The 235,639-nt window shown below is 46.0% G+C and overlaps 1 protein-coding gene and 3 long non-coding RNA genes across 9 annotated transcripts; 3 read left to right on the forward strand and 1 right to left on the reverse strand.

The window, feature by feature from the left end:
• Positions 1 to 36,729: 36,729 nt before the first annotated feature.
• LOC111851309 (uncharacterized) lies at positions 36,730 to 44,669 on the forward strand. 2 transcript variants are annotated; one of them, XR_002839987.2, is made up of 5 exons: positions 36,730 to 37,250; positions 37,338 to 37,453; positions 38,137 to 38,227; positions 44,051 to 44,132; positions 44,224 to 44,669. It is a non-coding gene; the product is annotated as an uncharacterized lncRNA (long non-coding RNA). The 2 variants fall into 2 exon arrangements; XR_002839986.2 differs by lacking the exons at positions 44,051 to 44,132; positions 44,224 to 44,669 and having other exon boundaries at positions 38,137 to 38,291.
• A 14,864-nt stretch (positions 44,670 to 59,533) lies between these two features.
• On the forward strand, positions 59,534 to 192,766 carry LOC111851308 (cell adhesion molecule 1-like). 5 transcript variants are annotated; one of them, XM_072700979.1, is made up of 12 exons: positions 59,541 to 59,684; positions 150,556 to 150,576; positions 154,526 to 154,672; positions 157,540 to 157,692; positions 158,987 to 159,124; positions 160,994 to 161,152; positions 163,876 to 163,972; positions 164,287 to 164,459; positions 171,617 to 171,676; positions 177,640 to 177,672; positions 192,393 to 192,521; positions 192,603 to 192,766. In XM_072700979.1, exons 1-12 carry the CDS (start codon positions 59,609 to 59,611, stop codon positions 192,719 to 192,721), a joined length of 1,305 nt encoding a protein of 434 aa, XP_072557080.1. In that variant the 5' UTR covers positions 59,541 to 59,608; the 3' UTR covers positions 192,722 to 192,766. The 5 variants fall into 5 exon arrangements, with proteins under 5 accessions (XP_023681870.2, XP_072557082.1, XP_072557080.1 ...); XM_023826102.2 differs by lacking the exon at positions 150,556 to 150,576 and having other exon boundaries at positions 59,534 to 59,684; XM_072700981.1 differs by lacking the exon at positions 171,617 to 171,676 and having other exon boundaries at positions 59,540 to 59,684.
• A 13-nt stretch (positions 192,767 to 192,779) lies between these two features.
• Positions 192,780 to 197,254, forward strand: LOC111851366 (uncharacterized). Its single transcript, XR_002840000.2, has 2 exons — positions 192,780 to 194,401; positions 194,503 to 197,254. It is a non-coding gene; the product is annotated as an uncharacterized lncRNA (long non-coding RNA).
• A 5,182-nt stretch (positions 197,255 to 202,436) lies between these two features.
• On the reverse strand, positions 202,437 to 206,173 carry LOC111851365 (uncharacterized). The gene is made up of 3 exons (XR_002839999.2): positions 206,109 to 206,173; positions 203,806 to 203,849; positions 202,437 to 203,533 (listed from the first exon to the last, which is right to left on the reverse strand). It is a non-coding gene; the product is annotated as an uncharacterized lncRNA (long non-coding RNA).
• Positions 206,174 to 235,639: the final 29,466 nt, after the last annotated feature.

The raw sequence follows: 235,639 nt of genomic DNA on the forward strand, positions 1-235,639 counted from the left end.
TCCCTCAAGCATTTCTCAGATGTACTGAAGATCCTGGAATGTAAACAAGATGCTGGACTTTCAGGGCAGAAGCACAATGATATGCCCTGTGTGCCCCGAATGAAAAAACACGGCTCTGGTTCACAGCAGCCTGGATAAATAAAAGAGATTTTAAAAAGGAAAATAAGCATTTACACCACATTTACAGGAATTAGATAAGACGTATCTGGCAAATACCACACAAGAGAACAGTAAACCACAGGTAAACCACTTCAGACTCAACAATGGATCGTTTAGAGCAATAGGGAGCGATAATTCAGGAAGTCAGGAGGCACTTTTATGCTAAAAAAAAACCTCTGTTCTCGCAGGGTCTATAGCTGTCAGAATGCTTCTGGCTCTGTCACATAAATGTCAAAAAAACAGACAGGTCTTTTAAGCTAAGTTATGGTGGGAGTTCTCTCTCACAGACTAATTGGTACTTTAGTTTTGCAAGTGGTCGTGACAAAGGTTTCCACATGTTAAGGGGCAGACGAGTAAAAGTTTTGATTTGCACACGTTAAGGAGGTTCGAGACGGCGACATCTGGTTTGACAGCTGGGTGACTGACAGCCGTGCCCGTGTGAATCACCAGCAGAACAGAGCTTATGATGGAGGGAAACACAAGAAGGTCAAAAACATTGCTAAGGTGCATTGTTCTTCATGGGGATTTGGAGAGTCAAATTTGCCATGTCCAGGTGGAGTCCTTCCTTTTGAATGCTACCACATGTGGTTGGCTTTGATTTAACTGAAAACAGGAATTATTTACTGTCACATAATCTTGTACTGGAAGGATTCACAGCTTCCACTTCATATTCTGAAGCGGGTTCTTGTTCAAGCCCCAAAAAAGGTTAGATTTTATCACAGCCCTAAACCTAACCCTCTCACCCTGCCTACTAGCTAAACCAAACCCTGCCTAACCTACCAGCCCCACCTGCAAAGTGAGAGAGGGAGTAATTACAGGGAGACACCTGCTAACAGCGCCTACGACCACAGAAGCCAGTTTAACCGTGCCGACAGTCATTACAGGTGATGGCCTGGCATTGATATCAAGCTAAAAAATCGGCGGGGACACGTTGGGCTTGAGGGATTCACTAATGTGGTATTGCTCGTGGCAGTTCTATGTGTTTATTTTATAGGTAAGATATAAGTGCATATTACATTTAAAGGTTATATAACAAACAGAGAAGTAGCATGGATGGTATAACATGGGATATTAGATTTTGCAAATGACAAATTTAATTTTACTTTTGCATTGGTGATGCTTTGCTCTTTGTACTTAGAAGAAGAAAAAAATGATTCAGCCATTCAATCACTGAATCCTCTCTTGGCGAAGAGTGTTTCTGCGTCATTATTGGGCACGTGTTTCTCTTTGTCCACATGTCAGTGGCGCTAAAGCGTGACGTGGACGCCGTGGTCCTCTTATTGTCACTCTTACTATGCTGATGCACTATTGACCATGGAGTGAGTTTAAGAGAAAATACACAGAAATGACAGAAAGCACACAAGAAGTTGTTAAATATAAATGCTTTGAGAAAAGCAGGGCAAGCTGATACAGTAGCTATGAATATTTATATAATGTTCATGCACATATGAATATTAATTATATGTTTTACATCCATATTTATATTAAACACTTGCGTGTCAGACGTGTCGTATCGTTGTGATGTACATGAAATCGAATTAATATTAGACGTCAAACCAGCGGTTCACAAGCATATCAGTGCTGCTTGGCTCAGTGGTGAAAAAGAAATGAACTTATTTAATAAACAGCCTCAAGTACAGAAATGTAAAGTATCAGTTCTGACAGATATGTACACCTATTCTAATAAACCTGAACTAGACAAATAGGAACTGCAAGACGATTTGTTTCAATTTACGGTTTCAGCAATGATTTGATTCAAAATGATAAACAAGCCAACATTGCCTCCTGTATGAAGGGAATGTGGGGCAGGCCAAGTAAAATTTCTCATCAAGGTAAAGGTAAAAATAAAATACATACTGACATACAATTCAAACCTTACACTGAATCTTAACTTTGAAAGTTTCATGCATATAAATTTTGAAGAATTATGCCAAAACCCCAAACTGCTCACTAATACATATGAAATGAGTTATTAAAGATTTCAATGCCTGTCTGTCAGATTTCTCACTTTATCTGAGAGATATATTTAACACCAGTGCAACACATGATTTGCTCACACTGAAAGGGTTGTAACTCACACCAACTAAACTGTGAATATATGTTTTTTAGGCTTTTGAATTATCATAGGCAACACATATGTGTTTACACAACACGTATCACAGCCATTGGGTTACACGGCAGCTCATTGGGTAAATGTTGTCTCACACCTCCATGGATGGGGGTTCAAATCCTGCCTCCTATGTCTGCGTGTGAGGAATTTGCATGTCCTCCATGTGTCACTTAGGAAGAGTGCTGCCTCTGAATTGCCTGTAGTGTGTGTATGTGAATGGAGATGGGCTGGGATCCTGTTCAGGTTATACCCCAGCATTATGCCCTATGCTGCCTCAGGTAGGCTCCGGGATAAGTGGTGGGAAGCTGGATCGGTGTTATAACCATGCAGTCTATTAAAAACAAAAACCAGAATAACTACGGAAAGATTCTTGGAATATAGTGGCTGTGTGGCCAGAGAGATCCAGCACCGCCAGTAAGGTTCAGACCCTCGGCTGTCTTTGTGGGTTGACTTTTCCTGCTCGCCCAGGTGTCCCTGGCAATCCGTAAAAAAAAAAAATCTGTAAGCAAAAATTTGGAATAGTCAATGTGACCTAAATGCTCCAGTGAAAACACCAAGCTTTATAACTGCTGTAAAAGTTTCCTTAGATAAAACCTCTACTACACAACTGCGTAGATGAGTAAATATCTGTATGTATCTAATGCTGTGTAGTATGTTTAAATATCAAAAACCTTTAAATCATTATTGGACATATAAGTTAATTACAGCACACTGAGCAAAGTAGTGCAGTTCCGTGTCCTTGAGCCATTGATCGCACCTCTCCGATTACTGAAGTGTCTCGTTGGGACAGTCCCAGAGAGAGCAGAGTCAAGGCTGCTGTAATTTAATGACTGAGCTGAGTACTATGGCCGTGGTATCAGCTCCTGGTGGGTGGATGGCATCTCCGTTACCATGATTAAGATGTGGTGATACATCTAAATTCTCAAACGCTGAAAGGACCTTCAGCTGGGAGGCAGTGTCCTAAAGCCTAACCTTGAGCCCCAATGCCTTGACGCTTCTTCCCTGCGATGCCATCTTAGGAAACGGGGGCCCAGGCAGAAGCGCCAGTGCTAGCCAGTAGCTTTCAGCCAAGCAGGCTGAGTCGTGTCTAGCCCTCACTGCACTTCCTCAATGCGATGCCTGCTGACAGTCTGACCGTTCTGAACTTGCCAGTGCCTCAGAGGCGAGATTCTGGCCTTGACATAACAGTGATGAAATGGTAGGAAGGCGGCTGGGGGGTGAACCCTAAGTGAAGGTAAAGCAGAGGTGGCAGAGCTGAGGAGATCCCATCAACCTGCAGAGCACATTCTTAGTTGTCACGAAGCCCTTTTGCTCTGAGCGATGATCGGGTTGGCTCGGGCTATGGGCTTCTTGTTTGGTCTAACATCTGTGCTCGCTGGCGGTGCTTACCCGCCCTGCTTCCTGTCAGCTCTGACGATGACCGAACAGCAGTGTGGCAAACATGGTTGTTAAAAATAGAAAGCACTCGGATTTCCTTTCAGGTCAACGTTTGCCTTTGCCAGTGATGTCTTAATGAGAAAGACTAAAGACAAGCATTGCCCATTTTACTGTGGTTTGATTTGACTGTTGCGATTACCTCAGTGAGCTGCACCCAGACACAGAAACTTTAAGTTGGTACTCTGAATTTTTTTAACCGCCCTTTGATCTTTCTGGAAAGAATCCATCTCAGCCAGTGAATCAAACTGTATTGAGCTAAATTTATTCTATCCTGGGTACAAGTTAAGATATCTGGTTCTGATTCAAGTTGTTGGTTCACCTCGTTTCTCTGTACCTTGAGACAGAAATTTGTTTTTGCCCCATTTTTTCATTCTGTTAAAACAAATACCTTATTAGCAGGACATTATATTCTCTATTCTATATGCCTGTATCTTGTTTTCTAATGTTTCTTCCTTTCCATCTATGAGGATATGCCTTATTGCAACAGACATCTTTTTGGTCTTTCCTTAAAGATTTTCCAAGTCAGATATGAAGTATTCTTGAAGGTCCGATTACTGAAACCTAATCCTTAAAGCTTAAAAGCTCAAAGGCAACTGTCTGCTAACGAGACCCCAGAAAAAGATCATTCACTTCTACTATCATCAAGCCTGATGTAAAAATGTCCCTCTTTGTTAGTAAATCCATCACCTACCATTTATTTGATACATTTTGAATAAAAATCCCCTACTGCCTAAAGGAATAACTATTATTAACTATTATCCAAGGCCTTATGCCTCAGGGCTTTTTATAAAATGGGTCCCAAAATATATATATTTTTGCCTTTTACATGTGTCTGTATGAGGCTCCAGTGGAGCCTGAATGCCCTTTCTGATGTATGAGGAGATCATCAGAAAGAGGTACCTGTAGAATGGAGGAAAGTACACCTGTGTTCTGTACTGCCGACATGACTCACACTCAGGATTCCTAAAACCTGGGGATTAGACATAACATGGCGGATGATACACAGGGAAGGAGTTTGAGACTATACAGTATGGTGATGGATGCATGGATGGATGGAGAGATGGATTTTTATAACAATATATAATCATACAGTGTATTAAAGCATCTCTATCATAACCCAGTGCCCCCAAAATGGACTTAAGTGCAGAAATCAAAGAAAAAAAGTTTTGAAAAAAGAGCTCTAGAGTTTCCACCAATGGTCTACTGACCAGACTAAGCCCATGTTCTCTGGTTTGACTTTTTCTATGCAAAACAGGAGATCTGATCATCTCTGGAAGACCTCCAAATTCAAATGTTAAGCTCTTAAACAAAGCTTTCCAGTTTTTATTCAAGTGTTAATTCTGCAGACCTGATGGTTTATTCATCGAATGCAAATTGCGATGCCATTTTCATTTCAAAATAAAAGCGAAACAGGAGAGGCATGGCTGGTAGCTGTTTTGCCGAGACTGAAGCCTGTAATCGGCAAGAAATTCTGCTGTGTTTCCCAATCTAGGACTGCGGAGAGTTGCAGTAACATGCAGTGTAAGCGTACACAGAGATGCTGCTCTCACTGCATCACTTCACCAGGTTCCAGGCAGCAGATGGTTAAGAATCAGCTTCAGGCAGTAGAGGGACCCCAGTGGGGGGAGCGTGTGTCTGATGGCGCACACGAGTAAAACAGCCCATGTGTGAAAAACTGCAGACAAGCGAAACTAAGAAACGAATTAAAATTTATAAATGACGTAGTGTCGTTTTCTGGCACAGGCAGGGAGATGGGAAGTTCAGCCTAAGCAAACGGGGAATGTGGCGTTGGTGTGACAGGGACGACAGATGGTCCCCTCGTCTCTGACGGAGCCGGCCTCGCGTGTTTTTCAGAAGCTCACACTTTGGAGTTTTGGCCTGCAAAATCTGTCTGTAAAATTGTTCTTTATCAGTCTGACTAACAGGAGTATTTGGAAAAGGCACATTTATTTATCCCTACAGGCGTCTCCCATCCAGTAGGTGAAAGCAAGCCGTTTATCGGGGAGGAGTAGAGATCTGAAAATCAATGCAGGCTATTAAAAGAGTTGATCATGTTTGTCAAGCTTTGTAACCACAAATTAAAAGGACGCATTATTTCCAGGGCCCCATAGAAACATCCATTTTCACATCCATTCTTCCAATATATGAAACGTACGTTTAAGATAAAATGAAGAGCTGTTTGAGAGACAACAAAATACGGGTGCTTGGGTTATTCCAGCCAATACGCCCACCTGGCACATGTCATATTTACCCCCGCAGACACGCCCATCTGGCACATATTTACCCCCGCAGACACGCCCATCTGGCACATATTTACCCCCGCAGACACGCCCATCTGGCACATGTCATATTTACCCCCGCAGACACGCCCATCTGGCACATATTTACCCCCGCAGACACGCCCATCTGGCACATGTCATATTTACCCCCGCAGACACGCCCATCTGGCACATATTTACCCCCGCAGACACGCCCATCTGGCACATGTCATATTTACCCCCGCAGACACGCCCATCTGGCACATATTTACTCCCACAGACACGCCCATCTGGCACATGTCATATTTACCCCCGCAGACACGCCCATCTGGCACATGTCATATTTACCCCCGCAGACACGCCCATCTGGCACATATTTACCCCCGCAGACACGCCCATCTGGCACATATTTACCCCCGCAGACACGCCCATCTGGCACATGTCACATTTACCACCACAGACACGCCCATCTGGCACATGTCATATTTACTCCCACAGACACGCCCATCTGGCACATGTCATAAATACTCCCACAGACACGCCCATCTGGCACATGTCATATTTACTCCCGCAGACACGCCCATCTGGCACATGTCATATTTACTCCCGCAGACACGCCCATCTGGCACATGTCATAAATACTCCCACAGACACGCCCATCTGGCACATGTCATATTTACTCCCGCAGACACGCCCATCTGGCACATGTCATATTTACTCCCGCAGACACGCCTATCTGGCACATGTCATAAATACTCCCACAGACACGCCCATCTGGCACATGTCATAAATACTCCCACAGACACGCCCATCTGGCACATGTCATATTTACTCCCGCAGACACGCCCATCTGGCACATGTCATATTTACTCCCGCAGACACGCCCATCTGGCACATGTCATATTTACTCCCTCAGACACGCCCATCTGGCACATGTCATATTTACTCCCACAGACACGCCCATCTGGCACATGTCATATTTACCCCCGTAGACACGCCCATCTGGCACATGTCATATTTACTGCCGCAGACACGCCCATCTGGCACATGTCACATTTACTCCTGCAGACACGCCCATCTGGCACATGTCATATTTACTCCCGCAGACACGCCCATCTGGCACATGTCATATTTACCCCCACAGACACGCCCATCTGGCACATGTCATATTTACCCCCGCAGACACGCCCATCTGGCACATGTCACATTTACCACCACAGACACGCCCATCTGGCACATGTCATATTTACTCCCACAGACACGCCCATCTGGCACATGTCATAAATACTCCCACAGACACGCCCATCTGGCACATGTCATAAATACTCCCACAGACACGCCCATCTGGCACATGTCATATTTACTCCCGCAGACACGCCCATCTGGCACATGTCATATTTACTCCCGCAGACACGCCCATCTGGCACATGTCATAAATACTCCCACAGACACGCCCATCTGGCACATGTCATATTTACTCCCGCAGACACGCCCATCTGGCACATGTCATATTTACTCCCGCAGACACGCCTATCTGGCACATGTCATAAATACTCCCACAGACACGCCCATCTGGCACATGTCATAAATACTCCCACAGACACGCCCATCTGGCACATGTCATATTTACTCCCTCAGACACGCCCATCAGGCACATGTCATATTTACCCCCGCAGACACGCCCATCTGGCACATGTCATATTTACCCCCGCAGACACGCCCATCAGGCACATGTCATATTTACCCCCGCAGACACGCCCATCTGGCACATGTCATATTTACCCCCGCAGACACGCCCATCTGGCACATGTCATATTTACCCCCGCAGACACGCCCATCTGGCACATGTCATATTTACTCACACAGACACGCCCATCTGGCACATGTCATATTTACTCCCTCAGACACGCCCATCTGGCACATGTCATATTTACTCCCTCAGACACGCCCATCTGGCACATGTCATATTTACTCCCGCAGACACGCCCATCTGGCACATGTCATATTTACCCCCGCAGACACGCCCATCTGGCACATGTCATATTTACTCACACAGACACGCCCATCTGGCACATGTCATATTTACTCCCACAGACACGCCCATCTGGCACATGTCATATTTACCCCCGTAGACACGCCCATCTGGCACATGTCATATTTACTCCCTCAGACACGCCCATCTGGCACATGTCATATTTACCCCCGCAGACACGCCCATCTAGCACATGTCATATTTACTCCCTCAGACACGCCCATCTGGCACATGTCATATTTACTCCCACAGACACGCCCATCTGGCATATGTCATATTTCCTCCCGCAGACACGCCCATCTGGCACATGTCATATTTACTCACACAGACACGCCCATCTGGCACATGTCATATTTAACTCACCCTGGTAGCATGGATAGCATTGAACACGATATACAGGAAGCAGTTATGAAGAATGCAGTTCTCCAAATGCTTTAGCATTTTTCTTTTTTTGTTTCTTTTTTCTTTTATTATTGCCCACCACCACCCCCCTCTTCGGAGGACAACTTTATTTTACATTAAATTCAAGAGTAAAGAGTGTGGCCGCTCCGAACTCACCCGTCCGAGTACCGTGATTATAAAAGATAAAAATAAAAAAAGAGGGGGGGGGATACAGAAACAACAATCGTAACAATAACAGACATTAATCACCATGGGGAGATGGGGAGGAAAAAAAAAGGAAAAAAGAAAACAAAGGTATACAGAAATAATAATAATAATAACGTAGGTGGGATGGATAAAATTAAGTGTAGAGGAATACAGAATATAAGGACGTCAAACAACAAACATTATAACAACAACAATATCAATAATAATAATAATAATAATAATGTTATAAATAGGTATTATATATATGTAGCACACACACACGCGATCGTACCCATATACATGTATATTTCAATTCCTATATCTATAACATACTGTACACTAATAAGTAATAATAATAATGATATTGATCGCTCAACCTCGTACGCACCCATTCTTGTGATTTTTAAAAATTGATATTCTTCTATGTGCAAGTGTAGGTGTGAACTGATTTGTCATCTGGCATTTGACGTGACAGCGCCCCCCGGGCCCAAGGTGAAGGCAGGGGAAACCAGGTAACCGAGGCCACCCCGCCACCCCCACGGCACAAGACCCCACGCCCGGGTCCAGGTTCAACACCCCACCACCCCACCCCCCCCCCGGCGGTCGGCCCCCCACACACCGGAGGAGCCCCAGCCCGCCCAGCCCGTCCCCCAGCAGGATGGATCGGCTCCCACCACAGCGACCCGGCACGTAACCCCCCCCACCCCGACACTGCAGGATGATCTAAGGGGGGCCCGTACAGACAAAGAGCCCCCCACCCAGGAGCGGACCCGCGGCGACCGGGGAGCGGCAGACCCCCCCACCCAGCCCAAACCTAACCCCCCAATCCGCCTAGCAGGGCCCAGAGCGTCACAAGATTCCCCAGACCGCCTGCCAGGGCCCCACCACGGTACAGCAGACCACCCGGCCCGCGGCTCAAGAGAGGAGGCCGCCCACACCGGCCAGGGCCGCCCAAACCCCGCCATGATGGATCTTCCACCCACCGAGCCACCCCACCTGCGCAGGGCCAGAGACAGAGAGTTAGCATTTTTCCACAGTGCGTTCAAGCAAATTTGTGGTTTCCTGACTGCAGGAGCAAACTTTCAGATAAAAGCACAGGAATTCAAGCATTACACATACATGTCAAGTGAAGCTGGATGATGAACTGTCTTTAAATATCAGAATATCCATACAGCATTTAGGCTAGGCATGTAGTTCATAAACAGAGATCCAATTCCACTATAGGGGCCTCGTTCGACGGTCTGAGCTGAAACACAATGTTGACGCTTTATTTGGGCCATGTAATCTCGTCTAGACTGCCACACTTTTCATCCCCTATTCCCAACTTTAATAGACTCCTTTTGTCGGTCTCCTCCACCTGTGGAAAAGCAAAATCTCATCCCGGCGAAGCCATTAAGAGCGCCACGGGACACAAAAGGGCCAGGAGCAGCAATCCGTGGTGCTAAAAGTAGCCTTTAACTTCCCTGTGACCTGGTAATTCAAGCTTCCGTTCCAGTCCAGCGGCGTCGCTCTGTGGAAGCGAGGACGCCACAGCTGGCTCACTCTAAACATTTTCAGCTCCCGCTGAACTCCTGCCTCATTCATTGCTCTTGCAGATTCTCGCTCGCTCCGTTTAGTACACCTTCAGTTACATACTGGCTTTTCATCCTGTTAGGCTCCTAATTGATTTGAGCTGTACATTGATGTAATGGACGCCACAGTAAAAAGCATATCAGACTGATATTCTTGGGAATAGCTGGCATAAAATATTAAAAAACGTAAATCAGAATGCCCAGAATTTTCCAATTATAGCTCAGGAAAGGAATTAACTGGCATTAAATTGTCTACAAGTATAAGTACATTTTTTAGCAAATAACTCTAACCTAAACCGTAACTCGAGTCAATTCTAGTTTTTTCCACACATAGCACAATGTATGAAAATGCACCCAGATTTAGGTTGGCCTGCTTTTTCTCCACTGTCATGTTAGATTGAGGCCATTGTGTGAGAACCTTGCGGTAAGAGGGCCACACTGCTTGACTTCAACTACAGTCAAAGTCAGTCTCCCTCATGCTTGAATGGCCATATAGAGAGCCTTGGAAAAGAAATCTTCCATGGAAAATTGGAAGGCGGTAAGGCATGTCCATGGGTATGAGCATACAGATCACACATGGAAGCCCGGGGAGGAAGCAACAATTGAATAACCACATGGGTGTGACCTTGGTTTTTGGCTGCCTAAAAATAGCTGATTTTTCATTTCCTACTGCCTTTTTTATTTATTTGTTTCATGGCCACAATTGGTGGTCCATTATGTATAACATGTTGCTAATATTTCAATTTATAAAAGGGGTTGCAAAGAATTACGCAGTAATGGATCTGGAAAGGCTAGCACCAATCACGGACACTGGGGCATTTCCACTGCTACACCAGAACAATTATGCTTAGCTGTGAGGATGAGGGATGACATTTAAAAGTCACCTGGTCAGCCCAGTGAAACATTCACCCTCTAATTTCACTTTTGATCAAATTAAGGCCCTTTTTGTACATCCAGGGGTACAGCTCCTGTCACACACAGCTGCATCAACAATCACTGGCTTGAAAATAATTTGTGTCATGCTTACCTCCTGCTCATCAAAAAAGTAACAAAATGTGGTGATGAAAGTCCAACTGTACTGCAGGAATACAGGAGAAAGGGCAAAAATGACAAACAAGGGTTGATTAAGAGAACAGGCATGCCCTAACTGTACCATAAACATTTATTCATGCAATAATAATAACAAACACATTTTTATAAATATTACATCTAACTGTTCATGAGACCAGAGCTCTCTGCATTCTCCTGTGGCTCATTTATGACCAGGGGAGAATGTTAATGAAACATAATTATATGCACACAGTGCTGCTGGGAAATATGCAGCCCCTTCATCATGTACATTTCACGACAATCTCATTAAGGCTTTATCTAAACCCGAGTATTCAACCTGAAAACATATAAACAAAAAAATCACTGAAAGAATTCTTAGAACTACTGTAAGTGGATGTTTTACTCAGAAAAAAATGCTATTCCAGAGCTACAAGGAGGTGCCGTTCAGGTATCATCTCAACCATTACAGTATATTGAGCTGAGGTCTGGACACTGACTCTGTTCTTAAAAATAAATGACAAATCAAAACATTTTTCTTCTTAACACATTCTTTTTTACACTCACCTAAAGGATTATTAGGAACACCATACTAATACGGTGTTTGACCCCCTTTCACCTTCAGAACTGCCTTACTGTAATTCTACGTGGCATTGATTCAACAAGGTGCTGAAAGCATTCTTTAGAAATGTTGGCCCATATTGATAGGATAGCATCTTGCAGTTGATGGAGATTTGTGGGATGCACATCCAGGGCACGAAGCTCCCGTTCCACCACATCCCAAAGATGCTGTTTTGGGTTGAGATCTGGTGACTGTGGGGGCCATTTTAGTACAGTGAACTCATTGTCATGTTCAAGAAACCAATTTGAAATGATTCGAGCTTTGTGACATGGTGCATTATCCTGCTGGAAGTAGCCATCAGAGGATGGGTACATGGTGGTCATAAAGGGATGGACATGGTCAGAAACAATGCTCAGGTAGGCCGTGGCATTTAAACGATGCCCAATTGGCACTAAGGGGCCTAAAGTGTGCCAAGAAAACATCCCCCACACCATTACACCACCACCACCAGCCTGCACAGTGGTAACAAGGCATGATGGATCCATGATCTCATTCTGTTTACGCCAAATTCTGACTCTACCATTTGAATGTCTCAACAGAAATCGAGACTCATCAGACCAGGCAACATTTTTCCAGTCTTCAACTGTCCAATTTTGGTGAGCTCGTGCAAATTGTAGCCTCTTTTTCCTATTTGTAGTGGAGATGAGTGGTACCCGGTGGGGTCTTCTGCTGTTGTAGCCCATCCACTTCAAGTTTGTGCGTGTTGTGGCTTCACAAATGCTTTGCTGCATACCTCGGTTGTAACGAGTGGCTATTTCAGTCAAAGTTGCTCTTCTATCAGCTTGAATCAGTCGGCCCATTCTCCTCTGACCTCTAGCATCAACAAGGCAATTTCGCCCACAGGACTGCCGCATACTGGATGTTTTTCCCTTTGCACACCATTCTTTGTAAACCCTAGAAATGGTTGTGCGTGAAAATCCCAGTAACTGAGTAGATTGTGAAATACTCAGACCGGCCCGTCTGGCACCAACAACCATGCCACGCTCAAAATTGCTTAAATCACCTTTCTTTCCCATTCTGACATTCAGTTTGGAGTTCAGGAGATTGTCTTGACCAGGACCACACCCCTAAATGCATTGAAGCAACTGCCATGTGATTGGTTGATTAGATAATTGCATTAATGAGAAATTGAACAGGTGTTCCTAATAATCCTTTAGGTGAGTGTATGTATTTGCTAGAATATTCAAGCATTGTTATGTTGCAGTACTCATCTTTGGCCATAAAATTTTGGTGTGGTTGTAAACTCACAGTTCAAGTGAGCTCAAGAACATCAAACCATAACACAACAGGTAAAACTCCCTATACAGACAGGAATCAAGGTACCCAGAACTCCTGGTACAGCCATTCTCCATTTTCAGCTACTGTCCTACCTTCCCAATCCCTTTAAATAAATGTAAGAATTCTGGGTGTCATTAATGACTTTACCCAGAGTTGGCAATAAATTGTCATGGCAACATATTATCACAACTTCAGTGGGGAAACAGCACAGACGCCTTGAGATCGGGTGAACGAGGGTTTATTAGAAGGGAGACAAAACAGGAACATCGAAGGACGTCACAACGTTAATGACCGGACTAGGGAAACATACTTTAACTCAGACTTAAATACATTGGACTAATCAACAACAAGAAGAAACAACTGGTAAACACGGGGATTCCACACGAGGTAGCGAGGGGGCGTGGCACACGGGAGGATCGGACGAGCAGGGCATAACACATACAAGCACTTAAACCACACCCTGGGCCATAACCATCTCAGGGTTCATGTTATATTTTTTTATTTTATGCACGTATCAATTTTTTAAAATCACACATAATATCATTAAATAGGAATTATTATTATTATTATTATTATTATTATTATTAAAGCATATCATTCAAAGATGTATGTTAGGTCTCACAATTTTTTAAGGAATGCTATATGCACACAAATACAAAAGCCTTGTGTAGACCACATATAGGCTGCACACATAAGCCGCACACAGTCCACACACATACCATGCTGAAAACAATCTCCATCCATCCATCCACTTTCAGTAACTGCTGGTCCTAGTCAGGGATGTGAGGGGTCCAGAGCCTATCCCAGAAGCTATGGGCACAAGGCAAGAACAACCTAGGATGGGGCACCAACCCTTTGCACTTCATACAACTACACGTATTTAACATGAAATGAATGGATATTATGGGCAGGGTGATGGCACATTGGGCAACACCATAGCCTCCCAACTCTTGATGGGTGGAGTTTGCATGTTTTCTTTTCATACAGTTAGATAAACAGCGTCCACTATATTGGCCTCAGAACGTGCCTTCTGATAGACTGGCTAACTGTCCAGGGTGTCCCCCATCTCAAGCCTTCCAGGGATTGGACTCTAGGCTCACCTGCACTGGTTAAGCATTCATGAAAAATGTCTGGGAAATCATGGATATGGTGACTGTCTCTGTTAGAAATACTCTTTGGGGGGCTTGTCTACCGTAGGCAGTGCTCAACAGGTTGAAAGACATTAACATAGTCTGGGAATAGCACTGGATAAAAATATCTAATAATCGATGCACCCCAGAGCAACTTCTTTATGCTATTTTTGATTTGTGGACATGAGTGATTTTTCGAGGACCAGCTTGACCTTGTTAAGCAGTCATATGTGGCTGTCATTGTAAGATTTGCCCATGTAACTCACAAAATGGGCGCAGCCTCCTGCTGTGCATGGTGAAGGGCTGCAGAGCCCACTTCTGCTCCATTTAAGCACCTCCACCGACAGCTGCGGCCGGCCATGCCGTCACCGTCATGCGTTTTTGCTCTGCTCCCTATTAAACTGCTGCCCCTTCCCACCCGAATCATATCAGTTGAATTACTCACATCCCATCCAGCACCATAATATGTGTGTCTGCCTAACCTGCTGTCAGAGGCATGCAGCTTGATGTCACGGCTTTCGCCGCTGTTTCCGGTGGCTTACCGCAGGGGCTGCCCATCCAGACTACCTGGTAAACCTGCTGGTAGCTAAACACGCACAATAACATTAGTGTCCTTAGTAAGCACTTAGTGTCAGAGTGTGCATAACAAGAAAAGTAGGGGAAATGGCCAGAGTGAGCTTAGTTTGCATATGTTAGCCATTTTGCCTCATTCCTGGGGTCATTAGAGCTGTGAATGCTTACTGACATGCTTCTTCTGTGTTGTTTTTGAATTCGAAGGTATGTGTGTGTGTGTGTGTGTGTGTGTGTGTGTGTGTGTGCATGCTTATAGGGTATCTCATTTTGAAAACACTGATTTCAGCTGAGCAGGGGAGACAGCGGATGTTGTGAGCCCCTGGGTGCCGTAGCTGGAGGCGATGTCAGACTGACGGTGATGATGTCAATGCTCATGGTACCAGGGGAGTAGGCCGCACTGAGAGAATTAAGACCTTGAGAGCTGGAGTAGGTCTCCGAGTCCTTGTGGGGCTAATTGTTTGCATTGTGAGAGAAGATTAGGGAACCCAGAAGTGACTCCTCTAGTTCAACTGCACTAATGAAAGTACATTGAAATTGTTAAACATCAAGCTAATGTAATTAATAACATGGTATTTATATCTTTCTCATCACATTTTTTACCTCCTAAATTTCTAACTAAACATTTTCCATATCATATTAAAACGTACACGAAGCATTAATTTAATGTATATAACTTTCGAAATCAAAATTATATTTAAATTAAATTAGTTAAGCAAATCCCATACAAATCAAAGAGAATTCAAAATAAAAGTCTTGCTTTCAGATGAAAAAAATGAAATCAATTAAAATTACAAGTTAGTGGTTTGTTAAAAAAAGAAATTAAAATGAGTGTAAATCAGTTTGTATGATCTTTATAATTACGTTTGTAATTACACCACATTGAATTAAACAGATTTGAAAGGCATATAAATAACTTTGCTAATAACACGTGTACATGATTCAGTTCAATGTAAATTTGAGATCTTAGTGCCTTTAGTAAAATTCAGCTCCACCCCCTACTGTGCCTGCAATGAACACACCGGCAGTCTGTCATGGAAAGATGCTGCTCCCTAACAGAAAGTCATATCCCCCTCTAAAAAACCAGTCAACTCTGCAGCCCTGCCTGGCTTTCCAGAGTATCTTATCATCATAACCTCATGTCACATGACTGCATGTGACCTCTGCATGGCATGCTGGGACTTGTCTTCACATACTGAGTCTCTTACAGAAAGAGGAAAATCATGCACCAAAAATGGTCCTCATAACGTCAAGATAAGAAGTGTTTTCACATTGTCGGGGACCCCATGATGAAATATATATAACCCCCCCCCCCCCCACACACACACACACTATAATTAATTGAGAGAAACCAATCCACCTAAACTGCATTGGATTGTGGGAAAGCCTATTTTAACACAGGGAGATCATGCAAACTGCCCACATATATGACTGAGGCTGAAATCAAGCCCAGAACGTTACCAGGGATGAGGCCCCAATGTTACCTAAGGGCGACACTCAACCGTTATCGGGATGAACCCAAGAGAGCACCTGTCAAATGTATCAAAAATGTGAGCTGGTAGTTAGATTGCTCCCTCAAGAACAATATCAGCAAGGTTCTTCCAGTAAGTGGAGTCAGAGTAGGTAGAGTTCTAAAGTTGGCTGCTTTTACAGTTAGCATGCTAACCCAGGTCTAGCAATAACTAGTTCCACACTCCCCAGAGGCAGAATTGTTTTTGGTTCTGATTTTTCCAAATCAAAACCTGAGGTGGTGTGAGGATGAAGGACAGTCTCCTTGCTGGGGGGGTGCTGGTTGTGGGATGAGCTTCAGGGGTGCGGTTTAATAGCACCCGTCTCTCCCAACCAGCTGTGATTGGCAGGCGGAGTAAAAGAAACCCCCGATCTAAAAGCTCTCTGGGGTGCGGGAAAGAACTTGTTACACGTAAAGTGCCAGAAGACTGCAAGTCAGCCTCACGAGCTGTGCAGCTGATGTCTTCACGTGGTGCCGGCACACTTTCCATGACTTAATGAGCCCCGCGCTCCCAGACCGCTCCCGTGGAGGGCGCATCACCGCTACTGATTTGCTGGTAAAGACAATATCTTCCCGAAAATCATTCTTGCTTACTGTGATCGTCTGTGGAAGCGTGACTGAGCTCAACATTCCACTTTGACAGCTGCACTCGCAAATTATTTCCATTTTTGAAGAAATGTGCTTTAAAACTAACTGAGAACATCAGGCCAAACAGCTGAATTTGTGTATCTGAGTTATTATTATTTATTTGAAAGAAGCATGATCATTCAAGAAATGCCTTAAAATAACATGTTTTCAATATCAAGTTATACCGCTGGTGTGGATTGGCATTTTTAAATTGCTTGTACTACTGTATGTGAACCTGTTTACACGTGTTCTCAGTACCCTAACTGGGATCTAAACCACTGTGACCTTACCTGGACCTGAAAGTGGTTTGGTGGGCTGTTTGTTTATTTGCTAAATGCCCTTACAACACAACAGAGCAGGCAGTCACAGATGTTGGATTGAGAAATTTTATAATTCCATACAAACAAGCGTAGATCAGGGAAAACCAGCTGTAGCATGTGCCACATTGTTAAAATAAATGGGGGTAGATGCTATGGTCAGGTGACAGGTGAACAAACAGCAAATGTCCCATTCAGAGGTTATGCCAGGTTAGCTGTTACTTAAGTACAGCTTGGTTAAAGAAAATGCAAGCAAACTGATTTTGAGGTTCTGTATTACTGGACTTTTCAGCCCATTTGTGTGTATATGCACACATTCAGGGGTGAGTCAGGTGACCAGCCTGGGTCTAGATTGGGTTCTGTCTTCTTTCAGACCACAGAGCACACAACCAGACCTTGATGTCTTGCCCATAGTCGCAAGGTTTAACTATTCCCAACATCCATTTTCTTCTTGTTTTGTTTTGTTTCCTTCCCATCACCTTGTTTCCTTCCCAACAACATTCCCATTCCTTCTTTGCACTCCCATGTGGTCCTGCTTGCCATCACGCCCAAAGCGATCCTCACGCCATATTTGTGAGATGTGTATCAAATAATTTAGTTCTACAGCAACGTACTTAACCACTGGAAAAAGCAAAAAAAACAAAAAAAAAACAATAAACAGACTCAATGTGAAACTCCCGTCACGTTCCCAACCTGTTGGAAGATAAGTTTATTAGTCCCCAGCCCTTCTTAATTTAAAATCTTCTTGGGATGTTATGGTCTTCGCGTGTAACAGAAATTTCAATAAAAGAAAATAATTGAATTTCCAGGAAGACAATTAAATCAATGCAATAGTTTCCAATTATGTGAAGAGCAAGGTTAGGAGCTTAAGCGAATGACTCCAGGAGGGTGCATGAGAGGCCCTAGGGGACTGTCCACAACTACAGCGCGCCTGAGCATCCTTCAAGCACTAAGATATTTGTCAAGCAGTTCTCTAATTTACTGTCTGAGGCAACACAACTTATAAAATAATTGCCTGGGTCATTATTAAAATGCGGAATATAGTTTAAGGGCATAAACTTTTGGAAAGAAATAAGTCAGCTGCAGGGAATTTAATGACTTGTCTATCCGATTACGTGACATTTATTAGGAAAGTTTGTGGTGTTCTTACTTCTCCATTTTGTTCATTTTAATTAATCTGAGGGCTGCGTTTTGCTAAAATGGAAAAAATGAGAAAGAGAAACAGATTTCTGCATTTATAATTTATAACAAATGTCCACGTTGCTCACTTTTTGTTGCACCCAGATGAACTCTGAATCTTCTTATTTGAATGCTTTTTAGTCTAATATGACTTAACATCACAGACACCCATAATTCTAAAGACCTCCTTAGAAATTCTGAAAGCGAGACATCATGTGACCCAAGCTTCTGCTCTGTGCTTGTTGTGACACTCCAACCACTGATCCCTGGAACACAGGGCAGGTGGAGATTGTCGACATCCTGGAGTTTGGTTAATATTCCATCCATCCATCTTCTAACCAATTATCCTGGTCAAGGTACACCTGGGGGGACCTGGAGCGTATCCCAGGCATCATAGAGAACAAGGCTGAGATGCCTTTTATTTTACTGTAAAAACCACGTGCATCCCTGATTAGAAAAAGGGGTTGGACGATGGGTGGATAGATTGATTGATTATAGAGGGACAGTTTAGTCTTTAGTCTTAAGATCTCACTAAAAGCTATGCTACCAAATATTAAGATTTGAGTGCCAATCATTTTGTCTATATCTTTTTGGTTCTGCCAGTTCTTATGTGTTGATCCATTGCAAATAATGTAAATAAGTACAGTGTTGGGCATTTCAGGTTCAGAAGCTGCAAATGCAAATCCAGACCAAGATTTTGTTTCTTCCAACCAGTACTTCATGACTGTGACTCTTTATGCTTAGCTGGTTGGTAGAAATAAAATTCTGGTCTGGATTTGTAGCTACTGGAGCTGAAATGGCCAAACCTAAATACGTGTTTGTGCTGTACAATGAAAACTGTGTATGTCCACTTTTTGATGATTGTGACTTTGTATGGAACACGCCCATTCTTCAGTCAACTGACAGTGTTTGACACTTTAATACATTAAACTGTTCATGGAGGACTGTGTAAAGATAGGTTTCTATTTGTGGTGCTAGACATGTCTCATTATGTTATTTTACATTTATTTTGTAAAGCAGTTTCTTAGAAAATGCATCTTTCATGCTCCTGAAAACAGCAAAATATTTGTATACCAACATTTTTGTGGGAGAACTGGCGCTTTTTCTGGAAATAATATTATTGAGCAGGGACTACAGGCATGACTGGCCCATTGCACGATGGGTAATACACAATGCTAAACCCGTTGAGCTTGAAGATCGGGGGTGAAAAACCATACATATATATATATATATATATAGATATATATATATATATATATATATATATATATATGTACTCTCACAATAACCCCTTCACATTCATGGATTTAGTTATTTGAGAATTGGCTGTGAACAGTTATACAAGAATATTTTTGGAGATTGCAGAAACTAGCAGATGACACTAACCCAAAAACCATACTGAAAATGTTTTGGATCACATAAAATCATATATAAATATTAATAATAAATAATAGTATAAGTATATGTTTTATCTTTAATATTAAAAGTCTTGACTTAGTTATGCCTAACCATTGTGTATGTGTGTGCCTGTGGGGGTTAATGTACATATTAGAATGTCCTCAGCGTGTGATAAAAACCTGTTTTGACATTGTGTGGAGCACCTTTTTTTAAAAACTCAGTTTTACAAAAATCTGTGACTGCAATCAAAAATGCAAATGGTTCTGTATTTTGTTTGGTTACCGATGGATAAGGTTAGGGTCTGAAAGGGGTTAAGGTCGTCATGTTGGGATTACTATTTTTGCCATAGAAATTAATGGAGAGTCCCCAATATATGATTGTGTGTGTGTGTGTGTGTGTAAAATAACCAATTATCAAAAAACTGAACAATTATAAGAAATTCAATGCAATATTTGAGTTTGCATAATCTCCTTGAGATAAAATCAGGAATGTGCAGAATGGAAGTATGAACACCACACAGTAGGAGTTTATTTTTCATGCGGCTTTTTTTCTCCTCTTCTAAAAATGAACATTTGAATAGACTCCACAAATGGGTCAAGATTAAAAATCCGTACTTATTAATCTCAGATAGTAACACTAAGAAAAGCAATTTTTGTCTTCATTATCAATACTTGGCAAGTTTTTTTTTTTTTACCGCGGAGGAATAACGGACACCGGGGCACACAAAGAAAAACATAACATATCTCCTGGCAATCAGAAAGTGCTACATGCGACTCTATCTGCTTCCAGTGAACGTGGTGACTTCTGCAGGTGTGCAGCCAATTACATTTATGGAAATTGTGTCTATTTACTGCTGTGCTTGATCATAACACGATTAGTGTGGCTTTTAATTCCATGACATCTGTTGAAGGTAAAAAACAATTTGCTTTGGAATTATCACATCAGGTTTAACAGATATGGTCAAGCTGAAGGTGTCATGCCCTCTCCAGGAAGGAATGGTTAGATGATAACATTATTATACCATAATACCATAATGTGTGACCTGCTTCATAAATAACATAGGGATAGTTAAAAAAAAAAAAGTTCATGGGGTAAATTAACTGTGTAGCGGATGCCCCCCAGATCTATGTGAAAATATATTTGACTGCCTTGAATACTACACTTCTTAGGACCCAGTGTTCTGCTAGTTTAAGTGGGCAGAACTGAAAGAAGCAGCCCATTATTTTATGTGACTGCTCAATGAAGCCTGTGAGAAAATATTTTAATGCAAAATTTGAAGGTAACTCTTTGTGCCATTGGCTCGGGTGTTCACAAACTGGAACGGAGATGTGGGGTTCATTCTGGGTGGGCAGCCGGAGTTATAAAGCATTTCGGCATTTCTGAATTTTCTGTCTGGGGCCAGGTGTTGCAGACTAGGCAGGGATCGATGCCTTTAGATGTTAGTTTGCTCGCTTAATTGACGGAGAAGGCGGTCAGTTATTTATCGTGCTTCAGGGCAGTGCAAGGCCCTTCCACTCTGGAAGAGAGGGAGACTGAATTTTCTGGAACATTTTTTTTCCAATGCTGTCTGAGTACCCGAATGGCAGAAACAATGAGGGTTTTTTATATGGACACTTACAGACTACAATGGCTGGGTTTTGCGTCACGTCTGATTAAGGTAATTGAGAGAGAAGGGGGTTTAAATTGAACAACTTTACAGGGCGGACAGAGGCAGTCAGGTCTGGAATTTTCTTTCGGAGAAACTGTAGAATGCTAGAATGAATAAGACTGAATAAGACTCAAGATAACTGTGCAGCCATAAATAAACTGGAGCTTCCCAGGCGTGCTTAATTAGGGGCACGCAAGGACAGCAAATTAGCTCTTTTCATTGAGAGCTGGTTAGCAAATGGCCACATGTCTTGACTGACCAGTCTGGTTGACACAGCTGTGAGCCTGTGGAACTTTCCAGTTAAGTGGTGCAAAGTTTGCATCATCTACAGCAGGGGGCAGAGAGATTATGGTGCGGGGGACGGGAAAGGGAGGGCATGCTCTTTTCTGTCCTTGGGAAACGACAAGCCTGATGCAGGAAAAACCAAGTATAAATGGACAAAGTTACAAGACATGATTTGTTAAAATTGTCTATAAACAATTTATATACAGTCACCCTTCTACATTCATGAATTTGACATTTAGTGGTTTTGGTTATTCACAAATTGGTTGTGAACAATTACATGGGAATATTTTTGGAGCTTGCCAATAAATCTCAGAAACTCAGAGATAATAACTAAGTCAAGAACAGTACTGAAAATGATTTGGATCCTGTAAAGAAAGGGTCCAAAAAAAATAAAATAAATAAAATTTATATATATATATATATATATATATATATATATATATATATATTAGTATTACATAATATTTTTAGTGCGTACTGCATCTTACTTATGAAACGACTTGAGTACGCTGCACATCTTCATGTGTTAGTTGTCTCTGCAAGTTGCAACTTTCAAACTTTTCTGACCTTTAATTTTGCATTTTTAATAATGGGTCCTAAAAGCCCAGTGCATACAGTGTTAATGTTGAACATACAGGGGCATCATTGATATGGTTTGTATATTGTATAAAAAGATCTAGATAGGAAATGACAAAGCTATTTGACATACAAAGTGTTCAGTACAGTACCGTTTGTTTAGAAATTGGTAATAAAAGGACTTTTTATATTATTGTTCGGGCTGGTAGACTGTTATGGGTTGAGGTTGGGGAGGCCCAAGAACTATTCATGAATTTTTGTCCGCCCCTAACCCTCACAAATGTGAGGGAGTGACTGTATATTTCTTAATATTTTCTTAACTTGCTAGGATATGTTTATGGGCAAGTCCGATATGATTGGTCCCGAAGCATGATGTGCCTTTTTATAATATTAGGAATAGACCTATTCATAAAGTAAAAAAGCACACATTTAATATACTGGGATTTTGTCTACTTGATGCAAAACAGTTAAAAATAGGAAAACAGTGAAGGATATCATGGATCGAGACTTAATAACTCTATCCATCCAGCATCTTCATGTAGTACAGGGTGATAGTGAATCTGGAGCCTATCCCAGGCATCATAGGGCACAAGGCAGGGGGCGCCCTAAACACGATGCCAGGGCAAACACACACATTACAGGCAGTTTAAAGATGCCAGTTTGTCGAACTGCATGTTTTTGGACTGTGGGAGGAAACCCGCATAACATTGGGAGAACATGAAAACTCCACACAGAAGATACTTAAACCCCCAACCCCAGCGACAAGGTGTGAGTCAACCATGCTGCCCGCTGAGCTTCGTGCTGCCCACACGAAATAATTGCCAAACCAATTTTCTTTTTGACACAAGAAAGAAGGCACAGCAGATAGCAAGATTAAAGACTGTATAATCCTTTTCTGAAAAGTTACAATTGGTCTGGCAATTATCCTCAAATTCACAGCGAAATACACACACACACACCAGTGCACCACAGATTTATAAATTAAATTTGCTTATTTTATAACTAAAAAATGTGTCACGATTTAGATTTAAATGATTAACAATACAGAAAATATTATTGTTATTCATTCTTGATTGATTTATGGAAATTTAGAGACTGTTGATTGATTTATGGAGATAACCGAAATCAGGCATAATTATATGTAATTAATGTGTAAATTGCATTGACTGATGGTTGTAATCTATAAATTGCTTTAATTGGGTAATTGTTTTGCAGTCATATTTAGATTTTTCAGGTGCTGGCTATTTTCAGGCTTAACATTTAAAGTATATACTGCGACACATCTAAAAAATTGTCTTTTTATCATTTTCTGTTTATCCCAAAATGTTCTTACCTGTTGTGAAATAATCATACAAGGCTTACCATGAGCACATGGCCATGTTCATAAATGGACTATAAATAATTGCCTGCCCAATTTTGCCTTTGACATGGTAAAAGAAACAGTAGCAGATTAGAGTGGAGCAAAAGATTAAAAGATGTTTCTAATCCTTTGCTGAAAAGTTATGACTCTCCTGGCAATTACTCTTAGTCAACACAGACATAATAATGCATTTTCAAACAAATTACTCGTTGGACATTTAAGAAGCTTCCAAAATGCAAAATCTTCAAGATGTAACACAAAGAGACAACCATAAAGGAAAACTTCCATTCATATTTCCCATCATGTCCTAGCCTGGAATTTCAGTCAAGCTGGCCGTCAGATCCTTCATTACTTCAGTTGAAGCTAGCTGAGTACAGTAGTACCTCAGTTCTCGAACTCGAATTTCTTAATAGTCGAACTAACCAGTTTGAAAAAAAATTACCTAGAACTCGATCTGAATCTCAGAAGTCAAACCATGAACGCCGACCTAAGATAACTTGTATGCGCGGGGAAATGAGTCACGCCGCACGTCTCTCAGTGGAAACAAAGGGTAACGCTTCAGTCTAAGCTTCGCATTCGCTGTGATAGCATTGTGCATGTTTACACTAGCTGAATACATATGTTTAGACAGTAAAAATACATTTAGATAATGATAGTAACAGTAATTATTATTATATAATAAAATACATTTAAAAATAAAGATTTCTTATTAATTATTTTAAAATTAATAATAAACCATTAATACATTTAATTATAATAATATTGTCATGCCGAGCGAGGACAGAACGGAGACAAAGGCGCAGACGTCAGGGTATCGGGGAATACGGGGTTTAATTACAGGTAAGGCAAGCAAAACGCAGATGGACAATACAATGACCCGACTGGGGAAACAAACTGAAACGCGGACTAAATACAGAGGACTAATGACAACAACCAGAAACAGCTGACCACACGGGGATTCCACACGGGGTTAACGTGGGGGCGTGGCACATGGAAGGTGCGGACTATCGGGGCAGGACACATTGTTTTTTTTTACTTTACATATTGTTTGGATGCATTTATTTTCTTACTTTACACATTACTGTTTTGATAAATGTGCTTAGATGTGTTTAGTACAGTATATGCTCTTCTTGTTTTGTGTTTAAATGCTAAAATATATATATATATATATTTAGGTGTAATTTTTTGGAGCTGGGAACCAATTATTTGGTTTTCCATTATTTCTTATGGGGAAAATTCGATCACAACTCAAACTTTTTAGGATTCGATCCGGAGTTCTGAATGGATTAAATTCGAGTTCTGAGGTACCACTGTATCTTTAAAAAAATGTATCTTTAGGTGACAACAGATCGCTGTCCTGAACCCAGTTTAAGGTAAAAAGGGGAATTTGGATAGAACATAATTAAGTCATTTGGCATGGTTGTTCTGAACTGCTTCTAAAGGATGAATTTACTGAGACTCCCCATTCAATTGCTTGCCAACATGTTGCATGTGTCAGGGCTACTGCTGGACCTGTCAACAATAATTCCAGTAAAGATGAGTTGGGCTGTGTTTTTTTTATTCCGCAGAAATATCACAATACTTTAAATAGATTGTTGGTATTGTAGAATGGTCTGTCACTTGTAAACCTCGGGAGGGATTACTAGGGCTAAATCAGAAGGAAGACTTAAGGAATTAGCTGGAGTATAAACCTTCAAAGCTTACTTTAATGAATATCCCTCCACCCTTAATCAAACAGCGGAGATGAAAGGCAGAGCACACCTATTAACTAGACTATGAAGAATCTCCTTAACCTGACCATCCTCAAATGTATCATCTCCTTCACTGTAAAAATACTCCTCCAGACCAATGATGTTTTTTTTTTTTTTAGTTGAAGTCAGTTTTCTCATTCTTAGAGGGATGATGTTTTATTAAAACTGGTATTGCATGAGTAGATCTTTGACAGGTACTGGTTTTTCTTTCATGTTAAAACCTGAGGAATTCTGACTGTGTTGCCGGTCTCCCAAGTTCATCACTTATGTTGAGAGTGTGTGTATATAAAGTATACATAGAGTTTCAGCCAAAAGTATGGACGTGCCAAGCCGCCTACAAAGGAGAGCAATAGTGTCACATCACATGACCAGGCCACCTGACCTAGACACAGCATAAATGGTTCTGGAGGAGTTCGACATGAGAGGGAAGGAAAAGCGGCAGTGAGTCTGCAGACAGCTGCAAAAGTGTCCCAGGAGACCATGAAAATGTCGTAGAGGAGAATGTAAGGTCAGCCAGTACTTGGAACAATTGGGGTTAAAGGCCTTACTCAAGGGCCCAGTGGTGGGATCACTCTGTCCACCCAAAGTTTTGACCCGGCAACCTTCTGAGTCCCAACCCCCAGAGCTACCCCACCCCCCATGTAGTACAAATTAGGGTAGGTGTACCCAACTTTTAACTGTTACTGAATGTAAAGCTTTCCTAATGCCACAGAAATGACAATTCACTATGAATAAGGGTTAAAATCATTTCCGAAGGAAAGGAAATACAGCAGAAACTTGGAACTCAAACACCTCTTAAGTCGGGCATCAAACGGGTCTGTTGAATTCCTTTCTTTTGTACCTTGGCCTAAAACTTGGAACTTGAACGTTCCTGCTAAAACTTCTATGGGTCAAGATGCATTCAACTCTACCAATTCAGATCTCGAACGGTTCGGTTGAAAAAAATCTAGACGCAACTCCACCAAAAACTCAGAACACGACAAAACAAAACAGACCTGCTAAAACTTGCATGGACTGAGACGCATCACTGATGGGCTGAAACAAAGGCAAACGGCTCTACTGGGATGCTTATGCCTATGAATAACTCAGCCTCGCAGTACCTCTCGACTGAGTTTGACATGCAAAAGCTGTGTTCCTATGTTCGGTGTGAATTTTCTTGCACTTTGTCTACAGTATATTTAGTAATACAGTAATCATGGCCCTTAAGAAAGTGAGCATTGATAGCAGCAAACCGAAGTTGAAAGTAGTGAAAGTAACTGTAGAGCTTAAAAAGGAAATTATAGCCAGACTTGAAGGTAGTGTGTGTGTGTCTGCTCTCACTTCGGAGTACGGGATTGTCATTTATTTACTGATTACTGTTTTTCTATATGTGCTTTTTCATGTGTGTATTAGTTTTATATTGATTGTTAATGCTTTTTATCATTAGCTAGATAAGTACATAAGTTTAAGTAGGCAATCATTTGGAGGTTTGGAACGGACTAAATTCATCTACATAATTTCTTATGGGGAAATTCGACTAGACCTTGACCAAATCACAACTCGACCAGTCTTCTGGAACGAATTAAGTTCATGTCCTAAGGTACCACTGTATTTCACAAAATATGTATTTGTATGTACAATATGAATTCTTAGATCAAACATTTATTAACAGGGACCTTAAAATTCAAACTTACACACAGAAAAGAAACACTCTACAAAGATTGTTTTCATGGCAAAAGCTCAAGGAGTGCTATTTACCTGTGAATAAGTCATCACCATGGTGACAGGAAATGTTGGTGAGGTAATGGGATGTAAATATTACAGACACTATTACTGTCTCCCACAAAATCTTAAGGGACCTAAAACTTGTAATGGCTCAGAAATGTCAATCGCCCAACAGATACTGAATAAGATGTGTAAACGAAGTCTCTAAAGTCTTGATTTATGTAAATCATTGCTTAAGTATTTCTGAGTTTTTGGCAAAACATTATTAACTTCTGCAAGCGCTGACAAAATAGCACAACCATTTCAATTAGAGAAAATGTGCCCACATTGCTGAGGGAGACAGAATTTGTCCCCATATTGCCATATTACCAGAGGAGCTCTCCCACAATTCCCGGTGTAAATCATTCCACTCCCCTACAATTCCTATTGCAAATCAGGTAGCTTATCCATCCATCTTCCACAGACACTTATTGCTACCCGGTTGCAATGTGTTTGGAGCCCATCCCAGAAAGCACAGATGCCAAGCCAGTGTGGGGCACGCACTCACACACAGATACACACCAAGTGTGACTGACAGAAGACCCATTCCTCTAATCCTGAATCTTTTGGCCTATGAGGGAAAACCCGCCCAAACACAGGGTGATCATGCACTTCACAAGTCATACACATGGAGCCATGAATGAAACCCACAATCCCCAGTTGAGCTGTGGGGGTCCACGGCATTACCCACAGAGCCACCATGCCGCCCTCCCAGTGCCTTATGTTCACTGGAATTAACCCCGATGCAGCACGAGCCTCACCATAGGGAGTGTGCATTTCTCAGCCCTATATCTAGCTTTTAATCAGCCCCAAGCCTCTAGCCCTGCACCATTCGGACGCCACGGCCACCTTCTGTGGGGGCTCTTCCTCCCACATGTCCCTGGCGCTGTCTGCAGTTTATTTTTCACATGAATGTTTATGTTATACACATGTCATAAGGGATACAATTTTATTTTTAATTCTCAACTGACAAACCTAAGTAGAATATGGTGACGGGGAATAAATGTATGGTAGAAAGTATGTACCCCACAATAATGCACCTAGTATCAATAACACAGCAACAAAAATAGCAATAATAAAATAATAATAGTCCACCCATCCATCTTCCCCAACCACTTATCCAGTACACAGTTGCTAATAATAATAATAATAATAATAATAATAATAATAATAATAATAAAGCATTTCTCCATACAAATGGTTGATTTCAATAATTAACATATGCAAATTAAGTGGTAAATATAGTGCAAAACAGTATTGTGAGGTAATTAGGGGTAGCCCTCTGATGTTTGAAGATACATAGAACCAATTTTCTTATGCAAATTAAACCAATTATTAAATGCCTATAAGAAATGGTTTGACCTTCCACAATTCTGCATATTAATCTTGTTTTCAAAAGTTTTAAGCTTCATTTCAGCCCTTCCTGTGAGAAATGAAACATCGTGAAGCAGTGACATGGACTGAATGAAGCACTGGAATTATAGTTAATCAAAATGGGCATTTATTAATTTATTTAAGCTGTATACCTGCTTGCTAATCAACAGACGTTATCTCCTTATTAAAAACCTTCTTGCTGAGGAATCATTATGCATGTGTGGGGAAATCTTATTGGCTGAATCAACTGTCTATGATCATCTTATTGGTCATATTTCTCTTTTTGGAAATTTCATTGGCCATAAAAACTGCTTATGAATATCATATTGCAAATATCTTTGCTTTAGACTGAGATTCATTTTATCTGTCTAAAATCTCAGTTCTTTAGGGCTGCAACTTCATTATATATCTTCTCTAGACGTACTTCTGGAGCTGTTAGTAAAGGATATGGGTCAAAGTACTGCTTTATCTACTGATCGTAAAGGTCTGGTTTTAAGCAAATTAGCGCTGGTGAAAAAGGTTACAGAACACATCCGTTACAGAGATCCAAGTGCATAGAAGATTCCAGACCTAAAATGTTCACCATATCTGCCTTGGCAGCCGAGACAAAATGCACTTTGGTCTTGACAGGTAAGAAGGGAGACTTAACAAGCTCACCAACTTAATATCACTGTCACCTTCCTTTGCAGCATGGAGCTCAGAGCATTTTGAGATTTCAATCAGATCTATTGTTCCTTTGTGAACTCCAGATAATGAACGGAAATTATGGAGGAGTGCAAGAGATCAGCCAATTGCTGTGATGATTTACATTTCAAGGTGTTTGTTGTGATTATCTTAGGATTGCTAAATGTATACATTATATATAACTTATGTTTAATCCTGAAAACCCTTTTGCAAAATGGAGTCATATTAAAATATGCATCCCAACAGAAAAAGAAATACAAATGTTGAATGTGCTAAGAGAATAACTAGGAAATTTTAAAAATAAACAATATCAGACATTTAATTGAGTAAATATTCAGTATGGTATCAGCCAAATTCATTTATACTCTACATATATATTTTTTTCAAATATTCTAAAATAAATTGGTATTAAATACCAGTTTAAATTTTATTGTTTTTCATTTCTATTAAAACAGCCCAGTAAGAAAATAATGAATTTAATTTTTTAAATCAACACAATTATTGACTTTGGGGAAGTAATACCTGTAACGCCTATTAATGCTTCATTCATCATTTCTCACACCTACTTGTCCTATGCAGGGTCATGGGGCTCCGGAGTCTATCCAGGAAGCCATGGGCACAAGGCAGGGAACAACCCAGGAAGGGGTGCTAATCCATCACAGGGCATACACACTATTCGCACAAAGCCTGCCGTGTTGCACCATTTTACCTGATAATTTGCCAAACACTTCAAATGCAAGGTACTTTTAAAATGTTTCAATGGTTCACATGAACAGCCGCTACTGTTCTGGTTGCGATTCATCTCTTATTAGAACAGTACAGAAGAGTCTGGAATGCTGACATCATTACCTCGTTGAAAGACCCACAACCTTTGATGAAGATTCATTCATCTTGGACATTTCAAGCCATTATACCTTGAGAACCGAATGGTTTCATTATACGACGAACAAATTCAAGGCTCCCCAGCAGAAAAACAACCCGCCACATTACTGAACCTCCTCTGTGCTTAACTGTGGGTAGAGAGAGCTCTGGTTGTGTTTCCATTGTTTGTATAATATTTACCTATGAAGATTTCTCGTGTTTCTTCTGAGGCCTATCTTCTCCATCCTTCTGGGTGTACTGTCCAGTGGATGGTATAGGATTAACCATTTCCTCAAGTCTTAAGGACCTTGTGTATAATACTTGTTCAACAACTCATGAGAGCCTTCAATGAGATCCTTTCCGCTTATGCCAACATTCTAGGTGGTTGACAGAAGTACCACAAACAAATTCGTAAGAGTAATGCGTCCTGTGAAAAAGGGAATGCCAAGGTCTCTGTACCCTCATAAACAGTGTGATTTCTTGCCTCGTAAATTCACACATTTGGTAATGATCACGGATAGTTCTTTTCTCTTGGCCACCACAGATATGTCAGAGCAGAAATTAAGCTTTTGTCTCACTTTAAAACTTAAAGAATCAGGACTGTCATTTAGTCAGAAACCATCTGCAATGCAGCTGAGGTGAGGAATGCAAGAAAGAATCAGCTGCCCCAACTGAATTTTATTAATGAACTTTGATGTTTTTCCCATGCTACTGTTTTAGCAATTTAAACCATTAATTCAAACCAATAGAAGGGTGAAGGCCATAAAGTTTTTTTTATTTATTTTCAATTCATTTCAGTGGGTGTAGCAATAATTAGATAGTAAATCAGACTAAATTGTCAAAAAATGTATATATTGCAGAGGGATATATTTACATTTGCCATTCTAAAAAAATCCTAACACAGATGTAAATAAACAATTAGAAATGGAATTTAAGTCTTTGCACTCAGCCAAGGGTTTAATGCCACATGCATAATTTCATCCTGCTTCCTCGTCTTTGAAGTATTTGCTGAAAATCCTCGCACAGAGGTCATCGAAAACAATTTGCATCTGATAACCACCGAGCCCCGAAAATGCCCAGACGAACAAACTTTGAAGTGCGGCCAGCGTCAGCGGGAGCAGATATCCGTCAGGCCGGGAGGAGGTGAGAGGGGCGGTCGGCAGGGGTGCGTGGTAATCCGCAGACCGCCTTCGATTTGCCGCCGCCCCCCCATGAGCTGGGCACGGCCTCTGCCCTGCACCCCCAGACCCTCAGGCAGACCTCCCCATCGCTCCAGCCAGATGGCCTCTGTGCGGCCAAAGCCGGCAGTGCCTCTGCGAGTTGTGGCCCCCGGGAGCCCGTTCCCGCACGCGCACGTGTCTGTCAGCAAGGTTAATGGCGTGCATTTAACACAAACGCCCCAGAACAGGTGCTTGGGTCCCCGCTGATAATGACCGGCATTAGTGCTGTGGACGATGCGCTCATTCTAATGGCCTGACAGGTTGGATAATCTCCTGGGTGCCTCCTTACTCACATTGTGCTTTTGTGATATCAGCAACCTCCCCCCCCCTTTGCCCCATGCAAATCATACACTCATATGTAAATAGTTTCTTAAATCATAGTCATTTAGTGTATGGTCTTTTTAATTGGATAAAACTGCACGGTACTTCATACCAGACTCCCCCTGCCACCCCAACCCCATGGTCTATGGTCTTTCCTTCAGAAGCCCAGGTCCTTAACCACTGATCCCCAGTGTGTGAGGCCTGAGTTAATGTGCCCCACTGACACTGCAAGTTCATTGTTATAAACTGCGTACGTCACTTAGTAACCTTAGTAACGGTAACAGGGCACTTAGGAATAGCAATAAGGTTGACGGATGTCCTAATTGGACTTCGGGGTGATTATTTATTTATGTATGAACACTGAGAGTTAAATCACACTTTGCGCTACCCCATAATAAAGCTAGGCACTGCACTGGTAGATGGTTTCTGAGAAGTTATTAAACATTTTGTTATATTAAGTCACACAGCCGAAGCTCACTGACCAGATCCAGTTTTGTTTCTTGTTATTCTCTGATGCAAGCAACTCTGTGGCCAGATCCTTTTTTAGTCTCTTTATGTTCTGAATACAATCTATCTAATGTACCCTCGGGATCATAAAGGTGGATCGAGGTTGTTATAAGGGAGTGTAATCACAGTGTAGTCATGTCTTTCTCATGTCCTCCAGTTGTTTTTTTTTTATGGAATTAGGTCTGCAGTATTTGTATAGCAAGGAGCCTTTTTAAAGCACATTTACAATATGCGAGTAAAATATTCTGAGGAAGAGCAATGTTTATAGCATTTGGGAAAAAAGGAAAAGTGGAGTAGAGATGAAAATATTAACAGGTGTTTTTTTCTGCAATTATTTGGGAGATGAAGGTCTTTCAATGGACATCTCAATTTTTTTTATACCATAACAATATATTTCACTGCATTTGTGCACAAAGTAACTCACCTGATGAAGCAGCTAGCCTGTGCACCAGAACATCCTTGATGTTATGGACTTGAGCAGCGTAACCTCTGTGTGAAATGTCTCTGGGATTCTGTTCCCATGGCTTTGCTGTTCCACATTCAACGTGCTATAAGACTTCAAGACAGGGATAGAAGCCAGGCCAAATCATGAGAAAAAAAGATCATTTCTGTCTGTTAGTGGAGCAATTAGACTTAAAACCTGGTTATATGGATATTGTTACGGATATTCACCACTTAGTGTCCATCCGCAGTGTTCCATAAAAGTCCACAGTTGTGCACATAAAAAAAAAAAAACACGCCATATTAACTAAATACTAAAATTTTGGACTCATCAAACTATTATATTGAAACACTTAAATGAAATGCATGTCAATATTCATAGTGACAAACAATATAAAACACACCCAATAATTTTCTTTTTGATTTTCTTAATATAGGTCTCAGTAACAGTTGTTTTGGTTTTGAGATTGGGGTATTGATCATCTTGTGTTCTCAAATTAACTTGCCGCTCTCTCAAAATTAATAGTTTTGAACACACCAGCAGTTCTTTGATTTGTGCTGATATGGGGAAATCATCCTGGAACACCTTGAGCGGACGTAAGTGAGTGTAGCACTGGGCCAAAGGAATGCAACTTGAAAAAAAAACAAGAGGTGTTCTTCGTTATCTTGTCATTCTTAGGGCTTTAGGAAAATGCCAAAATAAAATATATGTGGAAATGTCGGTGTGAGAGTAGTGCAAAGCATTAGAAACACTCAAGAGAATGATGCATGATCTACTCACTGTGGAATCTCACATATTAATTTGGGCCACAAACATACATCCATTCTGTTTAACCTAGGGTCACTATGGGCCTGGAGCCTATCCCAGGAAACAGAAAACACCCTGAAGTGAATGCCCGTCCTTGGCAGGGCAAACACCTACACCCTATGAAAATTAAGAGATCCACTTGATCTAACTGCATGTCTTTCTTTGGGTTGTGGGAGGAAACTGGAGTACCTGGAGGAAAACCGCACAACACAGGAAGAACACACTAACTCCACACAAATGGAGCGGGGATAGGGCTAGGACTCAAACCTGCAGCTTGAGGCCACAGGTTACCCCACTGTTGTAGTGCTTAAACAATAATATGTTGAAAAAGCATGATGTTCAGGATATGACAATATGAATTACATTAAAAAGAAATCAAACTCATTGTATTGCTTAACTGAACATCACGGAGGATTCACGTCCCTAGGTAACAATACTTTAACAATACACTGTAAAAATGACATTGAACCACTGAACTGAGGATGTTCACACTAATTTCATAAAAAAATTACATTTCTTTTGAGACAGTCTGTTCAAAAGCAATATCTACATTTGCATCGCTACACCCAGACTGGGATCTTATTTTCTAAACAGAAAAAGTAATCAGCTGAATCTGGTTGTTACCCCATTCCTCTTCAATTTCAGATAGTACTGTAGCTTGCGCTTTTAACTCTCAAAAAAGTGGTGAACTATAATACTCTTTATACCAACATACGAAAAATAAAATTTATTAAAGCAGAAAGTCAAATCATATCTTCTATATTAGTAAATGGAGTGACTACCTTGCATGTTATAATCACGACAGCACCAGGGCATATCAAAAACACAAGGGGATGAGGGCAGGCAAGAACAGAACAAAGAACAGAAAATGAAATTGAGAAGCAGTCATATTAACACATACCCAACATTCACAAACTGCCATTGAATGAATTAAACAACAGGAAAGTCACAACGCGTCGGAATAATCAAGAAAATCATGCCATAAAGGCAATTGCATTAAAATTTTACCATCATACTGAGAACTGACACAGCGTGGTGTCACAAATAAAAATACTTTGCGAAAAAGATGTCATGATTACAAAAAAAGAAAACTGTCTAAGCTCAATTTAAATTCTAGTTAATTACAAAATGACTTGATTCAAGGAGCCCAATAAATTAGCACTACTCCAACTGGAGGTAATTAGGCTATTTATAAAGACCAATTAAAATTTCCTGAAGGCACATGTCTGCAGAATGAAACATTCCTCATACATGAAAATATCATATTAACACCTGATATTTTATTAGAGGAATTACACGATAAAATGTTTTCAATGAGTACTCTTTAAGTAACAGAGAATAACTATGTAGTATAGCAATGACGACTGTTTTATAACACCATGAGTGGTTTTGCTTGTGAAACAAGCTGCTTTCTGTTTTTACAAACAAACATTTCCATTACCATGGGGAAAATCAAATGCCTGGAACAGAAAAAGCTAACAAGACCTTTGACAGGAAGGTGGAGCAGCGTTTGTAGAGATTGTCTGGGGCTTGGGGCCATCTTGTTTGGCCATCCAGAGAAACACCTTGACACAAGTGTATTTTTACACATATTGACAAAATATTGTTACACAAAACATGAAAACATATGAATAAAACATGTGTACCTGGACACAGTATTTATTCATTGGCAAGGCATGCGTTGACCAGAAACTGGTCAATTTTATCTGAAGCCTATAGCAGATGGCATCAAACCAGCCATGGTATTAAGCTTAGGTTCTGAGTCTCCATGTTGAACATGTGAAAAATAAAAGCTCAACTTCAGTGTAATGCCTCTGAGAAAAGTACCAGATGGATGATAAACCCGGGGCTACCTTTAAACACATCCATTAAATAAGGTATTCTGATCATACTTCATACTCATGAGTGTCTGTTTGACAAGAAAGGCATAGGAGCTTTTCAGGAGGTAAAAGGAGTTTTAATTAGCAGGAGGACTGTGAGAAGACTAGAAATGTGTTTGCTCACCGTGTCCTAGAGCACAGTACACTCTGGCAGGAAGACTTGTGTCCACTTTGAATTGTTCTATTGCGCAGAGCTTGTCCTCCATTCACCCTCTGCCGTGAACTTGTGTCAGTTTGCGAAGGCTCTGTGGGCCCATGTGATAATAATGTGAGGAGAGGTACCTCAGAGTCGGTTGGTGAAGTGACTGCTCCTTTTGGGATACCTACCACTTAAGCTCATTAGAGCGCCCTCATGCAGGTAGGAATGCAGCTCATGTATTCTGGGGAGAGCAAGGGAGCCAGATCAGGGTAGCGGCGTAGGTGTCAACGCTGTGAATATCTGCTGCGTAGCTACTGTTTGTGCAGTGTCAGATGAGACATTCAAAACATCTATCCCTCCATCCATGTTCCATAACTGCTCATTTAGTACAGAATCACAGTGAGTCTAAGGCCTATCCAAGGAAGAACAGGACACAGGACACCCTGAATGAGTTCTTAACATTCACAGAAAAGCAAACAAAATGATCACTTGTAAATTTGAAATCATAATTGTGAGGAGGCGAATATTATATTAAAAAATCATGTAAAGCACATTCTCTGATTCTGCGACTTACAGCCCTCAGAATTCGGCGCAATTTCATTTTCTATTCAGATACAGTAGAGCTGCTAAATATTTTACAAGCTCGACAGCTAATGCTAATCACTCGAAACAATTAAAATGCAACACAAATACCAAGAAAGGTGAGGGTATCCGAGAAAAGGGCTGCATCCTAAACCAGATGAATTGTAATGGAGATCCTGGCTCGATGACAAGCATTCAGTTTCGCGAACCTCAGCAGCGCAATTGTATATTGAAAAAAATTATATATACATAATATAATTATTTGAAAGCATTGCTCACCATTTTTAATACAAAAACTACCCCTCGCTACCACCACTAACAGCCAGTTTCTGAGATAGAGAAATGTTTACTGAGATACAAATCAGATATATAATGGTTTGCATGCCCTCTGGATGCTGAGCAGTGAGGCGTCCTCCCGGGGACCGTTTTCTTAGTTTATTGTAGCGTGCGTGCAGCGCAATGTCTTAACAAACTTTCCACTAAGGGAATTAGCGCTCCAGGACTTCGGCGGCTCCTCTGAGATTACTCTGCCCATTAGATAAGGTGGACATTAGACAACTGACACCTTCACACCGAAAAATAACTGCGGTGTGTGATTATTCCGCGTATAAAATCACCGCTGTAGGACAACTAAAGACGGCGGCTACCGAATCCACGGAGATTAGACGCGGTGGCCGCCCGGGGAAGCGGGGCGCGTGACGGCGCGCGCCCAATCGCGCGCTTTTTTATTTAACTGTGAATCACCGAGTGTTACCGCGGATAATCTGAATTGCATAATTCATAACACCAAAGGGTTCATTTCTACGTGACGCCACGCTGCGTTTTAAACAGGGGGAAACACAATGAAGCGTGTCACGGTCTCATTTATACGCTCTTCGCTTTAGGGAAATATCAGAAACAATCGTGGTTAAATGTAATCTTTAAATCTCGTTCGGTTAAACGAGAACACTGGCGCAAGATTTATGAAGTGGCGCGGATATTGCCATTGCCAACTCTTTTAAACTCCAAGCTTCCTAATGGGATTAGCGTCACATTCACTTGTTGCGTGAGATAAAATATTTTAATTTCGTGAGGATTTTCCGCAAGAAAAAAAACGTGGTCTGGGACGCTAGTCATTAAAGTCATTACCTGGCCCTTTGTTGAATAGGAACTTGGCTAAGGACTACTGAGGAGGGAAAGTTGGCATCAACTCATCATCAGGGATCCCTTAAACCACATACGGAATCAGCTGTTCCAGGTAGCTATAAACATCAGTTCATCTTAAAGACCCATCATGGGATGACTTAAGTGTGACCCTCACTATGGCCTGTCATGTGATCTTCAGTGTGTCCAGTGACTGTTGGCTGCAAAGACCATGAGTCAGAGGAATAGCATTCCCCGGCTGACATGTGGTGCTGCCTGGCTGCTTGGTTGAACTCACAGGTCTGACACTGGAGACAGGTGAGCATCAGACAGGATTGGTGATAACTACACTGGTGGAAAGGTGGCGTAATTTAAAAAAAAAAACACTCAACCACTTGTTAATGACTAAAGTAATTAAGTGTAGGTAATCCAGGGATTCTACGCACTCTAGAGGGCAATTCAATAAAATTTACTAGAGCAGCTGGTTAGCATTACGACATAAGTCATCTTAATCCTCTTTGAAAAAATGACTGCTGCCAGCGATCGGAAGGAGGTGCTCCTCCTCCTCTCAGAGGGACAGGGATCTGGGGGGGCAGACTGCACCCCTCAGAACCTCCGGATTAAAGTGATAAATTGGGTCCAGCTGTGCGTCGGGGGGTGTGGCCCCGGGGCCTTGTCCTTCCACCATCTTCCTGCTATGCCATTTCCGCATGTGAGGCCTGAGCCCACAGGAGCTCAGCAGAATCACTGTTTATGGTTCTGACACCCCCTCCTCACCCCCCATTGCTGAAGCCAACAAATCAAAATCTCTGTGACATTCAAACAACACAATGTGTGAAATGTGTGTTTTGCCCATGATTGCGAGGCTGCTCCAGTTTCCACGTACGATCTAAGAACATACGGTCAGGCGAATTGGTGTCTCTAAGCAGCTCTTAATGTGTTTCTGTGTGTGTGAATGGCATCTAGCCCAGGGTGTCCCCTGTCCTGTTCCCTTGTTTCAGGCAGAGTCTCCAAGGCTCATCATGACCCTCTACGGGATAAGCAGTTATGGAACACGGATGGATGGATGGTAAAGGTTTAAATCTGGGTATGGTATGTACAAGATAAAAGGCTGTGAATTAGAGAGTGTGAAAGCTACTCTGAATAAAAGGCCCCACTGATCAGCTGTTTAATGAGCCCTTAATGGAGTGTGAATATACCTAGAGTAAGCATAACGTGGACATTATTTCAGATGGGATTTTAAGTGGTGACATAGCAGGATAATAATGAACTATCACAAGTTAGGCTTTCAGCAAGTCTCCAGCCCTTCGCTACCTTAAAGGCTGACAGCATCTTTTCAGGGTGGGGGTGGTGATGTGTATCAGTCTTTCTGCAGTAGACTTTGACACAGAGCCAACATGTGACCCCCTAAGTTGGGGGTCATGTGAAGGGAGGTGGGACATTGCAACCTGCGTTCGAAGTAGATACTGCGCCCGCATACCGGATTATGTAACTGTTATCAGTAGGCGATATGGTCCGACAGCGTTAGCACAGCCGCATTCTCCCCTTTGTACTGGGAATGAGCTGGGCATTGCGATTAGGCTTCCCTGAAGGACATGGTCCTATCTGTAACTTCTGCAATGCAGATGTACCTTAAAGGTGCTGTCTCACACACTGTGATGGAGTCCCACACCGTGATGTCACACACGGACCTTTCGGCTCAAACAAAACAACCCTGTGCTGGATAAGAGGTTAAGGCAAATGGATCAAAGAAGAAACTTACAGAGATATACTTTCCAAAAAACATTCCTGCAAAAAACAAACGTCGCAAAATTCGGGGTCACATAATAACTGCTAAAGACATGTCAAAAATTATGTAATGAATTATACTATAATATCATAATCTAAATATATTTATAGAACATATTACCTCTCAGAATGTTGTCCCAAACTGAATTACATCGCAGACCACAGACCAGGAGACTTCTTCATGGATGCTGCTAGAACACTTTCATCTTGTTGGGAGAAATGAAGCCATTTAAAACAAACTCAGCACCAGTACTCTCTCGTATTTCAGTAGAAATGAGACATGAAACACGCACGTCTGTGCTGCACCCACACTCGCCACGCTGGCGTTCACATTCATAAACACACGTGTGCCTGACAGGAAATGCTCGTGTGTGTCTCTCTCAAATGAGGCCTGATGGCACCATTAGCCTGTCATACGGGCTCATGCTTTTAAAATAACTTTTATACATTTCGATTGCTCAAAATTATAAGCCTCCAGTTTTTATCCATGTCTTCTTCAGTTGCTATGGTTTTTTTCATTCTAAAGTTCCTCCTCTCACCATTACGACACCTCTTTGCATGTGGTCTTCTATCTCACAGATGATTTCAGTGAATAATATATGACTCAATTACAGCTATATATATGTATATATATTTTTTATTCATTTATTTATGTAAAATTTGTATACTTCACCTACAGAATAGCATAAACATATGACTTTGTAAATCCAGCAGCATCTAAAGTATTTATCCACCATGACAACCAATTTTGTGCTGAATACTAGATGTTACAGGCTACAGGAGGGTGGTTCATCCTGACTGGACACACTGTTAGAAGACAAAACAGAGGGTGACCGTCCAGTTGGTGAGGAGACCTATAACGTGCCCAGCGGGTTTTAACCAATGAGGAGGGGAGGCACATAACACCTCCTAGATCTGGATTCGCTGTAGTCTTTATGGCACAATGGCCTGCCTCCAACTGTGAGGCGGCATTCACCTCGCTACTCAGTCCGTTTAAAAGGTAAAAAAAAAAAACGTGGCTGTAATCTTCCTTTCCATTATCTTTGAGCCGGGCTTTTCTGCCCTCTGAGAAATAAATCAATGAGAATGGACTGTGGATTATTTCTCAATGGTGGAAAAACTAACAACCCTATTGGTTAAGGCAGTAATCCTTAATATCTCGCAATCTCTCCGAGACCTAATTAGAGATGACAACCTCATTCTCTCGGATATCACGTTAGCTTGGCGACAGTCCTAAACCGCGTGCTGGAGATTATACGCCAAGATAAGGGGGCCGGCCTGGACTCCAATATCACATGAAGGGGAAAATGTTTAGGAAAAATGAATTTAATCAGAGGCGATTTAATCGTGCCGCCCAGCGTGCAGGTGAATTCCCGTTGAAGGCGAATGAAGTGCTATTTGCCGCATAATCGGAGTCTCGCAGCTCTCTGGCTGCAGAGAAGGGTATCGCAAGAAAAGTGTGTGGGGTCTTTGCTGGGAGGAAATGCAACCCAGAATTGAGGCTGGGGCTGCTTGGGGATGATGGTCAGATCAGGCGACATGTTGATAAATGTCTTTCCAGTGTGTAGATGTCCTGCTGACAATAACTCAAGGTCTTTTTCTTGCTACTGTAGTGAGATAGGTCTTGATGAAGAATTTTAAAAATCCCCCAAACCAAACAGGTTGTTTTTTTTCATGGGCGTGGTCTTTGATTCCAGGCTGGGAGCTGGGTTTTCTTTTTAGGAGATAGGGATGACAGGAACTGGGTTTCTATTGTACAACTCCTGCATGGTGTATTCTGAAATCCCCCGCAGTCATGTGGCTGGGGTCCCAAGGTGAAGCGGCAAGAGGGACTGAACCCTGACCTCCCCTTGCCCCACTCCTTATGTTAATTAGGATAATCTGGCCTAGATTACATAATCACTCCCGCTGAAGCAGAACCCAACGCCCCCCCTGTTTTCTTTCAAGCCACAATCTGCCAGTCTCTGTTCACCACTGCAAGAGTTCCCGCTGCATGCCAGGATGCAGGAGCTATGAAAGGATGCTGTTCCAAATAAGAGTGACCTTGCCCGACACAGTAAAACAGCACTCATCCCTGCCCAACAATACTGTAATTGTTATGGTACCAATTTAAGATTCTGCTCGATTTTTAGTCAGGCATATAATGACCGCATTGATGAGGAAGGTCACATTTTGCCAGTGTGCCGGCAGTGTCTGATTCTTCAAAAATAAAGCCTGCTTGTGGAAAAATGCCTCCCTTTCATTTGGGGTCCTGTTTGTCCATGAACTTCCTGGAACTAGCAGTAAGAAGTGACACTGTCAGTCAGTGTTCTGAGTTCAAGGAGATTCTCAAAACAAAAACAAAAGAAAACTTGCTAATTTACTTGAAAATTGACAAATAAGGGCGTGGACAGCACTATGGCTCTGTGAGTAGGACTGCTGTCTTCATTTCCTCTGATGTCTCTAAGTTATCCCAACTGTATGTATGTCAGTGTGAGTCCCAGATGCACTGTCATTCTGCCTGTGGTGTCCACAGCCCTATGTTTCCCAGGATAGACTCCAGGCTCACTGCGACCCTATACTAGATAAGCAGTCCTGACTTTTTATGAAAAATATATTTCCCCAAAACCAACCCACAAATGCAAAAATGTCAAAACATGTTATTATGCACCAGCGAGCACTTTAAGTAGATACTGATGGTGAGGCGAGTACATCACATGTAACTGTAGTTATAATTTTTTCAATGTACTCATAGCAGCTGCAACTGTGTGACATACAGTGCTTGCGTGTCTCCCCTGAATGAATGCGTCTGCCAAATTAAGTCAAAATAACCACCCTTTTCTGCCCTATCACTCTGCTGTGCTCATCCCTGACTTCTCTGCCCCTTCTGTCGTCATGGCAAACCGTAGAGCAGTCGCACATTATAAAAATGACATATCTCGCTGAGGAGTAATTAGTTGCTAAACTAGGAGACCTCCCTAACTCCACAGCGACTGTGAACAGGCTTCTTAGTGTGTTTGGGTGCTTTCATAAGTGTCTTAGCGTGGTAGTGATAGGCTGCGTCCTGATTTAACGTCTATGTCGATGTACATAAACATGACCCTGTTACTGCCACAGGAACAGAACAACGTTGGGGGCTGAAGTGGATCCAATCGGACTGTATTTAAGCAGAAGTCATATAAACCTTATCATTACTCTTGGCAAATGACCCTGGTTTGTGATTGTCTGTTCTTGTGGCCAATAGATGGCCTGTTGGGTGGAAATTGTTGGTGGGTTTGGGACCCATCTCCCTTCCATCCTTGAGTACTTTCATGGGGATCTTAACAAACAGTGATACAGGTAGAGGGAGCAGTCAGTTCCAAGCTCTCGTACCCCTCCATGGCCAGAAATCCATCTCAGACAGGTCACTGCTCCTCTGTGGCTTGATTGGCCCCTCCCTCTCTGCATGTCCCTCACATGCACACACACATATCCATTTGCTGCTACGGTGGGATGCTTCATTCTGTGCGGAGTGCTTTTGTCTCTATACACCGGCCCAGCGTGTGATTTGTAGACGTATGAATAAATAAACAGATGGAAATGACCGCAGTCGGCTTTGGACTCCGCTATTTCTGAAGTGTGAAAGCATGACCGGGCTGCACAGAGGCTTACAAATACGTCTCTCGCTTCTTCCTACTTCTGTGGACGGGCTCGGCTTAGCAACCCGGGGTAAACTGTCTGCCGGTCTAGAGAAAGGGTCACTAAGGCGGGCCCAGACCTGGCCTGCAATTAACCTCGGTTTAAACAGGCATGTCCCTGACCCTAAGCTGAGATCGGTCAAATGCAAGGAGTGGAGGCCCAACTGGTGAGATTAGGAATGAAGGGTCCTCCTCCTTTTCAAGACAATCTGTTCATTCATTCAGTGAGATTTTTGCATTGCACTTTCTCTGTAATGCGACACCCTGAGGCAGATGCCAGAGGCAAACAAATGCGGTGAATCATCGAACAAACGACGACGCATTCCCGCCATTTCCCAATCGGGGAAAATAGGGAGCCTTGCACGATATTTTTGTTAAAAATTACAAAATTTCACGTATGACAAAAAAACTGTGACGTTGAGTTTGAGAAGATTTCAGACAAACTCATGATTAATACGTGTCACTAAAATGGACAAAGAACCCTAGATGCATCAGAATCACAGATGCTTTGATGTCCAAATATATAATTTTAACAGCTAGCTTCCACAGCCAGACAATTCCATAGTCTTTCTGTTTACAACTTATATATCATTTAAACTACTTTACCTTCTACATCCACGTGATTCCACGGTTGAGTTCAATTCAGATGAGCCTCCTGCATGTGCATCACTCACTGCACAATGTGCATCTTCATATTAAATTCAAAAAGTTTTATTATGAGCCATGAATGAGTTATTTTCACAGGAGCCTCTGCATTGCCTGAAGCTCCAAGCCTCATAATCTGCTGCCTTCACTGTGTTTATCCAACACAGCCACCTTCAGTAGTAAGTTATAGTCTTAAATATTCCATAGTCGCAAGTTCATCAATAATTTTGTGCAGATGCTTCTCAAAGAAGCTCTGGTGAGATCTTTTATCAGGTTGAGAGAGGTGGAGCGGGATGAAACGCACTGCAGCACCAGCCCTGAATATAAACTTCATTTCCCAGAGGGCCCAACCGGCAACTCAGCACATACAGTAAGAAGCTAGCCGATAGCTGCTAAGCTAATTAGCTGCAAGCTGCAGCACGGCCAGGCAGGTGATGCACATGAGGGCAACAGGGATGGCTGAGTAACATCTACAAAGTGACCTGCAGCCTGGGGGGATGTGCAGAGGTTCAGATGTTTGGTCCAGTTTGATGGAGCAGTTCCTCTCGCAGAGCCACATGGAGCCCACACTCCCACTCCCAGAGCAGATTAAAAGTTCTGACCTGGACGCTAGCCTAGAGTGAAACCCCTGAGGCGAGCTGGAAATTATTTCCTTTTATTCAATATTTCAGGTGCGATTCATATTTAACATCTTAAAGGCCTGGGTAATTTTCAGCAGGCTCTGTTTCTTCACCCGCTGGTTAGGAAAAGCGCTGGGAATTTGCGGGGCGGGTGAAACTGCCCGTTCCACAGACCTGACCCAGAAATTTCTCTGTGTGTTTGCCAGTGTGAGAATCCTCCTTGGAAAAAGAAGCCAGCTCCTTTTGGATGAGCGGTGATGAAGATTCTTGGTGGAATTCCCTTTTAAGGTACCCCCCATCCCCGTGTGGTGTCTTTAGCTACTAGCTCATTCTGTAAATCAATGACAGTCACTAGGCAGTTTAACCCGCTCTCCGACAGAGCCTTGTCAGTCTGAGGCCTGCTTGGCGATCCCATGTCCCAGTGGTGCCCCTCAGCTCATGCCAACAACGATTGAAAAGGCGCCTCTTTCTCTCAAGGTCGGCATGCAATACATTATGGGAACCATAAATACGGCCCAGCCCTCCCTTGATTTATATCCAAATAATGGAATGGAAATAAAAGATAATATAAAATAACCTTCAATAAAATTAATCTCATTCTATTGCCCAAGTAGCCCCAGTGTTTGCACATTCGCTTTAAAAATATATATTAATAAGGTAAAGATTACATAACAGTGATGTCATGCATGTAATTGAGGGAAAGGTAACATACAGAGAGCCAGAGATGGAAATCGGACACAAAACCCTGGGGGTCTGAAGCCAGACTACTTCTCACTGAGCTACCGAGCCTCATTATGTGACAATAATGTAATAATTATAATAATAGTAGTAGCGGTCTGTGTGAGTGATTGTAATGTAATATGATGATGTAACCATAATCATAATCACATGCGGTATGCGCCATGCTGGATGTGATTATGGAAGATGGATGGATGGATAGTGATAAATGGAGATGGGCCGTGATGTAATATAGCCATGTCATGATTGTGTGACACTGCTAATGTGGCTCTTATAGAGTTTGTCCTTTGTCCTTTTATGATGGTCTAAGCTTTAGATGGCCTGTGGTCTCTGTCCACACCACTTTCGGTTTCACCCTCTGTCTTTTCTGGCCTTGCGTCTGGCTTTAGATGAATCCTCCTCCACGTTTTTTTCCATTCCTCTACACCAGATAAGACCGTGTGCTACTCTGTTAAAGCAGAGAGTAAGTGCTCTAAAATACTGTGGAATTTTCTCTGTAACTGCCATGTTTCCTTGAGTTATTCCCTCCTAAAGGTTTCATTAGTGTGATGATCTGCTCTCTTGCTGTTAAAACGCTTTCCCGCTGCCTCTCCGACTCGTACGGAAGCAGGGATTCTCACTAGAGCCACTGTCCGTGATCTCCTCTGATGTTTCCTTCGCGGGATACTCCTGCTTCTTGTGATAATCCACTAGCGTTTCCTTAGGATTATGAGACGGTCTCCGTGTTTAAGATCAAACTTGCATTTTGAGCACAGAGCAGTTTGTTAGCTAAGCATTCGGCGCTGTTACTCTAACATGTGAACGCCCCCTGTTAGCATTATTGGTATCGACCCTCCCAGGCATCCTGAATGGTCTTCAGTCTTCTTTGCCCCAGTTTTATTTTCCTTTTTAATCATGTTGCTGTGGCTGTGATTAGCTGGGTTACTCCACATTGCACTTAGGTACAATCTTCATCCATCCTACTACTATTGCCTGTTCTGTTCATGGTTCCAGAGAATCTGGAGCCTCTCTCAAGAAGCACAGGGCTTGAGACAGGGTGCGCTGCAAGGCACTCGCACAAACTAGGAGCAATTTATAGACAGCAGTTTGACTGCAAGGAGAAACTTCAGTTCAGAGAGTGAATCTGGTCAAACTTAGCACAGACAGCGGGGTTTCAAACCCTCAACCCTGGAGTTGTGCTACCCACCATGCTGCCTCTCATTTAAGTTATTAAGGAAGAAAATAATTACCCATTCTCTGTGCCCACTCCCTGCCCCTTCTTAGGGTCATCTGATCCTGGGAGCATCAACATATCTGGCTTGCAACAACATCCACATATCTGGCTTGCAACAATTTCCAGTAATCTGATCCCCAAAATGGGCATCATCTCCCTTTTCAGCAATCAGATCTCCCAACCCCGATCACTGTCCTTTTTTACGAGGCGAATGACATGCTCATAACTCACTGTGTTATTTGTGAGCGCTGATGTGTGATCGGTGAGCATTTATGCTCCCGGTTTTCCAGAAGCTTCTCTCTGTTCTGTCACTCCAAAGGGGAATGGGGAAGAAGAATGCTTCCTCTAATTTGGAAAATAAACGTATTTCCTGCTTCTAAATTTCAGTTAGGAAAATTGCTCATGGAAACACACTGTATGAATGAAATTAGACTGAGTGATATTACATAATCTTTCCACTTTACCATCCCACGCGTCACTATTAAGTAATGCATTTTATGACTGTGCTGATCTAAACAATATCCTGTTTCCACTTTGTTTTCAGTTCCGAGAAGGCTCTAAGGGAGTATTTTCTGGTATAATAAGTTACATTTCACTGTCAGGGAAAGGATACCACATAGGTGAGCTTGGCTTGACATCTGCCTCTCCGATGTACTCTGAGATACTCTGCCCTCCATTTTCTCTCACCATCCCTGAGTCGTCTGTCACATGCCTGAAACACAGCCCATGTTGGCTCCTTGAAGCCTATCAGTCATACCTGCCCGTGGCGGCTCTGATAGGAGCGCGTCTTTAATCGATAATCCGCACTCAGTGAACTGGACTCAAGGTATAACTCCCCTTTCCACCGCTTAATTGGTGTCTTGGTTAAAGTCCTCTTTCGGGAATGCCACTATCCATCATCAGGTTCTGAAGAGGATTATCTCCTTAATGCTGTCTTTTAAAATGTTTAAATGTGTTTCTCTTGATCCACTAGCGGTTTATACAATGCTCTGAGCATCTGTTTATTGCACTTGGAATAACTTTGGGCCAGGTTTAATTTAAACCAGTGAGGATTATGTATTTCATTACATTAGTAAAGCCAGTGGAGATGGTTCTTCTAGGAAAACAATCAATAGTCATTCCAAAAAGAGCTATTTAAACATTCCCTTCTAATGAACATCATGTCCGCTGCATGCAGCCTCGGTTAATTATCCCAGTGTCACTGCTGTATGCTGATATAATACTGCTTCTCTTCACTGTACAGTGAGCAACTGATGTACTTTATTTTCATTGCCCTGTGTGCTGCAATGCACTATACAGTGCCTGCTGAGACTGTGCTATGAATGTGGTACTTTTGTATTGCACTTTATATTTCACTGTATGGCACTGACTTCTGGGTCGTATTTTACGGCACTGTGCAGTGTGACTCTATAGTACTTCATTTCCCAGGATACTCTTTGCTAAAATACAAGAATAATGATGGTTGCCTCTGCCACACTGCCCACTTTGGCCAAAGGCTCTGCAGTGACCCGCCAGCATGTCCCAGAGACCCGATCGCTACGTCCAGCAGCTCCAGGCCACAGAGCCTGTGAGCAGGCATGACATTCCCAACGTCCCTCTGCGTCAGGTTGGCATAAATGAGGCCAGTCCGTTAAATGAGCAAATCTGTTCTGACTCCAGTGCTGGAGGTCCTGTCCGCACCACTCTCCTTTCCAAGGCAACCGCTGGTCAGGCCCGACCAGGCCACTGTGTACAGGGTCACGCTGATTAATGGCTGCAAGCTATATATGATTGCAGGAGAGAGATAAAGGCTAATTTATTCAGCAAATATGCTATTGCATCTGGATTTTGTCACGATGCCACCACAAAAAACCTATACATTTCAGCCCCACCATTGCAGGATCTCTCTGATCTCTCAATTGTATCATTTTAATCAATATTTCTGTTTTAAATATAGCTACAGAAGCTATGCACATTTTATTACACTTTGTATTTGAGTTTGTATATTAGTACAACCACTTGTTTTGCAACCAAGTTCTGTTTCAAAGACCAGGGTGTACAGTGAAGTGAAAATCATGGTAGCCTAGGTGTGACTATGACTGTACTTACAAATTTGCTTCAACCTTCCATACTCAATGAATTTTATCCTTCACGAAGTGGACATTTTTAACAACATTTTGTGCATTTTACTTCAATGATCTCTCTCATTGATATTGGGCGTATGAAATTTGGTTGTAAATGAGTGCATTGGTCAGAAAATGATTTTTTTATTACCATTGTATGTATGAATGGTTGCTAACCAAGGTCGTCACTAAATGAAGAGTGATTGTAATTATCAATAAACTGAGCATCCATATATCCATCAATCTCTCTTCCAATCGCTTATCCTTATAAAATGGACAGATAAATAAAAACGGTCAAATCTCATCATCCATCAGTAGCTCACATTTCACGGAGAATTCAAGCCTGTCATGATGTATGAGTGCACAGGTAAGGATTAATTGGTCATTGAACGGAAGTAAAGAACCAAAGCTTCTGGGTATGGAAACAGTCTGTCGTTCAGGGCATTTGAGAAATCACCAAGGAGAAAAAAAAAAACTTTATTTTCAAATTGTCTGCCCATATGGGTAAATAATTCCAGGGTTTTTTCCACTTAAATCTTTTTCGAAAGGTTTCTGCTGCCGGAATGTGGGAGCTGAGACCGGGGGAGGGATTATGCTGAACTGACAGGTGCCCTCGGGCGTGTTTGGGGAGTGCAAAAGCACAGGCAATTAAAATAACACGGGATGGGTGGGGGGGCACAGGCTGAGGGAGGGGGTTACACAGTTGCCGTGATCCGGAGGCTCTGACGGCGCGTAAACAGAGCCCGCGCCGCGCCCTGGGATGAAAGCCATGTAAGGGATTCCGAAAAGGAAGCCCAAGCCATCCTGAAGATAGCTCATTAGCATGCGTGTGTGTGTGGGTTATGTTTATATTAAATGGAGGGGGACCAAATGTCCCCCACAATGTAATAAAAACCTGTTTTTTTGATGTTGTGGGGACCATTTCTCAGGTCCCCACTAAGATTTCTGATGTTGAGACTATGGTTTTCCCTATGGAAATGAAAGGAGAGTCCCCTCAAAGATATAATTACAAACCTGTGTGTGTGTATGTGTGTGTGTGTGTTTTCCCCCATTTCTTGCAGATGAGGTGGCCTCAGTGATGTACATTTCTATTGTTTATTCTCTCATGTTTTCACTCGCATTTCATGAAAAGTAAATCTGCAGCTGGCACAGCCAATCAGAAACCGGATCTCTGTAGCAGCCCCGGGTAGGGGAGCTGTCTTAGCTGGCACAGCCAATCAGAAACTGGATCTCTGTAGCAGCCCCAGGTAGGGGACCTGTCTGCACACCACATGACTGTGAAGGAGAAAAAAATACTGTCACAACGCTCATTTTCATCCAGAGATCTACAAGGAAGATTTTATTTATCCAGTGTGAGACTGCTGTTTATTTGGTTATAATTTTTTCCATTTTTACAATAAGATGAAGGTTGACAGAGTGGTACATTGGGTGGTAGTATCACCTCATACACCCAGAGTTGGGGGTTTGAATCCCACTCCCAGCTCAGTGTGGGATGCTTTCGCATGTCTCCTCATCTGCAGTTTTTCTCAAGGTCCGAAAACATCATGAACTAAGGGCTGTTTAGAGATTGTGTAAGTGCTGGACTGGTATCCTGTCCAGGATGTTTCTCCTGCATCCTGCCCTGGACTTCCTGGGATATGTTTAAGGCTCACCAGAACATTCTTCTGGAGAAGCGGTTATGGATGGATGGACAATTACATTCCTACCCCCTGCCCCCCTTCTCGATTAGGAATTATGTTTCCTTAGGGTGCCGTTACGTCCCGTCACACCAGCCCCCTCTATTTGGGAATATTTTCACAAGTTACCCGTCTCCCCAAACAGCCGCCTGGCCATGTTTGGCGTATGAGAAACGCGCGTGGGGGGTGGCGGGCGTAGCTCCATCTGGAGACAGCTGGCTCATTCTCTGAACGAGCCCGTAAGGCATGCTGGACGATGGAGAGTAAACGTCTGCGGCCTGTTTGCGTCAGGAATTTCACACTGGATTACCATTAATTAAAAGCAAACATTAATAAATAACGCTCGGAGTAGAGCAGTCGTGGCCGAGGGCCTCGCCTGTCCACTACAAGCGCCTCTTTCCCCAGGAAGAGGCAAAGAACGAAGGGGAAAAAAACCAACACATTTAATCCGCGTGTAAACATGTTTTTAACTGCGAGGTGTGTCGCACACCCTGATTATAAATGACCTTATTACCAGTGTAAACATATCTCCATCAAGGGAATATATCACAGATCCTCTTAGGTGTATTACTGCACTTAATCACAAATTTGGACAAGGTTTATTCGAAACTAAACCTAATTAGGCTTTGTTGAAATCTACTGAGGTGTGACTGTTATCTTATAGGAACACGCAGCTGGTAAGAATATCGCCATGCCAACTACTGTAGCATGAGCTGCATCACTCTGTGAGGTAAAACTCACAGCACCCCTTCTCCCAAACGCGGGGACGGTCATCAGAGGGGTGGAGACACACCCCTCCCTCAGGAAAACAGCACGGGTTCACTATTGGGTCAGTGATGTATGTAATTTATATGTGTAGTTCAATCGGTTAGATCTGTATCCCTGTCCAAATGTTGTGGGTTCAAATCTCATGACTGGCAGAGTCATCATATCGCCTTCAACCCCATTTGCTCCAGGGATGCAGGCTGATCCTGCTCTCTGATCCTTGATTCTATGTTGCTTTCGACAATTTGGTCAGGTAAATAAAATATATATATACATAAATCACTAGATACCCTCCTAAGGTAAAGCATGCTTGGAACTGTTCACTGCCTAAATTATGACTTCAAAACCCACTGTGAGAGATTCTGAAGTGGGCAACTTAATTCCATTAAGGGGCATTCATGTGCTCGTCCCATATATCCAGCGTGACACATTCAGATGCTAATCTCATCTGAAGAGGGTGGTGGTGCCGGGGCAGGAAAGCTCATCTGGCGCCGCCTTCCGCACCCAAGTCTGAAAATAGTTTAATCTTTTCTTTCGTGCCTGAATCGGAAACGTTCAGCCTTCGGCAAGAGGCGTAATGGAAGTGCGCAGCGACCGGCATGCTTGCTACATCGCGCTCGCTGCATTTTTAAATGCAAACTAGAAACCGCAGGAAAAAATAAATAAGAATAAATGGTGTATACCAATTCATGATTCAGAGAGCGGAAATTGGCTAATGACTAATGTGGGCGCTTAAAAAATGCATATCCCGGCAAGATACTCTAAATAAAATGTGGTCTTTGTTTGCATGTAGCTATTTTTAAGTAGGGATTCCTTCTGCTCACGGCTATAATCCAAGGAGCATAAAAGATTTTAATTTTTAAAAGCATGCACTGTGCTGTGAGTTCTTGGGGATTTATGAATATCAAGTATAGTCAAATATTAATATGAAAGCTAAACAATAACTGGCACATTGTACTAAATACACACTGTTTAATGTAATTCAAATATTATCTAACTCAAGACACTGAAGCAAATCGATATAGAACTGAAATATTCTATTAAGGGAAACAGGTTGTTCTTTTCACCCCCTGTGAGAAAAGCCTAGATAAAACGAGACTAAATTGACTGGTTCTGGCTTCAGGATTTAGGCTAAATGTCATGTCGTGTGTTGGCGGGGGGGTTTGGGGATGGGAAGGCAGAAGCCCTGGAGATGCAAGTTGCGGAGATGAACCCTGAGCCCACTGTGACGAGGGGTTAAACCTCTGATTACGAGGGCATCAAGGTCCCTTGTGATCAAATCCAGTCAATCAAAACCAAAGTGCACAGTCCCTGATGACAGTGTGATGATTTTACATCTCGATTTTACAAATCAGGAGGAGTAGGACTAACAATCTGACAGGTAAAGGGGGTGGAAAAATAATTCTCCTTCCAAAGAGTCTGAAAAATAAAATGCTGATTTGCATTCACTGAGCCCCCAGTGCTAATGAAACCACAGATTTAAGAGTTTGACCCGCCAGAGGTACATATGATTAAAAACCTGGCAAAAAAATTACAAATAAATATTACTGCATATACAGTACCCTCAAAATGCATAAATATTTACCAGTGCAAAAGCAGTCACATATGGTAACTATTAGCTCAACATCAATGCTTGATGTTTGTGTGGTAAATAATTGGTAAATAATTCCTTTTGAACAAAGTGCATTCCCGATGAGTTATTAATTTGCATGAAAATAGAAAAAATTGAGCCTATGACCTGTACTCTGCCCTTTTCTTCTAAAGAAGAGTGTAGGATAAAGGGCTTTGCCCTCTTCTCACAAACACCTTTGATGATAAGTGGCTTTGTAGGACCTGGCCATTCCCATTGTGCTCTTCAACCCCTGAAATAACGTAGCCAGACACTGACCACACTGCAGAGCTCAGCAACCATAAACATATCAGTCCACGAATGCTGACAGGAGAGTTGTCCAGTCAGTGATTCAGATTGGTGGTTCTCCTTGTGTTTTAAGGGCCAACTTTATTGGTTTTCCGAATAACTTCATCATTGATGTTAGGACTGCAACTTGAATTAAGGGATGAGAGTTAGGCTGCATCTCTCAGGTGACCTTTTCTGGGGGCAGACAGTAGCCCAACCCCTGTTCGTCATGGGAAAACCAGATCATTCACCCTTCGAACCTTCACAGCACATTTGCATAATTAAGTCTGAAAGCGAGGAGATACCTGGATTAGCGCAGAAATTTACATCTTAGCTCCAACAGCTACTGAAACTGGGGAATATATCAAGTTTGCTTATATTATAAAGTAAATGTAATTACATCCTGGAGCTGCTCCCGTTTATACATTTGTGTTGCCACAGTGGTTGAATTGGATTGAAGTTCATCTTCTTCATACAGTATTTGTTAATTGTTCATCCCCTCCCTACCTTAGCTAATCACTGTTTTTACTTTGATCACTGTCCCTTTCTGGCACTTTTATTTGAAACCTCAGAACGATTAATTAATTTTTAGCTGTGGTCATTTAGATAAGGTGGGCGGGGGAGGGGGGGGGGGACCAATGAAAACCTTTTGGTAGGTGACCGAAATCTCTCCCATTCATGTTCCCTGGGGGCCACATCTATGGCAGGAAGAGAAATCAACACTTTTGGAACGGAGGTAGACGTTCAGGCAACAGGACGAAAATGAAAAAGAAGTGAAAACGAAATCTGGCCCAGCTTTGAACGAGACACCATGTGGTGTCTGCAGTGCTGTCGCCCGGCCGCTTGGCAGAACGGGCTTGTCGATATCCTCAGCCCGAGCGCTGCCGTCCGCTGCCCGAACACTCACTGCTTCCTGCTCAGGCTCACCTCTCGGCCTGCACTGACAGCTGGGCAGGGTTCTGAGAAATCACTAAAATGGTGTCAGTATACATCCCTCCCCCAAAATAAACCTTTTTTATATGCATGTAAATGATCTCCGGGCACCGTCCTCTGTGTGAGAACCAAATGCCGACGGAAAGGATATGTTTCGCTGTGCTAGTTTGCGAAAGGCACCAGTAGCCAGCAGAACCTGGACCAAAGGCAGGCCGGAAGTCGGCAAGGCATGGATGCCGCTCGTGCGGGGCCACACAGGCAGGCCAGCGCCTCCGTGGCCACATGAAAGGCAACCTTAACAGACAATTCATTATACAGACAGCGGACCACACCGGCCACGGCACACGGGGCACCGTTTTATCAAAGAACCGGAGGAACCCGCACATCAGATGGATGGCCAATTTACAAACGGAATTTCTAAAGAGGTGCGTGATCAAAGGGCCGGCCGGACAGCCACGATTACCTGAGCCGAATCCCAGTGGAGCGGCCTTATGGGAAGCATGCCGCCCACGGACAGCCGGCACGCTCCCCCCCTCATAAGGCGACGAGCTCGCAAACACTCACCTGCGAGTAGATCAGCTCGCTTCCTCTAAGCTGGAGTGCAGAAATTGCTGGTTTTTTTTTTTTTTTTAAATCTGATATTTTGGACAGAAGTAGCATCTGTTCCCCTCTGTCGGGGAATCTGTACTTCCAGCAAGCGGGCGTTGACCCAAACGGGGGTGACGTACCATTGCATCTCGAGCCTAACAAGAAAGAGGTTGTTAATGAGAGGGTCGTACGTGTTAGCTGCTGTTTGCTGGCGGCGGGGGCCGGTCGTCACGTCCAGCGCCATGGCAGCGGTTGCCTGCATTTCGCTGACAGTCTGTGGGCCAAACAGCCCCCGTAACGGCCGTTGGCGCTGCACCAAACGCGCCTGTGTTGACTCAGCCGAGGTCGACGTTCCGGGTCCGAGTCCATCTCCTCCTCCGCACCTTCGCTCCTGTCAGGGCCACCAACGCGGGAAGAATTCTGTGCAGCCGCTCGTTTTTCCACTCTATTTGTTTCCTTGTTTCGTTAAAAGGCCGTGGGAGCAGAGTCCCTGTGGGGTGAAACCATTACGGGAGGGATTCATGATATTAGAGCCCGAAAAGGAACAACATGCTTTTTCTTCCTTAAATGTTTCGGCACACTTACGTATCGTGTCTGTGTGAGTGTGTGCGTGTTAAATGAGGTGGAGAATTACTTTTTTCAGCCTTTTCATGTACAGTTTTATATTAAAAGTCTACTGAAGGCTGGCTAAGATTCAGGCCAGAATTATGGCAGATGTGTCACATTTGACAAAAAACTAGCAGTAAATCTGCCCTGAATGGCCTCAGATAAAGGCCTGCATACAACAGCGTGTATGATGTGGTGGAGTAGCTGCCTTCAGTTCTGAAAAATCGCCAAGTGCTCTTTTTACATATGAATTAAGTATCTGAATTTGAATGATTCTGATATTTCCTCCATCCGACTGCCTGTACAGGATCGTGAAGAGCCTGGAGTCTGTCCCGGGAGGCAGAAGGCAGTAGCCAGGGACACCCTGGACGGGATGCTGGTCCTTCATAGCACACACATTCGCACACTGTGGGCAGTTTACAGGCATCTCTTGACCTAACTGCATGTTTCTGGACTGTGAATCTGTGGATCTAAATATCGTAAAATCCTACAAATCCAGCCATATATCAGTTCACATATAAACCTGGGGGGGGAGGGGTGCAGGTGCCATCTCCATTAGGTACATAAATCAGCAGGGAGGAGGTAAAACAAACAAGGCTAACACGTGCTGTCCCATCATTACACACGTTTGCTTAAGTCGTCTGTAAACACGGCAGGCATGTTCGGCTGGAGCGCAGACGTTTCATCGGGGATATTTATTCAGCTTTCCGGTTGCTGATGCCTCCTCCAGGTCATTAGTTTTCTAACTGCTGACACACGGATGCTGCCGCGATGACACATGCTCTGTTAATTCGCGTTTCCATGAAGCGCTCCCGTTTACCTTTTAACACCACGGCGCCGCGGTCGTGGGTGACCGTAGGCGGTCAAAGTGGAGCCGTTCTCGTTTATCTGACTGTGTAGGGTGGCTGAGTACTAAATGTTGGGTCATTATTTAGATCTTGGAGTGTGTACGTGTTTAAGTATTATTATATCTTGGTGTTAAAGTGAATAGTATGAAATATGACTATGAGAATGATCAAGTATTCTACAGAGAGGTTAACTGCCAAGTTATCGATTTTCAGATATAGGTGTCAAATTAAACTGGACATCACTGCCACCTGTGAGGTGAGGGGTCACATGGTGACTTTCGTTCACAGTGGAAACCCAACATTTTTAAATGGCTTCTTCTGGGGAAAAAAAATCATTCCTTGGCGAGTCAGAGTCAAGTCTTGAGTCAAAACATTGCAGTCTGAGTCAAGTCTCGAGTCATTTGCCCTCAAGTCCAAGATGATTCCAAGTCTTTCCATCATTTTTGCTGTCAAGTCACAAGTCATCAAATTTGTGACTCGAGTCCAAGTCGAGTTGCGAGCCATGTAACTCGAGTCCCTACCTATGTTTGGTTTTTTTTTTACTTTTAGTGATTAAAACTTATTGCTGCAAAAACCAGCCTTAGTACATCATAGTATAGACTCTTTACAAGTAGAGAGAGGTTGAAAAGAGAGTTGCCACTCACAGTTGTACTCACACAGTTTTCATGTCCGTGTATATGGATAAAGTGATGCATCTCTACAACAAACTATCTCAAGAGACCTTGCATTCAGCCAATTGAAAATGAGAATTAATATACTCTGAAATTGTAAAATTAACGTTATGGAATCCAGAGGGGGACTATAATTTCACGACTTCACAGGGTCCAAGTTGGGTCGGAGTCTTGAGTATTTTCCCTCAAGTCCAAGACGAGTCCAAGTCTTTCCATCAGTTTTGCTGAGTCCAGTCACAAGTCATCAACTTTGTGACTTAATTCTGAGTTAAGTCATGAGTCAGTGACGAGTCCTCGCCTGTGCTCCAGTCCCAGTAAAGTGCCAATTCTTTTGCAAATCATCTTTAATTTGTTGAAAGCATCATCACCTCATTGCAGCAAGTATATATGGGGATAAGGAAACAGTTAGAATATAGAAACATTTTGAAAAGCAAGAAACTGTCTTTAAGCCTAATTCAAATTTTTTCCACTTTAATATAGAGGGTTAAAAACACACTAATAAGATTAAGACCCCCAAGATATACCAGCCCCTAATCCCATGTGAATGATTGATTGATACTCATACCAATTATGGAAAAAAAAACTGAAATATAATTCTTCATTTCCATGTCCAAAATATCATCAAAGCAAAATAAATAATTAAAACCATGATTATAATGCACTAATAAATGCAAAACCTGTACAGCGCTCCATTGGTTTATGCTACATGAAACAGTTTAGAAATCATTTATTAATGTATAGTTCTCAGTTTCTCACAAACATCATCAAGTGTCATATTCTGGGTATATAAAACATACACTCACCTAAAGGATTATTAGGAACACCATACTAATACGGTGTTTGACCCCCTTTCGCCTTCAGAACTGCTTTAATTCTACGTGACATTGATTCAACAAGGTGCTGAAAGCATTCTTTAGAAATGTTGGCCCATATTGATAGGATAGCATCTTGTAGTTGATGGAGATTTGTGGGATGCACATCCAGGGCACGAAGCTCCCGTTCCACCACATCTCAATGGTGCTCTATTGGGTTGAGATCTGGTGACTGTGGGGGCCATTGTAGTACAGTGAACTCATTGTCATGTTCAAGAAACCAATTAGAAATGATTCGAGCTTTGTGACATGGTGCATTATCCTGCTGGAAGTAGCCATCAGAGGATGGGTACATGGTGGTCATAAAGGGATGGACATGGTCAGAAACAATGCTCAGGTAGGCCGTGGCATTTAAACGATGCCCAATTGGCACTAAGGGGCCTAAAGTGTGCCAAGAAAACATCCCCCACACCATTACACCACCACCACCAGCCTGCACAGTGGTAACAAGGCATGATGGATCCATGTTCTCATTCTGTTTACGCCAAATTCTGACTCTAGCATTTGAATGTCTCAACAGAAATCGAGACTCATCAGACCAGGCAACATTTTTCCAGTCTTCAACTGTCCAATTTTGGTGAGCTCGTGCAAATTGTAGCCTCTTTTTCCTATTTGTAGTGGAGATGAGTGGTACCCGGTGGGGTCTTCTGCTGTTGTAGCCCATCCGCCTCAAGGTTGTGCGTGTTGTGGCTTTACAAATGCTTTGCTGCATACCTCGGTTGTAACGAGTGGTTATTTCAGTCAAAGTTGCTCTTCTATCAGCTTGAATCAGTCGGCCCATTCTCCTCTGACCTCTAGCATCAACAAGGCATTTTCGCCCACAGGACTGCCGCATACTGGATGTTTTTCCCTTTGCACACCATTCTTTGTAAACCCTAGAAATGGTTGTGCGTGAAAATCCCAGTAACTGAGCAGATTGTGAAATACTCAGACCGGCCTGTCTGGCACCAACAACCATGCCACGCTAAAAAATTGCTTAAATCACCTTTCTTTCCCATTCTGACATTCAGTTTGGAGTTCAGGAGATTGTCTTGACCAGGACCACACCCCTAAATGCATTGAAGCAACTGCCATGTGATTGGTTGATTAGATAATTGCATTAATGAGAAATTGAACAGGTGTTCCTAATAATCCTTTAGGTGAGTGTATATTTCTTATATTGACGTATAGTTCGTCACTATCAAATTTGTGGTTCAGATTTGAAATCAGTTCATGTACTCTGTCTTTCCTCAAACATTTTCACATGTAAATATATTTAGGGTATAGACAAAAAAAAACAATATTGACTCTCCATCATCAATTTTTCTGTCACTGTGATAAATAAATTACAGTGTAAAAACAGAACCAAAGCTCCAGCAACTGGGAGAAGAAAGCCCGTATTTTTCTTTAAATATAGATGTCTCTGAAGGCTGGTGTTCAGGGAGGCAATATCAAGTTATATTATGGACTAAAAATTGATCATTTTATTGTTTAGAAGCATCAGACTCAAACACTGGGCATACAAACAACACTAAAAAGGGAAAATTAAAAGCCTCTTCTGTCAGAGACATAGTGCAAATTCGATTAAAATATTATTGAAAACAGAACGTGTAATACTGTTATATATATTTATAAATGTTGTATTCTTATATACCCTCCAGTCTTATATATATAAGTTGAAAGATGGATGGATACTTTAACCTTAAATATTAAATATTCAGTTTGAATTCTAGGAATGCAGTAAAACGTATATGCATGGCTTATCTGGAAGTTTCCTGTAAGGAGTCAATCCTACTTGTTGAAGTGCTGTGATGAATCGGTCCAGGATGTACATACTTAATGTGCTGGCTGCAATCATCGTGAAACTGAGGTGGTTGCGAAAATCACTTTACGATAAAGACAACGAGAACTGTATGACGCAATCTATAGACCTACCTAAATATAATAAAAAATATAATTTGTGGTGCATTCTGGACGCTTTTTAATTGTAACACTGTAATGGGTAATCCCAACCTTTCAGTTTTATTGTAAAACCTCCCAGTCTTCGCCAACACAGACCCGAAAAATAGCGGTGGCGCTATTTACCTTTCCGTGTAAAGGCTTGATTTTTTCCCCCCAACTAAAGTGAACTATTTTCGCATAAACGTACAGTATATTCAGCAACTGTATATTATGCGAAAGGAAGTAGTTTAACGTACTGATTCTGTATATTCAGTGACTTGCACACAATTTACTTGCAACAAGTAAAACAAAATAAGTTTTGCTAAACCGATGTAAAAACATCGTGAAAGACTGGTTTATATGTAATGAATATACATCCGGTAAAAACAGCGCTAATCAAACACTTTATTACAAAACATAGGCAAGTACAAACAAAAAAATCTAAATCCTGTTCGTGAAACTCATAGTACCTGCCTGATTATCTTTGCATTATCCAACCCCTTTTTTGCATATAATTACCCCCACCGCCTTCCTTCCTATTTTTCATTTAATTATCCCCTCATGTACCCCTCCCCTTTTGCATCTAATTAGCCCGTCGTTTCATGCCTTTGCACTGCATGTTCCGCTGCCCCCCACTGCGTCCCTCCCCCTTTTTATCATATTATCCCATAACTTCCGTGCTTTCTGCTCTCGTATTCGACTGGGACGCCCCCTTGCAGCTTATCACGCCAACGTCCTCCCTCAAATCTTTGCATCTTATTATCCCCTGGCTTTCCCTCCTACTCCTCATCTTATTATTCTGTCGTTTGCCTGCCTCCCGCATCCCTTGCTCCCGAATACGCGGTAGCCCCCTCCCTCCCCCCCCCGCATCTCATTAGCCCATGCTCAGCGCTAGGTGAACCAGCAGCGCCGCCACATTAAGGCAGGTGTTCAACATGGCGAACGTGGGGAGTCGGTGTCTCGCCACAACTCTTTCTTTCTTCCTGGTTTCGGCAGCTATTCTTCTCAAAGGTAGGTCGTAAAGTGACAGGAAAGACCCCTAAGAAAGTGCAAATGGAGAATAGCGACACGTCGGCGGTGTGCCGTCCGCAGAAATGCGAGGAGGGATCGGTGCGTGACCGGAGGGATGCGCGCTAGCGGGATGGGGAACCAGGCTCATCCTGGCGGAGGGCTGCGCTTCTAGGTAAACGGAGTTAACAAGTGACCGCTTGTCGTAAGAGCGACGGCAGAAGGGAGCAGACCGAGTTATTTGGCAAGTGAAACAAACCCGAACGCTTGCCTGTTGAAACCACTGCGGCGATCGCGCCGGCCCCTGCACGTTTTCCCGTGTTTGACTCAGAGAAACAGATGTCCAGGATGGTTAACTAGTGTTGCAGATAGTCCGCAAGCAGCAGAAGATTAACATAGACGTAAACATGAAACATATGTTCCAGTCTCACAGCTGGATTTATGTCATCATCAGTATTGCAATTTTTTTTTTAACTTAAGGTTAACACAGCCCCCCCAATGCAAATTTCAAGAGAAGTGTATCAAAGCGCTTGCGGTACTTAACCGATTGGGTAAACGGGATTCCCCGGGATGCAGCAGCCTGAGTCCCGTCACCGTGTCCTTGTGTCTTTGAGCTCTGGCGCCTTACTGTCCGTGCAGCACCCCGCTACTGGGGCACCCTTTGCGGACACTCACAAATCCAGTTTACGGTTGCTGGACATGCAGAGTCGGGAGCTTTTTGGCCATTTAAATGCCCCGAGGAGGTGCTTTTTATTCATGCGGGAGACCTCACTTGTAGCTCAGGATGCCGGCAGCCAGTGTTATAGGAATGAAACGCAGCTGCGTGCATGAAGATGGCAAAGCACCGGCTCCACAATTCTAACATTTATTTGCTTTCAATTTTTTTACGCACTGACAGGGGTGACACTGCAGTTTCCAAAGTAGTTTTACGGTTAATAAGGAAAAGCGCTTCGTTATTGCGAACGGGAGTACGAAGTGCACTGCATAGACGTAGCGGGTTATTGCAGCGTATGTGTTCAGAGGTTTTAATGCATTTATCATCACGGTATGCAAGCAACAGTTGGAGGAGAAATAACTATGGCAGATATCTTGCTGGTTTGCGGAAGTGTTATTTACACGTGCAGCGAGCTGCCTGGGTGAAATTGTAAGGTAGGGAATATACCGAAGCAAATGGTTATGCATAATGTGTCGTATTTTAGTGCCATTTCCACACACACACACACGCATGCGTGTGTATATGTGTTTGCATTTACGTGCGTTTTGGATTGAACACAGGGCTATAGCCTCCTAGAGCACAATACTCTCATCTGTGATTTTGTCGGAAACGAAGAGGGCAGTGATTGATTTGACTTGGTGGCTGGAGGGCTGAACAAAATGAATGAATAAAATCGCAATATTGAAGATTGCAGTGCGACACGCGTTTTATGCCGATCTTGTGGTGTGTAGACCGCGCCTTTGCCAGTTAAACTAAAGTTAAGCTGCACATTAAAGGGGTTCAGGACGGTACCGTGACACATCGGACTAAAAAGAGATTCTTTACTCTTTTTTACTAATGTGCATCACATTACAGTATTTTCATTTCGCCACTGGGCTTAAGCATTTTCACTTCGTCTGGTTCAGGATTTCCTCCGTGGGTTTACGTGTCATGGTTGCGAAAACCTGTTGAAGAGGAGGGGGTGAGTCTTATCTTGGACTCCTGGGTCGGCGAGCACAGCGAAGGCAGCCTGTTTACATGCTTAGCACCTACAGCAGAGATATGCGCTGCGGGACGATCCTTTTTTATCGAGCGCCGGCCCGAATCGAAATAGCGTCCTATCGATTTAAAGTAAAAAAAAAAAAAGAGGGAGAGAGAAACGATAGTCGTGGATGTAAAGCGCTAGCCCTCCCCCCTGCAGTACAGACCCTGTGATATACTGGACAAGGGCATAGATTTGGGTATGGACCGTAAGGGCATGTCCCTACCAATAACGTGGAAACTATGTGCGTTTAAGGGGGCGGCGTTCGCGGCTGATTTGGTTCCCTATCAATATTGAAACTAAACCTATGCCCTTGATCCGGGGACTTCCAGGGGATCTCCACTGACGGCCACCATGCTGCATGCTCACGTGGTTTCCCGCTGCGTCCTGTACATGGTCATTTGATATAAATAATGTATAAATGGTCATGTGATTAGATGTAGAATGTTATGCATAATTATTATTAAGCTATAAATATTGAAAAGACCTAAGTTAAAAGAGAGTCTGAGAGAAGCTTGCCAGTCCAAAACAGGGCTTCCTTTTTAGGGTGTTTCCTACGTGGTGCAGCTTATTATGGAGTATGTATGGTGGGTATGATACATTCCCATGGAGTGTTTCAGACACGCCTGCTTTCATGCTACAGCCCATCAGGACCTGTGGGTGAAGAATCCTGCCTCTTATGACACCTGTAGGCAGGTGAAGCTTGGTACTGCTGGCTTAAGCCTGTGCGTGCATTTGTCCTTTCTGAAGAGCAGAGCTTGTTGTCTCTCAACAGTCGAGAGAAGCTGGATTCGAACCCACGACAACCAGCCATATCCTCAGCACAGCGTACCTGCAGACCACTTGTCTTCCTGCCTATGCCGGCAGGCTCAGAGTGATGGATCTGCATAAATGTTCCTGGTGGACTTTAAAAATCAGTCCTGGATTCCAGTTAATCCATCGTTTACCCCAGTATCCATAGTTTGTTTCCCTGCCATCGGTGGAATGAATGGGCAGACATGTTTATTGATAGAGCCTCTGACGGGTAATATTTCTTGCTTCTTTTTTGTAATCTCCCAGTACCTGGGTAACCTAGAAGAAAGCTATAGCCCTAACACGTGTCAGGCAATCGCAGAACTCACGCAGCTCCTTGTAAGAATCCCCGATTAGTATTCCGTCTTTATCCAGAGTATCTGATGGGAGAAACCTTTGGCCAAAACCTAAAAGTGTCCGTGAATAATTAAAATTCCTGCAAAGCGTGTGTGTGCGTGTGTGTCTGTCCGTGTGTGCATGTTATTTCATTTATAGATTTGTATCGGAGAAAGAACCGTGTTTTGGAAAGGATTGGCGTTTGTTGGTGTTTTCAGTTTTGTACATGATTATTCCAGTCAATATAATTGACAGTATCCTCCCCAGTTAAATGTCTTTTTTTTTTAATGAGCTTTTTAACAATATTCAGTTGCATTATTCTCTTCCCGCGTTTATCTGAAAGCCCTCATCGCCCAGTGATTTTAAATAGTTGTTTTCTTTGCCAGTTTGTTCTCTTTGGAGAGGGGTGTTGGTTTATAGAAAGAGAGAGAATGAAAGTGAAGGTCTGTTTTCCGCGGGGCCCGTCGTCGGCGAGCGGCCGCTTTGTCTGGCTTCCACGTCTGGGACGCCTGCTTTGAAATGGCTTGTTTCTTTAGGCACGCCCATGGGCCTCACGCTCTCACCCGTTTTATCCCGTTTATCCTTTTCTAATCCCTGTCTAGTCAGTTTTCCTTCAGAACGTAAGCTGTAGTCTGTTCTCTTCCCCATTTTTCCTATCGGCCGGCGTGCTCGGACCACGGGGCACGTTAACGAGCTGTGCTCGTCAGAGGAGGCCCCTGTCATTGGTGCTAACGAGGTTTCTCCAGGATGCAGTGTTAGCACATAGTTAGCTGTGGGTGAAAAGAGACTGCAGGGAGGGGGTGTTTGTGTGCTTTAAGACTGGTTCTGTGTGAAGGGTGCCACTGCAGTGATCCATCATCGATTATAAACTCAGCGGTAAATTGTTAAAGGGACGGTTATCCCAGCCAGTGAGGGATATCAGCCACGTGGGGCAGTGTAGGGAATTTAAAAACTATTTTGGGGGCAAATGGGGGCATTTATGAAATTTTGGGCAGTTTTTAAATGCCAAAAGTTTGTTTTTAATGTGAGATGAGCCCAGATTACAATACATACAGTAATGACCACCTTGTGCCAACATGAGTAAATAATAGACATAATGTTGCTGTTCCAAAGAGAAGTGTGCAGTCATCTGTATGTGTACAGAATACCATCTGTATGAGAGAGAAAGCAGGAGACAGTTCTAACTATTAGGCTTTTATTTAGCTCTTAATAACCTTTGGCTGTATGTATAATGCATTAGTTTATAGATAAAATGAAAACCTCATCACAGTCTTTCAAATGAAAATAGTTTACCATCTTTTTTTAAACATCTTCTTTTATTTTAAAAATAAAAGGCAGTGTTTCATAACTGTAAATGCAAAGCAGTGCCTTCAACAAAATAAAAGAAATATTGCAAATTGTGGTATTTTTAACCTGTGAGCCATTCGGCAATGTTTTAAGATTAAATGAGAGAAGTACCAATTTTTTTTGCCTCCATCAACTACCTGTGAAACACGGGTTGATTTTAGCTGTGAATTCCGGGAGTCTGCCCAACGTCACGACCAAAGCTCTCGTGTTGTTTACAACCAGGAAGGAATACTGTTGGTTTTAACACACAATAAAAGGTATATCGATATAAACGGTATTGTGTCATCCTATATTTTGTTTTGAATATATATCAATACCATGAAAATTTGAGACACTGCCCAGCCCTAGGTAACTGTGAACGGTGTTGACGGGCAGGTGGTGAAGCCACGGGTAAGCAGACAATCTGAAGCCACGCCTCTAGCAGAGATCGGTTTGTTTATTTTTGGATGAACGCCTTTATTAAAAAATGATATTGGCCTTTGCCAGGCATCGTAATGGTGTTACATAGTAGTATGTAGTTAAAGTTACATATTACGTTATGTACATACATTTGTATGCATGTGTTTTAGAGATGGAAATGAAATTAAATGAATACAAATAAAATGATGGCTTAATGGATGATTATGATAATAGCCTAAACTGGTAAATACAGTATGTATATGTATATATATATATTTTTTTTAATCTTGGGGGCAATGTTTGCACCTCGATCACGGTTTTTAGGGGCATTCTGTGACTTCTTGGGGCATCTTTGCCCCTGTTAATATCTGGCACTGCAGTGGGGGTTTATGACATTCTGTACTTTGTAGGCCTTGGAATGATAAAAAATGTCCTGCTTTCGAAGATTTATGGCCCTCAGATCGAACAGCTGTTTTAACATCTGAAGTATGGAGTGGATAAGTGTCACCAAATGAATTGCTGGCATGTGCATGGTGTGGGCTATGGCAGTGACGCCGGGTCTGCCACAGGAAGGCACTCCTGCACTTGGCCGGCTCTCTGCCTCTGCTCCGGGCAGTTTGGATCTCCCTGCTGGACGTGTAGGGTTCCCAGAGCCAGTTCCCCTGGCCCTCGAGGACTGTGTTCACTTCTAAGGACTCGTCCTCATCTGCATTCATGTTGTGCGGCCCAGGAAGAAAAAACAGGACTTAAATTTAGAATGTCATTTTGTCACAGCACTTAAGCCTCTGGGAAACCGGTGAGTTTTTCAGCTGCTCTGGACTTTGATTGTGTAAACAGCGGCTCAGCTCCAGTCAGCCGGCGAGGCGGCAGGAGTTCGATCCAGCCTCGCTTCCTGGGTGTCTGCCGAGACCCTCAGGCCCCACCCCTAGGCCGTCCTGCAGGATGCCTGTCCATAGAGGCCTGGTGTTGCTGTTTTTCTGTCCGAGGGGCAGACAGTAAATGAATGTAATCTTATATACAGCCATGGAAAAAATTAAGAGACCACAGAACAATTTTTTGTTTAACTCATTTCTCAATTTATTGGTGTGTGTCTGTGAATAATATATATATATATATATTTCTGCAAACTGCACCCTTGTTCTTCTCCGTTGATAAAGCACTTTTTCCTTGCTTTATGGTACTTCAGTCCTTCTTCTTGGAGCCTGGTATGAACTGTCCTAGCAGTGCACCTCCCACCTGCACTTAATGTTCCCATTCCTACTGACGGTCACTTGATGGCATCCTCTAAATCATGAGAAACTGTCACATAAGTTAAGTCTCCTCCATTAGAAAGCAGTTTCCGCTCTTTTCCTGGCTGGTTTCTGGTCATTCCAAGTGTCTCCTGCTTCACCTTATTCTTGTTTACTGCTGTCTTAGAAATTTTGAACGAGGAAGCAATCTGCTGCTCAATATAGTCTTCTGTCAGCAGAACCATGATTAAACCAGGATTTAAAAATGCAGATTTGCTTAAAAATATATAGTGGTCTGTATGTATATGTGTGTGTCTGTACTTTTGATATTGTGGGGACCAGTTTTTCAGTCCCCACAAACATATGAATATAAACCAATATAATATAATATAATATAATATAATATAAATGGTAGTCTTTCCTTATACTGCAAATGGCCTTGGATAAAAGTGTTGGATAAATGAGTTAAAATGTACATGTGGCAAGCTTCTTTACCGCAAGTGAAAATAGGTAGTGTGTGTGCATGTATATATACATGTGTGTGTATATATACTGTGTATAACAATTGCAATATGAATGACGCAAGAGATAAAAATGGATTTAAAAGTAATCTTTTTGAAACAAGTAATGTTTCTGAGTGTCAGAGCTTTGGGGATTATTGACAACTGACAACAAATCTTTTTTTTTAAATTTTTTTTTTTATTTTTTCCCCAGTATTAAGGGATTATGGGCTTTCAAGGTAGGCTTGTTGCCATGGTATTTAAACCAAGCCCTTGGATGCTTCTTTTAGTGGACTTGAATTTTAGGAAAAGCAGCCCTTTTTTTTTAGCAGAAGAGGGTATGTCATTGTGTGGAGCTGACTTGCCGATCAGATCTGTTGGAGATGTACTGCGATTGATTTAAGATGTATATGCAAGCCGTCTGTACCATAATCAGGGGAAATAAGTGAGTCGTACCCGGAAATAAGCATTCTTTTAGTGTGGTAAGTTTAATCCTTATGAACAATGTACCAGTTTTCCCCTGTGACTGTGCTGGATAAATGGTTGGAAGATGGATCGATGATAAAGTGAAACCATTTCTTGTGGCAGGGGGATTCCAGGAGCCACGGGTGCAGAAAATGTATTATAAGCCTTCTCTTGGATATATTGCTTATTAAATACTTTTATGAGTGTATCAGTTGTGTGGAATCGCGGGCAGGGAGAGCACCTTTCATCCTGCATGGAATCCCCAAAACGGAAGTGGCTCCACTCTTCAGGCTTCTTGAAACAGTGACGGAGACATTAAACTGGAAGTTGGAAGCTGACTGATCCCCCTTCCCCCCCCTCCCGTATGGCAATGCTTTATTTGATTGTTCGTATTGTCTGCTCTAATAAGAGCTGCTTTTGGTGGGGGTGGGGGGGGGGTAAGGCTCTTATGGAGGCATGGAGATGAAGGCGGGCGAATCCTGAGAAAGTCTTTTTTGGCTGAGAAGCATGAGCGGGCTTTTTTAGAGCAGCGCTTGTGTAATCCGCGCCGTTCCAGTTCTCGAACGCTGCACGTGTTACGCCGCTGACCTGGAAGCGTGTTATGTCTGGGTGTGCTTTGTGTGCTGTCGGGACACGCCATGTGCTCCAGTTGATTTTTTTTGTTTTTTGTTTTTTTCCCCCTGATGAAACCCAAACAAAGGCCCATCCAGATCTCTCTAAGATCGCCGGGGGGGGGGGGGGGTATCACTGTCCCGTTAGGGGTGTTCAGTGATGATTTTGGTGGTGGGCTCATAAGTGTGAAACTCCCAGAGCGATGTTTACAGTTCTCCTGTAGGGTTCAGTAGTCGTTGGGGAAAACAATGGTGTGTGTCTTTCTGGCGATCCAGCCCACGCTTCGACCTGCAAGCGAGATGAGAGATCGCTCAGTGATGGTCTCAGACCAGCAGTTGCTTTACACTATTGTTTACAGTGCTTGCCGTTTGTAAAGCTATTAGTGGGCTGTTGTACGCTTCCATAACCATGGATGTGATGTCGGATATGTGAAAACTGGCTAGACTGAATTAGGCTTGGGCAGTATTATGGTGATATGGTATACCATGGTATTTTGGACATGTTTTGAAATCTTACTCGGCATCTGACCTCCACAATGACCCTCGATCCGCCTCTCAGTAAATTTTATCATTGGGGAGTGCAAGTTTGGGCAAACTTAATGCCAAATACTGCAATAGTGTTACAATTGAAAATACTGTCAAATTCTGTATACTGTGGTATAATGTCTGGGCAGTATGAAAAATGTAATACTGCCCATGCCAAGTGTGAATATGAGAGAAGACGGGCAGAGGAGGATGATCACTCTGTATTTACTCTGCTCCATTGCCCAAATCCAGCCAGATGGGGGCAAAATAGTTAAAGAACTCAACCTAGGGGCATGTCTGCCTGGATCGAAATGAGCCCTGGCATGAAAATACGGCCCGCTGGCCCCTGGTGGTGGTTCTGGCTGCTTCATGCTCTCGGGTCCAATTCCAGATCCACCTGGCTTCTCTCAGATCAAATCAGGAAGTCAGTGTAAACAGTGCTGTGTAGTTCAGCTGTCTGTCAGGAACCCTCGTGGGTTAATAATCCTGGGCTGTGCCGTTCATTCTCTGCCTGAGAGATGCTTTAACACGATGTTGCCGTTTAATGCTCTCATTGTCATCGGGAGCCCATCCGAGCTGCGGCTCAGGCTTGGGTTTTAAGTTCTGCTTGTGGGCCGCTGACTTTGTTGTGATCCTAATTAATTTCCCGTTAAGATCTCTTAAGCGGCTCAGTGGGGTCAGGCGGCTCACAGGAGACGTCGGCTTTGGCTTTGGAAATGCGAGATGGGAACCCTGTTCTCATCTTTGCCAAAAAATCCCACTTTTTTATTGTGTGCTAACATATACAAAATCAGCCGATGTCCACGATACGTTTTTCTTTTTCCTCCTTCCTGGGGAGTCTCTGCTCAGAGATTTTTCCTCCCAGCTGCATCATTTGTTCCTGAGGCTGAATCTCTGCCCCTGTCAGTCATTCCAATGAGGCCTAGCTTACCTTTTCCCTGCTGTCCTCCCAGCCGGACAGCAGTGCTCTCTGTTTGGGTCGTTGGGATTGCATTCTGAGTGTGTCCCTCTTTACATCGGGAAGATGTTTTGTCGGATCCTGCCAGTCGCTTGGTCAGACCTCGCACAGAGCTTCCGTCCTCTGCTCCCAAAACCTCGTTTGCTGTAAAAGTAGGCCTACTTATCCTCAATTAGCAACATCGCCCAGATTATTTCTGATATTCATCATCTCTGATTCAGCCGTTTAGTAATGTAATTAGTGCCATTAAATTGAGGGAGAGGGTAAGTTGGCCCTTAGACGGAGAGGCCTGCACGGACAAGATCTGTGGGAACGTACTTCCCGGTGCACACAGCTTCTGTTTTGTGAATCGGCGATGTCGTGAAGAATGTGGCGAAGATGCGAGGGAAGATGTACCCGCAGGAAAGGACTCGAGCTGCCTTTGACGAGCAGATGGAGGGGCGGGAGAGGGTGGGCATCGCCCCGGCAACCCGTCTGTGTGGATGCCCTCGCCTTCTCCTGCGTGGTAGTTGTGGCGATGGTGGTGGCAGGGGGGGTGCGGGGGTGGTACGGGAGGAGCAGTAATCATGGTTCACGGAGTCCCACTTACACTCATCCACGCTGCGAAATGAGCATCGGCTCCGTCAAATGGTCCCAAAAAGCGAGCTGGAATGCTTTCGCAGCCGTCTGTTCGCTGCTTGACAACACTTGTCTCTTTAAAGCGAGCATCCTTTGAAGGTCATTAACCCCCCCTACACGCGCTTAATCAGGCTTCATCTTGTGACTAAGGAACACATGTCATTTTTGTTCGTGATCTTGTTTGATGCTCCCGTCGGTGGTACGCGCATCGATTCGTAATGACTGAGGGCGATCGAGCGGCCCTTGTGAATCGAGCAGCCTCGCTGGGTGGGCCGGCGACTGTATGAGACTCGTACTCTTTATTGGTTCCTACTGAAAATGCTGCCCTGTCTGTTTTGTACCCTCCACTTCCGTCGGGCCATTAATGTGAATTAGTCCCGCAGTGCTACGTTTTCCCTGTTCCATACTTTCTGTTCTCTCCTTGACATTTCTGCATTTCGGGTGGTCTGTTTGGCCAGCTCTGCATATTTCCTCAGGACTGCACTCGTATGGCTGCCTCTGCTGGGTTTGTCCAAGTAGACCGCGGTGCACTTGAACCCTTTGTTCTTTTCGGTCCTGAACCTGGCATATGTGACGAATAAGCTGTTTAGTAGTCATTATTGATTTACAGTGTGCGTTTGTGGGCCTGTTTCTGAGCCCTTGGTAGGTATGTCAGTATTTATGGCTGGACCCCCTAGTTGCTGGCTTTTTTTTTAAACATTTTGGAGGTGTGGCCTGCCTGTCCTCATGTGGGGCTGTCAGACAGTGTGGCGTGTCATTATCTGATGCAAGCTGTAGGTGGCACTTTGGAGGCCTTTGTACCTACGTGCTGGGGGAGTTAAGCAAATAGCTGGGTAATGGCTGGGTATAGGGGAACTAGTGCCACAGAGGGTCCCCCTCCGCGTGCCCCTCCACGTCCCCCTCCGCGTGCCCCTCCGCGTGCCCCTCTGCGTGCCCCTCTGCGTGCCCCTCCACGTCCCCCTCTGCGTGCCCCTCTGCGTGCCCCTCCACGTCCCCCTCCGCGTGCCCCTCTGCGTGCCCCTCTGCGTGCCCCTCCACGTCCCCCTGTGCATCCCCCTCTGCGTCCCTTCCGCGTTTAGCTGGCCCATGGATGGACTTCCCTGTGAGTGTGCTGGCTCTCACCTTCATTACCCAGCCCCCTGAGCCCAAACGTGCTTCCCTGACCCTCTATCTGCCTCCCTCTCTCTCTACGGAGCCAGAGAGGTGCCTGTAAATCACTTCTTATCCCATCAAACGGGCTGCTCTTTGGCTGCCTGGCAGTGTGGCTTCGGTCCTGCTGCTGGATGAGTATACAGTACAGTACAGTATCTCATCTATCCATCCATCCATCCATCCATCCATCCATCTGCCCGTCTGTCCACCTGTTGTGTTCTATAACCTTTCGACGGCAGACTTGCTGGGGGCCTGCAGCCATTGACACAACAAGACACCCTCCCCCAGACTCACAATCTAGTGAATCTCATTATAAACAGGGTATATGTCATGGAGAACCTACTTATAAATGCTGCACTATGAGTACTATAGGTACTCAGGGCTTGATGAATAAATAATCACTACAGAATACCATGCCAGGGCTTTGTGAAGGACCCATATGTCCTTAAATGGCTGTGGCTATTCAGGGTAATAATCCTGGTTATACTCAGTGATAAAGGAGAGAAAGAAACAGCTCCTCCTTCAGGGGGCAGGACCTTAGTGGGGGCCGCTGGCCGTGCTTCAGGGTCATGTCCATGGGGAGTTGGGGAGCCACCGTCTGAAGCCGTGTTTTTCATTTTTGGTCTGCGAAATGCAATAGAATTAGCTCCCCCCCACACACACACATCTTTAAGCTCAAGCTTGATATGGCAGCTGAAGGGAGGTGTCGCACAAGGTTTGGCTGCGGCTTTGTAAAGTCAGGGCCTCTTCTCCGTTCTCACAAAGACTGGTGTGTGTGTGTGTGTGTGTGTGTGTGTGTGTGGGTCTGTGCTGTTTGTGGCAGCTTGTTAGGAAAAATGTGTTTCGCTAAATAAACTTTGATGCATTACTGTGTTTCTTTGGATAACAGCAGGTTATTAAAATGTGTTTAATTGACTTTGATGGACAGCGCAGTGGGTGTCTGTTAGCGTCTGCGTGACGAAGCCAGCGTTTCCTCCCTCTCCCGACTCGTGCTGCGGTTTTTGATAGAGTCAGATTAGCATGCTTAATTTATAACCAAAAGTATATTCATAATTTATCATTAATTACTGCCCAGTTAAGTTCAGGAGCCAGGTGTCGAGCTCATTTCTGGATTGATTGCTTATGATACTTTAGTTCGAAAGTTTTCTGTTTGGAAGTTTCCAGTATCCTGGTTGGATTTTGGGTTACAGCTCTCGACTCTCATCGCTTGTCATTGTTTCTGGACCAGCTCCTCAGTTTCTGGTTATACCCCAGTTTTCCTTTACAAATGTCGTTCCTACTTCTCTGTTAAGGTTGAATGTTGTCTCTGATTTTTGAGGCATTTTGTTTTGAGGAGTTTCGTTTGCAAATGCAAGCAGACTACATGGATTTATGAAGGAAAATATTTTAAAAAACTGCCTATATTTCCAAATCACTTTTCACTCTTGGATACGCTGCTGTTTGCCTTTATGAGATAAATGGGGGAAAAAAATCTGTTCAAAGGGTCTTTACTTCACACGGATCCTCGCAGATTCGCCCCAAAGTGGGTTGCCAGACGCCGGAGGTCAGATATTTAAATTTAGAACGAAGATGGATTCTTTTCCACGTTTTGCTTAATTTTTTTTTTTGATTTATTTTTATCTCTGAGGACATCATTTGAAAACTTTACTACGTTACTGTAAAAGCATGTCACCAGAGAGCATACTGCTGGTATGATTCTTAAATCTAATTTATGAGAAAATCAAAGTTTACATTATGGGTGTTTTCTGCCGGCTCTGTTCTTTAACCTATTAGCTGTTCATTGCACAGCAGCACTCTTAGGGTTGTTGAAGATGAAAAGGCTTAAGGTCTGTCCATGTGATCGAATGCACAGTGGCTGCCTAATCGTGTTAAAGGGGACCTGGTTGTTTACGTAATTTCATCAACAAACTTCAGGTAAAGGAAAATGATCAAACGATTAAGCTTCCTGTTGGAATGTGAGTGAAACTGTCGCTGGCAGTTTAGAGCCTGGGGTCTGTGCAGAGTGGCGCTATGCTGTAGCGCTATCAGGCGTGAGGTGGCTGTCATGTGACTGTCACCGTCACAGCCCATTGAACACAGCCCTCAAGGAGCCCGAGCCCAACGACAAGATTGTTGGGAGGGAAAACAGGAGTGCCCGCTGGCTGAAGAAAGATGGCATTGACGCTATGAGCATGGGGGTGGGGGTGGGGAACAGGAGGCAGCCATATTCACGCCAGTGAGGGGCTAATGAGCAGGGCCACAGTCCCCCCCGCACATACAGTGCCCTCCACAATTATTGGCACCCCTTGCAAAAATTTGTAAAAAGGGTTAGAAAAAAAATCCACCTTTTGGTGAAGCAGCTTCATCTCACACTGAAAAAATGAGAAAAATCCAACCTTTCATTGAAATAAATTTATTCAAAGAAAAACAAATCCTTCATCAAGAAATAATTATTTCCAACAAAAACACATGTGCCACAATTATTGGCACCCCTGCTTTTAATACTTTGTACAGCCTCCCTTTGCCAGTATAACAGCACTGAGTCTTCACCTGTAATATTTTATAAGGTTGGAGAACACAGAGCAGGGCATCTGAGACCATTCCTCTGTACAGAATCTCTCCAGATCACCCAGGGTCCCAAGCCCTCTCTTGTGCACTCTCCTCTTCAGCTCAGCCCACAGGTTTACAGTGGGGTTCAGGTCAGGGGACTGAGATGGCCATGGCAGAAGCTTGATCCTGCGGTCAGCTAACCATTTTTACGTTGATTTGGACATGTGCTTAGGATCACTGTCCTGCTGGAAGATCCAATGAAGGCCCAGTTTTAGTTTCCTGGCAGAGGCAGCCCATGTACCCTAACGAGGTTTCCAGGGCCTTTGGAGGAAAAACAGCCCCACAACATCACAGAACCTCCACCATATTTTACAGTTGGGATGAGGTTCAATCCATCATATCCATCCTTCTGTTTACGCCAAACCTACCTTTAAATGTTTATTGCCAAAAAGCTCAATTTTGTTTCATCAGACCATTGAATTTGATTCCAGTCAAAGTTGTAGTAATGTTTATCAAACTCCTGGCACTTACATTTTAAGTAACTGACAGAAAAGGCTTCTTTCTGTCATACCTTTCAAAAAATCTGTTAGCATTAAGGGGGGCGTCTGATGGTTTTTTTTGGAGACGTGGTAACCCCAAGATTTTACTTTGTCTTGTAATTGACCAATAGTCATCCTTGGGGATATTTTTGCCTCTCTTATGATCCTCCTCACTGTATGTGGGGGCAAAATAAACTTGGGTCCTCTTTCAGGCAGATTTCTAACAGTTCGTTGATGTCCACTTTTCAATTATTGCCCTAATAGTAGAAATGGGCATTTTAAGGCGAGTAGCTATTTTTTAATACCCATTCCCTGCCTTATGAAGGTCAGCACACTTCTCCCTCATTTGGTCTGTGTGTTCTCTTATCTTTCCCATGTTGATGGATGACTAAGGGAATTTGGCCTCTGTGTCTCCTCATGTTTGTACCCCAGTTAATCAGGAAGTCATGGATTACAGCTTGAAGGTTCCTATTCACTTCAATCAACTCAAAGATGTACAATTTACAGGGGAAACGTGCTTCAGTTACATTGTGTTCACTATACTTTGCAGTGGTGCCAATAATTGTGGCACGTGTTTTTGTTAAAAATAATTATTCTTAATGAAGGATTTGTTCTTTCTTCGAATAAATTTATTTCAATGAAAGGTTGGATTTTTCTCATCTTTTTTCAGTGTGAGATGAAGCTGGTTCGCTAAAAGGTGGATTTTTTTCTAACCCATTTTACAAATCTTTACAAGGGGTGCCAGTAATTGTGGAGGGCACTGTAACTGCCACACAGCACTGGATCGGAAAGGCCTCCTGTTTTTCCCCGGCCTGCTCTGCCGACTGGGGTTTTCCGACATCGAGACGGTAATGGAAAACGGAGAAATAAAATTCCCGCTAAAAATAAGGTGTGATTGCGTGTATATGGCTGGGATGAGCCAGGGGCCCGTCGCCGGAGTGGAGGAGGCACGCCCCGCGTGCCGAGATTAAACAGGCTGCCATTTTCCTTTGTGTGGTTTCTGCGCCGTCTGAGTCTCGCTGTCTCTCACATGGGCGGAGGAGCTAGTAAGAGGGTGCAGGGCCTTCGATCCAAAGACGTAGACCACAAATTACCCCCTTGGAAGACAGAATACATTAAATAATGAAAAGTGATACCGGTCGGAAATGAAGGGGGGAAAAAAAATCCTAATTCCTCTGGCTATAGTAATTTGCCAAAGTTAGTGTGAGGGTTCAAAGGGAGAAACATCTCCTCTTCTAGGTGTGACCTGCCCTAACCCGTCTTATTTTGCTGCTCTTTATTTTTCGCAGTTTTTTTTTTCTCTCCAAATTCATTCCCGAAATTGCTCCAGGTGACACACGGATCATTCCGCCAGGATTTAAAATGTCCTGCCGAGCAGACGGAGACCCGAAACGGAGCAGGGACCGTCAGTCTCCGTGACCCAGAAGGGGGGCCTTATGAGGGACTTCATTAGCGGTGGTGTCTCTCAGTCCGCTCGGGTCGCTCAATTAATCATTTTACGATGGACGTTCTGACAGATGTCTGCTTACGCTTCTGTCATTTGGTTTATTGGAAAACAAGCAGTATGCTTGACCGAATATGAACTTTCATTTTTAAGTTTTCCACAAAGAGCCAAAATGGACATCCGCAGAAATCCATTGCAGAGTAAATGTGGATGTTCACCTGTGGAGTAGCGGGGGTGGGATTCAGAGGTCCTGAGTTTTACTGGGTTCACTGGGTTCTGATCCTGACCTCACTGGGTTTACTGAGTTGCTGGAGTCCAGTGTTTACTTGGAATACTGACCCAGGTGATTGATCCTCAGGTGACCTCGCTCGGCCAATCCCGTCTCTCGCTGTGGTGATTCAGGCGCTATATGTACATGATGTAAGAGGTTCGTTTGTGGCCCCCACCTGTCCCGCTTGTTATGGAGGCACCGTCTCCTGGGCGCAGCAAGACTCCAGTGATGTTAAACGCCCGCCGGCATGGAGGAGGCACAGTGACCTAGATGAAAGGGAACTGCTGTGAAAAGTCTGCCCCGACCGGGCCGGGGGGCGGGGGCGGGGACGGGGGCAGCGGGGGGGGGGGGGGGCATGAGAAAGTGATGACATTGTTTGAAAGCCTACTAAGCTGTGACCCACTTTGCAGCTTGTTAGACTGTCTGACAGGCTTGGCGCTGGGGGGGGGGGGGGTTTGTGGCACGTGGACATGGTCTGACTTCCAGGTGACAATCCATCAGCCCCACCCTGAGAACCTGCCTGCTTGGGGAGGGGGGGCAAACTCAATTACTCTCTGGCTGTTTGTTTTCTGTGTATGTTAATATACCATGATGCATACAGAAAAGAGGATACCTTTCCATATTTTTGCAAACTTTGGCAGCTCTGCTTTATGTCTGCCGATAAAATGAAATACAATTAACAGAAGCTGGGGGGCCAGAGATCCTTTGCAAAGTGGGGCCTTTTACCAAAAGTCAATAAAATCAATATGTAGATACCTAAATAATTAAAGTGCCCTTTTTAATTAAGTAAACACGTCATTCTGGTAATTAAACCACATGTATCACACCATTCTCATGGGGTACAGGCCTGACTCCCTAATCCTCCTCAAGTTGTCCAGTTTATCTTGTATGTACCTTGACAAGGTCATCGGTCCGGTCAGAGTCGGCTGGGTCTGACTAGGCTGAGCTGGTGATCAGTTGCCTCTGCACCAAAAGAGACATTCCTGTGCCGTTATTCTGTCTTTGGCTGGGTTAATAACGAAATTATGGCTAATCTTGCAGCATAGACACTGACCTTGTTGAGACCTTTTCTGCTGTCTGTCAGAGCCCCGGTGTGATGACACAGTTAGCATGTAGGGCAGATTTGTTTGTTACAGCTGAACGTCGATGCCGAGGAATGGAGAAAGTAATGAGGACCTGGGCTTTGCAGGTGTGGCAGAAGAGAATGTGTCTTCAACACAGCCGTCAACCTCCTTCGGCACTGCAGGAGACTGGTGAATCCCTAGCGCTTTGGCAGGAGTGACTAACCCAACACATTTGCTTTGCTGATGGAGTTGGCCGCTGAGTGTTCACAGCACCTCTGATGACAGCGGTGACCTCAGATGTGTGGGGCCACCTATCTGCTCCATCTTACGTAGTGTCCACCTATATTTTGCTTTATCCATCCATCCATCCATCCATCCAACCATCTCTCTTCCAACCACACATCATGGTGAGCCTACAGCGTATTCCAGGAAACTCTAGGAATAAGGTAGAAGATCCATTCATTTCATGTTACTCTTCTATTGTTCGCTTTTTATTTGTTTATTTATTTAAATTTCTCAAGTTTAACCGTTTTAGGCAATTGTTGCAAACTCCCAAGGTATCAGTTGACAAATGACTTTTGCCTATTTTGTGACTCTTGTCCACATACATCAGACCCACCCAACAAGCTTTTGACATATCTGGCCATATCCTTTAGGGCTCTCTCCTCCGCATGCACGATGAGGGCCAGTCACATGACTGATGCTACCTTGATTTTGGTTACTTGCTGCCTCTCTGATGTGTCCCTTTCTCATTAATCACTTTTGCTGTAATTCCATTTACTTCCCCATTACTGTGGTTATGAGTAAGTGGACTTCTCGAGGAGCACTGAATAATTTAAGAGCGTTACTCATGGAAGATGTATTTGATGTGGTTAGTTTCTACAGGCCAATTATGGCGAGTCTATGATTTTGTCCATTCTGGTATCTCTTCTTTCTTCTTGGGCTTTAATTTAATTCCAGATCAAGTGTAATGTGGTCTTGGTCGCCTCCCTCTTTCTGTGTGATGCATCCCACATTGCATGGGGACGTAGGGCATTGTGTGATAGTAATCAAGCATGTGGTGGATGACCTTGACTTTATTCTGATGCAGCTGAGATTCTGGCTTTCTCAGGTACCCAAGGACCCTAATGTGTTTGACCCCATGTTCAGGTTCCAGGGAGGAACTGTCTAGTGAAGTCGTCTTTCGTTTGCGGCAGGTCAGCTGGAGTAGGTTGTCCGTTGCTCTTGTCTCTTTCGTCTTTCGTTTGCGGCAGGTCAGCTGGATTGGGTCGTCTTTTTCTGTCTACTGTTTCTGAACAATGTCACTGATGATCAGGGCTGGCTTGACATTTTCAGGGGCCTTAGCAAAGTTTCACTTGGAAGGCCCCCTTATACCCAGAAAATTGATTATCATTTAACAACTTCTGTTAAGTTAATTCAGGTTTCCTGTTTTGTCTGTTGATAGAGCCAGTCCTGCTGAAGATTAGCATTTTTCAGCATGGGGGTCCTATTGGTCTATGCCTGAAAAATCTACAGGTCACATGTACAGCACTATGATTGCCCCTCAGTGCTGGCCCACACAACTGCAATCCACTTCCTCCATATGCCCAAGATTAAAACTGTGTCACGTTGGGAGTAGGAGCGAGCTCACGCTCAAAGCACAACGTCTCCGGCTATTATGCCGGGTGTCTGCTCTTCATATCGCGTGCCACGGCTGTGTGGGGAAGGCAAGGAGAACAGAGAACCAGCGGGGTGTGTGTATTTAACACAGTTTTAAAACACAAAGCCGCTTTGGGGACTGGGGGGGAGGCTGTAGGCAAATTAAATGGTTATTTATTGTCTCCTGAGCCCTGAGGCCCATGGCTTCTTGCAAAAAAAAGGCACTGAGGCATTTAATATTGTTCTCATGATTATTTTACCGTTCCTGGGTGACTTTGACTGTAATAGAACAGAAGGATGGACAGATTTAAAGAGGCAGCAGCTAGGGGACCGGCTCCGGAGCGTCCTCCCTGTTTGATGTGCGGCGGGCGAGGCGTCGCACCGAGATGGTATTTTCACATCCTGCCGGCCGTTAATGATGTCGGCGTCTCCATCCTCTGACATACGGAAATCGTAAGATACCACTTACGTTCACTCTGTCTCTACAGTTGGCCCTCTGTTGCGGAACCTGTGGATGCAGCCAGTCGCGGTTTAAAAATAATTCGAAAAAATTCCAGAGAGAGAGAGAAAATGAATTTTTGTTTTCTCTATGTATAATTATATTTTGTATATATGCTTGTATTTTAAATATTCTGTGTTGTATTCTATGTGTTGAGGTCATTAAAAAAAAAAAGCAATCTTTTAAGTGTTGAAACAAAATGTTACATTGTTGCTGAAGTACACTATATAGTTATGCTTACAATGGATGCTTCTTTACTGAGCATCTACAGACATTTTTCTTGTTATTCCCTAAGCGGTAAAATATAACAACTATTTACATATCATTTACATTGTGTTATGTATTATAACTAATCTAGAGATGAAGTACATGGGAGGATGTGTGTTGGTTATATGCAAGTACAGTGGTACCTCAGTTCTCGAACTCATTAGAACTCGAATTTCTTAAAAGTCGAACCAATCAGTTCGAAAAAAAATTACCTAGAACTCAATCTGAATCTCAGAAGTCAAACCTTGAACGCCGACCTAAGAGAACTTGTATGCGCGGGGAAATGGGTAAACAAAGGGTCAAGCTTCAGTTTCAGCCTCGCATTCGCTGTGACAGCATCATGCATGTTTACACTAGTTGAATACATATATTTAGACAGTAAAAAAACATTTAGACAATGATAGACAGTAACAGTAATTATTATTATTATTATGTAATAAAATACATTTTAAAATAAATATTACTTATTGATTATTTTAATATTAATAATAAACCATGAATACATTTAATCATAATAATATTGTCGTGCCGAACAGGGACGGAACGGAGACAAAGGCGCAGACGTCAGGGCATCGGGGAATATGGGGTTTAATTACAGGTAAGGCAGGCAAAACGCAGACGGACAATACAATGACTGGACTGGGGAAACAAACTGAAACATGGACGAAATACAGAGTACTAATGACAACAACCATAAACAGCTGATCACTGGGTTAACGAGGGGGCGTGGCACACGGAAGGAGTGGACGATCGGGGCAGGACACATTGTTTTGATACATTTATTTTCTTACTTTACAAATTACTGTTTTGATAAATGTGCTTAGATGTGTTTAGTACAGTATATGCTCTTCTTGTTTTATCCGATTCATTTTGTGTTTAAATGCTAAAAAAAAACATTTAGGTGGTATTTTTTTGGGGCCCGGAACCAATTAATTGGTTTTCCATTAAGTTCGAATTCTGTGGTACCACAGTACTGCAGCATCGTGTATAAGGGACTTGAGCATCCGGGGATCGTCACCGTCATCCCTCTGTATCCGTGGGGGATTGGTTCTGGGACCCCCCACGGATACAGAGGGACGACTGTACCTCTCATCTTTACATATCACACGCTTATTATCGTTTTTATATTTTTTTTGTACTTGGGCACCCTTTTTGACTGTGCTGTTTATTTTGAAGTAATCGCTTTAGATTTGTTTTTCTTTTTTGGGATCTGGACAACTTAATGAACATTGTTAATTACCCCCACAAGTCCGTCCTAATGACTGCCACCGAGTCGTCACAGTGCAAATCTCTGCACGACATGAAAGTTCCCTCACCGATCCAGGCTATTGATCGCCCACTCGCTTGGGGCGGGGGGAGGGAGGGGGAGGGGGGTAATCCCCAGCCTGACCTGACGCGGATGGGGAGCTTTGGCGAATGATAAACCGATGAGTCACCAGGGACTCCTGGTCGATGTTAGTGAAGAACTGTGGTGTTTTCCTGGCTGCAGTCATTGCTGGGCAGGTGAGCGGGGAGCCGGGAGCGGGGAGGTGGCTGAGGGTGATTTTATGAAGCTGCCGAGATCATTGAGCACAAGAGAACATTTATGCCAGTGGTTCTCGACACCCCCAGCTCTTTATGGCCTGGATCAGCCATGCAGGTGGTGGACTAACCCAAAAATACGGCCTGGGGGGGGTGCCGAGGACCACTGCTGGGGTTTTCTGCTGAAGGTGTTTTGCTGGCAGCCCGCTGGTTGCGAGCCACGCATGCATCTCGGTTCGGGTTCAGTGAGTCGGATTCCAAAAGCTGAGACAGCAACCATGCTGCTTTGGCTGTGTCATCTTCATTCAGAGCTGGGGGATGGGGATGGTGGGGGTCCATGCCATAGGGGTGCCTCAGATGCCAGCAGCCGGCCCTTTATTTCTGTTCTGCGTGTGCCTGTAGCGTGCAGCTCCACCGAAGACTCATGCGGCTAAGGTGGGGGTCTCATTGTGCTTGTTTGTCAGTATGGGGTAAGGGAAGAAGGTCATGGCATCAGCGGGGGCTTTGTTGTTAGCCTGGGGGTAGGGCATGCTCCAGGAGAAGCCCGATGAGTGCAGTTTATGTTGAGGCCCACGGAGGACTGGGGCCGGCCAGGTGGAGGGTAGCTGAAGGAGCATTTTGGAGGGGCGGGGGAAGCTTGTCGTTTAAATTTAATGTCACCTATTTATTTGCCTTTTTATTAAACAGAATTCAGGCTTTTTTATGTAAAAATGTTGAAGTGAGTATGCTGGCAGCTGGGAAACGTATCAGAATGTATGAAACCTATCAGAGTTAAAATGAATCCTTCCCTAAAGTCTTTGAGTAGGACGTTTTGCTAATTGTTTTGACTGCGTTGTTCCTGTAATGCATGGCTTCCTTTAAAGAAATTGCACACAGTTTCTAGCAAAACAAAAGACCACTAAAGATGCCTGAGTTGATTCGGTCCTAATAGGATTTAAAGGATGTGTACTGTAATTACATGCATTTCAGCAATGGCTGTAAACTTTGCTGACTTGACTGTGGATTCAGGCAATCCGAGCAGCTCCTGTCTAGTTCCTAGCATGAACATGGTGTAAAAACTTGTTTTTTTTTGGGGGGGGAGCCTTTTTGGTCTCTGACAGAACTGGGTTGTTGATTTTGTTATGGTAGAAGACAAGTTTTCTGTGCAGGTGGTGAGTTTTGTCACATTGCACTTTGGGGGGGGGTGTGCAGTTTCATCAGAACAGCATCCAGCGTAGGGGCGACTGTCCCAGGTGCCAGACACTGGGCAGGGGTGCCTGTTCTTCACAAGCAGGCACTTGTCCTTTGCAGGGATCATGCTACATACAATATAGATTGGGAGGAAATTGGACAGCGTTTTATCCAGAATTCCTGATTTTCCGGCTTATGTCTCTCAGAATTCCTTACATTGTTAAATCGGCATTTTCCAGATCAGTCAGGCTAGGGAGCTGCTTTTCCTCCCTGTGGTTTCACAGACTCTGCTTAATCCGGGCTGCTACAGATTCCTCGAGATCAGTGAGCACAGACGGGCTGGATGGGGAGTTAATACTGCATGTGACCCCAGCCTGATGCACTCACTCTGCTTACAGAAGCCATCTTAAAGGGGTGTGCTGAGTTCCTAGCCCCCTTTATTGTGTTCCTGTATACTGTGAGTGAACACGTCCTTAATGTGAATAACAGTTGTTTAGGTTAATTGGTATCGCAGGCGACACTTTACCCAAACAAGACAAGCCAGGAGCAAAGTTGACACGTTTATAGCTGTTGTTACACGCATCATATACATGCATGTGTGTCATGTTCACAGGCAGTAATGTGCAGACTTACTCTTAGTGCCGAGTTTCCATTGACTCCTCCTTCAAAGGGAGCCATCTGGCTGTAACAGATGTGGGACTCGCACCCTGACCCAGGGTGTGGGGGGGGGGGGCTCCCTGCTGTCAGTCACGAGTGGGACAGATCGAAGATCCACACCCCTGAGGCATGAGGATGAGGTGGTTGAATGTATACGGGGGTGCAGAGGGCTGTGGAGGATGAAGGTGAAGCATCTCTTACATCGTTTCATGTTTCTCTGTCACTCTGAAGATTTCCCCTCTCATGTTTAAATAACATGCTGCATGAAATTAGCGCTCATTGCTGCTGACCAGGTGGGCTCTGGAGAGAGAGCGAGGCCTGGAGTCCCAGTGTGACAAACCAGGACTGCTGGGGCGCCGCTGACCCTGTCAGTCTGCAGATGTCTGGCGTTGCGAAAAGTTTTTGCCCACCAAAAAAAATAAAAAATAAGAAATGATTGCAGAGCAGAGTGAGTTACTGCTTGGAGATTCTGAGATGACATTCATCACTTTAGACTTTTATAGCAGAATGTAAATAAGTCACAGTGAGAAATGTAAATAATTTGTTTAGCATAAACGGGGGTTTGGTGTCAGCGGGCCAAGCTCTCTGAGTGTCTGTGTGTGTGTGGCTTTGTATGGACCACATTGTGGTATAACTTGTTACTTTTTACTGGGGGGGGGGGGCGATCCACATTTTTTTCTGTTCCGATCCAGTTCCGATACACAACTGCCAATACTGATTCCAATACGAGCTCTTTTTACCTAATATTCTATATATTAAATGTATATAACATATAGTTATGCTTTATATATTATTATTTTTAACTAGTAAATACAAATGAAAAAAATGTATGCCAAAAATCATTAATTAGGCTACTAGAAACTTACATACATTAATGTCGTGTTCCATCTCGCTTGTACGTCTTTTTTTAAGCATTTTTAAATCATTTGTAGTTCAATCTGAATATCGTTAAAACAAGTGGCGAATGCTTAAAATGCTCCACCATTTTTCTCCCATTGGCAACAGCGTCAATTACACTTAGTTGTGACAGCAGCCCCTCGTGTATCACAAGCGGTAGCGAGTGCGCAAAACGGCGCAAGCTAACAACTCCCAAATCATACACTGCTGTTTTCATATTTCTTGCGGTGTCTGAAATGTTTCACTAAACACTACTTCCAGCTCTCAAAACTTTGTTTTTAACAAAGACTACAAATAGCTGCGCTACTTGATAAAATCGTAAAATTCTTATTACCATCTTATCTGATGTTCTTACACTTATCTGATGCTGTAAAAAAAAATGTAAAATAGGATAAGGGCTGTCGTGCGACTGATTGTACAAATTGATTTGACAAGAAATAGGAGCTGTCTTTTTACAGGCTGCTGAAAATTAAATAAGTAAGTTTTGGGCGTGGATTGGTCACGTATGGCTGATACCTGATCCGTCGAATAAGCCTGGATCGGTGCCGATACTGATCCGAATATCGGATCGTTGGACCTCTACTTTTTAGCTTGTGGTTATATTTCTCTGGTGCATAGAATATAACCCTCAATTTTATAAAAATTTGTGACTGCAATGAAAAAAGTAAAAATATCAAAAGTCTTGTATTATCTTTGGTTACTTACGGTTAAGCTTGGGTAAGGGTTAAGGTTATCAAAATTAGGATTGGGGTCATGCCCATAGAAGTGAATGGAGAGTCCCCTCCATGATAGGAATATATGAGCTGTGTGTGTGTGGGCATGGTGCTTGCCTCCCCCCCCCCCCCCAAGACAGGAAGGAGGTTATCTTGGTCGCTGTAATTGGTTTGCGGCCGTGGAAGCTGGATCGTTTGCGGGGGCGTGCCGCTCCTCGCCAGGCTTTCATCATTGCGGGGGCAGGGCAGGGCAGCAGCGAGGCCCATTTACATAAGAGAGTGTGTGTGTGTGTGTCTGTGGGGGGGGGGGGGTGATCTCATGCCGCTCAGTGTGAGATCACACAGAGGCCAAATACACTTGGGAGTGAGGGGGTATTTCACCCCTGTTCTTATGTCAGTCATCCATTACATCTCCTTCACAGCTTTCTCCCCTCGTGCCTTCTCCGCGCCGTCTCCGCTCACACCTCCTATGCGACAACTCCTCCTGTTGCTCCTTTATGGAGTCTCTCCTCATGTCTCCCCACGTGCCACCTTCCACGGTGCTTCCACTTGCATCTCCTCCATGTTGTCTGCTTTTGCACCTCCTCCACGGTGTCTGTTCTTGCACCTCCTCCACGGTGCCTGTTCTTGCACCTCCTCCACGGTATCTCCTCTTACACCTCCTCCACGATATCTCCTCTTGCACCTCCTCCACAGTATCTGCTCTTGCACCTCCTCCATGGTATCTTCTCTCACAGCTCCCCCACGGTATCTCCTCTTGCACCTCCCCCACAGTATCTCCTCTTACACCTCCTCCACGGTATCTCCTCTCACAGCTCCCCCACGGTATCTCCTCTTACACCTCCTCCATGGTATCTCCTCTCACAGCTCTCCCATGGTGTCTCCTCCAGCGCCTTTTCTGCAGCATCTCTCCATGTGTTCCCAACTGTAATATTGCTTTCCTCTATGTATTAATGATGGAGGTACTTGCTCAAAGATGGCGGGAAAAATCAATATGCAAAAGGAAGTGATCAGACTTCCTGCCTCCATGCTAATTACTAATTGCTGATTTGCTGCCCTGTGTATTTGCTGATGAGGTGGATTTTGCTGGAATGGATGGTGATTTCCTGTCCCTGTCCTGTATGGCCTGACACTTTGGGACCTGACACCTCCCTTACCTGATGGACAGCGGAGGGATTCCTCTGGCCCTCATTGATTCTGCTACACGGCAGTTCTGGGCATCGGTCACCTCCACTTGCTGCGGGGGGTGCCGAGAGGGGTGTGTCCTGTTCACTGTGTGGCATCAGTGCTGCATCTCGACTTCTTTACTGTGTCTCTTTATAAGTTCATCCAGACTTCGTCACTCTGGAGTCATGTTGTTCTGCTTTCGTTTGCTCTCTTTATCCCACGGATTAATCTGAGTGAGCATGGCACGCTTTCTCACAATGAAATGGGAGCAGAATTTAATGGAAATTTGGAGATGGAGGCAACCTCTGTGTGGGCTTAACTCAGCCTCTCGTTTTCCTAAACACACTTAATCTTTCCTGCTGTCAGAGATGCTGTGGTTTTAGTTAGTTTGCTGCTTGGTTTGTTTTTAAATCACTTTAACTCATTAGAACTTTAAAAGGGCAAAGTCTTCAAGTATGATTTCCCCCCCCCCCCAACGACTGTTGTGAAGGCATGATGCCGAATGGTGTTTTCATCAGAAGATGGTTTATGCTTCTCACATGGGGATGTTTTTGGCTGAATTGTTGGATTCCAAGCCCCCGCCTCCCCCCTCAGTTAATCTACCCAGTGAGACCCCAAGCATTACGTAATTGTTGTGAAGCTGTTGGCTTTTTTAAATGTATGACATTTAAATTAAACGCCACTGATTAGGGACGCTCAACAGAATCCCAGGCAGCAGTTGGGGTCATGTGAACTGGAGGATCTCTAGAGCTCATCCTGTCAGCTTTTCACTGCCTGGGGTCTTAGAGTTAAACCTCCCTGGCTCTGAGAAGATGTGACACCGCGCCTGTCTGCGCATCGGCGTCCCAAGACGGCGTGACGGTGAGCAGAGACCCGCTCTGCCTTAATTCCCTCAGTGCCTTGGAGCTGCGCCTTCTGTTTGGCAGTGGGCGGCTTCTGGCCACCGTCGCCATGGTGGCATAAACCCCGCCTGCCGGTCTGCTGCTACGGTAACATCGGCTGCTGCCACCTTGGGTGTCACCTCAGCAGCCTTGGAATTATGGGTAGAGTTAATTTTAGTGTTCTTCCCCCTGGAGCTGTTTAGATACTGTTTAGAGGGTCAGGCTGTCCGTAAGATATCGGAGTAGCCCAGTGGATTGCCCTGCATTTAGCACATTTTCCCATAATCCCTGTGTAATACCAATCTGTTGGTGTTAACGGTACACTTTTTTTTTTTTCCACCCCGGAAAATGACATGGTGAACCTCCAAGGATGTAATAGGAGATGCTGTGTCATCCTAAGGGGAATGACCAGGATATAAGATCAGTTTTCCTGGATGGATCCTGGGGGGTTGGGGGTTCGAACTCTGCCTCTGCTCTGTGTCTGTGCAGATTCTGTGCTCTTCCAGTTTCCTACTGCAGTCCACAAAGTGAATGGGTGACATTAAAGTCTCTGTGAGTATGACTCTGCTACCTGCTTGGAATAGGCATTCGGATGATGTGTGGGCCCTGAATCCACTTCTTCTGGGTGGATCCCCTTCCATCCACAAACAGAACAATACCGTGCATTTGGTATTTCGATATATTTTCAGATGCGATATAGAATAAGACTATAGCGACATACATTTGTCACACATTAAAATTAGGGCCTTGTCAAATATATTTAATAGAAACGCATAGTATTCCTTCTTGGTTGTGAACAACACAAGAGCTTCAGTCGTGATGTTGCACCAAATTCCAAAATTACTAACCATAAATCATTCAGTTAGCGGCATCTCACGGGGGAGCTGGTGGAGAGGAAAGGTGAGAAAGCATCGTTACCTAGTTCATTTCATATTAAAACACCGCAAAACGCTGCACAAGTTAACAATATCATAATTTGCAAGATTTGTTTTCTTTTATTGAAGGCTGATACCTTAAAATGAGGATCTTTCCAGTTATTAAATGCACTTTCAATGCTTGTCAGAATTCTGTTTTTAAAAGCCATTTGCCATTTTACATTTTACATGTACTTTTTGTACCTAAACATTGCTCCTAAAACAGAAATTCAATGTCATGACCTAAGGGGAAAAAAGTCTGTTGATGGACAGTGAAGTGAAATGCTTTTATTTCGTAGCTGCTTTATTTGACTCATGCAACACTGATTTAAGGGCATTATTTATTTTTATATTTCGAAACTTCTGGAATAAATATACTTCTCTACTGAATAGTTCTTCATTTACCAACATGGAAGATGGAAGGAAACCCTGTATTTGCATTTTGTTTTTGACCACAGAGTTTTAATGAAAGTGTTTGTGATGCGTCACATGTGGCTTTGACTTACAACTGAGAAAATACCAAGATATATGTTGTGCATTGCTGTTCCGCCTAAAAATACAGGGGATGCTTGTTGGTCCATATCCCCCAGCCCTATTGCAACTAGACAGAACCCCTCCCCACCCCCCCATTCTATGCTCATTTTGCTCAAAAGGCTACTGGGGGCCGGAATTAAAGCTCTATTTAATACACTGAATGTCTGCCTCTGTGTTGTAATATATTTAGAGCAGCACTTCTGTAGTACTGTACCGAGTAGCTGCTCGCTGAAGCAGAGCGGGGCCCTTAGCTGCGGGGCCCTTAGCTGCCATGCGTCTGCCTTGCTCCGGTGGCCGACTCCTACCCTCGGTGCTCTCAGGGGGAACGGAGTGCAGAATCATGGTGCCCAGCGTGAATCAGACTCCCCCATCCCTTGGCTGTGCTAACTCCCACCTAAAATCTCAGTCGTGTTTACAACCCCCCTAACCTGACAGTAAGTACTGGGGACTGGTAGTGAGTGGTAATGTTATGGCATGATAGGTGGGGGGATGCGCCCGTTTAGAGGAACCTATCCTGGCCGCCGCTTTGTCATGGGGGGGGGGGCGCTCCCAGAAAATGGGCTGACCTGTTTGAATTCCACTGCATTGAACTGCCGTTGAGCCATGTGTCGTGGGCTGCGGTAAATGGATCATCCTGCTGGGGGCGCTGTCAGCTGATTGCTTCATTTGCATGGAGCCCTCAATCAAGCTGGTGACCAGCCCCCAATGCCACGCCACCATGCCGGAGCAACAGATTTGTGGCCGCGGTCCCATTACCGTGACGGATGGTGTGGGAGGTTTCCGAATTTAACGGCCCTGTGTAATTATGCGTGGCTGCACCACGGACGGGTCGGAGGGGAGAGCTCTGCACTTCAGAACGGCATCGGCTCCCGCAGTTCCTCACGTCAGCATATTGGATGTCGCGATGTTCCATAAACGTTCATCGGTCCCTGCAGGTGCGCGCGATGTTCCCGGGAAACGCACAAAGCTGCACGGGGTCCCGCTGGCTTAACGAACACCTATGAATGACTGTAATCTGTGTTTGGGAAGCTTGTCACATTCCGGTATGATCCTGCCCACTTCCCAGAGCCTCCTTTGGAGAAGAAAAGCTGTTTTTCTCCAGCTGTAGAGCTTGACAGTTTGCTGCTGCCTCAGTGTGGAGTTCTGCTCACTTAGGAGAACTGCATGGGCTGAAAGTCCTCCAACTTTACTCTGACCCTGCTCATGCTTCCAGTGGTTACTTAGATGATGCGCACGTCCATCACAGACTCTCACGGCACCCTCGTGGGCCTCGGTGAGATCTGTGTCTTTGTTCGCGTGACGATAACTGACTACAGCACTGTTCTGGGCTCGGCTCGTCGTCATAGGAGACGGGGGAATCATGCGAGCTTCAGTCACGCACCGTCTGGGATCTCTGCCGTGGTCGGCTGGGTCACCTTTGTGAGGGAAGCAGCAGTTAACCTCTAACCTCCATCTAGATTGTGATGCGTCAGTGTCACAGTCTATAATCCAGGCAGTGCTTCAAGTTAATAATCAAAATAATTGATACTTTATTCTTTATTGAAAAATAATGAAGTTTGATCAATCTATATTGCGATATTTAAACTATGCAATGAGTAGCCCAGACAATTTTGCATCCATAAACATCCATCCATTTTCTAAATGCTTATCCTGGATGACATCATGTAATCCCAAGCTTCACGGGCTACAGGCAGGAGTCCATACTGCATGGGATGCCAGCCCATAGTGTCCTCTTATTGTTTTTAAAAAAGCAGTGTGCCTTAAAGGTGTGCTTTCGGAAGGGGGGTCACACCTGCTTCTTGCCGTTCATCCATTCTGAGCAGGTACCAGAGTTCATTACGGAATGTCTCCCATAAATAAAGGGTTAAGCATAACATTTTTAAGTGATGTATGGGAATTATCCACACAGAATAGCTGTCTATGGACTGTAGGGTAGTGTTCACCTCACTGTACAGCAGTCTGAGTGTAATCTCCCCACTATATCACTCCTTGATTAATATTTGAGAGAGCCACAGTTATGTCCTCAGATGCAGTTAGTTATTTTTATGTGTGGTTGAAACATATCAAGGATTGTAATGCCTGACAGGCCCTAAGGAGGCTGAAGAGTCTGTAGCAATGATTGGCTGATGTTGGCCTTGGGATGGGCAGTGTGGAAAACCTGTGGTATTGATTGGCTGGTGTTGGCCTAGGAATGGACTATGTGGAAACCTGTGGTAGTGATTGAATGATGTTGGCCTTGGGGTGAGGTGTAGGAAAACTGCAGCAGTGATTGGCTCATGTGGGTGCACTGTCAAAGCCTTACATAGGTCAAGGAGCAAGTGTCCCTGGAGCTGGCCAAAAAGAAACCTGCCATATTTCCCTATCCTGCCCCCCGAAATTCAAGGGCTACTGGCAGGTTGACCATGAGCTAAGCTTAGGGGGTAGAGAGTGTGGGCGCCCGTTTGTTCTGTTTGTCATTTGATCATGAGATTCACACAAAGCTGACAGAAGGTGCTCTGGCACTCCGTAGTGCGGCCTTACGCCCGCTCGCACGCCGGCGCGGCAGATGGAACGCGTCACGACGATCCCCACTTCCACGTCGGCCGATACCCACCAGAGCCCAGGGGACGCTTGCGGGTGTCCACGTGAAACCAGGCGGCTGCGTCGTCATCGAGAGGCTTTCCCCCCACAAGCTTGGAGGGAGGGGCTGATAGCTGCATTATTTAGACGCAGCAGGGGCTGTAGCTCTGACCAGCTCCTAGTGCATTTCTGATGAGGTGCTGCACTTGCTGGTCAGAAATTCGAGCTCAGAGGCGCTCCAGATATATAATAGATCAGAATAGGGTACGCAGTGACCTTCTGGCACAGGGGAAACAGCCAGGATTGCTGGAGGCTGTGCAGAAGGTTTGCTCTTCTGTATGGGATTAGGGAGTCCTTTACAGGGCACGGGGCTGATTCTCCATCGCCTTGGGTTACGGAAGAGACGGAGAACAAGTCCTCAGATCAGCTTGCGGGTCGCAGTTTGACCTGGGCGAAAGAATAGCTTGACAAAAGAAAAATCAAAAAACGAGTTAAGCAGCAGGGTCGAGGCTGAATGAAGCCGGTTTTGATCTGAGATCTTTCGTTGCGGAAAAGCAAAGCTCTCCGCCATCCGTCCCGAGCCCTTATTTTCGGGAGACGCGAGTTGGCACCGGCCGGCCTTGTGCGCGGTAAACAGGCGGCTTAGCGCGGGCTAACTGATGGGTTGACATGGTAATAACGGCATTAAACTGCCTGACGTGATCCCAATTAAAGCGTGAAGAACAACAGAATGTCTGCCTGCCTGCGGAGCGGCAGGAAATGTCTGCTTCACCGGGGATGTCACATGAGCCGCTTTACCGATTACATGTCATCTCAGTGCTCGGCTACGGCGCGGCCTGTTAATATAATTAAATGTAAAGACATAATCTCTCCCAGATCTCCTTGTGTGTGCTTGAGTTTAGAATGTGTGTCAAGCCAGATTCTGTAAACACAATGTAATTAAGGGTGTATGTTGTACACAGTGAGGGTGTATAGAGTAAGAGTGCTTTAAACGTTTGGGTATCCAGTAAAAAAAACCCTTCGGTCTTCCCTTATTTTGTGATGCTGAGACATTTTGTCCTGGTTCTGCAGTAAAGGGCGGAGTCCTGGCCCTCAGTATCTCAGTCTGGCTGCAGGTGGCTCCTTAAACCGGAGCTCTCATTCCCCCATCTGGCGTGAGGCATCATCTCAGCTTGGTGCTGCCGTTCTGCGTGGGCTGGAGGGTCACATTACCTCTGATAGCCCTGCATCTCGCCCCACATCTGCCTACAGCCCCCATATTTGGTTAACCTGACAGCCGGTCAGTGAAGGGCCATTTGGCCCCCACAGAAAGGTGATCCGAGCACTCTCCTTCATCGCCTGCTCCTTCATCGCCTGCTCCTTCTGCTAGCAGAGTCGTCCTCCTCGCATCTCGTCTGGTCAGTAGATAAGTGACCCATGGCTGCTACCACTGCCCTCAAATTGCAGCTTTTCCAGAAGATATCCTGCTGACAGAAGAGAAACTTAAATAGTCCACCTCTTCTTGTGGTCACTGCTAACACGAAGCACATACCTGTGGGTCCAGTTTGCTTTCAGTGTCGTGGGTCTCGACCTCAAGTATCCGCAGCTGAGTACCGCCCATTGGTCGTCTCCTAGGAGACCGAGGGTTCCAATGGGAGGGGGAGTAGCATGAAATGGCAGAGATGACCACATCTGCTGATACAGAAATAGAAAGGTCCTATTATGCTCCCCTAGAAGGGAGGAAACGCCCTGTGTTTATGTCTGTGTGGGGGCCACGTGCGGTTACTGGGGGGAAGGGGGGAGGCTTCCTCAGGCCTGTGCGAGTGACGTCCTTAAGCCACGGTGAGCAGAGCGGCCACATGCGCGAACAGACGGTGGAGATGCGCATGTTGGCGTCAGCGCCAAAGGTCGCCCTAACCTGCTTAGCCGCACTGCGCAGCCGGCTGCGCGAAGGGGACCTGGGATCCCTCCATCGCTCCAATTGTAGCGATTGCTGCAGCTCATCAGGGACACTTATTTTTAGAATTTTACCCACAGCATTTTTTAAGCCGTATTTATTTTTTGTGGGGGGGACTCATCAGGTCTGTGAGTTAGCATGCGGTTGATTTGCAGAATAACGCAGGGGGGGGGTGACTGTTATTTACGCCGCACTTGGTTACCAACTTCCACACACTGTTCCTTACTGTCCTCCTCATGTCTGTCCATCCATACATCCCTCGTTTACCTGGTGAGGTCATGCATGCATCCTGGCGCACCCCCCCCCCCCCCCCCCACAGCTTGCCGCAGTATTCTGTGCTTTATGCTTTGTGCCTGTTCGTATTCCCGCTGGTCACATGTGACAGACTGTCCTCTGAGGAGAGAGACTCTTCCAGCTTGATTTCCAGAATACTTCTGGCTCCCAGCTCCAGATCGTAATTATTGTAACCTGCTCACCTGCCATGCGGTCCTGAGACCATGCCGGCCTCCATATCGTTCTGCAGTTCCATCTGCCACTTTTGGACAGGTGGTTATTTCAAAACAATCTGGAGTCTGTCTGTCTGTCTGTTTTAACTGCACATTATCGGTTAGCAGTCACATCCCTTCAGCCGCCATAGAGGAGATGATGGAAAGAGGAAGAGAAGATGATTACACCATAAAGAGATCATCCAGGTCTTCCTTGATGTTTTTAAGCGTCCCTGATTTGTAGATGATGTACTTTCCTGCAACCCTGACAGAGAATCGCTCCCTTCTGACGCAACGTTGAGCAAGACAATTGTTTTCTTTTGAACTTGCTTCTCTTTTTTTTTTGTCTGGCAACCAAAAGTTTTTTTTTATTTTACTTTTTTTGTTGTGTAAGTGCAGAACTAAATCCTGTAGAGTGAGTCGGAATATGGAGAATAATTAAAACTCGGAAGCGCTTTGAAAACAGACTCCGCCTGACGTGATTCCAGTGAAAATCTGCCATGGGTTTCGTTGCCTGGCTGCGCATGAGAGAGGATGGAGTCCTTTTATGGAAATATTATAAAAAATTTAAGGCTGAATACTTACGTAAAAGCCATTAAGTGGAGAATGACGATATAAAACTGTTTCAGAAGATATAAAACTTTTTCAGCATTTTTTGACGTTTAGGGATGTGACAGAAATGGTAAATGTTAGTTTTTTTGTGCATTCAATGAAAGTTGTAAAAGATGCCCAACATTTAACTTTTCGTTTGTCCAATAAAAGCCGTTTCTTCAGCATACAGCCTTGCAAAAAAAAATTGTGAACTCTTTGGAAAGAGCAGGATTTCTGTGCTAATGGCTCCTAAGCTGTGATCTGAGCCGGTCTCCGTCCAATTCGTCGTCATTAACAAACATGCATGCGTTGCCATATCGATTGGGAGCTTCTTAGAGCTGTGTGAAAGTCGCTTTGGGCAGACTTGGCTATTAAGCCACCGAGGAATGATTATTAAAATTTTCTGCGAGTTCACGCTCAACAGCAGAGATGTCAGTAGGGAGAGGGTGTCCCACTGCAATCGATCGAAGGAGATAAGCGGGGACTTGTCTGGCCCCTTCCCTGCTCTGTGTTCGGGAGGGGAACAGGCAGAGCCAGGTCGGGGATTTGGGGGAATGGGCTGGTTGCCATGTTGGAGTCTCTCAGTGCATGTGGGTGGATTCTTCGATGAAGCAATGATCATATTTCTCATGTGTTAACTCACCTCAGTGTCCAGCGTGAAGATCTGTCTCAAGGATATTTTTCTCAAGAAAGCAGCATCTGATCTTTAAGTCATACTATTACATATTCATACCATTGCATAGTCAGGTCTCATTCACTATTTATTGATTTTGTTTTAATGCAACAGCAGTACATTTAAATACAAAAAACATCTAATACTATTTAGTATCTTTAAACAATTAATTTAATTTATTTACTTGCCTTGGCTGCCGTGTTTGCAGGATTGCTAAGGGGATTTGTGGCCAGTGACAGATCGTTTGATTGCTTTGCGATTGTAACGCATCATCGGAGTGGCTTGAAGCTTCATTGGCAGTTGGTGACAGATTGCAGTTGGTAAGATCATTTTTGATAGTTGGGAAGGTCTTCTCTGTGGTAAGAGAGCACCACGATCCAGAGAGTAGGTCTAACTTTGCTGCTGATGTATCTGTTAGACCCTGTCAGGGGTGAAAACGACTATCAGAGTGCTCATTCGAGTGTGTTTGCATTGTCCATGTCTGTCTGATATTGCTCTGTGTATGTATACATGAGGGCATGTGTACATGTTTGACTTTGCGCTGTGTATATGTGCATACGTGTGTGTGTCCGTGTTTGATCAGTCGCCCCTATACCGCATTCACCTCTCGCGGTATTTCCCAGCATCATCCTAGGCCCGACACAGCAGTCCGCCGTGTATTATGGGATGTGTCTCTCCTGCCGTCCTGGTGTTACTGTTGCTTCTTTAAATGCAAATTGGGGGCCGGAGTGGATGGCCCACATCCCCGGGGGCATTTCCTGCCGTCCTCTGCCCGTGATACTTGGCATGCTATCTGCTTACTTATGCATATTTAAATCCTCCCATGTACACTTGCCATTAAGGGATGTTAAACACGCGTCAGGCTGCTGGCTGCAGAGGCTGCCCCATTCTCCTCTCCTCCCCTCCGTACCAGAGCACATTCGGGCCACTGAGCCCCCAGATCACGGCCGAACCGGAAGTTTGCTGACTCTCCCCGGTGGGCCCACTACCGCAGCGGCGGCCAACTTCATCTTCAAACTGAGCAGATCCAGCAGAAATTAAGCGGTGTGGTTTTTTTTTTTCTTAATTTACCTCTATTTTGCATGTTAAATGTACTACATTCTTGATTTACTGCATATTTTAAATATTTTAATTAACTTTACCCTTGATACATGATGTGTGTTACATGTGAAATGAGCCCGAGGTTTGGAACATGGTACTATTCGCATATAAGATGAGCGCCCCCTGTGGTGATCAGCTGAAGAGTCAGGGCCGCATGTGCCCCATGTGTATCCCAGAATGCTTTTGGCCCTGTTGAGCTTCTGTGAGTGAATCTCTCAATACCAAGAACACAAACACTTCATACTTGTCTTGCTAACTTGCCTTCCAAGAACGAACTTGGGGCAGTAAATCATGGGATTGGTCTCATTTGGTGATGTATCCTTGATATTTGGGGCGGAGCAAGACCAACATCCCGGGATTTTTACCATCCTCTGTACTTGTGTTCTTAGTATTGGAACTGGTCCCTGGCAGTGGAAGATGACGTAAAACGGGTACACGAGAACACAAGGTCGGCCGAGAACGCATATTGAGATTCACCTTGTACATCTAGGAAACGGTCTGGAAGACTCCTGGGTTTGTGGCTCCGGCTAACAGCGCCCCCTGCAGGCTTGGCTGTGTGTCTGTGATGCCCACTGAATGACACTATGGGCCAGTGGGAGTAAGATGAATCTGTCCCCTGCCTAGAGGAGACAGACCATTTGTTTTTAACGGCGTGCCACTGGGGAGGCTGCCATGATGGCTTTTAGGCCTAGAAAGAGCGCCTTTGCCAGACTGAGGCCATAAATGCAGCATGTCGGCCGTTCTGTCTGATTAAGCCGTCTAATTGTGGGTGATGCTCGCTAAAAGGGTGATCGCTCCGTACAGCCACACAGCATATATTGATTTCTGGTCGTCTCTTGGAGACGGCCTCGCGCCCCGGAATGGGCCTGCAGTCGGCTTCTGTGGCTGTCAGTTAGCTGTTACTCATTCGACAGTGTGAGCCGCGGGCCTCTCTGCAAGCCGCTCGATCCGTCACGTCAAATTGCCTCAGTGACTGAAACGTTTCCACAGATCGCATGGGAAGACGGCGAGCCTGTGGACCGGAGAGGGGAGCGAGCGAAGACGGAGCCTTTGTGGCGCCTGTCGAGAATCGGCGTGAACCGCAACTTGCGTATGTCCTCGGTCATGTTTGAGGTGGAGCGTCGGGAAAATGTAACAAAGGAAAAAAGACCGGGGAGTTTGCAGAAAAGAAGGATGAAATGGGAGCTGAAGAGGTGTGGAGAACATCTCAGCTGTTGAGCATGTGGTTGTGGCAGACGTTTGCGTCCTTTCGGAAGCACTCATGCTCCGGTCACAGTGACCTTAAGACTTAAGAATTTGCTGGAGGGACCCGGGAAGAGGGTGGTAAGGACTGGAATGATGGTGCAGAGTTCGGGTGTCCGTTCCGAATTCCACAGGTGCGCCGTTCCCCTCCTGCCGTACCTACACTGTGATATTTTAGCCTCCGTCAAGAAGCCGCGAGCCAAACGCTGCTTGGTGCAGATGTCACGTGTTTTTTTCCTCACGGCCCATTTCAGTGAAATGAACGTGAATCGGAGGTTGTGGTTACGGCTGTGCGGCACAACAGGGATGAGTCATGGGTCACGTGATTTGAGAAAGGCTTGGGGAAGCCCTAGCCAAACATGGACGAGTTATTGTACAGAGTTGTGTAGCGTGGGCAGTTTGGACAGCTGAGCTGGCTTTTGTCATTTAACCCGGCGGATTGGACGATGCAGCGAGGTAAATGATTATGAAAATGAGATGAGGGGACTGCGTGTCTGCAGAGTAGGGAAAACTGAGCCGGATTGCAGTGTTAGGCCGGAAAGAGGCCATGCCAAAAGAGGACAAATGAACACACACACACACTTTTGTATTCATTTCTTTGTCGGGACCATCCATTCATTTCTATAGCAAAAACCCTAATCCCAATCACAACACCCTTGACCCCTACCCGGCCCTAACCTTAAGCATAAGTAACCAAACAAAATAAAAGACATGACATTTTTAGTTTTTTGATTGCAGTCACATATTTCTATAAAATTGAGTTTTCCCTTGTGGGGACCAAAAAAATGGTCCCCACAACGTCAAAATAGCAGGTTTTTATTTGGTCCCCACAATGTAATTTATATATCTGACACACACACACACACTGTAAAGAGACGGGAGTGGACAGGAATAATATGGACAATAATGAATAAGTAATGAGTGAAAGTCAGAGTCAGATCGGGAGTTAAATGTGATGAAACAGTAAGTTAAAAAATGGCAGCAAACACAACAGTGTCCACGTTAGATTGCTGACAAAAAATATGTGTTTAACCTGTACATTCTGTGATTGCAGAGATGGTCGTCTTTAAGCACAGAGCGTATAGCGGTCAGAGACATACTGGACCTATCCCCCCCCCCCCCCCCCCCCCCGGCCGCAGGCACCCTTAACGAGCCACTGCTACACTCCATCCCAGAGCTCACGCTCGGGCCTGTGGTGACCCCCGCTGACCTCTCAGAGACGACCTCGCTTCAGGCCCGTCGTCACACTAATTAGTTTGGAGCGGCATGCAAGGATCTCTGCCCACAGAGAGCGAGGAGCTGAACTGCCAGGGTCCCGCTTCCAGCTGGGGAGGCAGAGGCTCTCCTATGGCTGACTTACACAACAGACTGCAAATAAGACGACTGTAATGGCGGGGGGGGGGGACAGTATCCACACCTCAGGGTAGTCGGGAGACTGACGAGGTGCGTGACAGTTTCACTTCACCTGCTTGTTGTTGTTTCCACAGTAATGTGTGTGTGTGTGTGTGTGTGTGTGCGTGCGTGCGCCTATTTGTGTCGTTGTGTTTGTGCTGGTTTGTACTTACCACATTGTGGGGACCTGATTTTCCTATCCGGTATTTTGTTTGGTTATTTTTAGTTATGGTTGGGGCTGGGTAGGGGTTAGGTTTGTCATAGTTAGGATTAGGGTTATGCCCATAGAAATGAATGGACGGCCCCCATAAACATATGGACTGTGCCTGTGTGTGTTGGCAGATAGAAGCTCGATGCTCTCTGTGTTTCACTCCTGTTTCAGCTGTGCTCCTCCTGTTTGTGTCACCTCTGTGCTACTCCTCTGTCTGTCTTTCTTCTGTATCTCTGCTTCAGCTGTTTCAGCTCTCTCTGCTCCTGCTGTGCTTCTGCTATGTGTGTGCTCCTCCTGTACTTCCTTCTCTGTGTCTGTGCTCTGTGTCACGGGTACTGAGCCATACGAAGGGCTACCAGTTTGAAACATCCTCCTAAACTTATCTAACTTCATGTACATGTCCGGCCATGTTAGGTGTTTTGGTGGCCGTCCGCCAGTCGGGAGACCTGCCTGCACCTCATGGCGAAAGCAGCATTACGGAGCGATTTGATAATTAGGTCGCTCTCGTGAGGAGAAATGCATCCCCTTACGAGGACAGGTCACTGTTTTGGGGGGATGGTGAGGCTCCTTCCTTAGATTTGCGCCTTTTCTCGCTAATTGCCCTCTGTGGGCTTTTGGGTGCAAATGCCCTTGTGTGGCCATTAATGGCTTTTGGTTTTTATTTTTTACTGCACCAGAGTCTCGCGTCCGTGCCTCACATCCGCACAGCTGTCCCCAGCCTGCCCCGGGAGTCTTCCTGCTGTTGATGGTTTCATTAGCTAATCCTCCTCTCTACGGGCGTAATTTGCGCGGCTTGTAGTCAGCAAACCCACGGAGACCTTACGGCACAGCGCACGCCGCGGATTAGTGCCGCTGACCACTGCCTCCTCCTGGACAACGCCGTCCCCACAGCCACTGGTAGGTTAGGGGTGTCTGTGTGTGTCTGTGTGTGTGTGTGTGTGTGTGTGTGTGTGTGTGTGTGTGTGTGTGTGGATCCAGCACCCCGCTGGTACCGTGGATAAACAGACAGGCGCCCGGCATGATGTGGCAGGTCGGAGTCACTGTTCCCAAAGACACTCTGGTTCCCATGCAGCTGCAAAACAGTACAGTGGTGTTTAAAAATACAAATGAAAGTATGTTTTCGCGTGCGGGAAGGGACTGCGGGCAGCAGAGATCCCCTCGAAACCCAAGCAGCCCGTCCAGGGACGCTGCCAGATGATTCGGGTCTCCATGGCAACTTCCTCCCCTCGTTCACTTTATTTTTGAGCGTTTATCTTTTTCTTTTTTACTGGTCAAACCGAAATAAGTTAATTACTGGTGGGGCCGACCGCGTGCTGTTCTGTGATGACGGGGTGCCTGTGATGGATTAGGGTGCGTGTTTGTTTTAATGCTGCTATGTTTGTCTGCTCGCTCCTGAGGCGTCGATGCCGAGTGACTGAGTGACAGATTGCAGCGCTGCCGTGGCTCTCAGCTGCTTTTATTCCCCCCCGGTAGCAAGACCTTTCACATGACTTTGCGGGCCTGGCTGCGCTTGCAGGTGTCTCAAACCTGAGATTGTTATTTATCTGTGCAGTTTCCTACGTCTGAGGTGAGAACGGACGGCTCAGAGTCAGAGTCAGGAGTCAGAGACCAAGTCAGAGACCTGGCTGCATTCGCAGGTGTCCCAAACGTGAGATTGTTATTCATCGGTGCAGTTCCCTAGGTCTGAGGTGAGAGTCAGTGTCAGGACTCCGAGTCAAAGTCAAAGGCCTGGCCGCCTTTTGGTATGCACTGTTTGGTGCTAATGAGCCATTACTGCGTCTGGGAAACCCCCGCGTGTCTGAGGCCGTGCCCTCGCACAGATTCCCGACACCCCCTCCTTGCTCGCCACACCTGTCTGTAATTACAGACTGCCTTCATTACTCATTCTACTGTGACCCGTTTTTGCTTGCTGATGTCGCTTGTGTCAAGTTTTAAAACCCCTTCTGGACAGTGTCCCTTGGCATCACTTTAATTCGGGGACTCCGCCCCTCTTCCCACTGTTTTAATACGGGGACTCCGCCCCTCTCCCGCTGCTTTAATACGGGGACTCCACCCCTCGTCCCATTGTTTTAAAACGGGGACTCCGCCCCGCTTCCCACTGTTTTAATATGGGGACTCCGCCCCTCTCCCGCTGCTTTAATACGGGGACTCTGCCCCTCTCCCGCTGCTTTAATACGGGGACTCCGCCCCTCTTCCCGCTGCTTTAATATGGGGACTCCGCCCCTCTCCCCGCTGCTTTAATACGGGGACTCCGCCCCTCTTCCTACTGCTTTAATATGGGGACTCCGCCCCTCTCTAGATGCCTTAATATGTGGACTCCGCCCCTCTGCCTCTGCTCCTCTCTCCCACAGTGGGGGTGAGACCGGACCGGTGGAGGTTGACCGGGAGCCGGGGGGGCGGGTGGGTCAGAAAAACGCAGATTAGTACCATTAGCCCCCAGCTGCGCCACTAAAGGTCCTTATTGAACAAAAAGGTCCGCAGGGGGGCGGGGGCCTGAAATCAGGCCAGCAGTGAAGCCCCGCAGTGTGATTAGAGTACCGCACCCTGGCATTACAATCAGGGGCTGCTTAGGGTGCCCACCCAGGCCCTCCACTCTGCTGGGTGTGGCCACAGTGCCTGACTGACGTCCAATCCCTCGAAGGCTTGGGAGACTTTGCTCTCACTTCGGCTTTTCTGACAGCGCTGGGTGTGTGCCATGTGTACTGCTAGCCATGCCGTGTCTCTACTCTGAGTGTGCACCTCCTTCAACGTGTCTGTACTGCGGCGGGTGTGCACCTCCTTCAGCGTGTCTGTACTGCGGCGAGTGTGCACCTCCTTCAGTGTGTCTGTACTGCGGCGAGTGTGCACCTCCTTCAGCGTGTCTGTACTGCGGCGAGTGTGCACCTCCTTCAGCGTGTCTGTACTGCGGCGAGTGTGCACCTCCTTCAGCGTGTCTGTACTGCGGCGAGTGTGCACCTCCTTCAGCGTGTCTGTACTGCGGCGAGTGTGCACCTCCTTCAGCGTGTCTGTACTGCAGCGAGTGTGCACCTCCTTCAGTGTGTCTGTACTGCGGCGAGTGTGCACCTCCTTCAGTGTGTCTGTACTGCGGCGAGTGTGCACCTCCTTCAGCGTGTTTGTACTGCGGCGGGTGTGCACCTCCTTCAGTGCGTCTTTACTGGAGTGAGTGTGCACCTCCTTCAGTGTGTCTGTACTGCAGTGAGTGTGCACCTCCTTCAGTGTGGCAGTGACTGACCCAAGTAGCTCATCGACCGCTATCCCCTCTGCTGTGAGTTGTTTTTATTTTTTACATTTTTTAAGTTTTTAAAAAAAAAAATAAAAAAATAACATTATCCGCAGGAGCAGCTGTTAGACCTGTAGCTGCTAAGCTCCTCCTGACAGGCTACTCCATGCAGAAGGAGCCTTTCTCTCTTCAGACCAGCCACTTCCAGATCCCCTTTCTGCCACCTTGCTGGGCCCTTTCCTCCAGTGGCCAGTGCTGGCTCTGGGTAGTATTTCAAACTTGGCCACAGTGAGTATTTTTGATGGCCCTCTCCCGGGCGCTCGCCCTTCTGAGGAGCCCCTAATTACTTCTTAACTGTGTGGCCTCGTCATTCCCTGTCCCTCCCGTGATGCACCCCCCCGACCTCTTGGGGCCTGCGTCCCGCTCTGTTCCCGACATGTCACTGATTAACTGATGATGGCAGCTGAGTGCTTTCCCTGCTGCTCCAGCATCCGTCTCCCTCCTGATGTCACAATGTCAATATGTGTAATTAATGTATATATTTATGTGTGCATTTAGGCAATAAATTAAGGGGGATTAATTAACCGGCTGTTTCTGGTCTTATTTTGCTACACCTTCCACTGGAGCCAATAAGGGAGCATTCTTGTTTCCACGGTGACTGTTCCCCTACCGCCGATGGGGTCATGCCCTCGTTATGGCTAAACGATGAAATCATCCCTGTGGACAGACTGCACCTTTATATATCCCCTGGGGAAATCCCCCCCCCCCCACCCCTCCAGCAGACTAATTTATGTTCGGTTAGTGGCAGCCATTCAGGGCTGGTGTGTGTGCGTGAATGTCTGTGTGTGCGACAGTGGAAGGAGATTTTATTCATAGAAATAGCAGTTAAAAATGTTTAAAATATTACACTGTGGCCCCAGGAAGCGGGTCCTGTCCTGTTTCCAGTCACTTTAAAGTAATTAAAACAACACAAGTGACAATAATTAATTTAAACAAGTGTCACACTACGCTCCTCTTAATGCTGACGGTACGTTCCCTGCGAGTAAATAATAATTCTCTCCCTTACATGCTAACCATAACAAATGATGTTGTTTTAATGCAGCGCGTGCCTCGCTGGTCACTATTTTTCATGTTAATTTTTCTTGAGGACAGTTCTCACCCCCTGGGCTTCTCATGTCAGTAAATGATCACAGTGAACCCCTGGCAGCTGCCCTGTCTGTGATTCATCTTGTTGGCTCTGAATCTGGAGCGGCCTTCGCTCGAACCAACCAGGCTTACAGCCGCATGCGTGTTTTAATGCCCGTTCTGCATCTAATATGCTGCTGGCCCCTTTTTCACCAATGAGATGCATCTCTGCTCTCCTCTAGCCTCTGATTCGTTCTCATTATTTCATTGTTATAACAGCGCTGTCCAGATGGTCATGTGAACTAGAGGCCAACTGATTATATCCAATTTTAAGCCTTACAGTCCTGCGAATGCATCTTGTCAATAGAGTAGCAGTAATGTCTCTTTATACACTTACAGTGAGAAAAGGAGAAAATTCAGAGAAGCTCATAGCCTGAGATTTATCAGTATGGCCAAAGAGTTTGACTGGGAATAGAAATAAATTTGCATTTTATTTATTTATTAGACACATTCGTCCGAAGCGACATACGTGTGCGGATCAGAGAATTGGGTCACTCGGCACCTCTGGAGCTATTGGGGTAAGGGCCTCGCTCAAGGGCCCAGATCTGACATCACTCTGCCAGCCAAGAGATTTGAACCAGTGACCTTTAGATCAAGTCCTAATCTGCGGTGCCACACCCCACCCAAATATTGCATTATTCCACGTTCCAACTTTATGGCCAAATCACATTTTTTTAATGATTTTGTTAAGTAGAACTGACAATATAGGCCTACTTGAAATTTGATTTTAATTTGAGAGTCAATATTGTGAGAGTTCGCGTTATTGTTTTAAGATTATAGATGATTATTTTAAGATTGTAGATGATCCCTTAGAAATTTTAGCTCCTTAAAATCTTGATATTGCTCACAAACCTCATATCGGTGTGACTCTTGGGCTGCTGTAAAGAAAGGGTTAACGGCATCATGTCGGCAGGATGATTGCTGTTGTTATGGTAGAACGAATATGGAGGGAATCAGGCTGGGGGATTTGGATTTTTCCGGAAGGTGTCGAGTTGCCGATGTAAAACCCCTGGACTGGTGCTGGTGGGCTCAGTGTTTGGGTTATAGACGGAAGAGGGAGTGTTATCTGGCAGGATTTGGGTTCGGGTTACATAATGAAGATGGTGCGAGATCTGTCACTAATTGGCTTTAGGTTACGTAATGAAGGCTGTGTGTGATGCCTCTAATTGGCTTTGGGTTATGTAATGAATGTGCTGGTAATTGGGTTTGGATTGTATGTCCGCACTGCCTGCGATGTTTACTTGCAGAGAAGCGCAGTTTGAAGCAGTGTATGGCCAGGAAATATCAGACCTCTTTCCTTTTTTTTCCCTACCCATCTCCACGTTCCGGTGGCTCCTAGGCGCGCACCCCCCCCCCCCCACTCCTGGCAGGGAAAGCTTGGCTGACTTTAATTAAGCAGTCGGGGTCGTTAATGCGGATGGGAGGGGTTGAAGCGGGGTAGGTCTGCGTGGTGGCTCTGGAGGCGTCGTGCTTCGCTGCCGTGACACAGGCCGCGACGGCAGCCCTTTGGCCCAGAGGTCGGGCCCCTTCCTTGCCCGGAATTGCAGGATGCCGACTCCGGGGCAGATGGCGAAACTGGGGCCCTCCTGACAGCTGCGGGAGAGCCTGTTTGTTTAAGGTGACTCAGAAGTATGAGAAACTTAGGGAATAATAAGTATGAATCTTTTGTGCACAGATTCACCACTTAGTGGCCGGCAGGCAGGGGGGGGGGGGGGGCAGCCTGAGTTATGTGCTTTCAATGCCCATGCTTGGCTGATTCCCCCCAGTAGGGGGCAGTGCCAGTGGACATGTAGGCGTGGGCTTGACAGCACGTGGCCATCAGGCAGCTGCCTGTCAGACCCGTCCCACCATGCCTCAGGAGAGCAACCCATGGGCCTTTAATGCGGAATTGATCTTCTCCCAGAGAAACCCAACTCTGCAGTTTCTTTTTTTTTTTGAGAAATTCCCTGAGGCGTGACGGGATGCATCGGATGGAAATGGAAGCATCTGGACCTAAGCCTGGATGTGATGCTTGTCAAAGGGAATTACAAAACGCTTACAAACTACTTGTCTTATACGGTCCCCTGGGAGGTCTTCCCACTGCTGAAGTTACTCCTGGATTCGGCTCTTAGTTCACACCCACCCAAGCCCCTTCTAACGAGAGCCGGCTGCGGGTGACTAATCATCTGTGGGTTTCCCTCCCCCACAGTCATACACGACAGGAAGGTTCTCTCCACTTGATATTTAACCATCAAAAAATGGCGATTTATCTGAGCTGTATCCCATCACAGTCATAACAATCATCTATCCCATTATCGTTATCTAAATTATCGGATTAGGTCCTCTCATAGCTGTGTTTATGATTTTTCTGATTGTTACTTTTCGTCAGTATCTGGCTCACAGCTATACCTACTGGTGCCCTTTCTATTCATCCATCACCCAGAGCTTCATGGGTCCTCTATGTCGTTAACTAGGGACTTCGAATGGCGATGTTGTCCATGCTGTTAAAGCCAGTGTTGCATCAAACGCTGAAGGCCTGGTTCAGCCCTGGAGGTTTGCTGGAATATTTCATCTCTGTAGCCAGCAAGGTGCCACACTGGAACATGTTACTCGTTCCCTCCGGTAGAGTCCTATACCTGACCTACGTCCCCTTTTGGTTTTATTAAGATTCTGGGAGTGGATTCTCCGTGCTGGATTTTGCAGATGCTTTCCTGTGCCCCGTAAGGTTGGCATTTTCTGAAGGATGTGCGCAGGGCGGTTTTGAGGATTTAATCGCATTCAATAAATGGTGCGGCAGTAGTGGGGGGGCCGGAGCTGCTCGGCAGGTTGAGGGATACGGTGGGAAACGGCACGGGGGCCACATCACCCAGGGTTTTTATATTACTGAGAGTCTTGCGGGCTGGCTGCTGTCTAAATGGTCATATAAATAAGGAGAGCGACGGGTAACTGGCGTGCCATCGGGGGGCCGCGGGGAGCAATGCGTGGCACTCAAAACACCGTAGTGGAATTAACCCGGGGGCTGGCCAGGTAGATTTATGTGTGCTGGGGAGGTGGGGGCAGGGAACCACCGTGATGTCACGTCTGCTCCTGTGTCACGACACCAAGATTGACTTTCGGGAGGCCGCTGGGATGAAGTAGTGGGAGATGCTGTGGTAGGAGGTCTATAATGAACCCCTCAATGCCCCTCCATGATGTGTGATGGTGTACGGAGTGATAATGGGGTCTCTCCTATTGGGGGGGGGGCTTTTTACTCCCCCGGTGAGCCTCCCCCTGCCTCGTAGCTCCCCGACGCCCCCGGACGAAACTTTCCCTGGCAACCACATCTATCTGGCAGGCTGTTAGAGAGCAGGTTACAAACGGGGCCTGTTAAATGGGCGCCGTTTTCTGTGCGAGGGACTCTGAAAACACAGGCAGGCATCAAGCCGCAGAAGCTTCCGGAGACAGATGAAGGCTTTTAATGCAGCACATATCCAGCCTTCTGGGAGTCGGGTGCGAGAACAATTAAAGGGTGCATAAGCAGAAATATAGAGCTGCACCAGGGGAGATAAGAAAGTCTCCACACTGAAAGCCATCCCATTAACCTCCTGTGAGTCTGCCTCCTGTCATGGAGGAGGAGGGCTGCCCCCCCCCACCCCCGCCTCCGGGGAACGAAGCTGATGCCGGTGCGAGGTGGGATAAACACCCAGACATGGCTCCAAGCACGGAGTTTAGCTGCAGGCTTCTGCTCTTGGGGCAGGGGCTGTCCAGGTAAACAGAGAGCGGTTGTTTGAGGGTCTGGGGTTGTACCTCAGTAATGACCTAGAAGCAGTCCCCCCTAAGTAACGCGCTGACACCCCCTTGGGATGATCCAGACAAGGTCACGGGGAGGATGAGACAGGGTGTCCTGTTTCACCACCTTGCGCTGCAGCGGCGTGACTAACGTGGTGACGCTGTAGCTGTGGGTGTGCATGCATGCATGTGTACGCACCTGCCCTGCCGCTTGCCGTCCTCAGCCTGCGCTCACCGCCTCGGGGTGCCTCCCAAAACCGCGCCATCACCGGCATGAATAATTTACGGCGGGAGGAGGTGAGAGGCTGATTGGGCGCCGCGCGCTGCCTCTTAAGCAAATTACCGTCTGCAGAGCTGTCAGCTTCTGTCAGGGTCTTTAGCTCTTCTTTTATGGCGTATAGTATACAGCTGAAAGGGGGGCTTTTTTCACTCTTTTGACTGCATTGATGCTGTCAGCTTTAACTAAACAATGTGTTTCTGCCCATTGTAAAGCAGCAGCTCTGTGCCTGCTGCTGGCTTTGAGGTTTCTGCCGAGGGATGTTTCCCCCTCTCTCTCCCTCTCTCTCTCTCATTTTGTCCTCTCCCCACAGACGTAAATAGCGCGTAGCTGCGCGGCGCGTATAGGCCGGGTGTAATTTAGGGGATTGCGGCTCGATAGCTGGAGGAGATGGGGCTTTCCGGCGTGGGGTAAAGGGGTCGCCGCGGAGATCCGTGGGGCAGACAGGGCAGTCCGGCTGTCCCCTGGCGTTCCGAGCTCTGTGCTGCCGTCGAGGCCGGCTGATGGAGAGCGGCGGAGGGGAGGCGATTCGGAGCTCTTTACTGCCAGAGCCGCCTGGCTTTGTTGGCCTCGGTGTGGGAACAGCATGTGGAGTGTGAGCGGCTCGACTGCAGGTACCTTCCCACATGGGGGGGCGGGGACTGGTGGGGGGTGTCCTTGGAAGTATGGCGGAGCCGCTGGGCTCCGATCCACACTGATTGCTTTAATGGCTCCTTGGAAACCCTGAGAGCTCTCGGGAGACGGCCTCCAATCTGTGGCCTCGGAAACGGCAGTTGGACCAACTTCTGCAGGATCCTGGACGCGCCCCCCCCCCCCCCCCAACCCACAGCTTGTCACTGTAAATATGCCTCCCAGTTATTTATGTAACAAAGGGGCTGCAAAATAGGCATTAAAAATGCATAAATATGCATAAATATTTATGTCGCTGACCCCCCAGCTCCATACTCCTATTCAGACAGATATAGCCTTGTGTGCATTCTGGGAAAACTGACATTGAAAAACAAGAATACTGTATATGTTATACATAGTAATAATGTGGGGCGGTATGTTGTGCATTTTACGTTAGCTGTTTACCTGGATTATAGATGCCCTCATATGGAGACAATGAATCATTTTCCTCCCGCGTTCGAGATAAACATCCTTCGAAATGGAGTGGCGCGATGTCGCGGCGGCAATCTATCTGCCAGTTCTGGATGTTCACCCCAGAGTTTTGTGCTCAAATAAATCAAGAGTAGAGCACAGGCAGCGGCGATTTATAACCGTAAGCGCTTATCGAGCGGCTCGGTGTCGCCAGGCGTGCGCAGGTGCGTTGCCGCTCTCGTAAACATCTGTGTTTGGGGGAAAACAATCGGCCCGCAGTCACCTGGAAAAGAAAAACGAACACGCAGCAAGCGAGCGAGCATCCATGCTGCTGCTTTGGTCTCACTTCCTGTCATGTGACCCGTCGCAGTGCTGGGGGATGGGGCACTGCTTGGAAGAGCGGCCCTTCTGCTGATGCCGTTAGCATGCGCTCCATTGCTAATCCTGTTTGTTTTGTTTTTTTTTCTTCTAGGTAAGCAGTTTGTCCTGCTTCTCCGGTAACTGCAGTGGCTTCTGGGACACCAGCCTGGGCTCCTTCACTCTCCGGCCAGCGGGGGGACTAATTGAGGTGACGGGGTAGGCCGGTCTCTCTCATCCCACAGGGGTTGTGAGACTGATTGGGGCAGCGGGGTGGCCGGCCTCCCTCGCTTCCACACGGCCCGTGAGGTTGACTGACAGGATGCGGTGGGTCAATGTAGACGACATCCTACATTTTATCAGTAACGGCGTCGATAATGAGTCTGATTTCTAATACAGAATAGGAGAGTCATGTCTTTTGCACTTTAATTGCATAGCATTTGCCTAGCAGGAAGCCACAGTGCCCTGACTGTCTGATCACATGACTTTTTCTGAAGGGCGGGGCACGGACGGTGCAGGGGGGCCATTTGGGTGGGCGGTCGTGTGTGCCGGGGGTTCCTCCTATCCCCCGCCAAGATGGCGTGAAGCAGATGGCGGCCTACGCCCGGAAGTCCCTCCATCAGGCTGCCGTGGTCTGCTGACTGCCGTGGCGTGTTTGTCCTTGTGGGCCCGGACGCAGTCACCTGTCGGGGGCGGGGGCGTTGTTCGCATGTCAGGGCTATTTAATCGCTGCCCTCTGCAGATGAGGTCTCCTCTGGGCCACTCGCTGTCTTGTTTACCCCCAAAATGAAGGAAGTCGGTGGATATTGCCTCCGAGTACCAGAATAGGGAGGTTTCTGTCTTTTATTAGTGTTGTTATGATCACCTGGTAGCTTTCTGGAGATTTCTGGTCGGATTTTAGACAGGTTGTGTTGAATTGCAGTTATGTAACCCGACCCTTTTAAATCCTGCTGACAAAATGAAGATGTTGACAAAGTTACGTCTATTTTTTTTCCGCCCTCTGTGTTTAAATAATGAGCGTTTCTCACACCAGGTAATGTTACAAACTAATGTCAGCAGCTGCCAGAACAGAGCTGGTTAAGATTAGTTGTCCCGGTTATTATACCGGATGCATTTACGGTGTCAGTCATTTTTATTTTTTTTTTAAATCGTTTGTGTTCCAGCGGGATTGCAGTTCCTCTGACATCTTCCTTGGGCTCTTTCAGAAAGCAAAGCCGGAGCGAAATCCTGAAGGTTTTGATTCATCATCCGATGCCGGCGGAAGCTACAATAGACTCTGAGCAGCCCGTTACTTAAAAATGACGCCCTCAAGCGCCACCGGTCTGAATCGGGCCAATCATGGGATGCGAGAAGTTTACAATTATTTATGTAAATGGCTTTGAGGTGCTCAGCGAATCAGATTCATTCCAATCTCCGGTAACCAGCACATATCAAGCTGTGTTTGACAGAAATCTAATGGCGGTCTGAAGCTCTGATCAAGTGGATGTTTGACGATTCCGGATGAATTGCTGTCAATCCCGGACCTGCTGCTTCTGTAATGTTAGGTTTCCAGTTGGAATCGTTTCAGACAGAGGTGCTCCCAGTGATAGTTTTTGTGTGCTCGTGCATATGTGGTCCTGAGTAAGGTCTATCCATATCCGCTGCTATACATCACCCCCTCGCCCCCTGCCTCCCTGCCACGTTAACGCTCCAGGCCACCCCAGAAGCACCTCGCTGAACTCGTCTCACATGCAGCCAGCTCGTGTCTGGCTGCCGCTCAGGCAGTGTGTGCTCTTTATATATATATATATTTTGTTATCGCGGGCACATTCGTTTGTATCACGGTTGTGCGGCTAATTGGATTTATGTCTGATTTTCTCAGGGCCAGCAGCTTAACCTCAGTGTGGCTGATGCTGTGCTGTTCTCTCAGTGCTCGTCTCCGCATCGGTGACATCACACACGTCTGCATGTAGGAGAGGCTGTCAGGCCTGGGGAGGGGAGGAGGGGGGGGGGGGAGCTGGGTGCACTTCAGGGCTTTTTAATCCTATTTCTTTATAACGGGAAATTCACAGATGTGATAACACATTTTGGCCACGGTTTTGGTGGTGGGGGGGGGGGGGGGGCTGTGTTTGTTTTGCTGGTGTATCTCATAGGGTGGTGTGTCGTGTGAAAATGAGGTTCGATATACAGTCAGTGTGTGAGAAGTGTAGGTGGAGCTTACTGGGTTATCTGGAAGGAAATGACCTGGGTAGAGTGGGGTAGCAGTGTAACGCATGCACACACAGAGTAACACACAAACACACACACACAGAGTAACACACAAACACACACACACAGAGTAACACACAAACACACACACACAGAGTAACACACAAACACACAAACACATACACACACAAACACACACACAGAGTAACACACAAACACACACACACAGAGTAACACACAAACACACACACACAGAGTAACACACAAACACACACACACAGAGTAACACACAAACACACAAACACATACACACACAAACACACACACAGAGTAACACACAAACACACACACACAGAGTAACACACAAACACACACACACAGAGTAACACACAAACACACACAAACACACACACAGAGTAACACACACACAAACACACAAACACATACACACACAAACACACACACAGAGTAACACACAAACACATACGCACACACAAACACATACGCACACGCATACACACACACAAACACACATTTTTATTCATGTCTTTCTCACGACCCTTAACCCCTACCCAGCCCTAACCTTAACCATAAGTAACCAACCAAAAGACTACTGACATTTTTAGCCTTTTGATTGCATTCACAGATTTTTTTTAAGATGAGTTTCCCCTTGTGGGGAGCAAAAGAATGTCTCCACAAGGTAGAAAGTTACAGGTTTTTATAACATAGTGGGGACATCTGGGCCCCAAAATGTGATAAATACGGAACGGCGCTCATTGTCGGTGGGGGGGCGGCTCCTTCATCCTCACAGAGACGGCCGGAGGTGCGAGTAGAAGTGGAGCACAGAGCTATGCAGCCCCGCTGCTCAGTCCTCAATCCCATTAATAACTTTGTTTGCGATATTAAAGGTTACATTAGCATGCTTGTTGATAAGCAAATGAAAATTGCAGCCCAGCTGAGTGCCGCCTTGTTAGCAGGCAGGGGCCGGCCGCAGAGCTAAAGGCCTGTTGCTCCGTTTATTAGCAGCGAAAGATGTTTACCAGCAGCTCCAGTGCCAAGCGTCTTCATTGCAAAATAAGAAAATCTTAAGTATTTCTCGTAGTGAAGCAGAAGTCCATCCTGATATATCCTTTGGAGAGTTTGTTTAAGATGTCTCTGTGATGGTTTTCTCCGGTGCTGTCTTCCATAATCACATTACAATAACAAACTGACTGGAGTCAACATCAACGTCGTCCTGCTATTACCATTTAATCTTGACTGCAATGGCAGAGACTTCTCTGTTAAAAATAAATAGTAAAAACTTGAAAAATTTGGCAAGTTTGTGTTTCATCAGCCCTTGCGTGGCTACAAACTTCCGGAAAAGTTCACCTGCCACTTTACCAGAATAAAGTCAGAGTCACTGTCTCCTGGCGTCCTTCAGTTGTCCAGTCAAATTCCTGAATTAAATCCCGCTGAGATTCCGCGTTAAGATCTCAAAGCCGCTTCCCATAAACAGTCCTTGGCAACCCTGAGCCGGCCCTGGCTTTAAACTTATTTATTTATTTCATCACCTCCTCTGATTTATTCCTTACACTAAGTAGCCTTCACGTACGAGCTGTCGAGAGCTATCGGGCCGTGTTTATCCGTGTAGCGGTCCGTGTCGAGGGTAGACTCCAGCCACGGCTCGAGGCGTGAGGCCGCAAGGAAGACGGCGAAAACGTGGCCGATCTATCGGAAACGGCTGAGGTGGAATATCGGCTTATGGTCTGGTGTCCGTCAGAGTGAGGAAATGGCTGTCATGATCGGGGGGGGATCGAAGCCTTATTTGTGTGCTTTGTCTGCATGAAGCCCTCACCAAGCTGACATGTATTAACCGAGAGACCCGTGTTGATTATGGGGGTTGATGAATGCCTTTGGGAAGGGCCCTTATAACAGGTGTTGTATTGATGTCAAGCTATTATGAAAATGCTTCCTCAGCAGCTCTCTCTCCTGTGCTATCCTCTCCGAGAGCTTCCAAGGCGACCCTTCCATTGTCCCGGACTCGCACTCGCTGTCCCGCAGAACATTCCATTGGTCAGTTACCGTTGATGCGAAAGGCACTTGTTCTCTATGTTGGGTTCCCCATGCAAAGGTTGTGCAGGATGCAGCAGCGCTGAAGGGCCTTTTGAAAATGGCCTTGGTTTGCATGGCCTTCCGTCTGCTGCCTTGTGATCAAGGCCGGCTTGGCGTGACCTCGCAATAAAAAACACTTCAGAATAAAACATCATTCACTGCAGTCTGACACACTTCAACAAACAGAAACCAATAATCAGAAATGAAAAGAAATCACTCTTTACTCCCTCCTGCTTCACATAGCTCATGCAGTGGTCGCCATGCTGGGTCCCTGTCTCCCATAATCCCCTGCATGCTATGGGGCTGTAAATGGCTCCCTGTACAGTCCATCAGCAGCCCGCTGTTAGTCTCACCTCATGTAGTTCAATTTAGCTCATGTCCAATTTTGCAGGTGCTTTGCATAACAGCTTCAAAATCTAAAAGAGAAATGGATGAAGGATGATAAAAAAAAGGCAAGATTTCCCAGCCATGTGGGGTGGTTATGAGGTTAAAGCCAGATGCCAGACGGGGGCGACTAGACATTTTGGGCCGCAAAGACACTGGCTTTCATGAACACCTGGGGTCGCTTTGCTGATGTTTATACTGGGCTAAGCACAGGCTGTTAGGGTGTTGCTGATGTTTAACTGTTGTAGATTACACTTTCTCACATTTTTGATATCCATCCATCTGTCTGTCCGTCCAGCAGTACATCCCAGTCAGGGTTGCAGGGTGGCCTGAAACCTCTCCGAGGCAGAGCAGGGCACAAGACCTGGGGTGCATGCTAAGTAGGGAACGCACACACACGTTGACCCACTATGGGCAATTTAGAAATTCCAGTTAGCCTAACTGCATGTTTTTTTGACTGTGCGCGGAATCCACAATGGTGCTTTTAAAATTTCCTGAAGAGCTGGACAGGAGACGTAATATATTAAAGAGCTTTGGGCTTTTAAAAGACCAATGAATAAATGCCTTAAGGCCCCTACTTCCCCGGGAAACCAGCAGGCATGAATCCAGCCGTACCTCCTCTGGCCTCCTGCCATGACGAGTGAGAGAGCAGCAGAAGATGAAAGGCGAGTCCATTAGGCGGGAGGCCGGCCGGACCGGCCCGGCTGCTGGGAGCCGCTCCCCTCCACACGGCTCTCAGGGCTCTGGGGCCACAGCCTCTGTCTCTGAGGGTCAGGCCTGCTGCGGCCTCATTTCCTTCCTGTTATGGCGAGTTTTCTTGCATCGGCACGTCTGATGGCCGACAGGGAGGGTGGCGCTGTAGTCCCCCCGGCTGGCTGTGTGCTGGTGTCTAATACCACCCCCCCCCCCAGATACCCCCCCCACAGCAGACAGGGATTTGGGGTTTGGCCTGCAGTGCACCTTGGGGGCGGCTTGCCAGCACGAGGCCCCCACAGGAACAGGAGGACGCCCCCCCCCCCCCCAAAAAAAGCAGAAATGTGGCTCTTCCTTGGCCTGGCTTGGGGCTGGCGGGGCCTGCCGGCCGCAGGGGGCTGATGTCTGCTGCTGTGGGCTTTAATGGCCATTGTTCTCATGTTTGCCCTGGTGCCCAGCGGTGATGAGCCTGGCAAACCCAGCACGTTTATCAGTGTCTCCCAGGGCCACTTAGTCACTCCCTGTTTACACGCACGAGTCCTGCAAACAAAAGGGGAAGGAAGTAAAGCAACTAATGGCACAGTGACATAGGGAAGGAAATAATGTGACCGATGCCTTGTCAACACAGGATAGACTAATGTGACCAATAGCATAAGGATCCAGGAAAGAATGTGACTGATGGTAAAATGACCCAAGACGACCCCCGGAGGAAATGTGACCAATGGTAAAATGACCCAGGAAGGAATGTGACCAGTGACAAAATGACCCAGGAAGGAATGTGACCAGTGACAAAATGACCCAGGAAGGAATGTGACCAGTGACAAAATGACCCAGGAAGGAATGTAACTAGTGACAAAATGACCCAGGAAGGAATGTAACCAGTGACATAATCATCGCAGAAGGAATGTGACCAGTGGCATAACGAGTCAGGAAGGAATGTGACCAGTGGCATAACGAGTCAGGAAGGAATGTGACCAATGGCATGTAAAGAAACGATAATTTCCTTATGTACTGAGTATGTCTTCCTGCTACTATTTCTAAGAAATGGGACTGTGACAAGTACAAGTGAGGAGTGTTGGTACGGCCTCCCCAGTAAAGGTCTGTCTGAAGGACCGTACGTGACACACACTGGTCTCTCATCTAGGGAAAGGTCTTTTTGAGACCCAAGATGCATTACGGGCCAGAGCTGGACTTTTGGTGGCATAAATAAATTGTCAGATGGTGTAGCAGATAATTGGCCACCTTGGGACTCGCCGCGTTCTCTAAATGAGGGTGGCGTGGGGGTGGGAGGCACCGCCCGTCTGAAGCACCTCATCCTCGGATCTTTAGCGTCGCACTTCCTTCAATTTCGAGAGGATCCGACTCCTCCTGCATGTCTTCCTCCCTGTGTCGCAGCGGGCTGGGTGCCCCCTCCTCGCGGCTGAAGCGGTGCTTCCCTACACGTCAGACCTGGCATGGCGCTGCGTGGCACGTGCTGCTGTTAGCCGGTGGCGTGTGAAGGGCGTTTTGTTTAACTGGATTCCCACGTTTAGATTAATTTGACTGAGACCCTCCGAGGTGAGCTATATTGGATATCAGTGGGTGGTCTCTGCGAATTTCCCGGCAGTCTGATCTCTGCAGAGGTTATTCCGTTCTGCCCGTGTCAGCGCTGCTTTTTGGCAACACTTTATGGAAATCGCGTAGCCTCATAGACGGTCTTGCTTCCCTCCCGATGGCCCTTGCCGTCGTCGTACCAGACTCCCTCTCACCATGGCTGAGATTAGCTTTGCTGTGAGCACTTTGCAGTCTGGGTATGAACAGCCACTTAGCCGAGTGTTTCTGTGGCAACTCGAACACGGTCCTCACACTCGATTTCCTGCATCTCTACGCAATCGCCTCGTGGTTCACAATCGCCTGACAGGACGAGCACAAGAACACCTGTGTGCGTTTCCAACCCCCAGCTGTATCTGTTACAGTATTTAAGTTGGAAGTCAGAACTGCAGCCTCATAGCTCTTTTGCAGCAACATCTGAAGCTTTGCAGCTGTGTTCCACTGCGAAGCTCCAATTTAATATCTTTATTGCAGTTGAAACATTGAAACTGCAGATTAGCTTAGAGCTGCGCTGTAGGGTGAACGTCAGCTTTCAAGTTGTGTAGCAGTGGGTACCAGTTAAAATGCCAGTTACAGAGCCCTGTTCCAGTGAATATCAGCCACTTGTGTTGTCTTTTGTGATACTGTTCAAAAGAGAGCCTTTGTCTCAGCACTTTAAATTAGACAGGTGCTCTTCCTGTTTAATGTAAAAATAACAATCATAATAATAATAATAGCAGCAGCAATGGGCAGAAAGGTCTAAGCATGGGGACTGAGAACATGCCTTCCCCACAGTAATACCCGGCTCCTCGCTCGGAGGAGGTGCCCATCTGCATTGCAGTGCGACATTAAGCAGTGAGGCATTATTACCATCTTCTGCCGCTGGCGTGATCATGCGCGGTCAAGGCAGCTCAGGGATTCCTCCTGCTTACTCCAGCAGTCCCGGGGAACTGGTGCACACGCCTGTTAGTCCAAACCCATTTCTGTCCCCGTCAGCGGAGGGGCAGAATCCCGCCTCGTCCTCCGGTGAGGACTGACACGCTCCACGCAGACAGCGTCCTTGCCGCATCGCTGGTTTTTACTCCGGGTTCGCTGCTTGTTCATTTAAATTTGATCTGAGCAGATAATTAAGCGGTGATATGTTGTATAATAGTGGCGTGTGATGCAGCGCCGTTTCTTAGCGTAGGCTAATTAAGTAATGGCTTAATCTCTGTCCTGAGTTTCTATTTTACCTTCCAAATACGGGCAAGGTCTCTTATCTACACAAAGCTTTGTCTCTCGCACAAAAGCCATGTTATTATTATTTTTTTTCCCTCTGCACTATTTATATTCCCAACGGTAACCTCAAATTAAGGCAGTTGCAATTGGCAGGCATTTTTACGAAATTTAATGAGCCCCTGTTTCCTCGAATGATAATCTTAAAGCGAGCATGTTTGGAAGATGAGGCGAGACGTGATGAAGGAAGCGCTGCGTTTCTCTGGCCCATCTGCCATGGGCAGCTTTGTTTTGTTGCAGTTTACCATGAATGCACTGAAATTGCACTAAAATGCAAAAATGACGTGACCCGAAGTTTCCGGTGGGTGTGGAATGTGCATTGCTGCCTGTGTCTGTCGGCGCACCCACAGAAAGCAAGGCCAGCTTTATGTATTTATTTGTTTGTTTATTTATTGATTGATTTATTTATTGCGGTGAGTGTAACAACATCAGGGTTGCGGAGGTTTAATGATCCGCTGCCGATGTGCTCAGAAAGTCAGCTGGTAGAAGTCAGCAGAGGCAGCATTTCGTAATGCGATGGGAAAACAAGGACAGATGCTGCTCTGATTTGATTTAATTCTGTCTTTTTTTGGTCCTTCTGGAGAGGTGCCATTAGTCACCCCTGGTTGTCAGACTTAAAGTCCTCGTGGAAGATTTATTTTGTGGTCAAAGCAACCAGTTTTACTCTCCGTTGGGGAAAATTCCAAACACTTTATGTTGTCTTGTACTGAAGTTGCAGCCTAGTTCATTTGGGTCCATCCGTGATGCTTGTATGAAGAGATCCATGAAGAAATGAGAAAGGTGACAGGTTGGAACTGGTGTGGACATCGAGGACCCGTAAAATGATCTTAGAAGTCTTCCCCCTTTGTCTGTTAAAAACCATCACACTTGTCAAGGTAAGTCCAGCATGTGTTCAGTGGTAAAATGTTCATATTCATCTTTCCCTTTCCCTTTTGATGACATGGCCTGTGGGCATGTTTTTAAAAACCTTTTGTCGTATTTCTTAGGCAGGTGTGATTATCGCCAGTCGAGTTAACCTTTAAAAAAATCTTCGATGAACAAATAAGGGTTTTAAAGGAATAGATTTACATTTGCATTGGATTGAGATGAAGTGCAAGGTCCTTAAAATGGCCAGTGTCATTCGGAGAGGCACTTGTGGTGGGATTCTCAGCAGAGCACCGCTTGGGGAGGTAGATCCAGGATGTTACCCAGGTACAGTGCTAAATGATCACGTTGTCCGGCAGCAATCGGACATGCTGTTAGCAAGCTGGAACAAGCACCGATCAAATCAACACTTAGAGCGTATGTCTCATGTACAGTCAGCTCAAGAAATAGTCACCTTTCATAAAAAAAAGCAGAAAATATGTTAATCTACCATAATGATTCATTCTCTGCATGTGTCTGAGTAGCCATGTACATCTATTTTAAAATGCGAAGCTTTTTGAATGGTACGTTGTCTTCTTTCTGCAAAACATCCTGGGATTCATGGGCGCATTGGCAAAAAGCATAACTGAAATAAAACCAAAGTGGTTTCTGTTATGAAATTCTGTTCTGTTTAGTTGGTCTCAGTGGTCAGGAAAGGTATTGCTGCCTTTCATCAGTTCCTGTGTCCCCATGGATTAAATATGAGGCTGCATATGTAAAAACACTTTGTCATTTATCACCATGGGAGGAAAAGCAAAGAGCTTGCAGCTGAAATATAGCCTGTACATGTCAGGTAACAGATATGAAAAAATATATGTATATGAACAGTTTGATGTATCACTTCGCATCATCAGGGTAATGATCAAAGAAGCCCGCAATAAGCATTGCTTGTGTATAGTGCTTTAGTGAGGAAGCAAGAGAAGATTGGATCACAGTTTCATAACTGCCGAGTTTGGCGGTGTTACAAAGTGTCAGAATCAATCATTATGCACCATGTGCGGACCGGTCTGCACAAAAGAAGCCCTTACTGAGCACAGCACACAAATGGCAGCAGAATTTGCTAAGCATCATTGGAAACACAACTGTAATTGTACGCTGTGGTCTAATGAGACCACAATTGTACTCTATAGATATGCGCTCCATTAGCCTGTTTGGTATCAGAAGAGGACCAGATACAGTACAAGGACAAGTACCCCATACCCACAGTCATATGTGCCGGTGGATCATTGATTCTTTGGGGTTGTTCTGAGATCAATGGCATAATGAATCCCATGAAGCATCGGGATATTGTACCCCAAACTGTGGTTATCTTTACATGGATGTTGAGACTTGGCCATTCAGTGCCATCCATCAATCCATCCATCCGTCCATTTTCTGTAGCTGCTTGTCCTATTCAGCGTTGCGATGGGTCCAGAGCCTATCCCAGAGGCTATGGGCACAAGACAAGGAACAACTCAGGATCGGGTGCCAACCCATTGCAGGGCACACTCACACACCATGCCACTCACACATGAACACCTACTGCGAATTTACTAACTCCAGTTCACCTGAGCATGATTTTGGACTGTGGGGGGGAAATTGGAGTACCTGGAGGAAATCTTACGATGACACGGGGAGAACATGCAAACTCCACACACATGGAGCCATGGCAGAGACCATAGAGTAACCTTTCAAAAAGACAGTTACTTCCAAGTATCCATCCACATCAAGACAGAAATAGTTGTGGGAACACAAAATCCTCAGCCTCTGGGCTCCATTCTGTCTGAAATCCTGTGGCGTGATTTGAAGAGGGCAGTCTGCAAACCCAAACCTAAGCCTATCATTTACATTTATTTAGTAGACACTTTCATCCACAGCGACATATAATTGAAAGAGCCGGGTCAGCCAGCCCCTGGAGCAATTAAGGTTAAGGGCCTCGCTCAAGAGCCCAGCGGTGAGATCATGAAACCTACCACGGGGTTTGTCCGTGCACCTTCCCCGCCGTGTGAGAGGATAGCACTACAGAGCACTAACCTGTTGAGCCATCTTCTATCTATTGTCAGTTCTGCTTCAGCTTTGACACACTTTACAAGAAGAGACTCACTGTTCTTATCCCCCGCACAGTGAGATTTACCAAATATTAAATGTAGGGGAGCCTTCATTTTGAAACCACTATTTTGCAGAAAAATAAACTGTACCCCATAATAAAGTGTTTCAAAGTGTCTCAAATTTTACTGTATCTGACTCTCCCTGCCGGCCCCTGGAGGATGGGCTCCCCCTTTGAGTCTGGTCCCTCCCAAGGTTTCTTCCTAATAGGGAGTTTTTCCTTGCCACTGTCGCCTATGGCTTACTCACTGGGGGCTTTGGGTGGGGATGCTGTAAAGACGATGTAATGTTGCGATAATGTGCTATACAAAAATAAATTTGTTTGTTTGTTTTGTGCTTGAAAAATTCTGTTAGAATAGACTTCCCCAAATGCTTGAGCAGAACATTTCAATCATTATGTATAATATTTCATAGAAGAGTTTTTGCCCATTCTTATGGAAGGTGCCAGTAGCTCCTGCGCTTGCTGTGGCTGGCTGTTCGCTGTTGGTGTTGATGTGTGTGGTTGTGTTTTCAAGCTGTTCACGTGGTGGGGGGCAGACTAGCGGTGGCTAATATTATCCAGCGTCTGTTGGCCGGTGGACATGGTTCTCTATGTCCATCGGTTGCCCTTGGTTTTCATGGAGGACTAGCGGTTCAGTTTAGCCCTGGTTAGCTCACATGGGCAGCCCTTGCATTCGAGTCCCTCCCACATGGGCTCGGACCCCCTCATGTGACTCATGCCCCCTTTGGGTGATTCCGATGACAGATGGTCGAGGCCCTGAAGCCTTTTGGGAAGCGGCAGGTTTGAAGGCTTTTCCTCAGAGTCGGTAAACAACCATGACACGGTCCGGTGAAAATGGAGCAAAGGAGACGAGACCCCGGGGAGGAGGGGTGTCAGCAGGTGGAAACAGAGGCGACCTACCCCAGCCGCCACTCTGCTATGGGATGCCTCTGGTTGTCATGGGGACTGTCGGCCCCGTACGTTTGCGGGCCCGAGCAGATGTGTGAGAGTCAGAGGTTGTGTGGCTGGAGCTGAGAATCCAGGCCAGGAAAAAAAATAAGAGTTTACGGCCAGAATATGGACTTAGTCAGAGGGCACAGAAATGGAAAATAAAGAATAATAATACCGTTTTGGTCCGGTGGGGCCCAGTGCCTGCTGAATGCCCTGATGTGGCTGTTTACTTAAGTGTGACATTAGAAGCAGCCGATTCTTTTTGCAGATTTAGTGTTGATATACGTATTGAAATGCTTTATTTATGGGGTTGCTTCTGCCGCCTGCTTTGCCCTGCGCTGACGACACATGCACCAAAGACGGTCCCTCTCTCCTGTGGATGTGAAGTCCTCTCTAAAGATGCAGACGGGGGGGTTGCCTTCCAGCTCTCTCTCCTACTTCACATCCGGTTCGACATCCCTGATGGAAAAGGTTAATTAAACGCTCTCCAGTCCACCTACTCGGTTCACCAGCGGTCTGGCGTTTGTGGCAGTTGGGGTCTGCAAGCTGATGCTGGCTCAGTCTCTGGGGGGAAGGGGGGGTCGGCTCTCATAATATTGATGTGATAATTGACATTTAAAAGCACATATACAGACTTCTGAAGTGTCTGTGCCTTGCTCTGCGGTGCCCGTCAGTGTGCAGCGGTATCTGGGCCAGTCTCTACACTGTGTCTCGAGGGCCTCAGTGAGTCTCACTCTGTTCTGGGTCCATCTGTGTGGATCCTGTGAGTGTTTCTGGACTCCTCATGCTCTCTCTGGCTGCTCCACAGAGTCAGGCTCAGGGAGGGAGGGAGGCAGGGACTGCATCTGATCCAGACCCAGCCGGGAGCTCCCCGGGCCCTTCTGATACACGGGCCCCTGTCCACCGCGGCTGCCTGTCCACATGGCGGCTGCGAAATCCTCTGAGGCCAGACTGTACGCTGCTTCCACGGTGCAGCAGCCTCTGTGTTCATCACCGCTTCACCTGAGCAGGCCCGCCACCCATCCCTAGCCATTAGCAAGTGATTACAAGTTAATGTTGTGGAAAAACGTACAAAAAAAGCCAAGACTCACAATGGAAGGGGCCGGTTTTGGGCTGATTAACGTACTGCGGCGACTGCCTCGTGTTCAGCTCTGTGTCCGATCGGCGAGGCGCTTAATTAGGCTGCAGGGTTTTGGCCTCCGCAGCTCCCCCCCCCCCCACATGCTGGGTGACGACGACATGGCTGTTCGGGTGTTTTCTGGGCCATTCCAGAAACTGGCCAGAGGGATTTCGGGGTGTGTGGACGGAGACTGGGCCAAAACAGAGTGGAGGCAGCGACGCAGAGTCAGAGAGGGTCAGAGGGGAGCCGCCGGTCGCTACGTCGCTTAGCGCTCCTGCCACTATATTTAGCTTATGGCTGAGCGGGATTACAGCGGCCTGCTTATGAGGTCCAGGGCCTTCGTTACGGACATGGTCGGCCGTCGCAGTAATTTACCGTCTCCCGACAATCCAGCCTCTCCTATGGTGGGGGGGGGGGGGGGCAGCTGGCTAATGAGAGCTTCCCAAAGGTTACACAAACAGAAGGCTGTTGGGGTGAAGCCCAGGAGTGGGGATCGTTTGAAGAACGTTGCACCAGGGGGAGGGGTGAGGGTTGTGGCCCTGCTCTCACATGGATTATAGGATTGTTGGCCCTAATTAAGCGGAGAGAATAAGCCCCGGTCCAGCCGGAGCAGGGAGCCAGACCTGCCCGCTTCCTGTTGAGAATATGACTGCCGTTTGTTTGGGGAGTTAGTTTAAAGCTTCGCGCTCTGTCTCCCACTACCTTGTTATTTTATTCCATCAAGGGTAGGGACTTTATCTCCTGCCTCTCCACATTATGCAGACTAATTAGGCTGTATTATTTAATTTTTGAACAGAGGAAACGAAGGATTTTTTTTCCCCTGAATTCTGACAGTGCGTCAGGCTGCTGGTGTTTGGGTTGGTATCTCAGAAACTCTCAAGCATGAAGATAATTGTGAAGATAATCTACTTCATTCTGCTCGAAAGCTTAAATACATTCCCTCTGCTTAAAGAAAAAGCGGCACACTGCATGCAGAGGTACCAGTGTAGCGATTTAATATTGATCTGGATGCGTCAGTATCAGTGCTGATTGCCAGACGCCGGCGGGGAAGGACAGGTCCTGTGCGGGGGGCTCCGTCATCGGCGTGGTGCTCCAGTGAAATAAGCTGCCCACCCAGGACCTGAACGTCACGGTCATTTGGGGGAACCGCTGGGAGGTGCATCTGCCAGACCCTCCAGATGTCAAATCCCGCCCCCCAGCATGAAGCTCCTTGTCCCACCATGGCGTCCCGCCTGGGCTCCTCCTTCGATGTTACCTCACTCCCAAAATGCAGTTCCCCTTTCAGTTACAGATATGCCGTTAGGTATGACCCCTTGCCCCGCTTCTGAAATCCCTTAACGCCCCATTCGGTGCTTCCTCGATTCTAGTGGCGGAGCTGGAACCCAAAACAAAGGGCTGGTTGCTTTTTCCGTGGGGGGGGGGGGGGGGACACACCCAGAGGTGTGACCAGGATGTGGTTTGTTTTCGTGTGTCCGTACCCAGCTTTCGTCTTCCCCTGCGGGCATGCTTAAAACACACTTCCAGAGGAAGCCTGGAAATAGCACAGAAGTAAGGAAATCTCCCCCTCACCCACCCTCCCGCATCCCCGCTGCTTTGAACCGTCAGAGCGTGAGCTCTGTGTCACCCCGCTAGCGGCTGGCCCAGATACGGCTCAAACGCTGTTTATCGTTTAATCACTTATGTATGGCTCTGCCTCGCTAGCGCCCCAGTGAGGTTTGCGGGGATTACAAGAGCTGCATTCCTCACTGCAGTGGAAATCGCACACATTCATCCATCTTCCGGGTCACGGTGAACCTAGAACCTGTCCCAGGGGGTAGTGAGACCGGGAGACACACTGGGCAGGATGCTGCTATGATGGAATATTATGTATGCACATAGCTTAGAGTGCATTTATTACAGTGTTATTTTCTGTTCTTTTTTATTCAACATACAGAATCAAATGTAACCTAGACTTTGAAAAGATTATTATTAAAATGATTATAAATGATTGAGTTTATGCTAAGAGTATATGCAGGGCACCCCGGCACAGAAATTATTGAATGAATTATCCCAGTCATGGAAGCCATCCTCTCGGAGAGTGTGGAGACGGTCCCCCATTGCGATGATCCAGCCCCCTGCCCCCCCCCCCCCTCCCCACCCACCCACCCTACCGGCCCACTGTGGCCCAATTTCCAGTCCACACGACTGTGTCGGCCTCCAACACTGACTGGCGGAACATGCCTGGGAATACGGATTTGTGTTGAATAAATCCATGCCTCATTTGACTCTTGTTAAATCTGACTGTGGGGAACTGTTTTCCGACTGTAAATGAGGCCTTGGCAGGCGGCCCTGCTGATGGAGTGAAGTTCTCCGAGCAAGACTTCCGCCGGATTCGCGGCCGGCCGGGAGCTGGCCGGTAATTTGGGCCCAGGAACCCCATTGGCTGCGGGCTCTGATTCTGTCAGGGGGGCCGGCCCTATTCTCAGGTTAGGACGGGTGAAGGTCTGTTTTTTGGGGCTAGCTCCTACTATTTTGCCTCCTAAAGGAATGGTCTGTAGCCTGAAGAAACTTGGTGCATCTGGAGGTGGGGGTTTGTGCTTTGAGAGTGTTGCCTAATCCCCTCAGACATCATTAAAACAGCAGTGCTTGTTAGCCTGGCTAATTTTACATCCCGTCTCGATGTACATATCGGTCAGGCAAGACACTTACGTATTAAGTAAAAAATGGATGCAGTACGAATGCTGTCTCCGCCCAGAGCTCTGTGTACCCAGCCATTGTCCTTCACTGATAAAAGTGTAGCATGAGAAACGGTGCTGATGTGGGCCTTGGAGGTTACACCAGGGGCAGGTCCTGGGCCGTGGACATGGAGGCCAAATCTGTGGGTCGAGGATCATCCTGGAAATACGTTCTTCAGGTTAGCCCTGGGGTCTCTAGTCCAAGTCCGTCCCAGTGCCTTATGCTAGGCAGCGGTTGTGATTCTGAACTATTTAAGTCTGATGCGGAGTGTTGACGAGAGACCGAAATACCACACGGACGTTTTGGCCGGAATTTCAACATGTTTACTGTTCATGTGGGTGATGGTATCATGTCTGCCGTAAAGTGTTTCTGTTTCATTGGGAGATCTGTTCATGTCTTTCTTTTTGTTGAAAGTATTTTTGTGTAGATAATTATTGTTGTTATTCTGAGGGGGCGGAGCCTAAGGAAAGGGCAGCAGTGCCTGTGTAAGACGGTGTGGAGCTGTTGGCTGGTGGAACGGTTGTAGCTGTGATATCTGTGAACAGAACGCAGAACTCGCCTCGCCGTTGGTACCACGCTACACGCGTGATCGCCTTGCTTACCTCTCGGAAGCTGCAGGTGCATTCTAACACCCCAGCCTAGTTCTCCCTTCAGTAAGAGCATGACCTCCCCTCACGCTGTTTAGAGATGCCCCCCCCTCCTCTTTTAATCTGCTAATGTATAGTGTGAGGGCAGAGAGGCTTGGGGAGGTGACAGGACTGGTCCTGGGCTCCGCAGACTCTGCACCGTAACCGGATTATCAAACGCTGCTTGCTTCGTCAACAAAGTGACACCGAGAGTGTTGCATGTCATCCGGACAGATTTTCCACATCCTTTTTGTCCGCTGCTGTGTGTGCTGTTTGGCCAACACCTTCTGTATAAATTTAATAAACTGATAATCCACTAGTCAGTCTAATCAGCGTATTCCTAAGCTATAACAGGGTTGGGGGATGAATGCAGTCTGATATTTGCCCTTAGAAGTGAAGGTTTTTTTTTTGGAACTCTGGAGAGTGCATATAACTAATTAATGAGAGGCTAATGATTCACTGCTCCTGGAATTACACACTAACAATTAACCATCTGCCGACTGCGGGCCAAGAAGAGCGTCTCTTTGAAAAATGCGACACAAATAGGCTTTGCCGTATAGCTGCTCACTTTGTTTATGCGAATTTGACGTCAGACGTAGCTGAAGTCTGCTCATGGCGATGTAATTAAATAGTTATTTGCTTAATGCAGCAGGAGCTCTGCTGTTTTCTGTAACACACGGCCCCCATTAACTGCTCAGCTGCTTGAATGGGTTTCTCTAAGGGGTTATTGGGGGTTTGGGCCCTTGTAGATGCTGGGAGATGCTGAGGAATGCTGGGAGATATTGAGAGGTAGGGCTTTGCGATATCACATTGGTATTATATCGCACATCATCACAGGGCTGCAGATGATGGTCGAAACCTTTGGCCATACGGAAGCTTTTTGGTACAATACGGACTAAACCTGTGCGACATGACAATATACATCAGATGATGTCGAATGTCTATCATTTCATATTATGCTCTGTTATTAATTTTGTGGTGTCGCAAAATACATTGTTCACTGCAACATTTTTTCATCATTTGGATGGAATGTTACACGTCACCACAAGGGATGTGGCACTTCTTTGTATGTTTGTATTGGACTTTATAATTTATAACCCACAGAAAACAATCCACAAGTATTTAACTATCCACAGATATGAATTTTTAAATATGTGTTGTGTAAAATCATATCCACAAGTTAGTAATCTGTGTAAACTTGGCATATCTTTATGTTGATTATATTCGGTTAGCGGAGCACACCACATAATGCTGTTTTGGTATACTACGGTTTGGTATACTACAGTTTGGTATGCTAGTATGGTATAGTGGCAGTGAAGAAAGGAGCAGCTCAGCAGCCACGAAGAAACAAGGGAAAAAGACGTCGGTGGTGTTGCAGTACTTTTTTACAGTTTTAAATCTGACGCGTTTATTAAACATAAGGATATGCTCAATTTATACTTTTAGGTGTCATAAAATGCCTCATTAATATTTTAGGCACACTACTAATCTGCTTACCAAATTGTGAGTGTAACTTAACGTCCATATAGTATTGAAAAGCTGGTGTTCGGCCAAATGTTTCGCCCATCATCTGAAGCCCTGGTGATTGTTGCACATGTGCGATAAACTATCGATGTGTTACTGACCAGCCCTGCTTAGAGGTGCTGGGAGATGCTGAGGCCACATGGCTGTTCCTGTGAGCTTTGCTCCTCTCACTAACCACTTTAATCTGCTTTTCTTCATCCAGCATTATCTGTATGTTACCCTTTGCTCTTCCGCATGCTCTGTATTTTTCATCTGATCTGCTCCATCCTTGTCTTCATCCTGTATTCTCTTTGGTCCACCCACTGTCTCCTGTATCTGCCCTGCTCCGCCCCCTCTCCTATATCCACACCTCTCCACCCTGTCTCCAATATTTGCTTTGCTCCGCCCCCTCTCCTATATCCACACTTCTCCACCCTGTCTCCTGTATCTGCTCCGCCCCCCTCTCCTATATCCACACTTCTCCACCCTGTCTCCTGTATCTGCTCCGCCCCCTCTCCTATATCCACACTTCTCCACCCTGTCTCCTGTATCTGCTCCGCCCCCCTCTCCTATATCCACACTTCTCCACCCTGTCTCCTGTATCTGCTCCGCCCCCCTCTCCTATATCCACACTTCTCCACCCTGTCTCCTGTATCTGCTCTGCTCCGCCCCCTATATCCACACTTCTCCACCCTGTCTCCTGTATCTGCTCTGCTCCGCCCCCTATATCCACACTTCTCCACCCTGTCTCCTGTATCTGCTCTGCTCCGCCCCCTATATCCACACTTCTCCACCCTGTCTCCTGTATCTGCTCTGCTCCGCCCCCTATATCCACACTTCTCCACCCTGTCTCCTGTATCTCCTCTGCTTCGCCCCCTATATCCACACTTCTCCACCCTGTCTCCTGTATCTCCTCTGCTTCGCCCCCTATATCCACACTTCTCCACCCTGTCTCCTGTATCTCCTCTGCTCCGCCCCCTATATCCACACTTCTCCACCCTGTCTCCTGTATCTCCTCTGCTCCGCCCCCTCTCCTATATCCATACTTCTCCACCCTGTCTCCTGTATCTCCTCTGCTCCGCCCCCTATATCCACACTTCTCCACCCTGTCTCCTGTATCTGCTCTGCTCCGCCCTCTCTCCTATATCCATACTTCTCCACCCTGTCTCCTGTATCTGCTCTGCTCCGCCCCCTCTCCTCTATACTTTGTGCTCCAGCCTATTTCCTGCATCCCTGCATTCCTGCTCTGCTCCACCCACTGTTTCCTGTATTTGCTTGGCTCCACCCCCATCTCCTGTATTCTCTCTACTCCATCCCCTGTCTGCTGCATCCTCTCTGCTACATCATTTACCTGATGTATCTTCCTGTCTCCATCCTGCAGCTCCACCCTTGGAGTCTTCCACATCAGGCCCTGAGTAGACTACCCTACCCCTGCTGCTATGCTCCATGTTCCCGTACCTCTGCCGCTTATTATAGCCCATATGAGCTATATTGGCCGTTTAGGTGAGAGGTCCCCACAATGTGATTAAAACCTGTCATGTTAACATTGTGGGGACCACCTTTTTGGTCCCCAAAAGGGGAATCTCAGTTTTATAAAAAAATCTGTGACTGAAATCAGACAACTAAAAATGCCAAAAGTCTTGTATTTTGTTTGGTTTCTTATGGTTAAGGTTAGGGATGGCCAGAAGTTAAGGCTGTCAGTGTTGGGATTAGGATTATGTCCATACAAAGATATGAATAAAAATGTGTGTGTATGTGCATGCATGCTTGTGTGCATGCTGCTGATCGTGATAGTACTTCGCTGTAAGTGTGTGTTTGTGTCTGTGTGCATGCCTGTGCACTGTTGACCTGTGGTGGCATTTTGCTTTGTGCGTGTGTGTGTTTGTTTGTGTCACTGATTGCTGATGTAATTTCCCGGTTTGTGCATTACTGATCACTTATGGTATTTCACTGTGTGCATTGCTGATCATTGATGATATTTCGCTGTGTGCGTCACTGATGGTATTTCACTGTGTGCGTTGCTTATCGCTGATAGTATTTCACTGTGTGCGTCGCTTGATCGCTGATGGTATTTCGCTGTGTGCGTCGCTGATAGCTGATGGTATTTCGCTGCGTGCGTCGCTGATCGCTGATGGTATTTCGCTGTCTGCGTCGCTGATCGCTGATGGTATTTCGCTGTGTGCGTCGCTGATCGCTGATGGTATTTCGCTGTGTGCGTCGCTGATCGCTGATGGTATTTCGCTGTGTGCGTCGCTGATGGTATTTCGCTGTGTGCGTCGCTGATCATTGGTGGTATTTCGCTGTGTGCATTACTGATCACTGATGGTATTTTGTTGCGTGCGTCGCTGATCATTGGTGGTATTTCGCTGTGTGTGTCGATGATCGCTGATGGTATTTCACAGTGTGTGTTGCTGATCCCTGATGGTATTTCACAGTGTGTGTCATTGGTTGCAGATGGTATTTTACTGTGTGTGTGTCACTGGTTGCAGATGGTATTTTATTCTATGCTTGTGTGTGTGTGTCTGTGTGTGTGTGTGTGTGTGTCGCTCATGGTATTTTGCTGTGTTTGTGTGTGTCGCTGATCGCTGATGGTATTTCGCTGTGTGTGTGTGTCTCCCCCTGATCACTGATGGTATTTCGCTGTGTGTGTCCTTTTTCATGCCTTTAGTTACCACAATAAAAACGGCAGCTTAATTTCACTCATTCATTTCAGTTTACATCTGGAGCATTGCTAATGATACCATGAGCAATTACTAGTGAAATAAACACACGCATCTTTCAGGGATTTTAACCGACCGTGAAAACGGCGGACCGTTTATCACACTGCATTTCAGATTTTACCAAATCATTGTAGAATAACTTAATCCCCCCTTTTCTCCCCAGATGTTTTCTACCCATCCTAATCACTTGCTTTTTTTTCCTAGTTTTCCTAGTCTTCCTTCCATAGAAGTGAACAAGCAAATCAGTTGGTCGACTTCGTAATGGTGCCAATAAGCGGAAGTGTATTCGATAAAGAAAGTATTTGCTGTTGTTGTTTGGAAACGGTAAAGGCGGCAGGGAGAGAGGTTATCCTGGGGAAGTGCGGGGGTTTGAGGGGGAATATTAGCAGCTCTGGCTTCTCGATTATAAAAAGCACTCCTGGTAAATTTTCGAAGTGCAATTATCCTCCTAGAGCTGAGCAGTGTGTAAAGTGGTAAGGACTCTGCGATGAAGGCTCGCCCAGGTTCATTTAGCCGCGTGGTGGTGTTTTCGTGCTGGCTCTGTGTTTGAGGTTCCCAGTTTTGGCAGTGGAGAAAGATCGTTTTCGATGGGCTGTGTTTCTGGGGAGAGGCGTCTCTCTGTCGAGAAGAGCACGGCTAGCGGGCCATCCAGACAGCCGTTGTCAGGTTTGCTTCATCCTCGAGTGTCTGATTTGCTTTCCTTTCTCTCCCCCTGGCTGTTATTTTCCCATCTGTCTTTGCCAGGTGGCCATCTTCCTAACACGTTGTGAGAGAAGGTGATGGAGGACAAAGGAATCACAGTGGCGTATGAGAGGATGATGCTTTTGGTTGTGCTGTGATTGTTTTGACTGGATCGCTTGGCTGGGTCTGCCTCATAAAGTGAGATGGTGCTTATCACATCCCCCTGGATCGGTGCTGATGGTGATACTGACTCACGGAGCCCTGTGCAACTAGGGAGTCATAGTGGCGAGGGTGATGCTGACTCTCGGAGCCTCCTGCAACGAGGGGGTCACAGTGCCAAGGGTGACGCTGACTCTCGAAGTCCTCTGCAATTAGGGAGTCATAGTGCTGAGGGTGACACTGACTCTCGGAGTCCTCTGCAACTACAGAGTCACAGTGCTGTGGGGACATTGACTCTCTGTGGCCTCTATGGAGGCTCCTTAATGCTCTGTATTTTTTCCTCCTCTGTTGAAGTTGTAGGGGCTCTTTTATCCAGGCTTTTCTTTTTCGTTTATACTGTATAAATGTCGTTTTGGGGATCCTTCAGTCCAGGCCGTACTGTCTATACGTCATGTGAATTCAGCTGGCAGCTTTAGTCACTATTCCTGTAATACTTACTTAGGGAAACAGCCATGAAAGCAGGTAGTGCGGACTGGTTTTAAATCATATCAAGGATTTATCAGGAGGCATTAGACTAAAATGGAATTTTTGGGAGAAAATAACCTTTGGAAGCTTGAGTTTTTACTGTGGATTAAAACCTAAAACCTTCAAAATCTATAATAGCAGTAAGAGACCTGTGTGCTTACTCCCCTTTCCACTCCTTAATAGGTAACTTGTAAGGCTGTGTTGTTGCATGTTTTCTGGGATACAGGCAGCAGGAAGAGTGCGAACACAGCTGGTACAGGAGCAGGCTGTAGCGCCCGTGAAGCGTCGCAGCGCGTGGTGAGCACCTCCGCACGAGACGTCGGGCGCCTCAGGGCCTCCTGCCTGCCAGGGGTGTGCACGTGTGTCCTGCATAGTCATCACGATCATTACTGGCAAGTCTTGACTGGTTGAGAGCAGAGGGGAGAGTCAGGGTGCGCCTTGGTCTGGGTGAGGCTCTCCAACGAGCTGCTTCTGGCTGCCATGTTTACCGCTTATGCCTGGAAGTCGGCTGCTCCAAGGGTGAAGGGTCTAGAATGTGAGGAAAACAAAATCGCTGCATGAGATCAAGGAACTGGGCCCTGTATGAATGGCACTGGGGCAGATGGCACCGTCCTGTATGCCAGACCACTCACTAACGTATATGTCCTCTTTCATAAATCCATCCATCCATCCATCCATCCATCCATCCATCCATCCATCCAGTTACTTATCCAGCAGTGTTGCGGAGATTCGGGAGAATGTCCCCGGAGGCGCGGGGCAGGTGCCCTCGTAAATGCCAATGCGATTATTCATCATTTAGAGAGAGATTTAATGAATCCTGGCGAATTACCTGCCCCGCCCCCTAAATAAATGAACCTACAAGTCATCATTATGTATGGGGGGGGTATTTAAGTGGAATATTACCCCCAGGAGGACTGACAGGAAGCAGTCCTGGACAGCTATGTGCCATGAGAGCATTTGAGAATTCTTAATGGTGCATGAAAAGCTGAGCTGGTGTGATCTGGCCGGTCACTGAGGGTCAGCACCGGGATCGAGTCCCGGCGTCCCGGCCAAGGTGATCCCTCAGGGCCGCATACAGATGGCCGCAGGTCGCCCTGGCAGCGCGGGTTCGATAATCACTTTAATGACGGGGCAGATAAGCGCCACGCGCTCCCTAAGGCCGGTCGCTGACGTGCTGCGTCACCCCCGGGGGGGTGCTCCTCTGGTCTCCAAGAGACAGGCTTCCCCCACGTCTGACGGGTGTGAGAGACGGAGCCTAATAACTGCTTTTTAATGGTGGCGGTGGACTGGAAAGGAACCTTTCAAGTCTCTGTGTCTGTCTGTGTGTCTCCTTCGTTTTTTTTTTTGATGTCCCAGTATTTAAATAAGGAACCTTTTGGGTGCTTTTGTGGCAGTACAGCTGTATCTGCGCGTAATTAGCACATGAAAACCTCATTTTCTCCGTTTGCGTCTTCTGTGACTGTAGTACGCCAATTTACTTGCCGGTCGGGACGCCGCTCTCTTGCGCGCCCGCCGCTTCCTTCTCTGCCGTCGTCTGTCTGAACTATCTGCCGGCTCCCCTATTTCACCAAATTTCATCAGATTCGCCCCCCCCCCCCCCTCCGCCCTGCTTTGACAGGCCTACATTCACTCAGCCAGCTGAGGAACAGATGTCACCCAGCCTCAGTTATCACACACAAATACGCCACGACTAATATGTGCTGGATTGTTGTCTGGAGGGTAAAGCGGCCGCGTAAATGAGGGGCTAATGTGGCGGGGGTAGATCTCTCTGCCGGCCTCATCAGTAGCTCCATGTTCACTGGGGCTGGTGTGTGGTGGTGACCCCAATTGATTAACGGCGACGTTCAGGCCCGGAGCTGCCGCAGACCACTCCGGTCCCTCGCTTCTCCTTTCGAGCCGCCATAGTAAGATGTGAGAACTTTCTCTGGAATTTTTGGGCAAACCCACAACGCCTGTGGGTTTGAGTCCCGGTCCCTGATCTGTGTGTGGAGTTTGTACCTAGGGGTTTCCAAAAGCATTTTTTTTAATATTGTGTTGTATACCCTGTGAGGGACCCTTCCAGAATGTTCCCTGATCTGGAGTGGCTGTTGATTCACAATCCGGATGGTGTTTAGGATGCATTTTCTGAGTGCAGCAGGTCCGAGCCACAACCCCCTGCCTGCCAGTGGCGATAGCTGTCTGTTAGATGTGCTGCTGAGCGACATCAGGCATGGGGCTCTTGGACGCGGTCTCCGTGATGCCACCAGGACCAGTGGGAGCCAGTCAGAAACAGTGGGACCCTCCGGCAGTGGAGTGGATGTGTCCTTCTCCACCACAATAAGTCGAGGGAGCGGCAACAAACCATTGGGCCCCCTCCCTTTAAAATATGACAGCCCCCACCTCCTCCAGTAGAGTTCATGGACATGTGTCGGTCTTGGATATTTGATTGTAGATATATAATGTTAGGTTATTTTGTTGGACATGTGCTACTACTGCCAAAATATGCCATTCTTGTGGTGTTTGGGTCTCCAAGGGTCTCATCCCTGTGGCAGCACCAGGCTCTGGCCTTTTTCAACGCATATTCTTGGGTAATTATGGATCTCAGGTCGGAGCCGATTCTCGTGAGAGGCAGAGACACCCCCATCCCCACGGCAGAGACGTGCCCCCCAGGGCCTGCCTGACGAGCAGTGACAGCACCTCGCGTCTGGCTTCGGGTTTCGCCTCGTCTGGCTCGAGTGGCGGCGCCAGTGGCATGGCTTTAGGTCGTGGAGCGTCTCACGTTGCTATCCGGGTGGTCGCCGGGCACTTGGTACCGTCCCAGACGCCTGTGACATGAGATAAGTGACGCTGTCCTTAAGTCCCGCCCGCTATGGCGCTGCTCTGCTCGGTCCCAGTAGGGCCGCAGCCACAGTGGCTGCTGACCGTTTGTGCTGGTGGGGGCAGGCCACAGGCCACAGGGGGGGGAGCCGCCAGGAGCTATGCATGCCAAGCCTCCACCACATTCTCTCTCCCCTGCGTAAACCCGGAGCCGTTGCCTCACACTTAACGTCTTGCTCTTAGAGCAGAATTGTGCCTTGCTGCGCGCTTTTCCCAGGTCCTTTCAGGGAAGGGGGATCGGATTTCTGCAACCGGCCTGCGGAGGCGTGAGCTGGGATCTGCTGCCGGAGTGTGTTTGACCCACCCTGTAGCTCGGCAGAGGGGACTGAGTAATGGATTGTACACTGTGTTTAAACTCCCCATCACCTCTGCCAAGCGCTCTTGGCTTGCTCCTGCTTGCCGATATTTACCCAGAATGCCTTTGTTACTCTCAGATGGAGCAGATCAACATGGATAGTTTACCTTGTGTTAGTCTTTATCGCCTGTAAGAATTTCTTTGTCTCACTCCCTCCTGTCCAGAGACCTTCTAATAGATCCCCGTTTCTCCGTATCTCGTTCACCTCGCTCTGTCTGTTTCCGGAATGATCCACTTCCCGGAATGCAACATTCGCTAACTCTTAGCTGACATTTTGCCGCACCTCTGTAAACACCGCTCTGATATTCACACCTCATTTAAAGCCTTCAAAATACCTGGCTCGTTTGTCTGTTTCTAATAATTCTCGTTATTTAGGCTGTGTATTTTCCTAATGAGGTCTGCCGTGATTTAATTATCTGACTGCGCCTGATCTAAATGTAGGACTAATTGAGTGACTGTAAATTAATTTAAATCGAAGAGTGCTGTAAAGGGAATGAATTTGTCCTTTGTAAGGCATGATTACTTTAAGCAGATTTCTTTTTTTTAAGCTTAAAGGGCACCTTTTTTGCATCGTTAAAATAGACTTGAGTAATCTCATTAGTAAATGAGGTGAAATTTATTTCTGTTGTTCTTTGGTGTAGGTCTCTGAAATCTAAAAGCCCCTGTTTTGTTTTTCATGCATGTGGCAGCCAATTGATGAGTGCGAGACTACGTGTGTGTGTGTGGGGGGGGGGGGGGCGGTTTCATAGATCACATGTGAGGACCAAATTGTCCCCAAAGTGTAGTAAAACCTGAAATTTCCCTACTTTTGGGGACATCTTTTGAGGTCTCCATTTGGATAATCTATTTGGATAAAGTTTTATAAAAATCTGTGAATGCAATCAAAAAAGTAAAAATGCCAAAAGTCTTGTATTTGGGTTGGTTACTTATGGTTAAGGTTAGGGATGGTTAGAGGTTAAGGGTGTTGTGAATGGGATTGCGGGTTTTCCCATAGAATTGAATGGACGGTCCCCATTTAGATAGGTAGACCAACGTGTGTGTGTGTGTGTGTGTGCACGTGTTACAGTCAGCCAGGTGCCTCCTCCCATGATGGGAGGTTAGGGCTTGTTCTGTAAGTAAAGGTGGTGGTGGGGGGGTGGGTCACGATGATTCCAGGGGCCTGGAATGACAGGGTCCATTAAAATTTGGAGCATAATTGGATTTTTCTGGTTTGGTGATATGCGTTCATGGGACGCAGAATCTCTAGTGGCACCTCTGCCTGTGAGTGACTCCGGGGAGGACCGCCACCCACGACTGGCCCGGTCGCCATCACTCCATGGGTGCCGCTCTGGTCGCAATGAGGCAGATTACACATGTGCGCGTACAACGAACAGGGAGTAAACGGCAAATTTCCTCCGAGTGAGGCGCCGTGAAATCTGTTCCTCTTGTGCTGCGTCGCAGCCTCTCAGTCATCCGGTGATTCTTCACATTAAGCCCAACAAAAGGCACCAAACAGCCACTATCAAACAATAATGCAAATGTGAGTCTCGGATAAAGGAACTTTGTTTGTTACCATAGCAACCTCTTGGGTCACCAGCCAGCGAATAGATGAATCCGGGGCTGTACTGGGGAGGGTGATTAGTCTTATGTCTGTCATGCTTAATTCTGTGTCTGCGGGAAGGGCTGGGTGCTCCCTTCTCCCTACCTGTTACGCTGGAAACACCGAGCAGAGCGATGACAGAACACTTTGGGCCTGACGGTGCCGCTTCGGATCAGAAAAAAGCAAATGCTGCTGACAGATTGGAGTTTAAAAAACACACACACAGGGAAGCTGGAGAGTATCACACAGGGCCTCTTGGGATGTGCTTACGAAAGCCTGTCACCGGGCTAAACCTGCCCAAACTGACCTAAACCGGTTTCAATCAACCCAGTTGGTGCTTGCCCAGCCTGAGCAAGCCCAAAGCAGACTCCAGGCTGCCTCCTTCCATGTGGATGCAGGGATTGCCAGAATTACGCTTCATATCCTTCCATCCTCTTTTCCATTATTCTGCGGCGATATTGTTTCCAGGCAACAGCTGAAGACTTTCGGCAGTCGATTTTCGAATGGCGCCAGTAGGTCCCTCGCTTGCATGGAAGCCGGCTCTCAGCTGGTCAGCGTCTCCCTGCTGATCGACGCCCGGGAGGGGGTTGCCGGTCATCATTCGGTGGAGCAGATGTCCCACCCACCCCGGCGAGAACGTGGGCTTCACTGCCCAGGACACGCCCAGTGGGGCTGCTCATTCCGCCAAGGTGCGCGGGGGAGGCTGGCTGGCTTCCGGGGGGCCTGACATGAGCGCCCCCGCCCTGGCGCACTGGCTGATGAGCCTCGGCACTGAGCCCGATTGCCACTCAATGACATCAGCCGTCGGTCGGCTCCGCACGCCTGCGTGAGATCTCCGCTGCCCCCTACAGCACGTCACGCGAATCGACGCTCCTGTATATATCAACATGTGGGGAACCGGAGCTGGACTCAGAAGCCTTGGACCAGCCCCTTCTGTGCTCACTGACTTCTCAGGATTTCGGTGTTCTGCCCCAGAAAGACAGAAAGATGTTTCCCGACTGATGACGAAACACTGCAAGGTTCTCTGGACGGCGATATCTCTGGCCCTGCCTCCTGCCAAACTTTGCCGGGTTCAAGGGGGTAGTCAAGCCATATTAAATAATTGAATTTATTTAAAGTAAAAGACCAGATTGGTGGTCATCTGGCATAATTAGCCGTTTGTTTCCCATTAGCTCGGAGCAGGCGCCCATTAGGAAGGAGGACGACCACGGCCCTAAATGCCCATTCTGTTCTACCTTCTGTCTGCCTGAGGACTCCCCAAAACAGGGCCTGTTTCTCGGGGGTTAGCTGGCATGAGCTGCCCTCTCCAGTCGCGGGTACATGCACGTCACATCTGTGCCCCACAGAACGGACGCTGATAAAATAGCCATTCTTAAACTGTGGATGTGTGCGTCAGGCAGCATGAGACAAAGCTGAGGAGCAGCTTACTGCCGAGAGCGGCGCTTTGTAATGTCCGGTCATCTTCCTTCACATGTCACATACTAAAAACCTTTTTATGAGCAGTGTGTGGTTCAGAGTGATTTCACCATTGGGCCCTTTACCTTAGTTGCTTCAGGGATTGACTCACCCAGCTTTCTCAAAAATGTATATTTCTTTGGTTAAAAAGTGAATGCTAAATGTAAAATGTCCTAAACCACGTTTCATAATTGACCCCTGTGTTATAAATCCCCAGGTCACTCATAACCCCCCTCCCCAGCTTTTCCATTACACACCAATCATCTCTCCCTCTTCCTCATTCATTACCCATCAGACCCTTCATAAATCCCCAGGACACTAGTCACTCCCCCTCCCCAACTTCCAATTTCCCCATTTACACACCAGTCATCACCAGTTCCTTCCTCATTCATCACCCATCAATCCCCTCATCAATCCCTGCCTCTCTCCCTGCACACCCCGTGCCCTAATTTACAATGGTGGTGTCTGACAGCCAGTGGTCTAGCTGGTGTCTGCTTAAAAATGTGAATGTAAATTGTACTAACCTGCATTTCAAGCCCCTTTGTAAAGAATCACACACAAGTCACCCCCCCCCCCCCTTCCTCATTCATTACCCATCAATCTCAACATTAACCCCCCCGGTCACTTGCTTCTCCCCATCCCAATATCCCCATCACACACCTGTTTTCACTCCCAATTCCTTCCTTATTCATTACCCATCAATCCCCCATTAATCCCTAGGTCACTCATCACACCCCTCCCCAGTTTCCTCACACACACACTAGTCATCTCCCCCAGTTTCTTCCTCATTCATCACTCATCAATTCCCTCATCAATCCCTGCCTCAGTCCCCTCAGTGCCCTAATTTACAATGGCAGTGTGTGACAGCCGGTGGCCCAGCTGGTGTCGGCTGGGAGTATCTGCTGAAGCGATGGTCTCAGCGATGTTCTCCGAGTGCCCGTGTCCTCCTGGCTGCATCACATGTTCTCTTTCTTCCAGGCAGTGCATTGTCAGCGGCCGCTTTTTCTTCCTCAGTTTGTCTCATACATTTTTACTGTGTTTTCTCTCTTTTCAAACTGCATGCCCCCCCCCGATTAAAAGTGCTTGCAGTCATACATACAGAGCACGCACCACTCCATATACCCAATGGGCTGTTATGTTAGCAGCACAAAGTAAACTTTATCTTGTTTTGCATGAGTTTGTGTCTTATTCAGTTCGGTAAGACTTTCGAGCAGAAAATGTCATATTTTCAAGCCAAAAAATTAGGACAAACAACAAAAAAAGAAAAGAAAAGAGTCACTCGTCCTGAGCACTGGAGTAAGGAACAGGCTCACGGAATATCAGAGCAGACGGGTTTATCAAAAGGGGTGGGGAGGGATGAAAAGGAGAGAGCTGGCTTGCTGACATCACAAAAGAAATACTGAGGACGAAATGGCTGTCAGGGCTTGTGAAAGGATGACAGCTGGGTGTGGGAATGGCGACCAGGGTCCCAGTTTCTGTTCTGACGCAAAGGGGCAAAACCCACTGTTATTTATGATCTGTGGTACGGCGTCGTGAAAGTGAACGGATGTGCCTGAGTTCACCTGCCCCGGGACATCTACCCCATGTTGTAACGGTAGCATTTGTTATTGTACTGAGTGCAGGAAATGACCTTGAGTGTAATACACAGTATGCAGTGTCTTTTATTTGGTGTTTTCTCTTATACAAAGCCGGAGGAAATGTAGAGGTCTGTGCACCTGAGGGCAGGCCTGGGAGTATCCACTACCACTGTGACCTAAAATGAGGAGGAATTTCTGAGCAGCTCTTCTTGAGCAGAATCTTCTTGTATTGGTGTTTATGCCCATAGTTTTATTTATTTTTTTGTTTTCTTGAAAAGCATGGGTGTGGACTGTATGGATTTTGGTTTCACCATTTTATAAAAAGCGCCTTGGCGCAGTGTTGAGTGTTGTTGCTTCAAACTTCTGGTACCAGGTTTTGTGTGCGTGGAGTTTGTCGTTGTGGGGTTTCCTTTGGGTACTCTGGGTTTCCCTCACAGTCCAAAAACATGCTAAGGTAAGTCGGAGTTGCCAGTTGTCTGTAGGTGTGCATGTGTGATTGAATAGTGTGCGTGCGTGCGTGTGTGTATGTGTGTGTATGTGTGTGTGTGCCCTGCCCATAGCCTCTGAGATAGGACATCCACCCTGAATTGCCCTGAATAGGACAAGTCAGGATATCCTGACCAGGATACTGCACTGGTAGGATAGGCAGCATGTAAACACCGGTTGGCAAGTACGATGGGGAGTGCAGCATCTCAGCACAATTCAGGGTCAAGATGGGAACACCTCGGATCAGCTAAGCAGGAAAGCGTTGTCGCTGTGTTCCTTGGGAAATCCCACTTTTCAGGGCACTGGCCCCAGAGAACTTGTCTGATAACCGCTTGTTACTGTTATTGCTAATGGCCACCAATGTCCTGTTTTTTTTTTTCCCATCATAGTGGAATGAACCTGGAGGAATGATTTTAAAATGAGTGACAAAGTATTTGTTCTCACATTTAAGTGCTTGAGGCAGAGTTTATGTTTCCAGGGCAGGACCCAGGACCGGTTTGCCATCGCACACAGACGTGATGGTATCGATTGTAAATGTTTGGCCAGATCCAAGCCGTGGCGCATTCCAGCTGGCCCTCGTCCACACGAGAGAATGCTGCAGAATAGGACCCCCCCCCCCCCCCCCCCCCCATTGTGGATGTGACCTAGTGTGAGGCTGACTGCTTTTGCGGCTGTAATCTGCTTGTCAGGGTGGTGCCGGCAGGAGCTTGGGGCCGAGGCCAGGTCAAGGCGCCGCTGCTGGCTGCTCCTGGCATCCCAGCATGAGCTTCAAAAACAGGATTGGTTCTGATACGGGGCTGGACGGCAGGGGAGCGTGTGCTTTCCACACACCCAGAATCCTGAGCGGGGATGTTGAGTAGCTCTGCTGCAGTTTGCACTCATGCACCCTGGGGGGGGGGATGGGGAGGGGGTGGTGTCACAATGCATGACTGGTACGAGAGAATTCCTGCGGTTGCGCATTTCTCTGTTGTAGTAAATATACCTGCCAGTAAATGGAGACGCCTTTAAGCAGATCTCAGATACTGTCGAAAATCACCCATGTGTGTCGGCGGGATTCAAACAGGCACGCGCCGTTGAGCGAACGCGGGGGTTGGGGGGGGGCGTTTGAATGGGCCCCAAGATTTGTCGATGAGGACAAAGGAACTGGAGGAAGCTGAGAGGGAGCCGAGCAGGGAGACTCTGGCCTTCGGAGACGAGTCCCACCAGCTGCGCCACCCCCACCACACGCCCTCCTCACCTTCATGGCTTAGCGTTAGTGGTGAGGAGATCTACCGCCCGCCATTATCAGGCTACGTTGGGCTGGAGATGGGCTTCACCCAATGGGTCAGCTTCACCTTGCTGCCTTCCTCAAAAGGGCCCCTTGTGTCCTACAGGCCCGGGAGAGCCTGACTTCCCACCAAGCATTTATTTCTGTCATAGAACCATCTGGAACATCACTCATCATTCATGAACATTGTGGTCAAGGACTGCTTTGGGATCCTGGGCTTGTTTTAAAACGGCAAGACATAAACGATCACTTTAACGAGCTACTTGATTAGTGTCTGTTCTCATGTCCTGTGTATTAGTGTCAGTCCTCTGAGTGTCAGTTCTCATGTTGATGCTTGAATGCTCTTTGCATTCAGGCTTTTCTTGAAATTGACACAATTAAAAAAGAAAAAAAACACCACAAAGAGCGAAAAGTCACACCTGTGGTGGAATGGAAGTGTCCATGTCGTTTTGGTGTTATTAGCGGTGTTTGGTTCCTCTGGAATCACCTCTGTTTGTTTAGCTTTGGGGGAGAGAAATCAGCTTCCTTCTGCTGAGCCCCTGTCTGCAGGCCCAGCCGCCCTTGAGGTTTGAAAGCACTGCGCTGGAAGAGCATCCATCGTTTCAGGAGGAAGGCAGTAACAGATGGACTTTCAGAATCTACACTACACAGTGTGGCGGGCTTGTCGGAGTAATGTGAAATGGCATGGGGTGGGTGTGCGCTCACTACAGGCCGGTGGAAGGGTGTGTCAGAGTTGACTGTGAGAACTGACACCACTGTGCTCTGGTGTGTCAGTACTCACTCTCTGTAACTGATGTTCGGTCTGGTGTGTCAGTGCTCACTCTCTGTAACTGAAGTTCAGTCTGGCGTGTCAGTGCTTACAGTCTGGTGTGTCAGTACCCACTCTCTGTAACTGATGTTCAGTCTGGCGTGTCAGTGCTTACAGTCTGGTGTGTCAGTACCCACTCTCTGTAACTGATGTTCGGTCTGGCATGTCAGTGCTTACAGTCTCTGGTGTGTCAGTACCCACTCTCTGTAACTGATGTTCGGTCTGGCGTGTCAGTGCTTACAGTCTCTGGTGTGTCAGTACCCACTCTCTGTAACTGATGTTCGGTCTGGCGTGTCAGTGCTTACAGTCTCTGGTGTGTCAGTACCCACTCTCTGTAACTGATGTTCGGTCTGGCGTGTCAGTGCTTACAGTCTTTGGTGTGTCAATACTCACTCTCTGTAACCGATGTTCCGCCTGGCGTGTCAGTGCTTACAGTCTGGTGTGTCAGTACTCACTCTCTGTAACCGATGTTCCGCCTGGCGTGTCAGTGCTTACAGTCTCTGGTGTGTCAGTACTCACTCTCTGTAACCGATGTTCCGCCTGGCATGTCAGTGCTTACAGTCTCTGGTGTGTCAGTACTCACTCTCTGTAACCGATGTTCCGTCTGGCGTGTCAGTGCTTACAGTCTCTGGTGTGTCAGTACTCACTCTCTGTAACCGATGTTCCGCCTGGCGTGTCAGTGCTTACAGTCTCTGGTGTGTCAGTACTCACTCTCTGTAACTGATGTTCCGTCTGGCGTGTCAGTACTTACAGTCTGGTGTGTCAGTACTCACTCTCTGTAACTGATGTTCCTCCTGGCATGTCAGTGCTTACTGTCTCTGGTGTGTCAGTACTCACTCTCTGTAACCGATGTTCCGTCTGGCGTGTCAGTGCTTACAGTCTCTGGTGTGTCAGTACTCACTCTCTGTAACTGATGTTCTGTCTGGTGTGTCAGTACCTACTCTCTGTTATTAATGTTCAGCCTTGTGTGTCGATGTTCATGTTAGTGCTTACTAGCTGCCCCTGATATCGTGTTTTTGTGAGTGCACATGTCTGACAGTGTATGTCTACTCTCTATGAAATGTTTTGTATTACAGTTAATCACCTTTTTTTGGCTTCGTGTCCATTGATTTTCTTTATTGTAACCACAGTGTTTTTTGAACTAAAGAAGCAGCGCTTTCAGGAGGAAGAAAGAAAGGTTTGATTAGCAGGAGTAACCTTGCCGGTCCTTTAAAGCCATTAGCCGAGAAATGAAGTAATGGCGAGATTTTTCATCCTCTGTATCTCGGCACATTCCTTTGTTTTTTAATTAAGCGAATAGCGCCGTTTTCATGTCGGACTGCTGTGGACGTTTATGGATTTTTACTTTGGTGCTGCTGCCTTCCCTCCACATCCTTCCACTTCCTCACCATCTCACCGCCATCTCGCCCTGAATTTCATAGTCCCTTTCATGCTCCATGCGCAACACCATCCACCCCCCTCTTTACATCTGCACCATAATTTTCTCCGGCAGAGATGTTTTCAAACAGGAGCGGGGGACTTCATAGCAAAGTGTGAGTGACTGTCTGGGCTCCGGGGCAGGGCTACCAAGTTGCAAAAACATAGACTGCCTGGCAGGGAGCTGGGAAGGAGCAAAAACGTGGACTGCCTGGCATCAAATCACCACACTCCCCCTACATGACGCCTCTCCCCATCAAATCACCACGCTCCCCCTACATGATGCCTCTCCATCAAATCACCACGCTCCCCCTACATGACGCCTCTCCCCATCAAATCACCACGCTCCCCCTACATGACGCCTCTCCCCATCAAATCACCACGCTCCCCCTACATGACGCCTCTCCCCATCAAATCACCACGCTCCCCCTACATGACGCCTCTCCCCATCAAATCACCACGCTCCCCCTACATGACGCCTCTCCCCATCAAATCACCACGCTCCCCCTACATGACGCCTCTCCCCATCAAATCACCACGCTCCCCCTGCATGACGCCTCTCCCCATCAAATCACCACTCTCCCCCTGCATGACGCCTCTCCCCATCAAATCACCACGCTCCCCCTGCATGACGCCTCTCCCCATCAAATCACCACGCTCCCCCTGCATGACGCCTCTCCCCATCAAATCACCACGCTCCCCCTACATGACGTCTCTCCCCATCAAATCACCACGCTCCCCCAACATGACGCCTCTCCCCATCAAATCACCACGCTCCCCCTACATGACGCCTCTCCCCATCAAATCACCACGCTCCCCCTACATGACGCCTGTCCCCATCAAATCACCACGCTCCCCCTACATGACGCCTCTCCCCATCAAATCACCACGCTCCCCCTACATGACGCCTCTCCCCATCAAATCACCACGCTCCCCCTACATGACGCCTCTCCCCATCAAATCACCACGCTCCCCCTACATGACGCCTCTCCCCATCAAATCACCACGCTCCCCCTACATGACGCCTCTCCCCATCAAATCACCACGCTCCCCCTACATGACGCCTCTCCCCATCAAATCACCACGCTCCCCCTACATGACGCCTCTCCCCATCAAATCACCACGCTCCCCCTACATGACGCCTCTCCCCATCAAATCACCACGCTCCCCCTACATGACGCCTCTCCATCAAATCACCACTCTCCCCCTACATGACGCCTCTCCCCATCAAATCACCACGCTCCCCCTACATGACGCCTCTCCCCATCAAATCACCACGCTCCCCCTACATGACGCCTCTCCCCATCAAATCACCACGCTCCCCCCTCCCCTTTCGCCATCTGATCGAGTCCTAGACACGCAAGCTTGAGCATATTTGAATATTGTGAATGATTAATTTCTGTTCATAATACTATTAATATTACATTTATTGTGCCAAATTCTGTTTGAGTTTGTGCGATCTGCTAGTGTCAGCATAGAGTGTCATACGCAAGGCGTTTAAGAAGGAATTTTGTTTGTTTTTTTTCCTGAGAAAATTAAAATGGTCATAGATTTGATTAGTCTCCCTTTTCTGCGCCTCTGAGTGCCTCTGGTACCAGCCACTCTTCACTGGAGGCGGAGTTCCTGTGTTACCATACCACGACCTGTCCAGCAGGCATAGGCTCCATTTTGGCCTCCAGGTGGTGCATCTGGTCCTATCTGATCACACATGCGAATGACATCTTCGTCTTTGGATCAAAGCTGGGTCTCTGCGGCGCCCCCTCCCCCCTCCCGGGTTTATAGAACATCGAATGGTCAGCAGGTGTTTGTGACAGGTATTTAGGTCTTTGGTTGAGCCTCGTAAAGAGACATTGAATCGCACACAAATTGATGCATTCTGCAGGTCACCCATGATTTGGTGCTGGGGCAGATGGATGTTATTAGTTAGGGAAATGATTGGGTGGCCGAATGGAATGGGTGCAGGCAGGAATGCTTGCAGGACTCACCGACGTTCAATTCCCACATGCCAGTAGCAACACAGCAGCTGTGTGGCCGCGTTGCTGGCTGTGTTGTAATCAGGCCCATTTCGGTGATGGGTAAATTGCTCACTCTGTTTTGTTATGAAACCTCTAAAGGTTATAGTCACTTGCACCCATAATTGCTCTTATATTGCAATGCTCGTATTACCCATAATGCAAAACTCTTCAGTTCTATATGTACACGCTTGTAACTTTAACCACGAACCTGCACTATGAGATGTATGAAGTAAGAACCTGTCTGATGGCATTTTTTTCTGGGTCTAACAAGGTGTTTGAGGATGTTAACACCATTTTTGCAAGGTCAATGTACATTTAAGTGTCACAGTAGGTAGAATACATACAATGACTCAAATGAGAGAGAATTCCTCCCTGGAATATTGTCTCTTGGCGCCTTCAGAGATACAAAGACCTGAAAGGTTTATATACAAGTAACTGCTCTAACTGAGAGTCAGATGTACAGTGACCTACACCAGCTATAATATACCTGTAGGGAGAAAAGTGCACGTGGGGAGATCACTTCCTACTGAAAAGTGCACGTGGGGACATCACTTCCTGCTAAAAAGTGCACGTGGGGAAATCACTTCCTGCTGAAAAGTGCACGTGGAGAGATCACTTCCTAATGAAAGGCACATGTAAGGAGATCACTTCCTGCTGAAAGGCACATGTGGGGAGATCACTTCCGGCTGAAAGGCACATGTGGGGAGATCACTTCTTGCTTAAAGGCACATGTGAGGAGATCACTTCCTGCTGAAAGGCACATGTGGGGAGATCACTTCCTGCTGAAAGGCACATGTGGGGAGATCACTTCCTGCTGAAAGGCACATGTGGGGAGATCACTTCCTGCTTAAAGGCGATGTATGTGGAGGTTACTTATAATTTTTTTTAGTATGAGACTCCTCTTCTCTGGGTTAGCACAGAATGTCTTTGGCCTCTGGAATTTGCATGGGATTTCTCCTATCAGCTAGGATGGCTGAATTCCCTCAGCAGCCGCAGTTAGTATGGGGTTCTCATTAGTGCCTGACATTAGCATGGATTTCTTTCAAGTATCATAGTTAGAATCAGGTTCCCTTTTGGGCCTGAGGTTAGCATGGTGTCCTTTTAAGTTCCATAGTTAGTGTAGGGTTCCTCTAGCCCGCGGGATTAGCCTGGGTGGCTGGCCGACATGGGTGGCACGTAGGAGTCCGCTGTGAACTCCACATCGGCAGCGTGCCAGTTCCCCTTTGTGTTCTCGTTCCCCTCAGTTAATTAAAGAACTGTCCTTGTCAGCCGTGAATAGGAGCAGCCCTGTATGCTAAGATGCTGCCATGCGCAGATTAAAGGCCAGAGGCCTGGATTTCACCCATGCCGCTCGGGTGCAAGTGTCCTCTGATGAGAAACAAGAGTGCCAGCTCAATACCCATGCGGAGCCCCGAGCCGCGGGCACCCTACCAGACGACAGTACTATTGCATTTCCTTTGAGTTACTGAAGACAAGAAATGTTTGTCATCAAAAGGCCACCCCCCTGTCGGCTGGGCAAGCCGCATTGACAATGTCCCCCCCTCCTCCCACATCAGCCATTCCCGACGTGCTAATTATATCAGTCTCCTTTCATGCCTCAGTGACAACCCCCCATGCTTAGATGTGTCCTGTCCGACTGGTACACAAAAGTAGGACGACACTTACAAATAAAATCAAATGAATTAACATCACACAGCAGAGAGTTGTGCACCACGTGGTAAGCTCTGTCCAAGGCATGCAAAACATACAAGGTTCCAAATTTCACTGGGGCGGGGGAGCCAGGAGTGACCTATTCAGGACCAACAAGCTGCCGTGTATTGAGCGAGAACCGTGTCAGATTCTTTGTTGCATTGACAGGGCAGCAAAAAAAAGAGAAAAAAAAAGCCTCGTGAATTATCCCCAGTGGCTACAGAGACGTGTTTTCAAAAGGAATGAGTTTTTGCCTTGCTTCCACGTTGAAGGAAAGTAGATAGAGACACAAATGAAAAGCAGTGACACGCTCCACAGGATGGGGTCGTGCCCACGCACCATTCCGCTTAAATGGACCTGACGCTGACGCTCGTGAGACCTCAGGTTTGTTTTGGTAGCTACGTTCAACTGAACTAGGTTGTTCGATGTGGAGTCAAAGACAGGGCCTTACAAGTGTGAGACTGTAGGATTGTTGGATCGAGACCCAGCAGGAAATGCTGCTGGACCTTGAAAGTGGGGATGGAGCATAGGTTGTATGTATGTGGCAGCATGTTATGGTGGTGCTTGCTAATGTATGCTCTGCTCGCTGGCGCCCCCTAGACCCCACTGCCAGCCAGACCGCACCTCCTGACCCGCTTCATGGCTCTCCAGGCAAAGTGTGCAATCTCAGGCTGCCCCTTCAGTGTTGACACCACACTTGCCCCTTCCGCATGGTGTTCACCTCTGTCCCCCCTCCTCCGTCCCCACGCTCAGTGTCGCGGGAGCATCCGGCGGCCGCCCCCCCCCCCTGGTGGCAGCTCACCCTTTGCCATCTTATCGTGCACGTGCTCCTACACCCTCCCCGAGTGCCTGGTGCAGTGATCACGCTTTTGTTTTTCCTGCCCGCTGCCTCCATTCCCAGTGGAGAGGTGAGTCGCTAGGCAGGAATAACAGCCCCCCAACCCCCCCCCCCCACCTGTGTGTAACACGCAGCTGCCTTCCGCGGGGCTGATGCAAAGAGCGCAGGAATCTGTGATCTCTCAAACACCTTCATGTTCCTTCAGCCTTGATCTTCAGAAAGTGTCTGTTTCGAATACACCTTTCTTTTTTTTATATTCTTATTATTATTTTGTTCCATTCGCTTGACTCTCTGAAACCAGACAAAAGCGACCGGAGTATTTTTTTTTTTATTATTATTAAATTTTCTTATTTTTGGCTGTGACCGGGTTACCCAGGCTCATTATGTACCTTCCCGCTCTGTACGAGGTATGTCACCTGCGCGGGGCGAATTTCAGCTACAGCTCTCAAACCTTAGAGGCCAAATTAAGCAGTAAGGAAAGATCCAGAGTGTGAAGAGCAGCAATGAAATGCTTAACTTTGCAATGTTCATATTTGGATTTGATTTTGCTTGTATAGATTTGTCTGATTCTGTGTGTTAATTTCCTGTGTTTACATATTAGGGAATGGATCTATGTCTGTGTGTATCTGTATTGAGGAAGTCATGTGAGCCTCACGTAAGAGAGTTGCAAAATAAAGTCACGTGATTGGTTTTGGATGAGGCCCTTTGCAACATCCCTGTCAGTCCCTCTGGTTCTACCATTACTGTCCCTGTTTATGGATCTAGAAGATCTTCATTACATCAGACGTTTTCCTTGTAAATGGTTGGAAAGATTCCTCTTCTTCAAAATGTCCCTTTCCTTCATACACTTGTTGTTTCCGCAGGCAACATTTGTCTGTGGTGGCCTACCACGCCATTGTCTTTGCCAGCAAAAAAAGATCAGTCCAACCAAACCAATCAATCATCTAACTCAACGCCAAGCGATTCTTCACCTCCATAGACAGAGACGGAACATCCCATTGTTTTCAGTAGTAACACTGCCTCCCCCCCCACCCCCCCATCACATTGCACCCAACACCAAACCACTTGGTAAAACTTCACTAACTCTGTGACTGCAAAACCACAATGGAAGGATCTGGAATAGGGGTTCTTTGGGATCGGCCCAATCTGGAGTTCAGAGGTGGAAGAATCTCTGCTCTCTGCTGTGTGGAGCTTGAAGTTTCTCCCCTGGGATGTGCAGACCGACCGTGTGAAGCCTGATCCGAACGGATTCTCACTGCTCCGGGTTTCCTCTGGCTGCAGTCTTACTTAGCGAATGGTCGAATGTGATTCGCATTGTAGCTTCTCTACCTGAAACACAACCATCTTTACCAAGTACTTATGAAACTTAATATCCCTGAGTTGAAATAATATCCCTGAGACTAATGATTGACTTAGTTTTGTAAATGATCCAAAGTTTAAGCCTGATTCAGCATGTGATTGTCACGGTTGTTAATTAATTAAGAGAAACTGCACAATATTCTAACATTATTTTAAAGGGCAAAAAATTGAGAAAACTGCTTTACTCTTAATGACTGCACAGAATTAAAAAGATCAAAACCAGACCTCAGCTCTAACATATTATGGTTTGAATCTTGGTAGTAGCACCCCAATCAAGCACAGTTAAATAAGCTGGACATGGAGCAAAAACCGGGACTCAGTGATGTCCTCCGACCTGATTATCCCTCCCCACCCACTGACCCACAGGAGCGCAATATCATAGTGGTGGGGGCTGATCACAGTTTCACTATAATGAATGATCCCTACACACTGAAAATGTTAACAGTTGAACAAAGACAGACATGGCACTGAAAAAATAGTGCTGCTAAATTGTGGTAGTATTTTTACATGTATAGAAAGCAAACTGCTGAATTTTTGCACTACAGCTAAACCTGTGTACTACACAACACACACACACACACACACACACACACACACACACACATCAGTACAGCACAAACAGTGGGCCTGTCATTTCTGGTTCCTTATCTTACTGTACAGTGTGGCAGATGTTTGCTTCTCTGTCCTCCTTGTATCTGTTCATGTCTTCTCACCAGATTTAATTACACGCTCCCTGGTCACTAAAAAGGGGCGGCAGAGAGGTGGAGGGAGGACAAAGAGGGACGTTGAAAACGGAGCCACCCCTCTGCCACTGCGACGTGGTACATCCCGGCACTGGCGAGCATATCTGCAGTGTCCGAGTCCCCCTGCAGTCCAGGTGATGCAGTCCCATCCCGGCCTGCCAAGCTGACGTTGCAGAAATGGCGTTTGCTGATTGGTGGCCCTCCCCCACCCTCCCAGTGCACACTGCCCTTTAGCCGCCAGCGCTGCATGCGGACGCGGCCGGGCTGGTTAGCACGCGTGTGCAGGTGGCGCTCAGCAGGCGAGTAATGCTAACGTGATTGGACACGAGGCAGATGGGGCCGCACTATTTTTACGCTCAGGATTTTCTCGTTCTGTTTGGGCCTCAGACACATGCGCTTTACCATCCCTGCCCCCCGCTCACCCCTCACTACGTCACTCAGTGGCATGTTGGGACTCTTCACCAGGAGTCTGTTTGGTTCAGCTTGGGTTGAAGGCGACCATCACGGATCTCTCTTTTGGCTGAGTGAATTTCATGCCTTGGGGATATTTGGAAGGGGGGGGTGGCTTCAAATCCAGATGGGCCTCTCAGAGAGAGACACATTCCAGAGGAGGCTAGGGAAAGTATTGAGCTGTCAGGAGTTTAGGCACGATCGACAGGAATGTGTCCGCCAGTTCAGAACCAGGCAGGGGCAAGTTCTCTATTAATCTTCTGGGCCTCTCTCTCGCTCTCTGATGCTCTGAGATCTGTCTGTCTATCTGTGAGGGGATTAAGCTTTGCTGACTGGCTGAAAACTGTTTCCACGGCATTTAAAACGTCATCTCCCCGGACCGGAGCGAGAGGGAACGGCGCTCCGTGGTGAGATGTGTGGGACTCAAAAAGTGGAATCGGACATTAAAAATGGAAATATTTACACGCATACTTTAATCTCCCAGAGTTTTGATGAGGAAACTGTCAGCATCGCACTAAACGACATCTGGATATCCTGTGCTGCTTAGGTTTTTTGCTTTGTTTTTTTGAAGGTCACATGGTTTGTTGCCTCATTGTCCAGCAGCAGACTGTTATCTCCACACATTTAGGTCTTTCTGAAATATTCTGCTAAGATGTTGCATCTTGTCCCGCAACCTTTTAGCAAAACGAGAAGCGCAGCTGAGGTCATGGTGGGGCACTATCGGACTCGTGGCTCAGAAAGAAAAAAGCCGGAATTGTCTTTCGTACCAAGATTGGAGAAATAAAGGGTTCCTTTCCTGGATGCTCTGTAATCACAAGCCGATTTGTTCTTCACGCTTTATTCTTCTCAAATGACAATTCTCGTATGCATAAAGACATGAGAGTATTACTTCTGGCCTATTTTCGCTCCCCTTTTGAATTTAGACAACCAATACATTCAGCGTATCAATTCTGTTCTGCAGATTCTGTGTCCTGAAGGATGGGTCGTCCTGTGAATTATACAGTCTCTGATAAAGCGGCCCATCGTCAGACTAACCTACCTCCCTCCACCCCCCCTCCCCCCCCTCATCCCCCACGACTCCCCCATAATGGGACCCTCACACATAGCCCTGAGCTGAGAAGGCTCAGGCCACAGGATGGCCTGGTCCGGTCCAGTCTGAGGTGTGAGGCTGAAGTGTAACCGCTGCTTACATCATACGAGTCACCAATGGATTCAATACTGCTGTTAATTCAAAATTAGAGAGATTAAGCACAATAGACTGATTTTGGCTGAAACAATAGTTTATATATAAATGTATAATATTAACGCTTTTAAAAGCCTTTAGGAAATGGAGAAGGTGTGATTGTCATTTTAAATTTGGCCAGTGAGTTTGTCTTTCGGAGACTAGGGTATTGTGAGCAGATTTTATATTTTATCTACAATGTAATAAAAATGTCGGAGTGATTTTTTATGTTGTTGAAACATGGCCGTCTGTACGTATTGATTAATCTGATTAGGACACATTTTCCTTTGACTTTGCCCCATAGAGTTGTTAATATTCCGCTTTGTAAAATTGTTGCTCCGAGCCTCCAGATGCCGGTCTTCGGTTGCGTGGGCACTGGGGACGTCTGCTTGTCATCGCCCTGGCACCTGTTAAGGCGTGTTCCATTTGCTCCCCAATTAGGTCCCCGGGGTCAGGCAGCGGTGGGTGTGGCCATGGTGCGGATCAGCTGACCCACAGCTCTTTACTGCCTCTGGAGGGATTGTCATGCTTTTGATTATGTTTGCTTTCATGTCATGTGGGCTGGGGGGTAAACAAATCAGTGTTAAATGCATGATATATACACTCTGTCTCTGGGTGAAATGGTGTGTGGAAGGCATGTATGGCCTTGGGGGTATTCCTCAAAAGCAGGATCTACTCGTTAGCCAGATAACTTAAGCCAAAAGTAAGGATTGTCCATAGGAATCATATTTACCTCTCCTCATATTGGACGGTTTTCACATTTGGCTTAAGTTTAGCCAGCTAACTGGGAAATTCTGCTTTGTGGAATTACCCCCCTGGACGGCCATCTCTCCCCCTTGCTCTGGATCCTGGGCTGCGGCCAGTTCAATCCCCTGCCAAGCCTGATTTGTAAGACTTGTGTGACAGTTCTATATCTTGAAGACCATCAGAGTTGGAGTTCACTGGGAGAACTGTTGTGTGATCTTGAGAGAACTTTTAAAAGACTGTACAAGAGATTTACACGAGTGACAAATATCGAGTGATCCTTCTTGTGCTGACACCTGAATCATCTGATACCGTGACTCCGCAGCGCCACCTAGGGCTTGCTCCACACTGTTGACTGTAATATGAAGCTGACCTTAACTCTTCCCTTTCTCTCCTCGCTTTTTCTAACGGTGACGTAGGAGCAGCTCAGATCCTTCCAGGTATAAAGAACACCTTTTATTCCTACATGTCCTCACCTGTCATGCTCCCCCATTCCCGAGAATCCCGCCATCGTGATGCGGAGCCATCGGGTTCCGCCCATGTCATCCAAGCCAGACCGCACTGGGATAATCCCACGTGTGTGACGTCAACTGTGACCCGCATGAGCTGCCCGGCCGCTCCTTTAGTTGGGCATGAGTGTAACCACAGATTCACCATCTCCTCATCGCCCATTGACTGTGTAACCGGTGCGGCTGTGTCACACGCCGCTCGCGTTTTGTCAAAGTAACAGCATGACTTCGGGGACCCGTAGCATGCCCTTGCGGGTCTCCCCCCCCAGCATGCTCCCCCTGTCACGTTAAACGCCTTCAGACCTGGATGAGGATGCTGACAGCAGGAGCCCGGAAGCCCCCCCCCTCCCCCCCCCCCCAGGTCCTGATGACATCTTATCGCCCACGTTCTCTCCTTGGGCAAACAGTGACACAGTTGTCCCCTCTCCTGTCAAAGCTGCTGATGTCCTTGTGATCTTGTACCTCACCGGGCTGCCATCGTCCAGGCCGAGATATCAGCTCCCACCCTCCACCTCCCCCCTCCATAGGTGAACAAAATAGCAGCGCGCTTGCAGTGAGCTATCCGGCTGTAAACATTTCACGCCGCATGGGAAAAATTGGCTAATAAAATAAAGATAAATGTAGTATTGTAATTAGTGTAGACACCGTCTAAATGAAATGGCAAAACAACTGGGATCACGCAGGTGACTGTGGCTGGGCCACTGAAATCGTCAGATGGCCAGACCCACACTGGCTGGGACCACCAATTGGGGCGTGACTTTCAGCTCAGTCAATCGGCAATGACGACCGCTCGGAGCAATCCGCACTAGGAGGAGCGTCATATGTGTCCCCAATGTCCCGTCGGCTTCTCCGACACGCGGCTGGATGCGGCCCGTTTGGGCCGCCGCTCTTTCCTCGCTGCCATTGTGCAGTTAAATTTGCCCTTATAAACTGGCCTGATAGAGACCACGAAAGATGAATGTTTGTTTTATAGATGTGGAGCTTCGGCTAATTTGTCATTTATTTGCAATATTTTTCCTTGACAGCTACTTATTATTTCCACCCTTTCAGTTGTTTTTGTGTTTTTTTTATTTTTTTCCCGCTGTTAAATACACGGTGTGAGTTAATGGGGTTCTCAGAGCGAGTCGCAGTTTCCCCGGTAGCTAAATGTCACCCGCCACAGAGGACTGTCACAGGGTGAAACCACGCTGAAAACTGCCACATCTGGAGAATAAATGGGGGCTAGCTAACGCTCAACAGGAGCGGCGGCAGGGACCTCCTTGTAATCCGTTATCCGTGCTTTTGCATTTCCCAGCCGCGTCTGAGGCTGCCTTATGGTTGATCGCTCCGCATCCGAAACGTGGCCCGTATCCATAGCGTGTTTTCCAACCAGCTTCCTCCCGATGTCCCACGGGTGTCCAGACTGCTCGCTTCTCATGAGAGCGAAGATTAAGTGTTTGTTGTGCTTGGGCTTTGGCGGGTTCTACCCGACTAGCTGATTAGTGTCCCCTGCCGCTCACCCTAACTTGCTAGCTGCAGAGCAGGAAATTAATCTGATGTTCAGGGTCATGTACGCATCTCGTAGTGACACCTCTCCTGCTCTCTTGATGGCCTTTGGGGGGGTCGTGTTCTCCGTAAGATACTTCACGTAACCTCTGGCTTTAACAGGAACTTTGCATAGACATCTGCTTTTGTGGAGGGGAAACCCTGTACTGAGATTTCCTTCTAGAAGTCTTTGAGTCTGGACTTCAGAAGTCAGACTATGGCCTCTAGCTATGATGGAACCATGCCTGTGTAGCTGTTTGTTTGATCACCTAAGCTTCTCATTCACTGTCAGTTTTTGATCTCACACTGCCACTAATTTAGTAGATCCCTTTGCTCCATATGATTGATATAACTCGTGCTGTGGCAGGACTTGGGTGAAGCCAGAAAACAGGGCTGTAGATCATAACTGAAGACAACGTAGCATTGGAGACATGCCGCATGGCTGGAAGCCGTGGTAGCACATCTGCATTAATGTCTGCATCCATGGCTTAGATAGCTTGAGGGCTCTTCTTGTGCATGCTGTCACAGGAACACACTTTTGCAATTGTATAAACAAAATTTTCTGGGAAAAAAGACCAAAGATATATTATTGTTCATTGATCTAATTTGAGCTTGACTATCAAAAAGTCAATTATTCAGTGTGACACCATTGTGTAACAGTGCCTTTGCCACCTTAGATAACTGCAACCCATGTGATAAATATCACACACTATCCCCTAGTGACTCCCATAGCAGTGACTTTTGGGACCATTTGTTGAGTCTTAGGTCTTTTAACATAGGGGTGACCACACTCCCTGCTAAAACTGATCATTTCAAGGAAACTCATTATTCAAGAACTCATTTTTTTTGGTGGAGGTGGGGGAGAATTTGCATAGATGCATTATGTAGAGAGGTGTGGTCATTTTACTGTGGATTTTTGATCATCTCGTGGGTTTGCAGCACATTCAAACCCAGGACTGTAGACCACTGTGCAGCTGGTTTGCTTGAAGAGCTCTCTCAGCACTCAGAAAATATGTAGTCCGACCCCACCTGAGATGGACACCAAGGTCACGGTAGAATGAGAGGTATACTGCCCCTCTCAAGTCAAAGGTCCTCTTCTTTGCTTTTGAAACTAGCTTGCCAATGTAAAGAGAGCAGACAGAGTCTAGAAAGGACAAACTCGCCCAGACACCTAGAATGTTAATTGAAATGAATGTAATTAAACTGCATGGTACAATCCAAGCTGGACAGCCTATCCGTCACAGTTATCACAAGGCACCACGTGGGTATACTTCACACAGAAGACACAAATGCTACGCTAATTGGTTTTGACAATATGGTGCCCTCTAGTGGTACATTTTCTTAAGAACTGTGTTCTCCCGAGATTTAGCTTGTAGCTTAAAATCAAAACAACTTCCTTTCTGCTTACTTGAGTGGTAAAGCTATCAGGCTGATTCTGTATCTGTAATACCAGAGTTAGCCCCACAGAAGTAATGATTTGTCATCTGTTTGATAAAAAAGTGAATTGTTTCTCTGTGTGTATACAGAACTCTTATTTAGTTTTTACTTGACTAAAATCTGACCACAAAAGAATCCTGGTTGATGATGTTTTTTGGTTGTTTTTAGTTGTTTTGATAAATTGGTTCACCCTGTTCTGGATAAGAGTGTGTGCCAATCAATCATCATCAAGGACCCCAATCTTTGTTTGTGAAGTGAGGCACGTTTTCATCGTCCGCTCTATTGACAGAGCTTGCTCGTGCTCTGTGATTGGTCCATTTTGTCATGACTGCCCAGATACTGAGCTCAGAGCCGCACACCAGCCTTCAAGACAGCTTCCACTCATTTTTAACCTTCTCAAAAAGGTCAGAGGTCATACAGATGGGTGCTTGACTCCCTGTGGGTGAAGCTGCATGGACTGTCGTGTGAACTGTGCACTCCGCTCTTCTCCAAATGCGTCCGCACCGGCTCCTCCAGCCCTGTAGGTGTCAGCGAGGGTGGGGGCCGTCTGACAAGCCAGCCATGCGCATCCACATTTGAGGTCCCGCAGCTTTGCGCTGTGGGCTTTCATGTCCCGCTGGGGAAGATTCCGGAGCGTTTAAACTCTTTCTCCATTTGCATCCACCTCCCTGCCTGTGGGGGATCCTGGGTAAATTTAGAACAAGGCGCAGTCTGCTTTAGCATCCCTTCAATTGGAAAACAAGGGAGTGCCAAAGTATATGTGCACCAAAAGCGGGTTTTGGGAAATGCATGTGATTTCCCTGCGGTGTCTGTCTGTCTTTCTTTCTATGTATGTGTACATGTGTGTGTATGTGTCTCTCTGTGTGACTGTGTGTCTCTGTCAGCCTAGGCCCTGAATCACATCTCCCCCTCTACTCAGTTCAGGGCCAGAATCTGGTGACGGACAACATCTCCGTGGTGGAGGGAGAGGTGGCCATCATCAGCTGCAGAGTGAGGAACAATGACGACTCCGTGATCCAGCTTCTCAACCCCAACAGACAGACCATCTACTTCAAGGACGTGCGACGTACGTCTGGTCGACTCTCCTCATTCCTGTGTCATCCCAGTCATCCCAGTCCCACAGAGCGGGACGTGTTAGGGATCCATTTCAAATGATATTTCTCACAATGTTACCTTGACCTGGGACTAGGCAGCTGTGGTCTATCCTGGATGATCCAGCTTATCAGTGATAGCCAGCTGGTGAAGGACCCCCCCCCCCCCCCCCCCCAAAAAAAAAAAATCATGAGATGCATACAGTGAGTTAGTACCCCCACCCCCCAATTTCCCGGTTATACAGCTTAAACATTTTCTGCATTTCTCCATTTCTGTGTCTAATACCTCACTTGCACAGTAAAATCAAGCACTTTCAGAGTGATGTGGTCTGACGTGAATTCAGTCCTGTTTCAGGACAGCAGGTGACAGATGGTAAGGCTCTTGCATGGCTTTGGGACGGGAGGCTGGAGGCTCCCTGGCTACCATCAGTATGGAGCCCCAATTAGTGTCCACTCAACATGTCCTCTTCATGGCCAGCTCCACCTGTAGGCAGAATAGGGAGCTGCCCAGGGCCCCCGAATTACTGCTTTCTGGAGGAAGTGAAATGATCATCAATACTCTTGGTAGGGGGCCTCCGAAGGAAAGCTTTGCCTAGGCCCCAGAAAAGGTAGAGCCTGCCATATCCCTCTTGCTCAATCTCTGTCTCTCTCCTCTTTCTCTCTCTTTTTCTTTGTCTATATGTCTGTCTTTCTCTGCCTATCTCTTTCTTTCTGTCCCTCCATCTGTCTATCTCTGTCTGTCTCTCTCTCTTTGTCTCTGTCTGTATATCTCTCTCTTTGTCTCTGTCTGTCTGTCTCTCTTTGTCTCTGTCTGTCTGTCTCTCTTTGTCTCTGTCTGTTTGTCTCTCTTTGTCTCTGTCTGTATGTCTGTCTCTCTTTGTCTCTGTCTGTCTGTCTCTCTTTGTCTCTGTCTGTCTGTCTGTCTCTCTTTGTCTCTGTCTGTATGTCTGTCTGTCTCTCTTTGTCTGTATGTCTGTCTGTCTCTCTTTGTCTCTGTCTGTATGTCTGTCTCTCTTTGTCTCTGTCTGTCTGTCTCTCTTTGTCTCTGTCTGTCTGTCTCTCTTTGTCTCTGTCTGTATGTCTGTCTCTCTTTGTCTCTGTCTGTATGACTGTCTCTCTCTTTGTCTCTGTCTGTATGACTGTCTCTGTCTTTGTCTCTGTCTGTATATCTGTCTCTCTCTCTTTGTCTCTGTCTGTATGACTGTCTCTGTCTTTGTCTCTGTCTGTATGACTGTCTCTGTCTGTATGACTGTCTCTCTCCCTGAGAGCTTTGCTCCTGCTGACTCTACTTAACACCACCACCCTCCACCACCACAAACACCCAGAGTAGTAGCCCTACCAGCACTGACCTGGATAATGCCGCCAACACCAATAAAACCACCCACACACACATACCTCTGAACCCTGCACCAAGACCAGCATTAACCCCAGCAACAGTGCCGCCCTTTTAGTCCTTAACACTGTTAAAGTAAAGTCTGTCTTAGCTTAATAATGAATATTTACTTAATAATAAACATTGGTCAGCTGTCATTGAAAGCTGCTACTGCTTTTTCGTTCCAGGATGTGTCCTTCTCAGCGCCATGGGATCCCTGGTTCCTTTTAGGTGTGGGTGTGAAGCCATCACCTATTCATTCCTCCCACATTTCCTCTCTCAGTCCTGTCATTTCAGTCATTCACATTTCACTAATGACTTAATTCTCGTTTTTTTGTTTCTGCTGGACTTCAGTAACGTAGATCGCTTGCGGTGCCATTTGCCCCGCCCTGCTCCCCCTGCCCCCTTCATTCAGACCGTTAATGATGTCATCACCTTGTTTACCTGTGCCACTAATTAGCCCTGTGTTATTTCAATGCACCATGGAAGGAAGCAGCTCACCAAAAAAACACAGCTTAGAACGTCTGTGACTGCACCAGCTCGAGTAGATCAAAAACTGATGAGATGAAAAATATCCAATCGGACACTATAGGTACTATTCCTAAGACTAGTACACTAGTACATTGGAAACATTAAGCCGAAGACAAAGTTATCATTTTATCCAGGTTTATCTATCGTTGTTCTACAGGTGAAATACCTGCACCAGGGCAGTGTGTAAAGATGAATCTGAAGGCCTGACTCTTTCACCTTTGACCCTCTCTTGTTCTTTGTTGTTTAATTTCACAGTTTCAGGAAAGGTCATTTGTTAATTAGACCCCCTCACCTTTCTTCCTCCTCTTTTTTCCCCGTCTCTGTGGCACACCCCCACAGATTCAGGATGCTATTTATTAATGTGATTTTTGGGGAGTTTCCTTTGAGATAACCGATGCTGTGACTGAGGAGCAGGTCATAGGGAGTACGCAGTGCACCTGTGTTCAAGCGTGGGCTTATCTGCCCCACCCCCCCCCCCCTCGACTGGCAGATGCTGCTTGCATGTAGTGGCTGCCACAGGCCGGCTCACACGCCGCCGTCGTTGGGCTCCTGAGACACACGGACATTTCGCTCTAATGGGCTCGTCAGCATTCCTGAGGGATGGCAACTCTGAGAGTGCGTCCGTTTCCTCGACTTCCCGTCTCATTAAGAGAGAGTAACCCGCACTCCAGCTGTAAGACCTCAGAGCTGGAATGTTCACTGCTGCATTTCTGGCCAAAACTTCCTCAGTAGAGGGGAAAAAAAAAAAAAAAACAAAGAAAATAGACGACTTCATAAAATATTGAATTGCCCAGCTGTGCTTCTGCTCGTTCGGGTGAACTTATAGTTCTCCAGTCTGACCCCAGACTCCATCCCTACGCTGGCGTGGAGGCAGCATGAAATATTCACAGAGCAGAGACGCATTCCTCAGCTTCCTCTGCTGCCTCTCTGCCTCCGCAGCCCTGAAGGACGGAAGGTTCCAGCTGGTCAACTTCACGGACAACGAGCTGCGCGTGTCCCTGTCCAACGTGTCGCTGTCCGATGAGGGCCGATACGTCTGTCAGCTGTACACCGACCCACCCCAGGAAGCCTACGCCGACATCACTGTGCTGGGTAGGGGCTCAGGCACGCACACGCGTCTGCATGCGTGCATCACTAATATGTTTACTCTGCAGCATACGTACGACTATATACGCATGCTTGAGTATATGCATATTTACAGTCTGATACATATTCTTATACAGGTTCTCATACATATGTTTACATGCACATGTTTACGTGACCTCACTCTGATTTACATGCATGCATGTGTGTTTGGCCTTGAATTCATTTACACACACGCATGCATATTTGCATGGCCTCATGCTCATTTACACACGTGAATGAACGTTTACATAGGCCCACACTTATTTATATGCATACACGCGCGTTTACATGCCTCGCATCCATTTTTACACATGCATGAATGTTTACGTGGCCTCACGCTCATTTATACGCATGCATGCATGTTAAAGTGGTCTCACGCTCGTTTATACACATGCGTGCATGTTTATGTGGCCTCATTCTCGTTTATACACATGCGTGCATGTTTACATGGCCTCACGCTCGTTTTTACACATGCGTGCATGTTTACATGGCCTCACGCTCGTTTTTACACATGCGTGCATGTTTTTGTGGCCTCACACTCATTTACACGCATGCATGAATGTTTACGTGGCCTCACGCTCATTTACACACGTGAATGAACGTTTACATAGGCCCACACTTATTTATATGCATACACACGTGTTTGCATGCCTCGCATCCATTTTTACACATGCATGAATGTTTACGTGGCCTCACGGTCATTTATACGCATGCGTGCATGTTAAAGTGGTCTCACGCTCGTTTTTACACATGCGTGCATGTTTACGTGGCCTCACGCTCGTTTATACACATGCGTGCATGTTTACATGGCCTCACGCTTGTTTTTACACATGCGTGCATGTTTATGTGGCCTCACGCTCGTTTACACGCATGCATGAATGTTTACGTGGCCTCACGCTCATTTACACACGTGAATAAACGTTTACATAGGCCCACACTTATTTATATGCATACACACGTGTTTACATGCCTAGCATCCATTTTTACACATGCATGAATGTTTACGTGGCCTCACGCTCATTTATACGCATGCGTGCATGTTAAAGTGGTCTCACGCTCGTTTTTACACATGCGTGCATGTTTACGTGGCCTCACGCTCGTTTATACACATGCGTGCATGTTTTTGTGGCCTCACACTCATTTACACGCATGCATGAATGTTTACGTGGTCTCACACTTATTTACATGCATTTACTATCAGGATGAGGGTTCTGTTGTCCCTTCTTTCTTAACGCCTCTGTTCTGCCCCCCTCCACGGCAGTTCCCCCCAGTCCCCCCATTCTGGAGGCGCGGGACGACCTGGTGAGCGAGGGCAACGAGACAGAGCTGAGCTGCACCGCCATGGGCAGCAAGCCCGCCGCCTCCATCCGCTGGATGAAGGGCCCCGAAGAACTGCAAGGTGGGTTGCCCCAGGCGATGCCTCATCAGGCCGACCCGGTCAGCTGCTCCGATGCAGCCTGTCAAGCAGGGAGCCCAGTGGGCGGGGCCGGGAGGAGCTCCTGCCGGGTATCTGCTGCAGGGTATTGTCTGTGGCTCCTGCACTAGTTCCAACAGCCGGCTCGGGTCCAGTACGACATGGGTGTCTGCTTTGTGAAGCACCTTGGATATGCTGCGGGATGACATGGATGAAATGTTTGCAGATATTAAGCTTATTGTTAATTACATGAGTTTCTTAAAATGACTTTCCATTTGCCAAACTGTGCTTCAGTATATCGTTCTGATGTTGGTGTGTCAATTTATTTTTCATTTTCTGCTGCAAGAAGAACTTTCTGAATGAAAATTGAATCTTGAAAAAAAGGAATTAAGTCAGACGAGCCGCCGTAGGAGGGGCTACGGGCCGGTGGTAGCAGCCTGAGCGTGCCACGGCGTGTTTACATGAGGCTAGCTGGGCTGCCATGCCCGCACCAGTCTGTGTGCGCGCGCACCCCGTCGCCATGGTGAGGAGAGATACGGAGCGGCGAGGAGGCGTGAAGCAGCTTCTGCTTTGCCGCTCGGATCTCGGCGGTCCCTGCCAGTAAATTGCTTTTGGCCGTCCTGCTGGGGGATTTCGATTTAATTAAACATGTTCATCTTTCAACCTAATTGCTTATAAGATGTTTAAGCCTCTTTTTTAAAAAAAATATTGTTCAAAGGTTACAGCAACTTAACTAGGGAGTGTAAACACTGCCATCCTGATATGCAAAGCTGTTTACTTCCACATAATTTAGTCATTTTTATCCTGAACTCATTTAAACTGCAGTACTGGTGTTCCCATTTTGTATCTCCTGCTTACTGTAAAGCTCGATTGGGGGGGTGGGGTGCGGTGTGCTGTCACCAGAAACTGGTAGGTCTGACCTAGACGACCAGAAGAAAGACCTTTTTGGGGGGGGGGGGGGGGGGACTGTCTCCTGGGACCTGGACCTCCAGGCTTCGGGGTTGGAGGAAGCTCATCTTGCTCCCTTAATGTCAAGAATTACTTCATACTTCTTAACCTGAGGCTCCAAGTGGGAGTAGTTTTGGATTAGGGCCTTGGGAGATGGTATCGATTTCTGCATTTATCATGTCTTTTTATAGTCCTTCTTAGAAAGCTCTGCTACGATCAGGTGTGGCATCGTGCGCAAGGGCCCAGGCATGGCGGAGACCCCCATGTAAAGTGCCTTCCTTCTGGGGTACCCAGTGCCTCTTTTTACGTTAGAGCTCCTGGCCCCCAGCAGGGCCACACACTACCATCACTGTCCTGCGCGTGCATCTGGCCGTGGTTTGGAAATACCGGGTCATGCGATGACCTTTTGAAGGGCGTGACATTTCGGTGAAGTTTTTGTGATTGAGCAAAGGGCGCGCGGCCAAAGACAGAGCCTCTTTACTGTACCTGAGCGTAGAGATGCTTGGACAGAAGACCTGGTGCTGGCCCGTTAATGATAATCACACATGTAGACATCTGGGAGGATGTTTCCTTTAAAGGTGATGTCCATCCAAAAGTTATATTAAGCTTTTTAATATTTAAAGGGGATGTCCACCAAAAGAATATGTTAAGCATGCTCATTTGATTTTTTAAATATTCATATGTCCTTTGAGCTTCTTTGAGAACTTTGCCAAGATATTGGTTTGTGTTTTATTTATGTACTCTTTGTAGTGGTATATAATTTTATATGTAAAGTACAAAACATTATGTTAAGTTATGTATTAGTCCTGTTGTGTGTGAAGGACATTTGGCACTAGAACTCGTGAAAATAGCCTCCTCAGTGAGAGTTTTGCTCCATCTCGTGACCGTGCTGCCTCACACCTCCAGGAGAGACCATGGTGGAGGAGACCTATGACCACATGTTCACCGTCGTCAGCCGGCTCTCACTCACAGTCACCAGGGAGGACGACGGTGTGCCAATCATCTGCATAGTGGACCATCCGGCGGTGAAGGATCTCCAGACCCAGACGTACTTGGAGGTGCAGTGTGAGTACAGCTGGCCCAGCTCTGAACTCCATCCTCACCATACCTATGGAACTCCACCCTCACCTTGCCTGTGGATCTCCACCCCCACCTTGCCTGCCTGTGTCACCCTAACTCCACCTCCACCCTGAAACCAAGCCACTTCACGCCCAGTGACCGCTCTGGTCCTTAAGGGTTAAGAGGGAGCCTGAGCTGTTTAGGGCGATGTAACAGACTCTTATATAAGCGTATTGATTAAAAGCAGCAGTGTATCTAAGTGTATGTTCTCTGGTGAGTCTGGTAAAGGTTAACCTACCCTTTTGCAGCACATTCGTTTATTCTGAAAGAGGAGGATCTCTCTGACCTTTCCACATAAAAGACAGGAAGGATCAGCTTCGCCACAACAGCTTGACATTTTTGCAATCTTGGATTACCGCTGATAAGGGGAGGGGGGGGGGACGTTTAGCGCACTGCTAAATTAACGGCCAGGGTCTCGGCACTGGAGTCCCGCCAGGAGAAGGAGGTGTTCTGGGGGCGGGAGCAGCACTTTAAAGTGGAGCTTGAGATCGGGGGGGGGGGGGCCCGAGTTCAGTGGACTTTGGGGGGAGCGTCCTGTGAAAGCTCCAACTCTGCCGGTGCCGAAGTCGTGATTTGCGAGTCACTCGACACGTGGGAGTGTTCGGGCCGCTGAGATGGATGACGTGATCTCTGCAGGGCGGCGTACTGTCGGTTTGGGTGCTGAATATTGGGGCCGAATGCACAAAAGACAGGGCAAGAGCGTCATAAGCAGCTTTCTAAATGGGATTGGCACATTTCCTGTTGAATGAATTGTCTTGTAACAGGTGTCCGCATGTGTCTGCGCCAGTCCTCAGGGACCCCCAGACCGTCCACATTCACGCTTCTCCCAGCCACCTGCGTACCTATACCAGCTCTTTGGTGTTTTTGGGTGCTGGGAGGGAGCAATGTGGACTGCCTGGGGGCCCCTGGGACTGGGCGAGAAACACTGATGACCTGCAGGTGGCAGCATTTTGGGGTGACAGGGCACCTGGAGTGTGACACAGGACACTTTTCTGGGACAAAACCATGGCATGATAGGACCACGTGGATCTTCAGCTGAAACTTCTGGACCTCTTTCTCAAGGGATTAAAAGTATTAAGCTCAGATCCTTCAAGGACAGGGCTGTCTTTTTTGGTGCCCTTCTTATTCAGTTACAATTAAATTAATTTGCCGTCCACAATTAGGCGGTCGTGTCGGCCTTCAGATGAACGCTTTATGTCTACACTTGCCTGCTGATTATGAAGGATGGTGAGGCTCCCTACTCGTGGTTTTGTGAATTTCATTTAGCGCGATAGATTTCTGCATGATTAAGCAGATCATCCTGTGGGTGGTGTGGATTTTCACGTCTCGTCCAGTGAAATACAATTAATACGCGCGCGTGTGTGTGTGTGCGTGTGTGTGTGCGTGCGTGTGTCCTACAATGTAATAAAAACCTGTTATTTTGACGTGAATGCCAAAATTTTGTTTGGTTACTTATGATTACAGTTAGGGCTGGGTGGGGGTTAAGGTTATCATGTTGGGATTAGAGTTTCCGGCAAAGATATCAGTGGAGAGTCCCCACAAAGATATAACTACAAACCTGTGTGTGTGTGAGAGAGAGTGTGTGTGTGTGAGATTGACCATTGTGGCTGTATCGCAGTGACAATGTGGTGATGTGTTACATCCCACACTGTAAGCGCCAAAGTGCTTCAGCTGGATTTAAACATGCTCACTCATGCATGTTATATGCACTTGAGACGTCAAAATAGGTTCTAGCCTTGCACCAGAAGATCCTTGTGGTTTGGAAAAACTCACGCCATCTCAATTCCTGAAACCAATCAGTCTAATTCCCTTACAACTGCAGCCCACACTGGACAGTCAGTTTAGTCTCTTGGAATGACACAGAGTTCCTTTTTAATTACAGTGTAAACTTACACTAGTGCTTGTTGATCATTTAAACAGTCACACACCCTATCATCACAGCACTGTGGTGGAAGAAATAAAAAATGATGCTGTCTGTTTTTAGAGTTTTTATTTCCCACTTAGGTCATATATCTGCTTTGTGAAGCCGCCATTGAGTCTTTTTGGGGTGATACTGGGCTATAGACCAATCCCTGCTGGTTGTAATAGCCTATCTTAAGCAGTGATGAAGGTGAAGATGAAGTTCATGGGGGGGGGGGGGGGGGGTGCAGGGGGCAGAGAGGCCCGTACAGTAGATCCAGAAAGTAACCTTGGATTATCCAGGCTGAGCCAGTAACTTGGACCTTTGATCCTCCAGTTGTACAACCCGCCAGTTTAGTGTTTTTTGTTTGTTCGGGTGACCAATGGAGAACGATCTCGCAGCTCAAGAATTTGTTTTCACAGTGCTGTAATGCGAGAGACTCAGCCAGCGTGTAAATACAGGGATTGTGTGTCACTCTTTACGTGCGCGTTTCTGTATGAGAACAGATGAATGAAATACAATGTTACTGTGTCTACTGAGCACACAATTGGTAGTGTGTCCTCATGCTGATCTCCTTAAAGCAAGACTAAAATTACACCTTGTTAACGGAAATCAATTTGTATTGTTCTTGGGATGCTGAAGCATTGTGGGTAATAACTATACGTGTTTATATAAACACCTGCAGGTTGTAGCTTTGCTGAGATTCAGCTGCAGGAACCCAGAGTAACACGTCGGTTTGCACTCATGAATTGTTCTTCCTGCCGGACAGACAAGCCCGAAGTGAAGATCATTGTGGAGTTTCCCGAAGGCTTGACCAGAGAAGGAGAGAACCTTGAGCTAACCTGCAAAGCCAAAGGCAAACCTCAGTACGTCCGCTCTCAGTCGCCACAAATAAACACCCGCTTGCTCTCCTCTTTGGGAACGGCCCATAAGTTCAAAATCACAAGCAGATCACCCCAGATCTACTCTGTCCCCGAGGCCGATGGTCAGATCCGTTTTGCACGTGATCAGTGTCAGTAAGCAATGTGACATAGGCACTGTAAGTCATCTGGACCTAAAGCTTGTGTTAATCTAATATACACTGATGGGAAATGTTCCCCAAAGCAGCCTTGGCAATAATGATGAGGTCGGCAGTATGGACTCAGCCGAGCAAATGCCCCCTGTGTTTTCGGTCTTCCAGGCCACAGCAGATTAACTGGGTGAAACTAGACGACGATGTTCCCTCGCATGCAGTAATAAAGGGCTCGGACCTGCTCATCGAGAACCTCAACAAGTCGTACAACGGCACGTACCGCTGCGTGGCCACCAACTCCGTGGGCGAGTCCTATGATGATTACATCCTCTACGTCTACGGTATGTAGGTCGGGGGCCCGGCTCCGGAACAACGGGCCGCCGCTCCTCCTCCCGGTGTGTCAGAAATATTATATGATGTTGTTCTCCTAGTCTGACCCAAAGAGGTTTCCTACCTCGCGGGAGAACGCTGCCCCCCCCTTTGGCTCTGGATGTACTCTGACATCGCCTATTGTATTATAAAACCTCTGCAGGGATGGGTTGGCACTACTTCTTTAGCAAAGGATCAATAGATTGAAAAAAATCAATTTTTGCAAAGGTTATATTTCTGTGAGAACTGAAATACCTGAATAGGTGTTCTATAAAAGACTTCACAATGGATACAATAGAGGGACACACTTCAGCAAGGGCTTAAATCCACATTGGCCTTTCTTGTTCAAAATTAGCAAATGGAGATGTGTATGGACAAGATCATTGTCATGTTTTCTTTGACAGTACACGAAACGCTGTCAACTAAAGGCACTGCTTCACCAAAGCCAATAGGCTTGTATTTTCTAAGATAGTACTGATCATTAGGAGAGCAGGGACAGGATTTAGGGGTAATTTAGGTGCAGAATGAGGGATGCGGCTGAGGACCAGGCAGGTTCTCATATGGATGAAATACCCACTAGGGGTCAACCTACTGCTGTAGTCCTGGCATGGATTAGAACCATTACTGAGGACGAGGTATGGATGAGATTGTTGCCATGGGTGAGTCTTGTCTTCCTGTCTTCCAAGTCCAGTTTTTGGATGGGGGCTTGTAGCTGTTGTCCTGGCTCCTTTGAGACTTATAGCTTTTGTCCAGGTTTGGATGAGACTGATAGCTGAGGTCGCAGGACGCAGTAACGGAGAGCTTGTCTGAACTCTGTGACTTTGCTTGTCTATGTTTCCAGCTCTGCTCCTGGCCTGCAGTGGGTCTGATTCAGCATGACCATTCTGTTATCTGAGACCAGAATTTTACTCGCAATCATTTCAACCCCAGCCTACCTGCTATAGATCTGCCCATCTACCAAAATACAGAGCATAACGTTCACCAGAATTCGGGAAATCCGAAAACTGTGCCATCAGCAACAACGCTAACCACAATTCTTCTGCGGAGAGCGGCCAGTGAGCCGAGATCGGGGCCGTGATGGATGTGCCTGAGCGAGCTTGTGTCTGAGAATCACCGCTCTCGCTGATGGAGCATGCTCCCTAATCTGGTTACGGTGGAAAAATGGATTCTTTGAGATGCATCTCAAAAGCAATTTACACACCCACGTTAAGAGCCCTGGAGTGGGACAGCGCCCGGCTCCGAGGAGCCTATAATGCATTTAGACTTGTCCTAACCTTATAAAAGTGGCCCTCAGTCCATCCTCAGTGTCTCGCCTTAACTAATGTCTCTTGCGAAATGGGACGTTTTTGGGATTTTCTCCATCAGGGGTCGCTTGGGGCTTGGTCACTCGGCAGCAGACCATTGCTGTAGATGTTGTGTGACAGAGAAGCTCACGTGGGCGTTTATGTAACTTCCTGTCTGTCTCCGGGGCTGTCCGCGCCAGCACCGCCTGCTAACCCGTCGTGATGACTCGTGGCAGCCTGCTTACTTTGCGCTTCTGCTTCTCCTCCTCACATGAATAATGTAGTCGTGCCTGGGTCCCAAGGCGGCCTGCGCTCTCTGCCATAATCACAGAAAAGCCCGATTTCCTTTTAGGCGTCTGTGACAGGGTTCAGACTCGCCGGCGGGCCACCACTGTATGGGAACAAGGATACCAGCAAACCCTAACCCCCGTGGTTCCGGTGAGGCCGTCCACATGTTCTGTGTGCTGACAGCTCTCCTTTTCTCTTTCGCTTTCGGCAAATTTGAGTACAGGTGCTTTCGGTCTCTCTCCCAGCCTTCGCCGGTGACTCATTCGGGTCACTTAAATCAATTCGGTGGAAGGAGAAAGTGTCTCCCTCTCTCTTTTTTGTATTAGGTTTTAACTGTAAAATCTCCGAGGTGTCTGTGTGCTGGCCTGTGCCCGGCCATATTCAATAAAGTGGCTGTGTCTATAGAAAAAATAAAAAGCATCCCCTTGCAGGCATACATTTCCATGGGGAGCTTGACAAACATTTGAAAGTCAAATTCCTCACGTTTTTTGATTTGCACTCCATCCCGTGTATCTTTGTTTTTCAGGTTTCCCATAAGGGGATGTAGGGAAGTCACTGTCGTTTCTGTTTGAGTTCACTTCAGAGCACCTGGACTCTGCAATATGTAGGGCTTCTTTATTCCCCAGACAAATTGTCTGCTCTGTCTATCCAATATCTTCCCCAGGATAAGTGACAGGACAGGCTGCCTTTGAAAATTAAGCTCACCCAGCCTCTCACGAATGGGTGTCACTTGAACTGCCCGAATAATACAGTGACCTTCCACTCTACTCACCCACTGTAGAGTCTTCTTTTCTTTCTGTTTTGCACTTGAGCTTATTATCTTAAACTGTTATTACACATTTTTTTCTGGTGAGATAGATGTGTTCACCTAGATTGTGCTGTGTGTTTTTTTCACAGAGCTCATTACCTATTAGCTGACTTCACAGAGGGACTGTCTGAGCAGAGACTGGTCATCTGTTCTGTCAGGCATCACGGGCTGAGCTTTGATTGGCTGCTCTAGCACAAACAGCCGGGTCTCTGAATGTTCTGCCTGACGCAGATGCATTAAGTGGCACTAATCGTGGCATATGACCATAAATCATCTACTGGCCACTCAGGGGACTGGCAGACAGACACACACACACACACACAGAACCTGTAGGGATAATAAGATGGGTTCACAAGGAGGTCCAATCCTCCATTAGCCTGCCCTGGAAATGTCCAGCCCTCGCTGTCCTCGGGGATGTCCCCGAACCCAGCCAGACGCAGATTTAATGAGCCTGCTCGTTAGAGTCCAAACAGTTGGATCGATTCACGATCAGTCCCCAGTAGACATCAGTAAGCTTTGAATCCTTCAAGAGGTCGTTGCTAATTTGTTTGTAGGAGCCTGTTGCAGCTTTCATGTATTTGGCCCTTCTTAAGCAGAACTTTCAGCTTCCTGCCAGCTGGGCAGGGCATGGCTGACATTTACACCATATATGGGCCGAGTATATCACAGAATTTTAGCAATGTGTTGAGTATTTGGCCCAGACAAAATTTAATAGTTGTTTATCACATAAATGTTGAATATTATTTTTATGCTTTAAATGCATATTTATTCAAATTTATCTCACTGCAGGTGCAGGTGGTCTTCAGGCTGAGTATTTTTAAGTACATTTATTTTCATTTTACTCTTTTTTTTTTTTTTCCCTATGGATTAATGTAAATGACATTCATACCGGTGTTCAAGTTTCACCCCACAGTCCAAAGACATGCAGTTAACTGATTTGCTGTCCCTAACTTGCCCATAGTCTGTGTGCCCTGTGACGAACCGGCATCCTATCTAGGGTGTCCCCCGCCTTTTGCCCTGTGATGGACCGGCATCCTATTCAGGGTGTCCCCCGCCATGTGCCCTGAGATGGATCGGCATCCTATCCAGGGTGTCCTCCGCCTTGTGCCCTGTGATGGACCGGCATCCTATCCAGGGTGTCCCCCGCCTTGTGCCCTGTGATGGACCGGCATCCTATCCAGGGTGTCCCCCGCCTTGTGCCCTGTGATGGACCGGCATCCTATCCAGGGTGTCCCCCGCCTTGTGCCCTGTGATGGACCGGCATCCTGTCCAGGGTGTCCCCCGCCTTTTGCCCTGTGATGGACCGGCATCCTGTCCAGGGTGTCCCCCGCCTTTTGCCCTGTGATGGACCGGCATCCTGTCCAGGGTGTCCCCCGCCTTTTGCCCTGTGATGGACCGGCATCCTGTCCAGGGTGTCCCCCGCCTTTTGCCCTGTGATGGACCGGCATCCTGTCCAGGGTGTCCCCCGCCTTTTGCCCTGTGATGGACCGGCATCCTGTCCAGGGTGTCCCCCGCCTTTTGCCCTGTGATGGACCGGCATCCTGTCCAGGGTGTCCCCCGCCTTTTGCCCTGTGATGGACCGGCGTCCTGTCCAGGGTGTCCCTCGCCTTTTGCCCTGAGATGGACCGGCATCCTATCCAGGGTGTCCCCCGCCTTGTGCCCTGAGATGGACCGGCATCCTATCCAGGGTGTCCCCCGCCTTTTGCCCTGTGATGGACCGGCATCCTGTCCAGGGTGTCCCCCGCCTTGTGCCCTGAGATGGATTGGCATCCTATCCAGGGTGTCCCCCGCCTTTTGCCCTGTGATGGACCGGTATCCTATCCAGGGTGTCCCCCGCCTTTTGCCCTGTGATGGACCGGCATCCTATCCAGGGTGTCCCCCGCCTTGTGCCCTGAGATGGACCGGCATCCTATCCAGGATGTCCCCCGCCTTTTGCCCTGTGATGGACCGGCATCCTGTCCAGGGTGTCCCCCGCCTTTTGCCCTGTGATGGACCGGCATCCTATCCAGGGTGTCCCCCGCCTTTTGCCCTGTGATGGACCGGCATCCTGTCCAGGGTGTCCCCCGCCTTTTGCCCTGTGATGGACCGGCATCCTGTCCAGGGTGTCCCCCGCCTTTTGCCCTGTGATGGACCGGCATCCTATCCAGGGTGTCCCCCGCCTTTTGCCCTGTGATGGACCGGCATCCTGTCCAGGGTGCCCCCCGCCTTTTGCCCTGTGATGGACCGGCATCCTGTCCAGGGTGCCCCCCGCCTTTTGCCCTGTGATGGACCGGCATCCTGTCCAGGGTCTCTACTGCTTTGTGCCCCGTGCTGCTTGGAATAGGCTCTAGGTCCACCCACGAATGACTAAGTTGTTGGAAGATGGTCGGATGGATGAATTTAAATTTTTTTAGTAAAAAATAAATACTAGCTTGACCCTTGTATGCCTTCCTAAAAATGTCCTGGAGTGGGATTTTTTTTTTGGCAGACTGTTTTTGGGAGAGCAGAGCCCTCCTCCACTTTCTGTCCACTGGCAGGAGCAGTTTCATGCAATAGAAAGAGAGTAATTGACCTGACAGTCCTGTGCCGTGAATCACTGTAGTTTACGACAGCTAGCAACTTTCCTGTGACAACTTATGATCTATGTGAGAGCTTTATCAGCATGGTCCTCATACAGATCTGCTGGAGCCTCCCGGCGTCAGAGCGCCATGCGGCCACTCAGCGCTGCAGGAGTAACACACAGTTGTCATTTAAGCTTTATTTCTCGCATTTGGTTTGATAGTATCATGCCGGGGATTTTCAGCCTTTATAAACTAGGGGCTCCCAAATGAAGGCAGACCAGTGCTGCCCCCACCCCCCACACCACCACTAAAAACTGATCACACAAAAGAATAAATAACTAAGAACTCAGGAATTGAAGCAGGGGGAGATATTAGTTTTAGTCCCCCCTTAATACTTTTTGTGTTGCCTAAACCAGTTGATAATACGGCTATTTATGGAGAGTCTCTGTCCCCCCCCCCCACCCCCATTTTCTCTGGGGACTACAAAGCGCTGCATTACACTCTTTAAAGTGAGCTCCATGCTTCTTACAACACATAACATACCTGTGCCGACCTCAGCCTCCTCGCCCCCTACGCTGTCCCTCGAGTGCTGAGGCCCAGCTGGGAAATAGGAATAATTAGTGATATTAGTAAAATTAAAAAACATCTTAACATGACTAGAGCACCGTCATATATATTTTTGTGTTCATTGCAGTTTTTTTAACATTTAGAATTATTCCATTTTGAAAGTACCTGAGAAGGTCACGTCTTAAATTAGTGCTGCATTTAATATGTATTTTTCTGTAGTGGAAAATCATAGTGAGGACAAGATGGCCACCCTCTGGAGGTGTTAGCCAGGTCAGATTGCAGCAGTTGCTTTCACAGGGCGCAGGGAGCCTTCAGTCTGCCACCTCTGCTGCTGATGTCACCCCACACTACCACCCTGCCTCAGCGTGGCAGGCGCACACACTGGCGTGCCTCACACCTCGCACGGCAGGCTGCGGTCTACCCCATGCCATACCGTCCAGCCTGTTTCTGGTGCGAACTCTCCTCTCCTTTCCTTTCCGGTCCACTCTGAATGCCGCACGTTGGCTCTGGACTGCTCGGGCTTCCGGTTTCCCACGGACCGGTTGCTCGGCAGTCAGTCCCGCACCATTGTTCCATTTGGGGGGGGTGCAGTGCCACATGCCACAATGCTCCTAGCAGCAGGCCCTTCCCTGCTGGCCGCCACTCACCCCCCAACGCGGGGGGCCGTGGGACCCGACCTCGCCTTCATTGTTCAGTAGGAGAAATACGGCCACTGTTACAGAATCTTCCGCCTGCCCGTGGAATGGGTTTCGCTGACGGGATACAGGCGTGGGGACAGCCTAGTCTGCACGATTTCACATTCGTATGGCCAGATAAAGAACATATTTTAGTTAGAAGTCTAGTGGGCTCTGGTTGGTGTTACTGTGCAGTGTTCTGGCAGTCAGGCTGAGTCACAGAGATGTTCTTGTGGGACCTCGAAATCTGGCTGTTATGGTGTGACTCTGGTAGTGATTGTACGTGTGACCGACCCTAATACCCAGTGACACCTGGGAAGTAGAGCAAAGATCACCTGTATTCTCACAGGAAGGCGGGGGGCAGGCTTTGGCCTCAAACACTTGAAGGCTTGTCTAGGCTGTGCCCTGGGGGGGGCTGCGCCCTCAACACTGACACTCAGATCGCAGTTATACGCAGCCTTCAGCACTCCAAGCACACTGTCCTTCAGCATCATCTTACTGTGTAGCTGACTTTTTGTGTAGCCCTGTTCCCAGAATTGTGGTTGATATGAATTAAATCTCTATTTGATTTCAGTCTCAGGCATTATGCTGGGATCTTATCAAGAGTCCATAAAGGAATGTGCTTACTGCCAGTAATCATTAATGGTTATTAACTAGTTACTGCGGTGTTGGTCGGTCAGCAGTATGAAATAGGAACGGCCATGCATTCTGGACTCGTTTCCCTTGTTCTTGAAATGAGTTTCAGTGAGTTTCGATGACTGAAGTCAGTGAGAGCTCTTTGACAGACAGTTATCATTCCTGGGAAGGATGGAAGATTGAGGAGCTTCTGTTCACCTACATTTTCCATTGCTCCATGTGCATCAGCATTTCCTTCCCATCCATGCTCCCCATCCTGCTGTACAGCTGCTTTTCTTCTGCTTATTTTCCTCATTTTTGTTGTGTCATCAGTGTTTTTATTTCTCCATCCAGATGTTCTCACCACCACCTCTGTTCCCACTTCCAAGACCCCTGTCCCAGACGGAAGCCGAGGTATGGTAGCACTGTGTGTGTGTGTGTGTGTCTGTGTGCGTGTGTGTGTGAGTGGGTATTCCTTACCTTATGGGGACACAATGTCCCCACAACGTGATGAATACCCATTTTTTTCTCTTATGGGGACCAAATCTGTGACTGTAATGAAAAAACTAAAAATGGTTAGGGCTGGGTAGGGGTTACGGTTGTCATAACTAGCGTTAGCATTTTTCCAATAGAAATGAATGAGCGGTCCCCATAAAGATATGTTTACCCGACATGTGTGTGTGTGTGTTTGTGTATGTGTGTGTATGTCTGTGTCTGTGTGTGTGGGGGTTTGCACATGTACATTGCGGGAACATTAATATGATAAAAACTTGCTATTTTAATGTTGTGGGGACCATTTTTTTTTCCCCACAAGGGGAAACTCAATTTTATAAAGATTTCTGACTGCAATCAAAAAACTAAAACTGTCAAAAGGCTTGTATTTTATTTGGTTACTTATGGTAAAGGTTAGGGCTGGGTAGGGGGTAAGGTTTTCCTATAGCAGTTTTCCATTGTAAATTAATCGAGCTGACATGGTCCTGCTTACTAGCAGGTCAAAAGCATGACCAAACTGAGCTGGTTGCATTACCACCATCTGATTGGTCTAAATGCACAGATATTCTGCACACGGATTATCCATCCATCCATCCATTTTCTGAAATCGCTTGTCCTTATCAGGGTCACGGAGGTCAGGGGCCTATCCCCGATGCATGTATTATCTGAAGGAAAAAGCTTTTATTCTATATATTATTCATTGCTGAAAACTCAGAACTTGAGAATTTCTAACCTTCTATTAATAAGTATTATAGAACAACTGAATGGAATAGATTCATAATGCAAATTTACACAAGAGAATGCTAATTATGGTAGCATTTCATACTTGTATCATGCAGTGATTGTCACAGACATGCTAGCGGAAATTAGCATACAGTAAAATAAATAATAATAATTGCACATAGTAAATCATGATGTATGCCATGTGAAGAGTAAATAAGCTTTTCTTTGGTATTACGTCACTGTCACACTCCAAATTTGAAAATGCCAGTACTGAGCTGAGCTTGCTACTGTATGATGGAAAACTGAAGCAAGTTAGAACCGTGCAGTAATTAGTCTCTTTTCGAGGTACGAGTCAGGTAGGGGCTGGTTCTTGTATGCCAGTGGAAAAGCGAATTAGGGCTTTTCCCATAAAAACTAAAGGACAATCCTTACAAACATATGAATGCAAATCTGTCAGTTTGAATCTCAAGGTAGGTGTTCTCATTTTGATAGCCCAGATACTTTTTCAGCTCCCTGTGATAAGGTCCTTGTTCTTATAGTGATAGCCCAGGTACAGTGTCAGCCCTTTGTGATAAGCTTCCCTGTTCTTATAGTGATAGCCCAGGTACAGTGACAACCCTCTGTGGTAAGGTCCCTGTTCTTACACGATAGCCCAGGTACATTTTCAGCTCTCTGTGATAAAATCCCTGTTCTTACAGTGGTAGCCCAGGTACTGTATAGTGTCAGCCATCTGTGTTAATGTTCCTATTCTTACAGTGATAACCCAGGAACAGTGTCAGTCCTCTGTGATAAGATCCCCATTCTTACAGTGATAGCCTGGGTACAGTGTCAGCCCTTTATGATATGGTCCCTATTCTTGCAGTACTAGCCCAAGTACATTTTCAGCTCTCTGTGATAAAATCCCTGTCCTTACAATGATAGCCCAGGTATAGTGTCAGCCCTCTATGATAAGGTTCCTGTTCTTACAGTGATAATCCAATTTTTTTTTTGTTATGTTTAGTTGTGAAACAGCGGCCTAAACAGTGTCAGTCTTATTTTAAATGATGAAATCTTTACTGTTGAAGAAATATTTTAGAATCTCTTAAATCGCATACTTTCACAATGTGACTATAGCAGGGGTGGGCAGTCTTATCCACAATGGGCCGGTGTGTATGCAGGTTTTCACTGCAACTCCCTAATTAGATTACTAATTAGAGGACTGACTGGCTGAAGAGTCCTCACACCTGGGTTTGTACAGCTGACCTAAAGGTTGTCCCACAATCCTGCATATACAAGGGCCCTTTGCGGATAAGACTGCCCACCCTTGCATGATATACATTGCTCCCTGCTCCTGCCCCCTCCTGCCAGGGCATTTTCTGCCCCCCCGTCCCCCCCCCGTCCCTCGACACCAATGATTTTCATGGACTGTTTGTGTTACAGATCTCACTCCTAAGCCCATCTCCATTCCTCTCAATCTTATCAGAATGAGCAGTCATTCTCCCCCCATCCTGTGGCCAGGGTCTGTGTTGTACCTTTGAGCTTCCTGTTTGTCTGTTTGGGGGGAAGACGCAGGCATTTCTGTGGAAGCCACACCCCTCACCCAACTGCTGTCGACAATATAGTCCCATTGGTTTTACTCTCTGATACCAACTAGTATGCATAATGCTAACCTCTTCATTTCTAGATCTTTATCCCAATACTCCCCAGTCTGTCCCTTGAACCTCCTTCTTTTCAGTCTTCTATAATAATAATAATAATAATAACAATAATTATTATTATTATTTAATCATACCATGATAATTTCCTTCTTTGTGTGTATTTAATGCCTGAGTTATGCTTCTGTCCCCAGTCACTCTCAGACCTTCCGTTCCAAACACAGCCCCCCCAGATTGTTGTGGGATGAGTATAGATCTGGAACACCAAATGCATTTATCCACACGGAGGGGTAGGGGCCGCTTTGAAATGTAATACATTTTTGATAAAGTAGATCCAAGAGCAATGGACTAGGGGTGTGTGTGCACTTAAAAAAAATCTATTAAACCCAATGTGGAGCCGAATTACCCAGCAGCCATGGGAGGTGGCATTTAGCGATGACTAAATTGCCATTTATCCCACAAAATAAATGGCTAAATGGACGAATCCGGCTTTCTGCTATCTGCAGCGAGGAGAGATGTCATTAACTACGGCTTGGGTTGTTTTTGTTCCACTAAGCGCAGCTTTGAAATGCACATTTATTTATATTTGAAAATGTGCTTTTTTGTGATGCTGGAGAAGGGAGCTGTATTTCACCACATCTCTAGCTGATGTGAAGGTTGCCGGGTGACCCCACCCCACCCCAACCACCCCCAGTATCGGATATACAAGCCTTATCTTATCTCTATTGTCCGGAAGTTACATAACGCAGTAGATCTGTTCATGTGATGTCAAAGTGTCACCATGAGATGACCTGCAGTAACTGAGACTGGAAGATTATAGTAACACAATGTTGTTGCTGTTCCATAGGTAGCTTGGAGAACCTGCACGCTGTGTAATTATTTTAATGAGAAATCCGTGTCTTATTGCACACTTATTGGCAAGAAAGCAGTTTATTTGCAGTTTTAATTTAAGTGACGTGAAAGTAATGGTCAACCCACGCAAACAAAGGAAGCTGGCTGTCATTGCGTAAATTGGATGGACGAACGGTGTGAATTAAGTCAATAAATTGGTTTTTCACAGGTGCTGGTTTTCTCATTTATCCGCCTGTCTAATGGGAGAAGATGCAGAGAAGCTTTCCTGGTGGAGAGAGGGAGTGGTGATCTAAAGGTCAACAACATTACCTTTCGGAAAGATGGATATCGCGATTAAAAATTAATAAAAGCAGAGCTAAGGGAAAGTGGTTAGTGCTTAGCTTCATGCTAACCCAAGGCCTATTTCATAGTCATTTTTTTTTCCTATCAAATTATAACAATTGGGATAGTGCTGGGTTCTCCATATTGCAGAAATAGCCAGGAAGCTGTACTATAACAGGATAAAATCCATATACCCTAACACACCCTCTAGCGAAAACACATGCCAGTTGATATACGTGGTCATGTGTGTAACCATGGACAATGGTATCCACCATGGTTACTAAGTGACTTCTCGGTTTACCTCCATCATCCACTGGGTGTGGGGGGGCACTTGTCCTGGTGAGTCACAGTCAGCTAGAGGATTTGGAGACAGTAATCGCATTCAGTGAGTCAGAGCACCAGGTGATAGTCATTAGATCCAGTGAGTTGGACGACTGGGAAATGGTCATTAGGTTTAGGGAGTTGGAAGACCTGGAGATGGTTATTAGACTCGGTGGGCAGGAGGACCTGGAGATAGTAATTAGACTCAGTGAGTTTTGAGAATCTGGAAATAGTCATTAGACTCAATGAGTTTGGAGAACTTGGAGATCGTAATTAGGCTCTGTGAGTTGGGGGTATGGAAAGAGTAATTAGACTCAATGAGTTGGAGAACTTGGAGATAATCATTAGGTTTGATGAGTCAAACAACTGGAGATAGTCATTGGATTTTGGAGTCTGGAGCATGGACAAATAATGGACACTATGGTTGGTTACACTGTGTGTCCTGTTAAAATAAAAGTTACGATTCAGTCGCCCATGTTATTTTTTTGGGGTCATATGTCCTCTCATTTGCCATTTCCTGTGATACATTATGAAGTCATCCAGAAAGTAATAGCCTGAGGTTTTTTTCTCATTCCTATTTTGGATGGCATTGCCTGCTCCTCTTTGATTGCCCCTCTCCTTCTGCCTTCAAACAGAACCTCCCTGTTAGGATGAGAAAGACCGGGAGGCAATTAGGAAGGTGGGGGTGGTCATGAGAGTGTCTCATCTTCTCTGTAATCAGGCTGTGTGTATGCCTTCTAGGATCACGGAACTTTCTTTTGGTTAAAATGTCTTTCTAAGCACTTTGCCTCAAGCAAAGTGGTTGACCTGGTTTATGTCTGGTTGAAGAATTCCTCCAGTGGTTAACGGTATCTTGGCACGACATATGGTAGTCAGGCAAGTTCAATAGGAGCTAGGGGGCGCTCAACAGTTCAGTATGGAGCCCTGAGGCTTCAACACTGGCTCAGTCTCTGTTGCAGAGCCTGATTGCCACCATGACTCTGGGATGGTTCCTGGTGGTTCGATCAGAGGCCCTCAGCCTTCTGCATGATCTCCACAATGTTTTGGAATTAGAGCGGGCTGGCTCCTTGCGGCGAGCGTGTATGCCCCCCCCCCCCCCTTCTCATTTTCATCTCCATTGTGTGCCTTTGGATATACGGAGAGATCGATAATGACTGTGTGATAATGACATTATTTGGTGGATAAGCCCGTCCTTCTGTTGAAGGTGAAAATTAAAAGGCGAGGACTTGCTGCAAGGCTCTGGCAACCTTCAGCAGAGTTTTAGAGAGATCATATTTAATAATAGTCAGAGCACGCACTCGACGCCAGTTTGGTAGATAACCAACATAATCGTTAATAATTTCTTACTGACTTCCATCAGCCTGTATCAAGCCCAGGCGGTTGAGGGATGGCTTTGCCTAGCAACACACTCTGTCCTACCCAACACTGCGTCCCGGTAACGCCCTTTATCTTCGATACGGCGCGGCTGCGCTCCACTCTCCGCTCTAATCTCTGCTAGCCGCCTAGAGTCAATTAAACATGCAGCAATTCCCACACAGACGGCTGGTAAATGCTGAGGAAGCAGCTTAAACCGGTAGCTGACCGAATCAGATAAGCGTCCGATCCGATACGAGCTCTCCGGGGTAAAAAGACACCTTGGGCTCTGGCTCTGACGTTTTCATGGCGGTTCCCCAGCTCCGCTTGGCATGGTTGAGCCCGGCTCTCCAGCGTCTGCTGCCTGCGTGTCCATGCGTGCGTGCCTGTGTGTATGAGTGGATGTCAGTACGGGCTCCTGAGACACACTCTGCCAGATGGATGAATAGAGCTTCCCGTTGCTGACACACAAGACCAGCTGAATATGCCAGGGCTCATCTGATTGGCTGCGCCAGGCCTTCGCTTTGCAGGCCGTCTGCTCCGTCCTGTGTGCTCCCGTGCCCGTTTGCGTGCTCAGCGTGTGGCTGCGCATCATGGCTGATCTCCCATTTATTTTGCTTTTCTTTTTTTGCATGCTCTTCCTCCTGTTCCGTTCCTCTTCTCCCCTCTCCGTGTGTCCAGATGCCACGTCCGACTTGGACCCTGCGGCCCACGGTGGGTATCCTTCGACTGGACCTCCACACACACTGCTCTCATTGCACCTCCTTTGTAACCCTTCCTGCATCCAGAGTATAGCTCTCACTACATTTTGTTTAATAGACTTCACTGCATCCCAGTGTATCCCTCACTGCACTTTACTTAATGGACTGCACTGCATCCCAGTGTGTCCCTCACTTCACTCCTTTATTGCCTTCACTGAACTTCAGTGTATGCATGGAAAAGCCCTTGGTGTCTATATGTAGAGTCTATCCAGCTGCAGGAGTGAAGCATCTTGATGTCTGTGATTAACTCTGTGTGCGTTTGCAAATGTTCATATGTGTGCATGTTTAAGGGTTGTGTGTGTAAATGTATGTGTAACAAAATGCATGCTGATTTCAGTAATGTCAAAACAGTCAAAAGTGGCTTCTCTGTTCAAAACTGTTCAGACATTTGCAATTTACTTCAACTATTTGTACCTTGTATTGTGAGTATATTTTGTGAGAAAATTTGTATCTTGTCACAGTGCTCTGTTCTGTAAACTGTACAGGTTTCAGCTGTTTTTTGGACAGAGAGATTTGAGTATGAGTTATGGAGGGTCTGTGAGACCCCTGAGTGTGAGTTATGCAGTATCCGTGAGTGCCCTCAGTGTTAGTTGTGCAGTGTCTATGAGAGCACTAAGTGTGAGTTATGCAGTGTCTGCGAGAGCTCTGAGTATGAGTTATATGGTGTCTGTGAGAGGTCCTGAAAATGAATGTGAGAGCTCTTGGTGTAAGTTGTTCAGTATCTGTAAGAGCATTAAGTATGACTTATGCAGTGTCTGTGAGAGCCCTGAGTGTGACTTGTGCAGTGTCTTTTAGAGGCCTGAGTATGAGTTTGTGTCTGTGAGAGGCCTCAGTGTTAACTGTGAGTTGAGTCATACGCTGTCTGTGAAACGTCCTGAATATGAATGTGAGTTGTGCACTGTCTGTGAGAGATATACATATGTGGTATACGGTGTCTGTGAGAGGTCCTAAATATGAATGTGAGTTGTGCAGTGACTGTGAGAGCCCTGAGTGTAAGTTGTGTAGTGTTTCTGAGAGCACTGAGTATGTTATGTAGAGTCTGTGAGAGCCTTGAGTATGAGTTACTGTATGCAGTGTCTGTGAGAGCCCTAAGTGTCAGTTGTGCAGTCTGTGAGAACTCTTAGAATAAATTATGCAGTATCTTTGAGAGCACTGAATATGAGTTATGCAGTGTCTGTGAGAGCCCTGAATGTGAGTTATGCAGTGTCTGTTATCTCATTTCCACCAACACGGAGCTGGTGCTGGTGCTGGTGCTGGTGCAGGTGCTGGTGCTGGTGCTGGTGCAGGTGCCCGTGCCCGTGCTCGTGCAGGTGCCCGTGCTGGGCTGGTTCTCGCTTGGTGCCTGCTTGCATTTCCACCAGTTTCAAACAGAACAGAATGGAATTGTTATGTAGATGGAATTGAGAGTAAAGGTTCATATGTATTCAGTTTTTTGAATTTATTTTGATCTGTTTCGGATTTTAAGTTTTCATAAGCTGCCAAACTGAAAAAAGTATGACTCGTTGTTCTCTCTCTATATTGCCTGTATCCACTTTTGTCTCCTTAAAGCCTCCCGCATCTGTCTGTGTAAGTAAGCTTATTCTCTTTCGCTGCTTTACCACTGTCCTTTTAAAGATCACGTAATAAGAATCTGCTAAAACGTTGCATTTTTTATGACCTTTTCGCCACTCTAGTGCCACAATATTTTATTTATTCGACCTGCGACATGTTTGTAATTTATTATTAAATCTAGCCAGGAAATCGATCTTTCATTTTCCACAGAATAAAAAAAGATACAACGTTATACTGCTAATAAGCTCGCAAGTTGTTTCATTGCCAGCACCGGTGATATTAGACAAAACTATATCATTTATGGATTGAATTTTCAGGGTATGCGGAAGGTTTGGATGCGATAGCCTGTCCCACTTTCACTGACATTATGGTTCCAAATTCTGAGACCAGCTTTTCTGTGGTGCCGTGCTGGAGCCGTTTTTCTGGCCCAGGGCCAGTTTTTTTGCAGTGGAAACGTGTGGAACCAGTTCCAGATTGGGAAAAAGTCAGGCACCAGCTCCAGCACCACATTGGTAGAAGCAAGGCATGTGAGAGCTCGGAGTTATGCAGTGTCCATGAGAGTGTGAGTTGTGCAGTGTCTGACAGAGTCCTGAGTATGAGTACATTGTGCAGTGTCTGTGAGAGCTCTGAGTATGAGTTATGTAGTGTTAGTGAGAGCCCTAAATGTGTTCCACAGTATCTGTGAGAGCTCTAAATTTTTCATGTGTGGTTAATCTAACACACTTGAACCAATATTGCATCTATAGCCATGTGGGCTAACACAGCATGTTCAGCCCAAAGCGCATGTGTGCTGTGTGAAATACTACAGCACGCTCATCCTGTGCTGTGTGAAATACCACAACACACTCAATGTGTGACTGCGTGAAGTACTACAGCACACGTAATGTGTGTCTGTGTGAAATACTATAGCATGCTCAGTGTGTAGCTGTGTGAAATACTACAGCACACCTGACGTGTGACTGTGCGAAATACTACAGCACACTCAGTGTGATGCTGTGTGCAATACTACAGCACATACAACGTATGAAATACTACAGCACGCTTGACGTGTGACTGTGTGAAATACTACAGCACGCTTGATGTGTGGCTGTGTGAAATGCTACGGCACACTCAACCTGTGTTGTGTGAAATACTACAACATGCTCAATGTGTGGCTGCATGAAATACTACAGCACACACAACGTGTGTCTGTGTGAATTACTATAGCATGCTCAACCTGTTATGTGAAATACTACAGCACACTCAATGTGTTGCTACGTGAAATACTACAGCACGCTCATTGTGTGGCTGTGTGAAATACTGGAGTGAGCTCAATACGTGGCTATGTGAATTACTACGGCACACGCAACGTGTGTCTGCTTGAAATACTATAACACACTCAACCTGTGCTGTTTGAGATACTACAGCATACACCAGCTATCCAATATTAACAGTTCAGAACAGTGTAAATTTCAGTTTAAATATGTGTGGTGAAAATTGCTATTACTCGTAGGCTCGCGGCCACCTGTGGAAGTCCCACGCAGGCACGGTGTGACCTGAGTGCAACTACAAGGCTGAGTGCCCCCTGCCTTTGTAAGGCTTTTTGGGGGCGCTTCCATGTCCGTGATGTTTCAAGGCTGCTCTTTCAGCATTTTGGAAAGGCTCCTTTGCTATTAAATATGTCACACCGCTTGCATGCAGACACACATCTTTGTGTTGCCGTATTGCCTGCCGCGATAAAGTCTTTTATTTCCACAGAGTGAATCACTCACTCTTTTGGGGCTTTTTCATCCACGGATAAGTGTTTTCCTTTTACCCTTTTTGTGTAGCCTAGCAACAGGCAAAGGTTCAAGGCAGGAGTGGGCCTTACTGTACGGAGGCGTGGGTTTGCTGCACACTGCCGCCCGCGCAGGGGCACTGCCGGCCCTTCGGCCACGTCTCTCATGTTGTTTTCCTTTTCTTCTCAAAGCTTTTCAGCTCCTGAAAAGTAGCGTCCGTATGTGGGCGCTCCTGCTGTGTCCATCACCCCCCCCCCCCCCCACCCCCCCCACAGCAAACCCAAGGCTCTGGGGCCCCTGCCTGTGCTCCACTGTCCCTGGCTGATTCCAGTTCTATCACCTGCTGGACGGGAACGGCGTGATCCGGATGGGCTTCCTTAATCTGCGTTGTCACACGCCGGTCTTTTTGCCGTATCTGTGATTCTACAGCGTCACCCCCTCTTCGCTCTCCTGCGGGGAGGGGGCAAATTAAACAGCTGTTCCTCCTCTCCTGTTAGCAGAGGCCTCTGATTAGCAGGGAGAGCTTGATTTCACCCTCCATTCCTCCGTTTGGTTGTAGCCACTGAAGAGCCAGTTGGCCGTGATCCTCTGGCGATGGACACTGCAGATCATAATGCATTTTCCTGTCAGTGAGTGTGTGTGGGGGGGGGGGGGGTTAAGCAGGTTTTTCATCCAGTCTTTTCAGAAGGATGATGGGACTGCAATCATAAAACAGAAATGCCAAAAGACTTGTATTTTGTTTTGGTTACTTATGATTAAGGTCAGGGCTGGGTAGGGGTTAAGGTTGTCATTGTTGGGACTAGGGATTTACCCATAGAAATGAATGGACAGTCCCCACAAAGATATGAATGCAGGTCTGTGTGTGTGCGCGCGCGTGTGAGTGTTTGTGTGAGTGTTTGTGTGAGTGTTGTGTGTGTGTGTGTGTGTGTGTGTGTGTGTGTGTGTGTGTGTGTGTGTGTGTGTGTGTGTGTCTCACACGCTTCAAATGAAGACAGGAATACCATTTTGTATTGCCGTGGGAAGAGTCACGATGATCTGTGGGTTGCGTCACTGCATTTTGGGTAGATTTATAATTGTTTTACAGATGTCTGTCTGAAGACGGGAATATTCGAACACAGAGTTCTGGAAGTGAAGATTCTGTATGTTTCTGAGAACCAAACCGATGACTGATCGCTAATGTGACACCTGTCCAACATCGCAGTGTCGAAACGCCACGGTCAGGTCGTGAATGATGTGCGTGTGATAGCGGCAGGCTGGACCCTGCACAGATCCAGGATTCTGGGACCGCTGCGGCCGTCTGCTTCGCACGCCCAGGGCTCCTCACCCTCCGGAGCGTCACCATGGCGATACCGCAGCCTGCCAAGGCCCGGGGAAGCTGCCATGCTCGCTCTCAGAGGCTGCCGTTCGATTGGCTCAGGAAAGTGATGTGGGCCGCGTGCCACTCTGGGAGTCTCATACATTCGCTTCAGTGTTTACAAACAATGGTCACGTGCATTAACCACAAGCTTTAAAAAAGCCCTATAGATTAGCAGTGGCAGCGCCGAAGGATCTGCTATTCAGCGGCCTTTCCAAATTAACCTGGTGCACTTTGACCGTATTAACCCTAAGTCGTCGCGTGAGATCCCCCAGCTGTTACTCTCTCTGTGGCTGCTTCAGTTCCCACGTGGTGCAGTACCCATGACAGATGTCTGCATTAAAGTGGGGGTATCTCACACAGCAATATCTCCTCCAAGGCCTCAACGGGCTAACTGGGGTTATACGGCTTTGCGATACCCCACTGCCCCACCACTCAAAAACCCCAAGTGGTTATGCAGCAAGAGACAGCCGGCTAACAGACATTTTCCAGTTTTGTGAAATACTCTCTTAAAGCCCACAGATCATCAGCCTATAGAAACATTTTCTGCAGTTATGGGAGAGCTTTGAAATGCTGCGATTTTTGTGTCGTGACATCAGGCAGACAAAGAAACATGGATTGTCATAGTATTCAGCTAGTTTTGTGATGTTATAGCCACGGTAACTTCTGGTAGGTAATTATGGCATCACTTTTCTCTGTATGGCTTTCTTTGAGCTGCTCTGACCTCTACAGGCTAAGGTCTTGTGCCAGCCATCCTGACAGTACAATTTGAGCTGGATCTATTTTCCCCCAACAAAACCGCTTATTGTCAGAGGTTCTGTGTGTGTGTTTCTTTTGCTTTGTATGCGTGATGCAACTGAGGGTCCATCCGAGTGACCTTCATCTGGCCTTCTCCGTATTGGCTGACGACCGCGGTCAGTACTGTGGAGACATTTCAGCGGCTGCTTTCAAAACGAGAACCAGCACGATCTTCCAGCTCTCTGTGATCACAGTTTCAGGACCTTACATCTTTGAAACACCATTACCTCTTTCCATTGAGTGCTCTTGACCTTGGTAAACATCTCTGTGATGTCTTCTGCCTGGGGGGTGGACCATCTCATCGCAAAGAGGGGATTTAAAATTTGGGTCACATTCATTTCATACCTCTGCATAGAAATTTGACCTTTTCGATTCTGAGCAGGACAAGCAGGATTACGTTAGGCACAGTGATTTAGGAAATCCATCGTATGTGATTTCTTTTCTTTAACCCACATATTTCTTAGCCACATGGCTGAGGAATTAATCTTCAGATATGTGGGATTCTCATCCGTGAGTCTGTTTTCTTGCCGTTTCTCTTGGCTGGAGGAATTACTTCTCAATTATTTTCTGAGGGGATCCTGATCCTTTCTCCAAGTTGTCCGGCCATTGTTATGACACAGTGTTCTTTCTCGCAGGTTGGCGGGCGGGCGTAGTCTGCGGCAGTGCAGGGTGGTGATTTTGACGCGTGGCAGCACTTGCAGCTGTGTGGGCCACAGTGATAGTTTGGAAGCTGTCCCACGCCCTGCTCTCCATCCCTGTGACACCCTTAATGCCACAAGTCAGGGCTGGTGGGGGTGTGTGGCACTGTGTGAGGACGTCTAATCAGTGAGGTCCCACCCTTTACTGAGATAAACACGCTGGCTGTGTGCGGATAAGCCGTCTTGGAAGCTAGCTGCATCGGGGGGGCTGGAGGGCTGTGCCAGGATCCTGCACACAGCTGTGTCTCCTGCCTACGATGCGGTCGAGGTGTCCGGCTCCTGCACCGGGACACGGAGATCCCGCTGGTGGGCACCGTCTCAGGGAGGCCCCGAGTATCGCGCCCGTGCAGCCACATCCAGGAGAAAGGATGCCAAATGAAGGGCCCCCGTGTGACGCGTGTAATGGAACGTCGGGGTGATTCGGAGCGGCTGACGGGCCCTTTAGAATGTTACCGAGGCTGTATTAGCGCTATCTTCAAGCCGCAAGCCAGCGCAGGGTGAATACCACAGCGCGTCAAACTTAAAAGGGCTCCTTTCAAGCGGTGCATAAGAGCAGGGGCTTCTGGGTGAGCGGAGGTTTTGGAGGGGGGTGCACAAGCCTCTTTCTTCTTTTCTTTGTGACGAGTTAGAAACGGGGGCTTGCTGAAAAGAGCAGATAGCGGGGGTTTATAACACCACTCGCAGGTCATGTGACCACAGTCTACTGACTGCCCGAGATCACAGGACACACTGTGCGACAGGAGCAGGCCGTGTGACCGCAGTGGGTCGACAGCCCCAGGTCACATGACCAAACTCTGCCGACAGCACAGCTTCGTGGGTCTGTGGTGTTTGACAGGAGCAGGTCACGTGACCATGTGGAGTAGACAGCACCAGGTCACGGGATTGCCGCACGACAGCTCCAACAGCAATGACAAAAACCTCAGAGAATGAGGCTGTTCCAGGGTACAGAGACTCCTCCGCAGTCTGACACTGCGTTCGCCACTATCCGTCACCGAGCCATCTGTGTCCCTGTCACTCCCATGCCGATGGACATCTTGGGTCCCTGTCGGCAAGCGCACTCTCCTGTGCCAAGCTGAGCACACCGAAATCTTTGGAGACGATTAAGTTTTTAGCCAAGAGGATAAGTCAAACAGCACAACATTTAAATGAGCTGTCACTGCATCCCTCTGCAGTAACCCTGTGTCGTATGCTGGAGGCCGGTCTTGGACGGTTAGGCTTGTGGGGGATTATTCCCGATTTCACAGCCCAGAGGGAATCAGACAGTAGTGGGGCAGGATGCCACGGCCTGCCCCTCTCTCCGCGTCAGCCCTGTCAGGACCCAGATTATCCCCGAAGTTCGCCTCCACCTCTCCAGCGCTCAGATGCATCTTGGGTAGGGTGTTTTGTCTGGACTGATTGACATTTGGGAGGACTGTCTCAAGCACGAGAAAATTACATGGCAAGGCTCATTATCTGTGCATTTTTTCTTTAATAATTGGTAGAATAGAGACAGGGAGGCAAATGAAAGTGTGGGTGAGTGGGAGGTAGCCTCGGACGCCCAGGCTCAAAGCGTCCAAATAGGCCTTGCATACTAAAATTCTGGCATACATGGGAGAGGTACTGTAGTAATAAAGGAAATTCCCACAGATGCCCTCAAAACCCACAGAAATGTAGTATCTTTCTAATAAAAATTCTTGAGGAAGAACTCTATCTAAAGGGGAACATTTGTATTGGCAATGTTCATAAGACATATTCACAATATTCACTTTGTAACACCATTCATGATGCTCTTTGTAATAATGGACTGTGTGCTTCTGTGCTGTGGATGAGAGATCATAGGACAGTAGAATACCCTGTCGCTCCACATGCAGCCCGTTCTACCTGAGGATGTTGTTTCTCAGCCAGCAGGAGGAGATTAACAGTGTCGTTAATTAGCTCATATGAGAGGTACCTTTCTGCAGTTCCAGACAAAGCTAATCCAACCTGTTTACCCAGCATGCTGAGTGTAGGCTGATCACCTGACCAAGCAAAGCCTTTTGGCCTGTAAATATAGAGCCTCTGAGGCACTGATGTTCGCCGAGCAGGGAAGGGCGATACAGTTGCCATGACGAAGGGACAGCAAGGGGTAATAAAAGGCGGATTTGACGTTAACCCTGTGAGTCATCACTCCTCCGTTCCCTCTCTAGCTCAGGCTGATTTGTCTACGGCCTTTTATATCCCGGGAAGACGGCTCAGCGTTAGATCCTGGCAAACTCCATAAAGGCCGAGCGCATCGGAGAAGCCCACGAGATCTTTTCTAAACCTGCAGTCGTTACCTCGGAGGGCCTCCATTAGAAACACGCCGGCGGCCATGTTCGCACATCGCGGAAGGTTTTTATTTAGAGAACTGCAGCACTTCATCGATCCGAATGCCGTGACATTTGGAAACCAGGTGTTTTTCGCTCTGTAGAAGCAGAACATGGTCAAGCCAACATCCCAGGATCCTATTTAAGTGCAATTCACTGGTGCTGTCGCCCGCAACTGATGCTCCTGCTGGTGCTTTTTTCCGGCCTAAGACAGAAAGTTAGGAATTAATCACGTTCCTTTATTCTAACATTGCCATTCACATAATGACCTATGGCTGCAAGGGATGATCAAAGGAAAATAATACACTTTTTGACGGGCTGGAAATAAGGTTGCGCCTGTTATTTCTCTGACAGGGAGATGGGTCTCTGAGGGACCAGCTCCAGCCCTTCATGATGTTCAGTGTCAGTTTTTCAAAATTCATTTTTTTCCCCCTCAGTGTTTAATTAGTTTTTACAGCAAGGTCATCTGGCTCCATTGCTTTCTTTGGGTTAATTTCATGAAAGCAGCCCACACGTTTAATGGGAAGCCGGCTCCGTCAGCGCGCTCTGTTCTTTTATGTATTCAAGCCGCTTCCGTCACACTCGGTCTGCCGCTCTAAACTCCGGTCTCGGCCTGCGTTTTTAGGTATTCTGTCCACCTTCCCTTCCTCGAGAGCACGTCTGCTTCAAGTTCCCAACTGCTTAATTGCTCTGGCTCTGAATGATCTCCTTCCTCTCCATTCTGTTCTGCTTTGAAAGCGGTGCCGGTCATTCTCCCTCAAAGCCTGGTTCCCTTGACATCTGCCTTCTCTTTACACGTAAGCCACTTCACTCCCCTAGTGTGATTTTTTTTTTTTCTTGCCCAGACAAAGATGCCACCACCTCTAGTATTCAGGCAGGTACCTCCATCCCCAGATGGAGCTGCTGATGATGACAATGATGAAAGTTATAATAATGAACTGATAAATAATAGAATAATTAATTATAATAAATAGCTAAATTGATCATAACTAGCCAAACATTATTAGAATATGTACTAATTAATGTACATAACATAATAATCAAACTTGCAGAAACACACAGCAGATAATATCATAAAGGGCGGCAAAGTGTTGCTCACTGGAATGGGAATTTGTGCCTGTGACTGGAAGCTCACTGGTTTGACTCCTGTCCGCAGAAGAATAGCCAAATGTTCACTGTGCTCTTGAGTAAAGGCCTTTAACCTTCCAAATGTTCCAGGGCTGTGTCAGCAATGTGCGTTTGCAGCCCCATACACCTCCCTGTTTCTGCACTTCCCGATTTTACCCGTTCCCAGATGGAGGGCCACAAATTTTGGGATGTCGCTGTATCGCTGACTAATTAATACTGTGGGAGATGGGATGATGCAAGGGTCCTGGGGAGAAGGTGGACCACAGGAGAGGTGTCGCCCATGTACATGGGTAAAGAATCGCTTCACCGAAAATGGGACATTAAGAAAATCAATTTCCAATTCTACGCAGTGGAACTCTTTTTATGGATTTAGTGCAAGTTACCGGATTCTCCTCCTTTCTCATATTAGACACATGGCAGGTTCAGTGTGAGGCCATCGGCTCCCACGTCACGCTTTAACTTCCCCACGGATCAGGGTAGATCACTGGAGGATAAAATCAGCCCCCCCCCCCCACTCCTGGCTCACACGGGACAGGAAATGCAGCCGTCATGCCTTATAACAAAATATTGCGTCGAGTATCAGCGAGCCGTTATTTAGAGATCAATAACTGACAGCACAGCTGCTCCTGCGCGTCACCGTCGTTCGAGACGTTAACGGCTAAAGATTCTCATCAAGGAACCGTACTGTAAGCATTTCCTTTAAAATGCTGAAAGGCAAGCTGGGAAGAAAAAAGGGTAACAGACCAGCGAGATAGGATTGTAATTGTTCACCAGGGGATACCATCTGATGCTGAATGTGTTTCATTTGAGGAAGTTATTAGAACTTGGCAGCCGACGCCTTAGTGATGGTTAGAAACAACAGCGGCCTTATCCCGAGGAAATGAAGTAATTGACTTTGAGAGCAAGATGAAGCAGACGAGCTAGCTCACTTAAGGCGCAGAACAGGGAAGCAGCGCTTCTGCATTCTTCAGCTGGGACTTGGAAAGGAGGATCCCTTCACAGGCAAACAAGCTGAGGGAGCGGTGAGGCTTCAGATGGCCAAACTGGCACTTCGTCAAAAGGTTCCCGTCCAGATACTGTAATTCCTTGCTCATCTTGTATGTCCTTTCATCAGCACAAATTAGCATACGCTCAGGCACGCTGTCACACAACTCCTCGTGGAGACGGACCGTAGCGAGGATCTTTCTGATGTTGGGGCAGCTCTGCTTTAGGTGAAAGGAACAGAAGAGGTTTTTTTTTTTCTTCCCCCTGCTAACCATAAAAGCTGATGTGTGAAATGTGAAACTCCTTAGCAGATGCATGGCCAGGATATCTTCTACTTCCCGAGCTACGTTGAAAGAAGGGGAACGTGGAGAGTCGTGAGCGTTTTAGAGCAGCCTGCTGTCTTTTGGCATTTCCAGGTGTCCCCAGCGCGCGATCTGGGTCACGATGAAGTGACGGTGAGGAAGTTATCAGGCAGGACATTGTTGTGGGAGACCATGGTTGGCCTGCTTGTCTTCACTAGGTTCCTATGCTCCACAGTTAACAACTCCATGAAGGGTTCCATCAAAAACCTACTGCAAGGAACTTAATCCAGAATCCACACAGGAGACGCAAAACGAAAGGGAACTGAATGCAGATTCTCCCAATGCTACGAGCCAGTTCACTTGTGGGTCTGGATGCACAGTGTGCTGCCATATTGCCCAAATCCCAAAGCCTGGGGGCTTTCAGAGACTTTTAACTGATTCTTCTCCCCATCTTTAGCTCTTTGAAGCAAATGTCACATGGATTTCTCCCTCACTTTTTATTGTTCCTAAATTGAAAAGTAGATTCTTTGAGATGCCTATTGTCTTTAGTTCATAATTCCCCTGCACGCTCTTTAAACCAGCAGGGGCTTAACAGATTCACGAGTCGAGTTGGAGACTTTTAAGGCTGGTTTTGAAGACTTTAAACTCGCCGATTCGAATCTAGACACATCCGCGCCTGTATACTGTGCTTCTGACAGATAAGAAAGGGAAGCGGGAAGAGACCTTTGTTATCACGTGGACGTCGTTCAGATCTCCGTATGGGAGCCGGGGCCTTGCACTCAGATGATAACAATAATGACAGCTGACGAGATCTGTGCCCCAAGTTGTTGTGAACGCAAAGCTAAATGATTGTGTACCAAAGCAACTTGGACGTAGTATTTAATTATTTTGATGTATTAAAATGGGCGCATTGAACATCAAAATGTTGATGTCAATATAATACTTCTTGCACGTCAAAGGAATTTAGAACATGTCAATTTAGGCCTCAAACACTATTTCACATTCAGTTATTCTTTTGATGGAGTTTTTGTTGGAATGTGTTTGATTATGAATGACATTCGGCGGGATGACATTTAGTTCAAGGTCCTCCAGGAATCTCTGTTTGAAAGGTGAGCGACGAGCACAATGGCTGAGGCAGTGTTTGTGACTGATTTGTGGTGGTGTTTGGACAATCATGCTGTGGCAGGATGCGTGAGTGACTTGTGGTTGTGTTCAGAGGGCTGTGCTGTGGCTGGATGCGTGATTAACTCGTGGTTGTGTTTGGCCAATCATGCTGTGGCAGAATGTGCAAGTGTCTCATGGTTGTGTTCAGAGGGCTGTGCTGTGGCTGGATGTGTGATGAACTTGTGGTTGTGTTTGGCCAATCATGCTGTGGCAGGATGCACGAATAACTCATGGTTGTATTTGGAGAACTGTGCTGTGGCAGGATGCAAGATTAACTTGCGGTTGTGTTTCAGGTCATCATGCTGTGGCAGGATGCACAAGTGCCTCTTGGTGATTTTAGCTGGTTTTATGCTTTTGTTTGTACCCCAATCCCCTTATACATCATAAACTGTCAGATCTGGCCTTTGACAGTGCATTGCTAATATGAAATCCTGATGGAGCCTGTATCCGTATTCATTTTACTTTAGAGAACTGTCTCCTTTCTTGCCTTCCCCTCATCTCCCATCAAAAACAGGTCGTGTCGACGGGAGATGAGCACCACGGAGATAAACATATTCTTCATGCAGAATGGGACCACCACCTCTCTTGGCTCTCTAACGCTCTCTAACGTCACTTATGGAAACCTACGCTTGATCAATAAGTTTCAAATATGATTAGGTTCTGGAGTTTTAAAGCTCTGCTCACAATTGGTGCTGGAGATATAAATCTTTCGTTTAAATGGAGTCTGTTTCTCAGTTCTAGACCAGTCAGACAAATGTATATTTTTTTTCCTTCCTCTTACCTGCCCGCTTTTACTTGGAGACATTGTACAGCGGCTGATTTATAGTCTGAGATGGAAGCTAAGAACCTTCCGGTATAACTCCACAAATCATGGGCGTGCACGAATATTTTACGGTTTGAGGCCCCGCTCTGTTTAAATTTCAGGGTATGCCCCGTACATCACTTTAATGGAACTGTCATGGGCATGATTCCACTAGGAAACCTAAGGGACTCTTACCACAGGTACCCAATGGGAGATTGGAAATACACACTAAGTACAATACAAATCCCCCATTCCTACGTAAAGGGGAGACTGTTTAGCTGTGGATCCAAGATGGTATGAGAGAGTTTGATATTGAAGGGGACACAGCTTAATAACTTAAATGCAAAGGTTTATTTTTGGGGGGGTTTTAAAGACAAATTAAAAACAGAGGGGTACACACTTCCCCCATCCCCTCTTGTTCCTACACCTCTGTGTTGATCCCTTTAATGGCGGCTTGGCCGGATCATATGAGAACGACCTGTTTTGCTTGATTATCGGCCTGGCAGGAGTCATACGTACTCAGTTTGAATGCCATTCATCATTCATGGCACGTTTCCGTTTCTTGTTGAGATGGTCATGAAGCGGTCGGGGTCATTTAAACGTGTGAACGGTGATCTGAAGCGAAGCCGTTAAGCACCATGAAGGTTGCTGGGTCTGCTCCCATTAAAGGCTCTGGGGCAGCATCGTGCCACCATGCTACGGAGCACCATCCGGCTGTACAAGCTGATATAACACAAAAGCAGCTTTACGAGCGGATAATGAGCCTATAATGTAAAAGTAGCACAATATCGCAGCAGGTGCTATGCTGAGCGCTGCCATTGTCTTTCAGCCAACAGCTCAATATTCATAAGCAGGGCAAAATGCATAATAATACATCAAGAATGTTTTACTCCCAATAAAATGGAAGAGCAGTTCATATAAAGAAAAAGCAATAGTCTGGCTTTAATGCAAGCACAGACAAATTAAATAGGTGGGAAATTATCTCGGATTGCTGGAGGGAGAATGTCACATGACGGGAGAAGGTGTGTTCTGATTGGAGGGCAATCAGAAACATGTGACCTTGGGATCTGGCAGTAAATGGCAGGTATAAGTTCATCCTTTTGAGGAGTAATAGGGATGAGGTGTGGATGGCACCAACACAGCACAACAATTAAGAACAAAATGGAAAAGCGGATGGGAAAATAATACCCAAACAGAGGCAGGTGAGGCTGCAGCAAAAAGAATTTCACCTAGGGATGAAAACAGGTGGGGTGAATTAGCACAGATATCATGGTCACCTACACCCCCCCACCAAAAGAAAACCAAATGAATTATAGACATCAGACCAGATTAAAAATAAATGAAAAAGCAATTAAATATGAAAGACAATTCCAGTGCGTGGTGGGTGAGTTACAGTTAGTCTTTACAGCAGTCAGAAATACTGACAGGCCCCTTATTTCAGCTTTACACCTAAATGTCATCGTGGCGTATCTGTGTGCTGCCATCTGCCTTTTCACCATCTCTGCGATTGTCTTCAGCGAGGGATAATGGAGGAATCATCCTTTCTGATCACGCCGGCGTTAACAGGAGACTCCCATTCTCTGTAGCGTGAGATAACCATGCAATCATTCTTTCTTGAAATTATCAAATGGCCATAACCACATTAATATGTTTCCCCCCTATATGCTAATTCTTTTTCTTTCTAATTTAGGATGTGTGGTTATTTTTATATGACTTTTTTGTTGATTTATCATCAAATCTCGGATGGAAGCTTCCAGAATACTTCCCGTGAGACTTGGCCTCAGCGTGACGGCTGCCACCTCCTCTTTCAGACTCGCGAGCGGGCGAGGGAGCACCGCAGAAGATGGACCACGCGGTGGTGGGTGGGGTGGTGGCAGTGGTGGTCTTCGCCATGCTCTGCCTGCTGATCGTGCTGGGCCGTTACTTCGCCAGGCACAAAGGTAAGAGCTGCGCCGTGGCCAATCGGAGGCGAGAGGCTTTCCCTGGGGGCGTGGCTAATACGAGGCCGCCCTTCCCGACAGGCACGTACTTCACCCACGAGGCCAAAGGGGCGGACGACGCGGCAGACGCCGACACGGCCATCATCAACGCTGAGGGTGGCCACAACAACTCAGACGAGAAGAAGGAGTACTACATCTGACCGGCCGGGCCTCCTCCTATCGGACACTGAGCTGTTTGGGGCGGGGAGGGGTGGGGAGGGTTGAGCAGGGTCCTGTGGGTGGGAAGGGGCGGACTTGACGATTTTAACTCCAGCCTGTGCATCTGAGAAAGTAAAGTGTGCTGGGAAAGGGGGGTGGGAAGGGTGGGGGGGGTTGGCAAGTTAGACTCGAGGGAAGAAGAGGGTTGGGAAACACAGAGAGAGACATCATCAGAAATCATCATAGACAGCTTTATCATTCAGCCCCCCACCCGGCTTGCTGGGTCGGGTTTTCTTTAGTTCAACCATCTGCAGAAAATTCTGTGCCTTGTTTTTTTTTCTCTCCCCCCCCCCCCTTTCTTTTTATCATCCCCTCCCCCGCCCCCCGTCATACTATAGCCTATTCCCAAGCTCTAGTCCTTCACATGTTACTGGTCTTGTGAAGTCAGATTACAGAACACTTGTGTGCACTGCATTCTGGACCCCCCCAGCCCCACCCCCTGCCAGACGGTACCAGATTCCGCCGGGAGCTGGGTCCCTGTGCCGCACTCTGATGAAGTTTCTCTGAAACCAATACAGAAAGGCTTCGGTGCGTTGAGAAGCTGTAGTTAACATCAAAACATCTCATTGGCTTTCATGGTGGAGGCCAGAGGAGGTCCCATGTCAAACATGCTTGCTTTTTTCCCCTCCAGTTTAACATGGACTCTTTTAAGACATTTTTTTTTTCAAAAGAATCACCAGTGTAAAGTGTCCTACGAGTTTCCGCCATCCAGAATAACCACAGAAATAACCACATTTTTGTTTTAGCTGCAGTGAAGTTCTCTGTTCAAATTGGATGTTTTTTTTTCTAAAAAAAAAAATGCTGTTCCAGTTTCTCAGATTGTATGAAACCTAACAAAGGCACTGTGGTTACAGCAGTGTTTGTGTGTGTTTATTTTAGCATGTGTACCAGCCCTGGGACTGGCAAACAGCTTTCTTGTATAGGATTGTTGAATATCATTTTTTCCATTGGTCTTCCTAACTGACAGACATTTTTTATCAAATACTTGTACACAGATATGAAACCACCGACAGTCTGAAGATTTGACAGCTACCAAAAGCAGTTCCAAAAAGTACAGTAGTAACCCTCAGGACATGTTCTTATTAAAAAAAATAATTAAAAATCCATTAAAAACAGTAAAGTCAAATAAAGGATTTTGACTTGATTTTTTCCCATCATTAGCACACTTTAATTACAGAATAACAGGTTAAAAAACACTGCTTTTTCAGTGTAATCCTCGCCATTCTCTAGTAATATAATTATACAATGTTTTATTCTAATATTGTAATGTCTTTTTCAAAACAGGCAATATATTATTTTATATATTTATTTGGAGTTAGTGTTGCATCTTAGTCTTTAACTACAGCCAAACAGTAATATATTTTAATGTAAAATAAAGTTTCTATCAGAATATGTTAAAATCTTAAATACTGAATATTATTCCCAACTTTAAACTCATTCCTTTCTATGATACCATAAATTTTATTACTGTAGTAATTTTCCTGCTTTTACACTGCTGACTACAGAGCAAATCATACGTGTTCAGTAATATATACAGTAATTAACTATATTCATTTAACTCTATTAGCTTCAGCAAGGAAGACCAAGAGGACATACCCCTTCCTGCTTCTGTAATGCCATTGGTACGTTTCTGTGACCATGAGTATGCCTTTCCCATCCCATGGACATATCTCTCTCTCCACATACCATCAACATACGATAAACACACTTTCTCTGTACATAGACACACCCTCACCATAGCATGAACATGCCTTCTCCGTACCATGGACACACCCCTCCTTGCCACGGGCCCGCCTTCTCCATACCATGGACACACCCCTCCTTGCCACGGGCCCGCCCTCTCCATACCATGGACACACTCCTCCTTACCACGGGCCCGCCCTCTCCATACCATGGACACACCCCTCCTTGCCACGGGGCCGCCCTCTCCATACCATGGACACACCCCTCCTTGCCACGGGCCCGCCCTCTCCATACCATGGACACACCCCTCCTTACCACGGGCCCGCCCTCTCCGTACCATGGACACACCCCTCCTTGCCACGGGGCCGCCCTCTCCGTACCATGGACACACCCCTCCTTGCCATGGGCCCACCTTCTCCATACCATGGACACACCCCTCCTTGCCACGGGGCCGCCCTCTCCATACCATGGACACACCCCTCCTTGCCACGGGCCCGCCCTCTCCATACCATGGACACACCCCTCCTTACCACGGGCCCGCCCTCTCCGTACCATGGACACACCCCTCCTTGCCACGGGGCCGCCCTCTCCATACCATGGACACACCCCTCCTTGCCACGGGCCCGCCTTCTCCATACCATGGACACACCCCTCCTTGCCACGGGGCCGCCCTCTCCATACCATGGACACACCCCTCCTTGCCACGGGCCCGCCTTCTCCGTACCATGGACACACCCCTCCTTGCCACGGGCCCGCCCTCTCCGTACCATGGACACACCCCTCCTTGCCACGGGCCCGCCCTCTCCGTACCATGGACACACCCCTCCTTGCCACGGGCCCGCCCTCTCCGTACCATGGACACACCCTTCCTTGCCACGGGGCCGCCCTCTCTGTACCATGGACACACCCCTCCTTACCACGGGGGCGCCTTCTCCGTACCATGGACACACCCCTCCTTACCACGGGCCCGCCTTCTCCATACCATGGACACACCCTTCCTTGCCACGGGGCCGCCCTCTCTGTACCATGGACACACCCCTCCTTACCACGGGGGCGCCTTCTCCGTACCATGGACACACCCCTCCTTGCCACGGGCCCGCCCTCTCTGTACCATGGACACAGCCCTCCTTACCAGGGGGCCGCCTCCTCCATACCATGGACACACTCCTCCTTACCACGGGCCCGCCCTCTCCATACCATGGACACACCCCTCCTTGCCACGGGCCCGCCCTTTCCATACCATAGACACGCCCCATGCTCTCACCGTACCCCTTACTGTACTACACGATTAGCCTCTCTGTGCTTCTGTGATACCAAGCTGCCACCGGATCTTCCTACGTTTCCTCTAGTAAATTTTATTTTAAACTGCCAGAAATGCCAACAAAACAGAGGAATACCTTTGCAGCATTTCCAGCGTGTCGAAGGAGGGCTTTGTCGCTTAGTTTTCTCCGTCGACGGCGAACCTGTAGGTCTCCGTGACGGATCTCCCGCTTGACTCCCCGCTTCCGTAAACATGACACCAAGGTTAATGTCCTCTAAACATTCTGCTTAAAAGCAAGGGAATGTAGTAACATTCACTATTTTGTTTTTGTTTTGTTCTTAATTTCCAAAATGAATTCTTTGAAACGAAGGAGCCACTGCCTTAAAAAGTAATGTATCATGGCTTTTACACTATAAGAAAACAAATCATTTGTCTCCATCTCCATTTCCTCTGTTCACATGTGACAGTGTAAATTGAGCCTATAAAGGTATTTTCACATACGATTTGAGATTATGTGACATATTTCATAGTGATTATTATTCGTCTTGAGTCAAACGTGTGCCAGTCTCTTCTTAAGCTGAATATTCAGATTTTATTCTCTAAACACAGTATTCATTATTTAAATGCTGGCGATCTGTTGATAATAGCAACTGCAGACAGGGTGAATACGTTTGGTTTTATATACCAAACCCATTTTGGTTGCATTTAACAGTTTCATAGCCACAGCCAAGACTATCTGGGAACAGAATGGATCTTAGAAGTTGTGAAACTAGTTTCTGCCCACTGCACTAAAAATGAGCGTTGGCTTGTTTGAAAATGAAAACAGTCGGCAGGATGAAGCCCACAATGTACAAGACAGACTATAAAACAGACATTTCCACAGACAATTTAGTAGACGGATGACAGAACTGGCTGCCAGTTTTTTCTCCACTGTTTCTTCCCTCCCTTTCTGTATAAGCGGTGTTATTGAGGGTGCTGGAGGACCGGCCCGCGTGCCGCATTTCCTCCGCGCCAATTCAGCCAGCTCCACGGATCTCAAACAGTATGTCTTGCATCTCAGGTAGAATGCAACGTTTCCACCCCACTCACCAATGAAACGGAAATCGCAGAATCACGTGGCAGAAGTTCTGGGTTTTAGTTGTACATGTTTACGTGTTCTTGGAATACAGTGCACTGTTTTAAACGTGTTGAGTATTACTTTGCATAGACCTAGTTCACAAAAGAAAGACTCCAGTCGTTCTGTGATAGAGACAAGCCGGCTTGCTGTGCTACAATCACTAGAAAGGTGCCACGTCCTGGAAGCTCGGGGCTGCTGAGGGTTTTTGGCCCAGGAAAGTTGGCCCTTCATGAGGTTTAGGTAGATTCTGTCTTTCTGCTGTACTTGGGCAATGTTACTGTGTATTAATGATGAAAAAATATCAACATGTTCCCATACACATTTTGTATTGGTTCATAAAAAGACATTTTTACAAAAAAAAAATAAAAAGAGAGAGTACTTGTCTTAATAAAAGAGTTATTAATGTTCAAAGTACATGTTGTTTGGCGTTTTTTTTTTTATTTTTTACACTAACCGGTGGGTTTTCTGTGATAGAACTTGGGAGACATATTCTGAAAGATTTATAGAATATCTAGGACAGGTGGAATGTGGTCACATCCCAGAACTACCTTCTCATGGCGCCTCATTGTGAGAGAGCGACTTATGGTCTGTGCTTGAATGGAAACTCCGAGAGGGGGGTCTGGGACTTTTCCTGACAGGGGGACATCAATTCTTCAGTTGGCAGGCCTTTTACCCAGGTGCTGGGAGGTCAGTGACACCATTACCAGCAAGTCAAAAGTGCTTTCAGCATGTACTGCTTCAAAATGTGAATTTAAAGGAAACGGCCGTAGACCCCCCCAGGACATCGGACTGACTAGCAGTCGTGACAATAACAGACTGAAGCAGACACTCTGAAAGTCACCAAATCCTGCTTCTACTCATCGTGATTAACTCTGGTTCCATCCAACGGCCACAGGCCTCAGATTAACCCTCTGAATTTGGAGGCTGGTTGCAGATACGTCCTTCAAGCTGGAAGAGGAAATCATACAAAAACGGCATGTAGTGCCTTACGTTTTCATCGTGAATGCTAAACTCACTGCTGGTTAGGGCTCAGAAATATAATATTGTGCTTTTCACACAAACCCAACGATTTACAGAAATACAGAGCCCATGTCTGACACCATCAGGAACCGTGACTGAATGTGGCTGATAAATAAAAATGTATTAAAATGCATGTGAAAGAGCCACAATTACAGCTCCTGTCTGTATATTTTCATCAAGAAAAAAAGTTTGATTTGCACAAAAAAAATACAAAGCCGTTTTCACACCTCAGCACCAGAGCTATCAACAAAAAACCTTTTTGTTGATTATGGAGGCAATTCTTATTTAACAAAAAAGTACATTTTAAAAATCCACGTGAGGCTTTCATTCCAGCGACACCACACACTAGCATTAGCTTCCAATTTAGGCACACAAAGCACAGCGCTTCCCCCATTAATGGACCAAAAAAGCACTTAGTCGACATTCCCAGCCACACAAAGACAGGAGGGTGGGCATTTTGGCCTGGTTTGGGTTTTCCATACTGTAACACAAGCATATCCTAAACTCACAGCCTGCCATTGGGGGATTTACCCACCTTATCTCAGGCTCCCTGGGACCTTCATCCCACAGCACGTGGGCAAGTAAATCTACTGACAAAAAAGAAAACTTTCTATAGATCCGTTTGCATAGAGAATACATGAAAACAGATTTCCGCACCGGCCGTCGAGACGGCCCAGGTCGGTTACGGGTAACATCAAAGCCAAAACGTGACCCTGACAAAGCACAGCACCCAAACCCTCCTCTAAGGGGCACCATTTTATTTTTTCTTTACCATTTTGACCTCCTGAATCTTTCCACTCCATGATGGTTTAGAGGGGACATATTCTGCTACTTGGCTTTCCAATCTGCCCTGACTCCTGCCTGAAGCATTGTGGGTTTGTCACCTGACAGGCTGGACTGGGTAACCTGGCTGTAATTCTGTAAGTCACACCTTACAGGTTGACTGTGTAACCCGGTTGTAATTCTGTAAGTCACACCTTACAGGTTGACTGGGTAACCTGGTTGTAATTCTGTAAGTCACACCTTACAGGTTGACTGGGTAACCTGGTTGTAATTCTGTAAAGCACACCTTACAGGTTGACTGGGTAACCTGGTTGTAATTCTGTAAGTCACACATTACAGGTTGACTGGGTAACTTGGTTGTAATTCTGTAAGTCACACATTACAGGTTGACTGGGTAACTTGGTTGTAATTCTGTAAGTCACACCTTACAGGTTGACTGGGTAACCTGGTTGTAATTCTGTAAGTCACACATTACAGGTTGACTGGGTAACTTGGTTGTAATTCTGTAAGTCACACCTTACAGGTTGACTGGGTAACCTGGTTGTAATTCTGTAAGTCACACATTACAGGTTGACTGGGTAACCCGGTTGTAATTCTGTAAGTCACACCTTACAGGTTGACTGGGTAACTTGGTTGTAATTCTGTAAGTCACACCTTACAGGTTGACTGGGTAACCTGGTTGTAATTCTGTAAGTCACACATTACAGGTTGACTGGGTAACTTGGTTGTAATTCTGTAAGTCACACCTTACAGGTTGACTGGGTAACCTGGTTGTAATTCTGTAAGTCACACCTTACAGGTTGACTGGGTAACCTGGTTGTAATTCTGTAAGTCACACATTACAGGTTGACTGGGTAACTTGGTTGTAATTCTGTAAGTCACACATTACAGGTTGACTGGGTAACCCGGTTGTAATTCTGTAAGTCACACCTTACAGGTTGACTGGGTAACCTGGTTGTAATTCTGTAAGTCACACATTACAGGTTGACTGGGTAACCTGGTTGTAATTCTGTAAGTCACACATTACAGGTTGACTGGGTAACCTGGTTGTAATTCTGTAAGTCACACATTACAGGTTGACTGGGTAACTGGGTTGTAATTCTGTAAGTCACACATTACAGGTTGACTGGGTAACCTGGTTGTAATTCTGTAAGTCACACTTTACAGGTTGACTGGGTAACTTGGTTGTAATTCTGTAAGTCACACCTTACAGGTTGACTGGGTAACCTGGTTGTAATTCTGTAAGTCACACTTTACAGGTTGACTGGGTAACTTGGTTGTAATTCTGTAAGTCACACCTTACAGGTTGACTGGGTAACCTGGTTGTAATTCTGTAAGTCACTCCTTACAGGTTGACTGGGTAACCTGGTTGTAATTCTGTAAGTCACACTTTACAGGTTGACTGGGTAACTTGGTTGTAATTCTGTAAGTCACACATTACAGGTTGACTGGGTAACCTGGTTGTAATTCTGTAAGTCACACATTACAGGTTGACTGGGTAACCTGGTTGTAATTCTGTAAGTCACACATTACAGGTTGACTGGGTAACTTGGTTGTAATTCTGTAAGTCACACTTTACAGGTTGACTGGGTAACCTGGTTGTAATACTGTAAGTCACACATTACAGGTTGACTGGGTAACTTGGTTGCAGTTCTGTAAATTGGCAGCACTCCTGCTCTCCTGGTGAGGAAATGAATGATGACATCATGCTGCCACATCACCTAGGGCCACCAGCTGCGACAGGTGTCCTTGGAGACGCTGTCACGGGTGCCGACCTGCAGGTCCCATTACTGCGGCCCGTGAGGCACAGTCGTGCTTAGAGGTGTGTGTTTCCGGCATATATTCTATTTGCACATTGCGTCAGCGGGCACCCACACAGACGGCAGCGCCGGGCCCAGGCGTCCCCCGTCACTGCCGCAGACTGGCAGCTCTAACGAGAGCCCTGTTTATCTTCCCTAACGGCGTCACACCAGCCTCATCTTATTTGTGGGAGATGTCATATCGCCACCAAAGGTCCCAGACAATTACGAGCAGGAGTTAATAACGTAAAGCCCTGAGCAGAAGCACGCGAGCCTCATACTGCACACGGCGTCGCGTCGCCCCGGTCTCTAGCTAACACGCTTACAGGGAGGCCGAAGAATTCGAAACGCCTCCTGAAAAATGGCCACCTTAGTTTAAGGCTCCACAGTCCCAATGCTTTATCAAAGCTTAACGGAACCTGTGTTAATCCAATATCTTCCCTTTATCTTATTTAGTATTGTCAAGTTGTAATTAGTTTTTAAATTAATTAGGGTTTTAATTAGAATCTAATTAATGCTCTTACAGGCTTACGAGGGAAGGCTTGGGTCACTCCTCAGGAGAGTACCATTGTTACACTGTAGTTTGAGTCACATCCTTAATTGTCGAAGGCTCACATTTTAGGCGATATACTTGATTTCTATCCTGGCGATGAAATTAAATGTTTTTATATCATGGGCTGGATTGACATTTAATTTGTTCTGCATAGAAATGGCACTATTCCAATTATCAAGGAACAATGAGAGATATCTCACTCTTAGAGCAAATTACAGGAAACACAGTTCTTTCTGGGATCTTTCTGACAGTTGCTTAAGCCTTAAACTGATTTATATTATGTTTCTGTCATCCTTGGGTGTTTTTAACCTCTCAAGCACACACTGCGAAGATACCCTATTGTTGTCAGTGTGAAGGTCTGCCCTAGCAATCTTTTCATTGTATCTAAAACTTTTACACTCAGATTAAACTATTTACTCTCCAATAAACCCTCAAAATGTGCTTATAAACCAATCAACAAAAAAGGTATTTTTTTTCTGAATGCTTAAAAAAAGCCCGGAATGAGATTATCATATTGAAAGTGACTGATAACGATGACATGTCTGCCCCCTGGCCTCAGCTTAGACTGAACGGATGTCTCAAAGTGACACTTACATGCTCTCAGGCCCTGACTGCCGTCTCCATGGAAACCACCATTCCGAATCCACCGCTGACCGAAGTCCACAAGCTTTCTCATTGCCAGCCCCATATTAGTAAAGGCCCCATGGCTAGCTTATCCTAGGTGTTCCCAACCTTTCGATGACCACGGACCGGCATGCACTGTGCAAAGGTTTCACAGACTGGTTAAACTCAAACGGGGGTGGGAATGAAGTGCTGGCAGTCGACTGGGAGGGGTAGATTTACTAAGTTTAGCCATTTCCATTAATTTAATTTATTAATGTGATAAAAACACCAGGGTTCATTCAAAATAAAAATGCAACTTGAAAATATAAAGTTTATTTTTGGAAATTTGCCTTCCCCTCCCCCAAACCCCCAGTGTTTTGCAGCAACCCAGTTGGATACTAGCACCAGACCGGGAGCTGGGAACCCCGGGCTTATCCTTTAGAGATAGTGGGACCATAGGGCTGGTGATCCTATACCAGTGGCTATTCCATAGCAGGGGAGCGTGTCCTCTGGGAGTGGCTATTCCATAGCAGGGGAGCATGCCCTCTGGGAGTGGGTGTGTCATAGCAGTGGGGGGCATGTATTCTTGGAGTGGGTATCGCATAGCAGGGGGCGTGTCCTCTGGGAGTGCCTATCCCACAACAGGGGGCGTGTCCTCTGGGAGAAGTTATCTCATAGCAGGGGGCGTGTCCTCTGAGAGTGGCTTTCCCACAGCAGGGGGCGTGTCCTCTGGGAGAAGTTATCTCATAGCAGGGGGCGTGTCCTCTGGGAGTGGCTATCCCATAGCAGGGGGCGTGTCCTCTGGGAGAAGTTATCTCATAGCAGGGGGCGTGTCCTCTGGGAGTGGCTATCCCATAGCAGGGGGCGTGTCCTCTGGGAGTGGCTTTCCCACAGCAGGGGGCGTGTCCTCTGGGAGTGGCTATCTCACAGGCAGGTTGTTCCTCTATGGGTGGAGGTCATAGTATATTGCTAATCTTTGGGGAGAAGTACTCCCACAGTACTCCCCCAGTACTCCTGTCAGCTAGAAGAGTTAGCAGAAATTCACTTCAGCAAATGTTCTTCTGTCAGACAGCCATTAGGCCCAACAGGCCTTTAATGTCACACGCTGCATATAATGTAATACCTGAACAAAGTAATATAATAAAGGCCATTGGGTTCACAGAGGATGTTAAGGCTTGATTGACCTGCTTTAGCATAACCCAAAGGAGGTGAAGAGACAGGATTTGTTCTCTGGATGTAGGTAAAGGTACCATTCATCAACATGCCTGTAGCCAACATCAGTAGTAATTTATAAAGTAAAAGTTAGAAAATATTAATGTGATGCAAATTTTCAAGCATGTTGGCATGATGGCAAGCACTGTACAAGGGTTCACGGTTTCTAGGAAGTGGCTGCAGTGAGTAGTAAGTAGCGCATTTCAATCTACTTGCGATGAGCAGGGACATTTCAAGTGTTCCTGGCAGTCATCCTAGAACACAGACACGGTGCTCCCAATCCGCACTGGCCATCGGCAGAGATGTGGGCTGACTCTGCCTGCATGCCCTGTACGGTGCCGGTAATCTCTCTGATCGGCGGGTTGGCACACCATGCGGACACACGGCGAGGGTGGGGCGCAGGCTGTGCTGCCACGCTGCAACACGGGCCAAGGAGCAGCGCTTCATGCATACGTTTGAGGCTATGTCAGCTATAGCAAGGCCTGTTTGCCCCCCCTGTGTTATAAACCTTCGCAACCTCTGTCCTCTGTAATCCGTGGAAAACCACATACCCTCCTTCACCATCTCTCCATCAACATGTACTGTATGCATTGGCTCACCTGGGTTCTTGCAGGGGCTGGAGCTCCCTCTAATGGTCGACTGACCACCAGGAATATCACATCCTCTCCACAGATGAAAAATCCAGCTCACTCTTCTGCGGTGAGAAATCTAAACCTCTGTCACCTTCATCGGAGTCCACAGATGGCCAGAAGTGATTAGGAAAAAAAAAAATATGGAGCATGTGGTGTGAAAAAAAATCTTGACCAGACTAAATGTCCCTCTCTAAGAGGAAGTTCTTCACCACAACTGCCAGAACTTCTTCAGGAGAGACACCTATAAAAACATGTTCACAGCCTGTTGCACTCAGAACAAGTACAATGGCATAATATTAATTGCTATAGTTTTAGCTAAATTGTGAGGAAGTTTTTTTTTTTTCTTTACACATTATTACTTACTTCACTCGAGTCTCTGTCTCCCTGATGTGGTCACCTGGTCAGGTCTATAGAGATCGGTGTCAACCATGTCAAAATCAGACAAAAGCAAGCGATCACACATGGAAAGACCAGAAGATGGAATAAAACCGACAGCGAGCTGCATTATTTCACATGACAGCGTACATGTCTTGCTACCGAATTTAGATAATTGCTGTCAAAGTTCAATGAGGAGAGAAAAAAAAGCTTCCCCCTTCAGTAGAAATCAAGAAGAAATTAGCCCAGCCAGATGACTAAAGACCTTTGTATCGGCATCTTGTACTTTACATAGAAGTCCCAAATTAGCCATGTCCTGGGAAACAATAGCAGACATTTATCAGCGCTGGTCACGTCTGCCTTGCTCACCATCAGCCATTAATGCCCGCTGACATACTTGGCGATAAACTATCGAGGTGATTTATGTTCTCCTTCTGTCCCCCACTGTAAAATTAAAATTTATTTTAATCTCGAGCCAAATAATAAAGCACCGGCCTCACACGGTTCTGAAACTGACACCCAACGCCCTCCAAGATGACCGTGATCTGCTGAGTTCAACCACATCCCCAAGGCAGCTGTATGAATCTCAAATACCCTCAATGGTCCTGAGATGGAGGACTCGGTTGCTGCATTATGGACTATAATGTGCTTCAAGGGGGAAATTTACCATGCCTGCCTGCCCTGGAAAGAAATAACATTGTCCAACATTAATACCAGAAAGCAACAGCATGCATTTCAGCCCAGACCTTCAAGTACTCCTGTTAATCAACCTCAAAGTACAATTGAATCGTTTACCAGCTGTGGGGAGCAGAAGCAATATTATAGACAAAAAAAAATTATGTTCAAATATTGCTTTTGTGCTGAAAAATGCATGTCACACCACAGTATGTCCCAGCAGATACAGTAAATGGGCAACAAAGAGCAATTTGCACCAATGAAACATGTATATGAATGACAAATACCACATATGTGACTTTCAATGATGACACCAGTGTGGAGCTGGGCTGACTCTCAATTGGTGCCTTTTGAGAACCTGCCCGCATTTCCACAGGTTTAAAAAAAAAAACGGAACAGTAACGTTACATAGGCGGAAGTGAGAGTACAGTACTGAGATGAAGTGTCCTCTTGTTCTTCCACATTGTGCCCTTTTATGCAGAATATTGTTTCTCTTATATCAGGCCGAATTGTTTGTATATTTCAACTTCACAATCAAACAAAAAGGGGGGTGAACTGTCATTGGAGACATGGGGTAAGAAAATGCTTTACCTTTATCTATGTTTTTTTTTTTTTACTTTTAAAGACACTACAAGTTACGGATGGAAGTTTGATTTTAATAATAACATCAAGCAGCATTAATAATTCACAGTGAATGCTCTCAAAATGACAGTCATATAACCTTTTTCATTTTTTTTTTTCACCATTGATTTGACGGTGATGTAACATAATTCGAATTAGCCGCAGGAAACCTTCATGCGATGCTCTGGCAAATACTTTTACTGATGTTAATGTGACAATTACTGTGATTATTATTATTTTTTGTTTATTTGTATGCTGTAGCCAGTCCTACTTCCGCTGACCTTATGGTTCCAAGTTCTTAGACAAACTTTACCATGGTATCATGCTGGAGCTGTTTTTTTCTGGCTCCAGGGTTATTTTTCTTGTGGTGGAGACACGTGGAACCAGTTCCGAATCGGGAAAAAGTCCAGCAGCAGCACAGCATTGGTGGAAACGGGATAATAATCATGTACTTATGTCAGATTAATACCTGTATGATCCGGCAAAGAGAACCGACATCTCAAGGAGAGGTAACTGTACTGTAGACAGTCAGTAAATGATAGAGCAGGAGGGAGATCATTCTGTCTCTAAGCTGTCAAGTGATCCTGACTGAAACACACGGGCGCTCATACGTCTATGAGAAGAAGCTCAACTTGCCCTCCGATTCCAGCAGCAAATGTGCTGTATATGTTAGCTCTCATGGACTGCGCTAGTCATGCACGTTCATGCATACTTATCTCGCTATAGCTATATAGAAAATTTGATGATCTATGAGGTATTATGCTGGCTTGATTGAGTAGTCTTTTTATAGTAAAAAATAAATATGTGAACCATTCGCTGTTTTAGAATTATGTTTATATTGCAGAAGTCGTCTTTTTATTTGAATACAATGCTGACTTGAAAATCTGACACAGATATTAGTAGCACAGTTCTGCTTTTAAGGCAAACTTAAGGATATCAGATGCAACCTGCTTGTGAAGCTCTACGTGGGGGCAGGGGGGGTGGGGGCAGGTTACCGGGAGACGGCTGATCCTCCTCGATGCAGCCAGGTGCCGGGAGGAGGTGGATGGTGGGGGGGGGGGGGGGGGACACACGTCAGTCTGGCCTGTGGGCAGGGGATTAGACAGGAGGGGGGAGGGGGGAGGAGAGCTTTGTCAGCACACCATGTACACAACGGGGCATGTCAGGCCAAGACATAATGAATGCCTGCTTTAATGTGGAAAAAAACCCCTTAATGTCTCTCATTATTTACCTCCACCTGCAGGGGGGGGGGGGGGGAGTGAGAGAAACAGAGCTAGCACATAATTATTACATTTCTCAATTTAAAATTGTGTAAAGCCCTTGCCCCACATCTCTCATGGGCAACTCCTGTGATGAGGACACAGGGAGATCTATCCAGAGACGCACTCACTAACCATCTTGCCATTTTCCCCCTCAATATAATCTAATGGTGTCCAGAGCCAACACAACAGTTTAGCCTGTGGGCACAGAAGGAACTATTAGGAATAACTAGTGTTTGAATAGGGCCCATTTAAGAAATCTTTATCAGCCCTGATAACCGTCTCGTGGATTATTTCACTTGAGTTCCCCAGTAAAAATGATTTTTATCGTGGAAAAGTAATTAGCGATGCCAAGAGAAAGGCCTGCCCGCATTTCTAAGGCTTTCTAACGTTAAGCAAGGCTCAGTATATAGACAGCAAGGCCAGCTCCTTTTTCTTTTTTTATGGGAATGATTACGATGCATTCCATGTAGTCGAGAGGATCTCAACCTTGTGATGCTCTCGGCGTTCACAGCTGAAAGGACCTGAAATGGTGAGGAAGACCCGGAAGGACAACGGATACATGTGCTGGAGTGGAAGATCTGTGACCCCAAGCATGGGGGCTGGGGGGTGTCTATCTTAAATCCAAGCTCTGCTTCAACACCAACTGGATCTTACATGCTCGTTTCCCCTCCCCACTGGCTTTTAAAAAATATACCTCATACTTAGCAACGCACCTGTGGTGTGCATTATCTTCCTGGTGTAAATGGTCTTTTGCAAACAAACTCAACCGGATGAGACCATTGCGAATGCCTCAGAAGGAGCTGTGCACATTAACGATCAGGATTCTGCCGCTGCTAACCAGGATTAGCAATATGTCACTGGGAAACATTTATATTAGCGACCCAGGTTCAGCATTCTGCCCTAGGAAGTTTTTGCATTGGCGCCCCAGGATCAGCATTCTGGGCAGTTTTTATATTAACGACACAGGATCAGCATTCTGCCACTGGGCAGTTTTTATATTAGCGACCCAGGATCGGCATTCTGCCACTGGACAGTTTTTATATTAGCGACCCAGGATCAGCAATCTGCCACTGGGCAGTTTTTATATTAGCTACCCAGGATCAGTGTTCTGTCACTGGGCATTTTTCACACTAACAAAGCAACGTATCACTGAACATTTTTGAACAATAAGCTGATTGTCATGGGAAGCAGCTTAAAGACACTGTAACAGACAAAGCAACGCCTTAAATAAATCCTTGAAAGGACATGCAATTAAAGTATCTGCATAAAGCAAAATCATTCCAGTTTCTTGTTGGGTCCTAATTTATTAAAACGAGAATAAAAGATTAATTAAAAGTGGTCCTTGCATTAACGATCCCTCATCAATATCGATTTCTGTGTAGTGTGCTGATCTGTTGCATCACACGGACAGAGAATGTCAGGCCCTCTTCTTCTCCATGGTTAATCAGGGCTGCTAAAAGCCAACTGGGAACAATGGCCCTCTGATCAAAGTTCACGCGGCTTCTGGCTGAGGCGGCCGTAAAGGTCACACGGACCTCACCGGCCCCACTGCCGCCACGGGTCCCTCGGCCCAGACAGGGCTACCTCTGAGCGGCAGGCTGACGGGGGTCATTAAAGGTCGACGGGACCTCATCAGCATGACCAAAGCGGCAGGGTGCTCACCGCCATTGGGCGGTCACGCTTCTGATGGCAGGCCGAGGCTGGAGGCTTTGGGTCTGGCCGTGACTGATGCAATCATCAGCAGTACCAGGTGTCAAGTTTCATTGTCACATGTGTTTGTGTGCCACAGTTGCAGCTTAGGGGACAGGTGCATGAGGGGACAAAAAGCAGTGCATCATGGGAGAGGAAGGTAGTACAATATAAGTATTGGTGAACAATAAATAAGCATTAAATAGCCAATGCAGTACGAGGATAAGGATGTGCAAATTGATACCAGTATGCTGACAAAGTGCAGAAATGTGGTATATGAACAGTAATGTGCAAATGGGTATGCAGTCGGGGGATGGATGCCGGTCACCGGGTGTTTAGCGGCCTGGCGGCTTGGGGAAAGAGGCTGAACTGCTGGTGTGGGAATGTGAAGAGAGGATACTGCAGGTAACACATTCTCAGAGTAAAAGTACCGTAACATATATGGTCAAAATGCCTCTGAGACTGCTGACAGGTCAAAGGTCGCCATCTTGAACTCCGGAGGTAAGTTTTATGTCGACCTTAAGCTCTCAAAGCACATTCACTCAAATGTCTCAAATTGCATCATATTACATGGGATGTTAAATGTCGATCATTATGACAACATTTTCAACAACATTTTTCCCCACTCTTTTTGAAATCAATGAATGTTTTTAACTTCTATGTTAAGAACTTGCTTTTAGCAATTAGCTGTTTTATTTCCTTGCTGTAAAAATCTGTGATTTTGCGAAAAATTCGCCCGTGTAAATACTCATAATAACTTCCATTTATGATATGAATTTCAAAGAGTTCTTCTACAATGCTGGAAGAACTCCAGATAAAATCGGCATTAGGCAAAGCGATTGTACTGCCTTGTGCTGAAACTAGTGAAACTTTCGCTGGTACTAGTTTTCACCAATTTTCCTTCTGCAAACATTTATCCCAAAATGTATCCCAGATTTTCATTTTTCATGATTGTTGATTGTTGTGTTAATGTATGTATATCAGTTCACATAAGACATAGTATAATGTAACAAATGAGTGTACGTATTATATGTAAAAAATACGTAGTAGCTGACTGTAGTACTTATGACTTCATGCTGTATCCATTTACTATTTATACTCCTATAAATACTGCAGTAATTATTCGTCAGCATACCCAAGCATCCCTTTGTTTGCTTCTGAAAATTGCATATGACCGCCTTTATGTGACTGTTTATAACTAGATTATTATAATGAGAAGTGGGGCAGCCACAAATGGTTTGACCTATATGGTTTTATTTGCTTTCATATGATCATGGTTTTATTCTCTCTGAGAGAAAGAAGCATGAAATTATGAAACAGTATGAAAAAGTTAATGTAATAAAGGGAGACTGATGAGATAAAACTAATTAATTCTCCTCCATCGTTCAGAAAGAGCAGAGGAAATTTCTGGTGTTGAATCTGCTACAGACAAGAGAATCTTGCAGAAAGAATAAACATGGACATGAATACAGGTGATCTGGAGTGTCAGAGCAGTTCCACAGTAACTAATGATGAGTAAGTAATAATCACTAAATCACTAATAATCACTTAAAATATGTAATGTGGTTGAAAGAATGAGCCTTTGAAATTAAGCTCTGTTGTATTAATGTGAAATCCATCCAGAGCCTATGGGCACAAGGCAGGGAACAACCCAGGATGGGGCACCAACCCATCACAGGGCACAAGGCAGGGAACAACCCAGGATGGGGTGCCAACCCATCACAGGGCACAAGGCAGGGAACAACCCAGGATGGGGTGCCAACCCATCACAGGGCACAAGGCAGGGAACAACCCAGGACGGGACGCCAGCCCATCATAGGGCACAAGGCAGGGAACAACCCAGGATGGGGCGCCAACCCATCATAGGGCACAAGGCAGGGAACAACCCAGGATGGGGCACCAACCCATCATAGGGCACAAGGCAGGGAACAACCCAGGACGGGACGCCAGCCCATCATAGGGCACAAGGCAGGGAACAACCCAGGACGGGGCGCCAACCCATCATAGGGCACAAGGCAGGGAACAACCCAGGACCCAGGATGGGGCGCCAACCCATCATAGGGCACAAGGCAGAGAACAACCCAGGACGGGGCGCCAACCCATCATAGGGCACAAGGCAGGGAACAACCCAGGACGGGGCGCCAGCCCATCATAGGGCACAAGGCAGGGAACAACCCAGGATGGGGCGCCAGCCCATCATAGGGCACAAGGCAGGGAACAACCCAGAACGGGGCGCCAACCCATCATAGGGCACAAGGCAGGGAACAACCCAGGACGGGGCGCCAGCCCATCATAGGGCACAAGGCAGGGAACAACCCAGGACGGGGCGCCAGCCCATCATAGGGCACAAGGCAGAGAACAACCCAGGACGGGGCACCAGCCCATCATAGGGCACAAGGCAGGGAACAACCCAGGACGGGGCGCCAGCCCATCATAGGGCACAAGGCAGGGAACAACCCAGGACGGGGCGCCAGCCCATCATAGGGCACAAGGCAGGGAACAACCCAAGATGGGGTGCCAGCCCATCATAGGGCACAATGCAGGAAACAACCCAAGATGGGGTGCCAGCCCATCATAGGGCACAAGACAGGGAACAACCCAGGACGGGGCGCCAACCCATCATAGGGCACAAGGCAGGGAACAACCCAAGATGGGGTGCCAGCCCATCATAGGGCACAATGCAGGAAACAACCCAAGATGGGGTGCCAGCCCATCATAGGGCACAAGGCAGGGAACAACCCAAGATGGGGTGCCAGCCCATCATAGGGCACAAGGCAGGAAACAACCCAAGATGGGGTGCCAGCCCATCATAGGGCACACACACACTCACACACCAGTCATTCACACATGCACACCTATGAGCAATTTGGTAACTCCAACTAACCTTTTTTGGACTGTGGTGGGGAAACTTAAGTACCCAGAAGAAACCCCACAATGACACAGGGAGAGCATGCAAACTCCACACACACAGAGCCAAAGCAGAGACTCGAACCCTGATCCCAGAGGTGTGAGGTAACAGTGCTACCCACTGCACCACTGTGCCACCCCAAATGTGAAATCATATGTGAAAATATGATTCTAAGCATGAGTAACTAAAGACTATTTCTTCCCGGGAATGATATTTCAGCTGTTCCACGGTGGATGTGAACATAAGTACAGAAGTTATGGCATGCAGAATACTCTTTATGGCATACAGAATATGCATTAAACCCTTTCATGTTTTGAAAAGATCAAAAGAGTTTTTTAAGACTGAGAGACTGAATACTCTTGCTGTTATTGTACCAGTGGACAAAGAAGAATTTACACTCGGGGACTGACAGTCGATGCACATTTTTCCTCCCTCCCAGTTCCCTACCTGGGGAGTAGAGGAGCATTCTGGCAGTACCACTACTGAGAAAGTACAAAACAGAGTTGCCTCTTTGTTGTTTGTTGACGTGTTGAATGTTTATCAAAAAAATATAAGTACATGCATAAGACATACGTCGCAACACTTTATATTATGGTAAGAAATAATGAGCATTAATTTCTTTTAATTGCAGGTCACTGGCTGTGATGTCTGAAAGGGACAGGAAACCAGCCCCTTTGGAGAGCCAGTCATCACTGTGTTTGCCTGGCCGTTCCACACCAAGCAGCAGGGGCAACAATGTGGAACTGGATCCGGCTGTGGTGGAAATGCCGCATGCTGTGGTGGTCAGATTAAGGGGATATACTGACATGCCCAGCAGACTGCCAGGCCCCGCAGAAAGCGGCGAGGAGGAGCCGTCGGTGGAGAGAGTGAACCGGGGGGACGTGCTCTCAAGCCCCCCCCCCCCCCCCCCCCCGCCTCCTACACTGCTATGCTCTGTGAAATACCACCGATGTCTGAGGTTACCTACGCACAGGCTGAAATCAACAAGCAGATCGGCCACAATACCAAGGCGGCTCTGGCAGCACAGTCAACATCCAGTGCGAAAGTAAAGGGTTCCCCACTGGGAGGGAATTTGGGGGGGGGGCCAACAACCCCGGACCCCGCACTCTAGGCTGCCCCCGGCTGATCGGCACTTTTTTTTTAACGACAAAACACATAGATCTAATGTCCACTCCAAACCATTTATTTAACAATTTTGGTTAAATTATTATAATCTATAATAATATATTGGCATAATACCCCCTCCCACTGAATGGCTAATTTTACTGACATCACTCTCCACCCCCCGCCCTGATCAGTAAGTTTTACCGCTGGCACCCTGCGCTTTGATTAGCATATTATTGATGTTCCATCGTTTTTAATTCCCTCTAATTTCTCTTTTAGCTCCAAAAGACAGCTCACTTAGGGGCCCCCCTACCCATGTTAGCCTAGGGCCCCCAGAAAAATTCGTCCGCCCTTGGTGCCCACACTCGGTACACATAACTAGCGATGTAATCAATGCCAAATATGTGGAGCGGTTCCTTCACCTGGCAGGAGGAGAACGTCTGCTTCAGACAGGGTTTCCTGCTGCTTGGGCACAGGTCAGTGTTGAGATGATTTATTATTTAGCCAATGCCAGTAGCCCCATCAAAACCAAACCTCCCATAATCCCATCCAATAGTGGGAATGGACTCAAGAGCAGAACATTTGGTTCCTTGCGAAGGATCCTAAAGATCAAGCTAAAGACTAAGACACTTAAAAGCCATTAACAGCCCAAGAATTAATTTTTCAAGTAAGATATATCAGGCTCTTTGACGTAACCAGACTTCCATAGTCAGCACTACACATTTGATTACATTGATGAATCACCTGTGATTACTCAGCAGCAAACACATAGTTATCTAATTGAACAAGTATCAATCAGCAGGTAAATAGTCATAATGTGTCTTTGTCAGGGATGGAAGAAATCACCGGTTGCCCCGCCCCCCTGGGATATGACCCACAGCGCTCTGGGTGAGTATATATTACATGTTGGGTTGTGATCCTCCAGTTTGCTGTAGTGGAATATGACACACAGGCAGTTTAAAAGGCTAAGGATGTGTGAGAGAGAGAAAGTTGGAATTCTAACAGCAGTTTCCTCTTGCAGGTCAGGTTGAGACACTCTCTGTTCCTCCCACGGAGGGACGTCGACCCACACGCACCCCGAGAGAGGTGCAGATGGCGTTCCCATCTTAGCAGGAAATGTTCTCCAGTATCCTGAACCCTGTCCAAACGTGTTTGCTGTAGCTGCTGAGTGAGCAAGGCCATTTCCTCACCATCAACAAAGTAAACCGCAGCTTTAACCAAAGATAATGCCCTTGCTTTTTTCACTTTGACAGGTTAACTCTATCAAGACTGCATTGACTGATCAAAACCCTAAATACTGGAATAAACCTGATACCTACTAATAGCAATCATATGATCAAGAGAACGAAACTTGAGGATCATTCTTTTACATTTAGTAAGGCTTTAATACTAGTGTTACATGCTGTTTTTCAGCTGTGAGCAAACCCATCAGAGGTTGTACTTGTACGGCAGGATAAGGAAGAAACAAGAGAGACTCACTCAGAGGATGATGCTGGTGGTGAAGCACCAACCCTCGGTAAGATTGACAGGATATCTCACACACAGCTGTCCAGTGACAGCAAGCCCTTACGTACAACATCTACCTCAATCTTAGAAAAGGTGACTGGAGAGAAGGTGCATGATAAGGCAACACAGAACCTCAGAGAGCTGACTGTATAATCCTATGATATCAGAGCCACGATGGCCAGTTATCTGGGGATTACAGTCTAGATCCTCCACAGTAGCCAAGTGTAAAGTGCTCATCTCCATCACTGAGTGCCAAGAAGCCGGCCGCTGTCACTTATAGGTTATATCAGGACCTGCTGAACCCAGTGTGGGCCAGCTTCACTCTCAACGTGGAGGTGAAAGAGCTGTTCATCACAGCTGGATTGCAGGAGCGAGTGGTGCAGATGAGCGGGTGAATAGGTGTAGTTGGTTAGTGGGAGGTGTAGAGCTCTTCTTCCTCTGTGTTTTGCTCGCCAGAGTCGGACAAAGTTTTACTGATAGCTGCTAACATATTATTACTGTTTGTGCATATAAGTGACAGTACAGACCAGAGCTATCTATCTGAATCTAGGTACGAATGACAGGGGCAATGGTATTTTATCACATGGTGTTCAATGCAGCCACATTTGTATCTTCAGGATGTATTCTTATATGTTTGTGTGTGTGGATTAGGTTTATATTACCTTGTGGGGGACCAAATGTCCCCCACAATGTAATAAAAACCTTATATTTTGACATTGTGGGGATTATTTTTCAGGTCCCCACAAAGATCTGTGACTGCAATCAAAAAACTAAAAATGCCGAAAGTCTCGTATTTAGTTTGGTTACTTATGGTTACGGTTAGGGCTGGGTAGGGGTTAAGGTCGTCATGTTGGGATTAGAGTTTTCCCCTTAGAAATGAATGGAGAGTCCCCACAAAGATAAAATTACAAACCTTGGTGTACATCCCAGTGGACATGACAGATCTTCACCAGTTCTGGTTGGCCTACCTCTGTGACCCTAATGATTCTGAGCAAATCCACAGTGAAAGTGCATCAGCGCTGGCTAAACAGTACCCTGCCCATACCTTCAGATGGTGGGAAATCAGGTAGTAGTAAGAATGAATGTAAGTATTTTTCTGCAGACACTAGGAAAGATTCTTGCTGGGGGAGGTGAGGAACAGTCACTGTGGAGTATCTGACCAACAGAGGAGGCTCAACCCACTCACACGCCGAGAGAGAGGTGCAGATGCAGGAAATGTTCTTCCATCACCAAAGTCTTGCCTAAACCTGTTAGCTGTATCTGCTGAGTGAGTGAGGCCCTTTTTCCTCAGTCAACAATATAAACTGCAACTTTCATTTCAGGCCATTCATTCTGTTTTTTAAAATTGAAATTAAATTTTCAATTTGATTTCACTCTGTATTATGTTGTGTACAAAACTCAATACAAAAATATAAATACAAAAAATTTTCATCGGAAAAGTGGGATGTCATGTGACCTTCCTGTTTTTTGGGTCCTGGTTCCTGTTGCTGCATTTTCAGTGTTCTGCGCTGCCCTTTGTGCCAGTGGAACTGGAGCTGCCCATGCAGGCAGCAGTCCATGGGTTACCTGTACGTTCTGCCTTTAGGAGACCTGACATTGTGGATGGGTGGCCCAGTTTTGGTGCTGTTTTGGACTATATTTGTGAAATCTGTCTCTTTAACCCTCTGCTCTGAGTCCTAGTCAAGATAGATTTATGCAGCACTCAGTTTAATTTCATTTTCCATTATGATGAAAATCAGGGTCGTCAAGTTTACACAATACTAGACAATGGTCTCTGTGCATGTATGTAACTAGACCTTCCCTGGCGACAGTGATTCTATCACTGGCATGACCATCATTGTGCCATAAAGTAAATTATGCCTACCACAATTAAGTTGTCATTTCTCAAAGTGAATTTAAGACTAATATGGCTGATCTGTGTTCAGGTTGATTGTTCATGTGTCGTTGAATGTAGATTTTGGTGAAGAACACAGTGAAATTCTTGTGCCACAGTTGCAGAGAGAGGGGTTGGGTGCACAAGGGCACAACAGGAGAGACAGCGCAAGGGACGGATGTTTTTATTGACACTGCTGAAGATGGGATTGGCTAAACTGAGTGTAGCACCAATGAACAAAAGCACGCATGAAAACACAAATAAAAAGCACATATACAGGACAAGACAGTGCAATATACATATAAGTGAACCATAAGTAATTTGTAGGCAATGCATTATGGGAATGAAGATGTGCAAATTGGCATGAGTATGTTAACAATAAAGATGGGTAGGCAGACCAAGACCAAGATGGCTGTGCCTCCCTGTCAATGTTTAGTAAAAAAAAAAAAAAAAAGGGATCAACTGAAAAAGTAGGGAAGACAATAAGCAGGATAGGTAGAGTTTTCCATTGTTCTGGAAGGTTCCCTTGTGGCGAAAGTGGCTCTCGCAGCCTTACTGGTGATTTGCAAAGACTGCAGGGGTCTAAGCTGATAAGGACAGAATAGCTGCCCCCAGATGGGGTATCTGTGGAGGGCATACAAGCAGAACAAAACAACATTACAATGAACGTCTGGCCAGCAATGGATACGCCCATTCACATGCTTCTCAAACATCTCTGTATTTGCATAATTTTTTCTTTACAGTTGGCAGAGATCGTGACTTGAAGCAAATAAAAAATTAAGCTTTAGATATTAAATGGCTTTGGTATCAGGCAGCATGAGAATGTTGAATATGTCTTATGAAAGAAAGTGAATATGGTGCCGACCGTGGTTAATTACTGCGATAAAACAAAAGCTCTCAGTGTCAAATTAATGGAATCACGCATAACAAAGGCAAGAAATTTGCCGTCAATCAGGCGTTCAGGCAGCTGCTGAAAAGTCTTCTTTCATTAAACGAGTCAGAAATGTAGATGAACACTCAACAAATGTTCTCGCATCATCATTCGTAGTCGGCTGCCGTGACGCCTTTCGGCTTTCAGACGGATGCCGCTCGTGGAGTTCCGTGACGTTCCGATGGCCATCTCTCCGGATCTGCTGGAATATGGCTGGCACTGTTTGGTTGGGTTTACCGAGTTTGCTCCTGGGGGGGCAATATTAGTATGCGCGCTGGCATTGACCACGGCGTGTGAGAATTCCCTCCTACTACGGCCGCACATTCGGGTCACAGCGTCCCAATGCAGGGAATTAAATTTAATTACAGCGTTTGACTCTGCTGACTTGATGGCATTAGGTAAATTAGGGGAAGGCATTAATAGGGGCAGCTTCAATAGCTGGGACAATATTTATTCTGACTGCCTTTTGCAACTCCTCCCCCCAACCCACAGCTGGAAAAGGTGCGTGTCTTGTGATGGTACTCAGTTGATAACCATGTGAAGATGCCCCACTGACTGAAAGGAGTGTAAGCTAGGATTTTGGCTAGGTTTCTGAAGAAGCCAGAGAATTGTACTAGAAGTCTTCTTAGCAGCAATGACGTTAGAGCACCAGGAGCCATAAAAGAAAGTCCCACAGATCAGTTCACACACAAAGTCCAGCTCACATTTTAACCCCAGTCATTTCATTAGCCAGGTACCCTTCTAGTTGGGAACATCAGCAGATATTAAGGTTCCAGTGCTTTTCATTTTCGTTGCTATTTGGTTACATTTGGTACACCATTTTATATCGCAACTCAACAATGAAGGTATACAATCATACGAGTGTATACAGGGGTGGGGGCCATGGGGCACTGGCCCCAGCTGAAAGCTGATTGGCCCCAGGAGTGCCCCTCCCCTGTCATTCATCCATTCAAAACATATCATTGGCTAATAATAAGGCTGGAGCCTCTGTATACTTTATGACCCCTCCTATAAAACCCACCCTAAAAACCCTAGAAATGCCCCGGATATGTCCCAGACAGAGTGGCGTTATGAACAGCAGGTGCGGAGAACACCAGGCACGATCATGTGATCCCTGCTGACATAAACATTCCAGTCAGGAAAACCTTCTCCACATGCCTATTTACTCACCGCTTTTGTTGGTATAGAAATCTATATGGCTAATTATGATTCTTCATTCTCGAACTGACCTCAGAGTCTGTCGATGGCCCCTCTTCCCCCAGCTAATCAGTCAAACTGCCATAGCTTACTCCCATTCTGCTATGCAGTCCAACTCAAGTATTGACCATTTTTTAAAGCAATTTCTGTAAGATTTCCTCCCTGGGTGTCTTTCTTCTTAAGAGCGTCAGGGCTGACTTCTCTAGGCGCTCTGCGCTCGCAGATCTACGCTCGCCTCCTCGCCGTGTTATGTTATTGCCATCTGCTTGTTTCGTTCTTCAGCGTGGCCCCTTGCGGCTGCTCATTTCTGCTTCACTCTTCTCCTCTATTCTTGCTTATTAGCCCATCAGCTGCGGCTGCTTCTCGAACCCCTACACCCGCCCTCGGCGCTCACCTGTGCTCCCTCCGTCGTTATCAAGCAGAAGGAAAATTGGGAGACACACACAAGTGCACACAGGCAGATGAATGGAGTGCCAAAGCAGCCGACGGGTATGGGAGCAGAGAACAAGGTCAGGACCGGATCAGGCTTAGATGCTGGATGTGGCCCAAACCAGCTTGAAACAGCCACCAATCCATTTGCCAACTTCGAACACCAGCACTGCTATTTTGCCCAGTCACACACACACACACACACACACAGGTTTGTAACTATATCTTTGTGGGGACTCTCCATTCATTTCAATGGGGAAAGCTCTAATCCCAACATGACAATTTTTGGAACTGAAAAATGGTCCCCACAACGTCAAAATAACAGGTTTTTATTTCTTTGTGGGGAACATTTGGTCCCTCAATGTGATATAAACATTATCCACACACACACACACCCCCCGCTATGCAAGTGCACATAGCTAGATTTGTGACCCATCCCTATTGACTCTTTCAATGCAATTTTCGGCACATACTGCAAACCACCAACTCAACTTTCTGTGCTAATATCTTTAAAGCAGCCAAAGTTTACAAGTTAGCAAAAACATTGCCCCTACAGTCTAAACACACACATGCAGATGACTCTACATAAACATAAGCTTGCAATTATCGCTTTAAATATGAGTAATTGCTAGTAAATGGAGCTGACCATATTATAGTGATATTACATTATTAAATATTGTACATAAAACAAAGGACCACAGCACCTGTAATCTATTCAGTGTCATCCAGTTTTACTTGCCTGTTTTTTTTTGTTTTCCTCTCGTGTCATTTAAGCTTTTGTTTTATTGCTTGTATTAATTTACTTAGTAGCAATTATGCCAAAGGCCCCAATAAAATTTATTTACATCACAGATATTTATACACAGTTCATATTTATGTAATTGGGAGGTAATGAAATTCTGGGTTTTTGCTGACACCAGAAGCTGTAAAGCAACCTCTGTCCGTAATTATTGGCAATTCAAAGCCGCTTTGCCCCCTTGTAAAACCGATTGGACTGGTTATTAAAAGCGACAAGATTAATTAAACAGACACGAATTAAAACGTTAAGATTTCATCTAACAAAAGAGATGCTTAATGACATATAATTAATCGCAAAACAAACCAGGCAGCATTTTCCTCCATCGATTCGAACCTGCCTGGAGAAAAAGGTGTTTTTAAAAATATGAGACGTTGTAAAAACCCCTCTATTGCGCAGCAGCTATATGCAAGCCGTCTATTATTCATAGTCATTTTTTTTTGGCTCTTCATCGGTTTCCTAAGCACAGACGTGTCATAGGAAATTCCCCACCTGCTGCTGAAGCTCGTGTCCTTCGCTGTGGCCCCAGAGGCTGGTCCCAGACAAATTCAGGTCACACATCTATCACACAAGCAGGCAGCTCAGTTTCACCACAGAGAACAATATTGACCAAGCACCCGATGAACAAAAGGCTCCATCTTATTACCTTCAGCACGAGGCCGGAGCCCCACGCGGCTGAAAGACATGGCTTGCAAACCTGCAGTACAGAATATTTTTTCTAATTTAGGTTTGTTTATATAGGAATCAACACCCTCACCTTTACTAAGTCACACGGCTCAATATTTAAAGGAAGAATCGTGGTTTATTAAGAATGCAACACTAATTCCCATCCGGGAAACAGCATGGTCACTCCAGTTTTTTGACCGCTACTCCAGCTGCTGTCCAAAAATGAGATTAAATAAAAGCCATAGTCACACACAAACAAAAATACGCGTCTTATTCTGAATCTTTCAAGAAAGATCTTCTGTAGTTTGGAGAGTGAACTATTTTTCTATTTATTCTATTTGTTTCATTATGCCATTCTCCTAACTAATACTGTCGATTACATAATTCTTTAATAGATCGTTGTGGTCATACGTATCAGTAAAGCAGCGATTTCCAGGGTTACAGGGGTGGGGGACGACATTTCCTGAAGTGTCCCTTAAAAAAACCCTTTCGTTTCTTCTGCCGGATGCTGTGAGTTCCATCAGAAATCCCCTCACCTGCCGCACTGCTGCCTGTTACTGCGGGGTACCCTTGGGGGGGGGGGGGGGGGGCAGCTCAGACGAATTCAGGCCATGCATCCATCGCACAAGCGGGCGTCTCACTCCGAGCACGGAGAACAATATTGACCAAGTGTCTGGCGGAAAGCGAGCCTGTCTTATTATCTCTGTGGCCGGGCAGGAAGCCCACGCGGCCGGCGCTAACAGCCCCCGCAGGAGAGCCGCTCAGTCCGAATGGAATGGCACTCGATGCCATACTGCTGCACGCAGACCCACTACAGGTGAGCGGAAACGTGACAATCCGCACACAGCGACCGCTGGGTATCTGAAATATGATACTCCTATGTTTAGCATTAGCGATGGAAATCAAGGGTAACTAGCTGCTATTAAAGGGATATTCACTGGAGATTCAGATAAAAATACTTTTCTAGGAAAAGCTTGTATCCTCCAGACACATTCACATCCCTTCTCTGCAAACAAGAATAATTATCAGTTAACAATTTTCACAACTATCTTTTTTGTGTAGAGATTGTGTGTGCTTCTCGTCACATGCCGGGTGCCAAACCAGACATGTACTTACTACAAGCGATCGGGCATCTCAGAAATGCCCAGAGAGGCACGATGATGGATGACAGTGTGTGCCAGCCTTGTGCCCTATGCTGTCTCCAGCACCCCCTTGACCATGACATCAATTAATCCAAGAGAGAGGGGGGGCAAATATTTATGTATATATTATTACATAATTCAGTCCATCTGTTAACGTTTCCCTGGTTAATGACTTATCAGGTACCTCTGAAGATACCTTGGACAGGAAATGGTTTCTCAGGGTTCTTTTGGAACTGAACTTTGTGTGAACAAGATCAAAGTAAATCCATTTGAATTAAACAAAAAAAAATCTCGAAATTACACTCCTGTTACATAAGTGTAAGCATTCTGGATGATAATTTATTACTTGCTTATTGCAGCTTCATACCTCATGGGACTTGGGTTCGAGTCTGGCTCCCAGCTCTGTCTGGAGTCTGTGTGTTCTCCCCGAGTGTTGCTTTCCAGTGGCCACCCTGCGCCCCTCCCGTGTGCCATAGGCAAAGCATCGTGTGTGAATACCGATCACACACCTTGTGACAGACTGGCATCCTGCCCAAGGCATACGCTTCAGGCTGCAGTGATCCTATGATGTGTGGTTGCAGGAAGTGGATGGATAGATTGTTAAATCATAATTATTACTGCGGAGGCAGCTGAATAAACATTAGGTTAGAAGCGCACAAAAGGACGATTAAATTCCCCTGTTACCATCTGGTCACGGTTTGAAACAAAGACATCTGTGGTCTTGACAACATCTAAATATACAGGCACTCCGCTTACAAGTCGTGGGTGAAATGAGGACTCAGTGCACTTCAAAGGTGAGCTCCGTGTTTTCACAAGCTTGGCTGAGAAATGCTGTAGAGAATATTACACCCCACTACAGTCAATGTTATCAGCAGAGATGCACATATCAGATTGGTATTAGCCGACCCAGACCTATTTGACGGATCGGGTATCGGCCATACGTGACCGATTCACGTCCGATACTTACTCATTTTGTTTCTGGCATCCCTAAAAGACAGCTCCTATTTTGTGTTAAATCTATTTGTACAATCAGTCGCACGACAGCTCTTTCCCGTTTTAAACGTGTTTTTTGCGGCATTCAAGCTGAATGCTATCGCTGCCACTCAAGTTTTTTTGTGGGTAACAAAGATAATAAGATAAGAAGCGATGGGAGTGTTTTACGATTTTAACAGCAACTAGTAGCGATTTACAGTCTTTGTGAAAACAAAGTTTTGAGAGGTGGGAGTAGCCTTTAGTGGAAAATCCCACTAAAGAAATCACGCGCAATCGTGCGAGACATGGAGAATAATATGAAAAACAGCGATGGATGGTTTGGGGAGTCACTTGCTTGGGCTGTTCAGCGCAACCGCTACAGCTTGAGGGGCTGCTGTCGCAACGAAGTGCAAGTTACGATGTTGCCAGTGGGAGAACAATTGTGGGGCATTTTAAGGATTCGCTTAAAACAAGATGTACAAACGGGGGGGAACAGTGCATTATGTATGTTTCTAGTAGCCTAATTAAACATTTTTGGCATACGTTTTTTTCATTTGTATTTACTCGTAAAATATTACTATATATAGAGAGCATATAGAGAGTATAACTATATATTATATATCCTCCTGAGACCCAAGGAAAAAATTCAATTTTAGGTTATTTGCTTTGGAGGAAATAAGACATCTTTCAATTTAGATTTTTTCAAATTTATTTTTATTTTTAATTTCACAGCATGTCCTCTTTAGTGTACAACAGGAATAAATACGTTTCCTTACATCAGTGAAAAGATAGATGCAAAAACAAAATGTCCATTACAATGGGCATAAATGAATGGGTGGGGTCTCAGGAGGATGTATTAAAATATTAAAGTAAAATGAGCTCGTATCGGAATCTGTATTGGTATCGGCAGTTGAGTATCGGAATTGGATCGGAACTTAAAAAATGTGGATCCACCCATCCCTATTTAACAGTGAAAATAATCGGTCACCACATATTTTAATTTAGTAACTGTTTACTGGGCCCATTTGTAAGTGTGAAAACCAGTTCATAACGTATATTTATTTTAGTACACATGGGCTTAAGGCCTAAATCAACACGACTCTTTGCATATCACAGAAATCGTGACTAACTGCAGATGCATTGAAATACTTTTTCTATGGTTCTGACAGAAATTTAAAGTCTGAACTAAAGCAAAGAAGCATTTTTTCTTCCCCTAAGGAACATGATGCCATACTTACAGTATATACGAGTCTTAAGAATCATCAATACATAATTTAGTGCAGACTATCATTCTGCATCTTGCCCTAAATATTCCAGTATTTTCCCTGAGTAACTGTGTCTATATTTGAAAAATCAACAGTACATTCAAAATGTGGACATATCAATCAACTTGTTCTTATATCCAGCTTTTAAAACACTACTTCTTATCTTCAAATAGGTCTTTTAGAAAAAAACAAATATACTTCACTTTTCATAATCTCTGCAGCCATTTTTAGCTAAAGTACCTTTCATTTTGGAAATCATTAGAATGAATAAAGTTAAGGACTTGTAAAATTGATGACTATTGGCAGACTTTTTATACATAAATATTACATCTGAAGTAGTAGTTTACTCTTCGACTTCTCAATAGTCAGTAAGTTTCAGATTCTTTGAAGTGTTAATTTTAGAAGGTGAACCTTCTGTGATGTTCCGGTCCACATGCAGCCCAAGGTGTCTCTCACAGAACAGGACACTATTAACCTAACATTTTTAAGACGCCTCGGAAGGCTAATGTCCTAAAAAAAAATGTGTAAAAATTCAGAGTTCATTTTTGCGCTGAGATTCACAAAGGGGAGACAGCATCTCTCATTGACCAGGGAATCCAGCCCTAACCCTGCTTACACAATCTCACCATGACCATCTACAATTTCACCCAGACCGTAATTCCAATCCTTAAATAAATTAAAGCTAATGAATCCATGAGACTGATACAACGGTCTAAAGAAACATTACACACCATACAATTCACAAGGCGAATCTAATTTTGAACAGATTACAAATGCATTTTAAATAGCTACAAAACCTGGCTTGTACCATTTATTGTGTAACTGCAAGTTGCTATCGTAATGCCAAGCTCAATTAGGAAAAGTAAAGTTTGTGTTAGCTGTTCTCTTTTATTAAAATTTCTATACGATGACTAGTTGTAGCATCACAGAATGCATGAATCTTCCTATAACCTAACCCTGAGTGATTTAGAACTGCATTCTGGGTAATATTTTTGAAGCGTGTCACACTTACGTAATACCTCATTATGTCTCTGTAATTACCATGCATGCTGCAGGAAGCCAGTCGCATGATGAAAGAGTCACAGTCCTGCAGGGATGGGATGTGTACACGAAAAGGCGACCAATTTCATCTAATGGCATCAAAACATATTAGGGCAATCTGCTACAGTCTCGTCTTGACCATTAAAAAGACTGAGTTACAGAAAATGTGCTCTCCCTCTCCCACTCCCCTCATACCAAACACAGCTTCCAGTGATCTTTTGAAGTTTATTTTAAAAAGAGAAAAGGCTGCTTTCTAAAAATTTAATTACTTAGTTTTATTTGGCCACACCAAACTGTGTCCCGATGTGGTCCATCGGAAGACCACAGGGGAATGTGATGGTGACGTCAAAAAAGGCAGCGTTTTAGCGTCAGTGAATAATGATAAGAGGATTCTTTTAGTACTGAAGTCATGTCTGGTTCCATTTAGGGAATGAGATGGACTGTGTTTTCAAAATGACCAGAGTACAACAGCCACTCATCTGATAAATTAGCCCTGTCGATTTTGACACAAACCACCAGCATTTCAGGTCTTAAAAAACAGAAATCTGATACCAGACGTTTATCACGAAGAAATGACTAAAATGACTATTTAGCATTACTTGATAATGATTACACTAGAATGCTGTACAACATAAATTCCAAATAAATCCATCCATCCATGCATTTGTGGGTGTGAGTAGTGGTGGCTTAATGGTTAGGGAAGTACACCTGTAATTGAAAGATTGCAGGTTCAAATCCCTGACTAGCAAGGCACTACTGAGCTACCCTGAGCCAGGTACCGTCCCCAAGCACTGCTCCCCGGGCGCTGAATTAGCTGCCCCCTGCTATGTTGCATTGCCACATATGGGTTAAATGCAGAGGATACATTTCGTTGTTGTGCACTGTGTACTGCGGTGTGTCAATAATGGCAATTAATCTCTAAATTCATTTTGCAATATGTCATCTGTCCCCAGGAGCACAAGGCAAATGTTAGAGTCCAGCATGGATGGGATGCCAGGGCACACGCACACACAGTGATACGCTACAGACATTGTGCCTAACTGCATGTATTTGGACTGTGGCAGAAAACTTGAGTATCTGTAGGAAAGATGTGCCATGTGGAGAACGTGCAAACCCTGCACACCGAGCAGAGGTGTGATCCGAATCCCGAACCTGGGATGTGTGATGCAAATCCCGAACCTGGGATGTGTGATCCGAATCCCAAACCTGGGATGTGTGATGCGAATCCCGAACCTGGGATGTGTGATGCGAATCCCGAACCTGGGATGTGTGATGCGAATCCCGAACCTGGGATGTGTGATGCGAATCCCGAACCTGGGATGTGTGATGCGAATCCCGAACCTGGGATGTGTGATGCGAATCCCGAACCTGGGATGTGTGATCCGAATCCCGAACCTGGGATGTGTGATCCGAATCCCGAACCTGGGATGTGTGATGCGAATCCCGAACCTGGGATGTGTGATGCGAATCCCGAACCTGGGATGTGTGATGCGAATCCCGAACCTGGGATGTGTGATGCGAATCCCGAACCTGGGATGTGTGATCCGAATCCCGAACCTGGGATGTGTGATCCGAATCCTGAACCTGGGATGTGTGATCCGAATCCTGAACCTGGGATGTGTGAGGCGGTAATGCTGCCACATAGATGCCACTCCGCCCCTGCAAATAAATAAATCACATTCTGGGAAAAAACCCTTAATTGTTACCCCTTTTTATAATAATTATATATAATTATATTCCTTCTTTTATTCAACAGTCAGTAGCACAATCTTACAATATTTCGGTGCATAGTTATACTCGGAATAAAATAGAAGTCTCACTTTAATACGGTCTTCAATGGTACGATAACATCAACGTGCAATGAAATATTAACTGAAATTCACATTTTATTTTAAAAACCGGAGCGTGAAAATCTTACAAGCACTAGCAGAGTCACACTTTCGCAGGCTGTCAGCTATTCCTGTTGACCCACTGGTATAAAAGCCTACTAAACATGTCCGGCTCAGTGTGAAAAGACAGTAACTGCAGGCCCGTAATTGCAATTAGTGCCATTTTAGAACACAGAGAAATCCATCAAAGCTACGGAGGCCTTCCACTGTCAGGCCCAACCGGCAGTACATGACGCTAACCGCCACTTAATGTCGTGTGCTAATGCTGCCTGGCAGCGAGACCATGGCGCCTTCGTAACAGAGTTATAACAAGTCATGCTGGGTCATAATCGCCGTCCAAAAACCTACGCACTACCCATCTAAAGCTAATGAAGAATATCAACAGTCAGGGCCCATAAATCTAAGGATATCTTTATTCTACATATTCATTTTTAATTTCCCTTGAAATAAAAGTATGGTGGAGAAATTTCAAAAAAGTTTTACTCTCAGAATTTAAACATGCTTATTTTGATATTATTTAAACTTTAAAACTGAGGCGGCCTCCCCCATATCATGGGATAGTGCTGGAATCTTTTCATATTCTACTTATGAACAAATCATGATCTCTACTTGCTTACTTATGAACGTATTCATTCGTTTTGAAGTGGACGCGTACCTCTGCATCTGCAATTGTAGCCGATTCATCACCTGCGTTCCACCGTATGATTAAATTTTAAAAACCAATAAAGAAAAACGTAAAACCGCCAATCTTGTTCAATGGTAGCTGCTACTCCATGGTAAGAGGACAGTGCTTCAAACGATCAGTGCATGAAGGGAATAATAGTTGCAAAAATATGTGCGTTGAGGTAAGGTGACACCAGACCAGCACCCAGGAGGTAGAATGTAACGGTGACTCCAGAAAGGCCTTCTGCAAGACGAGCTTGAGCAAGCCCAAGGCCCCCGGCAATGCAAAGCCGAACTGGCGCTCTCTATTTCTCAGTCCTTTGATAAACTTTCTGAAATCTTAACGCCGAACACAGCACCACTTTGATCCCAGACACTGCGGACTGACAATCCGCCGGTTAGGCCTCTGTTCTGACACAGTTAAATGGGGAAATGCATCGGGAGATGAGGCAATGAGTCAAAAAAGCCAACTCTAGACTCATACCTGAAGAATGGTGCTATGATATGGGTGGGGGAGGGCAGACTGACCAATCACAGTGAGTTTTGGGGCCCGTGGGCGGAGTCAGGCTACAGTGACCACCATTAGGTTCTGTTGGGTAAAGTCTAAATGACTTGGCCACCGTTGAACACAAAAAAGAAACAAAAATTGCCTATTTCCCGCTGCACATCACCTTGACACTCCATACCCACTGACATGAGGGCTCACTCGCCCTAACGTTAGCACAAAGGTGACTCAAGCACAATGCGGGCACCAAGGTACTGGGTGCCGGCAGGGGTCCCGCCTGACTCAGACACCTCCCCCCCCCCCCCCCCCCCCGGAAACGGCACCATCCTCCTTTCGGCTCACCCGCAGGTGCCTCGCTCCCCACGGGTGTGAGACGGGAGCCCGCTGGCGTGCGAAGCCGACTGCCTTCATTCGCACTCCGAGTCCCAGGCGGCCGGCCCTCTTGGCTGATTGCAGGGGAGGAAAGGCAAATTTCTCAGCGAGTTGCCGGGAACAGCTCTCATTACGCGGCACGGAATAGGGTGCCGTGCAGCTGAAGCGGAAGGACTGCAGTCCGTCTGACTCCTCGCTGCCTCACAGAGGATCTCAGATCTTAAATTCTAAGTAGCGTCACCCAAGGCTTCAAACGACTGTCAGAGACAGTTCATCTTAAAATGAAAACCAAAATTAAGGATATGTCCCTGGTATGTCCAATCTGCTGCTATACTATAGATTGATTCCTTCAACCTTTTTTTCTGTATGCATGCAATTAGTACCTAAATTGTCCATTGAGCCAGTATGTATTTGTGCATCTGTATTTATGTGTGTGTGTCTATATGTATGTGTGTGTGCTCTGTGATGGACTGGCACCCCATCCAAGGCGCACCCCAGCCTTGTGCACCCCCCCCCCCCCCAGTTGACTGGATAGACGGATGTTTACAATAAGACTTTCCTGAATAACACAATACCCTCAGGCAAGAAATTTGTTTTAATGGAATTTTCATTTTCTGGGAAAAAACACCGATCAATGTATGTCACTAGGATTTTTTTTCTCCACTAATGCAATAAGTTATGCGATAACAGTACACTAATGCACATGACAAAGCAGAGCACGGATATGGCACAGAGAAGCTCATACAGATCGTAACAAAACAGAGTGCGCGTGAAAGCGGCTCGGCCAGGACATTTAATTGTCCGGGGAGAAAAGAAAAATGTTTTCTTTTAATCTATGCAGAAAGCTGCCGGCTTCGCTACCTCCCCCCGTTTCCTCACACCATTACGTGGCCCACACGCTTTGGCACGGCAGGCGACCTCCAAATCTTCCACAATTGAAGAAGTTCAAGGGGAAAGAAGAAAAACATCACAGTGAGCTGAGGAAGCGCAGGATTCGACGCCCCGATCAACGGCAAAAGCGTTTCATAAGCCCGTTAGATGAGCCGCTTGCCCCGTGTTGACGCTTCGATCGGCACTCCCCCCAGCGTTACGATGTACTCAAGTGGCATTTATCGGCACGTGTGGCATGTTAAAGACATAATTCATAAGCTATAACAAAATATACTGTTAATACCGTTGCTTAGCTGTCAGATGCAAAAACGAACGTTTAACAGATCTGCTCAATGCAATTATGTCAAGGTGAGCAAATATATTCTACCAGAATAGATTTGGGAAAATCAGAACTGAAACATATACGATAACATTTTACTGAACCACCCACGTCAAGAATCCTGCCTAGTTCTGTATCTCACAGGGGAATGGCTTTTCTTCTGAGGTTATTAACCTCGAGAAAACATGACGGGAAACGTCTTTGATTTGCGTTACTCCAAAATTCACGTCACTTATTAAAATTAATATGTGGGAAAATCCTCTTCACTGATTCTTTTCATTCATTATTTTAAAATATAAAATAATGTATAAAAAGAAGCAGTACAGAGACTTTTCCCACGTATGAATCTTATTATGTGACTTGTGGGTAATCTGTGCTTTGTTCTTGTTTGCCAAGCTGCAGATTTGGGGTAAGCAAAAATTCCCCACAGTGGCTGCTAAGCCTCAAGTACCACCATATAGCTACAGCAAAAAAATTAACAAAAACATGTGAAAACATTTGCACAAGACAGGCGCTGCATGGTTTTTGAAAAAGGGTGACGTGCTTTTATTAAAAATGCGATTCTGGGAATAGCGTCAAACAGCATTGTAGGATATACAAGAAAAGCCGTTTGCATCCATCCGTCCCTCCATTCTTCCATCCATGGGTTGGTGGATGGATGGAGCTTGTCCTAGGCAGCAGTGGGCATGACACAGGAGCCCACAGTCAAACACTCAGGGCAATTTACAAATGCCAGTTCACCTAACAGCATATCTTCAGACTGCGGTAGTAACCTGCGGTAAACCCAACATTTGTCAATAACTGTCTGGACCGCTGGCCACCTCCTTCCCAGAATTCCGTGCGGCTCTCAGGAACCGGAGCCCTGGACCCACCAGTATCATTACGATGCGAGTCACAGCTTCACTTTTTAACGGGATGCATTTCTGTTATTACCTTCACCATCTCAGTCGCGCCTAAAACAAAACAAAAACACCCCGTCGGAAGACGGAGAGCCTAACCATTCCATTTCCACAGGCCACTTTCAGGCAGAGCAAATTGAAATCCAAGGACAATTTCTAAGCAACAGTTATTTATAAAAGCTGGTGTATTGACTGCATATTAACTACTATAGAGCAGTAGGCGCAAATATACCAATACCTCTCCACTCAATTCTTAACATGTATCGCTTTTATCGCAAATGCTAATCTCATCAATGTTAAAGAGGGCAGCTAATTGTGGCTTTAATGGACCTTTGCTCTTCACATGCAGTCGTCAGTGATACATGAAAATCTACGATGCGCATTATTTTAAAAAACACAACAGACCTTACAAGGTGGGATTCTGTTGAAACGCAAGCGTCATATGAGTTCTTCTGTGCGTCCCGTCATGAGGACAGAGAATCTAACACCTCTTCTGCTTTAATGAGGTAAATGTTCTGTGAAAGCCAATGCAAGCAGCATTTCTACGTCTCCCAGTGTACATGGGGGAGTGGTTTAGGGTGGTACCTGCCAGGGTCAGACTATTCCACAGTAAGCAGTTATCCAGCTACCTTCAGCAGTTCCTAGCACCCACGATTCAAGGAAACGGGGATTATATATAAAAAAAAAATAGGAGCCCGCAGGCATTTTCCATTACTATATGTATCACATATCGCATTCATCAGTGTGGAAATGATGTTTCAAAACGTTGAGCACATCAGCTAACAGAAGACAGTCAGGAATAATGTGGCAGGTTCTGGTACAGAGATCAGAGAAATGCTGACATTTTGCAGGGCTAATATACGCCACAGATGTCCATTACAAACCAGAACAGAAAAGTCTCTTTGCAGCCTTACACTGCAATTTTTACTATAGAACATTCTCAGCTCCCTGTACTTTTTATACATGAAGGAATTGTTGTAATTGTGATAAAAGTTTTTTTTGTGCAGTCAATGTAAGGACATCATTGCAGAGAGAGTGCAGAAAAAAATGTCATCTTCTTTTGACGTTTCCTAGTTTGACTTAACGTGGTTTCAAAAAGACACGTATTGCTTTCAAGCAACAAATTCATGTTTAAGAATGAGCAGGATGGGGCCCAGTCTTGGAAGAGGCAGATTGCACCGTGTGTGCAATATACAGGCATTTTTAAGCAATATTTACACCTCAAGGAATGATAACTTCAAATGTAATGCAATTCTGATGCTGCCATGCTGCCATATAATAATAATAATAATCATTAAGTCATTTCCAGCCATGGGGAACAGCCACTACTACCCAGCCGTGTCTATATACAGCACAGAGTTTGGTGAGAATCTAGTAATAAAAATCTTCCCAGTTAAATTTTAGAGATATTTTTAATTGTTATTTCAATACCACATAATTTTTTTGTAATTATGTAACTATGCAGAAGTTATAAAGTATCAAAAAATACATTTCAAAGCAATTTTAATGGAAACATTGCATTTTTATTTTGAAAGGTATTAATTATCATTATTAACTAAACAGGGAAGATCTTGTACGTTTTTGATATCTCACAAGATGTACAGGTAGGTTGTGCAAGGAGAAACCCAAACGTGACCAGATACAGTCGTACATAGCCAAACATACATTAACAATATCGCTAAAATATGTGGGATATCACTAAAATTACAAATGAAGTCAAACTGAAAGTTGTTAATTCAACACAAACATATTCAGAAGGAAACAAAGAATAGTCAACTTTCACAGCCTCCAGGAATCTACAGTGTCATTTGAGCTGCTTATTAACGTGTAATCGCTTATTTTAAATCGTCTCCATGGATACACAGCCTAGCATTTGATCTAAAAAAACAGGCCAGCACACCGCAGATGATAACAGGATCGACCGCGGAACAAAGGGATGTACAAGAAATGGCCGACAGTATTCATGATACACAGATGTCCGTAGATCCTCGTCGTCAAAGGGAACATGTACGGAGAACATCAAAGGCTCTATCGAATGACAAATGTCACGTAAGAATACCTGAGCAAAATGGCGGCATAGATGACGAACGGGACGCCAAACCCCTTGAGACCCTCTAACATTTTAGCGGCTATAAAATTATCGAAGGAAAAGGGAACCTTTAGAAAAATTGTCGAGCTGCCTCAGCAATGAGTTCAAACCTCGGTCTGAGTTCCTGCACGGAGCTGAGCGGGAAACTGCGATCGTCCACATCGCCTGCCGCCCTCCACTGAAATGTCACAGGGCAGCTGGCAGCATCGTTAGCATGTGTTGAACAAAGGCTCATGTTAAAGCACCTTCACAGCTGGTAGTATGTAATGCCCCCCCCCCAGGAAATTATGGGAGACACACTGCATCTGTGTGGTGCCCAAAAATGAGCCCCATTACCTTGTTGGAAATGTTCTGGAATTCTCAAACTCTCTAACTACAAAATTGAAAGGATCCATCTATTTGCAAAGGCGATGGGGCAACTGACAGAGAAATATTGTTCTTACGAGAATTCTGACAATTTTTTAAAAATTTTGTATCCAAATTGATGTATTCATATGGTAGCAAAGTGGCCAGATTTCACACTCCATTACAGATACCCCTTTGTCCATTTTATCTGCATTCCCCATTTAAGAATATACTTAGGAATGCTGTTAATCATCTATGACCCATTAGCTTTGGCACACTGCATTCAACAAATTTAATTAGTACCTTGAATGTTTTTGGAGGAGGACACGGGATGCTACAACTTTGAGGAGCTCCTTGGTAATTTACCTTGAGAAAATGATGCATACTTCCTTTCATATTACTATCCCTGGACACAATTTGATCCATTCAAAATCTCAATTTTGAATTGATGGATGGATGGAGAAAAATCTGTGGCTGATTCCTTAATACACATAAGCAAAGCATTTTAATATTTTTCCCACCCACCCTTGTGTGTTACAACTGATATTTTCCGCAGTTTTTGGTGTCTTCTGTGAGGATAAAAGTGATATTTGAATATTTCACGCTCATCGTCGTGTGTCGTGACCAACCTCCACAACGCCATCCTTGATAAATCCCAATTAAATAAGGCGTACAAGTCTGGCTGTATCTGATTAATTGAAGGGAGAAAGGCCACTTCACTACCTAATACCCTGTTTCAGTAATTAGATTCGTCTCTGACATCCTGTTCTTTTCCAACGTTCCCTGTCCTGAAAAGGACAGAACAAATTTTGAATATTATATATATGTATATTTAGTGACATCATATTTCTACGAAGCCAGGCTGTCCTGTCAAATGCAATATACATTTCAATAGCTCTAAATAAAAAAATACATCAGACCCAAACAGCAGAGTAAGGGATGGCAGCAGACAGCTGAATGCCAAATATAAACTTTAGCGAAAGGCTAATGTGAAACTATAGGCTGTGGTTCAGTCAACCTTACCGAACATATGGGGTTTCCCATTGTGACAGTGGTTTCAGAATAATAAACAGCACGCTGGAGGGAAGATCAGCATGAGAGTGAAGGCATACTTCGTTACGTTGGGCAATTTGCATATTTCACCATCAACTGTAAATATATGTCGTCTCATTGGTGGATTGAGTGTGGGCCAACTCTAACTGGGCTTCTGCTTGTCGTGCTGTGTCATGGTCTCTGAGTGTCCGCCAAAGCAGGGGCAACCTTGAGCAGAATCACAGTTCTGCATCCATATGCCTTTTCGCAAGGGGGAGAACTTTCCAGAACTCTTGGGAATGACATCCCATCTGAGGCGCCCTTCAAAGCATTCTTCTCCATGATGACAGGCTGCCGTTCACCCTGTTGATGGAGGCACCGTTGTGCTGCTCCTGAACAAATAAATCCTCCTCTGTTTGCACCGTAAAGGCAAAGATTTACCCTCTGGCTCAAAGGAGGGCGTGTATGTCAAAGCACTGAGTAATGAGTTATTATTTGGATAAAAAGGTTATCGTTGTCTGCTGTCATGGACTGTTATGCCATTGAGGGTGTCCCAAGCTATGTTCTGTGCTTCCTGGTATAGTGTACAGCCTAACTGTTGCTCTGGATAAGCAGTTACTGAAGACACCAGAATGGATAAAGGCTATCGCTTGCTAATGTTTGTTCAACCGAAAGCCACACATCGCTCCAGAGAGGTAGTGCCTGTCAGTTACGTGTTTAAGTCATATTGCCATCATTGGCATTCACAATCACATGCGGCCGAGACAGAATCATTTCCTCCCATTTAAAGGAGGACCTTGCAATTAAAATCAGATTGAGCCATTACAAAAGGCACGCCTGATTACACCGCGTTACTGAAGCTTACATCACAGTCCTCGCTGATCAGATTAAATCTGTTTACAAGGACTTGTATTACAGGCCAAAAAATAGAATAAAAACCAGCTCTCCCACATTGCATGTTAGCTGGAATTAGTGAGAGACTGTAACCTTTTTTAATTAAAAAAAATAAAAATAAAAAACACTACAGGACGACTAGCTCCTCCTTCAGCGAAGCAAAAGTCTTTGTTTATTAGGATGGAGCGGCTGACGGAGCACGTCCGGAATGTCAACTCCCGTCTGAAGCAGCGGCAGACGGCTTCTCCAGGGCTGTTTCATAAAGTGACAGGACACATTTCTCCTGATTTGCCTGGCAAGGTAATTGTTTTTCCAAGCCTGCCAGCATCTAATCCAACCCTAAATGGCCGACATGATGGAGGCTAAAATTGATCAAATGCATCTTTGGACAGACCAGGCATTCATAATAGTTTTTTTCTGAGCAACAAATGAAAAATGATCAACAAAACTGGCTGCCTAAAATACTATTATGACTATTAAAATGTTAAATACTTTTTATCAGTTTGTGATGCATAGGAAACACTGGAAGGACATCTTACGGCAGATGGCACTTAAAACAATGCAACACACAAAGAAAAGGTCTTATTTTAACACAACAAGCAACAACTACACAAAGCCCCATTGTTTCCTTACAACAAATGATTCCATGAAGGTAAACTTTCATACCGGCTTTTGGTTTCAGAAATCCAGGAGAAATTCGATTTAATGTCAACTTAATTAGAAAAACGAAACTGCTAGAGCCAGCGAGTCATCCATGTAACACTTTTTAGAAAGCGCATCAGTTGTGCTAATTTTGCTTTTTTCCCTCTTTTGTAAATGTACTTGCTGCGCTATGCTGCAGAGTGGACGAGAAAGTTGAAGTAATGTTACCGCTGCCACACCCCCACCCGGCCAACAACTTTTACAACAACTTCCAAAGTCGGGTGGGGGGGGGGGGCAACTGAACGACCTTCTCCATCGCCTTCCCAGTGGTCAGAGGCACAATTTTGTTTTATATGGTTACAATTGGTGCTAAATAATAAACGAGGACCGCCCGGACTGCCAAAGAGAGGCCACCGCACACGCACACGCATCCGCACACGCACATGCATCCGCACATGCACACGCATCCGCCCGCCGCAACCGCCTCTCAGTCCTGCGGCTTTCAGCGCAGCGTCCCTGGCCCGGCTGCGGCCTTTCTGACTTTTTGTTTATATGCATGAGCGCTCCATCAAGGAGATGCGGCCCTCCTTGGCCTCTCTGCAGAAATCTGTTAAGATTTCAGTGGCTGTTGCCATAGAGACTGTATTCATACAGTCAGGTGGCGGTTGGGCAAAGTAGCCGCGGATTCTGCAGCAAGGGGAGCTCGTTTATGAATTAGCAGCACATTTTAAGCATTGCTTCACCTCACCATAGCAATAGCAGCTTCTGAAGCATCCACCTGCCCTGTCCTTCTGGTCCCTCCAAGTATCCAAAAAATGCGACACAAAAGCAGTCATTCACTGGCTTCTTCATATACGGTTAAAATGTATGAGGAACTTTCAGAATCATCCCAGTGCAGTGAAAAAAGAAGATAATATTCCTGTATGTGAAGCATACATGTACAAAAAAGGACACAAAACCCATCTTTGAATCTTGACTCAAAGGAATATGAGAAAAATAACAGTTAAATTCTTATTTATATTATTACTATATTTCTTTTGCCAAACATCTCTCTGCCTTTATAATAATGGTCAGCTTGGTAACAAATATCCCATACACAAATGTTACAAGAAGCGTCGCTTGACCTAGAAGTTAACAGCGGCTTCAGTTAAATTCTTCTTTATATTATTACTATATTTCTTTTGCCAAACATCTCTCTGCCTTTA

The sequence above is a fragment of the Paramormyrops kingsleyae genome, chromosome 17 (assembly GCF_048594095.1).
Source record: "Paramormyrops kingsleyae isolate MSU_618 chromosome 17, PKINGS_0.4, whole genome shotgun sequence".
In the NCBI taxonomy this organism is placed as follows: domain Eukaryota; kingdom Metazoa; phylum Chordata; class Actinopteri; order Osteoglossiformes; family Mormyridae; genus Paramormyrops; species Paramormyrops kingsleyae.

What these genes read in the sequence shown, in the direction of transcription:
- LOC111851308 (XM_072700979.1), top strand. Translation starts at nt 59,609, where the DNA reads ATGGCGAACGTGGGGAGTCGGTGTCTCGCCACAACTCTTTCTTTCTTC. An exon ending in CTACTTCAAGGACGTGCGAC is followed by an intron (nt 154,673 to 157,539) that starts GTACGTCTGGTC and finishes CTGCCTCCGCAG; the next exon opens with CCCTGAAGGACGGAAGGTTC. An exon ending in GACGTACTTGGAGGTGCAGT is followed by an intron (nt 161,153 to 163,875) that starts GTGAGTACAGCT and finishes CCTGCCGGACAG; the next exon opens with ACAAGCCCGAAGTGAAGATC.